The sequence below is a fragment of the Rissa tridactyla genome, chromosome 3 (assembly GCF_028500815.1).
Source record: "Rissa tridactyla isolate bRisTri1 chromosome 3, bRisTri1.patW.cur.20221130, whole genome shotgun sequence".
Classification (NCBI taxonomy): domain Eukaryota; kingdom Metazoa; phylum Chordata; class Aves; order Charadriiformes; family Laridae; genus Rissa; species Rissa tridactyla.
In genome coordinates this window covers 76,755,424-77,043,781 of record NC_071468.1, presented here as the reverse complement: position 1 = coordinate 77,043,781, position 288,358 = coordinate 76,755,424, and the positions used below count along the sequence as shown (strand labels likewise).

General features: G+C 40.4%; 3 protein-coding genes and 1 pseudogene across 15 annotated transcripts; 3 read left to right on the top strand and 1 right to left on the bottom strand.

Annotated features, from left to right (window-relative positions):
• Window positions 1–58,752: 58,752 nt before the first annotated feature.
• ARMC2 (armadillo repeat containing 2) lies at window positions 58,753–123,636 on the top strand. Of its 4 annotated transcripts, none has more exons than XM_054196619.1 (19): window positions 58,753–58,840; window positions 63,459–63,677; window positions 64,990–65,062; window positions 67,310–67,478; window positions 68,738–68,939; window positions 72,904–72,954; window positions 83,102–83,172; window positions 86,961–87,053; window positions 89,969–90,144; window positions 91,453–91,555; window positions 94,150–94,370; window positions 98,594–98,739; window positions 100,993–101,092; window positions 111,066–111,387; window positions 112,891–113,013; window positions 114,906–115,019; window positions 116,465–116,597; window positions 118,869–119,026; window positions 123,355–123,636. In XM_054196619.1, the coding sequence occupies exons 2-19, from the start codon at window positions 63,463–63,465 to the stop codon at window positions 123,510–123,512; spliced, it is 2,628 nt and encodes an 875-aa protein (XP_054052594.1). In that variant the 5' UTR covers window positions 58,753–58,840; window positions 63,459–63,462; the 3' UTR covers window positions 123,513–123,636. The 4 variants fall into 4 exon arrangements, with proteins under 4 accessions (XP_054052594.1, XP_054052596.1, XP_054052597.1 ...); XM_054196620.1 differs by having other exon boundaries at window positions 58,760–58,840; window positions 63,462–63,677; XM_054196621.1 differs by lacking the exon at window positions 72,904–72,954.
• A 4,192-nt stretch (window positions 123,637–127,828) lies between these two features.
• Window positions 127,829–209,104, bottom strand: SESN1 (sestrin 1). 7 transcript variants are annotated; one of them, XM_054194106.1, is made up of 11 exons: window positions 208,414–209,104; window positions 200,728–200,829; window positions 137,753–137,818; window positions 136,630–136,830; window positions 135,457–135,639; window positions 133,859–134,101; window positions 132,512–132,659; window positions 131,536–131,648; window positions 131,098–131,288; window positions 130,696–130,840; window positions 127,829–128,972 (listed from the first exon to the last, which is right to left on the bottom strand). In XM_054194106.1, the coding sequence occupies exons 1-11, from the start codon at window positions 208,693–208,695 to the stop codon at window positions 128,886–128,888; spliced, it is 1,761 nt and encodes a 586-aa protein (XP_054050081.1). In that variant the 5' UTR covers window positions 208,696–209,104; the 3' UTR covers window positions 127,829–128,885. The 7 variants fall into 7 exon arrangements, with proteins under 7 accessions (XP_054050081.1, XP_054050083.1, XP_054050082.1 ...); XM_054194108.1 differs by lacking the exon at window positions 208,414–209,104 and adding an exon at window positions 200,908–201,043; XM_054194107.1 differs by lacking the exon at window positions 200,728–200,829 and having other exon boundaries at window positions 208,414–209,102.
• A 9,998-nt stretch (window positions 209,105–219,102) lies between these two features.
• Window positions 219,103–234,970, top strand: CEP57L1 (centrosomal protein 57 like 1). 4 transcript variants are annotated; one of them, XM_054195588.1, is made up of 12 exons: window positions 219,103–219,271; window positions 220,874–221,043; window positions 223,549–223,693; window positions 225,436–225,615; window positions 226,189–226,310; window positions 226,715–226,831; window positions 227,122–227,199; window positions 228,942–229,040; window positions 229,751–229,828; window positions 229,937–230,166; window positions 232,276–232,420; window positions 234,551–234,970. In XM_054195588.1, exons 3-12 carry the CDS (start codon window positions 223,552–223,554, stop codon window positions 234,773–234,775), a joined length of 1,416 nt encoding a protein of 471 aa, XP_054051563.1. In that variant the 5' UTR covers window positions 219,103–219,271; window positions 220,874–221,043; window positions 223,549–223,551; the 3' UTR covers window positions 234,776–234,970. The 4 variants fall into 4 exon arrangements, with proteins under 4 accessions (XP_054051563.1, XP_054051561.1, XP_054051562.1 ...); XM_054195586.1 differs by having other exon boundaries at window positions 220,874–221,219; XM_054195587.1 differs by having other exon boundaries at window positions 219,103–219,282; window positions 220,874–221,219.
• An 18,399-nt stretch (window positions 234,971–253,369) lies between these two features.
• LOC128907523 (uncharacterized) lies at window positions 253,370–286,577 on the top strand (annotated as a pseudogene).
• Window positions 286,578–288,358: the final 1,781 nt, after the last annotated feature.

The following is a 288,358-nucleotide window of genomic DNA, read 5'->3' as shown; positions in this document are numbered from 1 at the left end:
ACTGGGAGATCCATTCAAGTGCATGTGCGGCCTCAGGAGTGTCACATTGGAAAACAGTCATATATTCTTTCTTCAGAAAGGCGAGTTTTGAAATTTCTTAGAACATGTGGAATGTGTTATATTAATTTCACTGTTGCATCTGAGGCATGTATGAATATTTTCTTTGTATACACATAGTTGGAAAGACTGCAGAAATCTATTACAGGCAAACTCCGCTTAAAGTTGAGCTTCCAATTTAAAGTGATTTTAATGGCAGAAGTAAGGAGTTTTATCAATTGATTTTTTAAAGATGTGCTCAAAGGTACTAAAACGATGCTTATGGGTTTACCAATAAACTGAAGCCTATCAGAGTGGAATGCCACACTTGAGAGCAGTGGAAATTTCCACCTTGGAGAAAATTAGCTGATACTTGAAAGGCAAACTAGCATTTCCCTGAAATGTCGCTTAAAATGACGTTCCTAATTCCTACCTGAAAATGTGGCCAACCTGCCCAAGAACGATGCTTTCAGGGCAGGCAATTTGTTCTACGACAAAAAGACAGTGCGAGTCTGCACCCAAGCTTTTAGTGTAGCCCCAGGACTTGGGGGGGTTCCTTTTTGTTTTCAAGTGCCACTAAATCTTTCTCCCTGCCCCTCCGCTGCTAGATTAATTATTTTCTGTGCAAAGGCCCTTCTTTCAATGTCCTCCATTATGCTGTTTTGACCGTACTGGGGAACTTATCCAAGTCAACAAAAAGGCAGCCTTTATCACAGAGAGGCAGTTCATGAAGTGGAGGGTTTCATACATTACTGGGGGAGAATTGCCTTAACGTCGCCTATTCACGCTGATGTGCCAGGTGCATCCACTTACGGGGCTCGAAACGCCGCTACCACCACATCTTCCGCTGCCAAGACCATTATGTGCTCCGAGTGACGGAGCAAGAGGCAGGACTTAGATCTTCTCTGCTGGGAAGTGGAGGGAGAGAGACCGATCTTTGTGTCTCAGAAAAAAAAATAATCTGCTGCAGAGAGCCTTTTAACTCTGCGCCTGCGAGAGCTTCGGAAGAAGATGGGGAGGGAAGCGGCATGAGTTTAGAGCAAGACTCCGCTCTGCATCACTGCCCCGAGATACTGTAAAGAGGACAAAGGGAAACTGGGATATAAATAGAGAATGACATTTTCCTTGCATTGTCCACAATGAATACATTTCTACATGAACAAAATCGTTGGAACGAGACAACATGCATGCCTGATGTTGAAGAAAAGCCTGTTTGTGCTTAGTACATTGGAGACATTGTTCAAAAATAGTTCATCCTTTTGTAAATATTGCCTCGGCAATGGTGCCAGGGTCACTGTTGCTTTGCGTTACCAGCTGAGTAAGTATCGGTCCTGAATGTGCTGCTGGGAGAAATTTTAATATGGGCACCAGATTTAAAAGGAGAAAATTATCCTCCTAAGGACCGCCCTGTTCATTTGCCGTTAATACTGCCTGCTTTCCTCTTCTTGTCTCTCCCAGACTTACCCTGTTTTCTTGCACCTAAAGGATGTTCACTGGGAAATAAAACTTGCCCCATCCCTCAGGTGCTGCTAGGATGTGTAGAGAAAGCAGACGTCCTTTTTGGACAAAACCCTGGTTGGTGGAAAACTTGCTTTTTCTTCTCATCTGCAGTGATTCAGCTACAGCAGGTCCAGGCTGCGCTCCCTCCTCGTGCAAAGTGGCTGATGTCAGCTGAGCGGCGCCGGGTTGGAGATCTTGGCTCTTTGGTTTGTTTGCTTGTTTTCTGGAAAGACATGCATTTACGTGGCAACATTTCTTTTTTTTTTTTCTTCTTTTTTTTTTCTCCAGAAGTTTTGAGAATCCAGCAACACAAATACTTGTGTCACATGCAAAACAAAATCCATGAAATGAATAAAATATGTTCTGCACCCAGTGAAAGCCGCCCTGTATCCCTGAGCAGAAGGCAAATCTGATGAACAAGATCCTTTTGTATTTGTCCCCACACCCAGCTTTTTTGGCATAAAATGTAGAAAAAAAAATTTTGAGTTCATTAACATACCGAGATAATGGACCACAACTTGCCTTTAAGTGTCCTTGTGCAGCTCCACTGTTATTAGTGAGAAAGAACGGGTGCAAATGAGGCAGAACTTAACCATCAAATGAAAAAAGAAATCCCTTCCTGTGATGTATCACATCAAACCACTTGTGATCCCAACAAACTGTGCAGCCTCCCTTCAGTCAATGGGACAAAATGGACTTTCTGGAGCTCAGCTCCCGTGACCTGGTACTTAATTCTCTCCGCAAATATAAGAGGAGTTCAGAGAAGAATAGGTATGCGCTGTGGAGGTTTAAAGAATCCAAACATTTTTGTTAATTGATCTGTACTAGCAACTTTTAGCAGCAGCTAAAGCCTTGGATGAATGCTTAAAAAATTTTTTTAGAGTGATACTAAGACGTTGTTCCAAACAAGGATGTACCTGTTGGGATTTCCAACAGACTGTGGTTAGCCTGGGAGGTAATTCTTACTGCTAGGCTATTCATTTAAAAAGCATTTAACCAACGCGTTGGTTTTGGCATTCCAGGAATTGTGCAGGTGTGGGGGAGTGCGGAGGATAGCAGAGTTAGTCCGGTCCCTGGCTGTAACGGCTGAGACTTGGATTCATAAAAGGTCATTGGAAATGGAAGATATTAACTGAATAGTCTTTTAGTGACGCCCAACAGACAAATCCTGGTTCTATGTGGCCTTGTCCTCTTCTGAAATCCCGGCTATCCGTACCCAGTAGGATTGGTTTAACTCTTATACAAAATAGGATTTCGTATAATTTGAGACAAAAAAAAAATTACCATTTTTCATATTTCCTTGTCCTCCAAAAAGCAGAGTCAACACACTTACACGAGCATCTCATATTAAAATTGCAAATATTTTGTCTCACTTTGGTGCTGCCCTCATTTCCCTGCCTGATTAGGAATGGGCTTTTATTTCCTGAAAGCCTCCCACTCCAGGAAGGAAATGAATATATTTGTAATCGGAGGATACTGTTCCCCGTCAAGATAAACCACAATCTGAAACTACAGAAATTGCAGGGCCCTCCAGCATTTCACGCAAGCGGGCAAATACAGTTATCCCTATGATGCAGACAAATAAATCAGGGGAAAGCGAACTACTGACTTGCCCCAAAAGTAGTCAATGGAAGAGCTGAAAATTATACCTTTAAAAAATGCCATGATGTTCAGGCAATTTTGAAAACGTTTCTCTGCCCTAAAGAAGGTATAGTTCAAGTTCAAAGAAGATGCGGTAGGAGCTGTTGTACCAGGCTGATGCAGCGTCTGCAGATAATGATGCCGCGCATCCTGAAGATTGCTATACTCTGCCACTCTCCGCTTTTATCTCTACGGCCATGCCCCAGGGTTAAATAGTGGCACCCTTTAAATCAGGCCTCTAGATTTTGCAATTGGCAGTGGGAGTTTCATTAAGCTCCCTGACAGAACGGGGACATTGCGAGTATTTTTATTTCTCTGGAAGGAAAAGGACCGTGGGGTGGGTAGGAACCACAGGAATCCCAGTTTCTTAGGAGGTCCATATGCTTCAGTCCAACAGCTGCTTTTGTGCCTTTGATCTCTGCCTGGGTTCATGGTACAGAAGATGTGCTCTTCTGGGTATCTACTGCTCAAATAGGCTTGTCGTATTACCACCTTGATTGCAGTTGCTTCACTGAGTCCTTTAATTTTTTGCCATGTTATTACAACAATAAAGGTTTCACATTCTGCTGTCTCTTAAAAAAAAAAAAAAAAGGGGAAAATAATCTATAGGTCAAGGATGAATGTCCAAAGGCTGTAGTAATTAATGAATGGAAAATTTACTTCACACCTGATAATAATGATTTACTGGAAATTATTCCATCATAAGTCGCTTCAGGCTTTCCTGATAAATACCTTAATGCAGGCAATTTTTGTGTCTTCTAACTCAGGTCTGCCATTCAGGAGCTATTAGGAGTTTGTGAAATATTAGAAAATTGTCTGCCAAGCTGTTGCACTTATTTTTTTTCCCAGAAGTGATGTCATAACCCCCCAAACTAAAATACACAAATGCTTTCACACATATAAGTCAAAGAACAAGTATTGGGAAAAAAAGGCAGACGACTAAAATTCATAATAATTTTATTATTATTATTATTACTCAAGCCTTTTGTGGTTACACTGCACAAGGTGATAAATGGATTTATTTTTTTTTCTAGATTGGTTATGTAGTCTTCTGAGCTAAAATGTTGAGAAGACTGCTCAAAGCCAACTACATTACCCAAACAGCTCTCATTTGAGCTCTGAACACCTTAGGCCCTCATTTCAGTGTAGCTCTCTGCACGTTTTCCAGCACTGCAATGGGGTCAGGATTCCATCCTTCCTGCGTCAATGGTTCCAAAAGAATAAGAAAATCTAGGGGGCAAAGGAAAACAAAACGCTTTCGTAGTAAAATTAGGTTGACTAGAAATGCGAATTTCAATGAGAAATAGAATCTATTTCTATAGCATATGCTGCTGTGATCGGCTTTCATATATGGCAGAAGCCAGCAGACTTTTTTTAGTAAAATTCGTAAGTTTTACTCAAAAAAAAAAAAAAAGAGGTTACTCTAGCCTGGCAGAAAACAGAATATCAAAAAGTTGCCATCGTAGAAATGTGGATTGACTACCCAAAGACATAGAGGACTGAGTAGTCAAGGAGACTGTATACTAATCCTAAGCAGGTACAGTGCCCGGCCCTACTTGTGCTCTGCAATGGCACAAGCCTTGACCTTCTGCCATATTTCTGTTAAGTAGAAAGGAAGTTTATCCATATATTCGCAGGACAGAACGATAACAAAACCACTGTAATACAATGGAGTTATTTCAAAATACAGTTTATCTCAGTATTGGGTGGTTTCTTGACAGAGCATAAATAGGGATTTAAATAAAAATCTTCAAGAGAAAGCACTGTCAACAAAGGAACATCCCACCTTACACTTTGGGAGTGATTTAAAGCAAGCAATTTTATTAATAGGATTCTAGCAGTAGCCTATACTACAAGGTTTTACCACCGTCTTTAAATGACAGTCTGACATCATAAACACAATATATTATTAATTACAATTTGCTTTTATCACCGAGGTGTCCCACTTCAGACCAGGGACCTTTCCTCTAGTCGCTGTAAAAATTCATTAGAAATGTGTCGGGAGAGATTAAGATGAGTATCCAGCTACATCTTGGCCTTGATTGCAAAAGAGCACACTGTCAAGCATCTTAATAACATATTTACTGATGTTCAATTAGATGCTAGAGAACAAAATTGATCGCCACGCTTAAAAATGTTTGCTGCCGCCTTACAGTGGTGAAAAATGTGACCATCCGTCATGCATATGGCAGACCCGTTGGCTGAACACCCGCAATCACTCTCCATGCCTTGCAGAGGAGCCGGCGAGCGCATCCAGCTCTGCTTCCTCCTCACCTTCAGTTTTCCACATGTACCTGAGCAGCAGGGACGGGGAAGGCTGTGGGAGTCGGAGAACAAAAGCCCTTCCCAAGAAGTATCCCCTCCCTGTCCATCTTTGGTTAACGAACGCAACCCTTTGGAACCAGTTCTCGCAAGACGAGCTCCATCTTGTCCTCAACAGCTTTCTGCACGTGGTTAGGCTTCACGGTTCCCTGAGCACAGGTGACCCGAATCATGAATGATATCGCAGACGCTATTTGGTCTGGAAAGCGGTGCCGATACTGGAAATCCCTCATCCACACTTGTTATACCCGACGTCTGTGTTTGCTCCTTTCCCAGCTCCCGTGGCCTTCACGGACCATCATGTCTGTCTTGGAGAGTCTCACTTGTAAGCTTCCATCTGTACTTGAAGCTCCTACTAGTTCCTTAGCGTGCAGGCATGTTATTTTAATTACATTTTTACCTGCTTTTATTAAGGCAGTGGACACAGCCGTTCACTTCCACCATGACAGCCTAGTCCTTCGGTACCGACAGCGATTCCCAGCTCTTGCCTTGTTGGCAGGTTTCTCCAGTGCAGTTCACACGTGGGTTGTGTTGTTGGTACAGGGTCATTAATGAAAATATTAAATAACCCCGATATCTGAGGTACTCCCGGTTGCCTCATCTAGGAAACCACGTCAACAGCGTCTGCCATCGCATCTCTCTCTTCCCAGTGTTTTGTGTCTCTGTGTGTGTTACAGTCCTGGCTCTCTCCTGCTCACTAGTGATTTTTAGCGCAGCATTGTAATAATTTCTCTACTGCTTTCTTAATAGATTAGATCTAGAAGGATAAAATAAGGGAAGAGAGGTGCAAATAAGGGTGAAAGTATCATCAGGCTATTCTACATACTCGCCTCCATCGCTCTTTAGCATGTTTCCAGCAGTGCCACAGCTATCCGCTTACGTTGCTTCATTTCCTCTTGGCCTTTTCTGAAGGTGGGGGGAGAAGCCTGTGAAGCAAACTGTTGCTTTCTTTTAGCACAGTGGGTTTTGTTTGTTCGGCTGATACTGGCTTTCTAGCTTTGGTTTTGCAATGTTTTTTAAACACGCACGTTGCTATGCATTTATGCTAAAGGCAGCCAGGCCAGAGAAGCGTGTGCAAGACTTGGGAAGTGGTAGAAAAGTTTTACGCAGCACCATAATCATGTTTGGTTTGGATGGTATTTTTTTGTTTTGTTTTGTTTTGTTCCCTGTCCCTTTCTCTTGTAATTCCTAACATTTTGCTTGCTTTTTGAACCACTGCCAAGCAGCGTATTGGTGTTGTTGTGGAAGCGTCTCTTACAGACCCAGGAGGCTGCTCCGGAGGGGCAGCAGCCAGCTGAGACCCCACCATCCATCCAACACAGTGCAGTCACCTACACCGAGGTTCATCTGCTGTTTTGTTGCCCGGTCACTCACCTTCACGGTGTCCCCTCTCCTCCTGTCTTCGCACTGACAGTAATCTCTGCAACTTGTATTCACGCCCCTTCCCAGAACGTTTCTGAGCTTGCTGTATAATTAATTAATGCTGGTCGAGGGGCTCTGCTATTTGTCTCCCACCACTATGTCAGGTGAGCGCTCATTTCTGTCCTTCGCTGCCCATCTTTCCATGTGCTATTTCTCCGCAGGAGAAGCTGCCTCTTTGCCCGTGCAGCTTAATTTCTCTGAGAGCCTCTGCTAAAAGATGTCGAATGTCTTTTTTTAATTTCTTGTGGGGGTATTGACCAGCTCTCCTCTCCCCGTACACAGGGACTTGCAAGGCATCACTTCCCTTCACGAAAGCTGCCCGTTTCTTTCCCCACGTCACATTAACTTACCCCTTTGTTCACTAATTCTTTTCTTTAACCAGTTCACCTGGCTTGGTCATCAGGCCTAATGCTCTGTAGTTACCTGTATTTTTCTCTAGAGCCATCGATAACAATTTTTGTCATGTGAGACAGTGAGTTTTTTTCCTCAAATTCATCTTTTTATACACTTAGTTGTGTTTTTACACATATAATCTACCAGATCGATGGTTTTGGTTTTTTTTCTGTTTTCTTCATTTGGGTATAATATCAGGTTTTTTAAAGATGCCTTTTAACTTGTAGCAACCTTAACCAAGTTGTTTAGCTATGTTAACTTTCTTCTAAGGACTTTAGAGAAGTCCTAAGATATGATGAGCCCTCCAAGTGTGAACATCTTGGAGCAGTAAATTGCAGGATTTTGAGGCTCTTATGTGTATGGTCTTCTCAGCTACATGCTGACGACTCCAAGAAAACCCATGTTTTATCACCATCTCTGAGTGAGCTTCTTCATGAATCCTTTAGATGTAGGTGAAATGACCAAAAAAAGCCCAAACTAGTTTCATTCTGCCTTTCTTAATTTCTGGCTGGGAAAACTTGTACAGATTGGTCTTTGAATCCACGTGGAAGAGCAGCCTTCTTAAATAGGATTTTGAAGTAATCAATCAGAGTTTAAAAGGCGAAAAACTTGGGACTGCCCACCAAGAACTTGGACACAAGGAAGCACAGGATAAAACTGGATAAATAGAAAATAAGAAAAAACACCACAAAGCTTTCCTAAGAATAGATTATGGCACACTAGCCAGACATTAAAAAAAACAAAACATCAAACCCTACTTTTTTTACATCAAGGAAATGAGTTGACCTAATATGATTGGATTTCAGGGAAACATTTGTTAGTACGCTACTTGAAAAAAAAAAAATTAAACTAAGGAAGACAGCAATTACTAAATTAACTCTTCATATGAATAAAAACTTGCAAAGTAGTTTTGAAGGGGAAGTCTCTGGCTAAAGGGAAGTTGACAGTGGACTTCCTTAAAGAATGATCCCAGATAGATCTTACGAACTATTTTCATTGACTACCTTAACCGAGGAAGGATCAACTGATGACACAAAGCTGGGGCACTGCTTGCACAAAGGGGGGGCTAAAATATCGTATAACAAAGGGCACGAAAGTCACTTTACACTATGGGCTTGACTCAGTATGCTGGAAGTCGGTATGCTGGAACACCAAACCCAGCAAAATTTCTTCGGGATGGTATTTTCATTATAAAGATAAACCACAATGGTCAAGTTTCTTAGTTGTCCTGCAGGCACAGAAATAAAACATATCAAATAAAATTGCTACACAAAAATGCCACAACACACATTTCGTACAGAAAGTTCCAAGAGAAGACAAAGAGAAGAAAGAAAAACAGATTTTTGCTTGTTTAATTAGAGACAGTCATAATGCTACTTAGCTTCCAGAAACAGAACCACCAAAACCTTCCATATTCTTCTATTAAAAAAAAGGGGGGGGTTTATGTGTTATTCAGGAGTGCCACACAACTCCCGTACATCCCATTTTCCCTTCAATCTCACAGGCATAACCTGTAAACTGCAGATTAACCTACAAGATCAATAGAAACAATATAATGTGACACTCAGTCCATCTCCTCTGTTGATCCTGGAAAAATATTTCAGAATTTGGTCTCTTGCTCCCAGAGCTGTCAACTGAAGCCAGTGCAGGACACCAAGCCCGAAGTACTGGACGACTTTCTGAAGGCTCACCTGACATAACATACCGTGATGTGGCCGGGGTAACGTAACACCAGAGACAACCCTGTTTCATGAGCCAAGGTAGCGCACCTGTAAAGCCCTGTGCCGTATCATGTGCATGTGCCAGCTCACGTCTATAGTCGTGCAAAGCGTGGAGATTCCTGAACAAATCCAGACACGCCAGAAAACTCACGGGAAGCCCGTGCCTTGGATGAAACTGATGACACTCTCCTTATAAAAAGCCTTTTGACACCCTTGCCATGCAATACTAGTATAATAGAGCAAAGTTCACCGTCATAAACTAGGAATGATATACAAGACCTTTTGCTATCAACATCCATAAAAAAAGGGTATGTTGGCTGAGATGGCCTGTGAGATGTTGATAGCAGGTAGTTCTGAATACACAAGTTTAAAAAATATCAGAATATTGTATATCTAGCTGGGATAGGAAGATATTAATGCCACCATGAGAGGCCCCGATGACATCTTATCTGGAGTACTATGTCTACTTCTAACCTTGCACATTAAAAGAGATTTACTGGAAGTGGAAAAGGTACAAAGGAGAGTTAGAGGAATGGTGGGGGAAAGGCATCCTCCTCTAGGACAGGTATGGCATGGCTGCTTTGGCTGAACTGAGGAGGAGCAGGTTTTGGCATTAACCTACGAAAGCTCAAGGGGTGACAGATTGGAAGGGACTTTATGAGGAAAAACTTCTTTGAGGGTGACAGGGCACTGGAACGGGCTGCCTAGAGAGGTTGTGGAGTCTACTTCTCTGGAGACATTCAAAACCCGCCTGGACGTGTGCCTGTCCAGCCTGCTCTAGGTGACCCTGCTCGGGCAGGGGGGTTGGACTAGATGATCTCCAAAGGTCCCTTCCAACCCCTACCATTCTGTGATTATACCAGGAGAGAGCAATGCTCTTTAAATTGAAGTCAAAGACCCCACAGAACACGAGGGTGGTGCTGAATACACCAGCAATAATGATCCGAAATCTTTAACTATTCAGAGGAACAGAAAATGAGGAGCAACCTCATGACAAGGGTGGGTAGCTTCAAGATGGAGTCTGATCTCTCTGCAAGCAAGGTGAAGAGTGCAACACGGCTGCCTGCAATAGCTGGGCCACAGACGCGACAGATGGCCCTGGGGCTGAGGAGGTCTTCTCCAGTCTTGCCTACGTCAAGGTCAGAGCTGACTACAAAAGCTTTGGTTTTCAAAATTCATGCAAAATGGACACGTTTGTCACCAGTCAGTTTATCATCACCTGCTATCTTGTATTCAGTAGTGTTACACAAGAGTGTAAATTAACGTGGAGCGCAATCCTCCCGATTATTACAGTTGGGGAACAAATGGGTCTGTGTATATGCAAGCATCTAATTAGTCACGTCGTGGTGGCATGTATGTGGAAATACCCTCTTTGACTACGAAATCATATGACTGCTTTGGCTTATACAACGATGTGTGTTGCTGCGACTCTTGCATAAGGAGAATTAGGCCTTCTGTTTTAATAATACTCCGCCATTCCACTCTATTCTGAGCCCTTAATCTTGCATCACAGTGAAACATTGTAGTAGCAACACATAATTGTGTATTTTTCCAATTTTCCATTTTGTAAAACACTAGTTCCTGACCTCTGCTAAATGTGTACAGTGGCTTACCTTGAGACATTAGATTAACCTTAACTGAAAAGAGTGCCAGTGTAGCTGTAATAGTAAAAAGAATATGACTTTACCTACTATTGAATTTCAAGTTTTCAGTCTTCTTTTCCCGTAAGAGCTCTACTGTCTTAGTACGCCACGTGTGCAGTTTCCCAAGTTCTGTTTGTTTCAGACTGAGACGACTTGGCCTTATTAGCTCCTTCCATCCCCTCCAGTTTTGGTGGGGTCCCAAGTGCCTCCTTAGCGATACTGCGAAAGGAAATCCCCATAAACTTCAGAAAGCCCTAAAGAAGCTGAGGGCAAACCGGAGTGGATCTCTGCTCTTGCAGGCAGCGTCCTCCCCTTGCGTGGGGCTCCCCTGCCACGGGTGTCAATGGCAGCTCTGCAAAGAGAAGGGGAACCCCAGCGGAGGTTTTGCTCCCTCTCTGTGGTTAAAAGGACACCCTCACGCCAGGCACCTTTTCTGCATTTGCTCGATGTTTAAGGGAGCTTATTGCTGGGGTTTCCAGGGCAGAGTGTCATCACTGCAGCGCTTCTGTAATCTGCAGATAAGGGGTGACGAAACAGAAATGTAGTTTGGAGGATTGGGCACAGTACGGGGTCATGTTCTCTAAGGCTGGTGAGTTACTTACCTCTCTGTTCAATTTCCAGGGGCACCTGCATGTTTCTGAATTATCACTTATTTTAGATGAGCACCAGCAATGGACAGATAAAAAATCGTTTGTGTGGTTTTAAAAAATAATACCCGGATCTTTTGTCCAGAATATGATAATTGCTTTTGCTCATAGACAGCAATTCAGCATCGTCCTAATTACTAATTTATTTCAGGGTAAATTTTACCTCCTTCCCCCTCTCCCAACACACAGATGTGTATATACTTACGTACATGCACATACGCAGAGCTATCAACATTATTCCAGCATAAGTATGAATACCAGTGAACCAAAAGTTTGGCATCCCTACTACAGTGAAAGCTGACTGCCACCTATGGGTAAGAGTTCATGTTAACATATTTTGATAACATTTTAATATTATTCTTTGTAATTAATTCAATTTGTAATTATTCTAACAGGACAGAGTTTTGATTCATTTGCTATATATTTTGCCAACAACAATCACTGCTCATCCTCTGAAAGCTGGGTATTAAAACTAACTGCCTTACGAGGGAGCATCAGCTTTACGACAAGTAAAAAAAGCGGGGTACAACGTTCTTATTTTTCTTATTCTGAATAAGGAATATATAGAAGTACCCAAATTCCCCATGCGAAAAAAAAGAGTCAATGCTACACAGCCAGGTACAATGTTGTATTTAACGATTACTATAATTTTATGGTTTAGCCATCTCAAGGTTTGAAAATGTTGTTTATTGCTTTCTTTTACTAAATATATATGAATAGCTTAGCTATGCAGTCTCACAAAAATGTGTATATAATCAGTATCCCATAGTAATTTTCTATTCAAAATTTTTCATTTTTCAGAGTAAAATGAAGGCTAAGTGGGGGAAGGGAGGCAGCAGAAAAATGTATGGCTTGATTATGTAAGCCTCAATTTTTCTGATAATCAGTCTATGTAGCATTTACTTAGAAAACTCAAAAGGAAGTACAGACTGAAAAGCCAAACTTACTGTATCAAAAATGTTTTTTTTCCCGATACGGCTTTCAGGTACTTAAAAGCAAACAGGCCAACAATTCTGTATATCTGACTACCAAGGAGAAAAACGCTAGATTACAGCTGCTATACTGCAGTAAGCTGCATTAAAATGGACATCACTATCCATTTCTCAGAAACAACGTAGGTAAAAATAGCTGGAAGTCTAGCAAATTAATGCATATATTTCAGTTTGGGAAAAAATCATTTTGCTCCAGTAAACGGAAGCTAATTGTGGCCATTATATTTCTCCCTTTCGGGGCAGGGGCATAGTATTTCTGAAGGAAGAGAGACAGGAACTTACAAGAGGGAAAAAATATTAAAAGAGATAGTAACTAATAAAAACTAAGAATCAGTCTGATATTCATTTTTTTAAATCCCCCATTTAAATTAAGCTTAGTTCTGGGCCTTCTCATTCTTATTCTACTTTATTAAATATGATAATCAGTCTATCTAAAAAAACTGAAATAATTATTACACTAGTGCTTATCTTGTGCATTTTCACTAAGTTTTATTACTACACTTATTTTATAAACTTATGAAATACTGTAGAAGCAGTCCGTAAATGCCACTTAAGTATGAGACGTTATCACATCAACATTTCATGCTTGCTCTCCGGCAGCATCGGTACCCTTTATAATCTACGTATTCAGACATTTATGGTAAAACCTTTGTGCTTTATAGGCAAAAGTATCATGTAGCTAAAGTAACTCTGCTCCATAGTAATATATTTGTGATGCATTTTCCTTCTTATTTCTGAACTGATGCATTTTAGACACTGCAAAAATAGCATTCTCCAATTTACGTCCTTGCGTCCACTTTGGCTACTGAATCAAGCTGTCGAGAGCCCAGTAACATTTCCCTGTATTTTCAAACCACGGTTTAAACTTAACCCACTTAGTCTCCTTGGATGGGGACTTCATATCAGACAGAAATTACTCCTTATCATGTTTGATGAATCCAGCTTAAAAGAAAACACAGAACTGCATGAACATCTGTGACAAACGACTTGTCTCAGCCATTCTGCTCTTTCTTATTTAATCTCCCACTGGAGTACAATTTAGTAGGTATACTATTTTACAGTGCAGACCTCCTCCCACCAACCTACTGCTTGCAAAAGGAATAAAAAAAGAAATATTTTCCATGTGTCGTACCAAAACCTGAACAGAATATAGTTGAACTTTTAAAAATAATTACTAGTAGGAGAAGGGAAGAAAACAAGTAAGCTAGCACCCCAAATTTACAAGAGCAACAAAAAGGTAAAAAAATGTAAAAATGCAATAGAGGTTTGTTACACTAATAGATCTGTTAATAGAATATGAAACAAAACCCTCCTTTCCTGGTGACACATCACCGAGTTACTACTTGCATACTTCTACAAGTATAAACTGAGAGCAAAATTTTGCTTTATATAGTCAGTATTACAAATTTTGAGATAGTCCTATTTCAGTATCTTTAAAATCGAGGCCTTGTTAAATGACAGGCTACTTGGAAAGATCTCCATGATATTGGAAAACCCAGATAGGTTCCTCCGCATTTTTTTTTCGTCAATGATCTCTATGTTTGATAGAGGAAAAAAACACAAACCAGGCAGTGCACCTAATTCTCTGAAGGGCTTCTTGTTAATTTTATGCCTTTACGAAAAGACAAGGAAAATTCCACTTCCCAAGTAAAGAAATACAGAACGTCATAACATCATAGCTTTAAAAAATGAGTCTTTCTGTTATATACAGATGTCTCATCAATTTCACTTGAATGCTGCTTATACTGTAAAACACAGATTTTGCTTTAAATAATAGTACTTAATACCTACGTGGATTTTTTGCTATCTAATAGCTTTGCTAGATTGGTCGTGGATTTTTACTATGCTACGTATTTTTTCAGTACTTAGTCATATGCCTGCATTTTTCAACAATCATTCAAAATATTACTGTATTCTGGTCTATTCCACTGTATTTTGACACTGGAGGAGTGCATTCAGATACTCATAACATAAAATGCTTATAGACGCAACTAAACAAAAAAACCACAGATTACCTTGTGATTCAGGGGAATGAATGGGACTTTCTTCTAACGGGGAAAACCCTGTTTGTTCATATTAATTTAGTTTACAGTTGAGAACGGGAGCAAAGCACCTGGAACTGACTCATTGTAAATTCCAGAAATGCAAGAGCTTCACAAAAACTCTGCGGTTACCTTGTTTTTTAAGTAACCATGCCGAGCTGACAGCTATTAACAGTAGCAAGGACTTGCATAACGAGGACTTGAAGGAAGGCTTAGCACTATCCATGCCAGAGTGATTTAAAGAGAATGAAGGCACGTATTTCTTTATGATGCATTATGTAACAACACAGAGGGCAATCCGAGGCATTCAAAAAAATATGGGACCCACATTTGATCTTATACTTGTTATCTATCACACAAATATTTTCTAGTGCTTATAGCTTAAGGCTTATGAAACACCTAACTTAGGAATGTTACACAGTACAAATGAGTTTAAAATGTTTTAGATGACATATTTTATGTTTTGCACATCTCTAGGAAAATATAATAGGTCCTATAATTCATTTTCTTCAAACTTCTGCAATACACACAGTCTCAGATAAAATAAAATTGTCAAAATCAGTGATAGCTGGACCTTCTGGTTCACATTAGTGTGAAGAGAAAACTGCTGTTGAGCTGACACATTGATAGATTACAAGTTCTGCTGAAGAATAGCTAAAAATGGTGATTCAATCTTGTCACTACTACATAAGAAGAATAACAGAAGTGGAGATGTTACTCATGATATCATGTCTTTTATCAAAACCCTAACGGGTTCTGGTGCATTGAACACATTCTCTTCCTGAGAGCTTCTAGCTTTAAAAAATGCCAGTGTAAGTAAATGAAACAAAACTGGCCTACTAAAAAAAAATAGGATGAGCCTGTGCCCTAAATGTATTTAAACATGAAAATAAAGATCAGATTGTAAAAAGACTATCTTTTAAGGGGTATTTTTTTCTCCTTTTTTTTTTTTTTTTTCAATAGAGATGCTGGTCTTGTAATGATGAAATAGAGAGCTAGGAGGATTATGAAACACAAGTAACATGAAGGGCAAATCTGACTGAAAGAGAGGGAGAATATCATTCCAATTATTTAAAACTTAACTGAGTTAGTTTCTTAACTAACTTAAATCAATACAGCTCCCCTGAAATCAGTAAGGTGATACAGATTCACCCAAGATGTATCTAGCATGTAAGATAATGCGTACCATCATCTTCTATTAGGACATGTAAACATGAACACATGTGGAGAGTCATCTTTTCTAAATAACTCCTTAATCTTTAAATACTCAAAAGAGAACTTTTAAAAGAGGCACCTTAAGTACTTCTGCTATTCTACCCCTCGTCCTTCATCGATCCGAGCCTTCTATAGCCATTTACGTTTAAGTGAAGTGAGGTTTAAACACTGACTTCAGTCCCTCAGTGCTTCATACTTCCCTGTGCTGCTGCAAATCACCATGGAAGGCTCAAGATGGAGGGAACGGGGCCTTGGTGGCTTGTGCCTTCCTCCCACGTACATCACCAAACGTTCCCAGCACTTATTTCGCTTTCATCCAAGGAGTCCTGCAACAACAGAAGGGGAAACAAGGTTTCACAGTCCTCATCCTTCACGGACAGGGATAACAGGTAAGGAAAAAGGAGGAAACAGAAACATAGAGGGGGAAGGATTTATTACAGGCTCCCCTCTCTCAAAGGGAAAGAAACCTTGACACAAACTTCATCATATCATAAAGCCATAAACAGGCATGCACCTCAGATTGCTGATAACTCAGTGGTTTCATTTCAGGGAAGAATAAAAGGATTCTTTTGATTTTTATTTTTACTTTTTCCAGGGCCTCTATAGTAAGTATTTGCAGCTTCTCCTACAATAATTGATAATTCATGTTGCGTAGGAATTTTTTACCTTAAAAAAAAATAAATCTCCCCAGCAAAACTGTGACATAAGTTTTGTTCTTAATTTGTGGATGATTGGGGAAGAGGGGAAGAAAAGCAGCACAGCAGAAAGTTCATCACCTTGCTCTACACTGTAGGCTGAGCCAGAAACCGACGTTAAATCCAAGAAATATCTCAACCCTGCTCTGTGTTTTGCCTACAGTTCTTCCACACACATTTGCCTTCTGAGTACGCACACCGACATCTTTAGGATATTCAGGCAACATATTAACACATTGCAGGTAGGGGAAAGAAACAAGTCAGAAATATATGGGGGGTGCGAAGCACTAAACAGTAACCAAGCAGAAATGTTTTAAGAAATGCTATTACAGCCTGACAACAAAGTAGATTTCTACATTCTCCTTTCAAGCTCGGAAGCTTGGTAGCATGTGAAAGGAGTTAAAAAATTTTCTGACTTCGGAATGTAACTGATTTCTGTTTGTTCCACAATGCTGTGGCAGCTCTTAAACACCAGAGCTCGGACAGATGACAGTCTGCTTTCAGGACAGGCCCGGTGGTGACAGGCTGTGGCATGGCGGGGAGCGACCCATGCAATTTTGGGGGGGGCACCGCAGGTCTCCAACCCGCCTCACGCCGGGCTTGCGTTTTCCTCGGGCTGCATCTCGCAAAGGAGAAGAGGCCATTACACCTCCCCTGTGCCAGGCCCAACAGCCGCATCCTCGTATTTTTTATTATTATTATTTATTTTTTTTCCTCTCCAGACAGCATATCTACACAGTGGTGTTTACCTATTTGCTCGAGCCGTGGCTGCCATGCCACCTATCTGGACGGCCGGCGGCAGCGGAGCGTTGCCGAAGAGGTAAAACCCCCGTCCCTCTCGGACGCCGGGCGAGGGCCGGCTCCTGGCGAGCAGCTCTCCCTCAGCGGCGGCGGCGGCGGCGGGGCGGCTCCGCTCAGCGGCCGGCGGCGGGCAGCGTCCATTGCAGCTCGGCGGGGAGCAAACATCCACGGCCTCCGGGGTCACCCGGCCCCTCTCCGTCCCCCCCCGCCCCGCCCGCCCCAACACCACCGCCAGGTGCGTTTATTCCTCACCCCATCCTCCCACCCAGCCCCTGGGCTGATCCCCGTCCCCGGGCGGCGGGGCGCAGCCCGGCACAGCACAGCGCAGCGCACCTGACAGCCCGCCGCCCCGCGCTGTATTTCCCTCCCTTAGCGACAGGGGAGGCGCCCGGCGGCGGCGGCCCCGCTATTGGCGGAGAAGAGCGGGGCGGGCGCGGCTATTGGCTGACGCCGCCGCCAATGGGGCGCGCTGTATCCGGGAGGCCGGGGGGCTGCGGAGCTATTTAAATCCAGCTCGGTGATGTCAGCGGGGGTGGCGGTTGTCGGGGGGGAAAGGGGCGGTTGGCGCTGAGGCGAGCGCGGCGGCCGCGCCTGTCAGGCCGCGTTAGTCACGGGACGGCCGCTGCCTCCGGAGGGGAGGTGAGTGGGAGTGGCCCGGCGCACCTGCCGAAACATCCCCGCGTTGACGGGATCTGGCAGCCCTCCCCTCCCCTCTCGGCCGCAGCGGTGCGCTTATCCCGGTGGCCATCCTGGAACCTGTGGGTTAATTTTAGGGTGTTGGCACGGGGCGCGCTGGGACTGGGCGCAGTCCGGTGGGCTGGCTAGTTGTGCGAGTTTCATGTTAGGCCATCTCTTAAAGAGAAGGCAAAAGGGCTACTATCCGCGTTAGGAACACTTCTGTTCAGGGGGAGGGCTTACCTCGCAGCACCTTTCTGCACCGCTCTGATTCACGTCCAGTGCCTCCCCACGGCCTCAGTGGTACTGTAAAAGCAATCAAATGCTGTGAATTTCTTCCCTTGAACCATGCCTTCGGGAAGGTGTGCCTTACCCCTGGGTGTTCCAGGGTGGACTGGTTTTGAACCTGAAGGAATGCCACAGGCGGGAAATCCTCAATTGATGATGCTGGCTTAAAGGCCAGGAAGCATACCAATAGTAGGGTACAGCCATCTGGCCGATTTTCCTCTTGCATTTCTGATTCCTGTTAATGGCAGGTCTTGTTCTGTGAGTCAGACTTTCAGAGGCTAAAACTTGATAGGTCCTTCTAGCTGGATGCATTCTGTTTTCTATTGTCTTCCCAGCACAGCATTCACAGATGGAGTTGAAATGGTGTCACGTTACAACAGAAGATAAGCGAAAACAAGATCCAAATGCACTGGTCTGTCTTGGCAGAAAATGTCTTCTAGTTTGCTCTGCACTTCAATATGCTGGAGACCTGTCCTGCAGCTCATCTTGTGTAGCCTAATAAAGGCTGAAAATTGGGATTAGAGTAGAGCTACTTGACCTGAGGCGCATGTAATCATCCTGCCTGCAGCCTGGTGCCCAATACCCTGATGGTTGCACAGCTCTTTCCCTTGTGTGACCCAGGCTTACCTATGGTGTGATCAAAATGCAGGCATCTCCCATCATACCATGGCATGTCACTCATATGATGGGAGCACAAATAAACATCGGGTAACAAACTGCAAGCTTTTCTCAGTTTGCAGGTGGATGTGTGCTGTGACCATAGATTGTGGCCTGTAACTACAGGTGTTTTGGTTGCCTAAAGATGCATGTCTGGATACATGGCTGCAGAAGGATGTATGGTGTGGTGACCTGTGGAAGTGGTTCCATAAGAACAATGCTGTAGTGTAGTGAGCTTGAACATACAGGGCATTACTGAGCTGAACATTTTTGGTGACAGAGGAGACCTGTCCTAAGGAAATGGGGACTGGAAACCAGGAGGAAGGAGGTTGCTGACAACCAGGGGACTGAAGGTCTCAACAGCCTCCCAAACAGGACAGCAGGAGTAAACAGCCTTTGCTATTTCATGGTGGAGCTTCATACATTCACAGTCATAATTAGCATGAGAGAGCAGATTTCACCGAGGGCTTGGTAATTAAAGCTGGAGTGGGGAGTTGGAATTCCCAAGGAAGGATGAAAAGCCCTTACTGTTACGTGTGAAGGAGCTGTCATTGAAACGACAGTTCTTCACTGTGGCAGGATAAGGCAACAGAGGTAGAAGACAGCATGGGAAGGCTGACCATGGAGGTGGCTTCTGTGAGAGAAAGGAAAGGCTTGTCATAAATTGGGGTCCTCAAGGTGAATTTGATTTTCATTTAAGGACTTTCACCAAGAGTCAGATGGAAGGAAGTGAGAGCCCTTTCCAGGAACTGACACCGTGTGCCTTTTAAGTCCCGTTGTCATTTCCTTGCTTTTCCCACCCTATTTGGAAAGCTGCTTGGAATAAAGATGAACTTGCTACACTCGGAGTGTTGTTTATGTATTATATTTTTCCGTTAATCCCACACTCCAGATTTTCTGTCAGTTGCCTGCAAGGTTCAAGAAATAATAATTTTCTGTTGTTTTGATTAAATTTTCTCCCCATGGTCCCTGGCTGCATGACTTCAGGTGACTTGAGGAAGCGTCACTTTTCTCTGAAATGTCAAATCAGCATTAGCAAGAGATGAGAAGCTGGGCAGAGGCGTTTGTGGTGGTCCTGCTCCTGACTCATGCGTCTTGCTCACATGCTTGCAACTAATCTTATGATCAGATTTGAGTTGAGAAGACGACTTTCTCTAACATGGGGGCATTTTGAGGGGAAAAAGGGAAGATGGACCGTGTTTCACTTTGTAAAATGAACTTGGGTATTTTGGGGGTAGGAACTGCTGGAATGGACAGAGCTCTCAGCCTGGAGCAGTATAAACCTTAAGCTTGTTGGGCAGGGGATGTTTTTTAATATGTGTGAATGGAAGAGGGAAAGATGAATAGATCTTTCTGACTTCACATCTGTGGCGTAGATGTAGGGCGCAGAAAGGAATGTGAAGAGCTCATCTGGTCCATCCTGTGATTTCATTGCCATAAAGCAGGATCCAATCTCCCCATCTCTTTCCTAGTAAATATCCAATAGACCTTCAGGAACGGAACTTTATAACCTCCCCAGGCATCTCTTCCAAAGCTCCACTTCCCTTAGCTTAGCACATTTTTCTGTTGCCTCCAATTAGAAAATCTTTATGTGCAGATTAACCCATTACCTCTTGTTGCATCCATGCAGAGAACAAGTTGTTCCCTACCTTACCATAGAATTTATGTATTTTGAAGACTGTCGGCAAGTGTTCCCTCAGCCTTCTCTCTTTTTTTTTTTTTGCTAATCAAACAATATGTTCAATTTTTGATCATCAGTAATTTTTTCTAGTTCTCTTAATGTGACCCGGGGGGACTGCAGTCCCTGACCCCTCCTCACTTTCAGTCCTACATATCTGTTTAAGAAAGGTCTGCAGAAAGAAGGCAAGTAGTGATTTCAACATTTCCTCATAGTCAGTTTTCTCTCCTAAACCATGGTGAATGAACAAAATTAATGGCAGGTGAAATTTGCAGCCCCTAGGAAAGGAGAACACGCTGCAGGGGAAGATGGATGGATGGTGCTGAAGTGGTGGCATCAGGTCAAAAGAGGGACATAGGGACAGCTGGTTGATAAATTGATCTGTGCAGCTCCATTGAAAAAGAAAAAGCAAACCCCAAATTTTAGGATGCTTAAGGAAAGGGGATACTGAATGATGAACAATAAAATATTATTGCAAATGATGCTCACTGGAAATTGCTGTGTGTTGCAGCACCTCGGGTCCGGAGTTTCACAGGGCGTACAAGGATTGCTGCTGCTAAGGCTGAGTAAACTGAGTCATGGAGAAACTAGGAGACACGTGAGTCACTGAAGTTCAGACAAGGCAGAACTGGAAATCTCCTCCCAGTCTCGACACTGCTTCTTTCTGGCCAGTCTTTAGAAATCGTTCCTGCTTCAGGTTAGTGATACATGATACCGTTGTGTTTTTTTTTCTTCCTGTTAAAAGCAATTTTGCAGAAGAGTCTATAATACTGTGTGGGATTCAGCTGAATTCAGGCTGCAAGATGGGGTCAGTTGCAGTCCCCTGTTTCAAAATATCATTGGTAAAAATCTATTTCAAATGTTCAGGTCAGGACTAGTGAAGCTTCTCAATTTTTAAATGTATTTTGTGTGGAAAATCCCTCTGTTAAATAATTAGCAACTGCTCTAAGCATTACTGCATATTTTATATTTCATCTGCCTAGAAGAAATGGACAGTTCTGTTGCTACAGACTAACTGCAATTTATTTTACAATACTCTGACTGCTGGAAGAGAGACTTCATGGTTTATTTCATCCTTTATTTTCATCTGATTATCCAAGGAATGGGGCTGGACAGAAGAAGGGTTTAATCACAACTTTTCTTCTACTCCAGTCCCAGCAGACATTTGAGTTTACAAAGAAATAATCTGCACAAGCTGCAAATGTGAAAACTAGAGAGAGTCATTCAACAGTACAAAGGATTGTAGTGCTGGATCTTATTTTCTTGGCCGGCATTGGCTATCATGTTTTTTTTATTTTACCTTTGACATAGCTTTATTCCACATTTCAGTGTAAACTTTTCTTAGGTGGCAAAAAAAAAAAAATCATTGCTGCAGCTGCTGTTGCATGAATTAGTCTTGGAGAAGGTACCAATGGACATTAATTGTGTTTAAAACAAAGATTTTGGCACAAAAAGCTGTTCAGATTTAACCTTTTCCCCACAGAAATGGAGTTACTAATGATTCTTTCTATGGAATGAAGGAGAAGATCACCTTTTAATTAATTTTGATGATCAGGGCTTTGTTCCTGAGGCTCTTTGAACAGTAGGTTGTGTCAGAAGTTTGTCCCTGGCTCTGCTGTGGGCAATTCTGTACATCTTGGTGCTGTTAGGCTACACCATCAGGCCTTGGAAAGCAACACAGAATGGTAACTGTCACATCTGTTTTCCTAGAAAGTTGGTTTGTCCTGTCTTCGAGACAAACTTTGAATTCTGAGATGGTTTTGTATTCCTAGCGCTGCAATTGGCAGCACCATTCCTAAAGGAATAAAATGCTTCAGTCTTCGTGTGTGTTGTCCCTAATGGTCCTCCTGGCAGTCAGTGGGCAGCTTCCATATGCCAAAAAATGCAGATGTGGGCTCCTCAGCCTAAAGAAATTGCCCTAGATTAGAGACTACAGACAAATGTTGATTAACCAAACGTGCCTATAACACACAAGTTCTCTTAGAGTATAAGCTAACTTCCAAGTTTTCTCCTCTGGTGTAGCACCAGTAGCTCAGAGCTCTAAGCAGTCCTCTGCTTAATTTGACAGCCATTGCTAAGGTAGATGATCCGGTTTGTTTTCTATGTTATGTTATATAGCGGTGGATACTATCTCTGCATGCACTGGTTGTTCAGTTGCACGTTTTGCCCACAGCAGCTTCCTCCACAGTGTTGCCTGGTTATCACTTGCAACAAACATCTTGTGAAGCCTTTAGAAAAGTCTCTTCCAGCTTGCCGGAGACAAACATGTAGGACGCTGGTGATCATCTGGGATTATAGAGAAGATGGTTGCAGCGGTAGTCAGATCCCTAGTCAGGCCAACTAGGATTGCAGGGAAAAGATCAAGGACCTGAATAAAGCTAATTCTCCATTCTGGCAATCAAACTGGGAAAATGGGTATTTTCTTGCAGTCCACTGAGGCTTGCAAAAGCTCTTCCATCTCCAAAACATTGCTGAGACTGATGCCAATGAAAACAACATGCAGAAACATTTTTAACATTTATGCCACTCATTTGCAATTCGAGTATGGTGAACTCTTGTGTGCTGAAGTGCAGGGAGCAGAATAGAACAGACCAATCTATCTATGAAGGCTCATTATTTACCATCACTGAGATTTAGAGGATTTTTAAATTTTATTGATAAGTATTTTTAAAGCTCCATTGAATTGTAGCTTTCCTGTTGCGATAAAGCTGTGTGACTAATATTTTGATACTTTGTTTGTTAGTAGCTTGGGACCACGTATCAAAAGATAGGGGACCTGAAAAAAGGCTGTAAGAATGTGCTCAAAATAGCACAAGGAGGAATTTTATGTAGTATTTCCTAGGTACAGTGTTCCTAAGGCAGTGTAAAATTTTGTTCTTTTGTGAAACTTATCTATACGTATGTATTACGAAGTCTGTTTCTTAAGTAGTGACCTGTTGGCACAACTACTCTTAGATTTGGGACAAAGTATAGCATGATGTGATACCATGTCAGCAGGTAATATTAATTTCTGCATAATTTTCCATAAAGGGTAGGGAACTTGATAGGAATGTCCTTTTATAGCCCTATATAAGGAAAAGGGAAGCTTGTCAGCTGAACTTCCTGGTATCTGAATTTTTTTTGTTTTTAAAAGTTAGCTCTCAAATTTCAGTGTTGTTTTCCTTCTCCCCACAATCCCGAAGAACAGCCTATATGATAGCTACCATAGAATTTAAGTCCAGAGATGACTGTTACAGTAAATACCAGCATGACATTTAATATAAATTCTTGCCTAAAATATCTGAGATGAGAGCCTATAGGTATGTGTATGTATGTATCAGCACTAGAGTATGATCTAGGTGGGGTTGAAGCGCCATGTTCCAAAAAAGCGAATCCATGTAAACCACGCGTCACCTCTTCATCATCTGAGCATACGCAGACACCTACCATCTTTGTGACGCTGTTTTAATCCTATGTGGAATGGCTTTAAGAAGACAGCTGCATCTTTAGCATACATGGAGCTTACTGAGTTCAGCACAGAGCTATTTCCAATCAAGAATGCAAACCAGGAGAGATGGTTATTGTCCCCCTCTTGCCTAGTGGTCAGCCATTAGAGGCCTTGCTGAGGGAATCAGACTTTCAGCACACTCAGACAATTCCCAATTACTAGATGAGAGATCTCGCCTTAGTGGCATGAGTGGAATCATGACACAGCCTCTTCCATGGTTTTCAGATTTGATTTCTATTCTTTGCCATGCTTGCATGGGTCTGTTTTCCTTTCTATAACCACTGAAAATGCTATATTCCTCTGGTTTCTGTGGAATTCCTGGTTTTGAGTAAGGAAAGGGATAATTTTAACGCAAAAACTGAAATTGTGTCTGACTCCTGAGTAGATAGAAAGAGGTAAATGTCTCTAGTGCTATTTCCTGAGGTTTTCTTTAATTTCTGAGATAAAAATATACATCTTTGCTCTGGTACACATACTTTCAACCTCAACTTCCCTTGCATCCTTTGAGTAATTATTCTGTTAGGAGTTGTAAGTCACGCGGTGCTTTTCAATTTATATAATTCAGCATGCAGGAGAAGTGCATATCAAATTTATGGGCTGAAATGGAATCATCAACCATTCACGAGGCAACACCTGCAAGAAGGAGCACTCACGGCTTCTCATCCTGAGCAATACAGAACACTGAGCAGGTACTGGGTTAATTTGTCCTAACACGGAGCAAAAGCCCCTGGAGTGAATCCAGCATTACTTATCTGTTTAAGAGCTGTGTCCACGTGTTTGATCGGTGTCTTATTTTGGTTTTTGTTTTTCCAAGGGAATCAGAACTCATTTGTACAAACAATCCCTAGCCCATAATGAATACACGTACCAGGATTTATAACAGATAAATTAAAGGAGATGTGCTTAGGAGACAGAAAAGGATGCAGTAGTAGAAAGGATAAGATGTACCCTTTTCATGCTGTCTGATAAGAATGAGCACTTAGAGCAGAATATAATTTTAATTTCTAAGTTATCCAAATATCTGCATCAAAAAGGGAAAACAGAGAGAGAAAACAGGTATTTATGGGCACACTGGTGTCATGAGTACCAGCTTTGGTATCCTGCTTTTGTACATTGCATTCAATGTCTGATAGGTAACATATAGCACTAAAGTGCACAGCATTTATAAAGATGTCATTAAAGAATGTGACAGTCTAGGCTGCAGGAGAAAATAAGAAAAAACATGGTCCCACTTAATCATTTGCCTGAATCTTACATGACTTTTTTCAGGGCAAGAAAAACAAGGACTGTTAAGCACAAATTGTGTCTGGCGGCTGCTCAGAAAAAGGGGTGAAACTCTGTATGGTGTCCTCAAAACAATAAGAGCCAAGAAGAAATTGTGATGTGCTGCAGAGAGCTGAGGGTGCATGTTACTCTTTAAATTCATTTAGGTAAATGTAATTTAGGGGTATATCAGCTATGAAAAGATGTTGGAGAAAGATAACCATTTTGTAGGTGTGGGTGGAAATAATATGCACAGCAAAACAAGCTTGTTGAGTATGTGGAGAAGCGTGTTGCTGGAAAATCTTGTGAGAGACTTCATACTAGTTGCAGTATCATATATAAACTCGTGTCACATGTTGTTGATCAGGCAGAATTCAAATGCTGAGGAGACTGAGCTGTGGCAGAGGCTCTGGCTTTGTGTGATTGCCAAACAGCCCAGAGTGGAACACTTAGTATCATCTTAACTTCTACTTTCTGCTTGTTATGACTATGTAGTGCTGTTTCATGGCAATTTTGAGGTTGTTTGAAGGACTCTAGGGAAGGAAGTCTGAACAGTAGACAGCATTGGAATGGACACAGGAACAGCTGGAAGATGCAAGGGGATTCATAGGGGTGGAGAAAATCAGAGGCAATAGAGTAAAGAAGAAGTGAACAAGCATGGAGAGCAAAGATGGAACAGAAGCATACCATTATAGTTTACGACCCTACCTAGGGATTCCAGGACCCGTCGGAAGCTGAAGAGTGTATAAGTGCTGTTTGCTTAGCACCGGAGACCTGCTTATCTAATTATTTTATCTGTAGTATTTCTAGAATACAAGTAATGTGCAAGCTGTACTGCAACGTGGAGACAAGCAATAAAGGTAGTTCAGCTGCTGGTATCTGCAGATGCTGACACCTGTGATCCCTGGCATAATCTGGTATGTGGCTGGCAGGAGCAGAGGAAAGATGAGGAGAGACACAGTACACTTGGTTCTGTGGTTCAAAAAGCTGTAGCTGTCAAACAATAGTGTTTGTTGTTTGGGAGTTACCTTGCCTTAAAGCTCTTCAGACCTACTTGCCTGGAGCAAGCCTCCAGGCTGGAATGCTGTTAGGAATTTGCAGCTTAAAGCTCCTTGGCAGTAGTTGCCATTTTTCGGCTTCTGTGGCATCGGAGCATGTTCCTGGGAATGGGAAGGGAAATCACAGAGGGTAGTTGTGAGACACCTGGGAGATGCGTGTAGGGATGGGAAGGGAATTTGGGAGAAGGGAGCTGGGTGTCTGTGGCAGACCTGTGGAGGAGGGTGAGGTTGTACTCAGTCTCAGTCTCTTTCCCTTATCTCAACCTGCTCCCATCTCTTCCTCCCTAGGGGTGGCTCCTCTTGTTCTTGGAGTTTCCAGCTTGTTTCCAAAGCCCACAGCTGTCTCCTTCCCACCTTATAGCTGTCTTCCTGTATCAACTCAATTCTGCCTAGAAAAAACCCTCCTCATGGTTTTGCTGTAGCCTCTAATTATTCTCTGCTGAAATAAAGAGGATGCTGGTGTGAATCCTGTTATGAAGCAAAAAGGGGGCAGAAGATGGGTGAGGATTATTTATGCCAGAACAGCAGATTCTGTCTCCCAAAGCAGTCTTCAGCTGCCCTTACCTTTTCTTGGCCTACTGAGCTGATGTCACTTGAGTAGTCACGCTGATGTCAGAGGCCTGCAGTGTGACCTTCACTTATGTTGCTGTGTAGCTGTTAGGGATGTAACTTTTGTTAGGTAAAGCACAATCAGGCAAGTGTTATGAAGAAGACATAACTGGTAGAAGTGGCAGAACTAACCTAATACAAGAATATTTGCCCAGCAACTTGTTACACCCAGAGCAACACTTCAGAGTGGACCACCAACCAGTAAAGGTGCTCTCCACCTGATAAAACTTATCTACCCCAGCCTGAAGGGCAGTAACACAGCCCTACCTTCAGGGACATCTGGGACCAAGCGTGTGTAGCTGGAACCAGCACACTTAACGCTATTCCGCCTGACCACTGACAACCAATGGTCCTGTCAGCAAGGAAAGGGGAAGTAGAGATAACCACTCTGCTGTAACTTTGTACTGTTCTTTGCATTATTAATCACTTTTTCACAGAGGTAATGAATATCCATGCTCCTTCACACAGATCCAATTATTGCATAATAATTAATGCGTGCATTTAGCCCATCCTGACCTAAACCACAAAATACTGAAGTCTCTTGAGTCAGTTCAAGGCTGCCTTGTAGGTTTCTAAACCAGGATCAATTAATGCTAGGTATTTCCTGCAGTCTCTCCAAGCTCCTCTCCCAGTTTCTGCCCTTTCCCTTCAAAGTCTGGTTCCCAGTGCAGGGGTAGTCAGGAAGGGGTGGCTGTTGGATACGCCAGGATCATAGCTCAGTGGGAAGAGACCCGATGGGCACAGTAGCCTCTTTTGTCTCTACACCTTTGAGCATGGGTAGACGTTACATGTATGCAGCTTTGTGTCTAGCTTAAATGAGTCAGTGCTAACTGAATGTACGTGAATGGAGTAAAACATTTCCCTCTTCATTCTAGATCTGTTTTCTATCCAAACTAAAATCTTGGCTACTTGACCTATCCACCTCATTGGTAATGTCCTCTCTCCTAGCATAAATAAAACACAGCTCTATATGTTTATTGAGATGACTAATTATCTCTTCATTTAGGTGTTGCCTTTGGTCTCCCCAGGGTCCTCATATCCCTACAGTGTGTAAAACTGTCTGATTATTCCCCTAAATTATCCCTAAAATAGTTCAGTCTTCTGGAACAATTGAAACTTATCTGGACTTTCTTCATCTCATAGATTTTTTAATGAAAGATCAGTTTCAGTGATCTGAGAAGCCCTTTGTTCTCTTTCCCGGTTTTCAAGGAAGCTGGTTCCTGTCTTTGCTCAGCCAGTGCTTCCATACTGCTTTGCCTACCTGAGTTTCAACTCACACTTCAAAATTCTTTCTTCCTCACTACTCTTGAAGTCTGAGTAGTCCTTTACGAACATGTACGGTAGACCATTTTAAATGTTATCTTTCTTCCAGTCACTCTCCAAAACTGTCTGTCATGACAGGAACCAAAACATGGCCAGAATCTAGTTGCAGACATTCTGGGATTTACGCTCGCCGTCGTAGCCACTCCTTCATAAATACCATCTCTCTAACCCTGCACCCACTTCTCTTTTTCCTAATAATTCCATTGCAAAGTCTTTGTGACCAAGAATGTCATCATTTTGCTCTGTACTTAGAGAAACATCTAATACAATTGGCTTATCATTCATGACTGGAATTCCTAGGTATTACAGAAATACAGATATTTTTTATTTTATTCAGGTACTCATTTAAAAACAGCATGTGATTTTAGGGAGTATTTTGGGAGATTTTTGTGGAATATTCCTGAGAGAAAATACAAACTGTCAGTGATTCAGAATTTTATCCACAAAATGTTTCTCCATTGCTCAAATTGCCACGGAATCCTTCTTACCTCATTTGTAAAACTAATACTCAGCAGTTTTATTGTCTATCTGGACCCTCACGAGACTGTAAACTGGATCAGCCTTCATTGCAGCAATTCTGTGATATTAGGACAGAGCAGTTTCAAAACCAACTGTGTATTCTTTTGGATACTTAAAGTAATAGATTTTCTAAGCTTTATAATCTCACCAGATTCTTATAGGACACCATCTGGCTGTACTATCACAAAAGTCCAAGTATACCCTCCCCAAAAATACAAGATTTTTTTGAAGTATAAGTGTTGAATGTATTTTTACAATTAAGGAAATTTAACAATGTATTTGAAAGAGCATCCACAAAACAAAGGAAGCAGATTGTGGGGCTCTCCTCCCTAGAAATACTTGAAAATCCCAGACCTAATGGGAATGTGGAATTTGAGCAATGTTTGTCCTTTGCTTGCCCAGTTCAGGAGTACTGTTCTTCCTGCACTAGTGACAAAAGTCATAATACAGATCTCTGGATGTATCATGGGAATAACAGGGCAGGATACAGAAATTAAATATTTCCTTATGATGAAGTCCCACTATGTTTAGTGCTTTCCTGAATTAGGACCATTACTAGCAGTACATCTGATTATAAAGATGAGCTTTCTCATCAACCTTCTTTCTCCTGAACTATGGCTTTCCAGTATCCTGCAAGCCTACAAATCACAGCCCAAGTTCTAGCCATGCTGCATCAGGGGTCTGGCTTATATTAACATCCCTAGGAGATGAAGCAAGAGCTCAGTCTTCAGAGGAATCTGAGGCTCCATTAAAGCCTTATTGCCTGTTACTGCACATTTAAGATCGTTCGCAACACTGTCATCTGGATGAGGTATGCTACATCTCACCTGTGTATGTGTTTATTTTGCCAGTGAAAACCCCTTTTATTCTTGTGTACTCCCATTATTGTCCATCAAAGAAGTTTTGTTAGTATACTTAAAAGTGTTCCCTCTCTGCAAGAATCACTCATATTTCTATGTACATAATTTGAAAAGTATGTGTATTGGCGTACATGTATTAAAAAAGACAGGTTTATACGTCCACACCTGTAAGAAGAGCAAGTGAGAGATGATAGTCCTAGGCCAATGATCAAAATGCAGAGTCCCTGTGTAGGCAGGTGGAAGAGTGGTGTATCTTTTAATAACTGAAATCACAGGAAAGTAGAATGAGACTTCTGCTTGAATGCTTACTTTCTGTATCCATGCAACCCCTGAAAGCTCTGCTAAAGTGAATTTCGGTTCTCATTATGGATTTCAGGAACATGCAAAGAAAAAAAATTCCCATTGAAAATGTATCATCTGATCCTGCTTATCTGGTAGTTGAATAGGGGGAGTTCCTGCTTTTCTCAGCTGTTGGCTAAGTGTATTTCTTTTGTACCTGTGATAGCCAAGGGAGACATTCTTTATATGTGGTGTTGCTGGTCAGAGATGCTCCCACACTCTTGGAGACCATCACTCCATATCCATTCTCAACAGTAGAATTAAATCTTATGCTGGCATGGACTTCTGTGGAAATCCCTCATGCACATAAATGCATAAAACTATAATGACAGCAAACTGCCTCAAGCTGAAGTATCAGGATGCATTTTCACAATTAGCCTCTGCTGCTCTCAGTCCGTTTTGCTGCAGCCTTCCCCTGTGCCCCACACCTGCCAGCAGCACAAGTGGTCCTACAGTTACGTACTCATGGATCAGCTGCCTGATTTGGGCCCCCGGCAGGGGCAGGAAGTAAGGACATGTGTTACGTGGGACGTGGGGCAGGACATCGTGTTGTCCATATCTTTAGCAGCAGTGCAGATGACTTAAGCTGGTTAAAATCTCTCACTAAAAAAGATACTAGAACAGATTGATAAAAATGAATTGTGCAAATTGCCAGGACTCGACGGTATCTACTCTTGAATTTTAGCATAGCTAAAATACAAAATTGCTGTATTGCTTTTTGTGGTGTGCCACTTGAATTGCCCTGAGTAATAGAAGAATTGAAGGTGGAGGGTTTGGGATTTTTTTAAGGCTTTGCCATGTGTTTGGTAAGTGTAAGCAGGTATGTCTGATTTCTGTACCAAGAAAATAAAGCAAAACTGTAACCAAAACTAGAACTAGTGTATACAGTAAGTGGATAGAATAAGAGTCAATATGGTTTTGTCAGAGGAAAGTTGTAATTCGAAAATCTATTAGAGCTCTTTATGATGAGTGTATGAAAGTGAACTAGGAGCTGAGAGGGATCTAGTTAGATTTCCAAAATACTTTTGGCCAGGTCCCTCAGTAAAGCCTCATAAAAAAAATGAGTTTCTGATGAGGTAAGAGACAAAATGTTCTGTGGATCAGTAACTGTTTAAAAGCTATGCTGCAATGGATAAAAATACAAATTTTTTCACAACAGAGATTTGTTACAATTTTACTGGGAATCTGTGCTGGTCTTTTATTACTAAGTGATGTCAAAAAGGTAAAGAATATGGTGATAAGGTTTACTGATGATACCAAGTCCTTTAGGATACAAAAATCAAAAGCTAGCTGTAAAATGTTGCAGAAGGACCCCATGAATAGCTGAAGGAGAAAAGAGCTGACAAAAATTACGTTAATTTTAAGAAGTCCTAACTTTTCAATACAGACTAATGGTTTCTCAACTAACATTACTATCATTCAAGAAAGAGGCCATGAAATCATTTTGACCAGTTTGATGAAAATACTCAGTCACAGTTGAAAAGCAAACCCCAAGGGAAGAAACTGAGAACAAATGAAAAACTTCAGTATAGCACTTTGCTTTTCTCTATCTCATATTTCTCTAGGTTACAGGGAAGAGCAAGAAGAATGATCAAAGGTGTAAAACATTTTCCATATCAGGAGATAGTAAATGAAAAGTGAACAGACTAAGACATTTCTGTTTGGAGCAAGGATAACTGAAGGGATACTGTGAAAGAAATCTTTGAAAATGGTGACTGTATGGAGAAGAGTAGATAGGGAGTAATCGCGTAGGGTTTCTCGCAATAAGAGAACTGAATGGGAGTCCATAAAATTCTCATTTGGCAGGTTCAAAACACAAGGAAGTTATTTTTCCCATAATGTAGAATTCAATGTAGAATACACATACTGTTATGGTGGCAAAAATGGGAATGAGTTAAAAAAGGAGTCAGAGCGATCTGAAAGACAGGCCCAGTGAAGACTGTTATATAGTAGTCTAGAAAGAAGTCTCCTGCTTGGAGTTACTGGGAACTACAGCATATGCCCTGGAAAGAATTATTTTATATGTCTAATGAGCTTTTCGTAAACACCCACAAATGGCCACTGCGGGGAAGAAAGAACCAAGCTATGAAGACCTTTGGTCTGCCCAAGTACAGACATTTTAACTTCCACTTTTCAGACAGGATTAAAGACTTTAATGAGCTTTCTAATATCAACCACATAATGTGAGGTTAGCACAGGTAAAGGATATTTTAAATATAATGTTTAGTTTGGTATTGCCGTGATAACAGCAATGAAATATCCAAAGGGCATCATTCAAGAGGCATTGGTTATACGCTATGAATGCAACAAGCCTATATATGAGACCAGAGCTCTTCCTCCTGGTAAACACAATGCCATATGTTTTTATCTGGCACTAATTTTGGGGAGAATTAATCTTTATAAAGTTATTACGTTAGAGCGTCCTAGTTATGTCAAAGTATAGAGCTGGGGGCTTCTTCATTTATATAAATATTGCTTAGCACTTAATTTCAGATTCTCAGTCTGGTGGATAATAAAAAATGACTACACACCAAACTTGTAGCATTAAATGGAGACTATATTTTTGGCAGCTCATCGGAGAGGGATTAATATTACTGGAATTGCTTTGTTTCTCAGCAATGACTCCTTAAAAACAGCTTCCTCTGAACACATATTTTTATTTTATTGAGAAAAGGAAATACGGTATTAGAAATCAATGTTTTTAAAGGGTAATTTAAAGAAATCTAATCTTGGCAGATGCTGAAATATTTTCAATTTAAAACAAATAGTATTTCTGTCATCCAGTCGGCTTTTTAAAATTAGACCATTACTCCTTGATAAGTTAATTACAAAACAGAAAGAGACCAACCAATCTAAAAAAGCGTATTAATGAAAGTATAGAGCACATGTCTAAAAACTGCTTTTGCTGATTTATTGGTGAACTTTTACTTTCTATATGAAAAACCTTGTCTCCCATGCCTTAAATCATAGGAAAAAATGCTCAATTTTTCACCCAATCACAACTAATTTTTTTACATTGGTACACTGATGGACTATTGTTTTTCTGTGCTACCATCCATTATAAAAAGTGACAGCATCATAATTAAAATTATTTAAAATATGGTGCATTTAGATAATTCTTTACTTCAGTATAAATACGACTACCTAAGAAGTGCCGGTACTGGAAATTGCTAGGATGAGCTACCGAAATGGAATTGTTGCTCAGCAGGCTATATTCCTCTGGGGGTAGGAAATGAAAAATATCAGAAACTCTTTTGAAATTCCAAAAGATAAGAGGAATAGAAGGAACATTTTTTGTTGTGTCTGAGGCCTGGTCATCTTTAGTCAAATCTTTACACCGCAGGGCAGATATCCGGTATCAAACGCTGCAGAAGTTTCACACTGCACAGGCACTTAGGCTCCGTGCAGACATGGGAAACATGGAACGTGTTGCAACCATGGGATGAAACGTCTCCAGGTCCATTAGCGGAATCCTGGTCTCACTGAAATCCCTGGCAAATCTTTCAGCCTAGTGAAGTTACAATTTTACCCCAAGTATTTTGGGTAAATGCAAGCAAAACTCACAAAAAAAATTGCATTGGCTGATTAGCTTTGTAATATCTGCCCACAGATGTCTGTAACTCTGCTGCATGGCTGCATTTTGTGCTTCTCACAGGAAGAACCAGCCAAACAGCCCAGTAGGAATCCTTCCTGGTTAGTGCTGGGGTCTCAGCTGTATCAGCACCATGGCTGTATCAGTATCATGGCATGCATCAGTCTAACAGTTTAACAGTATGAATAGTGGCAAGGCAGAATCCAGACTAAATGCCCTGTGCCTGATTAGTTTACCAGTATAGAAATTGTCCCACAGAGCCAACTGGTTTGGCAATTTCGTTGGTAAACCCACTTCACCTAAAATACTATTTAACCTCAAACAACTGGAATAAAAATATAATAGAAGAGGAAAAGGTTTTAAATCTTAACAAAAATATCAATACATAATCTTCCTTTGCCCAGAATGTTGCTGTCCTAAAGTGGACAGGCCGATACTGTGCAGTTTCATAGAAACAACACCCCCCATAACTCACATTTCTTCTCTCTGCCATTTTTCTGCAGTCCCACACCAGGTGGCAGACACAACAGAGGCTGATCATATCTCCTTATGGCTATTTAATTGCATACCTAGTCCCCTAACAGCGCTCTGACAATTCATGGACTATGATCTTAGCTCAAGTCAGTGTTTCATTTTCCTGCCCTTATTTCAAAGGGTATTTCAGACCAATATATTAATCTCTGAGTGCTACCATATTGCACATCTCTCCCCCTTGACCATAACCAGAATTACATCATCATCTACATCAGGCTGCTTATTTTTTATTCTGTACTTCCATGGCCCAGTTGGCTGAGAAGTGTCCAGAATTTCATGTGGACAAGGTTGTGTGACACCAACAAGGGTGAGCCCAGATAGTGGTAAATGGCAGCTGCTGATGATGCATTGTCTGTACCTGGTGATGTGCAGAACCAGTTAAAATCATAAGAAATTTCAAGGAAAAATGTTTCTAGGCAATTTTTATACTTCAAGTACAGGAAAAAAAAAGCACAGGATGCACTCAAAAAAACCAACCTTCAATATATACTGTCCAGTGGTAATTTTAAGAACCCAGAACTTTTTTTAAAAAAGGTCCTCTTTTAATTACATGTGAAGTCTCCTTTATAAAAGGTTTTCCATATGACTCCTCACATCAGTACTATCTCAGAAATAACAACCACCTATAAATTGCAATATTGATCACCTTCCAAAATGTGGAGCAAAATTTAGGCAGGCACTAGGCCTTTGGCTGTACCCCCTGCCTTCCTTTCCATGAACAGGTACCTGCAGTACAGGTACCACTGCAAAGTTTGTAATTTTATACTGTTAAATGAGAATAAGCAAGGGAAGCAATTATGTCCATTATCAGGAAGTATATGAGTGCAGTGTCCAGCATCACCTCCAAATGTTTAGCCACATCTCAGTGGACAGTGTAATGGGAGATTTAAGATTGACCAGTCTGACCATTTATTTAAAAGTTGTATAGCAGGTGGACGTGTTTTACCATGTACTCCTGCAGTCATGCAGGTAAGTAGCACATCCCAGGTGATCCCAAGGAGCCCCTAAAATTACATCCCTGAGCTTCACAATGTTATTGTAATTAGCTGTCTGTCTTATTAGGGGTTTTTTTTGTTGTTTTATTGCATCTGTCCTGTGCACTAGGGATGACAAACCACAATTTGACACCAAATATTTAGAATGGTTTATTACTAAGATGAGGGCTTATTTTCATTTTCCCAGACTATATGCTCTTTCTTTCCTTTGCTTTTAATCACAAATTTTTATGGCAGTGAGAGACACAGCAATGATGTTCACCCCTTCTATTTAGAGGGAAAACCTGTCTGGTGGTGTTTGTTTTATCTTCATCTTACAAAGTGACACAGTCTAAGTACCCTGAAGGACAGGCATGTTAGCTCTGCAGTTTTGATTTGGGCTTGTTCCAGGTTAGACCATTTTCAAACACCACTAATTACCACTGTGGAACAGTTTGTATTTTGATATAAATAAAATTGCTTTCTTTAAGTGCAAACTTCTAATTTTTGCAGAGGAAAAATGGAAGTCAGAAGTTCTGTACAAAAAACAAATAGAAGCTGCACTGAAAATCGGACTTGGGATCGTTATTCATGAGTTCACATTAACATGCATTAGGGAAGTTACTGTTAGCATGACAGCAGAGCTCTGAGCTCAGGTTCTACTTCTGTCATTTGCTTGTGGCTTTTCAGCAGGAGTTTCTCGAGTTGCTCCATGGTGGAGCAATGTGCAAGGTCAAGTGGGGAGTGTCACCAAAGACCTGTATTAGGCACTGTGTCTGGCCTGGGAGAACGTAGTCTCCCAAGGTAAGTCCATTATCAGGGACTGTATTTGACTCTTGTGATATTTATCATAGTTATTAATGCACCAGCTCAAAAGGTCAAGTGACTTGCATGAGATTTTCAGTTTTCATTTGAGGAAAAATGTGTCTCTAGCCCTGTACTTCTGGAGAAAAGATGAAAATAAAAATGTACAAAGGCTTAAGAAGTAGAATGATACTTAAAATCATTAAAAGACACAATAAACATTAAGAATTTTTGATCTGATGCTATGACTTGGGGGACAAATTAATGATTTTTGAATGCCAGGGATAGGAAAGATTAGGATGGACAATAGAAAAAGGGATGGAGAAATGTTGATTATTTAAAGAGCTGTTGCCTTGTGTTTAAAACATGAGATGATATTTAATTTTCCGTAGTTTACCAAAAATAAAATAAAAAAATTACAGCCAGTCAAGGCAAGATGAAGAATCAATGCAGTGTTGTAGGCTGTGATCTTTCTGGTTATTATCTCACTTCAGTCAGTCAGAGTTTTGGCTGGGTAGAGTAAATTTTCTTCATAGTAGCTAGTACGGGGCGATGTTTTGGATTTGTGCTGGAAATAGGGTTGACAATACAGGGATGTTTTTGTTATTGCTGATCAGAGCTTACACAGAGTCAAGGCGTTTTCTGCTCCTGACACCACTGCACCAGTGAGTAGGCTGGGGGGGGGGTGGTGGTGCTGGGAGGAGACACATCTGGGACAGCTGACCCCAGCTGACCAAAGGGACGTTCCATACCATGTGACATCATGCTCAGTGTATAAAGCTGGGGGAAGAAGAAGGAAGGGGTGGAGGGGACGTTCGGAGTTATGGTGTTTGTCTTCCCAAGTAACTGTTAGGTGTGATGGAGCACTGCTTTCCTGGAGACGGCTGAACACCTGCCTGCCGATGGGAAGCAGTGAATGAATCCCTTGTTTCGCTTTGCTTGCGTGCACGGCTTTTGCTTTACTTATTAAACTGTCTTTATCTCAACCCACGAGTTTTCTCACTTTTACTTTTCTGATTCTCTTCCCCCATCCCACTGGGGTGGAGCGAGTGAGCAGCTGCAGGGTGCTTAGTTGCCGGCAGGGGTTAAACCACGACAAAAGTAGATCCACAAAAGCCACATCTGCTCATCTAGCAGAGAATTTCTCTTCCAGAAGGGCCTCCAGGCCTGCTTCAGGGCTGCAGCTTCATATCAATCAAATATGTTTAATTTTATTTAAAAAATGAAACCAGATCTTGCATGAAATATGGTAGGGTTTTGCTGACTACAGTTTGTTGTGGGATGATTAACAATGGCCGGGCCTGAAATACTGTTTTGATTAGTGTTTGTTCAGAATAGTGAAATGCTGGAATAACAAGTAAGGTAGTTTAGCAAGCTTCCAAGTGCTACAAAAGCATACATATAACAGCAGTAGGATGTAACAGTAAGAAAGAAAAGAGTTTTGGTTGAAGCATTAGACTGTGAGAACTCTTTGGAGAGGATTTTCTCACTTGCCCCAGCTCCATGTTTGTGCAAGCGCTGCATCCCTTGCTAGCTGGGCTGAAGTCTTTTATTGCAAGCATTGCCTGTTCCACCTCTGAGTGTCCTGTAAAGGGCTTCACACAGGCTTGCTGTTGGAAGCATGGAGTAGAAATCTTGGCATCTTGCACAATGAAGAGGGGGAGGAATGGCTCTGCGGCCTGCGTGGTCTGCCGTAACCCAGAGGATCTCTATCTGCTAGCCTTTGCTGGAGGAAAGTTTCAGTCCTCACATTCCACTGGGATGAGGGCGACACAGTGGGAAATCAAAACTGCAGTTGCACACCCCACTTCTGGCTTTGAATTATTGTACTGGCCTTCAAGAGATGGGACACAGAGTCTCTATCTTCTACCATGAGTTCTAATAAATGCTTACTGTGTGATGATGGCCTGTAACTGGTTAATTTATTTTCTCAAGTTTTCCCACTGGACTGATTTATAAAACTAATTTAAAGTATGTAAAGTGGCTTTCATTCTTTTAATGGTACTCTGTAAGAATAAGATGTGGGGTGGATTGTTGGTGATGTTTTACTTCCTGTGCATTTTTTTTAGTTTGATTGCACATTTAATTTGTGTTTCAAATTTGCAGTGTCCTTTTCTTGGAAATACATGCTCCTAGCAAAGTGAATTTGTATATCATTCAGGGATTAGAGTCCCCACAGAACTTCCTGGGACTAGAACAAGTATTTTCTTATTAGCATTTGACATTGCTGCCAGAGTATGAAGAGAGAACTTCTCTATTGAACTTGATGGCTCCAAAATTCCCTTTTGATAGCTAGCCAGTAGTCCAGTTTTCAAGGGAAGGGCACAGCTCTTTCAGAAGTGAAGTCCACCAGTTCTTCAAAAATGTCTTTCCTTTCATATCCTCTGACATAAGGCAAAACCTCACTATCTGAGAAGTTTCCAAGAATTGTCTTACAATAATGATAAAATCAGAAAATTTGCCATAAGTGACCAATACATTCTTATTTTTCACTTTGATCCTATTTTCTGTGGTTCAGTTTCATTTGTTTGGTTCATCTATCACTTGCAGACTGATGACACCCTGGAGTCCGGTCATGGCCAGGTTTCCATAATGTGAGATGTTGTATAAACACACTAGCAAAATGATGCCCCATCCCAGAGACAACCTAGATGTTGCCTCATCTTTAGGAGGAGGAAGTAGGAGGATTATTAGTCAATACACTACCTGACCGTAAAACATAACAGGTTGGCTTTAGCTTGGCAGTAAGATATCTTCTGTCACATGTTTGTGGTCTTAAGGTTGCAGCTGTACGATAACAGATCCTTATTTGCTGCTCACCTGTATTGATATTATGGTTTTCTGCTTATATCACAGCTGGAGACTGTTATAAAGTATTTGGAAGCCTCCTGAACACAACTTCTTGTGCTTTTTCACTTTCTGCAGGCTTGCTCCAGGAGCAGCGAGGGGATAGCTGAAGGGTAGGAAAGAACAATCTAAAAAAGTGGTGGGCTAAGGAAGACAGCTAAAAGAAATACAGTTGTTTTTACTAAACCCTCCCACCTAGCAACGCTGTTCCTCGTACCTTCAGTTTCATCTGCTTCTCACAGTCTATCCTACCGAACATGCCTACCTTTCAAAATTACCCCGGCTTTGGAATGAAGGTGTCAGCTGCTGCAAGACCCTAGAGGGTGTGATTATCTTATTTCCTGTCTGTCGACTATGTTTAAACACGTGCCAAACTGGAAAGGTCATTTTTCTAGCGTGACTCTGGAGCACACTTAATGATAGTCTTGTTACTGACTGACCTCCTGTACCTACAGAGATTAAACATCTCGGACAAATTTTCATTGCTTGAATCTGTACCAAATCCTTTTAATGTGTGAAGGACTTGATCACTTCTCGACCAGTGGTGTAGAGCAAACAAGGCTCAGTCATTTTATGCCAAGGGGCCTGCTTGATTTTTGCAGTAAAGAAACAGAAATTCATAACCACTGTGGGGATAGCAAAAGAAAATGTATCTGCACAGATCTTTGTTGATAGTCTAATCTGATTGCTAGGTACATCCTGCTTGGACCAGGCCGAGTGACTCTGCAGCAGCCGGCAGTACTACAGCCATGCCATCCTCCATGATGGAAACACGTTCTCTGTCTCCAGGGCTTACCATCAGAAGCATAACCTTAGCTTTCAAAAGAAGGGGGTTTTCTTTTTAAGTATTTATATTTGTGAAAATTAAAGTAAATGAGGTGATGTTGCAGTGTTGGTTTTAGCAACTTGCACTTACTCTACTTCCATCATATTTGCACTTAAATTAGCTGAAAAATCTTATTTAATTTAGAATGGGGCTATTTTTAGGGCTCTTATTTATGAAACATTGACTATTAACATTTCACAGCATCTGGCAACACTGGCTTTTCTGATTATATTGAACCTTGCTGAACAGGAATTTTTGTATCATTTAAGAGCAATTCTTTGCACTGCCTGTATTCTATGTCTTCTCCTCAGAAATAGGGAATATGACAGGTGATGTCTCAAAAGATAAGTAATCTTCCACTTCATACCCTCTGTCTACAGTAAGTTCTCTAGATGTTGTACATGAGGTTCACCAGGAAAATTCATCGTGGCATGTTACGTACTTTATTTATCCATTCCACTTGATACAGCTACTAAAAATAGCTGATTTTAGATGAGTGAGTCTTTTCTTCTTGCATGTGTCAGTCTGCAGATGTAATTCTGTAACTAATTTCACAAAACTGAAGACTCATAAGATGAAGGGGCTACATTCACCTACTAACAAAATGTGAAATTGTATCCTCTAAGAACATTTGATGATTTAAAGATCCTTAGGACAGAAGTCAATTAAAAGGAAAAAGAAAGGGGAGGGATTCCATTCACCCTTTCATACTCGCTTCCTCTTCTTCTTCACCTTGTTTCCATTTTATCGTTTCTACCCAGATAAGCTTTCTCTCACCAAGGTGATTTTGCCATTTTGTATGTCTTTTTTTTCCTCATCTTTACTTTGCATATTCTAGGTTACACCATCACTATATGAGAGAATATTTCTACATATTTCTAGGCATTTTTTCTGTATTTTTATTATTTGAGGTATTATTTCATTTAATAGTACCTTAGTCACTTCTCTTGCTTTGTTTGTTCTACATGGAAATGCCTCTGGCCATCTGGAAAAGGTATCTGTAAGTACCAATAGGCATATGTACCCTCCTCTTCTTGGAAGTTCAGAAAAATCGATTTGCCAGTGATCTCCTGGTATATTTCCCTTTCCAATGCTTCCCAGTTGTACTCAATTTCTAGTATTAGGATGGTTTTTCAAACATACTTCACATTGCTGAGTCATCTATCAGATTGTAGTGTATAAATTTTTCCCTACTGATTTCTGATTTAGAAATTTATACAGGGAATCTGCTCCCCAATGTGTTTTATGATGTTCTTCTTTGACAATTCCCTGTATCTGTTTGGCAGGAACTATAATTCTGCCATCATTCAAGTAGGCCCAGCCTTTTGAAGGAATCTGCCCTCCTAACTTTTCTATTAGTTCTTTATCAGCCCTAGAGTATTCAATATTTTCCTGCTTATCCACACTCTTACCTCTATTGTCTAGAATTAGCGTTAAGATCTTTTGCGCTCTTTCTGCTGCCTGTTTAGCCTCATAATCGGTTACCTTTCTCCTGGTCAGTGTTACCCTTCAGATGTCCTCGACAGTGCGTGACAGCGACTTTGGTTGGCAGTTGAATTGCTTCTAATAGGCAAAGTATTTCTTCCGCATGTTTAATCTGTTTCCCTTGTGTGGTCAGCAATCCTCGTTCCTTCCAAATGGCTCCATGAGCGTGGACAACCCCAAAGGCATATTTGGAATCTGTCCATATGTTTATCTTCTTCCCTTTCGCCAATCCTAGGGCACTAGTCAGGGCAATAATTTCAGCCTTTTGAGCTGATGTTCCAGCAGGTAAGGGCTGGGATCCAATTACCTTATTTGCTGTTGTCACCGCATACCCAGCCTTTCGGATACCTTGTCGGACGAAGCTGCTTCCATCCTTGAACCAGGAGTCCTGTGCATCTTCTAGGGGTTCTTCTTTCAGATCTGTCTGCTGGAGTACACAGTCTCTATGGTTTCTAGGCAATCATGTGTCAGCAGTTCAGATGTCACCCCACTGAGGAAAGAAGCTGGATTCGTAACATTAGTCACCTCAATATTCACATCATCAGGTTCAATTGGAATGGCTTGGTATTGCAAAAACCGGGACAGGGAAAGCCAGCGATTTCCCTTCTGAGACTAGCACTGTGACCTTTTTGGCCTAAGGTAAATTTCCGAGCTTCCTGAATGTTCAAGACCACGGCTGCCACAGCTCGTAAGCGTCCTGGCCATCCTTTGCTCACTTCGTCAAGCTGCTTAGAGAAATAGGCTACTGCTCTTTTGTAGGGTCCTAGCTGCTGAGCTAGGACTCCTAGAGCTATGCCTTGTCTTTCATGGGAAAACAACCAGAAGGGTTGAGTGACATCAGGTAGGCCCAAGGCTGGGGCTTTCATTAGTTCCTTTTTAAGTGTTTCAAATGCCTTTTGAGCTTCCTTGGACCAGGTCAATTGAGTGGGATTATTCTTCAGGAGCTCATATAATGGTTTTACTATGATTCCATAATTGTAAATCCATATCAACACCAACCTGTTATTCCTAAAAAGGTCCTGAGTTCTTTTACCATCTGAGGGAGGGGAGTTCTGCAGATGGCTTCCTTCCGTTCGGTTCCCAACTCTCGTTGTCCTCCAGACAACTCATATCCCAGGTAGGTCACTTGCTGTTGTACCATCTGAGCTTTCTGTTGAGAGACTCGATACCCATTTAGTCCAAGAAAATTTAACAAACTCACAGTCCATTGGATACACTCAGGTTTTGTCTCAGTTGCTATTAATAAGTCACCCACATATTGTAAAAGGGTTCCATTTTTGGAGGGAGGCCTCCAGGCCTCAAGTTCTCATGCTAATTGATTTCCAAAAATTGTCAGACTGTTTTTGAAACTTTGGGGTAACACTGTCCAGGTTTTTCTGCCAGTGGTCGGTCTTTCCCACTCAAATGCAAATAACTTTTGACTTTCTTTGGCCAAAGGCAGACAAAAGAACGCATCCTTCAGGTCTAGTATGGTAAACCATACCTGACTGTTTTTCAACTTGGTAAGTAAAATGTAGGGATTGGCGACTACAGGGTGCAAATCTTTAGCCATTTTATTTACTGCCCTCGGATCTTGCACTACTGAGTAAGTCCCATCTGGTTTCTTTACTGGTAGAATGGGAGTGTTATATTCTGATTCACATTCCACCAGTAGCCCATGTTGTAAAAAAATCATTAATTGGACCTTCTATTCCTTTACGATCTTCTAATCTCAAGGGGTATTGTTTTTGGCGTATTGGGCTTGCTCCCTCCTTAATCTCTATTACTATGGGAATGGCATTTTTCGCCCTTCCTGGAGTTCCTGTAGCCCAAACCCCTGGGTATACTTGGTTAATGATTTCTTCAAGTTCTGGTGGTGATTCAGTAAGCTCTTCAGGGTGCATTAGGGCTAGGCTTAAAATTTCAATAATCTGATCTTCTTCTACCTTTAATTCCATAGTTCCTTGTTTAAAGATTATTTCGGCTTCCAATTGCTCTAATAAATCCCAACCTAATAATGATTTGGGTGATTTTGGTAAATATAGAAATCGGTGTATTCCAATTTGTTTTCCTAATTTAAATTTGAGCAGTTTCAAAAAGAATGCTTTTTCGTGTTGGCCAGTGGCTCCTATTACATTCACAAAATCTTTATTTATAGGGATCAATTCATGATTCAAAACAGAGAAAGAAGCACCTGTATCCACAAGAAATTCTACTTCTTTCTCTGCTTTCCCAAGCTTTATTGTAACCAGTGGATCTGCTAGGATAGATGCCCCAGGTCCCCACCAGTCGGCCTCTGCTTCAGCTATCAAAGCCTGCAGGATTTCTCTGCGTTTTGGGCATTCATTTTTCCAATGCCCTATTTCTCGGCAAATTGCACATTGATTTCTTCCTAACCCTCCTCCTCTGTTTCCAAAGGGCCTTCCCCTTCCCCTTCCTCTAAATCCTCCTCTATTTACCATCCCTTTCTGCTCTGAGGCTGCTATTACTTTTGTCAGTTTCTTTGTGTCAGCATCTTCTCAGTTGAGAAAAACTCTCCATGCCTCTTCAAGTAATTTCTCTAAGTCCCTTATTTCAGTTTCCTTTAATTTTTGGAGCTTTTTTCTAATGTCGGTAGATGATTGTCATAAAAATAAAGATACTAATTGCTGTCGCCATACATCCAAGGAGGGGTCTAAAGTCGTATACTTTCTCATAGCTTCTCTTAGCTTATCCAAAAACTCTGTAGGGTTTTCTGTTGTCCCTTGTTTGATCGCATATAGGGCTGACCAACTAACAGCTTTAGGAATGGCACTTTCTATTCCTAATTTAATCCACTCTCGATACTTTCTTAACATTCTATAATCATGTGCATCATTGGGATCCCAATGTGGATCAGTCAGGGGAACATGATTATCTACATGTCCCTGTAAAGTACCCCCAGTACTTTGAGCTTGCACATGGGTTCGAGCTGTTTTTAACACTAATTTTTTTCCTGTTTCTGTCATCTCTCCCAAGATTAAATCTACATCTGACCAATCAGGATCTTGATTTTTGACTATCAACTCAAACCATTTTGCCATTTAAAGGAGTCATCCCAATACCCTTTAGCTATTTCTTTCCAAGCATCCAAATCAGTGGTGGAGAAGGGAATTCTTACTCTAGCTGGTCCTCCTGCCCCCATTACTTCCCACAGCGGGGCTATGATTTGTGGATCTGTCTTGGTTTTACTCCTGGTCTGTGCCATAATTGGAGTAAAAGCTTCTTCCCTCTTCCCACTACTATTATCTGCTTTGGATGGTGATGTCGGCTGTGGGGGGGACAAACTCTCGGGTGGAGGAGGGAATTCCATGTCCTCGAGTAGATCACCTACCTCCTCCTTTTTCTTTCTGGGGTTTGTTACTTTCAGGCATCTTTGTCCAATGCTACATGCTGAGCAACATCGCTTCATTTTTTCCTGTTCCCTTCTCTCCTTTCTTTGTTTGTTCCTTTTCGAGGGATAAAATTAGAGGGTCTTGCAGTGGTATATTAATACCACAATCCTTTTGCCATTCCGGGTGATTTCGCAAGGTGAAAAACATATCTGCATACATAACTTCATCCCACTTTCCTTCTTTCCATAAAAACAACATCAACTGCAAGATAGTATTTTAATTCAAAGACCCGTTAAAGGGCCATTTTTCATTATCCTCTAGTTTGTACAGGGGCCACCATTGATTATAATACTTAGTTAATGTCTTCCTGTATACATTCCCACCTGGCGGTCCCCCTATCTCTTTCCAGTGGGCTAAAATACACCCTAGGGGGCTTTTCTTCAAAATACCACCACTTTGTTGTCCTCCCGTTTTACTGACTCCTGATTTGATTCTTTAATCCACGAAGTACATAAACTATATAAGCAGCCCTTTCTCTCCTATCCCAGTCTGTCCACACGTTACACTTAGGACAACTAAAGTCCAACCAAAAGTTACCCGCAGTTTTCGACTACACCATATACACTCTGACACAAAACAGGGAGGGCACATTCAAATGCACTTCGGACACTATTCACAACTACTTTACAGCAACACGAGAACAAACAAACTGACAGTATTATCACTGTGCTATCCTCTCAATTTACACTTTCACATTAGGATGCTAATATGTGCGTAACAGAATAATGACAGAGTTAACAATAAGGTTATACGGGTCCTAAAACCCTGCACTCGCTTCGTTCGTCTCCGTCCGCACCCCTCGTGGGATAACGGAACTGTGGATCAGAACTCCGCACTTGCTTCGCAGCTATGCCGCGTCTCACCCACTCAGTTCATTCACACACAAGTCGCGACTCGGTCCATACACACATAAGTACCAAATCCAAATCAATTTTCAGTAAACAATTCTTTATGTGTATATCTGAGTTTAATACCAATAAATCAGTACCGCCACAGAGTACGTTATCACAAAAGTATGTAGCTTAGCCCCAGCCCGTACCAACATACTAAATACCAGAGTACACTACTCACAATGAGCATGCACAAAACCAGAAGTACAAACACTTATGCAAGTTTTATACCAATATCAAATATATACCCTCAGGCACTAGTAGCCTGGTATACGGCGCCCTGCGTAAGACGTCTCTTATGACTTATGGGAACCCCCCTATTGACCGATCCCTTAACCCAGAACGCGTTTTACCTATATACCAAAAATTTAAAGAATATTTAAAGAATACCTTATTAGATGGTCCTTGTCTGCTCCTGCAGCAATCCGATTGAGGCAAGGAGGCCCTCCAGGAAATTCCCGGGGTATCCTAGGGAGTCCTGCTGTCAGCAGGTCCTGCAGCCGAGCAGAGCGGGTCACATCGGGGGTGCCAGAACTGATGCAGTGAAATGCCGAAGTTAAGACTCAATAGCCTCGGTGACTATTACGCAGGTATTCTTTATTGCAGCGCTGGGTGCACAGGGGATTGCTCCACCTCATGCGTGCTGACTTAGTTGTACAGTTTAAATACGTACTATGTATACATATTCACTAGTTTTCCAAGAAATCATTACCTATTCATTAACTCATTATTACAGGTTACTGCCCACTCCCGCATGCGCACTAGAGTCTCTTGGTGGTCTTCAGAGACATCTGGTGGTCGTTTACTTCCTCCACTCCTCTTCATCGTGACCTTCTGGTGAACTGCGGGCCTCTACTTCTTTATTCTTGCTGGTGCATCAAAAGTGTTAGTTTTGACTAGTCTCTGCATACCTCAGTAATCCTGGGCCCCTTGTTTTGAGAGATAAGCTTCTACTACAAGGTTATATTGTCCTAAAGCATTCTGTCTTAAAAAATAAGAGATAAGTTCTGACATTTAGTACTACAACTGTTGCATCTGCTCTTTGTACAGCCTTAAGGCGCCTAGTCTCCTAAATTAAGCTCCTACTCTAATTTACAGTTCTAATATATTAAGCCCCTACTTCAATTAGTTTACAGCTTTAATATATCAAACCCTACTTCATTAATATGATTGAAACCAAGTTCGGCATCAACCAATGACTGATTATTGGTCTTAGTATATGTGTTAAGAATGGGCAGATAACAGTCCAATTTTGAAGGAGAGGGTAACAATTACAAAATTTTTTGCACACCCTGGGCTTTTGTTCATACTTTCAGTAGAAAAAGTAGATGACTGAATGTAAGCTAGCTCCTCACCGCTAGAAATGGGTTTGCTTACATCATGACTAAAGACTGCACTGACAGCAGACCACAGAAAAGCTTGCAAAACCTGAGCTTGTGGTTTAACATTGACAATAAATCTCCTGTGCACTAAGACAGGATGGGCCAGATTGTAGTTTGCTGGGTGAATATGCACAGGGACAAGGACAGAAGGAAAAATAATTCTTTCATCCAATCCTTCCTGTCTGTGCTCAGGGGCAGGTTGTAGAATACAAGAAGTGACGAAAAATAGTAGCTGCAAAAATACAGAGCAGCCCACCTTTCTTCAGAGGCGGTGCTGAGCAGGCCAGCAGGGTTGCAAAAGTAGGTGGGCTTGGCACAAGTACAAAGAGAGCACATCTACGACAGTTGCAAGGTCATGCAGATACCACTCAAATATCCATGAATATCAGAGCTGCAGCTCCTGCCAGAAATCAAAGTGGTTTTTTGCCAATGTAATTCTACAGGTAGAATTACATTTTTGTATGTAGGATAGTATCACTCCCCACATGGAGGTCTTTGTTCCAAAATAACAAAGAATGTCTTTTTCCTTAGTTTATTTATCCTGGAGTAAAAGTGTCCACACAGGGAACCTTACATTCATAAATAGACTGCTAGATATTTGCTGGTTCATTTTTCAGTGTAGACAAGTCCTAAAACTATTATTGATAAAAAAAAACTCAGGAAGAACAGGAATAGCACTGATGCTGGGATGTCTGGGGATGTTACCCTCGTATGCAAAATCCATTGCTGGCTCAGGACGAATCCAGACCATTAGACAAAACACTGTCGGCAATGGAGCACCATGTTTAGCAATTTAAGGAAACATATGCAAAGCAATAGAAAGGAATCCAAAAAAGCAACAAAGATGGTTAGACACATGGTTGTGCATTTCACAAGCACTGTGCTCTCTTAAAATAACATGGAAGGAAGAAAGAAAAGCCAGAAAATTATATATCAGCAGTACTATTTCTAAAAAGAATGGTTTTCAAACTTTTCCATGAGGCATTAACAGCTCTTTAAGGGATAATCTTTATTGCTTTGTAATGTACAAAGCAATAAACAGCTGCTGAGATTGATTAATAGCCAAAGCAAAGTTGAGGCATGTAATCAATCTAAAAAGCCATTTATTGTGAGTATACTACAAAGCAATAGAGATTATTGCTGTTGCACAACAAACCGTACCAGAGAAAACACACACACAGAGAGAGAGAGAGAGCGAAAACAGTTGTTTTCTTTTCAAGGCTCGCAGTGCTACTCAGCCTTTTTCCTGAGCTTTCAAATGGGAATCTCTTTGACTGAGGCAGGCAACTGGCCTTACAGCAAGCGATCTGCATGAAAAAGTAATGCTCTGAGAACTTCAGTGTTACCTGGGGGAGAAATAATATTTGTTTATTTAGTCCTGTAACTACAAATGCTAAATTCCACTTGTATTCATCTTGTCCTTGGAACTGGCACTGCTATTCGTATTACCAAGAAAAACAAAGAATTGGCTCACCAGTTGAAAAATGATCTGATTCGTGCTAATGCAGAAGCAAAGGCTGGCTCTTTACTTGCTTTTTTTAACGAATGACTACTAAATCACTTCAAAGTTTACCACAGGAACACTGAATGGGACAACTGGGTCTAGCTCCTGCTGTTTCGGGCAACTACCTCACCCCATTCTTTTTATACAACTTTAATACAGATCTTAATATAGTTAGGTTTTTGCATCCTCCAGTCTTCTTGGGATGCTGTTTCAGAATCTTACCTCTCCAGTGGTTTTAAACCTTTTTAAAAATTTCCATTTTGAGTTTTCCAGGTCAGATAATGCGCATTTGTCTCTGAATCAACATTTTCTTTTAGCATAAAATGCTCTTTATCTTCTTTAAGAGATAATATGGAGAAAGCCTTGGCAGAATAAACAAGCCATGACATTGTAGTCTTATGCTGTGACAGGCTTGTCCCACGATCAGTCTCTCTGCCCTTCTCTGCACCCATGCCCGTCTTAATCCCTTTCTCCAGAACATGGGTCCAGAGGGGGTCTCAGCACTCCCTCCTCCAGCCACTCACACTCGCACCGTCTCCTGGAAATATCTTGCCCAGTGTACCCAGGGATCAAATTTGCCTTTTTCATCTCCCCTTAACATTCAAAGCCAGTGGTTAACTTGCACTTCCAGGCACAACTTGCACATCTTTGTTTCTGAACTGATGACCTTGCAACTTACGACAGAAATTTGTTTTAGTTCACAAGGGCACAAGCTTGCAATTTGCGCTATTAAGTTTCGTTCTGTTTCTATTACTCTCGTTCCCACGGTTATTCAGGTCTTCCTGTATCATATTGCCATCCCTTTCCATATTAATGATGTTTCCCACTTTCGTGTCATCAGCAAATTTCATTAACAAACTCTATCTTCCTATTTAAAGGTAATGAATAAAAATATGAGTGAAGATGTATCCTTGAGGAACTCTGTTAGTAAAATACCATTCAGAGCCAGGTAGCACAATAGTAGGAAGTGAATTCTTCAATTTCACATTTGCAGGAGATACAGTTCAGCTCAGTGAAAATTAAATTTCAGACTGTAGTGGATATAAACTTTCCAAACTCTTGTCTTCAAAAATCTGAACTATTTCATACCTGAAATTACCTAAAATTTAATAACACCTACTTAAAATGTTAGAATAAGGATTTTCATAATTCCATGTACATGCCTCTTTACAGCTATAAAAATCTGGAGTGTAAGAATTGTACTCATGGTCTAGTGGTCACTTTGATTGTTTCTAAGCATTTGGCTCTGGTAGTTAAAATATTTGTTTTAAAGTTATTTTTACCCTAGCAGTCAATTTTACCCTTTAGCCAGTCTTATGTTTAATTTCTTTTCATTTTCATACTATTCCAGCAAATCACAGCTTCCCTGGAGAAGATGATCCCTATGCTTGAGATCACATTCTCCACGAATTCCTGTTATTTGTGGGTTTGAAAGTTCAAATTTCCTCTTATTCCCACTATAAGCAGCTGTACCATTCTTCCCACGGGACACACTGGGCCTACATTCACCCCTTCTTAGCCCTTCCCTACTTTCTGTCTTTTTTTTTCAGTTGGAGAGTTCAGTGTCAGCAAAATCAATGAAAATCTTTCAATAATTATCAGTGATATTTCTTTTTTTCCTGATAGTATTTTATTTGCAAAATGTCACATGATCTCCTGTCAAAAAGTTTGAAGAAAAGTTCCATTGAAAGCAGCCAAACCAAAGCTCATACCTGTCTCATTTGTGTCTAACACTACAATTCTGTTGCTGATTGGTCTGAGAAGAGTGAAAGACATCTTGTTTTTTCCAGCAGAGTATATGTTATCATTTAGCAGAGAATGGCCTACTGGAAGCTCGGTTTGCTGCATCAGCACAGTACTGCAGAGGGAGGACTGCCAGTGGTACGAAGGCGGTACAGCAAAGTAAGATGGACGGTTGCATTGCAGCCTAGTGAGAAGTGCTGCGTAATGCCAGCATAACTGGACCTACAAAGAAGAAGTCCTCTGCAGATCAATTGTTGAAATTCTGCTAGCAGAACTTCTGACAGTAAAACTGCCATGTTCAAACAAGGCCAGCAACAGGAGCGTACAGAGGAGGAATCAGAATCATAGAATTGCCTGGGTTGGAAGGGACCTTTCAGATCATCTAGCCCAACCATCAACCTAACTCTGACAAAATCCGTCACTAAGCCATTATCTCTAAGCACTATGTCTACCCGTCTTCTAAATACCTCCAGGGATGGTGACTCAACCACCTCCCTGGGCAGCCTGTTCCCAATGCTTAATAACCCTTTCAGTGCAAAAATTTTTCCTAAAGAGATACGGATTGCAACATACGTTGGCCTGGGTGATGAGGGCAGCTGGGCTCTCCCCTCACCCCTTGCACTGCAGCCACCAGGATGCCCACTCATGAGGGGCCCTGGGGCTGTGTACACTGCTGTTGCTGCTGCTGCTGGCCTTGTTTGAACTAGAAAGTTTTACTGGCAGAAGTTCTGCTGGCATGTGCTACTGACATAGCTGTTTTGGCAGGATGTGTTCACATTTGGCTGTTTTTTAAAGATGCAGTATGTCCTCAGAGCACCAGGTTTTTATCAGCAAAAGAAGTCTGGCATCATGGAAGGCTAACCCTGGATACCTTGTGCCACGTTTGGTAGACTGCCTTCTGGTAATTTTTTGCAGCATATTGTGGAGCTGCCATTGTATACTGTGAGATACAATGTCACATCAAAAAATCTGTGTAAATATTGGGTCAGATCTTCAAAAAACCTTCTATCTTGTGCAATAACCTATTTTTATATGTGTTGTTTCTCCATATTGCAGACTTCTCACTGCCAGAAACCCAGACTGTATCAAACAGCAGAGCTCTCTTGTTCATTTAGGGCAGATGAAAGGATTCTTTCATATCTAAGAACAGCCTAAAATATTGGATACTGTGGACAAGTGGAACATAGAGACAATGAACAGCAGCTAACTATTTGCAGTAAGTATTTGCTAAACTATAAGAACAAATTGTAGTTTCAAGAAATACTGTGAACATTGGATGAGAGAAAATTTCAGGGTTGGATGTCAAGTCCATGCCAGTCTCAGTGCACATTCATCCTGAGTTCAGAGCTGCTTAAGAGGAGACAGTGGAGAAATAGGTGGTGCCAGCTTTCTGGAAAGCTGTGCCGACCTGGGCATTTTGGCATTATTTGGGATGCTCAGTCTCCAGTGAGCTACACAAAATTAAGTATTTCCTGCTGCATGGTCTTTTCATGCTGGGTAATGTACTGGAAATAAGAGATGAACCTGATACAATGGGCTTTGCTAACTGTGGTGGAACAGTAAATAAGGTTTATGTCCAATTCGGCCCCATCTTGTTTTGAATAAATAAAATGAAAGCAGTGCTTCTCCATGGTGATCTCTCTAGACAGTATTTTACATCAATGTGGTTTGTGAGAAAGCCCATGCTTGCCTCCCCGTCTATCCTGTTTTCATTAATGGAGTTACAAAGCGAGATCTGGCAACAGAGACAAGGCAGCTCTGGTTTGAAAGGTGTTTGTAAAAACAAAACCCCTTTAACTGGAAAAAAATAACAGAAATATCCACCAAACCACAAAACTAATTTATCAGTCTCCTGCAAAAGACACAGGTCTCATAGGGTCTTTTCATGTGCTTGAGTGGACTTTCATCCTGTTGTCTGAATTCAGCACAAAGTCACTGGCAGTGCTTTGTTTTTTCCCATGACATTTCCATGATACTAGAGACAAGTGCATTCCTTAGATAGCTATCATACATGTAGAATATATAGATGGGTGGAGAATACATAGACCTTAGAGACCATATGCATGCATGGAACCTGCTGGACCTCTGCATACCCAGACATGTAACGTAAGTTCCCGAACAATGAGTCTGATGTTATGGACATGCAGCACCTGTGGTCTGCAGGCAGCCTGTATATATGCAGTAAGTGCAATGTGTTCTGGACGCGTCCAGTTTATCACATATTCACAGATATTCTGCTCAACACAGGCACAGAAGGTCTGGCACGACTGTGTGTGTGCTGTGCAGTACATGGACTGAGACTTCTGTCTTATGATTTCCTAGGTAGAAATCAGGAAGTCCAAGTTCCATAGAACATACTCACTCATTTGGTTCCACTGTCACTAAAAATCATCTAAAGTAATTTGGCTTTGTTCCAATGATACTGCATGTTATTGGTTTAAAGCAAATGTGTTCTGTAAACAATGAACGTGCTCACTCACTGCTTTGCAATAGCTTTGTTTCTGCTCTGTGAAAGTTTTGGCTTTAACTTTATTATGGACTTTTGCCAAAAACTGACATTTCAGTACTCTTAATATATGCTCCCCTTTCCCTCCCACCAGCAGCTGGTAGATACAATTTGACAGGAGAATGCGTTATAAGGAAAGGCAACAAATGCTGATGTAGAAACCTTGAGAAAGTAAACAAGAACACTAAGTTAATGCACCAGACCTATTACAGTAAATTCCCTTCCTAAATTAGCTACATGTGTTCAGTGAGCTCCCTAAGGGGTTCTGTATCTCAATAGTTCTGACTCTATCCATCTCTAGTTCTGACTCTATCTCTGTTCCCAAAAATCTCTTCCAGTTTACCCAGTTCTTGGTATTCTTCACTGCAGGCTTATGGGAATGATAAGAGCAGTATCCCAGATCGGTATGCTGTCCGTAATGAGTGCACAACCATCGTAAGGAATGCACAACAAACTGGTCATAAAAGGAGCACCTTGGACCACTAAACTTATTGGCTGTGTCTTGTGAGAAAACAAACCGCCTTTTCTTCTTCTTCACCTGGCGCTGGCTCTTATCTCGGCTTTTAGGCTTTATGTTGGATTGTGGCCTCCATGATATTCACATTTTCCTTCCATATCTATTTATTCTTGAAAAAAAAAGCTGTTTCCCCAAGTATCCCCTCCTACTCTGCCAGTAGAAATATGGGTCTTAAACTGAGTAGCAGCACTAAAGTTCTGTCCATCTAGTCAGGTCTAAGGGACAGACTGTAAATTCCCTGACGAGGGGCAGAAGGCCCTCCAAGCCTTCAATGGAATGCCTCAGACACTCGCAAGGAAATAAATAATGCAGGCCTGGCCTTCAAAGAACTGAGAAGGCTAATACTTCTGGCGTCTGAAAGTGTGAGAGAACTGTCTTGTGAAGACAAGACAGTTCTGCCACTCATGTGGTGAGCTTGCTAGTTCTCAGTTCTCAAGGCCATTGTGTCTGATGAGTGACCTTTGCTTCATTATCTGTGAAATGCATAGGAAAGCGCACACCCTGCATATGCTAATGAAGATTACAGAGATCATGCTAAACATGTATGACTATGGCACTCGTCTCTCCACCCAAGTCATGCTACACGTCACCTGGGAGAAGGGAGAAACCTGAGACGAGGCTGTCCTCAGCAAGGGGGGTGGACCATGGTAATTCAGCAAACATAAAAGGGGAAAATAAGTGTCCCTAGGGGGGAACAAAGAAGAAACAAAAGAAGAAGATAGTGCCTGGGAAGATTTTTCCAAGAAAGAAGAAGATTATGCCTGGGAAGATTCCCTGAAAAAGACGCTGGAACCAGGACCGGTGATCTCTTTATCTCTGTCTTTTTCTCTGTCTTTTCCTTTCTCTGTCCCTCAGTTTCTTCTTTATCTTAGAATTGTTAGGTAACGGTGAGAGTTGTTAAGTAATGACCTTAAGTACCGCTTGCCATAAGTTGTCGTATAACTGTTGTTAACTAACAGTATGTATACCCCACCACTTGCCATAATTTGTTATATACCTAACCAATTATTGTGGACTTGTTAAGACCTATACTAACCATTTTGGTAGGCTAATAAATGTTTCTATATGGACCTTGAGATTTATCTCACCTTAGTCTGCACCGTTGAGAATTTACGAATCTGAAGTCACTTATCCCCCCTCTTGACTGAGAGTGGGACATGACATCAGGTCAAAAGGCAGACTAGAAGAAAAGCAGGCATTTCGCTAACACAACCAGGGATTTCCAGTCACTGGCAGAGGCAGCAGAATTAACAGGAGATCAATGAAAGCGGTCATTGATGTAGGGACAATCGCATAGCAGGTGTGCGGCTGGTAGATGGCTCACAATGCTTCGTTGGTACAAGAAGTTCTTGCATGCCATCTGTCAGCAGAAACACACCAACTGAAGGGTATTTCACTTGGGAAGCTGGCATAACGTCACCAGGAAAATTCAGGGGTTTTTTGACAAGACTGAACAGTGAGCATGGAGGGAATCAAGTGCTGGCCAGAGTGAGGGTAAGGTGCAGAGTTTGCAGGATGCTGGTACAGTGGCCAAATCACGCTGAGCAATGCAAGCTAGAGATTGATCATGGCAATTTCCAAAATCTTAAAACTTCAGCCAAATCTGAGTAAGATTTTAAGGAATGAAAAAAAACCCCACACATCTACCACAGAATATTTAAGGTTGGAAGGGACCTCTAGAGATCATCTAGTCAAACCCCCCTGCTCAAAGCAGTCAACTAGAGCAGGTTACTTGGGGACTTTTTCAATCGGCTTTTGAATATCTCCAAAGATGGAGACTACACAACCTCTCCGAGCAACCTGTGTTTGACCACCATCACCATAGAAATTTGTTCTTATATTTAAACGGAGTTTCCAGTACTTCAGTTTGTGCCCACTGCTTCTTGTCCTTTCACTGGGCACCCCCAAGAAGTCTGGCTCCATCTTCTTTGCACCTCTCTTCAGATATTTATACACACTGGCAAGACCCCCTCAGAGCCTTCTCTTCTGCAGGCTGAACAATCCCAGCTCTCCCAGCTTCTCCTCACATGACCGATGCTCTGGTCCCTTAGTCATCTTAGTGGCCTTCACTGGGTTTACTCCAGTATGTCCATGTTTCTGTTGTAGTAGGGAACCATGATGGGACGTAGTACTCCAGTTGTGGCCTCACCAGTGCTGCGCAGAGGAAAAGGATCACCTCCCTCCACCTGCTGGCAATACTCTTCCTAATGCAGCCCAGGCAGCTGTTCGCCACCTTTGCAGCAAGGGAACATTGCTGGCTCACGTTCAGCTTGGTATTGACAGAGATCCCCAGGTCTTTTTCTGACAAGCTCCTTTCCAGCCAGTTGGCCCCCAGCATGTACTGGTGCATGCGGTTATTCCTTCCCAGGTACAGGACTTTACATTTCCCTTTGTTGAACTTCTTGAGATCCCCCTCAACCCAGTTGTCCAGCCTGTCAAGGTCCCTCTGAATGGTAGCACAACTATCTGGTGTATCTGCTACTTCTCCCAGTTTCGCATTGTCAGCAAACTTCCTGAGGGCACACACTGCTGCTGACCAGCCTCCAGCTGCATTTTGTGCTGCTGATCTCCACCCTTTGAGCTCTGCGGTTAAGCCAAATTTCAGTCCAGCTCCCTATCCGCTTAAATGGCCCACACTCCATCAGTTTGTCTGTGAGTGCTTAATGGGAGACAGTCAAAAGCCTTACTTAACATAAACAACATATACTGCTCTCCCCTTATCCACCAAGCTAGTCATCTCATCATATAATCAGTACTCTTTTCCTGTGACAGATTTCCCCGCTGCATATAAGGGAGATCTTTGTAAACCTGTTTGATTAAAATTTATTAGGCCACCAAGTACATGATTTATTTCTAACTGCCGTAAAATGAACTGCTTCACCTGCCTTTGTAATGAGCTACAAGTGATATGAAACACAGAGCTTATTTAACAGTACATACCAGATGGTCTATGCAAAGTTGAATATGACAGGAAGATTTTTGTCCAGATTGGAGGTGGGACTGTTGTTTTGTTTTGAAAAAAAAAAAAGAGGAAAGAAACTGGGGGAAATGGGGATTGCATTGCCACTTGTGTTGCTGAAATTGCACTGGAGGCTGCTCTTCCAGGTCAGCAACAAGAAGCAGTGAATATGATCAGTGAACACTTAGCATGCAAAGTGTTTAATACTATTAACTAATTCTGAATTGCATTGAAATACAGGCCTTGTATGCTTGGATATCTGGGCAAGTTTCATTTCTAGACAAATTTAATTAGCCAAACTGAAAACTGAGACTGGGTACCAGCACAAAATCCCTTTCATGATTTTAAAATCTAAAAAAATAAAGTAATTTGAATAAATATGACATAATTGAATACTTTGTATTCTTTGGTTAGTCAGGCAGAACTTTAGTTAGGTTTACCTCAGCAAACTTTTGAGCAAATACTGGCTTGCCTAGGCCAAGTCAGTTTGTATGTTTTGATGATACTTCCATCCTCCAGCAGTGTTATTGCAAACAAGGAGATTTATTTAAGTACCCGCATTTAAAATAGGTGCTGAGAGAGTTCATTCAATAAAAGCACACGAGGAAAGGGATTTAAGTCAGAAAGTTGTAACAGTTGAGACACAGCAGAGAGACATCACAAAAGAAATATTTGCTATAATTGCCAAAGCTCAGAAAATGAATAAAAAATTAACTCTTCAATTTGATGACCTAGAAAATAGAGAGAGGAGAAATAATGTGCATATGAAAAGGATTAAAGAAGAAGCCAAGAAGGAAGGCTTAGTGGGTTTAACTGGGTGGATTTAAAAATTGTTTAAAGAATGATGAGATGATAACAGTAAAAAGAGATTCAAACTGGCTTTACCAGGAAACAGATCTACACATTATTCTCTGAAACTTCGCTTGTATTATCTCAAAGAAAGAAAGGTTCAGAAGAAAATAACAGAGAACGTGCTAACTGTGAATGATCTGAAAATAGCGTGCATGTACACACACACACACATTCTTTTGGCTTTTAAGGAAGAATATACAAAGAAAAGCAAGTATAATACTAACAAGGTTTTCATTACTTCTGAGGTATTGAACTTGGCTGCAGAAGAAAGGACTAGATGTCTAATAATTAGAGATAAAGTAGAAGCTAGCAGAGATAATGGCATGTGTTATGTAAACGGGGTAGGGTTACACATGGAGATCCTTTTACTGCTATCATAATGCCTGTCAGAATCAAAAAAGGAACGGGAAGAGGGCGTTTTTCTAGAAGAAAGGGGCATAACAGGCTTCAAACAATATTCAGAAAGACAAATTAAATTTAAAATGTCCACAGGGTTCTTGTCTAACAAACAAGAGGAAGTAAGCAATTAGTAAGAGGAACTTTTAAGTCAGTGAGATATATATCTCTATTTACATATAAATATACATACAAGTCGAATTTATTTGGAGAGTGCTTTCAGATATATCTGAAGCGTGTTATAAAGGAACCAAGGAAGAAGCTTGGTCAGATGGAGCTGTATTTGTTGTGTTTTTCTATTATTCACAAAGAGTTAATAACCACCCTCCCATAGCAGTTTTTAGACAAATTTCAAAATGCATTCAGACATAGCGAACAAAGACTGTCCTTGTCAGTCATGAACAACCCACTTGCTGCAACAGGCCTTTGTTGTCGTTACACGTCTAGAGATTTTCTGATAGGGGCTGTGATCACGTTATCTATCCCGGCAGCAGGAGGGGTGCGAGGGAGCTGGTCAGCGAGCGCCTGGTGAACCTGGACAACGGGGTCCCGAAACCTGCTGGTGGATTCACCTTTGGTAGGGGCTTGCCCAGGAGGCAACTTGGGAGGGGACACTTCCCGTGACCCCCCCCCCGCCCCGTTGCCACTAGAGAACCGGAGGCGAGGAAGAGATGCGATAGCGCTTCTGGACCAAGAGGAAGCCACTGAGATGAGTGATTCAACTCGTGGTGCCTGAGCAGGGTGACCCAGAGAAGGGGTTTTATGGGCAGCTGCTGCTGTTGGCCCTAAACGGGGGTTCTTCACCCCGTGTGCAAGAGCTAATCTACACACGGAGTCGAGATCCTTGTTTTTATTTCAGTTCTGCAGAGGTGGGTGCCAGGCATTTAACAGCCAGCACACCTCACCTTCCACACCCCCCAGTATTTAGAATGATAAAATACAGCTGATTGGTAAATAATGATTCAGTTGCCACTCCTAACTATACATATGCATCTAAGCTTATGTTTAAAACATTTTGGGAAGTTATCTGATTAGCATGCTCATTATTCACAATGGGGTGTGTATTTTAGCATTATAATTACCCAAGGTTAATTTGGGATACTCTTAGCTCAAATTTGGTCCAGAAGTCATATTTTTGCTCTAATGTCTATGTTAGCAACTGCAAAGGAACACTTTAAATACAAAGGAACACTGTTTCGCTACACATCCCGTTGAAGGTTTGGTACATCCCTTGATGTCCCAACTGAACCATGTCCCAACTGAAAAGTCCTGATAAACGTTTAACTTCGCTCTTTAGACATCGCTGTTACACCCTGCCCTGAGTTTTGTTTTATGGCGGAAAACTTTCAACACCTCCGTTTCCCATCTGTAAATCTGAGCTCAGACAGCAGGTACCACAACAGCTCCCATCCAGCATTTCCGAACCCAGTAACTTTTGTCAAACCCCATCTGGCCTTTTGCCACCTGCTACCACCTGGGGCCGGGACAGGCCGGGGGAAGCGCCTGACAACAGAAAGCCACCAACGCTGCGACAGGACCCCTCACTGCCACTGCCCGCGGGCATGTCAGACCGGACGGACAACGGCCACGACCGCCGCTGGACGGTCACGTCACACCGCGGCCCGGCCCGGCCCCCCACCGGCCGCCGCTCCCCTCAGCCGCGCTGCGCCTGCGTCTGCCGCGTCCCGCGCAGGCGCCTTGGTCGCCCCCGGGCTTCCCTCCGCGCTCACCCCGCAGGTGCGGCTGAGGGGAGCGCGTGGGGTGTAACGGTTCCGGCGCCGCGGTGGGGCCGCCGCCGCGCTTCGGCGGAGGTGAGTGAGGGGCCCGCCTGGCTCCGCCGCCCTGCCGGATAGGCCGCACCTCGCCCGCGGCCCGGCGGCCATGGTGTGTACTGTTGCCATGGGAACAGCGGGCACCGGTACCGCTACCGGGCGCGGGGGATAGGGGCCCCGCGGAGGCGGTGGCGGGTCCCGACCCTCCGCCACCATCGGGAAGGAGGGGTCGGCGGGGCCGTTAGGCAGGCGGAGCGCTTTGGCCAGCGCCCGGTGGCGTGCCCTGCCTGGCCGTAACGCACGTCCCCGGCGGCTGCCGCCTCCCTGCGGGGGCGCGGAGGCCCGAGGTGTGCGGTACGCGGGGCGGGAGGCTTTGCAAAAGCGGCCGCAGAGGGAGAACCTCCGGTCCGTTTCCCGGCATCTTGCTGTCTGCCGTGCCCCGGGGGAGTCTTGTTTGCCGGTTTGGGTTGGTTACTTTGCGGAGTTCGGGACGGCTTTTCCTCCACAGGTGCCGCTTGTTTGGGGAGTTCCTCTTGGACGTGTTATCTGGCGGCTGCGCTGAAAATCTCGCTCTCCTGAGGGCTGCAGGTGCAATTTCTTGTAACTTTGTCCTCATTTCTTTTTGACAGTGATGTCTCTGCTTCAAAATTTCACCAGTGTATCAGTTGTGATTGATAAGTTGCTGATGTTTAAAATTATATCTAGTAATACCCATTATTCATTCATCCTTACTAAACCTGTACTTAAAGAGTGCTAACTCTTCTAGAGATTTGCTTGGGCAGACAGAACTTGGAGTCAGATCTCGGTGAGCCGAGTGATCATGGCTTGAGTACAGGGTTTCTCCTCACTGTACTTGGTGATTGCAAGTATACCGGCTTGGTATGCTAGCAATTAAATCACACTGGTTTTGAGATGGGAGATAAGGTGGCAGAGACAGTGTGGTGCCACATCTGATGTAGTCAGCCGTGCTTCTCTCGTGTGGTGATTGACCCAGGATAAGCGTGGCTGTCTCAGTTCTGGAGATAGCTGGGACTAATCCAGGGTTCTCTGATCCTGTACCACTATCTGCTGCTTTCAAATCTTCCTGTACAACAAAGGGCAGACCTCTGGAGTAAAGAACTGGGTAAAAAAGACAAGAGCCCAAGTATGGCTTTTCAGACACTGGTTTAATGCTCGTCTACCTTCTACTAGAGAGTCAGAGAGGAGATCTTCATCTGTGCAAGTTAAAGGCTACCTGGGAAATGGTGAGAGCAGTGGGGGACAAGATCTGTGCATACCAGTTATACAATCCCCATTGGCACTGCAACATTCCTTTTATCTGTCCCCTGCAGGGATTGGAGAGCAAAATGGGAACACTGCTGGATTTTCAGAAAGAAGCACTAATAATTAGAATTATTTCTTATTTGCAACTAAGATACTTTATTTTAAAAAGGGTATAGAGTAGAGTTTGTGGAAAAATAGAAAATATTACAAATAAATAGAAAACCAGACAGAACTAGTCTTGTATAAATAGTGAAAGCCATGGGTAAAACCGGACTGTGAGCTGGGCAGCCAGTGCAGTCATTTCCCTTCCACTCTTGTGCCGCTCCTTCATCCTGTACTTCCACTTTCTGCTTGTTGCATCAGTTTGTTGTACAGTATTTTAAATTAGTCTTTGGTACTGCAATTGAATGATCCAGGTACCTTATTCTCATAAAAGTTAGGAAAGCTTCTGGTGACTGGAGGGTTTTTCCCTTATGCACAGGTCTCTAGGTAGTAGTTTTCTAGGAAGAGAACAGTGTAATATAGCTGAAGGTGCTTCCTCGAAGCTTCTGGGGTGTGGGACGCTGGAGAGCACATGAAGCTTCTTTCTTGAGTGCTGCTGCAGCAGAGCAATTGCCTGATGCTTAAATGTTTCAGCCTTAGGCATTATAAAACAGAGAGTACAAATTGTCTTTCTGTATCTGTCTTCTGAGAAAGAGACAGTGCTTGTAGTACGATGGCAAAGCAGCCAAACTCCTTCAGATAAAGAATTAGTCGTGGTTTTTAAATGCTTGCAAGAAAGTGAGCTTTCTTTTATGTATCTACACGTATATATATGTGTGTGTTTATATATATACACACACATATATATGTGTATATATATATTTTGTATATATATTCATGTATATATATAAAAGATATATATACACACACACACATCTTGTAGTTTATGACACTACTTGCTTGTTTCTCAGTGTTCTATTGCATTTTCTCATTTTCTGGCTGATAATTGTGGGATATCAATTAATGCTATATTGGTACCTTATTCTGAATGTGTATAGTACTACCTTAGGCCAAAATGACGAAGCGTGAACGCTCTCCTGGGCGGGGGGGGGGGGCGCGGTGAAGTCCTACGTTCTGCTCGCTGCCGCCCCCCGGTGACAGCTCCGCGCCCGTCCTGCTGCTCCGGCGGCGGGCAAAGGACGTGCTGCTCCCCCACCACCCCCCATCTCTGCTAAAGCAGCAGCCGGCTCAGTCGAGCCTGCAAACGAAGTCACAGGGGCCCTTTACAACGTTAATTATTAAACCGCTGGTTTTCGTGGGCTGGAAGGGCGACTAACAGTGCCTAAGTAGTGGGACTTCACTAATTAGGCTTGTAGTAGCAAAGTTCGTTTACCAGTTAAAAAGAAATGGTACGAGGTGAAAGCTTCAACAAAAAGTTATTATAATGGCAGTCTGGTCTAAACTGTGGCAAATAAACGTACTTCTAGGATAGAAAATTTGCAGCTGGCAGTAGACTTAACAAAACCTTAAGTTGATTGTATCGGAGATGGTGCTGTTCCACAGTAACCCATTGTTATGTCTTGGGTTACTTCTTAGTTTAACTATGAAGAACATATACATGAATCCCATAAAATACACATTTCAATGGCAGAGCACAGAGATTTTAAGAACTAAAGAAAAAGGTGTCTTTCAGAGATTAAATGTAAGACATTAGATTACTTGAGAAGATTTATTTTAAAATTTAGCAAGGTACATGGAAATATATAGACCAGAAAAGAAGAAACGTGAATTAATTCAGATTTCTGATTTGTAGAATCATGTTGATTAAGTTTTAGTGTGTATTCTCAGCTATTGTTTCCATGTGTGCTGGATGATATCTGTGTCAGACATCTGGTCTACACAGAAGACCTTCCACTTAAAGGTCAAAATCTTGACTCCAAGTAGCTGGGAGAATAGGGAATGATAACCTGTCTTCCCTGTTCAGTGTCGAATGGCTGTATAATTGCTCCAAACAGACTACTGCAGTGGAATTCCTTACTTAACTCTCTTGAATCATGTTGTAAGAGAGGGAAGAGTAGGGAGCAGAGAGCCAAATTTAGTCACAGTGAAGAAAAGTAATGTATTAATGGTAATTGGAAGAATTAAAACCACAGACAGTCGCAGGCTCCTGATCTTTTCCTGTGTTGTGTAATTATGCATCTTTTAGTGAAAGAGGTTGGTGCACTCCTCCTTAGCATCCAATTTTATCTTGTATAGTTCAGCTGAAGAGGTTGGGTTGAGTATTAATTAAAGAAACTTTGCCAGAATGTACAGGCTCTGAAAGAAAGAACAGAAAAGGCAGTTGGAAATGTAAAGATGCAGAACAGGAAGAAGTGAACTAAAAACTAGAGAAATAAGTTTTTGCTCCATAGTTAAGAAATAACCAATATGGCGGTGTCTGGTCTACTGTCGGTTCATTGTCGCAAACTATGTGAGAGAGTAGAAGCTACCAGGTGGTCTGAATCAAAGACTGTGCAGAAATGTATTTTCCTTTTTAGATAAGTTTGAAAAGCAGAAGAGGAATTTTGTGTGGTATAAAGCTTATGAGGAGTTTGTTGTAAAATGACAAGGGTGGTATTTACAGAGGACTGCACCAGGATATTGATAGATTTGGGGAGGGGGGGCTCTAGAGATGATAAAGCAAGTCTTTTACTGCCCACTGCATTTGGTAGGAGATGCAGCAGGACAGAATGCTGATTGAAAGTTTGGGTTGATAATTTATCTTATGTTAGTGTTGTCTTTGTTTGCATGTGCTTGGGGGTGGGCTGGTGAGGCATTTCTCTTGGAGGGAAAAAATGGATTGCCTGTTCTTCCTTGTCTCTGCTTATCACTTACTGATAACTGTGCTTCAGTTACTCATAATGATACCTCTTTGACTTATTAGGAAGCAGCCCTTGGTAAGATCGATAACTTATATGGGGTGTGTCCTAAATTAATTGGAAAGAAAGGGCCTCTTTACAGCATATTATTGAATACCTGTTTTGGTTATGTTGTTTTATAAGTAATTGGGTGTTAAGAAACAGATTTTCTTGGAGAGTACCACGTTTGGCCCAGAAGGCATTGTGGTACTGAGTGTAGTGTGTTTTAGCTGCCTCTAAAAAACTAAAGGTCCTCCGTGTCAGATGTTTTCTGCTCTTTGGTATTTTCCTACGGAATGGAGAAATAGTAACGGAAATGCAGTATCAATGAGATCAATGAGCCTTATTTTCCACTACTTCACCACCGCCTAGGATCTTGTTAGAATATCTTTTGAAACTACATTACAGTAGCATAAACATTGATGAATTAATAGTTTGTAATTTAAAACTAGCATTATATTCTGTGCCTTCCATATATATATTGTACAGTGTTCTTCCTGTGTGCTACTTTGCAGCAGAATGCAACCTTCAAAGGATAAAAATACAGAAGAGGCGGAACCATTCTACAGGCTTTCATTGCCAAAGAAGACCAGTTCTGAGATTATAAATGAAGCCAGAAATGTTCTACGAACACTAAGGACTCGGAGGCCGTTTACACCTACAGGGAATCAAAGGAAACTTTTTGGATCTGGATCCTCACGACCTCCTCAAAATAGACCCCCTTCAGTTTTTAGGTACTGTGGCTTTAAGATTTTTTCAAATAACCTTTATCAGCAAGAGACTTGATTCTGTAATTATGTTTCTGGTGATTTTTATTTTTTTTTCTCCCCCGTGTTAATCTGTATTCCTAATCACATCCTTTGCCTTCTTCTAATGATCCTTACTCTTGGTGTTAATCTACATGTCCAGGAAGTTCCTGTGGATTAGAGCTACCCCAGGCAGTCATTACACTAGTTTTGTATCTGAAGAATAGTATAGGAAAATGGTTTGTAACTCACCTTTTTCTTACGACAGTGTATGCTTTTGATTGAGATAGACTTCAGCTTTTCGCTAGAAACTGTGAACGCTTGCTTGTTTCCACATAAACTGTATGCTAGATCTTTTTTTCAGAGCTTTCTCAGCTCTTTTTGAATATAAAAGTGTAGGTCTTGAAGTTTGAAATGCTAATTTTTAAACAAAATTTTTACTACTTCAAAATTATTTCTTTGTGCAGTTTTGTTACGTAGTATAATTTACAGAGCTCAGTAGATCTTCCTCTTGTGACGAAAGAGAAAAAATAAAAAGTATATTGGGCTTTTTACAACCGTTTTCCCAGTTATTTTTTTAGCTCTCCTTATATACCAATTCTATGATGACTGCAGGGAGGAGATATGAGCTGTATTTGTAATGTTAGGTGTCAGGCATGCCAGAAAGGATGCTGAAACATGTTTGAATGGCCATATGGGTAAGTCGGTGTCCATGCTGTTTTCATGGCAGCGTGACTTCAGGCACTGTAGGTATCCAGTATTCCTTACTGCATAGTGCTGTGCCCCTGCAGAAGGCAGGAGCCTGAGAGTGACTTGGCTGTTTGTTGGTCACCAGGTAATGAGGTCACTCTGTCTGACATCCTTGCTTGTTCTATCTGTGCTTCTCCTATGCATAGGAAGGAGCATGCTCATGCCTGCACAAACCTGGGTCTTCTACCTTGCAGTTGTTCTGCAGCTTGTGTCTGATATCTTGGGCACTAACCGCAGTTGGGCTTGTGCATGAATTGAGGCTTGTATTAGAGAATTTTTGCAGGTGTGTATGAAATAAACTGTATCATGGCAGGTATGCTGGCGATCTTGTAATTCTTCTCCCTTGATACTGCTGGATTCCCAGATATCAAAGTTAGATGGCATTCATGGAAGAAAAGTGATAGTGTAAAAGTGCTCTGTTACTCTTCCTTTCTTTCTCCTTTTCCCTGTATTCATTGGCAAATGGAAGAAGCATGCAATTAAAAAAAAAAACACACCACAAAACACTGGGTCTGCTTTATTCATGTTAAGTTTAATTTCTTTATGCTAGTCTTCACGCATCCAGTTTTGATTTGGCTGAATCAAGACCAGTTTCTGGTGTTCGTCTTAGCCCACTGGATCATGTGAGTACTCTCGAAATGACTCATGCAATACTGACATAAAAATGTATATATCAGTAGTGTTAGGAAAATATATGCTTTAAATAGGTCGGGGAGAAATGGAAGACTGTTTTAATGTTAGTCTGAGGCCTATAAAATCAATTTTGTAATTTTTTTCCCCAAAAAGAAACCTGAAAATAATTTAAACTATTTAAATATTGCTGTATTGTGTTGTAATTGTAAGTGACATTAACAAGGATCAGAAGATGGATACTTGAGTCAGCTTTCTTGTGTAAGATTACTAAAATAGAAAAAGGTCATGAGCATCAACATGAGCCAGGAATATGCCCTTGTCACTAAGGTGGTGGCTAATGGTATCCTGGGCTGCGTTAGGAGTGCTGCCAGCTGCTTGAGGGAAGTGATCCTCAGCACGGGTAAGGGCACACCTGGAGTGCTGTGTCCAGTTCTGGGCTCCCCATCACAAGAGAAACGTGGAGCAACTAGAGAGAGTCCAATGAAGGGGCACAAAGATGACGAAGGGACTGGAGCAAGGCTGAGAGCTGGGACCATTCAGCCTGGAGAAAAGAAGGCTCAGGGGGCATCTTATCCACATGTGTAAATACCTGAATGGAGGGTCTGAAGAGGCTGGGGCCAGGCTCTTTTCAGTGACAAGACCAGAGGCGGTGGGCACAAAGTGAAACACACAAGGTTCCCTCTAAACATCAGGAAACACTTTTTCCGCTGTGAGGCTGACAAAGCCCTGGCACAGGTTTCCCAGAGATCTTCAAAAGCTTCCTGGACATGATCAAGTCTAGGGGGGGTTGAGTGGGGTGGTTGGGTAAGATTGACCTACAGAGGTCCCTTCCAACGTCAACTGTTCTGTGGTTCTGTGATTAATAACTTGAAAGTAAATAGATTGATTATGCTTCTATTTGACTCACACATTTGTAAAATATAATGATTGTAGTTTATTTTAAAAAACAGAGGTACTTGTAAGAACCCCCCTTTCCCCTCTGTGAAAGTTTTGAATTGTTTTCAATTTATAAATGTATCTGTTCTTTCAGGGTTTTTATATTTAATCTTTAAATATAAGATTAAGTCATGAACATTTGTTTAGCACCTGAGAGAGCAGAGCATGCTAAATTGGTCAAGTATACTTGCTGTATGTATTATTTCTTCAAGACAGTAATCTAAATGCAGCATTCTTTAGGAAATAGGGGGGAAAAATCCAAGAAATTTTATACTTCAGTAATTTTGATAAGATATTATTTTCTATGAATCAAATTTAAAAATTCTGACCATACTTACCTTTAGATTAAATATATCTACAGTTGGATTTAAATACGGGTGTTAAAGTTTTATTTATCTTGTGTGTGAGAGGGGAAAAAAAAACTAGAGAAAACTGCTGTTAAAGACCAATGCAAAACCTGCCTCTTCTGCTTTACCAATGGAGATAAGTTAGTACACTGTAAATGCAGAGCTTGTATTAGCCGTGGTGGTTGTGGGGAGTGGGTCTCACCTCTTGGCTATCTTCAACTAATACCAGGGAGAGCTCTGAAGGATCAGACCGGACACTTTCAAATGGATTCTTTATATTAAGGAAACTTGTAGAGACCCCTGATCTTACAGGGCAATGCATTTACGTAGGGCACAACAAGTGCTTTGTGTCTGAGGTTCAGGGGATTGGTCACATCCTCTAAGATGCAAGATACCAACATAAATGAAAACTAGAACTTGCATGTTTCTGGATCTGCATGATTTGTCTCAGTGTGATAGGAAGCGGTACATGTGATATGAACACATTTGAAGTGTTTTGGAAATACTACGTTGGTGCTCAAAAACAAATCATAAAGAATAGATGTGCCTGTAGAATTGTTAGCGCAAGTCTTTGGCACAACATTTTTTTGACAAATAAGCATACTGCAGATGATGTTAAATGAATATGAGGGAAATGAATAATTCTGAGTTTCATTTGCTCTACTCAGGCTAGTTTTTATTTGTTTTCTGCACCCCTGAATGTTTTCTTTCTGTGGTGATAATGGTATAGATATCTGGCTTGTTCAGTGGAATGGTATCATTAGATTCTGGATATGAAGATGAAAATTTTTTAATAAGTAAACCTATGTAACTTTTATGTATTCTATTCTGAACTTAACCCTGTGTATAAAAAATTTGGTTTTCTGTTTTTTTTTAAATTATTTTTATTTTTGCTTATATGGAAATGAAATTATCAGTGCTTTTATTAAAATGTCGTCTTTATCTTTGTCACAGAAACCAGTACTAGTCGCTTCTGCAAAAGATGAAGATTCTTCCATTTGCTTTCCAAAACCTCCTGCCGATGATGCAGAGGTTAGAAAACTCAGCAGTGCTCGGGCACGCTTTTTTAGAAGAACTTCTCAGGGAAGTTTCCTTTCAGCTAAAATGGTTCCTCCTGCTCAGAGTAAGAATGTTTTGATACATATTATTTCCAGGAAAAATAACTGCATGATGGGTTTTAATGTCACTAATTGCATGAATTATTATATTATATATACCTGCATGTCCTTTCAGAGTAAATTTTTAAAATACTTAAATGGCTTTAAGGCAGTTTTGAAAATGTGATTTCCAAAAACGATACTGGCTTTCACTTCTGAAAGTGAGTTGAAAGCTGGTCCTTTTTTTCCTATAGGTTTCTAAGTAATGGAATTTTTACTGGAAGCTTTCTTCAATGGGTAAAATGAACATTAAACGCTGAAATGTTTAAAGAGACAATAAGATGGCATCATCTAAGGAGATTCCCTGATGGATAGAAAGCATAGAAAGAGGAGTAAAAAGGAATAATATGTCTTGACAGGCCTTCAACTAAATATTTGTTGTTAAGAGTTTCATTAATGAAGACTTAATAAAGATTGCTAAATGTGGGATTTAAAAAGTAATTTTCTTGCAGATAGGAAATGACTTGACATCTTCGTTTCCTGCACATTGTCTCATAATAAAACATGCTGGAGCTCTGTCTGTAATGAAGACTCATTTGTAATAATGACAATTCTTACATTGCCTGGGATTGTTACTGTACCTGATAAACTGAATATCTCACTTTTAACCTTATTGCAAAATAAGTCTTATACAAAAAGTACTAAACTCTACTTCAATAGTATGTACATATTCTATTATGTACATATATTTGTATCATGTACCCCTATATGTAGTTTCATCCATTAGCCTTAATAAGTTGATGTTAGTAATTGTAGGAGTTGAGAACCTAATGTAGTTCTAGCCTGAGTTTGCCTCTTCTCCCTTTTGGGGATCATGCAAATATTTATGTACGTTTTTTGTGCAGTTTCTTATCACATATATATATATATCAAGGTACAAGATTAACAGCTACCTTTTGCTTGAGTTCCTTCATAATATTCAGATCCTAAAATATAATCCCTTCTTTCACAAGGTAGAATCCACTATCTCTAAAAGAGAAATAGAAAAAAAAATAGACAAAGATTAAAATGTTAAAACACAAAACGGAAAGACTTTAAGAAATAATGTTCATAAGAAGACTTCGGCTACTTTGCTCTAAATAATTGTAAGCTTTCTCACCTTTTAAATTGATACAGCAAATCTTGATATTGTAACATGACAAATAGAAATTAATTTTGAGCTCCATTGCGCGTGTTTATTGTCTAAACAGGCTTCTACAAAATATATTTTCTTTGGCTATTTCAGATGAAGAGAAGCTAGATTCTGAAGAACCGGCTATGATGAATAATCTTTGCAGAAGTACTAACAACTGCCTAGCAGAGCAAAGGTCGTACACACCATTTAATGATGAAAGTAGACAATTAATTTGTAATCAGCGTATGAGCAGATTGGAGGACTCCCTAAAAGGGACAGCAGGAAAATTTTTATTTCAACTGAGAGGAGAAAGGTCAGTATGACTCGAGTATGGTAATATGCACCTTCCACACAACCCGCTTCCTAGATACTCAATTGTGCAAGTATCACGGAATCATGGAATCTTCAGAGTTGGAAGGGACCTCTAGAGATCATCTAGTCCAACTCCCCTGCTAGAGCAGGATTGCCTAAAGACATCCCTCAGGACTGCATCCAGGCGGGTCTTGAAAATCTCCAGAGAAGGGGACTCCACAACCTCCCTGGGCAGCCTGTTCCAGTGCTCTGTCACCCTCACTGTAAAGAAGTTTTTCCGTGTATTTGAATGGAACTTCCTATGTTCTAGCTTGTGCCCATCAAAATGTTTAAAAATGATGGAATTTGAAGGTACCACTATTTATGCATTGAAACAAAACTAAGTTTAGATTATTAGGAAAAAAAATCTTTACAATTCTGGTCTTGGGAAGGTTCTACACTCGAAAGACTGATTTGTCCAAAAATGGTAGGGAGTTGCTTGATATGAAATAACTTTAATTCTGTTTGATCATTAACATTTCAAAACTGAGTCTTCTAATAATTGCATATAGAATACTCAAGTTTAAATTCAATATTCTTGCGTTTACAGTTCAAGCCTGTTGTTTTAAGGTGCTATACGTTCTTCCCTTAGCTCCACAGATGAGTAGAGCCATGTTTTCAATTCTGGTATTGTGGAAATATGTGACCATATACAAAACCCAGGCTTAAATTCATTGGCAAGAGAGGCAGAATTTTTTTGTGGCTTTGTGAATTTTTTTATTTCATTTTTTTAATAACCAAACAGATGTAAGAGATTAATGAGACTTATGTGCATGCAGTCTGTTTTTACTGAACCTAGATTGCTACATCCATTCTGGAATTCACGATTAAGTCTTTTTTTTTCTTTTTTTTTTTCCTCTTGATTCAGATCTGAGTTCTTGCACAGGGAGGAATAGTCCGTGGCACTATGTTCAGTACGTGTATCAGTTGCTGCATTAGTAGTTGGACAAACGACTGTTTTGTGCTAATAACATTGACAGATCTGACAATCTCTACAACAAAAAAAAGAATAACAGTTTATTTTCAAACCACTTCTATGAACACTTGGTCACTATTAAATTCACTATTAAATTGCCAGTAGATATCTCCTTTCTAGCATGTTTTTATGCTTAGGAAAAAAATATTTTTCCTGGATATTCTTAAGCACATTTTATATTAAGGAATATATTCTTATTTTATAAAACGGAACGCCTTTCATTTACTAACTTGATCATAGTACTGAATAGTTTAGAGAATGTTGTCCATTGAGGCTGTTACAGCAAATGATATATAGCAGAGCTATCATAGTACTCTTATACTAAACTGGAAGCACGATTTTTAAAAAAAGAAAAAGATGGATTCAGAAATACTGGAGACTTGTGGGAGCAAAGAAGAAGTTTAATGAGTATGGAGGGAGGGGAAAATGAGAAAATAAACTCAGCAATGAAAAATGTGGGTGAAGGAAAGTAAGGCACCAAGGAAAATGCTTCAGTGCAAAATCATTTTCTCCCATTAAAATCAGTGACCCGAAAGACTTTTTAGGTAAAGACTGTATGGTGTATCATACTTAATAAGTTACTATAATTTGACTTTTACTTAATAAAGGTGTGGTGTGAAGTACTTTAGTGTTGCAGTTGAAATGGGTAGTTAGTTAATAGTATCCAAGAGTGTCTAATAAGAAAGGGTCAGTTGATACTTTGCTAATTGCAAGGAATGACCTTCCTTCTGAGTCATAATTTTAAAACTTGCAGGTATGATTGAACAGCTAAGTCATTATACATCCTTGCTATCTGTTCAAAATTATGTACTTCTCCTTCATAAGCTTGAGACTTCATAAGCTTTTGATTTTGGGTTTTTGTTACTGGTTCTTTTCACAATCACCCATTCATATGGCATTGTGTACCACAATCATTGAGTTTTCTGGTAGCCTGAACCACAGAATGTCATGATTTACCTTGATTACCTTGATAGTTTTTGAGAGTGACTGGGTTCTCTATTGAAATGATCTTCGGAACAGGTGAAAAAAAGCCTATTATGGAAAAGATTGCTCATTGCAACATGAAGTCTTAGAGGACATTTTTGGTTTGGTTTCTCCGTGTAGGAGGAGTTTTAGAAAATATAAAAAGTTGAAAGGGGAAAATGATATATTTTCAATTTTTATATTCTCAAAATATCATTATGCATGTTTGAAGAATAGGTTGTCAAGGTTCATTTTGCGTAAGCTCCTCTGGCTTAATTTCTTTATGACCTGTTACTTACTTTTCTGACTCTTAATGTGATAGCTAAGATACTAATGATTCTAACCATAAAAGATGGAATGCTAATGCATGTAGCTTGTCATATCCATGTTTGAACTAGGGAGAATAATACTAGAGGTTGTTGAATCTCAGCTATCACTTAAATTAGATCTCAAATTACTGGCCTTAAGATAATACAAAAAAATGTTTTCCAGTCTTGTTCTGACTAGTTTTCTCTGAAATAGAAGAGTAACATAATATTCCTCCCTCTTTCTGTGTTAAATGCAAGGTATGGTTTTTTTGAATGGTGCATCTTTACCACCTTCTGTGCATTGTTTGTGCTTTCTGTGTACTTGAGACAGATGATTTTTGCCAACGCTGCCTAAGAGATGCTGCCTGTGCTGCTTTATATTCTTGCACCAAGGATCACTAACAAGGTGCTCGTATGGCTTAGAGTACCAGACATACCTCCAATTCTGCAATATGCACAAAAATAATACAAAATGCTTTCCCTTTAGTAAAGGCATCCCTCATCTATATTAGCTCAAGCAGTTCATGCTATCGTATGATGGAATAGCTCTAGGTAATCTCAACTGCTTGCACGCATTGCAAAGACTTATGCCAGTAAACACAGTATTCACATATGATACTACACAAGTCAGGCAGACCTTGATCTATATCTTTTGCTGAGTTCAGAGATGTCGTTCATCTGACGCGGCAGTTGAAAGGTATCACAAACCTATCCTTCAATATAGTTCATTGAGTTTGGTCTTGATAGGAGTTGTATATAAAAGGTTCCGGTACGTTACACTGCAGTAAGAGAGTTTTGGCATTCTTTCTCAATAGAATATGTTTACAGGTACTAGATGATTGCTGTGATTAGATTGCATCTGATTCTGTGTCATAAATACTTGAGGCATCTTGTATGAAGTTAAAAGATATTTTCTCCTTAAAGTACATTGTATTGAGGAATAATAGGGTGAAGGCTTAAAGGAATGTGAAAAGTTTTATTACCTGGAGTCCTGTCATTCTCCATATGAAGCAGTTGTGTCACCCTCAATTCTGTATCCCAGTGATCTAAAATCCTTGCAAGAATTAAGCAAGAGGATTATAGAAATAGTACACTTCACACAGGAGAAAGCGCATGAGATTCCTTACTCCCTTTTCCCCCGGTTCCTATATATGTACCAAAATAACTTTTCTAATAAAGATGTTTTTCTGTTAATGATGAAACTGTAGAGCACACCAAAATAGCATTGCAGCTTCCTGCCATTAATGCTGGTACATTTATTTCAAAGAGAACATAAGGGAAGTATTTTAGTCCAGCAAGAGGCATGCTCACTTTCCATCTCAGATTCTTTTGTTGTCCCAAGGACTGACAAAAAGAATGAACAGCGTTAATCTACTGCTTTAGAAAGATACTGGGGGGTGAAAAAGAGAAAAGAACCTTTTGAGGGGAAGAGTTATTTGCCATTTTGTTTGCAATTCTGATTTTCACATAACCATCCAGTTATAATAGAATAGGTATATTAATTGAAGCAGATTGAATTTATTGACGTTGCCTCAGGAAAGCAAGGAACAATTTCTGACAATCATAAGGAAGCTAGGTTTTGTTTACATCTTCATCTAGCCATTGTGCTTTGCCATCTATTGTGATTGCTATAGAAATGAAACTTCTAAAATGTTTTCTGCATTCATGTATTTCAACAGAAGTGTCAACAGTGATGGCAGATTTGCTGATGAAGAGCAACAGTTTCCCTGGTGAGAAAAGATGATTTTTTTTATTTTTTTTTTCTCCTCCAATTTCTCAGTATTCTGAAAGCTTAGATGCCATTCCAGGACTCCTTAGAAACATAGGTGCCTTCAATGAGGAAAAGCTTGGTGGCAAACAGTTGATTCCCAAGTGGCCTGCTCTACACCTTTTTTAATAAGTGATTTCTGTAAGTAGCTACAAAAGGGCTAGAAGGTGCTGTTAAGAAGATATACTATGCCTCATTTTCTATCACCATTGCTGTCCTTATTAAATGCCTGTTTGACAGAATCCTTGAGAGGTATTCATCAACTGCTTTCATAAGACTAGTTTCTCTTTCTTGTGCTTTTTAGAGTTTTGGAATGCTTCAATAGAAAATGATAAAAGCAGGGGACAAGTGAATACTGGAAATCACGTCTGTCTGATTTCTTAAACTAGCTTCACATCTGCGCCCAAAATATTCATTCATTTTCTCCTCAAAGAAAAGGATTCCTACAGAGGAGATAGATTTCTTTCCTGAAGGGAACGCCCATTGTGTTTTACTCTGGATGAATTTTTGAAATTAATGACATGGTGTGGATATTTGTTGTATGGTTTAGCTGATATTGCTGCAGATTCTTCAGACTTCTTTCAGGGTTTGTCTTTTCTTATTATGTATATTCACAACTTCTGGAGTTCTCATAAAGGCATGGAAACAGGAAATTTATCCACTCCTACCTAATCTTTCTCTGTTTCTGCCTCAGTTCCACTAGCTATTGAGACCACTAGTTTAAGAAAGAACCAACTGAGTGGTGGGCAAGCTTTCACAGGTAGACCCTTCTACAGCATTTTCCAAAGAAAGTATGCCACTTGCCCTTCCAAGAATGTGCCTGGTTCGGTATAGGGTTAGGGGATACTGAAAGAAAATTGGGAATGAAGAATTCTTTTTTTCAGAACTTGTTATGAACTTCTGCAGAAGAGAGCAGCAGGTAGCTCTTATCTCTGGTCTTTTCGCTTGTGAAAGAGAGAGTGGAGTTTAGGCTTATTTTTACTGCCTACTCCAAAAGGAATCTTTCCACTCTATTCATTAGCTTAGCATAAGGTCATTGGTCTCCAAATCTGGGAGATCCAGGTTTTGAGAGACCTGATTAGCAACTGAATGGTAATTCTGGAATGGGGAAGTGTGCCATGCAAGGGGTAAAGAAGGAATGTCAGTTCAGTCTAGGTAGGACTATAGTAACAATGGATTTAGATTGAATTTTTGTTTAGAATGAGAATGCTTATGCAAGATTTAAGTTAGGAAGGTGAAGATGCTGTGGTTTTCAGACTCAAATATATTTAGACTTATATTTTTAGGTGTTTTTTTATGGTTAGAATTAGGCTGTCAGTTATCTGCTTGGTTGAAGATACCCTTCCACAAATAGATATTGTTAATATTTTCCTGTATTAGGCAGAAGATGCAAAGACTATGAAGACTAAAAAGGATAAGGATATAGGTTTTTCATCAACCTCTATTATTCTTCTAAGCCATACTATTTAACGTGTACATGAAGTTCTTTATCAATAGCCTGTATAAATTCTTTTTTATTGCTGGAGCTGTCATAAGTAATGGACTATACCCATGATTGTGTTTATAGAGGAATTGTTATTTGCTCATCTTTAGGATGACTCAGACTGTAGTTGGCCTATTTGTCAACATATTTTTGCAAATTATGTTGCCTTTCTACGGTTCATCCTTTTTCATATCAGTGGTATCAGTTATAGTCTCAGTTAATAGTTTTCGATCCCTTTGTTTTTGTCTTTTCTGGTGGCGTTACTTATGATATAATCCTCTACAATTCCTGAAATAATTTCAGGACATTTATATTATCAGTTTTTCAGTTATTTACATGCTTTTGAAAAGCTTTGTGGCTGAGAAACAGGATTGACTAGAGGTTTGTGTAATTAGTTTAATACTGTAATTTATGTTTCTTTAAGCTGTCCACAAGTAATTTACTATGTGTCTGTTATGTTTTCTAAAAGGAAAATACTCTTTAAGAATTGAGCTGTTATGCTAATTCTTTTTTCTTTGAGGCACACCTATTACTTATTTCCACATTGTGTTTGTATCTATCTAGTTTGTCCCTGAGATGGCATCATAGAAAGGAAAGTTCAGTAGTAGTCGAGCAAAATAGGGGCACATTCTTTTAAGTGTCTTACTGAAGGTCAGTTCTTTGTCTAAAAAGATGGAGTGCCTTTCAAGCGCTAAGTTATGGGTCACAAGAAATCACTTGATTTGAAACAAACTCTGCAAAAGCATATTCCCTACTGGTCAACCAATGAAAGACAATACAGAAAACTAATTCTGATGTCCTTTTGGCAACATTAAAGGTCTGGATAGTGTAATTAAATAGTGTAATTAAATAAAAAAGGAATAAATGGGTTAATGAAAAATGCAAATGTTAATTGGCTTATGGAAAAATTTCTATGAGAGTGAATGATACAACAAAATACTCATTTTTCTCAATTTTGCTAAAGGCTAAAACCAATTTCTATGAGTTGCTTTGGCAAAACTAGTAGGAAGTTGTTTAGTCTTCCTTTCAAAGTCTACAGGGCAGCGTGTTGTTATTAAAATCAGTAACTATGGTTTAGAGTTAAAACTTGTTTCCGGGTCACTAAATACTTACACTGGAAGAATCACAGTAGCAGAGGGCTTATGTGCTAAAGCGATGGTTCCTAAGCATTGTATAACTGAACATTGTCTGAGAAAATAAGTCGCAGTCTCTCTCACTTGCTGGCTGCGCATCTGACTCCCTTTCTCCTTTGCTTTGGGGTTCTTGTACCGCCTTGTCCCTTGCTCAAGGGACAAGACGCAGTCTGCTGCATCATCCTTCTTGCCCTGATTCCCAGGGCCCCCATTAGTTTCTTTAAACTTTCTCTGGAGCCGCCATCCATCCTTTTTGAGACAAAGCTGCTGAGTCTGGCTATGCCCTGGTAAACTTGGTCTAGAGCCGTAGGTATCTTTGCACCCTGTTCACCAATGTTCCTGCCAAGAGACCTGATGGGTAGTTCAGAAGACCAGAGTTCTGAATGATTTAGAAAAATTATAACTGGCAGTGAGTACATAAGGAACCCACTGGCTGATACGCCCCAGAGGGTTGTGCGGCCATCCAGAGAGATCTTGACAGGCTGGAGAAATGGACTGACAGGAACCTCATGCAGTTTAACAACGGCAAGTGCAAAGTCGTGCACCTGGGGAGGAACAACCCCAGGCACCAGTATATGCTGGGGGCCGTCCAGCCAGGAGGCAGCTTTGTGGAAAAAGATCTGGAGGTCCTGGTGGACACCAAGTTCATAGAATAGCTCAGGTTGGAAGGCATCTCAAAAGATCATCTGGTCCAATCTTTTGTGGAAAAGGGAGCCTAGATTAGATTATGTAACACGCTATTCATTTGTGTCTTGAAAACCTCCACCACACCTGGAGTGCTATGTCCAGTTCTGGGCTCCCCAGTGCAATAGAGATACGGAGCAGCTGGAGAGAGTCCGGCTACTAAGATGATGGAGTCCTTCATATGAGGGAAGGTTGAGAGGGCTGTGACTGTTTAGCCTGGAGAAGAGAAGGCTCAGAAGGGGTCTTATCAATGTATAAAAATACACAAAGGGAGGGTGCATTGTGACACCTGCATTTGTTGCATGACAAGAGCTCTTCTTTCTCCCCTGTGGCAGGCACTCAGAAAAGGAAAAATTAGTTATTTTCCTGTGACTGTTCTTTTTAGAGACTTACTGGTTGTATATACTTTCACAACACATCCTTGCAGCTTCTCCCTTTGTAGTCCATATAGAATTTGGGAATATACACAACTGCTTAAATAGCCAAATGATCCTTAATAGATAAGGAGGCATGCCATCCTGGATACTGCTAGCATTAAAAATAAACCCAGATTACAGTGTAGATAATCACACTCTGAATATACATGTCAGTAACATCTCAAAGAACAGACTTTCTAAATGACATGTCTCTTTCAGGATTACTCACAATCAGGGGCTCTGAGCTCTGATCTAGGTGAAAGAACAGTTTTGTGCCTAATAGTCCTTTTGACACATCTGGCTTGCCTGAGCAAGCCCCCAGGATCTGATTAGCATTGCTCTAAATCTGTTCTTCTTACCACTTAGTGAAATGTCTTGATTTTTGGGCGTAGATACATGATGTCTGACTTTCCAATGTACACAACGTATGTTTGTAAAATCAGTTGTTCAGTGCTTGCATTTATGTATAAACAGTCTGCATCTTATACTTACTGCAGTGCCTAGGCCTTTTTAGAGCCTTGTGAAAAGTTAGAAATTGCTTGCCTAGATGTCTGCAGACCTGAAATCATCGATATATCAAGGATCCAAAATAGAATTTGTAAAAATCTGAGTCACATTTTTGGGTTTTAAATTAACTAGAAGAAAGGAAGTTTGTGGGGCTTAAAGGGGGTGCAATGAAGGAAAATAACATTGGGGGGAAACTGAGTGACTGTTGAGTGAAAAACATGAAGGCAGAAATTGAAGGAGAACTGCAGGCAGGGCACCACAACAGCACCTTCTATTTGCTGGAGGCATCTGAGAAGCTAATTTTTGGTCACTTTTAGAAGACACTGAGCAAGGTGGACTTTCAGTGTGAGCTATTATAGCTTTTGTATATTTTTGTTACATAGTTTGCTAGTGTACTTTTAGGTAAAGTACAACTGGTTTTGTTTACCTTATTAAAAATAAAGACAAAAAATAAAAGGTCTCTAAGTACAAGCAATGAAACTATCTGGGGCTTAGATTTGCTTACAAGGAAGGAACTTAGAAGATTAGAGTTGTGGTTCTATAGATATAGAAAATGCTCTGCAGATATAGATGTGTAGAAATTGTATGCTCAAAATTACAGTCTCTGACTTAAGAAAAAGGGCATCAAAGAAGTAAAAGGAAATCAAGGGGCAATAAACTCAAAGGCCTTAAAAATTTATTTAAAAATAAACTGAATCCCATCCCCCAACTAAATATTACTTTACTTTAGAAAACGCTACTAGAAGTTAGCAATGAGGCCAATGTTTTATCAAGAGCACATGGATGATAAGAGATCTTTCACGTGGTGGCAACACAGACTAAGGCTTCTTATCAGGAAGGAACTTCTGAAGAGTTTTTTCTGTGAGTGTCTGTACTTACCAGTTTTCCTCTGATACATAAAAAGAGGTAGTTGAAGACAGGTTTTTGGACTAGTATTATTGTAGTTTATGCAGGTGAACGCCTTCAGAAGGCAGTGTGCTGTGTGTTTTTCCAAGTATCTTCCAAGTTACCTTTTCTGGTTTAAATGTTGATGTTTGAGATTTACTACTCCTTGCAAAGCTTTGTGTGGAGCTGACTGAGCGAAAATGGCGTTTTGTTAGTCAGTCTCCATAAAGTCCTTGGATGTTAAGCCTAATATTCCTTCTATTTCTGTCAGTGGAAGCCAGTTTGGTGGTTCTGATGTCTTCAACCACCCCCAACCCAAAGAAGTTGCCTTAAGCAGTCATGTAGAATTCGCCAACAAAAGATACCTTTAAATACAAAGTTAAGGGTGCTCTGCAGAGTCTTGTTATCTTCTGGATCACAAAGTTGGTAATTCATTGTCATTTTCTTGTTGTAAAATGGTAAATAAATCTATTTCCAGACACCAGCTAGTGTCTACTGTGTATGACTTCCTCACAGCGTTTACTCAGGGCATGCTGTCCACTGTCTGCATGTGAGTAGCTCTCTGCCTTTGTAAGACTCTGTTCAGATTCTGATTTACATGATAGTCCCAGTTCCTACCTCTACTTGAAGAGAGAGAGTTCACAGATTCGCAGTTTATGTGGGTGCAAGAGAAGAGGCTCATTATCTCTGGAGGAGCAAAGTCATGTGAGATCTTTGTACCTGCAGAAGCAGATAGTATGGGGCTTATGGCCTTTTCCATACCACTGCCCTTATCTTTTGCTCATTCCCTGTTATTCCTACTCTACTCTGGAAACTAACCATCATATTCTTCATCCCTTAGTGCACTACCTCAGTTACTGCACTCCTCTGTTCTTCTCACACTTCCATATTTTCTAGTGTCGTCTCCCAAAGTTGTAAGAATATGTAGGTGTTACAAGAGCCTCACCATGAGGAGAGGGTAGTGTCTAGAGGGAATGCCTTTGAGTTTGACAATTCAGAGAAGAGGATCACGTTCTCTTTTCTTTCCAGTTAAGCTTTGCTACCTCGCTGGTCAAAGGTGCTTGTTAGAGACAATTCTGTAGAGAAGCATTAACTTGTTTGTATTAGGCTATGTGTCCCTCTTACCTGATAACTAAATAATCGGGGACAGCAGGGCTACATCTGCACTAATAATTAATAAAAATTGAATAAAGGAGTTACTCTCTGGCTTGGTGGCCAACTGCAGTGTCACGGGTTATGTTAATACAATGAAAGTATCTCTAATCCCCTCCCTCCCACGCACAAAGGGTTGTCTGGGAATGTCCCTACATCTGTTTGTCTGTGCCCTGTGCCGAGACACTTGTCAAGGAAAGTACTACCTTTCTTGGGCCAAAACCATAGCAGGGACCATGCTCATGCTCTAACTGTATGGAAAGGTGTGGCCCAAAACTCAGGCCTATTGCCAGACTGTAAAGAGGCGGCCAGATTCTCAGATGTTTAAGGCTCTGCAGTATGGGGAGAGAGCCCAGGCACTATTTCTCTATTGGGATCTTATACCCACCTTTGTGAATCCGACCTTCCTGTCGTGTGCGGCTTCTTTGGAGAGAACTAGACCAATTCTTTGCCTCTGGGATGCAGTTCTGAGAAATTGCCATGGTTTCAATTGGGATAGACTTAACTTTCTTACTAGCAGCTGGTATAGTGCTATGTTTTGGATTTGGGATGAAAATAGTGTTGGTAAAACAGTGATGTTTTTAGTTGTTGCTAAGCAGTCAAGGCCTTTTCTGCTCCTCACACTGCCCCGCCAGTGAGGGCTGGGAGTGCACAAGAAGTTGGGAGGAGACCCAGCCGGGACAGCTGACCCCAGCTGACCAAAGGGAAGTTCCATGCCATATAACATCATGCTCAGTATAAAAAGGTGGGGGGGGGAAGAAGAAGAAAGGGGGGGACACATTCGGAATTATGGTGTTTGTCTTCCCAAATAACCGTGATGGAGCCCTGCTTTCTTGGAGATGGCTGAACACCTGCCTGCCGATGGGAAACAGTGAATGAATTCCTTGTTTCGCTTCGCTTGTGTGCGTGGCTTTTGCTCTACCTATTAAACTGTCTTTATCTCAACAAATGAGTTTTTCCTCACTTTTACTGTTCTGATTCTCTCCCCTGTCGCAACTGGGGGGGAGTGAGCAAGCAGCTGTGTGGTTCTAGCTGCCGGTTGGGGTTAAACCACGACCGAAATGTAGTTTTCCCTGGAATACCACTGAACGTGAGACTTTGCAGATTTACCATTAACAAGAGGCTTATGGCAAGAGCAAGCAAGTAAACATCTAAACATGCAGAGTTTCTGAAATAAATGCTGCTTTCACTTAATTATGCATTCTTTCTCCAAGGAAAAATACTGAACACACCGCTGCAGTGCTGGCTCACCTTCCTTTTGGAAGTCCTTGTAGTCTGTGTACATTCAAGAAAGCACAGTTCCTCATAGTGGCTACTATGAGGACTACTGTGGCTCCCTCATACAAGAAGGACAGAGATGATCCAGTTGCCAAGTTCTTTTTCCTCTGTAAATCATCAGAGCCTCTGTCAGTTGATTTCTTGATGAGTCCCTTATCAGATGATCGGATTTCTGCCAATTGACTTTGTTTCCAAGGCAACCACTCTCTTGACAAGCCAGTTCCCTTCAATAGTAGGTAACTTATTTTTTAGAGTAGGTTGATTACATTTTAACTGCATAGTTCTTAACAAGATATTGCTGCCTAAGTTTCAGCCCTGCATGAAAGTGAAAAGATAACAAAGAAACAAGTCTCTGTAAACTAAAATGGAGTTGGCAGCATGGTAAAGATACATAAAGGGATTTTATAATCTCTCACAACATTCATAAATTGTACATACTCCCTATAGATAAGCCTGCCCACCAGTCATTCTCATTTATGTACGTATTCAGTGTATTCTTTTTCTGTAAATAATGAAAGTTCCAGTTAAGCTGTTTAATTTATGAGGACGTTTCCCAAACGTACAGGTAGTTCTGTGAATACCAGCAGTACAGCAATCTGCTTTCCTGCTCATCTAGGTCTCTAAACTGGTTGATACTGGTATTTACAGAATCATAGGTTACAAACCATACCGTTTTTTAAGGCACTTCAGACTTTGACATGATCTTACCCTTCATCTTGCATATGTGGTGTTTCTATCTGATAAATGTTCAGGTTACCACATCCTTTGCTTTAGTGTCTTTTCTATTCACCTGTTTTTGTTTCCTACAAAACTTGTAGGATTGTCTTTGTTGAGGTTTCTTGGATTTACATTTTAGGGAAAGAGGCACAGGCAGGATATAGTTACAAAATTCTTTTTCTGAGGAAAGCAAACTCAGACATCTGTATTCACGTAGGCAGATAGTATCATCATGGCTACCTGTAATTCTGAAGGTACTGATTTCTGAATATAGCTGGATTAGCATTTGGTGGCTGAAGTCAGGCTATAGTCTTGATTTCAGGGATGGCTGAACCTTGTAGAATGATTTCTTAAACTTTTAAAGTTTGTAGGACAAGATATTAACATAAATTGAACTAAATTTTGATTTCTGTTAATATGTTGAACTGTATTTAATGTGTGCTGTAGAAACCTTTCTTACAGATGTCAGTCTATTTTAGAGTAGAGATGCAAGCACTTGTCTACTTTTTTTTCTTTTTTTTTTTTTTTTCAAAGCATTGCTTTCCCAGAGGAGTAAGAATTGCTGTATATGAGCTGAAATAATTTCAAGGTAGTTTGTGTAAGCATTTGGATTTTGGAGCATTTAAATCCTCGTGCTGTAAAAAGAAAGCATTATTCACTGTTAGCCATAATGAAGCAAGTGTTCCTCTGTAATGTGATTGCTTGGGAAATTTTTGACTGATCACAGTGAGCTTTCCAGTCCCTTTTGTAGGCAAGTGATCTTACAAGAGCTTTGTCTTTTATTCTGTCTCCATCTGTTGATAGGATGACTTACATCTTCTGTCTGGACTGGCAGACAGGATTTAGGCGCCAATCCAGCAAACCACTTAAACAACAGTTCAGCTTTAAGCCTTATAGCAACTAAATTAACAGGTTTAAAAAAAATAAAATTGAAATAACATTGCTAAAACACTACTGTTATCTTTAGACAGAAATTTAGGAGATTAGGATATTGGTACATGAACTATAAATGGAAAGAGAAGTGTTAAACAGATGAGAAGTATAGAAAACATAGATTAAGACCTTTGTCTTTAGTACAGAATTTAAAGGAGGAAAGATTCCTGTTTACTAGCAAAAAGAGTCTATATCTTGTATATTTCTTTTAGATCAGGGCTGCTAGTGTGTTGCTCGGCAAACAGAATAGATTTATCACAGATGTATGGAGTAGTTTCCTCTGGCCAAAGAAAGACTAATCATACAATCAGCGGGAATTATGGCATTACTCACTGTTGCTTTTCAATGAAATGACAACATACGTGTTTCTTGTACTAACAGAACTAGTGAGCACTATGCAGTTAGCAATAGTTCACAGGCAGACCTGGAAATTCTAATATTTACAAAAGGGTTACTATAATGTTTGCTGCTTTGAAAATTCTTCTCGTTAAATCTTTTAAGTGTTAGTTCTATTGGAAGAAATCACTGTCCTTGTGAATGGATGAACTTACAGTTTTAAGCTACTTCAGATAATATTCAGTTAATGAAACTGATGATAAAATAAAAATTGGCTCTTTCTCAGTTTAGTTTGTTTCAGCTTTCAGTTTTATTGTACAAGTGAAAATGCTTTAAGTTTTGTGTTCCATGACGGTGACCTCTTGTGGTGTAAATATGTCAGTATTTCTGAAGAAGCTTTTTGTAATACATACTTGAGGAAGCTTTATTTATATGTCATTTTTAATGAGCAGATAACCTACAAACTTATTAAAATAACTTCTAATCTTTTCCAATTAGATCTCATACTGAGTGCATGTGAAGAAAGAAGCATTTTGAGCATTGTATTCTAACATACTTTGTGTGTGTCTGCACTGTATCTTTTAGTGACCAGATGAAAAAGCCGGACACAAGTTCAGCATGGCCAAGGAGTCCAGGCTGGAAGAAAAGAGTAACAGGTACTTCATAAGGCATTTCAATCTCCAGTCAAGAAATGTAAACTACAGTCAAATAGAAATAACCTAATTTTTGTGATTTGATCTTTTTCTTCTTTATTCACTGAGTAGTATTTTTGGTTTTCTAGTTGTATTGGATTTTTTTACTGTTGTTGGTGAAGAGAAACAATATTGAAGAGATCTTCACTCTAAAAATCTGTTGATGCTTTCCTCTTGTTTTTCTCATATGTAGGCTTAAGAACTTGCCAGTCCACTAACAGCTTGTTTGCCCATCCCTTTTTGTAAACTGGCATAGTCGCACAGAAACTAGTAAAGTTATGTCAAGCTGTATTAGCTAAAGACAAAGATTCTGGATTACCCTGTAGGGATGCATTTTGTTAATTTTACATAACAGATTTTAATTAATATTTCCTGATAGCCGGGACATACATGGCTAGGGCATATTTGAGAGTCTGGTATGGAAACCTGAAGTTTCTACTCTGCTATTATTATGCTTTATTACTATTTTTCCAGAACTGAGAAGTTGAATTATTCTGGATCATTCTGGCGAAGGCTGTAATGTGCTCTGCTTTCATTTCCTTCAGAAGAGCTGAGAGTGTTTACCTTGTCATGGGAGTTAGTATTCTGTGGGGCTGTGTTTTCTGTTTTATAAGCCTTTTAATTTATTTGTGCTATTTTATTGGTGCTGTTGAAAAAATCACGTGTGCTATTAGGATTGTTTCTTTTTATATCTACTTTTTCAACATTATGTAGCTTCCTTAGTTTGTGCATACTTCATCTTTAATCCCAGAATAAACAGTGGGATAGCAGTAGGAGTTCTCAATCATTTCTTCCTCTATAGTAGGGTCCTGGAGGGCGTGTTCATTTACAGATTATTTCTATTTTCTGATATGATTTGTGTATATACTTTCACATTTTAGAGAGGAGGTAGGCTGTTTTAATACTCATACATTCGTAGCCACTCAGTATTCCACAAAAAGGCTAAACATAATAAGTCAGGCAGTACACAGCTTTTGAAAGCTCAGTGTTGCTAAGGCTCTTGTATTTACATGCTAAAAACAGCAACCAATAAATGTAGACTGATTAGTGATTATTTTTTTTTTTGACCAGAATGCAAAGCTGTGGTTAAGACCTATGAAAAACTGAGACAACGAACTTCAACTTGCTGAATTCTTTTGCTTGAGTGTTTTTGCTGTTGAATTGCGATTCGCTCAATTAGAAGGTTCAGGACAGCTTCTGCAACATTTTAAATACAACTAGTGCCATAATTTTTCATTAGCACCTTAAAAATCTCCCAGGACTGAGACACATACAAGCTTACAAGTTATTAATGTTGCTTTTATTTATAATCAAATCTTTCCTATTCATTCTTATTGCTAGGATTAATACTGTTTCGTAAAAGCTGATTATCTTTTTTTTTCCTAGTTATAAGAGATATTTGTTTAAAAAAATTATGCCATTATGATTTTTAGGTTGCTGTATTTTTCTGCTGAATGTGAGACAACTGCAGCAGAATGGCACGAAAAATCAGTTAATTTTGTTCTGAACTAAAAATTGAATGGCTTGGTTTTTGGTTTTTTTTCTAGTGAGAAGTTTGGTCATATCTGCATGTGCCTACGTGAACTATTCTTATTTTTTGCTTAATAAAGTTAAGCATGTGCATAGTTAGAAAGTCAGGCCCATCTTTCAGTTTAAGAGAGGTAGTTACAAATTGGAAAGAACAGAAATAATTGAGTCAATATGTGGGTTTTGTGGCAGGAAGGAACAGTGCAAACTATTCTAGTGTTATTTCAGCTGTGCTCTTACATTATCCGAAGCAGAACTTTCACTTCATTGCAAATGCTGCGTAGTGTTTTATTAATTAAGCTACTTGTTGATCTAAATAAGGCTATTAACTCATTTGATCTAGAAAATAAAAAAGGTTTGCAAAATAAGTAATAATAATATTACCTAATTACATATACTAATATGTATATACATGCACACACCAACAATACAGTTTTTGTAATATCATACTTACCAGTGTATTACTTAGGAAGCAGCAGCATTTTTGTATTATCTGTTGAAACAGATATAATCGATAGATTCATTCTGTGGAAAATATAGGCAGACAGCTAAAGTTAATACAAATACACAAAAAGAATCTGGATTTTTTTTTAAAGAGCAAGCTTTCAAAATCATCAGGAAGTTTTTAATGTTTCTCTGTTCCAAGTAATGCTCAGTAGACAGTAATTTTTTTAAGATCTGAGATACTGTTCTCATGATGCAAACCTCTTAATATCAGTGTTCTCATGTAGGACAGTATTTTTTGTGTTTGATAATGATTATGTTAAGAATTTACACTGTCATTTAAATGCAAGAGCTAGTAACGAACAGTAGGATACAGTTTCTGACAAATCTGTTGCTTTAAAAAAAAAAGTATATATTCTAGTCTTAATGGCTTTCTTCACGTTACTTAGTGGGATTGTGTGACTTTTATTTCCCTATTTTAAAGAAAAGAAAAGAACAAGCCAAACCCCATCTTTGTAACAACAACTTCGATTGTCTGCAAGATAAGCAGCTTAACCTAATCTTGAACTCCAAAAAGATGCCTACATGCACCTTGTAAGCAATTGTTAGATCCTTTAAAACTCAAGTTGCTCCGAAACTCTGGCTGTCCAGCTGTAGTGGGACAATGGTCAAGACCAGAATTCTGTCAATTCACATACTGCCAGGTGAATGTGAAAAGGATGTTCAGCAAGTCGGAATAATTCCTAATGATGTTGTATCCATATGAAAGTCAGTGCTGGAATCCATTTTTCAATAAACTGTGCTTCACCAACTCCTTTATCCAATCTGAAAACAGATCCACGCTCCCAGTCTTGTTTCCAGGAGAATGCCGGACTGCTGATTTTTTGGTCTACCAATTTTTAACTTGATGTCTGCTGATAGACCTTTTTTTTGTCTTTTCTTTTTGAAGCAAAGTGTAAAAAAAGGGAAATTTTTTTTTAAAACTTCCCTTTGTGAAGTGGACAAGGTTTCTGATAATGAGCGGTAGCTCTTTTTCAGTCACTGTGGAGGAAATTGGTTGAGGATGGCCAAGAAAACTGGGAGTTGGTTGTCTTCAAGGCTTCTGACATGTTTATTGGAGGCAAACCATCTTTCAGATATCTGTAGTTTGCTATTGATTTCCCAAGATCCTGTGTGAGAAATTGTTTAACGTGACAAAGAGTAGGAGTGAAACATGCATTTTACAAAAATTTAGTCGAGAAGTTCTCAAAACTAATTGCATGTAATCGTTAGAATTGCTTACAGGATATAATAGCTAACAAGACTGTTTTTCCCTAACTGACCAAAAAGTCAGTTAACCAAGCTTATTGTAATATTGTGCATGTGTACTAGAAAAAATTGTACAATCCTAGAAGATTGTCTGTAGTATGGATATTTTTTAACACAGAATAAGCTGTCACATGGACACAGAGCTGAAAAATAGTAGGACACATTGATGTGAAAGTAGTCATTACTTTCCAATTCAGCGATGAAATGAAACATTAATGTCGGCAAACAAAAACAAATCTGGCTTTACGGTACAGCTTTACATATCAAAACATTTATCCATCTAGTTTTGTTTCAAACTTATGTTTTTGAGAAAATCTAAATAAAAACAAAAGCTTCAGTAGATAGAATAACCCAGAATATAGCAAAATGTGTCATTTTTAGATTTTTTTTTTTTCTGACTGGTGTAGCTATTTATTTGTGTAAAAGCTGAAACCTTCACTGAATATGTGCTTTGTTTTGAATGTATTTTGAAGGCTCAGAGGATGAAACAAGAATAAATGAATTGGAAGAGGAAGAAATCTTTTGGCATATAAAGATTCTACCAATTCTGCACGAACTGGAAGAAGGTGGGTAACACTGTTCTTGAAAGGGAGTATTTTCTGTACTATTTCCTACGAGAAACATGGGACTCATTTGTTTACTAGAGAAGAATAACAGTAGTTGGACTATGTAGCCTTATATGCTTTCATATGTTCGGTGACTTTGCACTGTAAAACTGGCCTGGGCAAGTGTCTGTAGGTGGCCCTGCTTGAGCCAGGGGGGTTGCACCAGATGACCTCCAGAGGTCCCTTCCAACCTCAAGCACTTGTGATTTTGTAAAAAATAAATACTGGTTTAGAGAAGATCTTTTCTGGTTAAATTACCTTATTTTAGACAACATAGCTCTGCCAGTTTAGCAGTCAGTGATGAGGTAATAGTTTTAAGAATGCAGTGCTGCACAGATTCACTGTTTTAAGCATAGACTGTGTTGAAGGTTGAAAACTAAGGAAATCTTAATGAAAATTTTCATCTGTGCTTAAAGTGTTAGATGTCTCAGAAAAGTATGCAATGACCCAGAATATTGAAGCAAAATTGCGTAAATCAAGTATGGTTTGAAAGATTGAACCCTGAAATCCATTTTAATGTTTCATTCAACGACTTGTTTAGGTGACTTCTCTAGACATTATTTTTATTTGAATGGTAGGAATATAGAAAGTAGATTTATTTTTACAAGCGCTTAAAAGCGAGTGTCAAATTAAGGGATTGATTCTGTTTTACAGGATCTTTTGCAGTGTTCATTATAGCATGGTACAGATTAAAATATTTTTTTGCATAATTTTGCAGATGTTGAGGAGTATGAAACACCTGTACAGTACTGAGTGATTCCCAAAATATATCATTATTTTAAAAAGACAGGATTCTAATTCCCACATCTGTCAGTGATACGTAGAAAAACAGTGATCAGGAAATTTGAAAACAGCTATGCAACTTCACATTTTCCTTGCTTAACGCTGAGGTTGTCAAATATGAGCCACTGAGTTAAGTTTTGCATAGTGAGATGTTCTTTATAGGTAAGCAAAATATTATTTAGAGGTAAAATCTAATCATGTCTTTCCCTTGTCATGAATGTAACTAAGGTAAATCAGTTTTCATGCCCCTTTTCCTCAGTCTTTACTCGATTTGGTTAGCGTTTTGGGGTTTTTTTTTAGCTTTTTTTAAAAACTTGATTATGGGTTAGTTTTTCTAATAATAAATGAAATTATCAAATGATACTTTCTTACCAGTTGACTGAACGTAGTACTACAAAAACCTTAAAGTTAAGAGTTTTGCTGCTTCTTGTATATTCACATCGATTGTAACTGAATTGCATTATTGCCTTCTGCAGCTGCATGTTATATTGCTTTATTTAGGCTGTTTACTGCACAATTGAAGTTTTTCATATCAAAATGGATATTAGAATTCCATAATTTTAATGTTTTGAGTGGATCCGTTGGTAATTCAATATTTTTAAATTTTGTGTGCAGTCACTTGCTTCATACCTTTCAGCTAATTCCCTGCATGTGCATTCAGGTCACAATTAGCTTTTTATGTATTAATAGAAAAGCCTTTTTCTTCCCCTTTCTTCCTCAGAAATACTTGCAGAAAACTCTCAATTCAAAAACAAATCTGAAGTTTAACCTGGAACTTAATATTGTCTTAAATCTTATGAATATCTTATGAATGATTGTTACATGACAAAAACAAGTAGAACCCCAAATTTTCTTTTCCTAGAGGAGCAAATACTTTATTTTGTTACAGTCCAGTACTCAAGGGAGGATAAGCTTCAAAAATGCCCCATGGGATGAATAACTTTTGTTGTTGCTAATTTTGATGAAATGGAGTGGAGTCCTTTCAATTTTGGTTCCTTGACACTCCTATTTCACTGCTTCCTGGAGTAGAGGGTTTAGAATCATGCTAAATTTTGTTAAATTTTCTGTCATGATGGGAGTAGAAATGGAATAGTCATTGCTGTTGCTTGAGTGTGATGATTGCAAATTGAGAGCTTCCCGGCACTGCTCAGCATGAAAGGTGGGTCCTTGAATCTGCCTACAGGTTTGGGGCCTCAGATATAATGTTTTTTGTTGTAATTTCCTGTCCATACATATTTTATCGCAAGTGCTTTGCCTCCTTGAATATGACTCTATTTCAGCTGTGAAGTACATCCGGAGTAAATGCAGAGTTTTTGCAGGCAGTTTGAATGTCTTTATATGGTGCTTTATTAGTGTCACCTTGTAGACAAAAGCAAATGTACGAAAAGAAAAAAAAACAACCAAACAACCCCTTAAATTTTAAAATAGGCAAGACTTTTCCTTTTGCCTCTAAAGTAAACACGTACATTATTCCATTGTGTTGAGATGCAGAATTTGTAATAGTTTACTGCAGGTTTTATATTTGTATTTTTTTAAATAGTGTCTGAGGGACTCGGGTTAGGAGGTAGATGACTTTTATGTCAATAGGCCAACAGTCCACTAAAATATATCTTGCACCTCTGCTATGCATCAGAGAGTTCTAACGAGTTTTTACACTCACTTGTTTGTAATCCCAGCAGGGTTTGATATATTTGGTTATGTATATGGACAGAAGAATATTCCTTAACTGTCTCTTTTTCACATGTAATGTTTGTTGGAGCTCTTTAAAGAAATATATTCAGATTCACAGTTTCCTGGTAGATATTTGGTCACTCTGATTATTAAGCATTAAAGGTGAGTTTCATTTTAGCTTTAGGTATTATTTTGGCTCTGTGATTTCTTGCCTTGAATCTCTTCTTTTTGGAAGAGCAGAATAAAACTTTCTGAGAATCGCGTTATCATTTTAAGAGATTTATTAGGCACCTTATTTTTGTTGTTGTGGAACCTATTCTTTATTTTGTTCTCCTGTGTCTTTGTCTATTGAAAGGCTCTGGAAGAGGTGGCACCGATGATAATTTTTTGTTTTTCTCTCCCTTCCTGCCCCCTTCAAGTAGAAGACAATATAGAAAATCTTTGTCTGGCTTGCACCAAGCTCTATCAAACCTTGAATGAAGGAAATATGCTTGGCAAAAGATTTAAAAGGAGAAGTGTGCTTCTGAAGTTATTATATAAACTTGTGGACGTTGATTCAGATCCACTTTGCCTGAAGCTGGCAAAGATTATTCTGGCTGTAAGTGTTTTAAAATGCTGTTTGGTAGAATGTGAAGCTCAAAATTGTGAATTACAACTTGCATTTAATTTTTCATTTCATATTTGTAAACTGTGTCTAAACTAACCCTTTCCTAAGCACAATTTCTTGCCATATGGATACTAGTCTCCCATTCATCCAGATCGGCACTTGTTGGAGCCTATATTTTGCAGAGAAAGTAGGTCTGGGGGACGAAGGAGGGACACAAAATAGGATAGCTAGCGTATGGTGGCAGGAATATTGCTTAGGCATGGAAAAGAGACAGTGTCCTTAGCTGGGATACACATGCAGGGATTTAAACAAAACAATAATTTAAAAAATTACACATGGAAATGAAGCTTAGTTTTTGAATCATATCTTGACCTTATTAAACACCTTTATCTGAAAATACCCAAGCAGTTTTGGGTTTTTTTTTGTAAATTGAGTAAGTGTAATTATCTCTTTCTCCAGTATTTACAGTTAAAACTCTCAATTAAGTTGGTGCTTTTGAACCTATTGGTTCAGCTTCTACTAAGTGTGTATGGACAGTCACTGGTGAAAGGATACCACCTAGCATTGTGTTGTAGACATTTAAGTAATTTGTGTGTGTGTGTTGGGAGAAGGGACTCCTTTAAGCTAGTGTATGTTATCTTATTCAGAAGATATAATTATATATTCGGATACTGCATAGATGTAAGTGGTGCTTATAAAACACAAAAAAAGTTATTTTACAGACATTTTTCTGTGGCATCTTTTAGAAATCAAGAACAAGAGAAGAAATTGCCCTTGAAATGCCGAGAAGAGATTTCTCATTGTATTTTTAACAGTTTTACTGCCCTTTCATGATCTCTCAATGACCGTTAGTACATCATAAGATCTTGTTTTCTAATATTTGAGAATAACTTTCATTATGACGTGTATTGTTGTGCTGGAGTTCTTTGTGGTGTGGCCATAGACGCCGAACCAGTGAATCCTGTGCAGAATTTCTCTCTAAGAGTGAATTAGAGAAATAAAATTGTGCAAGTTATTGATATGCTACCAGCAGAAAATACATAAGAAGTTTGTATATAATGTTATTTTAAAGTCAGTCAGCACAGTTTGCTAAATAGAGCTTAAACTAAATAGGTTTCAGAATCCTTTAGTTCTGCAAACTTTTCAGTTTGGCTCAGTGTACTGTCAGGTTTTCAGCTGGAATTTAATAGATCTGTGAGAATACAAGTTTGCCAATGTGTCTGAGCTTGTAAAATGTTATGGTGCATTTTTGTATGTAGATTTTAGTTGTGATTTTTATGTCTATTACTTTATTTGCAGATGAAAGTGGATGGAAAAAATCTTCTCGGTGTTTGCAAGCTTGCATTTAAAATTTGCAGGAATGAAAAAAATGATTACATCATTCAAAATGATAGATTATTGGGTATGTATTCTGTTCTTGTATATAAGTTAGATGTTGAAATTCAATAGTTAATCATCTTTCAAGAACCATTCTCACAGTTAATGCAGTAAAAACTGCCTGCTAAGTCAAACTAACGGTCCATCTAGTCTGGTATTCTGTGTGTAATGATGGCAATAGGGGATGCTGTTTAGGGAGAGCATGGAAGCCTAGGAATTTCCTGTGATCTGTTTCCCTGCAGTACCCTACCATCCAGAATTGTTACATTCTATTAGGGACATTAGGTGGTGCGTCCCTGCCTAATCGTTTTTAGTCTCTGTTTATAGATCTTTTTTTCATTAATTTGTCTAATTCCCTTTTGAACTTTCTGGTTCTGTCTGCCTCTACAGTTTCATAGAGCAACAAGGAGAAGTTCTGTCTCCTGTTTTAAACCTATCTACTTTTCATCATACCCCTGCTTGTAGTTTTGCGGGATTTGTAAGTTTCTTCATTCAGCTTACCCTCCACTTCACAAATTTTTAAACCAGTCATATCACATATCTCTGCCTTCTCTTCCGATTGAGGCATCTCAGCCTTTTAGCTCTCTCTTTGAAACGATACTGTGTCATTCTCTCAGTTGTTTTAGTAGCCCTTCTCTGTACCTTCTTGAACTCCAGTAGATCTTTCTTGAATTGTACAGAGCAAAATTGTCTATACAAGTCAAGATGTGTCCGCACCAAATTTTATAAAAGTGAAATAATGCTGTGTTGCTGGCCATCATCAGGAAGGATATTGAGACTAATCATTGGCTTTTTTAGCTGCTGCTGCACATTGAGACAATGGATTTGGAGAGTTGTCAGCAACGGCTCTAAGAACTCCTTCACAATTGTAACCGTATTTATGTTATCCACACACACCTTGCAAATATGAGAAATATGAAGAAAATGACAGTGTATGAATGATACTCAGTATCAATTGATAGTAATTCCTTTCATTAAAACTTCATCATGTTTTATTAACGTAGGCCTTGACCTTGCAAGCATTTATTGCAAGTGCATAAGTTAAAGTATATGTGTATATCTGCTTAAACAGATGAGAGTATTGATGGTCTTAGAGTTTAGTATGTGAGTGTTGTCAGAAATAAAGACCAGCTAAGCCTTTCCAGTAGTAAGATCAACAGGAAAGGACTTGGAGAAAAGAGAACAGGTCAGATAGCTCAACTGACTTTGGATACTGAAAACTACAGTTTTGTAGAGATTAGCATCATACAAAAATCTGGACAAGCTGGGTGCCTATGTCCGTGTAAGCATTGGTTTTTTTCCTCTCCTTTCTGTCTTCATTCACTTTTCTTTCACTTGCTCTTCTTTCCCTGTATTTTAAAAAATAATAGAGGAAGGAATGTTTTTGGTAGGATTTTGTTTGTTTGTTTATCCACTCTTTATGTTTTGGAGCTACCTCATCCAGGCCAAAGATGATGAACTTGAGTTATCATCATAATCACCCAGATTCATGTTGCAGTCACTGGGTTATAGGTTCAATTTCTTTTTCTTTCTCTGGCCCTGTGAACTATTTATGCGCATTGGAGTAACTCCAGAAGAAGAAATAACAGTTCATCCCAAAATAGACAACTACTGTTCAAGACCCTGTTTGCTACTGAGCAGAGCAGGACCTGAAACTGATCTCTCACACTGCCATAACCCAAGTGGTTTAGCTGGTTGCTAGGCAGTTGGTGAGGGTGAGAGTTTGGGCAAGAGCCTAAAGTGTGTGTACTTCATCCATATACACCCATGTACTTCAGTTGAGACAGAAAAAAACTTTAGAAATTTCTTGAGTTTAATGAGAGGAAAAAATATTTTTATTCAGCTGGATGGAATGCAGGAAGCAGAATTAAGTATCAGTTTCAATCAGTTACTAGAAATTCAAAAGTATAAATTTGGTTAGGATTACTTATTTATTGAAGATACACTCATCAAATTCAGAATGTCTCAATTTTTACTGTGAAAGATACACTGGGTTTGTGCTAACAACTGTTAATTTTAACATTTCAGGTATCTGACAGTGGCAGCATAAAGCAAAACTTTTACAATAACTTTACCTACATAAAAAACTAGATGACCTTTAAAAGTCCCTTCCAACCCAACACATTCTATGATTCTATGAAAAAGTAAATCTAAAAAGGCTACAAACAGACTTCAAATGTGAGATTTGAATTACGCAGCTGTACTTTTTAGTGCTCCATTTGAGTTGCTTTAAGACGTTTGATTTTTAAGGAAGTAGTAGGAATAAACCTCTTTAGAATATCTCAAGTTTAGTACACAAAATTCCAGGCACACAAAATCACTTTTGCAAATCTTGACTGAGGATTTCAATGACTACTGCTATGTGTTTACAACTGATGCTGGTTCTTGAAGCCTGGGAGAACAAAAGTCAGGCCCATTCTCTTATTCATCAATAATTGTTTCTTGGTTTCAATCCAAATACCCAATTTTTCTACCCCACTTATTAGAAATGTAAGAGTTCAATCTGAGGTGTTTTTTTTTTTTTTTTTTTTTTTTGCAATTGTGAATCTCTTAAATGACTGGACTGTATCAACTATAAATGTTAATATTAGGCTTTCTGAATAATAATTTTCCTTTTAGATTGTTTGTTGGAGGTCCTGAGAACTGAAGATCTACAAAAAAACAGTGAAGCTCTCCTGTATTGCATGGGAGCTATAAAATTCATGTCTGGAAATGCAGTACTCCTTAATGAAATGGTCAACAAAGGAGCTGCTGAAATGTTGCTGCAATTAATGAAGCAGATTAATAAAGTAAAAGAAAATGACACATATTTCTCCAACTTGGGACACTTATTAGTCCAGGTTAGCTTTTACTTTTATTTCTGAAAGTACACACTTCAAGGTCAAATTAAAAATTTAATTAGAGGAGATAAGCTAACTCCGTGTGCCACTGACAGAGTTGTATCTGTATTTGAATAGGCTTCTCTTTAAGGCATTTACATCAAGTTGTTCAGGACCTAAATTTAATTATCATAGATATTTTTGTGTAGTCAACTTTAAAGGGTTTAGAAATTCTGAAGTTAATAGAAGTATTTTTAGATACCTAATAAAACCAGTTCATGCACTTTATGGTGCTGACAATGTTCTGGATATAGTAAACAGATAAAAATGTGTTCCCTGTCTAAATTCTTTAAAATGAAATAATAAATACAAACTGATTCTGCAATGTTCTAGGCGACTATAAAAAAGTTTTGTATTGCAAGCACTATGTTACATTTTTTAAAATGCATAGGAAAATATAGCTACGTTTATTTGACAAAGTATTTTTGAAAAACTGTAATTTAAGGAAAAGGTAGTTGTAAAAGCCAACACTTTCTGAATCTTTTTGAAGGCAGCAGGCTCAAAACTGTCTTTTCACATACGAGGTACCTTGGTGAGTGGTGCCTATGAAAACTAATCTGCCCTAAAACTGTTTAAATCTTAGTGGTTTAGAAAAAAAAATATATTATGTAGCTAAATCTTAAGTTATACATAGGCTGTGGGGTTTTTGTACTGGTATTTGCTGGCTGCTGTTGGCATTGATCATGTAATACATATAATAGGAATCCTGTTGAGTAGAAAGAGATGGAAATTTATGTTAAATAAAGTTTTTGCCAGTTGGGGAATTTGAAAAAAACAAATGATGTCCAAGTAATAAAACTAATGAAACAGATAATTTTTAGCTGTTAGAGTAGCTGTCTGAACTTCCCCACGACTTTGCAGAACTGTTTTCTCTCCTGTTATTTGTATTTGGGATACACTTAGTTTTTTAAATCAAGGGTTTAATTTGCAAATATGTGAAAGAAAAATGTTACATTTTACACTTTTTGGCGGGTCATTTTTATCTCTGCTGTTTTCAGTATGATTGGAAGTGTAGCAAAACTGTTTTGTACAGTTTGAATAGACTGACTGTTTCCAAGAAGGCCTCAAGTATTTTGTGGAAAAGTCAATACTGACAACTGTCTCCGTTGAAGCTGCTGTTCAGCTTGTTTGTGTTCTCTTCTGTAGTAGTACCGATACTTCATTTTTCTTCCTTTTGTGAGAAAAGCAGTGATTCCTGCTTCTATGGAATTCCTGTGTGACTTTCTCGTATCGGTTTCTTCAACAAATCTACATTAACGTGCACCATTTCTTCCATGTGAGTTAATTGTTCAGTCATCAATAGACAGATGTAGGCATAGTTCTGTTTTCAGGGATATAGTATTGAAGAAAGCGTCTTCTGTGATTCAGGTCTTCAGAATAAAGGAAGTTTTTGTGGCATACTTTTGACTTGTAGCAAAAGATCAAATATCCAGTAACATACAAAACTAATGAATAAATACAAGTCTTCAGTAATAGAAAGCAAATTCTATTGGAGGAGAAAAACACCTCAAATAAGAACAGTGGTCTCTGAGGGAGGCTCCACCATCTCTTAACCTTGATAACTGAAGTGTCTCAGTTAACTGGGACCAACTCGTCATTGTTTAACCATATAATTGCACAATCAGCAGATGGCAATGTTATATGTAAACTGGCCAGGTCATTTTTGGGAATAAAGACCCTCTCTGATTCCTTCATTGTTACACAACGGGTTTTATGCAGAAGTCCCACAATACAATAAAAAAAAAAGTTTGTAATAATAATTATTTTTCCTTAATAGAGGACGTTAAAGCAAGGTCATCTTTGACTCATTTTATATTGCTTCACCTAATAGTCTGATTATATTTATATGAAATATGGTAATGCTTATTCAAAAGCCGAGGCTTTTGAAATGTCACTGACAAGACTTAGCAAGTACTCCACGTTCCGTAATTGAAAAGCACTTAAATGTCTTCTCCTTTAAAAACAGCATTTGTCTGCTGTTAGATTTTCTGTTTGGGTGAATTTGATCTTTCACATGGCAACATAAGGATTAGGGCTGGTGGGGATTACTAGAGCCAATTGTTATGCATTTCTCCCTGAATCATGGTGTCTGCTTTGAAGCAATCGGAATCTCTCTTGAATTCATCTGCTGTCTGGCTAGCTTCTATTATTTTTTTTAATATGTACTCTTCAAATTTCACTTGTGTACTAACTGTTCTTTTGTGGATATATACTTCTATGAACTTCTGAATTTCATTGTCTCGCATGTTTCAGTGTATACATTATTTTGTGTTGACTTTCTCTCCAGCCTCTCTTTATCTGAGGATAGCTCTTGATAGAATTTATTGCTGGAGAATTTTGAACTGCCTAACTGTCTCAGGCAGTGAAAAATTTTATTCTCTTTTTGGAGACCCCTGCACCATTATCTATTGATAAATTTTTTTTTTTTTTTTCATCATCTAATATGTAAGTTTCTTTGCTGCAGTGAAAGCACTGGTCTGGGTTTGAACAACACTTTTAATATGTGGTTTATCCTTCATTTTCTTTATTGGGAAGTTTAGCTAAAGCGCAACAAACGTCATCCTAGGCTGACTGTGAAAATGTTGTATGTGAGCGCTGAATGGAGTCTTCTGTGGAATTTTTCCACCAAAACTTTTGAATAGCCAAGTATTTGATCAGAGGATTTTTATTTTAAAATATTTCTCCAATATTATGTTGATTTTTGAAGCATTGTGACTTGTGAAGGAATGCATATTTGGAATTGTATTTTTTGCACTTGTTTAGTTAAAATAACAAAAAACTCCAGGTGTTGTCTTAAAATGTGAGCAATATGAAGCAAATGGCTTCCATAGGTTCCGTTTCTGTTTATTCTGAATATGGTACACATTTCATATTTAGTGATGAAGTTAAATCCATTCACATATCACTTTCACATTACCACATAATTATTTTTTCCCCTCTGTACCTTGCTTATCCATTTTGACATATTGTTCCATCTCCTCTTGGTCCGTTACAGAACATCGTGTGGTAACTGAAGACATGGACACTTTTGTCAAATTTGTTGAAGTAGGACAGCAAATTTGAAAGCTGCTGGAGAATGGACAGAGTAGTGCGTAGAATCCTATGACCAGAAGCTCCTCAAACACAGCTTAGCCTGCTCTTTGTCAGATTTTTCCTTTAAAATTAGCAATTGCATATCACTGGACAAGCCGTCCAATTCAGTGATAAAATAGTTAATTTCTGGAGTTTTTTGTGATTAAAAACAATTTGAACAGATAGTCTTTGTGCCTTATCAAGCCACATTTAAAACCAAATTGAAGTTAAATACCTTACTCTTAGAATAAGGAAAATTTGAAGAATTCCCACATTCACATTAGATTAAATGACTTCACATTAATTTTATAGTAAGTTCTGGTTTAGCTCAACAGTTAACTTACATGTAATTTCTTGTCTGGCTTTGGCATTTGAATCCCCGTACCTTGGAAGAGAACCAGAACATTTCAAAATGTGCAATAGCTGATTAATTTTGCATATCTACAAGTGATAGATATTGTATGCTTAAAACTCCTTGAAATAGAACAGTATCTTCTGAAAATATTTTGGTTTCTCCAAAATAAACTTGAGGACTTAAGCTTTTCATTTTTATACTGTTCAAATAGTGGGTTTCTCTTGATCGTGATTAAATTTTAAAATTTTTAATCAAAATTAATTTTATTGTCTTTTAAAATAAATTCATCTTAGTTTGCAACTTATAGTTATTCTCAAAATTTATATTATATATCAGTATTAATTTTCAAGACTTAAATGTAAATTTGCAAAATCAGACATTATGCAAAAAATCACTTTAACCATCCACAACATTTCATCTAATTTCCAACTGGTATATGGTTGTATAGGTGCATGCGAGATTTTAAAACATAAGAAAGATCATATTTCCCTCAAAGAAGGAGGTTACATGCATGCAAAGACCAGTGTCAATCCTTCATTTTCAAACAATTATTGCAATGTACACAATTTTGTTACTTACCCATTTCCTGTTATAATTTATTGGTAGGTACATACCTGCAGAACGTACTCTGAATACAGGGCACTCGGAGTGCCTTAGACGTTATAAATGAGATCTGAGCTTTATTAAACTTTCAAAGCAGCGTGGATTCTGTTGCAAACGGCTGTGATTAATAAGTCTTTAAATATTCTATATGCAGCTGACAGCTACTTTGCGAAACTTGGCTGACTTACCTCCGGCAAGATGCCAACTCGTTTGCAATGGCGCAGTCTCTGAGCTCTGTGTGGCGCTAGAGCAGCGCATGAACGATATGGACGTCTGCACCTATATTGTCAGGATATTCAGGTATGTATAGAGCACAGCGCTATTTCTGCATGCAGTCGGGTCGCCGTTACTGCTTTGAGTGACCTCAAAGAGGGCGGGACCGAGCACTAAAATTGGAAGATTTACATTGAACTGTTCTTTTTGAAAGCTCACTGTAGTTTTTAATGATTTTGTATAACTGTGTCTGTTAATACTGATAGAATTGTTTAATTGTAGCCATACGAGTTGGATTCATTGTCACGGTGAAAAGTGTTTTATTGCGTTGTGTCATTCTTTGATCCCACAGGTTCTGATTGAGATTTTTAGAGTACCATTTCTTATATTTTAAAGCTACATAAATTATTAAGTACTTATTAATCCTAAAAATAGGATTAATAATGTTTTAGTATTAAATAGCCGTGTTTTAAAAAAATGAATGAGATAAATTACAAACTTAAGTTATATCAGGAACTGTGTATTGTGAAAAAAAATATAAAAGAGAAAATGTGATCAGTGTTCATTGTTTTGAGCTGTCACAGAGTGTTTGAGGAGATTAATCTGTGGGATCAGGGCTTGAGTGTGCAGATGGAAGCACTGAAAGAATCTCAGTTTTGTGAGCAGCTCAGTGGCTGCTTCCCAAGATGTGCTTTTTAGAGGGAGATCAGTACGAGTGAATCACCCAGAAAGATCCTTTTGTGGTCTGAATAGTTCCTCAGTCAAAAATCTTCCCGTTACCAAGCACCAGTTTGCAACATCCAATGCTAAATGGGCTTGCAGACAATTTAAGGATTTTGAAGAAGTTGTGAAATTAACTGTCGGTATTTTCAGGAGGAGTTGTGTTATAAGCACAATTTATGAATGCTGTTCTGAATTAATTATTTGGCATTGCTGCTTTGTTATTGTATTGACTCATGTTCCCTGTGGCTCCATGTTCATTGAGATTCTGCTGTGGACTTCTTTTTCTGTTCAGCCCCTCCAAATTATCCATCACATTCTCCTCGCTAGGTGAGATTGGGTTGTGCTTTGAAGAGTGTCTACATAAGGGACTGTCATTCCTTCCTCTTCATGGCTAAAAACATGCAAGTCTGGTCCTTTGCTGTTTGTGCTACCTGTAAAGCATGTGAATTGCTTCCCCAATTCCGTGCCACCTTGTCCACATCTGTCTCTAATTTTGTTCCTAAAAATGAGCTGAGTTCTAGCAATGATTACAGCACTTTGAGCATATTTACTTCTTCTAAGGAGAGAGCATTTCTTCTCGTTGGAAAATGGCATGAAAAGTGGGGTAATGGGTTTGTAATTAAATGTAATCAATATTTACACTGTAATTCTGACAGGGGCATTTGCTTGATCTAGAATTCAGTATGGAGCAAAAGTAATTTGTCTGATTTAAAGTTTCCTACTGTTTCCATTTTTTTTTCTTAAGTTTAGTGAACTGCATGCTCCGAGGATACAAATTAGCCATAAAATCAATTTAATTAGCTTCCTGGAAATTGCCATCACAAAAAAATATATTATACTCTGCAGTACAGAGCACAGACTTGAATTTTGTTTTATCTTCCAGTAATTCAGAATGATTATTCTTTTCTCTCAGTAACTTTAAGGAGCTTCTTTGTAGAGAATATGTTCGATCTATTCAGACTATTGATTTCTTTAAGGCTGTAAGTCTTGCTGTAATTGGTTGGAGTTGAACATCAACATAGGTATTTGCTGGTTTTGCCTACGTGGGAAGTAAGAGGTTATTCTATTCTGGTATGACCAAAGCGTGTCCAGTTCTCTATTTTTGTAATGGTCAAGGTGAGCAGTGTAGGACCGGAGCAGCTGTTAGGGAATATGCAGGGATAAAATCGTGACTGCAAGAAGGTGCATTCTCCATGTTTGCTGGGAGAGGTGCATTCTGTTAGCGCTGTCGCTGGGCTCTACTAGATGTGCGTTAGGAAGGGACCCTTTATTTCATCTCCTGTCCGACTTCCCACGTCATCTTGAAATTACAGTTCTCGCATTTAACACTGCGAAGTGCTAATGTTAGCATACGGTGCCCATATGGCAAGCAGGTTGGGAAGCTCCTTATGTTCGCTTCTTCCCGTGATTCACTGTGGCAGGGACAGCTAGACTTCTCTTGTGCTATTCTGTAACTGCGTATGCCCCTACTAGAAGTCAGAGTATTGGCGTTCATTTCATTTGTTGGAAAATGCAGCTCTGAGAGTCAAAAGCAGAGTGATTCTTTTTTTTAAAAAAAGTCTTTTGTGGAAAAAAAGTGCTTTCATTCACTTATATTTTATTTTTTTACCTTTGTAGCAAACTTTCTTCCTACAGTGACTTCTGTGCAGCTTTAGCAGACTGCTCCAGATGTTACGTCTTATTTTTAGCCCTGCTAAACAAACACCAGAAGCAGCAGGTCAGTTTTTTCATCTCTTGCTTTTTATATATTAATCCTCCGATATGTCTGTATATTATTGTGTATAAGCTTGTTTTCAGTGACCTACTTTTACGCATTTACCAAATAAAAATTTTTAATGGTTCACAGCATTTCTAAGCAGTAAATAACTGAAAGGAAATCATTTAGATTAAAAATTCAAAGCACTACAGAGGGCAGATAGTTGATTAACTTCTCTGTCCTTTGCACGTGTAGAAACTGTCCTTTGAGTACTCATTTTTCTTAGTTTTAAAAAATACTTCTTAAAGCAAATATTTTATTTGAATATTTAATAGTAGGAAGTTGTTGGGATTTCTCCTGCCCTCCCCTGCAAAAGAAGTGTAAAATTTCCAGAGCTAAGCAATTTGAAAGCAGAGGAAAATTTGTTCTTGGATAATTGCATAAGGTATCGGAATGTATCTCTCCTCTAGCAGAGAAAAGCATGTGTCTAGAATACCACATTTGGAACATTCACCTAGAAATAAATGTTTAGAGTTTGTCAAAATGCCTTGTATTAATGAAGTAATATTATAAGAATATACTTGCTACCAACTTCATTAGAACTTCAAGGGTCGGGTGTTGCTGTATTGTCCTGCTATATCATAGTGATTTTTCGTACATTTACTGGAGCACCGGGCTCTGGGATTTTGGTGCAGGATCACAGTTTTAAAGATTGTTACGCTGCTAAGAGTGGAGTGGCCATGTATGGCAAATACTTAGCTCTATTGCCAGGTAAGATTTAAGATGAAAATAATTGTTATGTAAGGCGTAGATGTTCAAAGATGGAACAAGGTTTCAAAACAGAACATTTAGTCACATTAAGTTTATTCTTAAAAGTAAGGAACTTTCTTGGCTGCTTCAGCATCTGAACTAGTTTGAGGATGTTTAGTTAACCAATAACCAATTTATCTCAGGGTTAGTAATTCCTGGAGAATTGTCGGAAGGAGGTCTTTTGTGCTGCTATTGTTAAAGGCAGTTAACGAAGGTAACCAGATCAGCTATGCTAAACAATCTATTCTTTCTCTTGCCAAATGCAAAAATAGTTTCTCCTTTTCCTGTTTACCTGCATCCCTGTTTTCTGTGGTAATACACATGGAAGAGGAACAAATATTAAGTTGTTTCTATCCTTCTAAGTGTCTGTTGATTAACATTTCTGCAGCATATCTGAGTATTTCTAGGTTCAGGCTGTTCTTGCATTGTATAGTCTTCAAAGACACTTTAGTAAAATGCTGTGTAAACACTACGTAAATAATATAAGAAATATCAAAAGCATGATATTTTACTAGATTTATAGTTATTTTTCCTTGTGAGCACTGTATTAAAAGCCCAATAAATGATGGTGCTGGGAATATGGACTTTAAATTGAGGAACATCTTCCTCTTAATCTTCATCTGTAATTTTAAGGGGAACTTTCCTAGGCTCCTGAGATAATAGCTCTGTGTCATAATGAGTTGTAGGCTCATAATCAATTGTAGGGTAAAATCTTTTTGTTGTCAGGTAGTGTTCAGAATTTAGATTCTCATTTGTCTACTTTATTAAGTGGTCCTAAAATATATCTATCTTCACTAGATTAGCATTGCTTTTTGTGTTGTCAGTTGTTTTATCAAAATACAAATTAGTAAAGAAATAGCTTGTGTATTAAAAAAACTCAGTTATTATGTTGTGATGATTATATGTGCGATGTCTTCAGAATAGTTATTTCTTACTGCAGTTTTTAAACAAGCATGCAACTGTCAGTTGTCAGCTTAGCAAAGCCCTGCAGAAACAAGAAGAGGGACATGGATAATGTAAAGCACCTCTTTTTCTGTAGTATATAATAAACACTTGAGCTGTGAGCAGTGCAAATGTTTTTCCTGAGGTGTAGTTGGCACTGCTAATCTTTCTCTTAAAATGCTGACAGCTAGTGAGTTATAGAGTGAGATGGTATGTGTTGAAAAGAAACCAAGTAACAGCAGTGTGAGTAAAATTGTCTGCTGTGGGAAGAAGCAGCAAAGAGGAGCATAAATCAGTATTATTAACTCAAGCATTAAAAATCCTCAGGACTAAGAACTGATAAGGTAAGAAAGGAAGCGTGTATATTTTCTGTGTTTTCAGGTTGCACAGTTCATGGGATCAGATTTTTTACTGGCAATCGTGACAGCTAGAAACATACCAGGGAAAAAATAAAAGAAAACCAGCATTCAGACTTTCTCAAGTGCTTTCATAACTGTGACTTTAAAAATATTGTGAAAGTAAAAATGTGAGCACTGGAAATAGGATTAATGACTTGCTCCCACACCATACACTGAATTCCACAGCTGCCACCCAAATAGTCTCTGTTCTTCTCACCACGCTGCAGTTTCAGCTCTTCTCTCTCTCTCTTTTTTTTTTTTTTTTTTTTTTTTTTTTTTTTTTCCCCCTCAGCTCATTTTATCTCTTGGGTAAAAGAGTCAGACAGAATGGGAGAGTAGTAATTTAACACTGTGAGAAAGACTTTTGGGGAAATTGAGTTGGCAAGACTTGCTAAATTCCATGTGTCATAGTCTTAGGTAAGGAGAGGAGTACAGAAGATTGGAAAAGCTGGATCTGCAAGGTAGGACTTGGGGAATCCCACAGTGCTTTTCTACACATCTGAAGTACGTGTTCTGTTGGACTTCACTCATGGTTGGTTTTGGAGCTTACTTGTTTGGAGTAACAAAAAAGTCCTTGGTGGCTGCCACATGCCATGAAAGCTGTCAGAAATGTTCTTTTAGAGTCTCTGTCTTGCAGGATAAGCTTTGCATGCTTCTGTTTCCAGTCAGCATTGTAGACTTTTGCCCATCTCCAGAAATCTTTTAACAAGGTGCTGTTCCCCTCTTCCAATATCATTATCTTCTCTAAGCTTTTCAGATGAGCTATAGAAAGGATGACTTTCTCAGGCTGTGGTTAATGGCATAAGTCAAGAGGAGGCCATGCTTTTGAAACAGGGAGATTGCCTAAGTAAGGAAGTAGCTTCTCTTGGTAAATCAGACACTACCTGAGCTTAGGTGGCCTTTTGGGGCCCTGCCAGTTTCCATGGAATCTTTTATCAGTGTACAGGTAGGAGTCTATTTTCAATCCTAAGTGCACAAACACAGGGTGTGACACTGAAATTTGCACAGAAGAAATCTTGTGCCTGTTGTATAGGAAAGTCCCTTTATACTTTAGTGTAGCCTGCTTTTTTAATTAGGAGACACTTGTTAAGTATCTGACATCATTGGATGCAGCAATTGCCTATTCGACAAAAGAATAATCAGATTGGGTCTCATGAAAGGTTCACCCAGCCTACTATCCATTCTTGGCAGAGGTGAAAATCAGATGCCTAGAGAAGAGTAAAAGCAGAGCAATCATATACGATACTTCCTGTGTTTACTTACCAAACCTCTAGCTCTTTCCATTCTGGAAACTTCCTCAGCCAGCTGTGGTTCTCTGTACATGAAATAAACCTCAGTGGACTTCTTTTCCATGAAATTCTACAGTCTCCCCTCTACCCCATATAAACGTCTAACATCTTAAACATCCATTGGCAAGGAGTTGCCATAGCAACTACACATTGCACAAATAATTCCTTTTGCTTGTTTTGAATCTGGCCTTTATTATCTTTATTTGATACCCTCCGGTTCTTATATTGAAAAGTCGGTAATATTTAATCCCTAATCATTCATTTTCACAGCACTCCTGACTTTCTAAACCTTTATCACATCCTCTTGGAGTTATCTCTTTTCCAGGCTGAAGAGTCCTTGCTTACTTGGTGCTTTCTGATATAAAGGCTATTCCATACCATTGTGCATCCATTTTGCTTTTCTCAGAACTTTTTATAGTGCTGTGTCCTGTAACTTTTTTTGACATGAGGAAACCAGAACACTGTAGTTAAAATGTGGCCATGTAGTAGATTTGCATGCCTGCATAAGTTTATTTCCCAGGAATTCCCCAAATTTTATTTGCCTTCTTGACCTTGTGAAAGCATTAAACCCCCATGAGGAATCTGTTGTTAACCCCAAGATTGCTCTGCAAGTTGTTATGGTTAGTTCAAAGTCTGTAATTTTATACATGAAGGTATGGCATACATTTTATGTATGTCTGCATTTAAATTTCATCTGCTGTTTTATTACCAGTTGACTACAAATCCTTTTTCTGCTCTTTGGTCAGCCTTCATCTTTGCTACTTTGAATATCTTAGTGTCATCAGCAAACTCCTCCGTGTCACTGCTGTCACCCACTTTACCATATTGCTTATAGACAAGTTGAATGCAACAGGTCCCAGCACAGAACCCTGTGAAACTCCACCGGTCGTCTTCCACCATTGCAGGAACTGCTGATTTACTGTGTTTTCCATCCTCTAATTATTTATGTATACCAGGATGTTCTCACTTATAGCATGACTGCTTAGTTCCACTAGGATTTTGGTGAGTGACTTTGGCAAAAGCCTCCTGGAAAGCCACATGGGTGGTATCAGATGGCTTGTCTTTACGCATGTTTGTTGATTCCTTCAAAGAACTCAAGAATTGGGTAAGTCAGGACTTAGGAGTCTTAAAGCTGATTGCATTTATCTGACTGTCCACTCATTTTATTGTTCTTTTTTATGGTTTCTTCTAATTTAACTCGTAGAGACACAAGCTTGAATCTCACTTGGATCTTTTTCTAGTAATAGATTTCATATTTGTTACCCTCGCAGTCCTTAGGCATGAAGGCAGTTTTGAGAGGTTGCACATTACTGTTAGTAATTTGGCTATTTAATTAATTAGTTCTTTTAGAACTGTTGGGTGATTATCCAGTCCTGGTGATTTGTTACTGTTTGTTTTGTCCTTGAAATTGTTGGCAGTCACTTCAGCTTTGGACCTGTCCTCTGATAAGTCTTCCCCAGAGAAGGCTGTAGCATTGAGGTCCCCCCCGTTGCTTTCACAGTGTGCGTGAATCAATGCAAAGAACTCACTTAGCTTCTCTCCAATGACATTTTCTTTTCTGAATGCTCCTGTTTTATCCTGATCATCAGTTAGTTCTGCAGATTCTGGCAAGCTTCCTGGTCCTGATATGTTTAAATAGATTTGTTATTATTTTTGCGTCTCTTGCATCAACTAGTAGAACTGCACTGATTTACAATTATAATTTGCATACTGCTTTACCTGTTCTAACAATCAGTTTGTCAGAAACAATTTATTAAATGAAGAATAGACTGATGTTGCCTTGTCATCCTCTGTAAGGAGATGTCTCTATTTATCGGGTTCACTGTGGCTGGATCTGCCCAGCCTTCTTCCCAAATGTATCTACCAGGTAGCAGGTCCTAAATCACTTTATAATCTTATGTGAGCTAGCAGGCTTGTGCAACTTTTTCCTGTCTCCGTCCAAGAAAAAGACTAATTTTTAGAGCTGTTGAATGTCCTTTTTGCTCTTAGGATTGCTACTGTTGGGAATGTTGTCACATGTAAATGCAGAGAATTTCTCCACTTTGTTTCTGGCTTTATTTATTAGGTGAAGACTTATCTGCATGCAGTGACTGGCCTTCCTGGCTGTGTTCTTGGCAGCCTTATGGTGAGTTCTGTGATGAGCTCCCAGGAACCCACTATCTGTCTGTTTCAGTCAGTCATATAATATAAGTCATGTAATACCCCAAAGCAGCCACAGGCTCTTAACAATAGAGTCTAATGCTACACCTGTTCAGATACACGTTTGCCTCCTAAATGCTTTGAGAGTATTATTGATACTCTGTTCAGTGTCTTATAAGATACTGAAGATTTTTTTATTATTATTTTTCTTGGAGGTTGGAGTGGGGATGTGTTTCTGTACCCATATCGTGCCTCTGAAGAAATGGTCATCAGTGCTGACATGAGTGTTCTTTGTGTTTCGGTTACTCACTTTTCCCCTCTGTGCCATCCCTCATTTGGGCTGATGACAGCTGGTTGTGTGACAGCATGATGCATCAGGTCACAGAACTGATCCAGCTTCCAATAACCTTAAAACTGAAAAAAAAAGAACCCCAGTCTTTGCTAGGTTATCACCTGCCTTGCTTTCCAGTCTAGTTTATTGAACAGCCACAGAAATAGTTCCTTGTTCACAAATACTGAGGAAACAATGTGGGAGAGGAATCAAACTGTGAATGGAAAGGAGAGTGGGTGCTCTTTATGCCACCACTTCTGCTGAAATGCTTGTCAAGGTAACCCTGTGAAGAACTTAGGTAGATCATGTGGTTCTCTTCTCCTATGTTTACAAATACATATTTTCAGTTGTATTCCTCCTCCCTCTAGCCCAACAGTATAATAGTGCCTTGGACAATTAAAAAAAAGTTACGAATGAGATCTAGTAATCACCCATTAAAGAACCAAAATACAACATTTTTCTCCCGTGTTTTGCGTGTGCATATTCATAACTGATCATTCATTCTCTCTGAACTTTTTTTTCAAGAAGGAAGTACCCATTTTAGGATAAATTTTCTGACAACTCTGAAGGAATTTGCTGATAAATGAGAATGACCACAGAAGGTCACCCTTTCCCTATGATTTCTGACAGTATGCTGAGCTGATAGTGTATTTCCATCTTCCTAATACTTTGGTTGTGATTTTTGTCTGAAAGAAAAGGCAAAAGCGGTAAGGAAGGTGCAGAATACGTGATATGTACTCTGAATATAAAATGATCCAGAACGTAGAGCTCAGAGTTTGTCCTCAACCAGCCTTCAGTGGCATATATCATATAGAAACCTGCTGTTCTGGTGTATCAAAAGATACAAGAGAGTGGATGTAATTACTAGATAGGTAAATGTTAGAATATCAAATAAGAATAATAAGAAGGTATTACTGCTTGGTGTGACAGCAACTGTCACTAAAATATTTTGTCTTATTTATTTGGTATTCATTTCTACAAAAGATGACGAAAGCTTGGGAACAGCTCTGAAAAGAGCTAAAAGAATGATTAGAGTTAAAAACCCACCCAAAATTAACAAATTAATTTATCAATGACAAAGGTCAGATCATTAGCAAGTTTTCCTATAAATAGAATCTGCACATGGAAGACATTTCTGTTAGTAGACCATCCTTTAATCTAGGAAAAGCAGTTCAAATCTAGGAAGCAGTTCATGGTGCTGGGAAGGTGGTAGAATTTTGACTACCTCCGTTGAAGTTTGTGTAACATGTAAAACACATTTCATTTACAGCTGGAGATTCAATAGGAACCCAGCTGCTGGCATCTGAATTTCTTTTCATACTACCCCTTCCCTTCTGAGAGTCCAGATGCCAAATAGACTAACAACAGGTACTTGGCCAGCGTGTACAAACTCTAGAATGGACTCCCCTCCATTAGTTATCTCGGTTTAGTTAGAAAATACTGACCTAATTGGTTTTTCTTTCCTACTGATAAGTAAACCGTAATAATCTCATTTATTATACTGATTTTTTTGTTATGTACAGAAAGGCCCATGGGCCTTGTACAGGTTTAGTCTTGCAAGAAGTTTCAAAATGTCATTCATCTCTACATGTATTTCTTTACACAGCAATTCTAAGTTGGTGCTTCTTTTGCAGTGCTTACTCTATGAGCATTTAAAGAAATATAGCCAAAAATAATACAAACCCTTGGGTATTATACTACTCAGGAGAAGTTGTACCAGCTTTTCTCTTTGACTCTGCTACTTTAATTGTCACTGGAAGGTAATGAAACTTCAGTAATACGCTATTAAAACCGGATGCGCGTAGCTAAAAAGAAGTATTTTATAAGTTTGTTTTGCTAGCCTGTAGGTGGAAAGCACAGTTGAGATCACACTTCTCAAAATATCAGTTGATTGCTGTACGGTACCTGTTTGTCTGTTTTCTGATTGGGTAGAGCTGTTGCTGGGCTGATACTGTTTTGACCAAAATTAGAAAGTCAATATAAACGAGTCAAACTAGACTGCCTGCTTTTTTTCACTTCTCTCTTCTGATTCATCAGTTGTTTGTTTCAAATTCTTACAGCCTTTGTGAATTGGGGGTTGTGCCAGCAAAGGTGAAAGCTCTTAGTGGTTAGTCATAAATGTTCATAAAAATTTGTCTTGATGACATTTAGATGCTAGCAAAAATAGGATGCCTAGTTAAAAAAAAAGTGGAAGTGGGTCCTACAGAGTCATCGTATTAAATACATGGCTACGAGAACCTATTCCTCATTTAGGAGACTGCCTGCTTGTCATATTCAGGGATAGCATTCATCTTCCTGACCCTAAGAGGATGTTATTGTCAATGTCTTGTGGCACAGGCTTAAGACCTGAAACTTATTGATGAAGGCATGTGTGAAAGAAGGATTTGCTGCTTGCACATCTTTTTTCCTTCAGTATTAGTATGTGTAATTTAACAAGTTGGACTGTGCCTGGTTAATTTACATTATTAATACCAGGAAGGATTAGAATATCTGTGAATATAACTTTTATATTTGAAGAAAAACAGCATATAAATTGTTTAGCAAAAGTCTAGGTTAGTGCCAGTACAGCAGTTGAGCAGCTCGGGGTAGATGGCCGTGCTGTACTTGAAGAAATGCCGTTGCTTTACCTGTACTGCTAAGATAAAGCAGTGGACTTTTTTTTTTGGAAATGAATAGGTTTTGATGCAAGTGGCAGAGGCAAGTGTTTTAATTAGTTTATACTTTGGTTAGTTCAGACTTACAGAATTTATTTTTTTCTTCTTCCATACAGGTGGATAAGAAAAAGATGGGGATGTTGTTGAATGCCATTCAGTTAGGATCCACTAGTCTTGCAAAAAAACAAAGGCTGTTTCTCAGTATGTCCAAAATGAAGCAACAAAAGATGTAATTCTATATCTATATCCCACTGAAGGGCAGGGATAAAAAGTGCTGTAAGAGAGCAACTTGGTTAAATCACAAGATCTCAAGATACAGTATAAAAATAGAAAGTAGGTCTCACTTAGCAATGATAAGAATAAAAGGGTAGCAAGAACACATAAAACCAAAATCAGAAAAGAACCCCACCAGAGCACAAAATGAGATGCAACTAGAAAGGGACATAAAAAGAAACAAGAAAACTTCCTGTAGTACCTTAATAGTGAAAAGGCAATAAGGAAATAATTGCTGCAGTGTTCAGAAGAAGATGAGAATTATTGACAGATGCCACTGTGAATAATGAAGTGTGGAATGCCTTTATTTGGTTCTTTTTCTGAAAAGGTTAAGTATGATCAAATGATTGATCTGTACTTCAAATGATTAATCTGTACTTCAGCCTGAGTTCTTTTATCACTAAAAAATGAGCTGGAGCATATTTGAGTGTCTTCAAACCAGCTAGGCCTGATGAAATTTACCCTTTGGTGTTTACAAAAGGACAGAAAGGGATAATGTCTCTGGGATTCTTGAAAAATTACATAGGATGGCAAGGCTGTATGACACCTGTCTTTAAAAGGAGAAAGAGGAGAAACAGGGCAATAACAGACTAGTTAGTTTACATTACATTTCTGGTAAAAATCTGGAACAAATAATTCGGCTATCGTGAAGTAATTGGACTTAACAAGGAAATAAGTGAGAAATAACATGGATTTAACAGTAAAAAATCAAGGGGAAGGAGTTTAATCTCTACGATGGATAGCAGTCCTAGAGAAGAAGAGAATGTGGTCGACTTTGGCCATCACAACTGACATTTGTTTACTTGCAAGATTAGTAAGCTCTGGCCCGTATGATTATTCTAGTTATATAAAGTGCTGTTTTAAGATGTTTTCAGATTACTGTGGGCTTGGTAAAAATAGATGACCTATACTAAGTATATCCCATATTACCCCAATGCTATACTAGTTCTGTCAGTTGTTTTTGATTTCTTCCGTAAATGGTGCTATGAAAAATAGTAGCATAAAAAATTATTTCTAGTTGCTGTATTTGGCATTCCTTCAGTTGTTCTGGACCTGCTATTAACTGAATTGTGAAGCAAATTAAGTATTATCTTCTTTTTAAGCAGCTAATAGATTCTGATATTTTCCATGTAATATGGTTTATTTATTTTATTGCAGGATTTGGTTATCCATATCATCTTCATTCTTGGTAATTTAACAGAAAAGAATAACCAGGCCCGTGAGCAATTTTTTAAAGAAAGAGGAAGTGTTAACACCTTGATATCATTATTCCAAACCTACCACGAACTTGATTTGAATGCACAGAAACGGTACCATGAAAGAGGAAGGGAAGATAAAAACCACCCAAAGCATCCTTCAGAAGCAGAAGATGTTCTGATAAAACTGATAAGAGTGCTGGCCAATCTCTCCATTCATCCCAGTGTAGGAGCAGCTCTGGCAGCTGCCCATCGTATTGTAGAATTACTTGTTACAGTACTAGGTAATAAAATCTGGTGTGTGTGTTATCTTTCTTCAGTCTGTAAGGAGAGTTTAGAATTTTTCTACTTGACCTTCTTATCTAGGTTGAGCCGTAACTAAATCGGTTCCATTGCTAAAATAACAGAGCCAATCTGCTGATGTTCATAAACTGTTTTATCTAGAATGCCCGTTTGAGACAGTGGAAGCATTGCTGCTTTGGTACTGACATTTTAACGTCTGGGGAAAGACGTTGTAGAAGTGTTTCATTAAGTGATAAGATTTGCAGATATGATCATTAAGGATAAGGAAACATTTTATTTTACGTCTCACTGAGGGTTCATATTTAAGGGAAGTCTGTTCTTATCAGGTGCTGCATACATGTGTTTGGTGGTGGGGTTTTTTAAGCTTTGCAGGTTTTGTGACTGTTCTGGATTAAGTATTCTTTTTCTCTGCACCCTTAACTTTCAGCTTCCTTGAAAAACTTGCTCTTATTTTTCTTCTTTTTCAGATTTCCAACCTTATTTATTTCAGGTGGAAGAGAGCGTCCCTTTCCTTCCAAACGCAGGCTTAGAACTCCAGTTCCTTTACCACTTACTGATCTCTGTAAATCTGATTACAGACTAGGACTGTGCAGTCTTTCTCCCCATAACAGAGTTTAGCAGTGACAAGATCCGGCTCAAAGAACTCAGTATATTTTAGTGTGTGATGAGAACATTAAATATTATGTAAAGACAGTCAACCTGATTATATGTTAGCTTATGAGCCTTAGCCACCAGCCATGGGGGATTCGAGAAGGCAGACTCACAACTTCATCTGTACTGTCCTAAGCCCTGTAGGAGCCTCCTGGGTTGGAATTGTCTCAATCATTGTGTAAGCGCTTTTGAGCCTCAAAGCTTCTCCCTGCCGCTCTCCCCTCTTCCTGGGCACTGTATCAATTATTTTACTACAAAATGTTCTCTCTCCCTGTGAATTTACCCCTCTTTTATTTCCTTCACTCTTGGTTTCTGAGGCCAGAAACCTCAGATAAATCGGTATATGCAGCTTTCAGACTTCCTGGTGTAATTTTACAGTGCTTAACATTCTGTCAGGAGCATTAAGAGAGAGAATCTTTCAAATATTGTTGAAGAAGTCTTTTTTTTTTTTTTCTTTCCCCTTTTTTTTCCCCATTTTTCGTTTCAGTATAGTAGACCTTGGTATTTGTCTATCACGCAGGCCTATTTCTGCATGTGTATTCTCCTCGGTTCCATCTTAAAACAGCAAATAGGATCTGTAAAATGTCTTAACTAACTAGATTTTAAACCATGTTGCCTTCGTAGAAGAGTTGGAAAGAGTGATTTTTGTATTGCCATTTTTGGATCAGCTGTTCCTGTTAGCTTCTGCCGTATTACTGAAAAACAGAATAGTTGTTTGTAATAGTGGCCATGTCAACTATGATTCAATTTTCTTCTGAGATATAATGCACTGCTAAGTTAGACTCATGTGCGTGTGCGTATCCACATACGTCTTTGTGTTTTTTTACTACCAGAATGCAAGTCAGTTGATGACTGTGAGGAGTTGGTCATCAATGCTGCAACAACAATCAACAACTTATCCTACTACAAAATGAAGAGTTCTGCTGTTCAAGACAAGAAGCTACACATTGCTGAAAGTAAGGACTTTTAAACTAGTACTTTTTGTATAGCTTTCTGAAAGTGGAAGTTATTCATGCTATATTTTAACACTACCGAAAATAAAGACACTGATAATGTTTTGTGGTATATTGCAGGAATAGAAAGTTCATAGGACTAAATTCTTCCCATAATGTTTTCTCATTCTTTTGGAACATAGTTCTGTGACTCATGTGAAAATAGTTAGGGGGTTGACAAAACCTCTTCTTTTCCTCCCAAAAGGAATTTGCCATATTGTTTTCTGTTTAGCAATTTTTGCCAGACTTGTTCAAAATCCACATATATACCGGAGCCAAAATAATCATGTTGCTTTTTACTTCTAATTGCAGTATGGTAACAAAGTTTTGGTTTTTTTCTTCTTAGTACCTTATAAACTTGCAAAATCTGATTTATGTCTGTTTCTGGCTTATAAAAACCCATTGGCAGTATAGGAGTTGTGTGATTCTCTTCCCTCTGACAGTATGGACAAATCACATTTTAGTGATGTGTAGGAACTGCATCTGAGTTCTGGGACTCATTGTGTTAGTGTTATACAAAAGACAGATAGTCTGTCTTGCATACGTTTCTGTCTAAACAGACAAGACATGGAGGAGAGATGGAGCCTGAAGTTGGCACAACAGGTAGAATGGGGAGTAGAAAAAAATATTCTGGCTGTCAACCTAGTGCCCTGACTGGTAGACATCATCTCTCTAGGTAACAGTTCTGCTGTTCTGGCACAAGTCGTTTTATCACCCATAAGCCAGCTGTCTCTTACTGGTGGTCAGAGAAATGCGGAAACAAATGACTTCTCTGTCTCTCCCATCTGCTCTCCCTCTCCTGTTAAAAACATGGTTAGCATGTGGAACCAGTCCCATCACCTTTCCTCTGCCTGAACTGAGGAGGGAGGAGACCTTTTGATGGAAGACCAGCAGGCTTCCTCCTCCAGGAGACATTTTGAGAATACTTGCTGTTTGGTACAAGTGGTGGATCCCGATGACAAAAAATAATGATGTCAGATGTCTGCTTAAGACAAGTTCAAAGCATGTTCAGTATTGGACCATTCAAAAAAGGAAGTAATGGGAATGAAGCCAACCTCTTTTCTATATTTCTTTCTCTCACTTTTCTGTGGTAGAAGGGTTGACTGATTTGAGTCCTTTCTATGATGGACTGATTTCAGTGGCTCACTTCATTCTCACAGAGGATCGATAAATGTAACTTCTGTAACATCACTCCTTTGCCGTGCACGGAAAACCAGCATTTCCTAGGAAGAGTTACCATCATGTAGAAGGTCTCATTCTGTCCCCTGAAGTTACACGCTAATTGTATGTGAAACCGCTAAGCAGAAAAGCAGCAAGCAAGTAAATACTTTGGACCAGGGGCAATATTAAGTAGCTGTTCAGAGAAATTGTGTTTGCTTGTTATAGCAGCACTGAGGGAAAATAGAGCTAATGTCAGAAAATAATGTGAGTTTTAGGAGACATCCCACCATAAGACCATCTGTTCAGGATCTAAATCACTTTTCTTATATATTACAACATTTGTTTCTTCTTTGTCTTCCTGCATTTTCACATGAGCCCACTCAAAATGGTATAGCAAAACTGGCTCCCATTATTGCAACTGTGCTTAGACTATCTTCGTAACTCCTCATTTGTTCCTTTGCATTTAGCCCCATGTTGGAGCTCTTTGTCTCATCTTCAAAGCCCTGCACAATTTATCTCTTGTTCTACCATCACCTCAACCCTTTTCACTGCAACCAGGCAGATAGACAACTGTTCCCATATATTACATTTATTGCCGTTGCTGCTTGCATTCTGATATTTATGGATAAAAAGCCAAGCACATGTTTGTGGTATACAAGTAATTGTTTTTATTTCGTTTCTCTGCAAACCAATAGTGCTTTTAAAGCTGTTAATGAGCAACAATATGGATGGAGTTGTAGAGGCTGTCAGAGTCTTTGGCAATCTTTCCCAGTATCATGAGATCTGTGACTTCATCATGCAGAAGAAGAGTGAGTTACTTTTGCATTTGTAGGAGTCCTGTTTTTAAATGTCCATAGTTCTAAAAAGATTGTTAATAAGCTGTCTTAGTTAAAGGGTGGAAGCAGTATTCTCTGATGTTTTGCAAGTTAGGCAAATGTTAGAATCCGAGAGTTATCGTTGTAAATACGGTTTTATTTCAGTTTCATTAAAACGGAAATATTGGAGCAGGAAAAACATGCCATGGTGCCTTCACAAAGAAAAATACTACAAACCCCCTGTTTTTCCTAAAGCTCTTAATTCTGAAATTTCCCTTCACTCTTTCAGTTTTTCCAAATCCTACAGGTTAGTAGTGATATGATATAAAATAAAAATCCAGCTAAATTCCCATTTAGCTTCATTATCACAGATTTTTGATTCCCATGTTCAACAGCTTGTTAGCACTTTGTAGCATGCGTTGAAGATGTTTGACTGCCTCAACACAGAGACCTCCTGTTTGCCTCTGGGTGAAGTAGGATACAAGTCTTCTCAAGTCCTTTTGCTTTGGGTGTCTAAAGAGCTTTGGGAAAAACGGCAACTTCTTGCTATCCATAGAAAGCGTGTCATAAGTTTAATTAAACACCAGTTGACTGTACATTTTTTGTAGCTACCTCTCAGTGCTGAAAGCGAGGTGATATGCCATAATATACGACCCCTTCTTTTCAAGGGTGGGCATACCACCGCTTTTGGGGGAGAAGGTATCCACAAAGGGATAACTGACACTTAACTGGTTGCTGATGAGCTGTCTCAGTCAAAGGACAGAAACTCAGTCAAAGGACCCACCTGGGAGAGACCGTGGTGTCGGTGTGCCAAGCTCAGGAAGAAGAGCTAAGGGCTGCCTCTCCATTAGGCAAGCCTGACTCCCTCGCCGGGGTTGCCTTCCACTGCCTGCTGAGCTCAGCAGCAGCATGTGCTGCGAGATGCTGCACGTCCAGCCTCTGCTTCTCGCCCGTCTCCCGCAGGAGCCACAGGCTGCAGCAGTTCCAGCTGGACTTGGTGCAGTCTAGGGCAACCCCGCCACTCATAGAGGTAAGAACTTCCCTCTCTGAGTGCCAAATGCCAAATCCTAGCGGTTTCTGCCGACCGTGCAACTGAGAGGAGGGTGATGCTCTTAAGAAATAAGCTGTAATTCAGTTTGCTCGACTTAACCTCTTCTGGTTGGATTTTCACATTACTTTGGTGTATTTTTATAACTAGAATTTTGTACGCGTTGCTTTGAAGAAAACTGGTGTTCAGCATGACGTAATAATGGCTGTTACTCTGGGTCATGCACCTACTCTGCAAATGTCACAGTAATATGCTACAAGGTTAAATTTTGGGGTAGGGTATCCTGCATTTGACTGCTTTCTAAGTATACACATTTAATAAGTATCTTGTAGTGCCACCTGCATGATAAGTCCATCTTCCCAATGATATTGTTTCCTTCTTTACAATCCAGTATACAAGTTCATGATTGCTTTGCTTGACGCCAAGAACCAAGATGTCTGTTTTTCTGCCTGTGGAGTTCTGCTCAATCTCACAGTAGATAAGAACAAACGAGCTCTTCTGATGGAAGAAGGAGGAATTGGAAAGTAAGTTCCTGATTATGCTTACAAAAAAAAGACAATTTTGAGTAGTTTAGACTGAGATTCAATCAGATTCTCTTCTCTTTTACTGGGCCAATAGCTGGTAATAAGGATAAATACTTAATAGATATTCAGCATCTAATGTTCTTCAAGAAAGAGCCTTTCATATTCTGTCGTATGTTTTTTGCAAAAGTGTTAGAGTGGTTAGCGTACTGCAGAGCCCAAAACCATGGAATAAACTTCCAAAGATCCTCCCAATATATACAGCAGAGGAGAGTACCGTACAGCAAAGCAACTAAGGCATGGCTTTGCAGTAGCTGCTTATGTTTGACTTAACTGGATCCTATGCAGGCTACAGTTAACAGGCACCATTAATGTGTACCCGTGGTAGGTGTGAAGGTTACTTCAGGAACTGTGACATCCCACATGGTCTCTTGCGATTTTTGTAACTACTCAGTACTGTAGGGGAAACTGTCTGATGTAGCCATGCTCGGGAGAGCATAGCTCCTGAGTTTCTTCTCTCTGAGAGTTCAAGTTTAAGGTGCTTATATTGTAAATGGTATTAGTTCTTGAAATACCGCTGTGGATGCCTCACTTGAGGCTTTGATGTACAGATGATAGCAGATCCAGCTTAATTGGAGCAACATGAAAGGTCGCGTTCCTGTGCTTGTTAAAGCAGTTGATACAAGCCACGTTTATGAAACAATATGCCTAACTTTGAAATGCTTTCCTGTTCATACATTGTGTAATTACTTTTTTATAGAGTGTAAACAATGCATAGTCTGCTCATCCTTCCTTCCCATGTTCTAGTTAACTTACAAAATATAAAGCTGAAAAGAAGAATAAGTTACAGGGAAATTGAATAATAAACGTTAGAAATTTCTTTTATATAGAATATAGAACATACTGTAGAATATAGAATTATACAGAATATAGAATTTTCTGTGCTCTGTCGGAAAATTCGTGAAGAAGGAAGGAAAAACAGTAACAGTACGGAATAAATCTAGAGAGTTAGCAAGTGATTGTTAAGGAGGTCATCCTCACTGTGCCAAACTAGCTCTGTGGATTTTTGGAAATGAGGTTATGTACCAATATATAGTGGCCCTAATAAAACATGGAATCAGTCTCATCAGGGAGTTAAACTTCAAAAAATTAGGGCAAGTTCTTTTGGCTTTTCATTAGATGCCTCCTGGTCTTCCACAATGACTGCCTTCAGAGAGGAGAGAAAAAAAGCAAACCTCCTTTTGATTGCTTTTCAATTACTGCTATTTTCAGCCATACCTGAATGTAGTACTTCTCCTGCGTTCCCTTTACTAATCACCAGCTTATAAATCTCACAGTGAAGTGGAGAAGTAAGGGAAAGAGGGGGTCACAGGGCCGGGGAAGAGAACAGCGGTGAAGGATTACTATTACCGAGGTCACCTGCAGGTGAAAAACAGCATTTACTTTCTGCTGCCCCCAGGGCTTGTGAACGCTGCTGTTTGGTAATGGGAACTCTGGATAGATACTGTGTGTCAGCTGGTGCAGGCAGAAAAGTTATAGCTTAATTTCCGAGTCCTGCTTATGATCTAGCCTGTGTTTTGGTATCTGCAAGGAAGTGAGATTGGGAGAAAGGTCAAGAACCTAATGGTTCTTTGTAAAACTGGCATTTCTGAGAGGAGTCCGTTGGGAGTGCAGGCTGAGGAAATGCAGGAAGGGGTGAGATCTGCAAAACAGTCAGACTTCACTGAATGTAAGAGGTAATTCTGTGAGTCATGAAAGGAGCAAATTCCTTTGGATTTGTCTTCTGGTCAGATCCTCTGATGCACGATAAGCTGGATATTCTGACTGAAGCTTTTTCTGCATTCATACCATCTTTTGCAGATGAATTATTGGTGCCTGGTAAGGTTTGGCTCACATTGCAATCTTTGCTGCTCTAGTGGTAGCCACAGATTTGGGACAGATTGTCATGGAATTTTAGTGTCTTTGAGATGGCTACATTTGTGATGTACGTGATTTGAAATTGGTCAGTTGGGTTAAAAAGCTATAGGGGATGGACAGATGCAGGCAGGCATACGCGTAGATGTATAGACAAAAGGCATGTTCACATCATTAGGGAAGTAGACTAAATGAAAAGGGGGGAGTTACTGAGGAAGAAAGTAGGATCTTAAGCTTATTAACATAGAATTTTCCTGCAAACTTTCATGGAGTCAGCATACATTTCTAGACTGCCAGATTTTGAAGGGCTTAGGAGAAACCTACATGGAGCAAACCACTGTTTTTGTTTGACACTGACAGGTTAGTTGACTGTTTACAAGACTTTGGGCCAGCAGACTGGCAGTTGGCTTGTTTGATATGCAAAACCCTATGGAACTACAGTGAAAACATCACAAGTGCGGCCTCATGCTTTGGAGAAGATACCAACACGTTGCTGGTGCTGCTCACATCGCTCTTAGGTGAGATTCATCATCTTGGTCTCTTTTCCTTAATAAGAGAAATAGGAGCAAAATCGAAGCAGTGTTAGTTTGGGTGGGAAGTCCGTCATGTGGCTTTAAGTGGTTGGCCAGTACGGACTATCCAGCAACACAGTGGTCTATTGCCATTCGGCACATTCCCTCAGATCTTACAGATTGCCAAGGTGGAATTGGCCGCCGTCACTCCCCACTCCAGTTTGTCTAGTTCGCCGAGTGCCCCTAATGCTTTTCACCAGTTGCCTTTTTGCCTGCTTGAGCCAACTTGTCCCGTAGACCTTCAGTACAAAACTTCCTTTTCACTGGATGTGGGCCCTTCTGGCCTCAAAGGTCCTTGCAGGTACTGACAGAAGCAGGGGCTCGGCTCTGATGCATGGGACTACTGCACAGCACCGGGCTGGCGGGAATATGGCTTTTCACCTTAGTTGGAGGGCCGTGTGGTGCGACGGGACGAGCCTTCTGCTTGTGATAAGAGTTCCTTGGCCGCCCTTCTTCTCTCACCACGATCTCCTTGTGGGACAGGGCAACATCCTGACAATTTCTCACCTGCTCCCTAAAGCTAGGCAGGGTGTGCTCCTCCACAAACACAGGCTGAAAGGTGCCTGCAAGTGAATGTTAAGACCCTGATTCGCTTACCCAGTTGGATCTTTTCACCTGCACGTTGATGTTTGCTTCGAATTCCACCGAGTGTAATTGCTCTGTAATAGTCCTATAGTCACTATATTTAATTTTCCTCCTTTATTTTATGAGCACTGCGTTGGTTAGGATTTTATTTTGGGTAGGTCATTTGCGATTATATTTCTAAAATATCTTTAAAATGTAAATGAAATTGAAGCAAGCCTTAACTAATTTTGATTTAGTTTTAATTGGAAATTTACTAAAGCTGTATGCGTGCTGTGAAGGCTGCGTGTTAGTCAGACCCAGATAGAAAGTGAGATCCCCCGGTCTCTTTTGTTTTTAGACAATCAGAAAAGTGAGTGGATTTGTGAGGACTGTTTCCCAGTTATAGCAGAATTACTGTTATTCATTTTTTAATCATTCCTTGCATCACATTCCTTGCTATGGTAGAGCATATCTTAATGTGGGCAGTAATTCCATCTATTTTTCTGAAAATACTCAGTGTTTCAAGATCATTAATGCGCTTTTTAACATTCTGCAGCAGAACCGTAAACTTTACAGCCACAATCATCCTTGAATTTTCTGGCATGCAGCAAGGAATATATGTCTTTATTTTGGAAGATTCTTACTTATTTTTTCCTCTGCATTTAACACTGCTTATTCCAGCAATTAATTTGACTGCAGAGTGCAGGCTGGGTAGTAATTGGAACTCTCATTAACTAATACAGCTTTTGTGAACCGGAATTTCGTGGACAATTGCAATTGTAATGCAACTGTAATGACAATTAATTAAAAATATGTCAGAATTAAATCAGAAGGGTGATCTTTCTTCACACTGCAGTCAAAAGAGTAGCTGTAGAAAAAGCGCATCCTGTTAATTGTATCTGGTTTCTCTTGGTGTGAAGAGCCAACAAATTTTAGTAATAGCAGCTGGTTAATATTGGCCTACATCTTCCTCCTCCCATTGTATCCCGTAACAGCCTTGAACCGTCATTGCTCTGATTCTATCGTTCAGGAAGCAGGAGGCAACTGCCGACAGTCGGTGGACTGTACTTAAGCATCAGCACGCCCTCAGGAAGTGGAAAAAGCGGCGCGTGGCACAGCAGACACCTCGCCTCACCTGCTGTGCTTGGCCTCCTCCCCTTTAGTTTTCTTTCCTCTACCTGGCACAAGATGACAGAAGATATTAGGGAGCCAAAAGGGAGTGGAAATAGTCTGAAAAGATGTTGGGCCCGAGAGAGGCTGGACAGAAGGTGACATTTGTTTTTTCTTTTTCCCTGCCTGATCCCAGCAGCCTGGGGCACAGTGGCACTGCTTTCCAATGGCGCCGTCATTTGCCTTCTTTCAGCTGCTCTTGAGTTGCATGTCGCTTTATTGGCTCAGAGCTTCTGGAGGCTGGTGTTTCCAGGCCCCTGGCAGCAGCTTTGCCTTGCCCCAGTTCCTCAGAAGTATGTGGAGATGAGCCTCTGTCTTGAGAACATTCTTCTGTTTGGTCACTTAGTGAAATCTTCTTTCTGCCTCTCTTTTCCTAGACTTTTCTTCTGCTCACCTTTAGCTCCACTACCCATTCGAGAAGGTTATTTTGGAATCTCCATAAACGTGGACTCTTATCAGAGTTACAGGGATGGGTAGCCCTTGCAGACTAGAGTCTGTACTCCAGTTTTCAGCTTCCCCCATCCCATGCAGACCCAGCGTGCTTGTCTTCTTCCTGGGCTTGCAGCCAGTTCATATGCTGTTTGGCCAGTACCCAATTTCGCTAGTTTTGAGGAGGGTCGTGGGAAAATTAAATTATCTGAGGATGCACAGCTTGCATGTGGAACACTGATCCTCACTGATCCCCAGTTGTTACTCACATTCCGCTTTGGGAAGTCGCCTGTTTTGGTTCAACACTTCAGCTTTTGAACTGGTCCTGACCCTTGTTCTTTTAGGCTGGAATTCCTGACCTCAGTGATTCCATAAACATTCAATCAACTTCTGGGGGGCACAGGCACTGAAAGGGAGAAATGTCTCTTGCTCTGTGTTAGAAGATAGTTAATTTGGGTAGAAAAATCATTTCAGGAGTAGGCAAAGCAATTCTGCCTGAAAACAAGACCCATAATCCCTTATCTTCCTCTTCACGATTTCCCACTTCTCTGCTATTGAGATTCATTATACTTATGTTGGGCTACTGCGCCATTGGATGGGACAAGAGCTAATGGGCACAAGTTGCAATAAGAAAAGTTGCAATTAAGTATTAGAATAAAGAAATTTCCACCATGGCAGGGGTCAAGTATTGGCTGTGCAGTCTCCGTCCTCGTAGATGTTCAGTACTTAACACTGCACGGACCAGAGCAACCTCATCTAGGGTGGCTCTGCTCCAGAGGTCCTGCCCAACCTAAATTATCCTGTGATACCATCAAATATAGATCTGATGTCTGAGGCTGGATTTTATCTCTGATTACAGGGTTTCTTCCTGCAGAGATATGACATGTCTTCCTTCTTGAAAGAATATAGGGGTTTTTTTTTCTCTTTATTTTATTACAAAAAGCCCCTAAAGTCAATCTTCTTGACTTTAGAAGAAGAAACCCTTTTGGAATCTACCTCACAATCAGCATCTCTTTAATTTTGATAATTTAGAAACACTGTAGTGACATAGAAGTCAAGTATCGTTAGCAGTTGTGGTAACTTTCCATGAAATGGAGCCCATCTCCATGCAAGAACGATGTCATCTCCTCCTGTATAGCTGTTGCAGCTCAGGCCATATGCTCTCCATAGGCACCTTGGCATTCTTTCAAATGGGAATAGTTACTGTTTGAGCGTCTCTCTTCTAGACAAAGTTTGACTCAAAATGTGGGTAACTGAAATTTCTCTTCAGCTCCAAGTTGTCTTTTACCTGCTGTGAACGCGCAGTAAGCTCCCTGACAGAGTTATTTATGTAACAGATGGTGGCCCACTGGGTGCAGGATTATATCTTCATTCTAGGTCCGTTTCTGGCCTAAAGGCAGTCAAATATCCTCTCTTAAACTGTATGAAAGCGTTCGTTCAGCATCATCAGTTGTGTTTGTAGATTCCTGATTCAGGAGCACGTTTCTGGTTGCAGACCAATTTCTTTTGTCTGTAAGGGTTTGTGCCCGGCAAAATGGAGGGGGAATAACGAGCGATGGCTTCCTTTCGTTCCTAAGATTGCTTGCCTCTATTAAGAGCGTCGCATTATTTATGAAGTTCGCGAGGAAGGGAGGGCATCAGTAATACAGTAACCAGTGTGGTTCATGTTCTTTAAGGATGATAGTGGATACAGTTTGAAAGAGTCTTCACGAACTAGACTGGCAAAGCAATTTGTGCCGGGCAAAACATGGTTGTAGTTGGACGAGTTGATTACTTACTTTAGCAAACCTGCTGGCAGTAATGTTAAAACCTGAGTAGTTTCCAGGCAGACAGTCACAGTAAATGCTTGATCTCGGAGACAGAGTTTAGCTACAGCTGTGAGGTGTAAAAATAATAGAGCCTGCAATACCCTTTCCACTGTTTTACTGACCTCGACATCCTTTATCTTCAATTAAAGCGAAGTCCCTCAGACAGTGGTGCTTAGTTAAATATGGAGCTGTTTTTAAGCCATCAACATACACAACTGATAAGTTGTCCGTGCTGTGATCAAAAAGTACATGGTTGGGTCTGTTTTTATTCAGAACTGATGCTGATGTTTTCCTTGATTACAGATGAAGAGGTAGCGTTGGATTACAGCCTCGACACAGATTTAAGGGACTACCACAAACTATATTGGGAAAGAGAGTTCAAACCTGTGGCAGAAAAACTTCTTGACAGAATTCAAAGCCATCAGTCCTGTCTTCCAGCTGCGACTATTACTCCATTTTAATCAGTCATTATTTTTTTTTTGTGGTGTAGATTGTACAGCTTTATATTTCTAATATCCCCGTACATTGCCTTTAGTAAGCACGTTGGAGAGCGTGGCAATTTAATTTTATAAAAGCCAGTAAAGCCTAGCATTTATATACTGGATACTATCTTTTGAGAAGCTTGTATGAAATTTTTGCATGTGTAATTACTTTTTACAATATATTTGAGCTGATCGAGCAGCTCTTCATTCAGTGTGTGATTTGTCTATTAATCGCATAGTTCCTTGGCTGGGAAAATGAAACAAAAGTATTTGCTGAACTTTTAATTTTTAAAAGGTAAATTGCCACTGAGTACCTGGACCTTTGTGGTACCAAAAATGCTGTCAGTGGTCTGGGGAAAGTGGCTCCCTTTCCCATTGGAGATCCCTCTTTCTTTACCCGACGCTGTGTGGCCAGGGTATCCCAGCTCCTCCCTTGGCCCTCGTGGGCTATAATTCCAGCTCTGCAGGTAAGAGGCTTTTCTGAATTGGGACTTCACATCTCAAGGCAAAACACCCGTATCCCTGCTGTAAGAGAAGATTTTAGCTGGCCTGGTGTCGTCTCCTTTCAGTTGTTCCCACATTCCCAGGAGCTGCCTGTGTGCCTGTACTTCTCAGATCGTCTTGGCCAGCCGTCTGCCCTGGGCTCATGTATCCATCCATGGGGCAAAAAAAAGGCTCTACATCCTTCATGTTCCTTCTGACTGCTGCTGCCTTGTTTATTGCTCAGTTTTCATCCTTTTAGTGCATAGAAGTCCCTGCTTGTAGCCCATGGATTAGCTCAGCAGGTGCATCGCTGGCCTCAAGCATTAAGAGTCCCACTGGCTACAGAAAGCTTTACAGACCTGACCCATTTCGCTCTTTTCTGACCTCAGATTACTAAGAATAAACCACTGTGCAGGGGCTGCCCAGCTCCTGGCTCTGATCCTGAGGGTCAGCCGCTTCCCACTGCGCTCTGTGTGCCAGGAGAGGAAGTCTCCAGCCTGGGAATCCCTGCAGAGAGGCCGGAGGAATTTGTTTTTCTGAGGCAGCATTTCAGAGCTCCCTCAGTGGCACCGCCGATACCTTTGGCAGTGCCCAGACCTCTGCTTCCAGGTGAGGAGATGAAGTGAGGAGGCTGGGAAGCAGAGCAGTAAGTAGAAGGGCAGGGAAGCTTTTTTCCTGGTGTAGGTTCCCCTTCTACATTTCTGGGGACTTCTTTACTGTTGATGGAGCAGGGGAGGGGGGATTTCGTAGTCCAGGTTTTGGAAGTGGTGAGGAGGAAACTTCAGTGAAGGTAATGAAATTTGCAACGTTCCTTTTGTCCCAGCAGCTCGGGTGTTTCTTGTGACCAGCAGGACTCAGCCCCGCCGTGAATCACTTGGGGAGCGCTCGGGCAGCCTCCATCGCTCCAATCTGCAGGAGAGAACTGCTCAGGAGTTCAGTGCGGATTGGCTCCGACAGCAGCTCTGCTGAGCTCCAAAAGATCTCAATTATCATTCCTTCTTTTGCTATTTTAATTTGAGCTGAAGTTGAGAGGAAGATAAATGGCTTCAGTGCCTTGTTTGTTTCTTGGAAAAAAGAATGGATTTGCTTTCTGGGGGCATTAAAGAAAGGGCGACGGGTAAGTACTCGCCTGTGGGGAGGGAGCTGGAGGCGTTTGTTCTTGGCGCTCGCACGGAGGCCAAAGGCAGGCGAAGAGCAGGCTGTGTAACGCGGGGTGGGGGGGATGCAGTGGAAAAGGCCTCGTGGCCAAGTCCTGTCAGCAGGTCTGATCAGAACTGACAAGCGCGGAGCATCTGTCAGGGGCAGCCTGCAACTGAGGTTTTGCCCGAGTCAAGGTGGATCGGTAGGCAATGAAGATCTGTTCAAAGAAAATGCGAGTTTATGATGTCAGTCATTACTGATCAAACTGTAAATAGGGGCCTGAAGTGCTACCTCGGGTCTCCTGCAGCACAGGGGATTTGGGTATCCCGTAGCGGAGCCCAAAGCTGGGGCAGCTGCTCTGTGTGAGCTCTGGCCTCGTGCTCGGCGTTTGCCTTCACCGACCTCGGGAAGAGGCGCGTTCAGAGGCGCTGGGTAGAGCGGTGAGGGCAGCAGAGGCCCCATGGCACCCCACGGCAAAACCCAGCAGCGGCTCCCGTGGAGCTGCACGGGCCCACGTCTTTCACTGAACAAAACTTGTAGGTAACAGGAACAAGCCCCCGGTGCTGAATTTCTCATGTGTTCTTGTGGCTTCATCTACCATTTGGGTGTCTTTGCTACAAACTCCAATGCAGAAGCTCTCTTCTCGTTTCAGGAGCCTGTAACTGTTTAGTGACCAAGTCCTTGGTCTCTGTCACGCTGCTCTTTTTTTTTTTTTGGGGGGGGGGGGGGGGGGCGGGGTGTCAAATGTGTGCGTGCGCATGCGCACAGAGTGTTGAACTGAACCTACAAAGAAGCTGGCAAGGCTGGGGCTGCTGGGGAGGGCTATTAATTGCCGCTGGCGGGGCAGATGGCTCTGCCACACTCCTCCAAGCAGACTCTCAAAAGAAAATCCTGTTTTTTTTTTTTTTTTTTTCTTTTTTAATAGTGTCCCACCTGGGCCCAGGCAGCAGCCAGCTGTTTAGTTCCCTTCACTCGTGCTGGCGCAGTCGCTCTCCTTCCATGTGTTGCCAGGCCTTTTGGACAGGATCCCCCGCCCACACGGTCTGTGGGGTGAGCAGCCAGTGCTACCCGTGCCCGCAGCAGAGGAGGGCAGTGCCCACCCGCCGGTGACCGAGGCCGTGCGGTGGCTTGTCCCTTGTGCCCTGCATCGTGCACAGCTGCTGCTCTGTGCAGCCATCGCCACTTTCATGCAGTATCTGGTGACTTAACCGTTGTCTTATTTTTAGAGGCTGGCCCCACCAACTTCTTTGGTTGCCACTGTGCTTAACAGCCTTCCTTGTTCTTTTCTACTAAGGACCACAAACACCTCGGCATTTTTCATGGAAAATCCCCAAACCTTTTCGGGCTTTTTCTCCAAGGTAAGTAGCTTTGTGTGTAGTCAGGACTGTCTGTGTGTTGTGCCAAGCGCTGTGTTTGAAAATGTGACTGTGTTAAGCCACTGACAGACAGACACTCGCTCACTCTGCAGTGTTTGCTGCCTGAAAAGGGAGAGGGAGGGTGCCTGCAGGTACCTGCACGTGGCTGGAGAGCACAGGATGGAACCGGCCAGTTTAGGCTTCTCGGAAAATTTCATGTCTACCTTTGACCTCCCAAAAAGCGTCAGGAGACTCAGGTGCTGCAGAAACTCCATTTACAGACTGGAAAGACGCTTCTTCTGTGTCCTTAGGCATAGTTTAGCTTTACGATATGCCCTTAAACAGGAAAGTTTTGCTCTGTTTTTTGGAACATTAAAAATCCTGTATTTTTAGTTAAGAGGAAACACCAGATGCTTCCTGTTAGTCACAATTTTTGACAGTTTATTAATCTTTCTCCCCTAGCTCTTTTTAGATATTTTACCTTCTTGGACTGTAAGCTTAAAACTGTTCTCAGAATGTTCTCTAGTAAGAGAAACCCGTCTGAGCTGCCTGAGAAGCAGGCCCAGGACAGAAATCTTCATTTAAATCTACCTGTGAGCTTGGGAAAAATCCATTTCTTTCCTGCTTTACAAACAAGGCTCCGACCTTCCTATAAGCAGGTAGGAGGTTCTACGTTTGAGCGCACTGTAACACCACACCCGCACCCCCCCCCCCCTGGTTACAGCTGGCTGGAGCAGTGTGGCCAAAAGAGTTTGTCATTCCCTTGTAGCAAATCCCCCTCCCGGTGCCTCTCACCATACAATTCCTCAGGCCAAGTGCCCGGACCTGGCTCTCCTGCTGATGCCAGACATCCTCTTGGCACTAGCCTTTGAAAATCAGCAGCCTCATGTGGAACTAAGTTCAGTACCAGAGGATTTTAAGATCAGTTTAACTCTCAAAATAACATTTAGACCTAGTCATTGATTATATAAACATACATTTGGAATCTCCAATCATGTCACCCCCGTTACCTGTGAGGAAAGAGAAGACCCTGTACAACAGAGTATACTGAGGAAAGGATGGAGGACTATGGGAAGGATGAAAATCAGGAGTATATGAGAGCCGTTCCTACTATTGTTTTAGTGAAAACCTAAAATCTATTTTTTAAACTTTGTGTTCCCCCATCACTTTAGACTCGGTTGCAAAAAAGTCACGGTTTGTCATTTTACATGTGTTTGCTCAGTTTCTGTATCAAACATTCTGAAACTGTCTTTGAACCAGTAAGTAAACCAGTAAGAACAGAAGCGTAAAGTTAAACCAGACAAAAAACACCAAGAGAAAAAGTTGTTACCTTTATTTAAAAAATACCAATAATACTGACAAATTTAAAAAGCAATTCACACTCATACAAAAGTATTCATGTGTTCTCCAAAACCACTGTATATTAAACGTCAGCATTTTAATCACGTTCTGATTTACTAAAAATAGATGGTTTTTAGCCTAGTTATTTAAGCAACTGCAAAAAATCAGTAAGACCAGCGTTGGGCATGTAATACAGTAGGACTGTTTGGCAGTCTAGAACAACATTCCCACACCTTGTCCTAGCTCCTGGAACAGGTATCGGTTCATCCTTGAAAAAACAGGACAAGAAGCTACTCGACACTTGACGGAGTCGGATCTCTCAAAAGCTCTGAGGACTCAAGTCCTCTTCTTTCCATAGGAAGACCATTGCACTTTGGAGCTCACCAAATAATGCTGAACAAATGTCCTGTAGCATTTTAAGGCTAAACTATTTGAGAAAATTGACTGCTATCTTTCAAATTATCAGTGTGGACAGAAGAGGTTTAGTTCTGATTAAAGAAAAAAAAGAAATCTAAATAACAAGGCTTTTTTTGAAACCACACACAATAAAGGCTCAGACAATAGCAGTGCTCACTTTCACTTTTAGCTTAACTGGAACAGCCTGTGTCTGTTCACTCCACCAGCACAAATAGCAGCATCAAGATTTTCTAAAATTATTCTCAGAGGGAAAGCAAATGTCATCAAGTCCCACTTCTTGTCACGTTCCAACTCCCGTAGTATTTGCCTTAACACAAGATCTATATATCTATCATTTGCTATATTGCCACAAATTCATAGAGTGTCCCGTGCTGTCTAAAGCCAAAATACCATGAGCAGGCAGCACTTCTGCACGACCCTGTCTTTTCAACTGCCAAGCGTTCACTGCCGAGTGGTGGCAGTGATATTCCAAACACGGAAATAATAGCTGAAACTAAAGGAGTTATGGCACAATGGGCATCTTAACTTTTAGCTACCGTTGGTCCTGAGGCTTCGTATCTTCCTCTGCCACGCTGCAGCTGCACAACATTCCAACGTCGACAGGCAGCCGGAGACATCAGGTCATATAGCGAGTAATAGCTCTCAGAGCATAAAGTAGTTCGGCTTGCATCCGAGCTTCTACCAGAAGCAAATTTACATGGACCTTTGGGAAAGGAAAGAAGTTAAGCTTTATTGGCGTGCTCACAATAACGCACCCCAGCAAAAGGAAGGCTGTGGGGCTGTGGGTTTCATATTAGTGTTTGTGGGGGAGGCGCTTTGTGTTTCGGCTACCTGCTTCTATCTGAGCAAGCGCTGTACGCAGCACTGCAGCACGGGGCCGCAGCGGGTCACAGGTATGCCAAAGCAGGGCCTCTGGCTACCTTCAGAGGACAAGGTAGTCATCCTGTAGTAGATCGACTGCTTTAGCTGGAAAAAAAGTGGACCAGCTTTCAAGCACACAAGCCCTTCTTCAGCAGCAGACTATGCATAGCCTGAAAATAATTAATTGTTCAAATTGAGATTAATAAAGTTAATCGATTAGTTAAAGGCAAAAGGGTGGCCGGTACCTGTGGAGCAGAGGGGGCTGTTAGCAAAGGAAGAGGCCATAAGGTCGTTTGCCCCTGTGGGACAGAGAAAGCAACACACAGGTAATTATCACCTGGACAACATGGAGCAGTTAGCTCAGGGGAAGCACAAGAGAAATTGTAACGTGCCATAAAACTCCCGTCTCTGCTGAGATAGAAGTGTTCAGCAGCTACAGGAGGTAAGAGTTTTTTCCCCCAGCTCATCTCAGTGTCCCTTTGAGGATGAGATCAGAGACCGTGGGGGCGAGGGGGTGAAAAGCATTCTCTCACTGACAGCAGGTTGGCTCTCAGTTTGTTCTGGCATGTAACGTCTGTGTGTTTGGTTCCATTCGCATGATTTCCATGAGGACGGATGGTGACTGCATTCAGTGACAGGTACATGTATGATCTTGGGATTTTCATGGCTATGGAGATGCAAGTTTTTGGGCTTTAAAGGATTTGTGTGCTTGAAAAACTCATCTCTAACCCTTAGTCTAACTAAAAAACGAAAAAAAAAAAGTCCCTGCCCATGGCAGGGGGGTTGGAACTAGATGATCTTTAAGGTCCCTTCCAACCCGAACCATTCTATGATTCCACTTGAACAACCTTAATTCATTGCAGTTATAGTACCCCTGTTATAACTGGGTATCTCTAAACTTTCACAGGGAGTTTCGCAAGAAATAGAGCCTCTGATGATATGAACACTGATTAAGGCACATTTACATTTCAGCACCGTATCAGCATGCATTTTAAGTCGTGCTTAGAAATCTTTTTTCCAAAGAAAAAATGGAGGATGGGAACTTGGTGGAGCAGACATGCAAGAGTTAACAGCAAGAATTATTACTGGGAGGTGCAATCCAGACTGTAACCCAGCAGCAGGACTTTAGGCTTTAATGCCAAGTAGCAGCTTTGGGGCCATTTGCACTAAAAGTGACGGCAGGACTGCAAAGCCCTTGGGCAGCAAGCGAGCGGCTCTGCGTCCAAGGCAAGGGATGGACCTCGCATCACCTCCCTGGGACACAGGGAGCACCAGCCGACAGCGGAGGAGAAAGCTGTAGTCACAGTGACGCTGCGCCATTTGCGCCTCTGACCTCCCCATACAGTTCAGAGCTTGCGCAGTCTGTGCCAGCTGTTAGCCAGCAAGTGTGCAGCTGGAAAAGAAAAATTATGTCTTTTGGGAAGTACCACACCTCCTAATGAGTTTACTGAACGCAAGTAGAATCCCATAACATCAGCTAAAGCCCTATAGCGGGGTGGCTGTGGCTGTTAGTGTGGCAAACAGATCTACCGGTTGCGTCCCTCAGCAGGCACGCAGACTGTTACCTTCTCAGAGTGTTCAAACTGCCTCCAGAAGCTATCATACATTCTTTTTGTGGTCTTTTCAGGAGTGCAAACCACAGTCTTGATATAAACTTTAAAGCTGCGGTCCAACAACTGATTAATTTCACCATAGTCATAATCATCGTATCTGTTCGGAATTGAAAGAAAAACACTTTCATTTTCAAGAACGAGGTATTTTACTTGCATTGCTTCTAACTTCCTATGGCAAAATAAATTGTTGTGTAATTTATACCACTACTGGCCCCTCCCCATAAATAAAACTATGTTTTAAAATACGTGCGCATTCCTCAATGCTTTGCTTCAATTTGAGAAAGAAAAAAAAAAAAAAGGCCAATGCTAACATAACAAGTCTGATGTGTATAAAACAAAAGTAGTAAAACTGACCTTATTCCAAACATACAGTGAATATAGTTCCAAATAGCTCGTCTTAGCATTGAGGTATCCACATCTTTGTGCATGGCCATTGTGTTGTAAGTCAGATTATAAGCGATATGAAACTTTTCATCAAGTAGTTGTCCCACATCCGGGTAGAGACGATTAACCAAGGAATAGCCATGGTCTTCCCAGGAATAATCCTTAGAATAAGTAAAAATGCAGAATGGAGCATTTTAGAAATGAACTTGTGAAGGTCTAGCACTTCAATGTAATTTATCTCAGGGCAGACAATGAGGGGTGGGGCAGGGGAGGGCTGTTCATTTGCTTGCTTTAAGCCTTCTCATCCATGGGGCAGTAAGTGCCAGCACAGCAATTTCCCGTTTGGTACCTGGCGCAACGGACCGATTTTGCACTAAAGCTCCTGACAGCAGCCCCCGTCCTTGTTACCTGCACGCGAAACGTGGGCACGTGCATCCCATGTCTGGAGAAGTCTTTGTAACCATAGCTGGTATCCTCAAAGTGACGAGACACATCTCTTGTTGGTGCCGATTCTTCATCTTCTGTTAATTTCAAACAGAATTTCACACAATTTCAGTACAAACAAATTGGAAGTGTACTAGCAGAACTCAGAAGAATGGGAGTATCTGTGCTTTTTAAATAAACACACAGTTTCACTGGACTACATGTATGAAAATTCTTTGGTACAGCTCAGTGTAACTGCAACTGTGGTTTTTAGAGGCAACTCCATGAAAAACAAACTCAGATTCTTTCTTATGGACAAACATCTTTTTCTCCCTTCTTTTGTCTACCAGTCTTCAGCCTATCCCCTAAGGCTACGGGACACTTTGCTCCTAATTCAAGGAGTCTGTAAAAAACGTCAAAGGAAAATCGGTTTGGGAACAGAGAGCTTATTAAAAAAGAGACCTCTAAGATGTCCATGCCAAGTTTATTTTAGAGGAAACTCTGTTGAAGAGCCCACAACAACCCTCAGCTCGTAACAGGTTAAGTATTATCTCACAGTCATTTGAAAAGTAATGTTTCATACACTTAAACAGCTAAGTTCGTTAAGGAATCCTTTTTACAACGTCTTGTGAAATACTTAAATCTCTTGTGAAACTCTTAAATCTCTCAAGAGAGATATTCCATTTCTGTTGGAAATTTCTATTAAACGTAGTGAGTATTATGGTGTGTTTCAGAGAAGTCACGAATCTTGGCACTACTTTGCTTTTAAGTGTTCCTGGAAGAAAACAAGTCACCCCTAATTTTGATCCCTTCAAAGAAATGGTAATGTTTTTGAGACACCTAGTAACACTTTTTTTCCCTTTTGCGGTAGTTAAGTATTTCTTAAGTGATTTGGAAAAGTCTAAATAAATATATATATATAAATATATATATATATATACACACACTCCAGCTGTTCTACCTGAAGAACAGACGAACATGCTTTCTCTCTTCTCTCTTTCAAAACGCGTAGCCATCTCTTCTTGGCTGGCTTCCTCTTCATCTCTACACTCCTGTAGCTGCTTCATTTTCTCCATAAGGGCTTCAACTTCACAGACAGACTCCGTAGACTTGAAGAGGAGAGAAAAACATTTCATTTCCATGTAACAAGAACTGACGATGATGGCAGAAATTGTCAAGCCGGAAAAATTAAATGCAAGCTATGTCCTTCATTTACATCTTTAAATACTGATTTTTCGAGGAAAACAGCTCTTGAAAGAAATCTGTGCTGACCCAACAGTTCGCATGTAGTCATCATCTTTTCTCAATTGGATCCCTGGTATTTTTGCATATTTTAAGTATCACAGCTTTTTGGAACAAGCGGTTCTCACACTGAAATTAAAGTAATTTCTCTTACTTAATCTAAATGTTTAACAACTGAAAAACAAGGAGCTGTAACAGAATTTCTGATAGAGGAAGTAACCACAATTTACTACCCAACTGGTTTTTTCCCCTTTCTCTGCTCAAAGAGAAGAAACACATTGAAGGAAAAAGGAAGAGTGAGTGTAAATGGAGATTTAATGAAGCCTCAAAGGAAAGCTACTGCAAGAGAATCTTATTTCACAAGAGCTGTTTTAACACCACAACACACTATTAACTTAATATCTGGCCTTGCAAAAATCCATCATCACAAAGCAAAAAGTTATCTTCCATTTATACTGTTCTGCCCCTTCCCTCTCTGCCTTTTGCAGTTGGTTTGCTCCTTGAGAGAACCAGCGAGCTCCAGCAGACAAAATTTAAATGTCACACCAATGCTTAATTCACATCAGGCTTTTCACTAAGTGGAAGCAAGTACAGATCAGTGAGCGTAAGTGCTGCAGGCAGGAAATACTGTTTTAGAAACAGAGTCAGAAAACTGTGAATGATCCGTTGCGTGATGTATCGCAAAACATTCAAGGGAACAAAGTCAAAGACTGGAATCAAAGAAAAAGCCAGCTTTCCACTGCACCCATTCCTGGCCACTGCTGCTCAGGACATGTATCATGCTGAGGCCAGGAGTTGTTTCAGTTTGCCTGCATGAATGACAAGAGACCCAAAAAATAGACAACTGAGAGGCTGTATCTTCATCTCTCCCTTCGGTAACTTCGCCCAATTTACCAGCACCATGTCAGCTTCTCCTAAATGTATCTTTTCGACTAGGAAACCCTCGTCTAGATTAGGCTGATCAAGCCCGCTCTCACTGCATGAAAAGTGATGGGCATCCTCCACGTATTAAATTTACAAAGAAACTATTACTATAGAAAGAGACTTTGATCAGACAGATACTTACTGGAATACTTCCAGTTGGGCTGGCGTGAATTTCATCCACCCCATGGTAACCATTTGTGATATCGCATATGCAATAGTTACTGACAGAAGGGGGCCTGAAGGTGTGACCCCCTTCACAGTCGATCTCCGGGCTGATTCCACAACCGAAGGTGAAGGAAGCAAGGGAGTGGTAGTGTGTAAGGAGAACGACGGCATGGATCAGCTCCGCGAGGGACCAGCTGTTCTCTTCAGTCTTCAGAAGTTGCTTTAAAGACATTGCAAGGCAAAAGTGTTAATTTTAAAAAGTCCTTCAAATGATCCCACCTTAATGCAGTTTATCAACACATTTCTTTACCAGATAAAATTATTTTTCTGACGCCCACAATTGCTTCCTAACTCTCTGCTGCCATTAGCGTGCTCAGTGTCCTGTTACCAGGTGACCTGCCAGCCGCAGACTCACGTCATTAAGCCACGGAGGAGATGACTTCTCTCACCTCTCTGGCCCTCAACTATTGAAGCAGTTGGGGTTTCTATTTTGCACCACACAGTTTGTATTGAGGCCAGACCAACTCGCATTGAAATTTCACACCTCTGATGAAGATGCAACCACAACAGTCGCATGTTTCTTCAACTGGTCTTTACAGTCTCAGTAAAACCCTGGCAACTCCTTGCAGATCAGCTGTGTAAAAACCTGGCATCAAGGCTGGGCTCCCTCCATCTTGTCCCTTGTGGGTGGAATGCTCTGTATTTGACAAGAAATTTCAAACCCCAACTTCCCCTTCAGGCAGGAAAGTGTGGGAGGTTCGGGGCCTTCTGGTACAGAGCACGCGCGCCCTCGCCCACAGCCCGGCGACCTGCCTCCCAGCAAGACCTGCCGCTGCCTCTCCACCTGGCAGACGGCGCCGACAGAGTCCCAGCACCCACTTCCTCCTTGATAAGGGTAAAGAGACGAGAAGAGGAGGAGGAGGGGGAGGAGTTGCTCCAGTAACCAGGGCCAGGCCCAGGGCAGGCATGCCCCTGCCGTGAGAGCTGCCATCGCTGCACACAGGCTGCACGAACTCGAAGCTGGCTGATCCGGGTAGCCCTCAGAGGAGGGGGCAGCAGAAGCGGCCGTTTGGTGTCTTGTTGGTGCTGCAGTCCTGGCCAGCTTGTACCACCACTGCTCCCCTGGGCTGTTCTGCCAGCCTGCTCCCTCCAACCCAGCCTGAAAACTAAGCGCGTAGACCAGCAGCAATGGAGACAAAAATGTGGTGATCGGTGTGTTCAGCCTCACCTCTGGCAGCATCTCAGAAATGCTGAGGGGGTTCCGGCTACTGACAGCACACGACTTAAGGAAGCGCACATCTAAGCACATCCTCATCGCACCAACAGAATTCTGACATGACAACTCTGAAATGTCAGAGTCTTGTAAATTAAATTTGTTTAAGACCAGCAATGATCACACTAGTTTTACAAGGGCACAAGTGATATTGTATCATGCAGTATCACAGTGATGTAACACTGAGATGAAAGTCAGTAACACGGAACACCTTTCACCCTGTCTGGCTCTTAACCCTAAGAATCTGTGATTGCATTACTGAAAAATAAGGGTACAGTCACATTACTCCATGGAAGATTTACCTCGATATGTTCCTTGGTGATAAGCCAGGGTCGGTGAGCCAACATTTTGTTCAGTTCTCCTAAATTTTGCAGTTTTTGAGGTGCATTTTCCAGACCATTCAACCATTTAGGGTCTCCACCAACATGAAGGAAGTCATTCACATGGAGGTTAACAAGGTAAGAGCACTGATGTCGTGCCGCAGCCTAGAAAGGAAAACACAATTGTGATACAGAAAGCAATTACAGTAAATACAGTAAGCAAGCTTTATGACAAATACCGTAAGTCATCATTTCCTTAAAATATTCAAGAATAAGACTTGCAGTGATCAAAGGCTGAAGTAAAAAAAAAAATGAAATATTGAGATTAAGGCATCAGCCTGTTTTGACTAGTGTTCTCACAACATAAGTATTCTTCACTCATAGACATTATAACTATGCTGGCTACAGCTGCAACATGCCTATATCTGTGGAGAAGTAAGTACAGAAGTACAGAATATCCATGGAGAAGTAAGGATTTATTGTACATCCTGAAGCAAGTCATCCCTACTGCATAGTAGTCTCCAGCAGGGAAGACGCAAGGCTGCCTCTAGGTGAATCTTTACCAGCTAAAACAAAAGCAGGTTTTAGAATGCATACAGCAAGAGAGACTAAGGGCAGCTTTTCAGCAAAGAACAGACCTAGTATCATTTATTCAAACCGTAATACTTTCCCCACCAAATTAAGACACAGCCCAAAACTTTGGTTCAACTTCAGCAGACAAAAATTTTTGCACTGGCAGATTGGAAATTATGAAATCAACCACTTCTGGCAGAAAACTTGCTTAGAATTTAGAGATTCAGAAACAGATGAAGGGACTATTGAGGCAGAGAGAGGTGTATTTGACAGGACACACACACAAACAAGCTTTCTTGAAAAATAGTTTCAGAGATACTAAGGAAACCAAAAATAAACAACTGTCTTATTTTTATAACAGATTTTTTCCCCCTCTTTCTCCCAGTCCTACTGAAACTATGAACATAAAGTACTGGTCTTATGAAACAATTTGTAAACCAAACACAAACAAACCTACTCTGTTTTTCCCCTTAGCTCCTGATGAAATGCCTCTTTAGCTAGAAACTGCAAAACATGGTAATAACTGCTATTAAACAAGACCAGAGACTGTTGCCAAAGTGGCCGTTTCATGTTCCAGCATACCATTATCCCGATGTAGTGTCGGTAATGAAGCGGGAGCGGACCATCCATTTGCAGTAGATAGTGCTGAGTTTTCAGAAAGCTTTCAAGATACTGTGGGTGGAAAACCATCACCAAGGTAACGTTGTCCAATCGGCCCAGTGTAGCAAAAGACTCTGCAAACAGTGCGTGCATCATGGCGTCTTCGTTTCCCACTTGAATCGTCTGATTGAACAGAAAGAGCAATTAGTGATACTGTCTAAGAAGTACCAATAAAATAGTAAATAAATGTATTACCACAGCCCCCAGAGGCCCCAGTGAAAGGAATTATAATATAAATCTATTAATGGCATTAAATCAGTGCACATAAGGCAAGGCACATAAAATCCCTTTAATACGTCTCATTTAGAAGATCACAAGTGGTTATAACAGGTTATAACAGCAAAAGCAGATTTTTGCCTTTACGCTTTCCCTTGTGCAACACTGACTTCTCCTTTTTAACTGTCTCACCTTCACTCTCTTGAATGCCCCAAATTGCTCTAACTCAGTTTCTTATAACAACAAGGTAATTGAACAATTATTTTCACTGAGGAAAAAAGAGGCAAAGTAGTAAAAAGTTTGCTGACAAGAGAGAGAAATAAAAGGAAATTGAAGCTTAAGGCTCCACAATTCCTAGAAAACCACAGGCATATTCCTAACCTCTCCTCTGCTCCACGTTCTCTTACCAGACAAGCACGAGAAGTGCTCAGCCACAGACAGCACTTTGAAGCTTCTCAGATTATTCAGAACGGTAGAGGCAGCTCAAGTAAAAGCAATCCCAGAGCAGGGGGGCAGGTGCCTTGTGGACCAGTAGGAAATTACATCCGGATGTTCACAAGGAAACAGACGCTCTTACACAAAACAGTATTGGGTTTCTCTCATGCTAGACAGCAGTGAAGGAGGGGTCATAACTATTCTAAAGCTCCCCAGGGCTCTCACTGCTTCTGTACACTAGAGCTGTGGCCAGCGTCTCACCAGGACTCAATGTGATCACGACTGAAGATGTTACGCAGCTCAGCAGCTGTCCTGAAACCAAATGTGGGTTACTACTAAAAGGCTGTTCCTTAAAAGCATAAAGTTCACTGTGTACTTGAAAACAGTACCACACCTCCTTCTCGGGGATGAATCTGCTTGGTCCGTGTCCCAGTGGTCTAGGAATTCTTATTCCAAGTTCCTAGAAAAGAAAATTACACCATCTCAGCACTTAGTTATAAACAGCTTTTTAGCTGTGGTTGCAAGGAAGAAAATAATTCCCCATTCAGAGCTGGGCTTATTTGGGTACTCACGGTACTCTTACAGGGTACTTTTACTAGTACCATTTGTACAAATGCAAATCATTTTTTATACAAGTGCTTTATAATTAGCCACGCTTGTTTACAGTGTACCGTCCCGCTCCAGCAACAAAATACTCAACAACAAAGGCCCTGCCAACCGAAGACAACACACACAAATTTATATGCACACACACACACACTACAACCTGGTTCACAGAAAATTCTGCACAAAGCATATTTTGGCAGGGTGTCCAGGACAAGGAGTTCAGTACAGAGCCGGCTGCTGTGTAGTTATGCCCGATACAAAATGAGACTGATGTGTGTGTGCACATCCGCAGTACGCCAGCACATAACACTCTGTGCATCTGTCAGGAAATGAAACAGCTGTAACCCTAATCAGATTTCTTTTTCCCCCACCTCAAAGAGCTCTCAGACTGCTGAAAGTACCTGATCCACATTTGCATCTGCTTTCTTTTCAAGACAGATAAATAGCTATTCACGTTGGGAGGGAGAGAGGGGATTTTGCTCAAGCAGAACAGCAGCAGCCACATCCTCGCACACGCTTCTGTGGACATGTGGCCTTGCAGGTAAGAGGGAGGAGGCTGGATGCCCCTCCAGCAGTTCACTGCTTGCCCTCTCCCCTCAGCTCGATGGACCATCCTGCCAGACCTACAGCACCCTGGGCCCTCTCTGCAGCCAAGGAGCAAGTTGCAGAGGAGACTGGGATGCATTTGTGTCCTGCCTGTTAAACCGCTCCCTTAGGAAAGGAGGGAGAAACGGGTTCAAGGGCCGTTTCTGCATTTGGCATGGAGCAGCCCTCAGAGAGGGCACGTCAGGGTCCATGGGACATGGGACACAGCCTCACCTCGCACACTCACCCGTGCCCACCTTCCCAGATGGGAATTGCATCGCTACAGAGGCTCAGCCCTCCCTCGTGTGCACAGCACACAGTGCAAACCAGCTCTCCCAAGGGGATTACTGCATGGCCAGTGGCACGGCTTCCCCAGGAAAAGATGGGAGCCCTGACACCCGAAGCAGCTCCAACAGGACAGCTGATGGCACGGTGCTCTTACAGATGGAGGGAGACCTGGGATTAAAGCTGTGGGTGGAGCCGAGTGCTAAATACTAGGCTATATATCAACTAATGGTTTGGGCTCTTATCTATTCCCCCTCCCCTGCTTTTAAAACACATCCATTGCCTCCATTCCATAGCCCAAACATCGTTTCTGATGATACCGACCCCATCCAGGTTCTCAGCTGGGTTTAGATAAATAAATACTGTGTATTGAGACAGTTCAGGCTAGACAGAGCAGAGGGGCACCTTTAGCTTTTTAGGCCTAAAGACCAAATGGAGCCTCTAAAAGCCGCTTGTCAAATTCAGTTTTAAATTTTGCTACGTTTTCCCCATAGATAAAGGTTGTTATAAACAAGCAACACTGGTCTCACTTACTATTGCACTTTTTCTGTCTTTAGCTGAGGTTTCTATTTGCACGAGTTCATTGTACTAGAAGCAATTTTATTAATCAGTTACTGTTCCCTGAACTTTCCCCCAAGATTAAAAACCAGCTTCAAAAAGCCAGAAACAGTCAGCGCAGGTCTAAGTCATAACTACCAAAGTCCATCAGAGTCTGAGGGTCTCCTTACTTTCTCAAGTCTCATTTGGATAACGCAAGATCAAGTGGTAGCTCTTACACTAGGGCTTTTCACATTTTCCCTGTGACAGTAAAGTTTGCAACGTAGGTTTTTCCTGCTGAGGGTCCTAACAATTCACAATTGAATTCACAAAAATTCACAAATTTTGCCTCTCAGTCAAGTCTCCAGCAATGCCACTTGTAGGATGGAATTTATATCTTGAAAACACCCTCTCTACTTTAAGTTCTACCACAGCTTCTTATCTCAGCTACAACAACCCTAGTAAATTAGAGAAACATCTTACATCCAAATGACAGCAAGGAAAAAAAGCCTGTATGCATCATTTAACTTAGCAGATGCCTGCAGTTGTCTGCCAACTCAAGCACTCCAAGAAAAATACACTTTAGTTTAATTCTCGAAAAACTACATTTCAGTCTTCCCCTTTCCCAGAACAGTTATAGGAAGAAAAAGACCCATGACTTCTGAACCGGAGATCAGCAAGCTGCTAACATATTTTGCCTCACAATTTAAAATACATCAGTATCAAAACACTTAGCATTTTTTTTTAAAGCATGCAGAGGCCAGACCACTGTCATTACACTGCCTAATTACAACACTTCAGTAAAAACCAAACCCTCTCTGCAAAGTGACTTATGTTTTTTGGAGGAATTGAAGAAGCTGCTTTGTTTTCCCCTCAGGAGAGAAAGCATCCTCCTGAAATCATGGCACCAGCCTCGTACTTTAGAAGCCCGGGTTCGGGTCTCTTCTGACAGAGATGGATTTTGTGAAGATGAGCCTCAGTTTACCATCTCAGAATGGGGATAAATATGTTTCTTCCAGAGGGTACTGAGAACAGAAATAAGCTTGTTGCTGTACGGTGCACAGTTACCACAGTCATGAGCATTGTATAAATTCTGACCCATTGGAAATCTTCTGAAAATTGTTATTCTTCAGTTACAAGCTATGGCAGACCTTTTAAAAACTCTCTGCCCCTCTTTTTTTCAGAAGCAACATTTAATCAAGTTCTCCTAGTACATGAGAAACAACAGGCATCTCCATGTGCTCCCAGTATCCCAACATTTCAAATGCTATATAGACAATACAGTAACAGTTCTCAAAACTGTCCCAGACTATCTTCCCTTCATTTTGAACATATTTCTATGCTCCATGATGCCCTTCACTAAGCCTCCATCTTCCAAACAGACTCAAGCAGCATCGCTCTCCAGCTTTCCCTCTCAAAGGCAAGACCAGCCACACCACCACCATGTCTCTCTCCTGCCCCTTCCTCCTAAGAAGCGCCTCACCTGGAGCACTGACAAGCACTTGGCGAAGCAGCCGGGCCTAGGACAAGCAGCAGCTGCAAGCAACCGATATTTATTTTGGTTATTACAAAAGTATAAGCAACTTTCATGCAATTCCAGACCACCGAGTTGCACACCAAAGTGACCTACTTAGTGCCGTGTTTTCTGCATCAAACTTCTCCTGGCTTTTTTCCTCCTGTTTGTTAACCTTGCCACACCACTTCCACTCAGTCTAGCAACTCTGCAGCTGAATACAGCTCCAAGCTCAGCAGAAAGCCAACCACAACTGAGACTTTAGGTACAAATAATACATAGTAATAATAATAATGCACCAGAGGCACTCCATCTTCAAAGCCAGAACATAAAACTCAGATGGCTGCAAAGCTGAGCACCAAGGGTGTAACAGATTTCACCTTCAACACCCAGAAGCTCACAGCTAATGGAGCAAGGTGGGCCTCGCCAGGTGGCAATCCACTCCACTGCTCACCTTCCAGATGTACCTTGACAGAGAAGCAAGATTTTAGCCATAAAAATGCTGTATCACTATGCTGGTGGAGACCTCAGAAATCACAGAAAAGCCTCCTCTTTCCCCTTGTGTAACGTAGCTTGTATTTCCATGCAGCCACTATTATTATTTCCATGGGAACTATGTTCACCAGATACCTACCATTTCTGAATCTACATGTCCCTCACCACTGCCATATCTGAGTATCTCATCTGATGTATGACATTAGATGACATTCATGTAACATTCCTGTGAGGTAGGGCAAGCGTATTATCTGCCATTTAGAAAAAAACTTGAGAAACAGAAAAGCTACATGTCTAACAGAGGCTGCTAAAGTCTTCTGTGGCTTGAGCTGAGCTCTCTCGAGTCACGGGCTAATGCCCTAACCATCAGACTGTGTGCCTTTTCAGAGACTTCTCAACCAGGAAATATGTTTTATGCAAATTTACACCAAGAAACAGCTCTGCAGAGCTGAGACAGAAGACTTAATGAGACAAGTCTGCAAACTTAATTATATACTTCCTGGTTGCCATTCCCTCTCACCAGACTGGCCCATTTAGTACATCCAACTCCACAATGCCAACCAGACCAAAAATGTGTACTGCACGCACATATAAGCAGAGAGAAGACCACTCTAAAACCACAAGCACGTATAAACTCACTCTATTTATGGCTTTTCTGTATCTTAAGACTCAGTCGATAAAGCCCATTTTTAGGTAATTTTTTCAAGTGTCTTGTCAAGAGCAGCATTCCTACAAAATTTAAGTAAAAGCCTGAGGTGGAAAACTGAACTGCAAATGCTTAGAAGAGGGGCTTTAATAATTAAAGTACAATGTGTATAACCTCGGTTGGTAATAAAGCATCATCTACTTTGGTTCTGAACCTCTTTAAAATATAAGTGAAGAGAAAAAAAGAAGAGTTACTTCTAACCAGACATCAGTATCAGAAATTCCACCCAGAAACACCGAAGCAAAGTCAGAAGCCAAGACGCAGGGCTGTCGTGGTTTGGGCTGGGCTGGCCACTAAGACTAGACAAGGAACCTAACCTTAGCTACAGCTCCTGCTCCATAGTGCACCTAAAATGCTTTTTTCAGAGCCCTGTTCCTCCCCCACTATGGGCTCCTGGCAGCTCGAGCTCTGCCTCTTATCACAAAACCTCTCCCAAAACTCAATTATAGTTCTGTCCAATGAGTATGGGGACTGTTACCAAACTGTTAATTTTCAGTCATTGAGGATTCATGAGCTGAGCACCAGCAACGAACCACAGTCTTCAGACTGATTCCCTGGTGTTAGCACAGTGAGTCACTTTGCTCCCCTCAAGTACAGTCAGTAACAATATCAAATGTTTTATCTCCCAGAGAGACTTATTTACATACATACTTAAGCCTCCTCTAAATGGCAAAAAGAACATTTTAGCACAGACAAGCCACCAGCGAAGTGAAAATATGATTATCAATTTACTTCACTAAACCACATTTGGATTAACATCTTCATCTGAATCAGCTGTGTCCTGATTAAGCACTAAATACTGCTAGATTCAAACAAAACTGTATGAAAATCACACACTGTAATGTAATATAAAACAATCTAAAGGAAGGAACCAGAGAAGGGAAATGAGTCTGAGGTGACCCTTTTTGGAGGTACCATCTTCCTAGAAAACCAGTGATCGTTTTACATAATCCAAGCGCATTCGTATCCAAGCTTAGGGTTAAGAAAGGCACAATGAACTGTGGGCTAAAAACTCTTCAACACAATCTCCAAGCAGAATTAAACCCTGCCCCCCCAATCTGCCAGTGCTGAAAATTCAGCTTAGTATACTATGATATATTTGCAGCTGACACTAAAAATACCCATTTAGACTTTTATACTCCTATAGGCTAACATGCCTTAAAGCATCAAAGCGTCCAAGAAGCTCACGCTGCATTTCCAAGGGAGACTTTGGCACTTACCAGTCTCCGAGACCCAGTGCTGCTGCTTCACTCACTGTGTCTGGTTCCTGCTTCCCCTTTAAAGGTCACCGACAGCAAAACCTCACTGGTGGTGACACTAACAGGCTACAAATTTGGAGTTTCCTTGTTTAGGATCTTAACAACAATGACTGGCACAACTGGCCTCACCGGACAAGTTATTTATCACCAAGCTAATACATACTCATCTTAAAAGATGTATTTTCAGTTCTGCTAAATACAGTACCTCCTGTAGTTTCCTTGTCAGATGGGCAGCTTTTGGAAATTAAGGGATTAAGACACAAAGAGTAGTGATTAAATATGATTCTTTTCTTACAAACACTAAAAAAAAAAACCCAACCAAACAATAAAAAACAATCCCACAAATCCTACGCCGTTTCTAAACGTGGGGCTAAGCACAACTGGCAGTTTTTCCTATTTTATTCATTTACCTAATCCAGAAGCAGCTGCAATTGTTGAGGCTTTCTCAAACCAACCATAATTCACATTAAAATGACAGGAAAATTATCTCAAAAATGCCCATGTACTCTAAATTTTTATGCTGGTTCCATTTTCTGGGTATCTCACACTGTGTCATTCAACTGAAGCACTAGACATGTCTGCACTTGCATGGATTTGAAGAACTGAGAACAAGTACTCCCCCTCTGCTGCAAAGCACTTTGTTCCACAGACCTACCACTCTTCACTGGAATTAGAGCACAGCAAACATTGAACTGTTTCTATTTCACAGAGAATATATTATTCTTATATGAATTTAAATACTTAAATGACTTTATTTTAATTTAAATACCAGTAAGTGTATTTTCTGTGGAAGTCTCCAAGTCCTTTGAAATATCAGATTTTAAAAACATGCCCAACTAGTTTATGTGACTTGATTCAAGACAGAAATCTAGGCAAGCGAGTGTGTGCCCGAGGTCACATACCCTGTTCACACCGGCAGGAAGGAAAGGCCAGACTCCTCAGTCTCAAGCTCTGACACCTCTTCTCTGGTCATCTTCTAGGACCGAGCAGTAAGAGCAGGTCCAACTGGAGTAGTCTCAAGGCACCTAAGTGCTACCTACTCTTCCTCAGCAGTAATAGCTCTTCCTGAAGTGGTTTTCTGACAAAACTGCCTAGAGACCACAACCCAATTTACTTTTGATTTGAGCTCACTGAAACCAAGAGGCTGAATTTCAGTGACTAGTGCCTAGCTTTTCGATATGCTAGTTCTGTAACGCCTACAATGAAACATAAAGTATTAAAGGGCAAAGGATTTGGAAGGAACCTCTGCAATTTCCACGCTGTAAACACTGTTTAAATCAGTGACACAGAAGGAAACAAGTTTAAATGTGACAGTTACCGTTTGCATTATGTAGACTTTACTGCTGGATTATGTCAAAGCAAAGCAACTTGTATCCAACATGTACTAGATCTGCACAAACCAGAAAAATACAAAATAGTTTCTGTGGCAGCCTGAAGCAGTTTGAGGATTTAAAAGTTTTCTTTAAGATAAGAAATCTTAACGTGGTGACACTAAGAAATTTTTAAAAGAGATCCAAAGCAGCATTTTAATTCCTGTCCAAAATAACACTACTGACTTGTACTTGTTTACAACTACAGCAAGCTCTTCTCTATCAGAAAGGCAGGACCAACCTCACTGTTTCAAAAGGATAATCCAAGGCTGTGCAAGAACAAAATAAACACCAGGCAATTCAGAGGCAAAAATTAGTTGGATAAAGCCTAAAAACCCAGCAGACACCCCACCAGCACCCACACAAGCGGTACACAGCCCTTCTGGGATCAGGTGGCAATGGGGAGGATAACGGCAGCACCTGCATTGTCACTGTAGCTGGACATCCCGCAGAAGGGAGCTAGAAAAGACCAGCAAATCCCCCAAAGTTACCCTCCAGTAGCTCTGAATCCCACCTTCCAGCAGGGATTTCTCCCTGGGGATGCTCTCCGGGGGAGCACGACCACCACCCCCGGGGGAGGGTCAGCCCTGCGGGGGGCCCGCCGCGGCCCCAGCCCCTCGCCGCCCGCCGGGTACCTGGGTGCTGGGCTGGGGGCCGGCCTCGCCACCCTCCCTCCTGCCAGCGCTGCGGGGCTGGGGCTGGCCCCGCTCCCCCGGCAGCCCCGCCGCCGCTCTGCCGCACCGCCCACAGCCGCCGGGGCGGGCCCTGCCGGCGGACCGGCCCCCCCTCCCTCCCACCCACCGCGCGGGCGGAGCGGCGGCCGGGGGGCAGCTGCTCGCCGCGGCCCGCCGGTTGCTCCCACCGCCCGGGAATGCCAACGAACGGCACGGAAAGGGGGAGAAGAAACAGCAGCCGCTGCAGCGGGGTAACCCCCGCCTCGGGGGCAAGTGGCCCCGCAGAGCCCCAGGCCTCTCCCAGTCCACCCCACCTACCCAGTTCCTCCGTGCTGCCCCCAGCCCGGCTGGGGACCCACTCCCCCCGAGCCCCGGTCTCCCCCGCTCCGCTCTCCTCCCCGGCACGGAAAAGCTCTTTGGACAACACTTTTTTTTTTTTTCTTCCTCTCCCCTGGTCCTTATGCAAGAGTTTCTATCTACCTTGTCTTGAAGCAACAAAGTAATTACGGCTTTTAAACTGAGAAATCGCAAGAGGTTAGCATTTTGTAGATATTTGTGTGACTAAGTATGCTGCTGCAGAAATTTGGCCTCCTGCCTATTCCCAAGATCATAACAGTCCTGGGCAAACATATGTTTTGCAATCGCATCAGCAAAACACTCAGCCTTTGTTTGCAGCAGGCTGTACTTCTCTCGTTGACCCCCCAGGGCTGTAAACTCTGCCAGATGCCTTCCATCTCCTACCTCTTTGGGTTTGGGATTTTATGGCATCAATTATTTAAAAAAAAAAAAAAAAACCAACAAAAAAACAAAACCCAAGTCCCTGAGCTGGCCCACATGACTATTGGTTTGGGGATTTTTTGGTGTTCCACAGCACTCTTAAGATTTACAAAGCTAAACTCTTAGATTATTTTCCTTCAAATATTTTGAATTAAAATAAAATATGACAGACCCCAAGAGGAGAACTTCTATTGCAGTTTTAATGGGAGGAGGCCAGGACAGCTCTGAACCCCTGAACATACTCATTTCGGGGAGGAAGGCTTCTGCCTACAATTCAGGCTGGTTGGTTTTGAGTCCTACCAAGCTATCTAACAACAAGCAGGGAAATTCCATGACACTGAACTTTACACTTCTGTTAAATGTAAAACCGAACACTGAAAAAGTGTTCACAGGCTGTTCCTGTTATGGGTGTACGAATCGTGCTGCGAAACGCAGAAAACACCAAGGACGGTCGGGGGAATGTGGCAACATGACTCAAGGCAGCAGTTCTGCACATTTCTAGTGCTAAAGCTTTAAAGGCTTCCTTTCCTCTCCACTTTCCAAATACCCTCACCTCTCTGGGCCATGCAATTAACTCTGGAGAGCCAAGGGATACTCTACTTCTGAAGTTTTAGAAGAAATTATGAGGTTAAGTTACCTAGAGATGCCCAGGTACCACAGCTCCTTACTTGAGGCGTTGGCTTTAAGCTGCTAAATTGCTCCAGAAGAAATGAAGTGTGCTTCATACCTACTTGCACTTTATAAAATGCTCAACAGAAGCATGGAAAAAGAAGAAGAATGCAATACTGGCAAGGAAGGTTGCATTTTGTGAGCCAGTAAAATAAACTAATTAAGAACACTGTTTAATTCCCACTGGCTACTTCCTTACTTCAGGCAAAACATAACAAAAAGAGAAGGAACGGGCTCCTCTTGCAACACAGGCAAAGAACTGGCTTGCACTCAGAAACACTGTCAAAAAAGAGAGTAATTACCTGAAAGCTGAAATGCAAGAAGATGCCTCACCATAAGAAGTCTTCCTGGACGTGAGATGAAAGGTCATCCCCTTCAACGAATTTGTTAACACCCTTGGAAGAAAACAGGGCTGGGGGTGGGGGGGGGTGGGGGAAGCAGCATTCCCTCAGTTCCCTGAAGTGTTTTTCCCCCACTGTGGTCGATTGCCCTGCTTGGATATTTGTGAGGAAGCCTGTTTATGTTAACATTTGTTCCTATACAAAGAACCTTGGCAGATACAGATTTTTCTCTGACATCGGCCAAGGGAAATTCTCATTAAACAACCAGCTGAACAGCAGAAGGTAGGAAATTATACTGTGTTCTTTGCTTTCTGTATCAGGACAGATGAAGGCCGTGACAGCATGTCAGAAAAAGCATGTACAAAGGGGAAGAGGAAGTTGCACAGCTGTAACAAACAAATAATAATGGTCTTAAAAGCTCTCCCATATGGCCGGAGTACACGAGCTCCGCTCAGCCCCCAGGTATGTCTCTGCCTTAGCAGAATCTCATCACCCCAGTCTGCTGCAGGCGCTTTCTCCACCCCAGCCCTCACACAAGGATTTCCAAAGTGCAACTCCTACAAACTGAAGAACACGCAAAACTGGGCCATGTGCTGGTCTAGCAATCAGTACGCAATTGTAGACTGAAACTACTTCCATTTGGGGGCTAGGAAGACAAGCTACATGAGCAATTTCAAGAGGGAATATGGTTTGACACCAGCACAAAGCCCGTTTGGGTACTAATGAGTGCAGAACCCAGTGCAGCCAGGGGACACAGGGACAGTTCTAGGGTACAGTTTGCATAACTTGAGCACTCCCCCGTGGAAACACAACGGTATGTTTGACCATGTATCAATGCAAGTAAACAGAGATCGAGTGAAATGCTCATAAGGGAAAAAACAACAACAAATGTTTAACGTGAAAATATCAATAGATACCAAGTTTCCTTTCACCCAGAAAGAGTGTATGATAGATACACGTGAAATCACCTAAAGCAAACACCACCTAAAGCATGGAAACATACTCTTTCATAGCAAGCATTTCCATAAAAGCTGCCTGCACAAAAGGATGGCATTTAACACCTGTGCTCTCTAGGTTAAGTCATCAGAAATACAGTTTTTCCTTATTGCTGCTTCAGTTAAAGAAATGTCCTGGTGAAGCTAAAAGGAGACCAACCAGTTACAACATGAAAAGCCTGATCCTGCAAACACATATGTCTGCATTTAGCTGCTGTAACTTGGACTGGTTCCATTTCAGTCCAATAGGGCGACTTTTTTTGAGTCAAGTTCAGCACAAACAGATGACTCCAAAGAACTGGCAAGCCAAGATCTTAAATTCTTTCCACAGAAAAGCTATCCAAGCAGGAGCATTCAAAATGCCTGTTACTGCAGTGCCCTGGACATCCAATTAACATCTCGGAGGATGATCAGATGATTCTTTCCCAGGAATATTTACAAGTAAAACCAGATAATTCTTCAGGGCTCTGAGCTACCCAACTTGTATTAGTTCTTAGGACTGGATTTCTCTCGCCGTTTTGTAGGGTAGCGCCAGCTGTGGCAAGATGTAGCAAGCTGAGCAGAATGGATGTAGATACCAGCACTCACGTCCCAGTGTGAATGGGATTTTGAACTGGTTTGATTTGCATTTGATCAAAACAGATTCAAGTTCAAATCAAGTAACAACCCAAGCTTTGAACCCCCCGAGACGGCTGATGGCTGTGTCCGCACGGTATCTCCCATCTGCAGCTACACCAGCTGAAGAGGTTACAGTACTAACCCGGGTGTCACTGTCCCCCGGCAGGGGGTACGGGTCTCTCCCCTAAGACCTGCCCACCCAGCTGCTGCAAACAGCACTCAGTACTGCTTAGTCAAAGTAAGCGATCTCAGAGAACTACTTTGGGTTGGGGAAGTTTTGATTTTATTTGTTTTTTTTTAATTGTATTAACTCATTTTGACTGAAAGAGGTTAGGCATTACTAACAACGGCTAGCTCTCAGGGGACGTAACTCCTAGCGAAGAAGCAGCAATAAAAGCACCGGGGCAAGAATCTCTTCAACCAGAACAGCTCGAGCAGCTCCACCTAATCTGGTGCCTTAATGAAGTCACCAGGTGTTTCAGCAATGACTAAACAGCCCCACGCCAGCCGCTCTGAACATTTCCCTGTGGATTCCTCTCGTTCCTCGCTGTCCACAGCCACTACCCTTTTCACAACAAATTTCAAATGTATCTCCTAATCTCTTTTATCCCTTTATTATACATTTGTTATTTCTAAAACGGCAAAAATCTTTATCATCGTAACAATATGGGAGGCACAGCAATCGAACCATTCATTACAGTGATGAAAGAATTTAAATAGAAGAATATATCATCCTAGCATGCAGGTCAAGAAAAAATGGGCAGTATTTCAAAGCATTCTTCTTGATTTAACCTTAACAATCTGATTTGTTAGCCTTCACAAAACCCACTCTATTATTAGAATTAGTTCATAATTCTAGGGAGGAAGATAAACTGTATTCTCTGTACAATCTACATTCTTGCTGTGTGTGTCGAGAAGGATCAGCCCTTAGGAACGGCATTGCACCTGAGATCTTTATAACAACAACAAAAACAAGTCATTTAGGAGAACAGAGGGCTGACAACTGGGCACATCAGGATATAAGTTTAGACTAATATATATGTTTTTCTTTTGTAGCCTTTAGGCTTGCAAGGCTTGCTAAGACTAAACATTTTACAATATTTAGAGATTATATTTATAGTTTGTTCTTCAAACCTTATTCATCCTTGAAATACTATTTTTCTATTTCTAGCTCTTTCTTACGTGCTGCTTTCTTAATGGCCACATCTTCAGCTTTATTGGTCAAATGACTTGCAAATAATCAAGGGGTTTTGCGAGTAATTACAGATCAGGTCATTCCTAGCTCACTGTATCCCCACCAAAAGACCCAGCATCTTTTCTCTCAGAGCTGTTCTCACAGTTGACAGACTTTAACTCACCAAGTTCCAAGAACTCCAGTGGCTTTAATCTGTTCCCTGAACTATTTGGTTCATCACTCAGGATTCTTATTCCCCAAAACAGGCATTCTTCTGGTAATTTCTGCTTTTAAGATTTCCACAGCTTGCCGCCACCTCTAGACCACAAGTTGTTTTGTTTTTTCTCTCCCCAAAGCATGTTCAAATTTAACATTCTCTTCTGCAGTTATTAGGTAGCAGAAGTACAAAGTTTAATGTAGGGAAGTTGATCTCAACTATAAGAAATTGAGATCTGGAGATTATTCATGCTTTGGCAAGGACATGAAAACAGACTTATGGTTTCTAAGACAGACACACACATAGGTAGAGATTAAAGATGCATATCTAAAGTTTAGTAGATTGAAAGAATGTTTTACCAGATTATTCTTCCCCCTTTTTATGAGGGTACACAGCTCCTCCTAGGCTGATAAACAGCAGCTAAACTATAAAAGTTGTTTGTCTGGCTTGCTGTGAATACCCAGCGTTACAGAAGTGGGTTCTTCTGATACTGTTCTGAGGTGGCTCCAGGCTCATGCACTACGTGAGAATACTCTGGTTAACACACCCCCTAAACTCCCCCAAAATGCAAGTCCATGTTAATTAGTTTAATAACTGACCTTGGTAACTCACAGGTAACTTCTGATCTTTTGGTGGCTAGAGGGTGTACGGAGAGGGGACCAGTTGTCCAGCTGCAGATTGCCACTCTCTGGGTAATGGAACAGAGCAGGCTGCCAGCCACTCTGCAGTCTCTCAGTACTAAATAAACATTAATGTTTAAAAAAACCTAATTTAGCCTTAATAAAAGAGTGCATTGGGAGTTCAATCAAGAAAAATAAAACTTAACACAGCTCACAGGTGTCTAGAACTGTTTTGGCCTAAAGAGGTCTCTCCTCTTCCCTTCAGTTAGCAAAATGCTGGGTCACAGCAACGCCAAGACATTTTGCACAGCTCCTTGGAGCTGGGATCCATTTTACTATCTTTTTCTCAGCCCCTCTCCCCCCACCCCCCTCGATGAATATTGAAAAGGGACGAATATCCTTTCTCAGTTGATTGAAAATTCACCCTCAGGAACTTCCTGCAACTCCTAGTCCTCATAAATGATTCAGTTGAGAGCAATGAGACAATGCAGTCCCCTGCTTGCTATGCTACCTGGAATGCTGTCTGACCGTGCTTCACCGCTGTCCTGTAAGGATGCTGTTGGAAGGCCTGTCCTACACAGATGGAAGCTGCCTTATCACTCTGGGCAATCCACTGCAAACAAAACCTTTTTGCACAATGCAAATGCGTGCCTTCAAAGCACAGGAAGGCCAGCTGAATCATCTCTGTCTGAGTTTAAGGCTTCTGGGTTTTTTAAACTGCATTTCACCCCAGAAATAGTCTTTATACGGAAACAGAAGAAAAAGCAATGAAATGGAGGTCATTATTTGCTTCTCACAGAAATCAGACGCCAACAGCAAGCACATGGGGAAAAATGCCTTTAGGAATACAGGAGTGTTATACCTGGCTTACTGGAATTGGGTGAGACCATGACAGCCAGTGACCCAGAGCTGCACTGCTGAGACATTGCAGCAAGCATGCAGGAAATGCTGTGCAAGTGTCCTGTGAAGAAGTTGCAACTAAAACCCACTTTCATACTCTGGTACAGACAGACATGCAACCCAGAAGCTCTTCTCCTCACCAGAAGCTTTTTGTCATCTTTACTTTAAGGGGCTTCAAGGTGTATTTCTAGAAAATTGCTTGAAACTCAGACCTGAGGCTCGTGACTGACTTGGATTTTGCAGGTACAACAAACAAAAAGCTTATTTCTACAGAGCTTTCACCAAGGAACAAACTATCAATTTATAAAATGCTTTGTTAGGCTTCTTCAAGGCAACCCTTAATCTCACATATATCCACACTGCAGCCCAAACCTAAATGATTTTCTTTTTTTTCCCCCCCCCTTTTTTTTTTTTAAATAAATTCAATGTTTTCCCCATGAAAAGACAAGTAAGAAGAAGGGAATGCGACAACAGCATGTCATGTCACTTAATACACTTCAAGAAGACTCTGCGCTATTCTTCTATAGCTTGATTGTTACAATGAGATAAAATCAAGTGAAATAGTACTAAACGAATATGGGAAATACTGCTAGAGATTCAGGAACCCTTATATCAGTAACTGCAGTTTGGGGAACTGTTTTGTGGCTTTCTTCTTACGCTTGCCACTTTCAGGCATGTGCTCAGTGTAACTCAGAGCAGTAGACAGGAAAAAAAAAAATCATTTCTTTTCATTTTTCACAGTCTAGCTGTGACCCAAATAATATATGTTGTTAATCTGAGTTTGTGAGTTTTGGAAAACCATCAAAGTTTTTTTTATTAGGAAAAAAATCTGAATACCTATAAAGATGTATTCCCCTTGCGTTTTCTGTAACGACCTATCTTGATGGTAAGGTTGCAAGTTCCTTGAGACTGAATCTCTCTCCATATTTGTTTAATATATAGAGCCAAGTAAAATAATATTATAGGATTTATCAACTCCTTAGAACATTATCTTGGCAAAAAGTTAAGTACAAAAGTAACCAACATCATCCTAGAATAGTAACCCACATCATTGATTTAATGATAGCAGTTAAGAAAACAGATCATTCTCTAGGTACTATTCAACACTTGATTGTTATAAATTAAGGAGATAATACCAGATGTGCCACTTTCGAATCAAATCTGTTTCTTTTACTTTTCTATTCAAAGACAAACCCACGAAGACCTCTGCTTGAGGAGACTCATGAAAACAAAAAACAGATGAATCTTATTTCTTACCATTTTTGGCAGTTGTTATTAGTGTTTCATTTAAATTCAGCACTGTATTCTTCTGTATTTGAGAAGATGACATGGCTAAGACATTTTGACTCTAATCAGTTTACTAGGCCTTTGATTTCTAAAAGAGAAGAACTGAAAAAAAAGCACTGCTTTCCTGCTGATAAAATTCCTAAAAGATCTGGTCTGTCTCCTACTCAGCAGTCAAGATCATTTCCTCCAGTGGGTTTTACTGTTTTGACACTTGCATTAATATACCACTTTTTTCACTTACTGTAAGTTAAAACAACACTGACACCTGCCCTGAGGGTACAGCAGGGAGCAGGAGCCCCCTGGCCCATTGGGGGCCACACCTGCCCTGTAACCAGAAACAGCAGCAGCCAACACCCGCTCTGATAAGCCCCAGAGCAGGTGCAGCAAGCTGCAATGCCACCACCAACACATGCTTCAAGGACATTGTACACGTGCCCCTGTTTAACATGGCACAACTTCTGCATCCTCCTAAATCCTGGATTTCTCCAGAGCTTGGAAAGCTCCCTCAAGGCCCCTGGGACAAGCTGGCCTGCCACCAAGCTGCCTGCAGGACCATCTCCTTACCCTCCTACCCCCACTGTCACCTTGGCACTTTTCCACTGGCCACAGAGGCTTTGGGTCCCTGCAGGGCAACTGTAAAACTGCAGGGAGATTTCTGCAACTGAACTGCTTGGGATCTCAATAAACCCACAGACTTTTCTGGGCTTTGCAACGCTGCTGTCCGCAATGGTGACATCCAAACAATGAAACTGTTAAACACCTTCCCCCACCTACCTTCTCAAATGCATATTTGCTAGGAGTACTAAATCAAAACAGGCTTGAAACCAATTCTAGCACTTTCTGTTCAAATACTGTTAAGTGTCTTGATTGGTTTGGTTTTTTTAAAAGTTAACCGCAATATTGGAACTTAACCGTAAATCCACTGTTTGTTAACAATCATAATTTTAAATCAACCACTTGCTATTGTGAGAGAGGAAAGGCCACCTACCATTGTTGGACCACCCTGACTACTTCTATACAGCATTTTAAAGATGTGATACTTCAAAAGTCCTGGGAAAGGCCAGCACTATATGTGTAGCCCCCGAGATTCAAATGTGCGGAAACCACAAACAAAATACATACAGCAGACATGCTGCAGAAGACACAATGCTCTCAGTTTTCCATAGCAGAATCAGTATTTTGCAATCAAGCTAGCATTAAAGCCTGATTTATAGCAGTTTCAAGCATAAAGTAAATAAACAAAGTACAAGTAAATAAATAAAAATGCACACATACCATACTAAACACAAACAAATTTTACTAAGACAGTATGAAAGTAGGGATAATGTCCTTAAATAAGGGGTTTGTGTTTACAGTTGACATATGAGCTTGTAAATCTGTTTTACTGTGTACGAACCTATAGCATTCAAACACCACCTGTCAGTAAAGCTACAAATCCATACCTGTCCTTCAGTTTCACGCCAATGTGACAACTGCCCTCTAACTGCTCAGCAGGGATTCCATGTCAGCAAAACACAATGCCGTACAGGAAAACTTGGGCAGAGCTGGACCACATTTTCACTACCATGAAGATGCAACAATGATCACTGAAGCCCGTAAGCTAATCTACTAGCAAAAAAACCTCTTATTCATTCACTGACATGCCTATATTACAAACAGCAACAGAGAGGATGATTTCTCTTTATCACAGTGTGTTTGTCACCTTCCTGAGAAATCCTCCTCTTCAGAGAGACTACCACAAAAATAATTAATTCTACTATTTCTGTAAATGTAAAGATAATTTTCACAAGAGTACCAAATGATTTATAACTTAATGTGAAATGTGACTCGAAAGAAATTTTCATGTACCATCACACTCTTCTGAAGCTCGTAGGGCTGAGGCTAAACCGAGTTCAGATTGTAGCCAACGAGGGCCAGAGACCAACTCCTAGAGCTGTAGGCAAATAAGGAATTACTTGGCAAAGCATAGGTCTGGAGTTGTCAAGGATCACTGCACGATGGCTAAACCAAACAGGACTGGGATGAGTCCGTGAGAAATCATTTTGGTGAGCTTAGATCTGGGGCTCAGAGAGAAACCAGAGCCAGGATCAGCATTAGGATTTGAACCATCAGAGACTGGCAGGGCAGAATTCGGATGCTGGGCTAGAGAAAGAGAGAGAACTCCTGAGGATCAGCCATTTAAATTTAAACTTAAGCCTGGTGGGAGTCATTTTGCTAAGGCAAGGTGTTTGCATGTCCACAGCCAGCAGGTGAAATTTAGAACTTGCACTGACCAGGACCCAGAAAGGGAGGTTCATCTTTGGCAAGTGAAAGGGGTCCCTGGGCCCCTCTTGTTTCCAAGAGGCTGATTCTCTGCTCTGTAAGAATAAATAAATAAAAACCTGCGTTCTTGAATTCATATTGCAATATCATCTATATTCTTTCTTTCATGTGCAAGGGTCACATTTTCTACAATAAATTTGTTCTCAGGGCTACAGAAGATTAATGCAGCATTACACACCCAGGCAGGCACTTTCTTAATAGCTGTCCTTAATAGCTGTATTTGTTGAAATACAATCAAGACTTTGCTGGAAGGGAATGTTTTATACTAGGGTCACTTGAGACTTCAGGTTGTTTCTGGCAGCACATTGCCCTGGCTGAGGGAAATGGTCTTGTACAAGCAATCAAAATTCATCGTCTGACCACGCCTAAGCTGACCTGAACAGGAAAGAAAGATAACCCCCATATAAGCTTGTACAGCAAATATGTTGGAAGTGGAGGACTTTGCCCTGTTTGACATGATACAGCAACTGGACAAGTTCTCCTAACGGCTCTGAACCTCTGAACCTTTCTTAAACGTAGCTGCTCGGAGGGGCAGAGGAAAGTAGCTAGAGGCAAGCTGGGGAGCTGGTTCGCAATAAAAGAAATCACTGGATAGAGGTCTCTCATTTCTGGATGGGAACACTTGTGGGCACAGCCCAGGTGGCCAGCACACACGATGTTAAAACAACAAATTTTGAAAAAACATGAAAAGTAACTGCAGTGCATCTAGAACACATCCAGCTCACTGGGCACTGCCTGTGACTTCCTAAGCATCGCATGTGTAATAGGTCTGAACCTGCCCAAAACACATCAGACACCTGGGTATATGCATGCAGCAGTCATTTTACAGAGACTGTGTAACCAGCTACCAGAAGCCTCAAGTGACCAAATTCCTTTTTTCCCTTGTCTATACAATCTTCCAGGAGGGGAGGGAAAGGCAGGACAGCGGTGGAAGGAACAAGAATGTGTGTGGGTAATGCCAGCACTATTTATGGGGTCCTAAAAACAGACTAACTCTCTGCATGAGTACCCACTGATGGAAAAACAACACAACTGCCTGTTCTGCCTTATAACAAGACAGACATTCACATAAAACAAAACATACATTTAGATTTTTGGCTCAATATTCTTGTCTCTGCATTGTTGCTTTACATATCAACAAATGAGCCTTTAAGAAAGCCTTACCGGCCACAAGTTTCCCAGGAGAGGGACACTACACCCTCAAGCACTGACAGGACTGCCTGGTAATAAGCAACCAGCATGTATGGGACAGATGGCACAAATCCAGGCCTGAGTATAGAGGAATCACAAGAATACTCTCCAAGAGAGAGGGTAAGTTAAGAAGGCATCTGGATACAAGAATGACAGAAAGGTACTGGCCACAGTTATCCTACAACCCTGCTATGCTGCCTCGTGTGCCAGCTTGTTGACATTTATGTGGCTATTAAAAAAACAGAGAACAACCACAAACAAGTCACTATGCAAAACCTTTTTCTAAAAGTACACCACTAAGGAACATTGGACACAGAGGTGTCCAAGCCAGTCTTAAAGCAATCAGCTTCACGTTGAGAGTTACTGGCTTACAATTCTCAGTCAACAGTAGCCGAGAACATGCTCGATCCCAAGTACCGAGAGCATGGGAAGGACTGCAGCCTATTTAAAAGTTGGGAATATCGAGAGCTGCAGTAGAAACAGAAGTCTAAACTTGGCAAGTAAATGCCTTTTCCACTCCTTTTTTGAACAAGCTCTCTTGATAGAAGTTGTCTGTTTTAAAGTAATTGAATTTTGCATTTGAGTATCCTACTAAATTCATAACTGAGCTATGCATGGTTAAACATTTTTTTAAATAAATAGAAGAATATAATGAAAACTGAGTGGTTTCTTTTTATGAACAGTTTGTTGACAGAATAGAGCAACAACACTTGATAGTTTTCAAACAGTAAATAAAACCTCTAAAAGCAAATTTATTTCATGTTTTCTCCATCAACTAGCAAAGTATCAACTAAATGTTAATGGCATTTATCCTGCTATTTTGTCCACCATCAGATTTGAAGGAATACAGCTGCATCCATTTTTCCCATATGTTTTATACAAGTCTCTCCCTAAATATGTTTTCCTCTTCTCCTCACACAAAACTTCCACCAACTGTTGGAGAAGCTATGCAACTGCATTTGACACTAATGTGAACTTCCTGATCGGACCATCTACAACCTTTAGCCCATGTTCCCAGTTGTCTCAGGGGGCAAGGGGAGTGGGCAGCTGCTCAGAAAATTTGTAACTAACAGTGCATTGTGAAAGGAACATGAAGGGAACTAGAGTCAACAAATTAGATTTGAAGATTTAAGCAAACTGCCCAGAGAAACAGCACATATTTTTAGTCTGGTAACAACCTCGAACATTACCTAAGTGTATTTTGTACATTACCCTGGAAAGCATACACTTCCTGTGGTGGAAGGGCACTTAATCTCCATGGCTTGCTGCTTACAAACAACATCAAGCAGAGGATCCCATCTTAGGTGCCCTTAAACCAACTTGAAAACTTTTAAAGTAAAGCAGTGTTGCAAATATGTGAAAAGTGGGTGGGGAAAGACACAGAAAGAAAGCTTCCAAAGTTTTCAATTAACTTCCAAGTGACACTTCTTCTAAGAATCAGCACATCTGTTCCATGCTGTGAAATTATTTTCCAACTTTTTCCTTTGCCCAGTATTTTTGCAAACTGCCAAACACAGGTTTGTACAGCCAAACGCAGATAGGAGACTCAGAAGGACCCTGGGTTCATGACCTATTTTATGTAATGAAATTCTGCTTAAATATGAATCAAATGTAGAAAACGGAACTCTTTAAATTTAGATGATACCGACTTATGTGTGTATCCCTTAATACAGGTGTACCGGCACATCTTGTATACCAAGTTCTTCCCTGGTGGGAAGCCCCTTCAGCAAATACAGTCACAAAATTCAGAACACAAAAGCCAGTTAACTGAAGAAGACACCTAAAAGTGATGAGAATGTAGAGAGAACAGCTGGGCTTTCAGATTCACATCAGTGCACACTAATCACAGCTCAGTCACAAGCTAACGTCCCTCTTCGCAGCCTGGGCTCCCTCCTCTCTACATCATCCCTTCTTCCTTTCTCTCACTGTTCCACCTTCCCTGACATTACTTCTCTACTTCAAAGAATCAGAAATTACTGTAGAACAAATCTGATTTTACTTTTTTTACCACCCTATCTTGAATTACTTACTGCTAGCCTGGTTAGGCTGTAATTAACTGAATTGTGCCCTGGATCTGTACAGCAGCCCTGCCTGCTTGCCTGACTCCAGACAGTCCTACTACAAGCACCAGTGATAACTTAGTGGTACCATGTGCAGAACAGAGGATGTTCTCCCTTCAGAGCATGCGGCAGCTCCAGCAAGCACAGTTACGAAAAGTCACTATGGCTTGGGTCATACAAAACTGGGTATTACAGACAGAAATCAGGATAACATTTTTCTTCTGGTTTATTATTTTCAGTTTGTCTTGCTCCCGCTCCTTCCCAAACTAGGACAGCTGCATTCTTCCATGACACGAGAACTAGAACTGCAAAAGGGCTAGAGTGATGTTCTAAAGCTTCAGGACAACAACCGCAAGCAAAGCAGGCCCCCAGTACTCCTCTCAACCTCCACCTGCAAAGACTTTCTTTTCAAGGTATGCAAGAGTGATTTCTGCTATGCTACAGGTTGCTGCTATTTCCAAAAGACCTCTAGCTCTGCAAGAGCAGGTTATTACTTTGCTGATGGCTCATTATCAAAGCCACTTGCAGACAGAAAATGTCTGAACTGCCCCAGGAAATACAAAGTCTGGCAGAATTTATCTGGGTTTGCGCTTGTTATTATGAACCTGAAACTTACAAGAGTTCATTAAGTGCAGAATGAGTTTCAGCTAGTATCACACCACAACTTCCTTCTACCTTGGAAGAACTCAGAAGGCAGAGGTTGAAAACTCTCCCTGTATGTCATATACATGTAAAAATAGAAGAAAACAGGATGTGTTCCTCCCTAGTGACGGACAGCTGGATCCACCAGTCACTAAGGACATGGGGGTGTGCAAAGCCAGAAAAGGCAGTTTCTGGAAGTGAAGGATGACAAACCAGAGGCTTACATGGGGAGAGTAAGAAAGAAGATCTGGGGCCAAAGACTCCTAGGGAAAAGCATCCCTCTACTTGTCTAGCTTGGGGATGGCCTCCCTTAGTCAGTTCCCCTTAGGGACTCACCCAGGACAGCAGCTTCACAAATTGCTGTATAGTACATCAGCACTAAGTGGAAATCACATCTGTCAGACTAAAAGCAGTTTTTGCGGGGTGAGGTTTAGTATGTGATTCAACTTCACTAAACTTTCAAACAGTGAAAGTTAAAGATAGGGCAGGCACTTCACGGAAAAGATGGGTTTACCTGAGTCTGTGACCAAACTGCAACTAAATCCTTTCCAATGGCCAGAGAGCTTTGGTGTATAACCTCTGCAGATGGATTCAATTCATAGAATTGAACTTACAAGTTTTATTATTAAGCAGATCTGCTAGTAAACAGAAACACAAAAATTCAATGTGAAAATAAAATGGTAGCCTATCTGTTCCTTCCACTGCAGCTACTGTATTTGTTTTCTCTCTTTGGACAAACACTCACCAAGCTTGGGACAATTCCAGCTGGTTATGTCAGCAGTTACATACAAAAACTAGTCTTCAGTGTAACTCGATGGACTTTATTACAATTTCCTTCTAAAATCAGCAGCATTATTCAGAGACAACCTTATATGTTATTAAATCTGTAGCATCTGAGAAAGAAAATCCAGATGCCTTTCTTTATTTCTCCTCTTCAGAACAATTACATAAATCACAGTCGCAAAGAGCATCTAATTATCACACAGATTTTCAGACATCAAACTATCATCGACATTGCAATTAACACTACAGGCCAGTGACAGAAGATGTTGGAGTACCTCTTAACACAATTTAACAAAAACAGTTAAGTCCCAAAGTACAAAGGGACTCAAAGCCTTTCAGTAGGCAAGAAATAGTGGACAGCTGGCAACACTATGAGATTTAATGAACACAGCAGCATTCAGCAGCAATCTTAAAACTGTCTGCTTGGGTAAGGCTGAGTTATTAAAAAACCCTCCATTTATAAACAGTGTTGATGGGATTTAAACAGCCTGTGTAAGAAGGATTAAAAGTCAATTGAGAAGTCTGTACAGATAAGAAAGCAAAAAGAAACTGTGCCCTTGAATTCTGTACATACTGTTTAACCTTATCTCTGTGTCAGTCTCCTGGCACACAGCGGGGGTAAAACAGGCTGCTTTATGCGTAGCTGGTGAGGTGGGCTCTGTGTTAGGGCTATTTAATGCTTTGATACACCATACACCGTAATGCTGTACGGTGCTTTGAGCTATACTGTTCCCTCACTCCCCCCCCTCCCTCTTTTAAAGCTGTGTACTAAAACTCATTGTTTACCATCCCCACAAGGTACAGCTAGCAGATACCAAAGAGACACATAAATTGCAATAGTCTGTCCAGGCATGCTATAATGATTAGGTGTTTTCCCTCCTTTACGTAACTGATGATCTTGCTATTCTCTGTTAGACTTTTATAACTGTACACCTCCAATATAACTAGTGCAAATATTGACAATGGGGAGGCAAGTCGGGATTTCTGGGAGGAGAAGGAGCGGGTGAGAGATGACAACTAGGCTTTAAGATTTTTTCCTCTTGCCTCCAAAGTATCCTGGAACATTCTGCTTTACACAAAAGTTACTATGGCTTTTAATTTATGTATCACCTTAGAATAAGAAGACAGACAGGAACACACAACTAGCTCTTTTCATTCATTAATCCCTCCCCTATCCTTTCTTATCTTCTCATCTCATCCAAAATCCAGCCTATTCTGGTAATGCAAGTTGCCTATTTCTGATGTGCCTTTTGTAAGACAGCCAAAGCTAAAGAGCATTCAAGGTGAAAATGTACAATACCACGTCTTGTCTTGGTTTCCCTAGCCTGTAACATAGCCTAACATTTGATTTGCTTCCTTTGGTCTCATCCAGGATACAATAAGAGCTTTATGAAAAAGCTCTGTAAGAATCTGGGCCATTGATTTGAACACGGACTATTTAGCCATGACACACAGCACCAAAGAGAACTGCTCCACATGCCAGCTCTGGAAGCAGCATTACCATTTCAGCGCAGGGCTCTAAGAGTAGTGCAGCGCTAGGCAGCAAAGCTGGACGGTTTCAGGGACGTGAGGTTATCTTGTGGCACAATCCTTCACCACACTGTACCAGCCTGTCAGAGCTAGTTCAGGTGCATCCAACACAGCACCACAAAACATGTTGTAAACATAGTCCAATTACTTATCTGTGCTATTTATCAGCCTATGCTTTTTCCAAGGGATCACACAAACCATTACATAAACATAACCAGAATATTACTTGCAGAAGGGGACAGCTATTCCACTGGGAAGTGGAGTTACATTTAAGAAACAAACAAGCAAGCCACAGATATTTGTGAGTACATTGCCTCCATGCAAATTTAAGGCGGAAATGAAGAACATCAATATACAATAGCCCTAGGGAGATTCAAATAGCTAATCATCTTACTTGCTGTTTTTGTGTAAACTACACAAAACACTCAAATTCTGTAGGAGGTATATTTTCCTAACTCTCATGGCTGCAAAGTTAATCTTTTAAATGCAATTTTAAAAATCTGTAAGTCAACAAAACCACGTCTCCACTAGTCTGCTAGAGCGTGAAACTACCATGATAGTAGCAATCTTCTCACTCTCCCTTACCTTCATGCAGGTGAGGAAGCTAAAGCCCTAGTACAAATATTGTTTGATGAATGCCTCCTTCAACAGATCTCATCATACAGTTGTAATCTGGTTCCTGTATACTCTCTGTATTCATGAATATTACTCCTTGCATTTTGTAAGTATGGTTTTACATCCTGCAGAGTAAGAAGGATATTGTCATTCAAAACACATTTGTGACTATTCATTTTGCAGGAACGTGTTCACGGTCCAGTCCTTACTCCGGATGATATACCCAAGGAACCCACATCAAGGAGATGGAAATAAACATAGCAAAACCAATCCCTTCTTAAAGCTCATCGCTCTCTTATGCAGCTCCCACTGCTGATAAGAGAATTTCTTGACACTTATTTCTGTTTGGGCTGCAAAGTCAGCATAGATAAGATAGCTGGGTCTCCCTATTTATTAGTGCTCCCAGTTGTTTATGTAACAACAAAAAGGACTGGATTTCCATTCTATAAGGGCTATGAAAGACGAGGTGAACCTTAAAAACTGAAAAAAACACCTTGCATCTGAATGCACTCAGGCAGCTGCCTCACTGAAACTCCTGAAGAGTATTAGTCACAGGTCCCCTGCTTCTGTGCACGTAGTTAGAGGATTAGGATCTAAAAACATGCAGTTTGGCTCCCTCACTGTAACCTCATGGTGTTATTTGGGCATTTATGAATAGCCAGATCTCCATGCAGCAGAGCTGCTAATAGCATGGCATGTACCAATCACACTGCAAAGGCAAGTGATCTCACCTAGGCAGGTTGTGTAAACACAGCACAGCCACACAAATACATGTGTACTTAAGGTTATTCTATGAAGAGTATTTACTGTGTTACCTGGAAACACATAAATAGGGCTTTTGGGGGTTTTCTCTTTTCCCTCCCCCACCCATTTTTCCATAAAGAAAATTTATAGAAAGAACAAGGACTCCTTCAAAGAAGGGGTTTGCTATTGTGGTAATTTAGCGTACTGTACTCTGAAGAATAACTTTTCTAAACAGTATTTCCAAACCCAGCAATCTGAATACCTGTTTCTGTTAGGAAGTATTCTGCTGCTACAGGCAAGAACTGACAGCACTTCAGAGTGCCCTTTCTGAATAAATGTACACTGCTGAAACAGGACAGATTCTCCCCGTGAATGCATTTTGGAGAAGTACTATTTAAAGCTCCCTAGACATGACAGTGAAACAATTTAAATTCTGAAAGAAAAAAAAATACAAATAAACCCTTTGAAAGAAGTTACTAATATTTGTGTACCTTCTTTCTTAAACCAATAGATGTTACTTACTTGTTGACAAACTGACAGGAAAAATAAGCCTTTGGTTATTCACAACGTCTAACAGAAAGTCACTAAAACCCCAAAATGGGTAGATTCAACTGTCTAGTGGTCTCACAGAGAAACACCTAAACCCCCGTTCTGCCCAAATTAGAAGAGGTAAATCCTAATTACCTGCATTTAGTCTCCCCTATACTATGTCTTCCATTAATAACAGCTAGAGCAGAAATCTGTTTCATGTGGAGCAGTGTTATAGAACAGAAATCCCGCAGGAGTAAATATGAAGATCACTAAAAAGGAAATTTCTGGTTTGAAAAATATTTACTAAAGAATCCTCCAAGAAAATAATGTTTATTTTTAAATAATAAATTTAATTAGATCAACTAATGCAGTTGGAAAACTACAGGGGGCAAGCTCTACTTCAGATCAGGCTTAAAAGCTTATCTACTTTTATCAGTTGTATGAGCTCGTCTAAGAAAAGCCACTACCCCACAAGTCTGATTTGCTGTTCTCACAGCTACAACACTATTTTTATCCGAAAAAGAAAGAACAAGCTTAGAACATTTGCTGGAAGTTTTTAGTTGTTTTTTCTCCCCATCATAATAGCAACTAATTCTTTCCTTAAAGGCTCCATTGCTACAAATACCAGAGCAGGAGAAGAAATACTGGTCAGACAATTTATTTTAGATATGGATTAAGTGTGATTTCAGAGAAAAACTCTGTGCTAGCTAAGTGATAAAAAGGTTTAGTCACCAGCTCTGCTATTTTTGAGGTAACTTTGTAAAGTGAGCAGCTGTTTAGTTTCAATATAAAGTTATTGAACTCTGCCTAATTTGTACCTGTACCTGATGGGTACAGAAAGGTCTAATGGAATGTGACAGAAAATTATTAGATAGTCTTGAATGATTTAATCTCCATGACCACTAAGAGAAATAAATATGAAAGAAATTTGTACAGCATACCATGCAGAATACTTAGGAAACAGTCACAAGGAAATTACAAAATTATCCCAGCTACAGAAAAAGGACAGATGGGACCCTTGAAAGCCTATTCAAGACTAACCTCCTGTTTCAGCAGAATCAACTACAGCTTTGTCATCCTGACAGATGTTTGCCTAACCTGTTCAAAGATATGACAGATGTGCCATGACTCCCAAGGTCAAGAGTGCTTGAGTATCTTTATTATTGAGATCTAAATGTTACCCGGTACCATTATCTGAATTACTCTGTGAACACGGAATGACTCCTGAGTGTTCTAAAAAAAATTATCTTCTTTTTCTAACTGCTGAAGAATTTAACATACCACCAGTTCTCACAGAATATATTGCTAAAAAAGACTTTTATTATGCTGTTGCTGTGTGTCTACAAACTGTCTTTTCACCCAGATATAAAGTGCAACAAGCGCAAGTCTAGGAGCAAACAGCATCAAATATAATGCATGACAGAGTACAGCTGACAACAGGTATTTCAACTTAAGCATGGCTCAAGCATTATTGTTCTCAATTCTTTTATGGCCACAGTGGATTTGTGACTGAGAAGCACGGGGACAAGTATAAAGAAAAGGGTGATTTAAAATTTCTAAAGAACAATCGCTTTGTGATAAACTTTTCAGAGCAGGGGAATGAAACTACTAGGAAAAGCAGCAGCCCCAATCTCACTGTTCCTGACAACGATGCTTTGCAGAGGATAAAGGGGGAAGAAAAAAAATTAAGAATAGAGTGCTCTTCCTAGTCCCTAATAAAGTCAGTTGCAGTACGCCACTAGGAAGGGTGCCTGAAAAGGCTTAGGTGCCTTCTCTATTCACTCCCACTTTGGCACCAGCTCTTGCTAATTTTTGAGCATTTCTTGTTCTTCTCCAGCAGACCTACTATTAGTTACGCTAACAGTGAGAGAGGTGACTTCTTCAGAGACAGATAGGTAATGGTCTTGGACAGCAAGTAAGTTTGTTCATCTTTGCCTCAGATGATGGGGACAAAATGTTCTATTTGTTCTGCACAACCCTTTGCTACCAGAGAACAATTAGTGGCTAATGTACTGCTGAAAACTACTGCTGCAGTGAACGCTCTTTAAGAGGGAGGAATTACATTCCCCTCACCCTTGCACAACTGGACACAGAAAAGTCTTCTCCAAGTAATTTTTCTGGATGTCCAGTTCTAGCTGATCCAACAAATACACAGGTTATCCACTGGAGAATCAGCTCCTAACATTTCATATCTTATTCTCCATTCTCAAGTCACAGATTAGAACTTTCCACACTGAAGAGCAGCAGTAAGAAAAGCCTAGCGAGAGGTCCATCACTGTGCTGCCTTAACAGTAGCTGAAGTTAAGAAGGAAATTTTTACCTACGTTCTCTTCCACTGTTTCTTTTGCTGGCAGTTTACTACAATTATATCCCTATTCCCTGCCCACATGAATTCTGCAAACAGAAAACAATCCTGTCCTACATCCAGCCCATATATTTTTTTCTCACACAACAGTAGTAGCCCTGTAATCGCATTGAAGAATAGAGATGATTATCAGCAAGCCTCTCAATGCACGCACAAAGGAAAGGAAAAGTATATAGCTGTTTAATAAAAGTCTTGTTGAAGACCCTCAACGTACTTACGAAAATTCACACAAAAGCAGGACCAATGAGTCTCCAAGCAAAACCTCACCAAAGTGTATGATGTTCAGATTTCAAAAAAACTTGTCGCATTTGATTAAGGGAAGGAATGCGTGGAAACTCTTTTCAAGTTTTCATGAGCAGAGGTGAAACAGAAGTGTAGAGGTACAGACCCCAGCTAGGGTGACATGTAGGTAATAGATGGATAACAGTTGGTTTGTGCAGGAGTCTTAAAGAGTCAATGTGAAAGGATATTTCTAACTAACTACTATGGAGGAAATACAAGAAAGGAAAGAGCTTCCATCAAACCTGAATGGATAGGGAAGTGAAGAGGATCCCAACCAGCTTCTAGATGAAAAGATAAAGAGGAGGATGAGATGGGGGAAGAAAAAAAAACAGCTGTAGTTAAAGCTAAGCCAGGTGGTTTGATGTAAGCATCTATAAAAGATTCCAAGCACGTGAATTTATAAAGCCAAGGCAGGCGCAAAGGGAAAGAGACAAGACAGACAGCTAAGGGAAGGAAACTGTAGGTGATTCAACTTGACAGAAGTTGCAATTCTTGTCAATCAAGACAGCCAGTGCTGCCTCAAAAAGACCCAACTCAGGCACAGTCTGATCCAAAAGAAATAAGAGATGCACACCAAGTTCCCAGAAAGGACACTATCTCTCTTTCCTGCAATTTGTTTCAACATGTGACTCTACAGAACATTTTGCTGTGACATTAAGGAAAGGCCTTTTTAAATGTCCCATGATAAGTTCAATTTTTTTTCGCTGTTACCTCCAGTCTATTCCCAAGGAAGGAATAGAGATTGGCTGAAAATTGATACATACCACAGTGGGTATGCTCATTTGCATGGATCTTCCAAAATACCGTGGTTGTCTTAGGGAAGCCAAGCAGGATACCATTCAGCATGTACAGCCATAGAACAGCTACACCTTGCACGCTCTCTACCTGTCTATGGTAGCTCAAGGACACTACTGGTTGCTCGCCTTCGAATGTACATGACAACAAAAATCAATCCCATAGCAAAAAAAGGAGGGAACAATGCTGAGTGCAGCTCTGACAGTGGTGTAGCTGAGATAAGTACCTTTCCCTTCACTGGAGCCTCAGACAAATTTGTGACAATTTGTGCCAGAGAGAGGCTGTGTACAACAGCACAGTAAAGATAGAGAAAAACAATTCTTGGAAAACGGGAGATCTCTTAACACCCTATGTTACTAGCCCTTTCCTCTCATCTTACAAGTAACTTGGAACACCCTGCCTCCTTCCAAGAACTCCTTAAATAAAAACATTGGGCCAGCATTGCTGTAGTCATGCACATAAGCCCTATTTCAACCTTTATTTGTCAATCAGTCCTAGGTTTTCTTCTCTGTTAAACTGGCTTCTTATTCGTCATTATGGCTCAGTTTGAGGCAATGATCAGGCACTTCAATCTACACAGAATAACCTCCCATGCAACAAAGTCTTAGGGGAAAACAAAAAGTGTCTTTCTATGTACAAGCTTACAATCTCATTGGAGAGCAGCAGAAACAAAACATTATGCTAAAGCAGTTACCACAGTGGGAACCCAGTCAATGACTATGACTTCTAGGAGCTGCCATAACATAATAACAATAAATGAATACCTAGGGAAAAAGACCGAAATCTGTTGTTCGTCAAATTATAATATGAATTAGTACATTAATCCACGAAGTCTACATATGTAATCAAATTCTATATGAAATCCCACTGTACAAATATCTCATAGAGATTTATTATTATTATTGTGCTCTTTAAATATGTTGATCTTATTTACCCAAGCACTGTATTTATCTGAAACTGAAAGCTCACTTTATCATCAAGAGAGGCAATTATTTTTCCACAGTTTACGGCTGAAAGAGTTCTTCTCCTTTAAAATGTGGTTGTCTTCAAGCAGCATTATTTGGTTGCCCTTGCACTGTATCTCAGTGATTCCATATGAAATACACTTAGCCAATAAACAAAGGCTTTTCAAAAAACATTCGATACGGTTGTACAGCTGGGCTTGCAAATTCATTCGGGTCCAAAAGTCTAAAGTGCACATCTACATAGTGCAGTCCTACACTTACCGCGCCAGGGCAAGAAGGCATCTGAACGTAAGCCAGCTTCATCGCAGAAACCGTATAACCGTGACACTGTTTTCACCATTTCAGAGCTAATAAACCCTGCCTCTTAATGTGAGAAACAGGTCTATGCCTCCTGGAAAACACCCAACAAATGAAGGTCAAGATACACACTTGCAATATCACTCTGTTCCGATCATTAACAACCATACAAAACCAGAAATGGTATCGGATTTCCAGCAGTTAAAATGGCTTTGCTGATGCTATTCAATCCTGGACGACCACCAGATTCATTCTTACTCTACTAGAGAGTTCCCCAAACTAACAGGAGTCAAAAGCAGTGAGCATTCACGCAAGTTGCTACACTCAGCAGATAACTGTATTGCGAGAAGAGACAAGATCCGTTGAGAAAGCAGTCTTTTTATAGCCTTACCTATATGCAGTATTTGTAGTTAAACTGCTGCCAATTATTTAAAATGGGTTTGGTTAAACTGTCACAAACTGTGTGCCTTTTTAAACACTGTTGACAAATGGCTTAAACAAGGAAGAGATAAAACCAAATCAATGAGCAGCTTTCATACTTTTATTTACATCAGGACTGAAAACAGCTTATATTTTACTGATGAACTGGGTTATGTATGGAACAACATTTGCAAAACAGACTACTGACAAAACTATGTAAAAGTATGCTGTTGTTCTTGCAGTACTGTCAAGTCAGCTTGGGAACAGCTACTGCTGTGGTTTCCTTGTGAAAGTGTAAGCACTTTAAGATCTGATAAGAGACACTGTAGGAGTATATTACAATAAAGACAGAAATTCAATTTCAATTCTTCATCCTCATAAATGCACTAGGATAACAAAAGCTCTCTGCAAGTAATTCTGGGCGTTAAACATGAAAACGGCAAGTCTGAAGCTTAAGTATTTGAACTTGACACTGCCTATCAGTAGTGGATGAGCCAAACAAGATTCCAAACTTTGGTCCCTTTCAGCTTCAGGCAAGATATTTATGAAAAGCTTAGCTTCCAAATTAGCAAATTTAAATATGCATAATCCAAATATTTGCATGTTGTTTACTTGTAATTCAGAATTAGCATACAGTTCTCTGTAACTGCATTCAAAAAATTCTGCTGGATTATTGATGTCAATTTATTGTTGAAACGCTAATTTCCTACAAAGAGTATAAATGGGGAGGATAGAAAAGAAGCAGAAGGACCACTAACTCAGACATTACCTGGGCATCCGCAAAGTTTGTATGCTGAAGAAATAGCCTCCTTTATTTCTCAAATATGGTAATACACCCTCTAAAACAGAAAACAAATTACCTGAACTGTAATAATATGGTTTCAAAGAGATGCATAAGCAAAGCATGAAGGGTAAACAGCCCTCTCCGCTGCGTGCCTTCAGGTACAATAAGAAGTTCTAGAACTGACAAATCTTAAACCCCAAAACCAAAGAAACCTGCTTGCTGTATGGCCTGCGTGATAACAGCCAAAATGATACAGTAATTTTTGGTATATTCTGTAATTAATCTTTGGAAATGCTGTCTATGATATACACTTGTATAATATGAACACTTCAATGCATGTAATTTTTCAAAACACAAATTGACAAACAGACATTGTTTATATTGTTCAAAAAACATATGCTGCATTGCTCAATGAGACTAACACAGAAGTTTAAATGTAACTGCAACAGTCTTTAAAGTAGTCGAGAAAGCCTGTGTGATATGCTCTGCTTCCCCCTTCAGAAAAAATGGGAGAGGTAAAGGTATTTTTATTTGCTAAGCTTGGAAATTCAGGCCTTGTTTACCTGAGCGACTAGAGAACTAGTACAGCTACACTGCAATTTTAAGCAAGTAAAACTCTGGTCATAAATAACAGCGCGCATAGCCAAGCTTAGCATGACTCATTCCTTTTGCAACTGTGCTTTAATATCTAAAAGGCCCTGCCAATCAGGCTGTTTCCAGGAATACCGTCTTTTTTGCACACCTGCCTAATGGTTTAGAAGTAGAATTTCAGGTTTTTGTTCTCAAGGAGGGAAGCCCAAGCTCTAGCACAGGTCCTGCCTCCCAAGACCAGCTCTTGTCCAGCCGTGACACAAGAATACAAGCGTGAGTGTCTCTGGTTTAAGTGGCAGCCTTGTTGACAAAGCACTTTCCTCCAGACTCTTTGGTCCTCTGGTCCAGTCTTGGGCCACACTACTTGACTGCTGAAGAATAATATTCATCTGGGTAAACACACGGAGAAAACTGCAGCAAAGAGTGGCTACAAAAGGATTTCATTCTGGATGGAAAGGGGATTTACAGAAAATGAAAGAGGAAAGAATCATGGCTAGGCTGCACTCATCTTCTGCTAAGAAAAGATATTGGTTTTTATTTTATTTAATAAATAGAAAAATATTACAGAGATTAGAGGCAAAATTTACAGTCAAAAAATTAAATATATTTACAGTTTTATTGAAAGTTTAAATGAACATAACGCAACCATTCCTTTATAAGGGAACTTTTATACTCACTTTGAACAGAACATTTCATTTTCAACTTAGTCAGACAAAAATTGTCAGTCTATTACCAAGAATATTTAGCGGTTTTTCAAATTCTGAAAAAAAGATCCACCTTTTCAAATATGCCTGTATAAACCAAAAAAATCTAAAACTTTAAATGTCTTGAAAGATTCCCATAATTCATCTGATTGTAAATCACTGGGACTTTGGTAAACATTTCACAGCTATTTGATAAACACAGGGACTACTGCACTGTTTAAATGCTATTCATAAATTAAAAAGACCTTCTTCCATAAAAATGGCTGAAAAGCTTTTATTTCAGAGATTTGGCATTCAACTTTTTGTGTTAGAAGTAATATAATGCATGAGTATGTGTGTACACAGTATGTATTTTTAAAAAAAACAACAACATTTTCCTGACAAGGAAACTGGTCTCAGCTACAAAAGCCATAGCTGACTTCCTGCTCTCTCATTAGACCTAAATAATAAATCAAGGCAAATAAAAAAAGACATTGCTACTTCTGCAGGAAAACATTGGTACAAGCCATCTAGCATTCAGTTGAAGAGTTCCAAGTATCAAAGCCAAGCTAACTTGATATTATCTTAATAAAAATTCTTGTCTGGACCTCCTGTCCATATTCCAATTAGAAACAACATTATCCTTGCTTGCCTATCGTATTTTGGTCTATATTGTTAAAGGTCAAAAATAACTTGAATTATTTGGTACGGCTGCTATTTCCACTAACACATGCAATTAGGACCTAACAAGATGTGACACAGGCAACACATGGACATGTGGGTATGTCACGGAACACACACTTACATAGCCCTGAAAGGTGAAAAGACTGCCAAAACCCCAGAAATTCAGAAGGTCCAGTATTTCAGCATCTATTTGTCCTCCTAACCTGGAATTAAAAGCAAAATTTTTGAAATTCGGAGAAGAGATAGTAAGTGGAGTGGAAAATAACAAAAAGGTAACATTACTCATACAAAACCATCTGAATTTCCTTTTTCAACACTCAGGCCTCAACATCAGACTAAAAGACAGAAAGTCAAGCTAAAGAGAAATAAAGTTATTTTTTAATTTGGCTGGGATTCTTTAATTTCACCTTAAATATATGGAGAATTCACTGAAATGGCTAGTGTTATTTTCAAGAATTTATGGAGGATGGGCAAAGTATCAAAAAACAGAGAAACAAGAAACACAGCACTTTTATTTAAAGAAGGAAATAAAAAAGGAACCAGTTCAGCCAGATGAATTTCAATTCCTGAAAAAAACTGGAACAGAACAAAAAAAAAAAAACCCAAAATTCGGCAAAACAGTTTGTAAGTGCCTAGACCATAATACGTGACTAAGTGAAAGCCAAAAATCAGTTCCACATGCACGTTGCGGACAGATCCTCAACAAACCGTTCTAACTTGACTTCCACAACTGGACAGTAGGTTTGAAGATGGGAAGACACTAGTACATGTTACAATTATGACTTTAAGCTAAGGAAACTTTTTCTTGATGAGACTACAACAATATGAGCACCAAACTGTCTCGTGCTGAAAGAGCACCCATCAATGGCTCACTGCCAGCATGAAAAGACATAGCATGTGGGATTCCATAACAAATGCCCCTAAATCTGTTTCTACACAGAATGGCGACCTGAATTATGGAATCGAGAGAATGCTTACATTAATGAACTGATAATACAAAGCTTGTAAGACCGAGGGAACCCGAGAGGGCAAACTCAAACTTCTAAATGCTCTTGACAAACTGGAGAAATGTTCCAAAATCATCTAAAAAAGTGAATACAATTCTTAGGGAAGACATTTAAATTACTACTCTCCGATAGAAATTATCATCAACTATACAAAGACAGGAAAGGGAAACAAGATGCCAGAGACGCTCTGCTTCAAAAAAGTTAAGGTTATAAAGGATTACGGAATCATAAGGTCAACATGAAAAAACAAAACAAAACAAAACAAAAACCCAAAAACCAACAACAAAACCTTAATGTGATCCATACACAGTAATTTAGCTTTCAAGATAGAGGAAGCAAACCTGTCTGTTCTACTTGGCAGGAATACTCTGTCGTTTCTGTCAATACATATCAAAGATGTGAACTGAATGCTGCTCTCTGTATTCTCACCAACAAAAGTGATCAGATGCCTAGAAAGATGACTGAGACAGAAAGACTGGGAACAGGGAGTAAAGCCAAAACACCACAAAAGACATTTGACCTAAGGAGGAGAAGACTGAGAAGAGAAAGGAGATTCTGTAGAGTCTTGACTGCTGGTAGCCTTTAAAACAGGCAGATAAACTTGCATGCACAGCAGATATAATAATTGGTTCTTCCCTGGGGCATCTTCATAGATGTAACAGATGTTTTCAGGTCCTTCCCTACCTTCCCCATTCTGTGGTTCTGTGAAAACACATTTTAATACAGCTAGCTTATCCCACACATAAGGACAAAGAAAATAATAAACAGGTACACATGGGAAAGTAATTTGGAAAGCACCGGCTCCATAAAGAACACTGGGAACTGCAGATCAGGCTCCACTGTGCATTTATAGTGTGGTTCAGCTGCCTAGAAGGCTAATTTGATCTAACGTATAAAATTAGGAATATCAGGGAGAACAAATGACAACCTTTCCTGTATATGCTATGCTGATCTGACTGTTTAAGAATATGATTACTTTCCTGGTATCAAAAATTATCTGGAAATACTGGAAGGATTTTTATGGCTCCTGTTTGACTTGATAAAGAAAAGGGGTCTCTTAGTACACAGCTTAAAAACCTTGGTCTAGGCAAATTATGACAGAGAAAGTTGAGAGATTACTTGATTTTTTGCATATATACATACTTATACATCTATATTTATGTACATACACACCCCTACGACTGGTTAAGATGTCTGAAAATGAGAAAGAGATTAAAAAAAAACAAGATTATTCAGATTCATAAATTAACTCACAGAAAACTACAATGAATGGAAACTGACATTACATAAATGTATCTTGCAGAGATACCATTTCCTAGCAGCAAGTACTCTGAAAGCTCTTACTACAGGAAACGGACACCAATGCTTCAATTTTTTAAGCAAGATTAGAGATCTTTCAGAAAGATATACTTATATTCAGCTTCTGGGAGAAAAACAAAACTCCATGACCTACATATACAAGAGATTGAATCAGATTATCACAATTCTCTAACCTGGCCTATCAGCCTAAAGATTTCTTTCCCTCAGCTATTCTATGAGATGCTCCTAGTCTACACATTTTGCAGCGGAAGAGAGCCAAACGGACTGAAAACAAAAGTGACCTGATGCAGAAATAGGCAGAAAGATTACTGTTCCAGGTACCTCAAAGGTAACAGCCGTATAAAAATCATTCCTTCAATTTCACAAAGCAAGAAAGGAGCTTTAAGACGTGGCAAGGAGAAGACTCAAAGGGACATAGGGAGAGGAAAGATGCAAGGAGAAAAATGAACATAGCAGGAGGAAGATGTGTGCTATCCATCAAGAAATGGTGAGTTGCCTCTTGAAAAGGCTCTGGGCATGAAATATGTGCAAAGAGAAATGAAACCCATCCACTCCCGAAGACTGGTAAGAAAAAAAAGACATTCCACTTTCCCTAAAGGCTGCCTGACATGTTTCACGTTAATTATACATGAGGCTTTCTTTTAGCCCTCCATAGGCTCAGACTTGCCTGACAAAGCAGTTCCAGAGTCGCTTTGCTTTCAGGGATGTCAGAAAAAACAAGCATCCATTTTATTATTATTGCTGTACTGATTAATCCGTATCTAAACCTACCCTGTACATTACATATAGTCAGTATTTACATTTTAATTACTGTACAACTTGTTCCAAAGGAATCTTTCCCTTCCCTATACTAACAACCCACAGAAAGTTTTCCAGTAATAGATTATGTTTCCAAGTGTGGTTATTGTCATAACAATTTAACCTTCAGCCCGTCCTAACAACCACTGCTGGAACAAATTCTCCCTTTGGCCAGCAATGCATCCAAAACACTGTCAAGCCTGCTACTGGATGCTCAGCAGAAGACTTCAGCAATGAAACTAATTCCTGCTACCTGTCTGCTACAGAAAATTTAAGATTGCTACTACAGCTGTGACAGCAAAATAGCATGTTTGACGTGCTTATAACTTACAGCTCCTAGGCTTAAGGTCTAGATATTTTTGTCACAACGTCGTCATAAAAAATTAGTAATAATGAAATTTTGTACGTCAAAATAAATTATAAAGTGGTTGGAAAACAGAACTTTAGTATAACTATCTTCTCAAATTAAGATATATTTTAGAAAGGATTCCTAAAAATCTAATAATAAGAAAGATTTAATATGCTGCAAACACATATATGACTCCAGAGTAACCAAGACAAGATATTTACTCATAAGAGAACACGGAGAAACTTAGGACTTTTTTGCTGTTTTGTCAGAGTAAGTTAAGTTAAAAGAGATAGAGAATACACTCATACTTTGTAGCCTTGAATAAATACAGTAGTGACATTATAAGAAATATAGACTTGGATTAAATTGTAGTTAGATTAGATGCATACTGGAGCTTGGACAGAAACACTCAGAAAGGAGTCCTAAGGGATGATGACCTGGGGATTGGAAAGTCCCCAAACAGAAGAATGAAAGGATGTTATATTAGAGGGTTATCGAGCTTTTGGAGACTGCTAAAAGATGCAGGGGAACGCAGGAGGGACATGCAAAGAAATGCAAACACAGACAGTGTTAAGTGTGGAACGTTAGACAAGAAACCATAGAAAGAATTTTGTGATTTGGGGCTGAAGTCACGTGCAGGATAACAGGAGATCCTGAATTTCTTCAGAGTGAAAATGAGATTTCAAAACCAGCTAGGCCTACGCTTTTCTTACATTAATCTCAGTAACAAAATAATTAGGATTTTGAATCTTATGTGTATCTACCATGTGTTTCTATAGGAGTGCTCTGTGTATGTCCAGGCACCCATGAAACAGAAAGTGATATGGAAAGGTGCCCTTTAAAAAGTAGTCCTGGAGCAGCTCAATCCTGAAGACCCATTTCTGCCTGAAGGAAATTTTGAGTTCATGGGACACAAAGATAAAACCTTGTTCTGTATGTGATACGGAAACATCAAAACGTGGAAGAGTTTAGATATGTGAGGAAATAATATATATCAGAGATGCGCACAGAAGAAATTATAACATGGCACACATTACAGACCTGAATAATGAAGAGAAGGAAAATGTCATCAGTAAGGCATACAAGAAAAGAACAAGCTGACTGCGTTAAAGCACTTTTGGAGCTGAGCCATCTAACAAACACGGGAAACATTCTGAGAGATAATACGCTCCACAAAGCATACTGAGACAAAGTGTTTGTTTAGGAGACGGGGGATTTTTCACAGTATTGTAAGGTAGGTTCTGCTCTTCTTGTCAATGTTTTGGTTACTTTACAGCCACTTCAACAACTGGCAATTTAATACTAATATCTTCTAAAACTGCTAAGATTATCAAAACCTCTAAAATCTTGATTTTAAATGTTCATAACCTTTGAATTGAACTTCAAATGTCTTATAAACAGTGCTTCCTACGTAGACGAACAATGCAGTATCACTAAAGCAGAAGCCTGAGTGACAGTACCAGCCAATGACATTAAAACAGAAGCATCAATTTCTGAAATATTTTGGAGAATTGCTTTTAATGTAGATATTTAACATTAAATCATATTTACTGAGGTCTAATTAAATGTTGTAAACACTTTTCTATTTTTTAAGCCGAAAGTGAAATTTAAAATTCTTGCTAATTTATTACCTAAGGGATGCATTAGCATCAATACCTCTTATTGAGCTAGGACTTACCTGTATTACAGGAAAGTATCTGTCAGCTGAACAGGCCAGCCAGGAGTTGTCTGCTTTGGTCAATACTTAATTTTACATGGAAGCTAAGAACATAGGCAATCTACCTAGGAAAAACAACTCTAAACTTTGCAAAACGGTCAGGCTATTGGTTTATTTTTTACCCCAGTATCTGTACCGATACTGACAGTGCATAGCTGTTTCCTAGTCACACTACCTCAACTGCCAATATAAAATTCCTACGAGATCAAATACTCAGTCCTCCTGAATCCAGAGCAGGTTTGAGTTTTCTACTTAACATCAAATTCACGTTGTGACGCTGCTATTCTGGGAAGCAAACTGATGTTTCCTATCTTTTTTCCCAATTCTGAATCTGTGGACAAAGAAGCCTACCATTTATTCATTCATAATGCTCTGACAGTGCTAGGAAAGGTTGTAACATATTTATATTTATGACTTTCATCTGTAGATCATATATTAAAATAGGACTTAATTACTACTTAAATTCCCCCTCCTCCCCCCACGATGAAGAGATACAGTACACAGCTTTCACTGTAGGATAAAGCTGATGAAAGTGATTAAAATAGAACTTGCTGTACAGTTGCAGTTGCTCAGAACCACATTCTTGTTTTCTGCAGTTTCAGCATTTCCAGAACTTGCGGGAAGGCATAAATAGACTACAACAATGAAACAGGGCTCCACCAGAGATCTGAGACAATGTACGCAAATACAGGCACTTCCCTTTTTCAGCTCTTCATAGTCCCTGATCCATATAATATCCCACATCAAAAAGTTTAGAAAATGTTAGTTGGACACGGGAAAATGCTAAACTTGCCCTTGACTAAAATTTTAGTTTATATTCTTAGAATTTAATTGGACAGTGACTGTGGTGAGGATGACTTTTATTATGTAATTGAAGAGAATGTCAGAACTCCAGGGGACAGAATTTAGGTTGTATGAATGATTTCAAACACAAATAGCACCCTGCATAAACTCCCCCTAAGCTTCAACCCTGGAACCTTTGGCACTGCAGCACAACGCGGCTGCTGGTACTCCGGGGTACAGGGATAACTTTACTCACAAATAGAAGTTTCTTTGCACATCACAGGCTCTTAGATTCCAGAAATTCTAGTGAACAGCAACATTTATACCCATTTTTCAGCTTTAATGTTCTTCCCCCATTTCAGCTCCAGGGGAAAGAAAAATCTACCATGACTACACGACTAGATTTGTGGACAGAGTCCAGTTTTACCCTTTCACACCTCCACCCTCACAACCCATCTGACAGATCCCTCCTATTCCTAGGCAATGCCCGTAACTGCTGCAAAGTTTTCAGAGGCATGTAACTGCACAAAGGGAAATCCTTCTTTTTAATACTTACACCCCTGACGAATCTGAGTGGTAGTCATGGGAAAAAGAAAAGGTCTGTTGTGTAGTTCAACTGCTCATGCCGTATCAAAAGATCTGTTGCAAAAAATGGATAGACTCCCTCAAAGAAAAGGTCATAACAATCCTTCCCACAGAAAAGTTAGGGCATTTCTATGCAGGTTTTTCACATAATACTGCCTCAGTAATACAAAGCAATACTACTTTAGAAAGAAATATGGGCATAGCTATAAAACTCCCAAATGAAGACATAGTAATGACAAGACAAAAGTACTTCTGCTGCTACAGTTTATAGCTGTGGATAAAATGGAGAAGAATTTGTAATGTGGAAATTTTAGACTGACAGAAACACTTCTGAGGAGTAGCATTATAAAATGGGTGGGGGGGAAGCCCTAGAAGGTGCAAAAATACTGAAACTTATCTTGATGCATGGTGATTTGCATGTTCTGTTTGATCTCTAAGCCACCCAACCACCCCAAATTATTGCATCGTGCACTTCCTCCCAAATCAAGCCACAGTCAGAGTTTTCTCCATCTCTGAATTTAGTGACCTCAAACATCAGATTAGTCACTTGTAATCTGTCTTTTTTGTTTCAAGTCTTTACTCTTAAGTACATTTACTTTGCAGGATTTCACTCTTTTCCGTCAGTTTTTCAATATGGAGAGATTACAGTCACCTGTCTGCATAAGTAAAGACAGAGAGGAGGGGGTTTAAACTACAGTATCTGGAGCTTTTACAGTAACTGAACAAATTGTTTACATATTTTTGCCTTAGTTTCCACTTGAAACAGAATGGTATAACTCAGTCCAATCCCTCTGTGTAGCAGGCAATTATTTATCAGCTTCCTTTTGGCAAAGATTTCTTTCACCTCTTATTTTAAGGCACTGAGGGTACCAAGGTGTTTCCTGCTCAGCCATTTATCACAGCAGGCTTATGATTTATTTTAACAAGAAACACAAGATAAAAAGGATATCACAGAACGCATAATGCCCCACAGTACAGGGAATATAATCCTAATAGCCACCAAGACAGGGTTCCAACTCTGAATATTCTCCTACCAAGGCAAGCATTGTTAATGCATAGACACACACGCACAGGTACACCATGTTACTAAAACTCTGGATTTTTTTCTGTCAGGTCTCACCTTCTAACAGGTGTGCACATGCTGTTCCAAAAACTAGCCTGAAGAAATTAACTCCTATATGCTTTCACCTCCATTTCTAGATTAAGATTCTTCATTGTAAGAAACAGCACCAACTGATGAAGCTAATACTTTGGTTGAGCTTTGAAATTAGTACTAAGTTCACATTAACTTTGAAGTCAATACAGACTTGACAAAATCTATTCCTTTATTTAGTTTCTAGTTGCTGACACAACAGATATGTTCCTACTTCCTCCAGGATACATGTAATTCAATTTCAGAATTCATTAAATGTTTGTGCTCTGCCTATTCCCTGGGCTGCATGACTAAAGATCCTGGACAAGGGAGTATAACTGAAGCTAAACATTTCCCTCGGTCAAGGATAAAATTTTGGCCTCTATCTTCTAAAAGAAATCCAAACTTTTAAGAAAAACTTCACCTTTTCCTTGAAGACTTAAAAGAAGAAACTTATACACAAAAGACCTTTGCACTTTTTTTCCCCCTCTTACATTTATCTTTAATATTGGTAAACTACGGCATCCTCTCAGCATAAGGAATTAATCAGCTCTTCTCCAGCTACCCAACCAATCCACTTTCCATTTTCCCAGCCAAACATCTGTAGTTGGCCTCCCCCATCTGCTGTTCTTGAGGAGTTAGTTTACCATCTCAATTGCTCCAACTTCCTTTTCAGTTTCATTAGACAATAGATTGGTGTTTTGCTGAATGAGCATGCCTTCCGTCTTAGAATTCTATCACTCCATCTTTTTCCCTTCACTAAACTGAGGTGATGAGATGAAACACAACAAGCAGAGGCTGTCTCCTCCACTTAAAGAGAAATCTCTTTTGTTTAATTCTGGGTAACTCATACGTGCTATGTTTTCCAAGACTAAAACTAAGACATTAAATAAAAATAATAATAAAAGAAACTGAAAGATAAGCCAAGAGCAAGGAGTCCAAATATATATCTATTTAAAAAAAAAAAAACACGCTAACACTTGCTTTAAAGCAGACTAGAGAGAAGGCCAACGCTAACATACTCCTACAAACCACTGTAACCATTGTTAAACATTTCCTTGTTTTTGCTTGTGTGCAGTGTTACCCAGTTGGCCATTGCCATTTTATTTAGTAAAGTAAATGTGATGAGATGCTACAGCATCCAATGTTGTTAATTCATAACATATTTTAGGCATATATGTATTGCCCATATTATAAAAACTTGCAAATGTAAGAATCTTAAATGAAAAAATAAAACTAATATGTAGTACATGAATCCTACAGGCTTAAGAACCAGAAGGCAATAAATAAAACCTAAACTTAGAGAAGTTTTGGGAGGTTGCTGGGAGCCAAAAATGGACAAACAGATCAGACTGAGGAATAGAACTTTCCCCACAGCAGACTCAACAGCTTCAAAACCAAACCACTCTACCGTTGTATCATTTTGATCTACATTACAGTGTAAGATTTAAAAGAATTGTCTTAGACTAGAGTAAAACAAATTTAAGTAATTCCTTGTTTCCTTGCTTCTAATGGACATGGCTAAAATTTGAAGTGTATTTCTTGGGAATTTTTTATTATTATTTGAACGGTATGTATGCAAATGGGACTATAAAACTCATACTAATGGTTAATTCCAGACTGACCTAATTCAAACAAGGGTACTAAACCATTTCTACACAGACTTTCAGTTCTGCTTTGCGTATGATCCTCTTTTGCCCTTATATGCACATCAGTGCCTTACAGCATATGCAAAGTGTCATGAAATTTAGTTACTAGTAGTCCATATTCCTCTATAAAGCTTCTCCCAGGAAAAGGACTGTATATGTAATATTTTCTTTTCCTATAACTTTTTAAATTATAAGTTCCAAGCTTGATGTGTTCTTTTTTTACACTTACAGGGGAAAAAAGAACAGCTGCAAGTGTCCTTGAACATACTTGTCTCCCCGTGGCATTTGATTCATAACCTAGAAGCAAAATGATAACTTTATGCTTCTGAAGTTCCCCCTCCCTATGCCTCAGGAATACAGTTTTTAATCAGTCTTGGATTTTGAGCCTTTTGCAATCTAAGGACTCCGTTTACAATGCTAAGCCTTGTGCATCTTTTAAGTATTGGAAATAATTGGTGATCTGACAAAACCCAGGACTGCTCTACAAATCAAAAAGAAAAAAATGTCAAAAGTTTTGTTGTTACGAGAGACAGATGTTACTGTTTAGGTCAAATGTGAGGTGACAGCCCCTGTAACAAGAAAACCACACCCAAACAAACAACAAACCAATACTAAGTTCTTTCCTATCAGCATCTCTAGATACCTATCACCCACAATTCCTAAACCTAACCTCTTCCTTTACCAATTCTTCCAAGAATTGTAAAATATTATTTTAGTACCATACTACCCTCTGAAGATGAACTCTGGTTCAGGCTTTTCGAGGTTGATATGGAAATAGAAACCAAATCTCCTAGCAATTCATTTTCTTAAAATCTTACCAAAAGTAAACAAAACCAAGTAATTTAACACAGCCTTCCACTTCTAGCTTTAAAAATGGCATCATTTCTCTGATATCAAAGTCATGAATTTGAGTTGGCTGGAGTTTGTGGGGCAATGTTGCACTTAAGTCAAATTTAGGGAAACAGCAGAATCTTCAAACAGTAAAACATTTTTTTTTAAAAAAAAGAAAACTTTTTTTTTTTTAAACTAGAATACACCTTGGATTGTTATAATGTTTCTTTATTTCATTCTTTGTCTGATATTTGACCAAGAATGGAACAGACAGATCTATTGTAATGTCACAGTTTTTTGAGTGGTAAACACATAGAGAACAGCCCATCACAGTATGTAAAACGAGAATTTGTTTTGCCTTCCATGCATGTCTTGCACTTGTCAGTACGGAATGCCATCCGCTATCTAATCACACTTTTTTAAGCTCTCTGCCACCAGCTTCCAGTTTCACTAACCAAGTTACTATCAGCAAATATTTTAGGAGGTTAAGAGGGTGTCACTTAAGATAACAAAATAAGAACTCTCAGAATTCCCTCACTTGCTTTTTCTCCCCTGGAGAAAGGGAAGAGATGAGTCCTTTACTCTGCAAGGGGGCTAAACAGCAACAGAACTGATGTAAAGGGGAGAGCTTTGTGTTAAGGCCTGCACTGTTCAACAAATGCTTACTAAATCTCAGGTTATGCGAGCATAATGCTGGTAAGCCAAGGAAACCCTAAGTTGTTATATCAGCCCTAAGGCATAGATATAAAAGGTTCTTCTTAGGACTTCCTACAGTTTACAAAAGAAAAGTAGGGGTGGGAGAAGCAGACAGAGAAGCCCCTTTCTTTAAGCAGGTCTTCAGCAACCTCTGCATCAGTGAACAAGCTTCCCTCCTTCACACAGCTATCCTTAATTACACTAATTTAGAAATATTCCAGTTACCTGTTATTAAAGTGAACATAAAAGAAATTAGGTTGCTAGCTCTCCCGTTCCTATCCAACTGGAAAAAGGTTTTCTCTACAGCAAAAGCCACCTTTGCTTGTTATATAGCTTACAACTAACAAAAAAAATTTAGAGATCAACGATACCATTGCCATTCCACTCCCCCATTTGCAGCTGTTGAATTACAATTTATTTTTTTTTTGTTATCTTCTGAGGAAGGCTTTTCTCAGACACTTTTCTGGGTTAAGAATTTAAACAAACAAAATAGACTTGTGCATCAGAGAATTTAAAATATCAGTTGCTGGTAATTCCTCTATAATTGCAGGTGTTATTTCCTCATCACATCACTCCAAAGAGTGAGAAATTTTAATGGGATAATGTGAAAACTTACAAAACCATCACTGAGGGTGCAAAGATTTAAAAATGGAACATTCAACGTCGGTTAAGCAACATCCATAACGCAGCAAGGCTAATCTTTTGAAAATCTTGAAATGTTAATTCCATATAGATAAGGAAAATATAGGTGCTTATTCAAAAGCTGATTGGCAATTTAAGCATTACCAACTACTGACTTTATCCGTATTTAAACATACCAGAAGCAAAAACAATTATTCAGAGGGGAAAAAAAGCTGAACTTGGGTGTAAAGAGTTTTCTGGTAGTCAGCTTCTCTTGCCTTTAATCCTCCCTCTGATCTGTTTCCCTTCTCATTCTCCTAAGTCTTTGCCTCTTCTTCCTGAAGGCAAAAACCCCTTTAGTCAATATTCCTGTATTTAGTGCTTGTCCAAACCCTTGTTACTTGATAAAAACCCCAAGTTCCTGCTTCAGAAACTAGCTTTTCACAGCCTTCTGGTTCTGTATGCATCTCATTTGAACCACAACAAGAGTCGCATGTATCTTCCATATAATTTTCTTCCCTTGGATTTCTTTTTTTTTGAGAGGAAGTAGGTTAATGAGTTCTGATGTATTCAGTTATGCCAGATACTTACTCAGCTGGAACATTCACTGCAACTGATCAAATCTCTCATTCAGTCATGGTCTGAAGTTATTTTACATAGGACTTTACAACGTATTAAGGCCTTAACTTTCAAAAAAAAAAAATCCCAGAAAATTCCTGATCTATTTAAATTGATTTAAATGAAAAAAAGAAATCATATCTCACTAAAACACAATCAGGAATAGTAACTTGATATTTACAAAAACAACGAAAGACATTGCAAGTGTAAACAAAATTTTACAGGGCAGACATAAAAACAGCTTTAAAAGAATAACTGCTTTCAGTATCAGCTGATAAAGTCAGTACATTATAAAATCTGAAAAACAACTTTTGGCTCCAGGTAAGATGCAAGAACGTTCTTCAATATCATATATACCAAACCAGAAAAATACAAACAACAGATCTAGACAACTCACACAGCCCTCATTGTACTCAGGAGAGAAAAAAAAAATATAAAAACCACCATCAACACCCCCTCCCCCCAACTGAATTAATTCCACTCATTTTGCTCAAGTATTACAGCCCTTCCAAAGAGGTTAACTGTGTTTGCTCAAGTTCACTTGGCTATTAAATGCAAGATAAAAGATCTCTAGATGAAATGTAAAAGATTGTATCTTATTTTTAGGAAATAAACAGATTTCAGAGGTGTGTTCCCGCCTGGCCAATCCCGAGGCTGTTGTGCAGCTCTGCCACCCCTCCAAGCCCAATCGCAGCTCCGCAGCTCCGAAGGGAAACTCGTTTTGCTGTTTGTCTCGGCAGTGCTGATGATGAATGGCTGCTTCAGGGGAAGAGATCAAGCTGTGTGGTAAATCTTTCTATTTGTTCCATCTGCTTTTCTATTTTAAGCAGCTGCAGTGATCAGCCTGGCACCCTACATTAAGTACATGTGAATTTCATAAGAGAAAACATTTATGTAAGTGAAAACATGGCTTAGATTTGTCCTCCCATTCTCAAACTAAGCAGTGGAACTTCTGCAAGCAGCTGTGGAAATTAACTGTTTTGTATCTACCTTCCAGAAAAGGTATGCCTAACATAGCTTGATTTTACAGCTTTTAGAAGGTCAGCTTTGCAATCATAGCAGATTTCAAGATGATGCCGTTCTCCACCTTTCTTCCTCCTGCAAGCCCCACTTTGCAATACAACATGTAAGATGGCAGAAGCAATATGCAAGCAGAGTATGTTTATTAGAATATGTCCTTCAAATATACAAAGGCCTAACATACAAGCCTAACTTATCTTCCAGTTGTGCTGAGGTTGTGCTAGCATAAGGTATGCCAATCTAGCCTGGCTCTAAAGGTCACCATTTTAAAGCAATGCTTTCAAATAAAGCCCATTACTGATTTATAAGCTGAAGAGACTGGCAAACATACGGAGACAAGCAGTGGGGTTTTTTTGTTTTGTTTTGAAATACCATTCTTGACTTAAGTTAAGCCCAAGCTTTCTGGCCAGATCCCAGTTTGGGCTGAATCTTGCTTTCCCTTATACATTCAGTATGTTGTTCTTTATATTCTGACATACTGTGCAGCACTGCTGTGTTCTGCTGAACGGCTTCCTCATTTCTCAAAGCTAGCTACATTTCAATGGTCAGCAAGAAAAAAAAAAAGCTCAGTGTCTCGCTGAGAATATCCACCCTACCCCCAAATTCAAATAATTGAGGATGCGAAGACTGTAAAATGGTTATTTTCACCTCCTATTACTCATGCTCTGTTTCTTTCCCCCAACATAAATTCAGTTTCTTTGAAAGTTTGAACATGGTTAGCTGCTTCTGAATTAAAGCAAATTAAAAGTGAAACGTCAATAAAATGAAATGGCAAATAGCAGCACTGTACGTTGCCCATTCAGAGTATCAAAAGAAATTATTGTGTCTCTTAGGTGAGATAACTTCCACCATATTCCATCTATATACAATTTTTTTCATAATGATATGTTACACTATAGGAGTTTTCTGAAGTGCAGTACTGTATAAAAGTTAACTGGGAGTATTACAACTTCAACTAAGCATATGTCTATAACTTTATCCTAGCAGCTTTTCACATAACTTAAAATTACTGTAAAGTTCCGTGAGCGTTATTTCCATTTTAAAGATAAGCAAACTGAAATGGGGCTGTAACACATCCAAGACCACACAGCAAATCAGAGGGTGGCAGGGCCAGGAACAGAACTGTTATGTCCGTTTCAATATTACTAAAGAAGCAGAAGGTACATTTTGTGGAGAAATGCCAGAGGAAGATTTCTTAGTAAAGGAATCTTGAGAAGTCAGAGAGAACGCTCACGTGCCAAGTCCTTGAGAGATCAAAGTCTCAATTATATATCCGTCCCCTCCTTACAACAAACCAACATATAAAATACCTTTCATCAAAAGAACACATGAATGTGAATGTAACACCAATTTGGCAAAGGCTTCAGAAGTTAAGATATGCTCTTAAAGGCTATCTACAGTAGCTTTGATTAGCAGAATTTGAAGCTGACAAGCTCATAGATTCACTGTAAAACTTCGCAAATACAATGACTGAACAATGAAATAACCACAATCCCAGTGTTAATCTCTCAGGAAGAAATCAAAGCTATTTTATTAGAGAATTGTCTATTTGTAAAATTTGTATTACTTCATAAGTTTCATTTTAGAGAAGATTTTAATCTTTAAATCAGTTTTAAGATTGTTGAAGAAACTTAGCACCTCCAAGAATTATTCCAGGACAGGGATTGTTATCTTCTGTGTACAGGCAGACTCAAACTGGAAATTTTGAATAATATTCTAATGGTAACAGAATACACAGTTCAGTCATGCTAACAAGGGGTTTTCTTTTGGTTCACCAGTAAGCACTGGAAAAATAGTGCAGAAAGCCTCTGCACAAGCATGTTGAAAAAGACACGCTGAAGTAACCTAGAAGGAAAAAAAACCAAATACACTACACTTACCTGCTTTCAGCTCTTAGAGCTGTATCTTAGATTTATGCAGATGCTACTAAGTTGTCATACTCTGTCAAGGAGCTGCAACACTAAACTGTGACTTCCCACAGGGTGACAGTTTTTCTTTCATTTGGGATTTCAGACAGTTAAACATTGTTTGCTTTATTTCCTCACCACCCCCGCCCCCACGTCCTGCCTCAGCAGTACCACCTTCTATCTTGCTATCGTGCGTCAGAGGAATGCGTTACTGCAGCCCCGCATCCCGCATGATGCAAGTACGTGCAATCTGGAAGGACTGTTATTGATATAGGCCCCGTATGGTGCGTGCTTTATAGGCACACAAAGTTAGACAGATCCTGTCTGTATAGTCAATACAGAAATCAATAGCTTCATGTAGTACCAGTGGAACTGAACAGATGTTTAAAAAACAATGTGTTGATTTCATGACAGCACAAGATACTGTAGGAAAATAGTGAGATGATGGCAAAGTTGTAAGCAAGTGCAATGACAAGACCTGATGAGAGATTAGGGAAAGGAAAGGCTGAAAGGAGTTCAGTTTAGGATATGCTAACTGTGGTAGTCATCAAGTGCAGACACGAATTTGATCTATGCACAGACAGCTGAGACAGAAAATGGAATCTACAAATCAGACACCAGAGATTGCCTACCTCAAATAAAAGTCATAGGTGAAACATTGATGAGTCCAATACTGTATAATAAGTGTAAAAAAGCATACAACAATAATATACTGCAATTAATTAACATGGATGTAGAGAATTTGCACAGAAACGCTAGTTAAAAATCTGTAGTTAGCCTAGGCATAAAGACTGAATGGAATGGAATTTACCATTCACGTTGCTTTCATTTCCAGATTCTGCCAGTCTAACATTTGCAGGTTCCACTCTTCCCTTATGATCGCTGGCTGTAGAGCTTTGTGAAATGATTGATTGCTAACTGCCAAGTATTCTTGTGCCTTAGCAGGATATATGCTACTTCATTACAATAATAATATGATTTTATTCGGCAGTTGGTGCAAAATAGGCATTAGAGTTATGATCCACTACTTGGTCGTCTCAACAATCTAACACTGAATGAACTTCCTTCTCCCTGCCATTTGGTAATCAGACTATTAAAATGTTAAAACAGGCGAAAAGGTTTCGAAAATTTTTTCTACAGAAATCTGCATATGGGCACTTTTCAAGGACGAGAACACCAAACAATCACCCAGAGGTGCCTAAATTCTAAAGCAATATTTATTACGTTACTATTAGCTACACTTTTTCCTCATACCTTTCCCTACTGCCCCACAAAGCACTAATTTACTGAAAAATACTGCTTACTTTTGAATATATTCTCAAAGTGTACCAGTGAAGGGGACATAACACTGAACAAACTTCAGAAAAATCTTCCTAACTTCACAAGCTACTGTGTTGATCCCTCTCACCAACTATACCTCTCTCTCTTTCCCACTCCAGAAACGGTAAGTAGACTTCATCTCTTGCTTCAGCTTTATCTTCATAGAAGAAAGCAAATAGCATGCATTTCAACCCCTGGTCACTTCTGAGCATTGCTCCACCTGCACCACTGGACAAGGTCCTGCCTGCCTCTAAACTCACACGAAACAAGAAGCCTAAAAGCCTCAGTCCTCCAAGAGGCTGGATCTTGAGCCAGAGGTGCAAACCGCTAGACTGTCATGAACTGAAAACCACATCTCAAATTCCTCTGCGCTAAGAAGGAAGAAGTGAAATTACTAGAAGGAATGGGATTGTTAGAGCTTGGACCATCTCATTCCATGAAAGCCTAATGCCAGAGTTAAGTGTCTGTTTTCCCCTTCAGCTTATAATGTCATTCTTCTAAAAGTTAAAGCTCCAAACCAGCACTTGGACAATGCAAACTGTAGGAGCCCAAAGAGCTTGTTACTTTTTCTTTACATCTCTGCTATTCCTGGTGTCTGTTTGGTCCAGGCGCAGGTCTAACTATACTCACTTAAGCCCCTATAAATCATCCCTTTCTCAACCAACTGGGTCTAATAACCCAGAAGGCCTGGCTGAGTACGATCTTAGGCCCACAGTGGAACAAGCGACTATGGGATACATGAATTTATTACACATCCATAGTTTAGGCTGGGGAGATTCCCAGATTTCCAGCAGGGAGAAATCAAGCACTACCAGTGGATCATCACACAAGCACAGTCTTACTAGATTCCACTTTGCACAAACTGCTGCTACGTGTAATAATCCACAGTAAAGGGCTGAATGGAGTCTGTCCCTCCTTTGAAGGACACTGATAAGTTAATCTTAAAAGGAAAGCTACCAGGTTTGGTTTTCCTTTGTTTTTGTTGCTTGTTTCTCCATTTGATATTTTGAAGATTAAAACTTCACAACAGAGGGAAGGAATCACCACAAAGGAAGCCTGCTAACCTGGCAACAGGCCAACCTTGAGTTTTATGCTAGCTATTCCAGAAACAAAAACCAACCAAACAAAAAACCCCACACCAATTTGAAGTTCCATATTCATAACTTGAGGCTTCTGATGTTCATAAAAGCTTTTACAACTAGGTGGTCACTAAACAGTCACCCCAGGAACTGTGTAACTAATTCATGTCACTTGGCGAGAGGTGGGGGGAAAACTATTAACCCAGTCTTGTGGGAAAACAGGGAAAGAAGTGGCCATCATCTGCCATATTCTTTAATCTACTGCCAACAGATTAAACTAATAATTGTCTACAGCACCACTTGATGTTTGGTATTTGCTACATTTCCTTCCTTTCCAAAATCTTTTAAGAAAAATTTTTGAAGATGATAGAATATATGTCTTTAGGCATGCTTTAACACAGAAGGCAAACTAAACATTAATAAGAGCTGTTACCAGAGTAAGTTTACACGACTGCAAACAACTGCAGTTTACACTGCCTACTTGACATGTTTTAGACAGCAAATCAGACGAATCTGTTGTTACAGATGAGCTACTCAGAAGTTCATGGTGATTTAGTTCACGTGCAGTTGTGTGAAGTTACCCTACAATCAGAAGGCCTGAGTATGAAGGTAAGTGTTGCAGCATACCCTGTAAGTTCAGGCACAGAGGAGTACTTGGTTGCTCTTCAAGTTGCAGATTTTCACAGAACCTCTGGCATTTCAGGATGCTCGTGGCCATCCACTATGGACAAGATTCAGCTGCACATAGGTCTATGTTTGAATGAAGCTCTATTAAACAGAGTTGAAGGACAATGTCACTAAAGAGGCATGTATTTCATCTCCTGTTGTTTGATATAATTAGGGGATGGGGAAACAAAAAGGCCTCTGCACATTTAATATATGCTATTATGTCATCTAGTTGCATGTTTGCTAGAGGCTGACTTCATTTGGCTTGAACATAAACTTGGAAGAACTTCAGGTTCTTTTAATGGTAATGATCTAGTTCCTGTATAGTACAGTCAAGTGAAAAGGCTTGGGATGGGAAAACTTAAATAGCACCAAGAGTACACATTTCTCTTCAAGAAGAATTTAAGCTTCACCCTGTATTAAATCCAGCACAATGTACAGTACTTGTTGACACCGTTTTGCTCTTCCTCCAGACTGTCCTGTTGGTTCTGCAACCCTATTTCAGCCACTTAGCTGCAGTAGTGCAGGTTACACACGTCTTGTTGCGCTTGGGTTTTGAAAGCAAGTTGCAAGTCCACCTGAGACCAATTATTTCTTCTCCAGGTGCCAAACTGTACTACAAAGTCTTATACAAACAACACTGATATTTTAAAGAACTGTTCTTCTCCTTTAATGGAAACTCTAAATCAGAACATTTTTCTCCAATACTAAAGATAAACAAAGAGAAAACTCACAAAAAGAGACATCCAGTTCTGGTTCAAACCTCCACTAAGATCTTGCTTGTAGAGCTGTTCAAGTATAAAGGAAGGATGAACCTACAGTGCCCTCAAGTGTGAGGGGATGTGAAGTGGAAGAATCCTGGAGATCTACTGTGAAGGATCTACTTTCCAAGCCATTGGAAAGGACCCTCACTGAAGAAAAACATGCTTACTTGTACCAGGAAAAAAAAAAAACAAACCAAACCAAAATGTCCTCATACATTACAGACAGACTATGTACTATAAACAGGTGCAAGAAACAAATTATGAAACATCTGCACTTTAACTGCCTTTTCAACTCGCAACTGCCTTGTGAGCTGGAAGTTTCATGTTCATTCTCACCACAGGAACATAACAAAGGCAGTTTACTTATCTAGTGTAGAAGCCGTTAAAAGGTATTTAGAGGAAGAAGTATCTTAGTGGAAAGTCAAATTTTACACTGTAGAGACAACCCCAATGATGCTCAAGACAAGAATACTTCCTCCATGCCTGGATCTCATAGCAAAGATCACACTTCAGTCTATAACCAGGGAACACAAAAGTTATATTTATTATAGTTATATAAAAATTGAGGAGGGTAACGCACCTTACCCTGCATTCACAAAAACCTGCAAGTCAAGTTGGAAGCCACCTAAATTAGCCAACAGAAAGCACCAAAGACAGGAGTGCATCTTCAGTCTCATCTCTCACTGTGGTAGAGCTTTCTGCCCACCACCAAAAAGCACCTGCATCTATTAAAGACCACAACCTCAAACCCAGAGACTAGTGCTCTCACCTTAGTGGTTAGATCACTTAAGCAAGATAGAGGCCAAGTTCAAGTAATTAATAAGCCTGAGGTGATTTCAGCTTCTCCTCCCTAAACAACAAAGTTAAGCTATTTAATGATGGCAACACTGTCAGCACTTCCAACTGCACTAGTCCTGCTTTACATGAAATTCTTAAGGTGTTCACTGGCCCAGAAATGAGAGCAAAAGCTAGTCCAGTTCTCTCATCTTGGGAGCCTAGGCATGTAAGAGGCACGACTTTGAATCACCTCAGGCAGAAAAGGTGCTGAACCTAGAGTCCTCACTCTTTGGGAATGCTCTAACCACTAAGCTATTACTCAGGAGTGGGAGGGGTAGCTCCGGTTTGTTTTGTGCAAAGCCCATCTGATAGGTCTTCAATAAACATGCTCTGAGAACACCATGTTCTTCTGCGAGTTCTAAGAGAAGATAGAGAGGGAAACATTTAATCTCTGGATCCAGAGTGAACTTGAGCATAGGCGTGGAACTATTGCCCACTTTCAAAACTGAAATACATGCATGGCTGAACATCGGATGAGGTTCTGCCTAGCTGCTCACTGACTTTACCTACAGGGTTAGACAGATCCCGAGTTTTGAAGTCCTGAGTTGGGACATAAACACAAGCTTTCAGAACTCAGCTACAGACTTTGGGCTGCAGAATTGTCCTTCAGTTACTTTGTGAAAACCAGGACCTTTGTCTTGCTGAATAATTATCATACAGGACAAACGAATTCCTACGTTGCTGACCATGAGTGCCACAAATCTTAAGATACCTTGTTCCATTTAAAAACAAAACAAAACCAACCCAACCCTGTACTATAAAAATACCAAGTTCGGAAAGCAATGCATTCTGATGTTAGGAACTACCAGAAGTTCAGTCTACCTAGGTGATTCCAACTTTCAACTTTTAAGTCTACATTTGACTACAGGGAAAACTTTTTCTGTTAGGGTTACCTCTTCCTACAGTGCCATCTGTTGCAGAACTTCACCTTTTTTATTGTTACTGTGAGCTATGTAGGAACAAACTGGTCAATGAAAATACTGCATAGTAAGTCTGTCTAAATGTACACCAAGTGCCCGAATTACCATTTAAATCATCTGTAGGAGGCTACCCAATGCACACCTAGCACTGTAAGTAGTGGTGCAGTATTGCATATGAAAACTCTTCAAAGATATAAGCTGTGTAACTCTTCCAGTTGCATACATATAGTAAGGGAGTTGAAACAACTTGAAGAGTATTTTCATGTGACTAAGAAGCCACAAGGTCCAATGCTTTTTTTTTACCCCCCTTCTTATTTAATTAGAAATACCACCTATGTTCGGATGCATTAGAGCCTGGTAGTGAACTTTGGGGATACATACAATCTGTTGGGTCATTGCTACAGTCAGGGTTGAACTAAGTAGGGCACCCTTCCAGCTGGAGGAGGCCTTGCCATCAAGTCATAACAGCAGGAAAGAAGCTAAAATGCAGCACAGCATCCAGGAAGTTTCACTGTGCAGGGTCCTTTTTAGCATGCCTGAGCAAGTCCTTTGTAATAGACCACAGTCATAGAGCAAATAACTTAGTTTCTTCTAGCAAGCGTGGACTGCCAATGACAAAGAATTATCTTTTCCACTATCTTTCTTTATAATAGTGGACAATGAGCAGTATTTAAATAGATTTTTCCAAAACTCAGCCTGGACAATGCAGTAGTTTTACTCTGCTTGTAACAGGAATAAAAAAATAAATCATCAAACAGCAACACTACCATGCAACACATGATTTTACTTTACAGGTAATATAGTTCAGCAGAAAAATTAATTTTATTCTAGAGATAGCTTAAACACATTCATTGGTTAAGTTTTATTTAATATGAGCTAAAAAGCAAAAACATTAAATGTCAGCCCTCTCCCCCCAAATAGAAGCTACTTTATTGTGATCTCTCAACTTAGAAAATTAGTTATCTGCTATACGCTAATTTAAAATTCTTCATTGGTAAGCTCATAATTGAAGCTAGGAGTTAGTCACCCAAATTCTCTGGCAATTTCATTTCCCTCTCTTGCTAGATCCTTCAGAAAAAGACAACAGACTGATTATGGCTGTTATTTTCTGCAAGTATCTGTGCTAGTATTTTCTGATTAGATCAGGGAAAGTCTATGCCACGGACAGCAACAAAAGACACCATCATACAGACTCAGAAGACAGATTTCCTTCACAAACCTCGGCTTTTTTGACTCCAACTATTTCAACTATTTTTGAATAGTTGAATAGTCACTCTAGTTGGGTAGTGTTTTTTGTTGTTCTGGTATGTGGGAATGCATGCCTCCTGTGTTTAGAAGTGGTAAATTCTTGCTGTACGTGTGCTCTTTCATTTTTTTTTTAAGATATATTGATGCAAAGTGTTTATTAACACTACAGAGATCAAATTTGGGAAGTTTCAGTTGAAGGTAAATTCCTTATAAAACTGAGATACTGAAAATCAGGAATTAAAATAGAAATAGGCATGCAACTTGAATATAGTGGTGAGCATTCACTAATATATGAAGTGCTACAACAATCTGGTTCATCTACTATCACATGCTTGTTATTCATCCATGCTCCTCTTTTTCCCTTCCCCACAACTGTATCACTCATCATTGCTTTCATATCTAGGTAGAGAAGTCAGTCAGTTACAATTACATCATTTTTAAAGAAAACTAGTAAGATATCATCACCAACAAGAAATACCTAAAAATATGCCCCATCTCAAGAAGCTTTCAAATTACTATTCTGGAATCAGAAACAGCATGAGACAACAAGTTAAGAACTAATGTTCCATTTTTCAGGAGTTTTAGAATAATACATCTCAATTCACAGTGATGTTAATTCAAACAAATCCAAAACTGGAAATAAAACAGGAGTCATGAAGTCTCCCCCAAGTGTTCCTTCAAATTCATTACATCTTTCTGCAGCGAGCGCATCAGCTTCAGTTCATTTAGATCACCTACATGTTAAAACAGTCACGTAAGAAACAAAACGATAAAGGCAAGTCTGAAGAAAATGGTTTGCTCCAGTACAGCTGAGGATCTAAAAAACTGCTATTCCTGTCTCCAAGAAGCCTGACAGAGCTGGACCGTAGCAGGTTGTCATCTCAAAACTGCTATCTGCTATCAGACCCTTTCCACATGGAATTCTGTGAAGCATGCTCAAGTGAGCAAGAGTTTGCTTAACTAATTTAACTGTAAGCACTGGAATGGACTTTGTTTATTTACTGCTATGGTAACTGGCACACCTGGTAGGCCACAATCAGTGAGACAATTTGGTCCTGAAAACACTGCAGCTGTACTCATATGACATGACATTTAACCTTCTAGGCCCTGCTAAAAGATACAACACCCCACAAATGGAGGTACTGTGCTTCCAGGCTCAATATGGCACATCCAAAACCTCCTTCTACATCTCTCTGCTCACAATGTAACTTCTCAGATTAAGAGACAACCGTGACAATCAGCTTGGCATAGTGATCACAAACCTTATGGCCACAAAAGGTCCAGGAAACCTGAAACCTGTAAGAGGAAACACACAATTGTTCATAATAAAAGGAAGTCCTAATAATGTTTTGAAATGGAATCCTGCAAGGTATCAAGATGTTTTTGGACAAACCAACCAGCACACAGCCTCAATCCTGCAAACGTGTATGCTTCCCTGTTAATTCAGGGCTGCTCCCAGTAATAATATTAAGCAATTGTGAATTTTTTCAGGATAATGTCAAAATTGGCTGTTGTACACAACATTCTTAATGAAGAACACGCTGGCTTATTTTTCATCCATAATTCTTTGATCATCAGACGGTAATAATCATCAGAGGGTAATGTAACTACCCTCAGTAAACAGTTCCCACTGCAAATGTGACAGCAGGTGACCAAAATACTACTGCTAAGATGACAACAACTACTCCAGTTCAAAATTTAAATCTTCAAGGGAAAAAAACCCCACACAACAAAAAAACCCCACAAAACACAAAAACCAAAAAGCCATCCACAACAGTCTTCCAATTAAACAGATTTGTTTAATATCATAATAAGGGACATAGGGATACAAACCTATTATCTGAATAAAGAATAAATGCTTTGCCCTTGTGGTACAAGAAAATTCTGAGTTATTTCTGTAGCACGACATTTTATTCCCCCCCCCCCCCCCCCAAGAAAAAGATTCTAGTAGCTGAACTTTAAACAAGCTATCTAAACATGTACTTCATCCTAGTTTTCTGAAGTTAACATATTTAAAAGTGTTCTAAAAAAGAAACAGGAGATAAATACTGAATATTATGATTGGCAAAATTATTTTAGCATGTTTTAATCTTCACTAAAATAATTGTCCAGCTCACCTAATTAATCTAAAAACTGTAGTACAGCTACTTGGGTAAAATCCCTCACTCCACCTCAGAGGGCCTTAGAAACTTCCTCACCACTTTGGTTTTAATATAAAGCACTTTTGCACTGAGGCAAATGAATTTCACAGCAGCTGGACAACTGGTATTTTTTCCTAACTTGAGGAAGTTTTAAGACCTCAGGTACTTATTTCTCCATGTGACATCCTGTCAATAAACAAGACCTTCAAAACTAAGTCTCTTACTTGAGATAAGGCAGACCAGGTTTAAAATTACAGTTCGGTCCAGATACCACTCATGCTTGAATGGGAAACTCATACATCTAAGGCAAATGCTCTAATATATTTACTACTTTAAGGAAAAACATGCGATTTGTACTGCTTGAGAAGATCTACTTTGTCTATTCAACTGCCCTCTCAAGTCATTGAGAGGGGCAAAGCAGACTGGAATGTGAGACCTTCATGCTCATAGTTTTTTACAGATTCTATTATCCATATTAAGACCGTCTTAATCTCTAAGAGATACACTGCTTGATTTCAGTGAGCATCAGAATCTACTAGATTGCACTATATAAGGGAATCATGTCTCAAGTGAGGCTATTAAATTATATTATCCCTGACTTCTGTTACAGAAGGAGAAGATATTTTGCATAATTTTATCCCTAGTAAAATCCCTCCGTGCTATTTCAAGATGAAATAAATAATGCTTGGCTTAAGAAGTTAGAGTTAGTTCTTTGTTGGATTGCTTGCCTCTTACTACTTTGTATATACTTAATTACAACTTACAGCCTGTGCTCTTTCCAATTTGATTTCCATTTACATTTCTTGGAAATTCTGGACAACAAAGGAACTCAATGCTTTTTACAAGTCCTACCTAGTGTGATTGTCTACTCTGTTGTTTGTAAACAAATATTCAATTATTATATAGAGAAAAATATTTAAATATTAGTATTCATTTTTCTGCTGAAGTTATGAAAACACTCACATGATGATAGAGATTTGTATGTTTGTTTCTGTTACAGAATCGAGAAGGTATCTCCTTATAGCTGTCTAAACCAACTACCTATAAAGAAAAAAAAAATCTGAGTTTTTCTGTAATATAATTCAAGTACATAGTCTTTTGGAAAAATGATAGCATACCCAGTAAATGTCCTAACAGAACTGGCATCAAATGAATGACTTTCACCATCAGCAAGGGACAGAAGATCTGCTTCAGTTCCAAATTTGCCCAGCTCTAGGCAGCAAGGTAGAGCAAAGCCCACTATGAAACCCTATTCTCAACCCTATGTAGTTCCCTTCGGTTTGGCCCTAGTGCAACCAAGGTGAGAATGTTACATCCAAGGGTCTACTCACTGCATATTTATTTGGCAAATCTAGAAAGTGTTTTGTAGTAACCGAGAAGAAAGAATATCTTCCTCTCTAGCCCATCCCTCCACAATAATAAGCTATTTAGCAAGTGCACTGAGGCAAGATTTAAGCCACTCCAGACAGTGCCAAGTACCAGCATGGCCAGACAGATTTCTGCTTTTGCTGGACTGCTACTGCATGAGAGACTGGGAGAACACAGCAAAGGTCACTCTATCAGATTACCACTCTGGCATCTGCCCCACTTGATCTCCCGACCAAGGCATCTTTCTACCAGCTTCTGTGTGCAAATAGGAAATAAGAGATGCAAAGTATTACTACTGCAGAATTCTGGGATAAGTCTGCACCAAAGCCCTATCTTCAACACAAGGTAGTAGGCTCACTGAAACATACTGCTTTGGCCCTCCTAGGCCAGCATCCCTGAATAAAGCGCAAACACAATTACAAACATCTGTTACAAAATACCAGCTGGAACAGGCCATTACAAACTAGGCTTAAATGGGGCTGGCACTGAGAAGTCGGCTGTTATTGCTGCATTTGCTGTATTAATCTGGTTTATCAAGAGGTAAGCACCAAAGCACCTAGGTAACCAGCTCTGAATAACAAAGGTCACAAACAGTTCCCAGATAGCACACCATTTAGTCCTGAAATTAAGATGAGATGTTACAAGAATTTGGGGCCAAGTCTCCATTTTGCCCATTTACTTCAGAGAAAGCTTGTGAGGTTGTATAACAAGCATTTACTAGGACTCTCAGAAGTTTCTGATGAGCTGAACCAAGGTGAGCTGTCTGTCTGAACCGACATGAAAAAGTTCAAGTGTTATTTCTGGGGTGTGGACACTGGTGTGGAGATGGTATTCAAATCTGAAATTACTCTCTGTAAAGTGTTTTGGTTTTTTTAACCTCAGGACATCTTCCCAAGTACTTTTTAGCAATTATTTTTTGAGGGAACAGCAAGTTATTCAGATTCCACATGAGATTTTCAGAATCTTCTTAATCATTTTAGCATGTTTTTATGTGCATGCATGAAGATTTATTATTACTGGGAACTACTTTTGAGCCATGTAGCTACCCTATCCCAGAAGATCTGAGATACAGGAATTGTACTTCCCCCAAAACATGCAAATCTGTGCCACACATTGCACTGCTGAACCCTCTAATGCAGATCTCTGGCTCTGAGAGGAGGAACGTAGGTGTAAGGCACGTATATGGGATGCATCACTGTAAAAATAATTTTTGCACTGGAAGGACTATGAAGCAGCCATATTTCCCACTGCCTTGAGCAGTAATGATTTGCACCCTGAATTCAGAGTGTATGAAGACTGTACTTCTCTCAAATCTCTTTTACCGGTGTAAGCAAACCTACTAGCCAACTCTAAAAAGTAGAAGAAAAAAAAAACCCACAAAACAGTCTCTGCTTCAGCATCAGGTATTTGCTTAATGCAAAAGCTATATAGAGTTAACTACTACCTTTAGAATCTAAAATTTCATTATATTTTACATTGTGCAATACAAAAAGTATCTTCTGCATTAAAAACCCAACATCTTTCATTCCTAGCGAAACCTCATCCAAAAACTTGAATCCTTTAACAGGAAGATCTGACACCAAGTAATGAAAGAAAGAGAAGCAACACTTGAGCTTCCCAATTTACACATACTCTTCTTCCGACAGATTCCAGACGCCATCAGCCAAGCACAGTTGCCATGTTCGGAATAGTTAGAAAAGCAGAACACTAGAAGCCAAGATATCAGTATGCATTCTAAAAGCCAGACAACAACATTTCCATTTGGCTTCTTTTCCTGTGTCCAGGAACAGAACAGTAACAATGAAAAAGTCAGAATGAAGCTTCTCGTACAGAACACTACTTATACATTAATTTTGAAGCAAATATATGCAACTGTTATGAACATACCTATTAAAAAAAAAAAGAAAAATAATCTAGGTAAAGTTACAATGCTTCTAAAACCTTTTCTGTAACGCAAGCAGGAAGGACGAATGGACACATATGAAGTTAGGGGAAATACCTAAAGCAATCTTGTCCTGATAAGGACTTATCTTCATGACATGATGATCTCCAGAAAACGTTATGTGCGTTACATGCATGGCAGCTGCCAATTATTTAGTACTGTTAAATGGACATAAGTTTGCACTCAGCATTGATTGGAAACTCAGAGAAATACAAAGAAAATGTATACAAGAAAAGCTTCTTCCTCTCTTCAGTCTTTTACATGGAAACCAGTGAAAATCTAGATTAGAACTAAAATTTAAATAAATGGAAAATCCAAACAAACAGTTTAATCTGAGTGGAATGTGCTGTTGGCAAACAGGCTGCATTTTAAAGCTAAGTTTTGTTACACCAAAACACCAGAAACAGTGGAGGCTCAACAACAAGCTGCAATGGAAAAAATCTTTCAGAAAAGAGGCCCCCCTCCAGAAAATTAAAAAAAAAAAAAAAAAGCACACAGAAAAGGCTTTAGAGCTTTAAGTAAGTTTCCATTTTCAAGTTTGTTCCTCCTTTGAACAAATATCTTATTATTCCATGTTTACTCTCCAGGAGCTAAGGAATCCTTAACTAAAATACAGATTTTGGAAGAACAACTGTTTAAAAATAATTCAATAGCAAGTAAGAATATCCCAAGGAAGAAAATTTAAGTAAGAGGTTGTTACACCTTGAGTCTCAAAACTTAGACTCACAGAGCCAGTCAGATATTTAGGTAGACAAAGGACTTGCCAGGTAAGACTTGCGAATGAGAAAATCTTATTGCTGACTCCAAAAAGCACAGAAAAGTGAAGAAAAGTTAAAATTTCTAATTAATTTACAGTAAAAAACAATCACGTTTTCACAAGCACTGTCTTTTCCTTTAGCACATGCCTGGATTGAAACTAAGTTCTTGTAGTTGCACAGAAAAAAGATTTGTATCCAATTAAATTTCATAAGTAGCTATATGCATTCTAGCATCACCTTTATTTTTAAAATACCAGCCCAATGTATTTTGGGGTACTATTTGGGCACTAGTACACAACACTGGGTGATACTTCTGGCCCAGAATGCCTTGAAAGAACAAATGTGGTTTCTACATAAAGGTGGAGTAAGGAAAACAGTTAATTGTTTACTAGGTTTAACTAGAACTAAACCAGTTCACCTTCCCAACCCAACTTTTGGCAGCAATCTAACCTAAGCGTTCCAGAAGAAAAACAAAGAAAAAAAAAAAATAAAGTCAAAGTCACTGGAAACATCAAGAAAGTGGTAAACAAGAAAAAAAACCACCACTTAACTTTTTGGATGTAATTCATGTATGTAGGTCCAAGTGAAGATTTCCATGTTTCACTTGATTTCTGGAGAGAGCGCCAAGCTTTCCCCCCCCCCCCTTAAACCGTAAACAACTTACTGGAATAGAAAACCATACTGACAGCAAACCATATTTTTGGAAATTTGAACACTCAGTATCCACAGAAAAATATACTCAAGCTTTCAAAACTATTTTTCTGTCACACAATGGTATATTCAGTAGTTTTCCACTAAGTTCATTGTAAAAGGAGAAACCCTGACCTGAAGAAAAAGTCAAGAGCAAGATGACAAAACAGCAAGTATTTCTTCAATGCTCACTTTGCACTTTTCACAGTGAGACAATGTAATTTTCTTCTAAACAACATACTTTGGTCAAGCTAATGGAAGATGTATTATTTTACATAACCTAGGAGTCCATTTTTTTTTTACTTAATACTTTGCATATCATATGCTAATTTCTAAACCTTTCCAAATTCTTAGCATTTTTCACTTTGATTGAAAAATCTCTCCTCAAAATGCATAAAATTTCTCCGTATGTAAGCAAAAAGGATCCAAACGCATTCCAACGCCCCAAAATTAAGACAGTTATTTACATACCAAATGGGGAAAACAAATTACGAGTGTTGGGTTTTTTTAGAATAGAAATAAGTTGCCTTTTTGGCAAACTAAAGGAGAGCAGAACTTCTAGCAAAATCAGTGTGGAAAGGGGAAGGATCGCTGCTACCCATACACCATTAGTATCAGAGTGAGAAAAATAGTTCAAGATAAAGGACGAAGTTGACACTAGAATACATGACTAGATACAAAAATACAATACCCTAAACCAGAGCTCGTGTGACTTAGCAACTGCCAGATCAGGAGAACAGATGCATTCAAGCTGAAGCATTTTTGGTTTCTGTAGATCTCTACATATTAGCTCCTGTGCAAAAAAAAAAAAAAATCAGGAAACAAACCTTTTTTTATGTAAGCCACCAACACACACCCTACAGTTGCTTACCTCATTAGTAAATAGTAAGAGATGAGGAAATGTTTGTGTTCTATTTCTTCAGTTTAAAGCACTTCAATGCAGTCAAAAAATAAATATCAACAAAGCCAATATTATCAAATATGTGCTTCACTCTCCACTTCTTTTGAAAATAAAAGTTCTAGTTATGATGTCCTGAAAAATCAATTCAGCAGAATCACGTAAACCCATAAATTTACAGACGAAGTTATCCCAAACAATTATAAGAAAAAGTTGACTAAGCAAAGCTTATTTCCATAGAAGAAGAATGGCATACAGCTGGCATGGAAAATTATGGAAAGGCTCCAAACACAGAAACAGCATTTGAAGTGACCCAGATATCCTACATCACTTTGCGAACCTCCACTGTTTTCGAGCAACTCTTTATTCCAACTAAAGACATTCTCAGGGTCAAGCAATTCTGCAGCTGACAAGCTCCGCAAAAGAAAATTTCTCTTCATCTCTCTCAACAAACAGACTGGAGCCTTCAGAAAGCAGGCAAGTAGGCTGAAGAAGGGGGGAGTCAGACAAAGCAATCTGAGGACTATTGACAATTTAAGTTTTTTTTTTTAAAAATATGTTCACACCCCTGTTCAGAACATTCCCTGACGTGTCAAGATTAAGTCTTCTCCCTTAACTTCTCCAGCCAGCCTCACCACACACATGTGATACAGACTCATCATCAGAACATGTTTACAATAAATACTGCAGAGGTACAATTCTTTCTGTAAGCTAGCAGAAGTTGTAAATAAGTGCATCGTGTCATTACTTCAGTATCTCTCACAATATTGAGAAGAGCCAAAGTATCCGAACACCACAAAAAAAACCCTAACAGACAAACGTTTTCTAAACTAGCAATCTGGCAGAGTGACATGCAGCTTTTGAAGGGAGCACCCTACAATACATAATTAAACCCATTCCACCTAATGGTTGGAAGGGACAGAACATACTTTTGCTCTGAAGTGAACTCACAAAAAAGGATGTTTTCATTCACTTTGCATAAGAGTACTATGGGAAACAGAAACCCATTTGGGTATTGGCATTGTGGAAGGAGACTAGTCAGCTTCCAGATGGATCAGATTCACCACCACAAGTGAGGATACTGTATTTAAATTTGTAGGCTTGAACAGACTATAAATTTCATCTGATACACCTTTCCATGGTGACTGACCAACAGTAAGCATCACAGGGGAACATTATTATCATACAGCAGGACACAGCCAAATTTACTCGGACAAAAAAAAATCCCACAATCTAACAGATCTGCCTAGCTACAGATTTAAAGACTCACTAAAGAAAGTTACTTCTGTTGTGCAAGAAGGCTAAAAAGACTGAAGAAAAAGTTATGAAGTCATTTATCAAAGATTACACCAAAAGCAGGTTAAAGATTTGGAAAGTTAGCCAGTCTCCTGTAATACCAGAGTCATCAGGATAAACCATTTGAGAGCAAGGAGCATATTTGAGTTTCACTCTTACTACTCTTAACAAGCATGCACCACAGGGCATACACAAAGCAAAGAGACAGTGAACTCTATTGTGAGAAAAATCTAGCAATGAAACAGAAAAGTAACTCCTGTTTTATCCTTTATGGACATACACAGGGGAGCTACTACCTCCTCTCCCGGCAGAGGCTTTATTTGTCACACATGCTGTGGCGGAGGAAGAGGACAGGATGCCTGTTCTGGCTGTGACTAGAAGTCTTCCCATCCTTTCTGGATGCTCATTTAATTTAAATCCATACAAGTATTTTGCTGGGATTTGGAAAGTAAGGGTGTTCCATTCTATGTCCCCTGCCAAGCAAGCTGAGGTCACAGGCAGTGCCCGAAGGTTATAATACAATAGGATATATATTTAGCTGCTGATATGACCCCTCTCATGTTATGTGCCATACAGCCCTGTGAGCAAACTATGAGATTCTGTTTACCTATCCACTAAAGCTGTAGGCCTACGAAAACAAGGAGGCACTTAAAGTCCTCCCAAGCCCACCTGCTGCTTTTCAGTGAGACAGAGGTTCCAGACCACAAGTTCCAGTGCTAGATATCTGGTAAATATGGTCTTCAAGGTCAAAGGGAGAGTACTTGGAGGGTGCATCCCTCCAAGCAGTTACCAACACAAAACACAGAAAAAGAGGCTGGAAGGAAAAATCATCCAGTTAGCAATGTTCTGCCTTTCCCAGTGTGAGATCAAATAAGCCTATCACTCCTACATGATGTTTAAGAACAGTTTAGACAAAGAGTTCTAGCGATGAACATCACTGGATAGCCTATGCTTTACTACCCTAATCCTTTAAATTTTCGCCCACATGTCTAACCAAAGTCTTGCTGGAATTTAGATCAATACATCACTCATTCTAGCTCATGTTTCCTTCCTCTTTCCAGCAGTCTTTTCATCCCCTCTGGCGCCCATTTATTTGGGAACATATTGCACTAGCCTCCTTTTTAGCTGACCATACCACCCACCACCAATTTCTTCAAAAAAAAAAAAAATAGCAGAGGTCCAGAAGATATAATACAAGCTCCTATTAACTATTAACATAATTTTAAATTCTATGGCTGCTCTCCGGTATTTTTACCCTCCCTCTCATCTTGTAATCTGCAATTCAACAAGAAAAAAATTTTGTTAATCAAGATCGTGCTGGACAGGCCCTTGTAGAATCTGTACCAAGTACTTGCTACCTGACCTTGCTTACCTTCTGGGGCTGGTTTTCCAGCTAATTTTACTCACTGCACAGTAGTTTCTAGATCATAATTCCCTAGCTTGTTAATGATAATATCATGCAAATATTGAGGACTCAAATATATCAGCATATTAACATTACATCATCTCTCTGCACCACAAGGCCTGTTACTCCATCATAGAAAAAGTAGAAATGCCAGATTTAAAATAATTTATCCTGGATAAATCTGTTTTGACTGTTGTTCAGCATCTTTTTCTAGGCACTAAAGTGTGATTTGTCCCTGCTCCAGTATTTTTTCTTTGAGCTAAAGTAAAAATCCGCCAGTTTCCCCTTCGTTCTATCCCACTTAGCCCATACTGAAGAGGCACGCACCTTTATTCTCTGAGTCGACTATTTCCCTTCGCTATCAGTATCAGGTCTGAGATTGCTTCAGCTAGTTGTTTTGGTTTTTTTAGCACCTCAGAATGAATTTCATCAGGCCCCACAAGATTGAAAAAATCTGTTGCTTATCCAAGCAACCTAAAGTTGTTTCCCCCTAGTCTGGGACAAGTACTGTTTATGCTTTTATCGTGGCTATTAACTACACTGGATGGATTAACCATTTCAGAAAACATTTCAATCACCTCAGCACTATCTGTCAATCCATCAATCTGTGGCTCTTTTACTTTTTGCTTTCTTCCAATATCCCTTTTAGCTATACCTCATTATGTATTTCACTGTCCCACTTTTGTTCACGCATCTTCAGCAACATAGAATTTCCCCCTTTTTTTTTTGTTTCTTGTGTTTACATCAATGGGGAACAAAGTCCTTTTTTCATTATTAATTTTCCCCTTCAGTGAAAGTGTTTGGGACTACTACATTACTTCTCAAAGAAGTTGAAACCAGTTTCTTTCTTCTTTATATTTGCCCCCCAATCCAGCTTTGCATGCCAAATTCTAAGCTTTTCGACATTATTCTGCTGTTCTGTCATCTTTTATCCTATGTAGGCTAACATCTTGTGGTCACTTCTGCAGAGCCTGCATCCCATTTAGGCATTCTCTTTGTTAATCTAAAAGACTATTTTTATGTATTTATATATCTCAGCAGAGCAGTATGCTCTGCTCAGTCTTTTCCAAAAGCCATTGGATGATTAAGAAAGGTTTTAACTAGCAAATCTCATACTTTCAATGATTCTTCTCCAGCTACTGAAGTACGCTTTGTCTTTATATTCCTGTCACATACATCTAATTGATCTGATTGAGGCTGGGCAGAATACTTCTGATGATCACGTGTTAAAACCTTCCACTGCTGTTCATTCCCCAGTATTTTTGTGTTGGTGTGCAGGCTAGCATACTAGGTGGAGGGACCCGCTATTCTGCAAGGTCATAAGCAACATGCTATAAATATGTGCAAAACAACACATATGCAAGAAGTTATCAAAAAGCTGTGACATATTTGGGGTTTTATCTCAAAAAACACTCATCAAATATATTCATACACAAACATTCAAACTCTTTTCACTTGGTTAAAGCATTGCAATTGAAATATCTTTAAAATATTTAAAAATATATATATATATATTTGGTCAGTGAGTTTAGCTACCTTGCTTTTATTAATAAAACCAAGGAAGTCTTAATGAGAAAAAAGAGGGCTAGTTTGCTGATACTGTCTTTGTAATAATTCTTACAAAAACAACTTGTCTAAGCTAAATGAGAAATTAGATATATTCTCTTATGCAAAAAAAAATGTATTATTATATATAAATATATATAACCTACAATAAGAAACTCATTATCCTGAATATAAGTCAAATTCACAGGAATTTACAATGAACAATAATTTATTTTAATAGATTCTAATACAGGCAATACTATTTACTAATAATAGCATTAATAATAGTATTTATTAACAGCAAAGAAAAAAGTTGCACACTTAGGATTCCACCATATTTCAGAGGAATTTTTCTCCAGAAAAAAGACCATAACAAAGGCAGGCTCAGAGGGATGCCATGCGGACAGAGGCTGCTGCCAAGCCTGCAGCTTACACCAGCCATATAATGCATTCTACCAACTTGCTCCAGACACAAAGCTGCAAAAACACCATCAGCATAGTTGCTTATGCCTAAATATTTGTTGATTACCCCCACAGGCAAAAGGGCACTAGTCCCAGAAAAAAAAAAATAGCTATCAGACCACACAAAAAATTTCAAATCTTTGATTTCCTCACTGACCTATCCTGGATGCAGGGCAGAAAGATGAAGAAAGCACATTTTACAATTCTCCATTTTACTGGGCAGGGTGGGGGGAGCGGGCAGGAAGAGTCCAAGCTCAGACTACTAGTCTGAGTTGGACCATCCCATAGGAGAGGGAAGGAGGAAAGCACCAGATCCCAGGAGAATCTTTGGGTTCAAAGTTACCGCCTCCTGCCCCAGGCTCTATGTCCTTTAAGAACTTGGCAGAGAATAAGGTTTAGAGAGCATAATGCTACATATTGCTGTAGACTTAAAGGAAGATAGTTTCGTATCCCAAAACAGGGAGATAAAGTAATACAATTGAGTCCTTTAAGTACTGTTACTATTCTGAATACGATTTCACATTTTTATAGTGTTACTAAGCTACTTACCTTTAGAATAACTGCTGAAAGCCATGAGTTCTATGGGATAATTAAATTTAATTTAATAGTTTGCTTTATCTGCCATCTTCATTGCAGATATTTGAATAGAATTCCTCTTGGCCATGAAATCAACAGAAAACCATTTCATGCCTGACAACAGTCCACAGCATCCAAAATGGAATACTTGGGTTAGATTATTTCTTCCACAAATGTGGATCCAAAGATTACAATGAAAATTTTCATTTATGAGTACAGTCATAAGAACTAAGACTTGCCACTTCTCTCATAGATCTAGTTCCTAAGAAGAAAAGCTACAAAAGCAGCCTTTAAATATTTTCTTAAAGTAATGTTGTATTTGGTTTTATTTTGCTTAACTTGTTGTTAAACCTTTACTGCAGCTGGTGTGTATACAATTGGTTTCATATCTATTATATCTTTCACATTTATTTTTATTAATCAAGTCAGCTACCACCATGGAATTTGAACTTGCATTTGCTTTATCAAGACGGATGTATTTTCTGCTAGAACTTTTTGGCCTATTTAAAAAAAGTTAGTAACAAAGTTTCTAAACACGACTAGTAGTTGAACATGTCAGTAATTTTATACATAAAAACCTAAGAGGGAGTCATCAGATCATGTATTCTGACCTCCTCCAAGACGGGCGAGAGATCACCACCTGTCTGGCCTTTGAATAGGCTCTGATAACTTGTGCCTGATAAAAGCAAGTCTTCCCTTAGCAGTCTGCTCCAGTGACTCATCACTCTCACTGGTAATGGGATCACATCTCATTCGAATCTTTAACAGGGAAGATGCTAATGCAAAGGTACCAGATTAAGTTTTCAACTTAATATTCAAGTTGGTGAGGGGTGGTTTTGTTTCTTTGCCTTGGGTTTTTAAAAGAAAAGCAGTATAGCTGTCAAGCCTTTCACACAGACCATGTTTTATTTACAGCTTCTACTGGAAAAATCTGCTGTGAGAAAAATGCCCCATACAGCCCGAACTGTTTAAAATAAATTAAATTATAGTGTATTTATCATGTTGTATACTATTGAGAAGTTAGATAAAATAAACAGAGGCTCTCTCAGCTTCAATAATCCAAGCACTGAATTTCTCTGAACCATTTCAAAGTAGGACTGAGCAAAAATGGATCTATATACAAGTTTCTTTAAAATACATATATATGTGTTTTTGTATACATATTATAATATATATAATGTTTTATATATAATATATATACATGTGTATTAGATATAATTATATATGTTATTTTTTCCCCTAAATTCCCTATATTAAACCTGGTAAATTCAAGTAGAAAAAACACAATTGTGGGAATCAGGCAGCTAACTCCAAGCATATCTCTATATAGTCACTTGTGATTAAAAGAAATACCTTAATTTCCTTTTCCTACTCTGCAGCAAGTAGTATTTTTAGCAGTGCTGCTGGACTCGTTGATACAAGCCCTGCATCAGAATTCCAAGACCTGAGCAAAAACTTTAGGTGAGCAAGAGAATTGCAATGCCAGTAACTATAATTAGACTGTAACAGTGGAAGAGTACAAAGTAACATTTATTTTTGTTAGCATAAAAGGTCAGTAAATGTAATCCTCTATTGGCTAGACTGTCTGTGAGCTATAAAAAAATAGCTTGGATCTTTCCAATGCCAGTGGAGAAACTATTTACCAATAAGCAACAAAAAGGGAATTCTGACAGGCTGTGCTTTAATATTCTTGAAGCTCATGCACCTTTTAAAAGCTAAAAAACTTCCCACACCGATTTACATTTTTAATTGGTAGCCCTGAATGTTCATACCCAAATCTTTCCTGCTTTTGTATTAAAGAAAACGGGCAATATCACAGTACCGGTCTTACAGACCAAAACTAGAGCATTTAAGCTGTCATGTTAGCACTTCCTTCGGGATACCCCCAACGACTTGCCAGCCATTCATGGCTAAATCCTCTCCGCCGGACCGCACTTTTTTTTTTTTCCTTTGCCTTTTAATAACGCTTTTTCCCTAAATGTTTCTTCGCGAGGGGTGGGGGAGCATTTAGCATGTATTATTACACAAATAAGTCTGACCAGCCGGGGTTAGATGCCCACCCCGTTGCACAGCTGGAAGTCGAGGGCACCCCTTGCCGTGAGACGGGGCCGGGAGAGCCCCGCGGCCGCCCCCTGGGCGGCCGCGGGGCTCTCCCGGCCCCGTCCCACGGCGGAGGTGGGGTCTGCCGTGCTTACCTGCACCCGGCTGAGGATCGCCTCGCTCTTCTCCCTCACGTCGGGGAAGGGGCAGCGCTTGGAGAGCATCAGCAGGCGGGCCAGCACCTCGCTCAGCCCGTCGCGGGCGGCGGGAACCAGCGGCCCGTCGGCCGCCCGGCTAAGCGGCACCGCCGCCACGGGAGCGATGGTCTCGCTACGGCGGAGAACGGCTTGCCCGATGTTATCCAAGGCGGCGGCGCGGCTGGCAGCGTCGCGGCTGCACAGCCCGTCCCACCGCACCTCGCCTTCCCGCTCCTCCATGGGGCCGCCCGGCTGCTGCCCCGCCGCCGCCTCAGCAGCCCCGACGCGGCCGCCCCATGGCGGGCTCCCGCCAGCCGCCAACCCGCCCACAAAGACGACAAACGCGGCGGCGAGGGGAGAGACCGCTGCCTGCGCCGCATGAGGGGCAGGGCGGGCGGCAGTTCCCTCAGCCCCGGCGGGCGCCGCCGCCAACCGCCGCCCACCGCCGCCCGGTCTGCCGAGCCAGCAACGCCGCTGGGGCTTCGCCTCTCCCGGCGGGGAGCGGGGCAGCCACCACCCCGCAGCGCCGGCAGCTCCTCCTCCTCGCCCCAGGCATGGAGGGAAGGGGACGGACTCAGGCCTGCCTCTCCGCTGCGGCTCGGAGCGGCCCCCTCGGCCCTCCCCGCCGGGTCCGGGCTGCCACAGACCCCCCGACGAAACACACACCCCCCACCCCCCCGGACAGCGCGGAGCGGGGGGGGTGGGCGGGAACGGGCAAGGCCAACGCATGACGGACGCGCCCGCCAGCCAATCGCCTTTCAGCACTCGCTGCCGGCGGCCCAATGGGGAGTGTCAGGATGCGTAGTCCGGCCGAAGGGCCCCCGCGCGGAGGGGGAGGAGGACTACGTGTCCCGGCAGGCAGCGCGCGGGGCTGTCGGCGCGTGGATCCCGCCTTGCCGCAGGCGCTGAGGGAGAGCGAGAGAGAGCGTCCGCTTGCCGGTCCTCTACAGGTCTTTTTTTCCCGTAATATTGGAGTTTTTTTGGTGTATGTGTCTTCCACTTTAACAGGTGTTCAACCGCAACAGCAAATGGCTGGCGGCAGCCAGGAATAAAGCGATTCCGGTGGTGAGTTTGCTTCAGAAATTTGCATTCGCCAAAAAACAATTAAGCACAGGCGTGTTTGGAAGCAACGGCCGAAGTCTCGTCAGATGGACGCCTCGACAGAAGCCTTTGATGTAGCCTAAGTAAACACATCAGCAGAAAGTCCGTGCAAACAGTCCGCGCAAGCGAAATGCAGCGCCTTCAACACTTGAAAATGAGCGGGAGAAAAAAAAAAACAAACCTGGAATATTCAAATTGGGCAACAATTCTGCAGTCTTGTAATCCAAATTAATCCAAGAGGGTTTTTTAATCCACATTCTGTTGGGGCTGATGATCCTGGAGAAGAGAAGGCTTGTGGGGACCTTACAGAATTACAGAATGGTTCAGGTTGGAAGGGACCTTAAAGATCATCTAGTTCCAGCCCCCCTGCCATGGGCAGGGACACCTCCCACTAGACCAGGTTGCTCAAAGCCTCATCCAGCCTGGCCTTGAACACTTCCAGGGATGGGGCATCCACAGCTTCTCATGTTTCAGTGTCTCCCCACCCTCAGAGTAAAGAATTTCTTCCTAATCTAAATTTACCCTCTTTCAGTTTGAAGCCATTACCCCTGGTCCTATCACTACATGTGCTTGTAAAAAATCCCTCTCCATCTTTCTTGCAGGCCTCCTTCAGATACTGGAAGGCTGCTATAAAGTCTCCCTGGAGTATTCTCCAGGCTGAACAACTCCAACTCTCTCAGCCTGTCTTCACAGGAGAAGTGCTCCAGCTCTCTAATCACCTTCACAGCCTTGCTCTGGACCTGTTCCAGCAGGTCCATGTCCTTTTTATGTTGGGGGCCCCAGAGCTGGACGCAGTACTCCAGGTGGGGTCTCACCAGAGTGGAGTAGAGGGGCAGAATCACCTCCCTTGACCTGCTGGCCACGCTTCTTTTGATGCAGTCCAGGATACAGTTGGCCTTCTGAGTTGCAAGCGCACATTGCTGGCTTGTGTTGAGCTTCTCATCAACCAATACCCCCAAGTCCTTCTCCTCAGGGCTGCTCTCAATCCATTCTCCGCCCAGCCTGTATTTGTGCTTGGGATTGCTCCGACCCATACATACAAATAACTGGAGGGAGGGTGCAAGCAGGATGGGGCCAGGCTCTTTCCAGTGGTGCCCAGTGATGGGACCAGAGGCAATGGGAGAAAACTGAAACACAGGAGGTTCCCTCAGAAATTCAGGAAACATTTTTTTACTGTGAGGGTGGCCGAGCACAGGCACAGGATGTCCAGGGAAGCAAACCAGATGGCCTCCAGAGGTCCCTTCCAACCTCAACCATTCTGTGATTAAGTCTAATCTGCCACCCAATGGGCTGGTATTGCTCTTGTTCTTGCTTTTCCTGCAGGGAAAAAGCACTTTTTTGATAAAAGTAATTTTCAGCCAAGTCAGTTCCTTGATGTAATTCACCTCTTGGCAGAGAAGAGGAGAAGGAAACATGTAGACAAGGGCAGAACCACCCATTTGCAGGTGTCACATTAAAGCAATCATAAAACTACAATTTTGAGTATACTGAAAGGGAAAAGAACACATGCAAGTAAATCAGAAACAGGACATTGGGCCTATAGGGTCTTGCATAATTATTTTACATTTCTCATTTACACATTTCCTATTCTAAAATTCAAACCTCAAAACTGAACTTAAAAGCAGAACAAGCTACTTGCATACCACAGAAAGACACAGAAGCGGCTCCTGAGTCCAGGAACAGAGCTTGGGCTGGCTCACCAGCACCAGCCATCAACAACTCTTTTATTTGTAAAGAATCTGGTTTCTTCATCTGACATTCCTTTTGTTTTCTGGCAGGGTTTCTCTAAAGCTTGCAAAATAAGTGTCATTCTATCATTACCTGTACCTTTCAAGGAAGACCAATCTCTTTTTCCCATAAAATCCTTTCTGCAAGGAGTCTGTGTTGCCATTGTTCGGCAGTGTGGACAGGCCTGGACTGCTTTGTGCAGCTGCTTCCTCTAGGCCTTTGGCACCCTTGTGAACAATATATCTACTGAAATCATCACTACCTGTAATAAATGTGAGTCTTGACTTCTCTAAGCATTCAAGGCCTCCACCCATCATAACTGATGGGTTCAAAGAAAATAATCCTGCCAGTGCCTTTTATGTTTTGTTTTGGGTTTTTGTTGTTTTTTTGTTGTTTTTTTTTAACGTTAGCTCCCACTTCAGCTTCCCGTCCCGTTCTGTCGTTACTCTTTATGGTCTCCCAGTTTTCCTGTGAATAGGCACATCACGTATGCTTGCTTTATATCTATCTAAATTTTGATCTTCAGAAGTTGGATAGATCTCGTTTTTCCCATGATAAGTTTGTGCTTGCTGGGTGTCTCTAACAGTGGCTACATACATCCAAGATCAGTAAAGTGAACCATAATGAGAACTGAAACGCTGGTGTTAGACTTTGGTACGGCTATATTCCCACACTGAATGCTAAGATTGATTGAAAGTCACAGCACTGCCTTTTATCTTTTAGAAGTTGTTTTTTCCACTGGCTGCAAATGAACTCTGGCTACAGGAAACAGATTGTGAAACTGGCTCCAAGGCCTAAACTTCAGATTTTCAGCCCTTTGTTTTATAGATTTTAATGTAGCACTTTGGTAATGGAGATGAAGGTGGTTTTATTTTTTCCAAACCAAATCTCTGCAGTTTTCCGATACTGGGTCAAGTTTCTGCATGTACTGCAAGACATTGTGGAAATCAAGGTCAAAGGCTACCAGTGGAATTAATCAGAGCCTGAAGTTAGGGGAATGTGTTTGTCTGATTTGTGTGTTCAGTGGCTGAAGTTAATATGCTTGTTTTTGATCCCTAAAGAATGGATAAGAGAAAGGCAGAATTATGAAGGAAACAATCTGGCAACTCATCCAGAATTGCAGCATTTGAGTTTTTAAAATGATAAGCTGAAGAAAAACAAATTTGTGGCTGTTTTAAACCTCAGTATTTCCTTCCTTGATGATTTATATACTTCCCTCTTTTTGTAACTAGATAAGGACTTCTATAGCCACATGCAAATGATATCCAACAGCAGAATTATTTTTTGAAAGACAATGTATAGTAGTTGTATTCATGTCCTTTCTAAGATATAAGATCTAAATTATATTATGTTTACCTTTAAAAGTGTTTTCCAGTTTCTGTATGTCACAAAAGAGCACTTTACTGCAGCATACACTTAGTTACTGGAGAACTAGTAGTACCACAGTAAAACTTGTGCAACTTAGAGGAAACTGCTTTTTAAATTAGATTCCTTCAACTGCTTTTATTTACACCTGGTTTTGTTGAGGCTTATTTCATTCCAACTAGTAAATACCTAGGATGGGATCACTACTTCTTAAAGTTCACCCTCCCCTTTTAGGTCTGGGTTTTGGCATGTTGGAGCAATAAATGGGCACTACACAGTATTTAATGCGGTTTTCTTCAGAGCAGCCCTCCAAGGAAGCAAAGCTCTGTGACTCATGTTTTACAGAGAGACACCAGAAATCCAGAGGCTACTCCTTTACTCCCTTTGAACCCAGGCCCAAGCTTGGTATCAAGCCCAGACTCATGTATCAGGCCAACAGACTGGCCTTAATGATGGAGCAAGCTGCAGTGTAAGATGTGGGAGAAAACGTGGCCTTGTTTTGTTTCTGAGCGCGTGTTGGTACATCTGCCATGGGTTCTGGCCTGCTGTGGGTTGTCTGTGTGCCTTTGCACCAAACTCTGCCACCCTGCCTCTGTAGAGGTCACAAATGCAGCAGGGATGGGAAAGTTAGCCACTGACTGCTTCTTAAGAGACCAAATCTTTCAGGCAGAAAGACTATGGAATAGTTTTACGATGAAGCATGGGTTGCTTTGAGAAGAGGTGGGCTATGACACACCAGAACTACAGGCCACTTAAAGTCGTGCTGTACTTTGCCAACTCTCTGACTATACTCCATTTAACAGTATAAATGTGGCCTGAAAGACTAAGGGCCTGAAAGACTAGACCCTGGAAAAGGGCATGGGTAAACTAAACAGTCAGATCCCCAAAACTCCACTGGCAGCCCAGCCACTTGAATGCTATTAGTCTCTTTCTGGATAGAAATATCCAGAATGGTCCCAAGCTGGGCATCTTGGCACCTCTCTCCCCTTTGTGCTTACTCGTGGTCTAGGAGGTAGGTAGAGCAGCTCCAAGAGAGGTTCAGCTGAGAGGAAACTCTCCGAGCCCAACAGGTCAGGTTCTTCTGTTATAGCCACAGCTGGCTTCAGTGCCCAGCCGCATTTGGTAGAGTGCTCACCTTCAGTGCAGTAACCCAGTGATGAGAGAATTGGCTTTTAGCTCAAAGGGATTTATGTCAACATCTGTTAACTCCCGGGAGAGTGTCCCAGGTGCTCAAAAGGACTGCAAAGTGGAAGTGAAGCATTCATCACCTCACCTGTTGAAGTTGGAGAGGTCGACAAACATGTCACTCTGGTGTGAACTAGAAGGAAGGAGACACAGAGAGCTGTACGGCCCTACTCCTGGTTTCTGGTAGCTATTCCCAAGCCAGTTTTTTATCCAGGGACTATTTGCTGCAAAATGCAGAAGTAAAACCCAGGACCAATCCAACGATTAAACTAGATGAGAGACACATCCTTGTTTTACTCTGTCTTTTACCTCAGCTGCTGCCTTCTCCTTGTCCTAGACTCCTACATGCCTGTCTGAACAGGGTCATAACTTCAAACGAAAAAGTGGCGACTCCCTGTTTCCTTCCTGCTCTTCCTCCTGCCAGTTGAGCATGATGGTCAGGGATGTGGCATGAATGCTCCCCAGGAACTCCCACTTCCCGACCAATGCTCAAACCACTGGGTAACAGCACAGAGAAGATAGACACTATTTCCTCCAGCTACAATTAAAAGAAAATGAGCATTGCTTATTGGGAATTTTTTATCTGCTGACAGCCCAATAGGCCTTTTAAACACCTTTGGCAGGCTGTCTGTTAACACAGACCTTGGTGTTTTCCAGTAATAACACAAAGAAAAATGCGGTGGCCAGCAGCCATATGAAATGAAGTCACAGACCAGAGGAGTGACAGGGACTCTTTATTCATTGTTTTAAAGAACAGATTTTGGCACTCACCGCCAGAAGAGGACTCCAAATTCTGAGTCCCGAGAGGACAAAGGTGCCAAGCACCAGGGTGGGACTTCACACAAATCTGTGTTCATAGAGTTTCCCCGCACACAGCTTTTGTTAGCTCCTCACTGAGCATGCTGCTTGTTTTGACTGTATACCTGCACTTCTTTTACATGCAGGGAATATAAGCCTATCATTACCAAACTCGTGATTCAGCCCTAAGGCTCGAAGGCTCATGTATGCTGGAGCATCAGTCTCTTATCAGTACCATCCCTCTGTGATTTATTAAGGTCACACAGAATAGCAAGAATTTAAGACACGTCCTTAGAGATCCACTAAACTACCTTGCAGTCAGAAACTGTGCATCTAGTTAATAGGGGAGAAATGTCTCTTAAATAATTTATAATCAACTGAAGTTAGTTTTATGTATGCCACGTTGTGCAGGATTTTGTAGCATCTTACTCAGATTTTTCCTGCATCTTGAAATCATGCAAGTTTAAATATACAAATTGTATGAAACAAGCATTCTGTTGCATGGCTTTGAATGTTCTAAGTTTTCTCAGACAACTCAGGCCAGAAGTAGTGATAGACCATTTTTGCATTTTTGAATACTCATTATACTATATTATCTACAAGCGTTTTGGCATTAATATTTACGATCTTGTGTCTGTTCAAGATGTGCAATATAGATGTGTTGGAGTTGCTGTGAACATTCTGAGTCCTGTAAGCAGATGATATAATTTAAAATTATTCTTCAGCAAAATAGGTCTCCAAAACAAGACAGAGGAGTTGCTCTGCGTCGGACCTGCTTGCAATTTTTCTGCATCTTTAAAGACAATTGTTCCTGTCAAAAGATGACTTTGAGAATCACTTCTTGCTAGGAGTGAAACTTATCTTTTCCTTGTTATGTTTTGGGGGTTTTTTTTTGTTCTTTTTGTTAGGTTGCCTGATGTACAAATGAATAATGAAGTTCTTGTTCCCTGCCAGGTGCCTAGTTATCAGCAGCACAGGAATATGTGACAAAAAAAAACCATACGGGTGGTAGTAGGTAAAAGGAGACAAATCCTATGAACAATTACCCTCTTTGTGTTTCTCTGCTCACCCATGTCGTGGTCTTTTAGTTAATCTGGATAAAAATCAACCTCCTTCTTCATCTCCATGCTAGGTTAAAGGATGTCGGATGAAGAGACCGACACTTTCCCTGAGAAAAAGAATTGGTGAAAACAGAAGTTTACTTTGAAAATAAATTCCAAGGCAATGGTGGGGACACAATCTGTGTGTTTCATCTGCCTAGAGGGCAAGTTGCAACGTTCAGAACCATCTTTCAGTGATCCCATTAAATATTTGAGACATAAAAGATGAAAATTATCATGCAGTAAAAGTGTTTACTGTGAATGAGTCAGTACCTGCAATAACTATCCCGTAGCTCATTATATTTCTTCACTATGATTGCCATGTCAACCCACTCTTACATGTGCCCCAACCTACCCTAATATGTCTTTTCCATTCTGCATTTGCCTTTCTAGTCTCTAATTATTCTGCCTGTGCACAGATACGCAGTCTTCTGTACAGAAGACAGTTGCCCTTGAAAGCCTTCCCTTTCCACAAAAGCAGTCTCCCAAAGTCTCCCTCTTTTTAATCAAGGGCCAATAGCCAGAGCCAGTAATTTCCTCCTGCCTTCCCCTCTATCGGGACACAGGTGCTCTGCTCTTGAGAAAGCTGTGAGAGCTGCTTCCAATCTAATGAGTAAAAGCAGATTTTTGAGGGTAACAAGAAGTGACCAAGCTAAGCAAACTACATATGGAAGACAGTGTGATAGCATCAGCAGCAGAAAATAACAGTGAGGAGAAAAAGTAGCTTTTTACATTCTTCATGTAGAGTACTGAGGTGAGGAGAGCACCTTGAATTTCCACATCAGTCAGCGTACTAAGAGCAAACAGCATCTGTTGGAACTGCATCCTAAGTGTGAAGGGAAGAAATTTGATAGTTATTCTTATGTGGGAAAAAATGGCTCTTTTTACTTTGTAAAAAACCCTAACTTTTTATGCTAGAAGAGGGAGCTGGAGAAAAAGAAGAACGAAGAGAAAAGAACAAGGAACAAAGCTATAGGATGAAGTAAATACAAGGAACAGAGAGGAGATAAGGGAGAAAAAGCAATTATAACGTGGAGGTGGATGAAAGAAGATAAGAGGGACAGAACTACGAGGGAAGTGAGGAAGTATATTAGTGACCATTTATATTATTTGGTTTTGTGTTTGACACTTATTAGAAAAAGGTTATATTTAATTACTTCGGACTAATTAAAAGACTTAGAAATGTAATTATTTTGGCAACACTATATTCCAGGCCAGATGCTTTCATGCTAACATAGCAATTGTTACTAGATAGGAATTTGCAGTCTTGCTCCTCTGAATGTTAAGTTCAGTTATCCTCTGCTCATACAGGTTAAAGCAGTTTGCACCAACTCAATTTCCCCACAAACTATTGGATATGATTTTTTCATGCACTTATGAATGAAGGTCTAGTTTAATGAGGAACTGGGTTTGCTGTGCTCATTGAAGAAAACAGCAAAACTCTAATGACATTATGACCCAAGTTTGCTTGATACACTCTCAGGTTAGAACCCATTCCTAAAAAAAAATTCTTTTAAAAAAAAATCTCTGTTTTTTCCCCACCTGGTTATTTCTTTACCTTGTTCCCAAAGTGCTTATGTAACTCATTCCATTTTCTTTCTTCCTCTTTTACTTCTCTGTCTTTTATCTCTAGCAAACAGGAACTATAGAAGTATCAGTATGAATGCTTAGAAGGTCTGACACAATGAAATAAAGGGCTTAGGAAGTTTGGGGTTTTTTCAATAAAATACCAGGTTTTACCATACATCACAGTACATACAGTGTCATGAGAAAACACAGAATTTCTTTTCCTTTTCTTCCAAGACTGAAAAAAAATTATTGGATGAAAGTTCTGCATAAGACTTGAAATTAATGAATGAATAGGTTTTGCTACTGTAGTATCAAAGAAGAAACCGGGCACTTAACCTTTATATATCCAGTGATGAGACTGACCGTTTGTACAACAAGCTTGCTCCCATGGATTTGCCTGTGTCAGTTTTTCAAAAAACTGCCAAGTTCCTTAATTGCTCTAACAATTTTTAGTTGTTTGTTCTAAATTCATTTAAAGTGGGACTCGACATTACTTAAAAACATTCAGTGAGGTTTCACTTCCTATTAGTTTTGCAGCTGTCACCACTTCATTTCTAACCCACTTAGATTAAAGAAGGCACATGAGTACCAGTTACTTAGATAAGTTCTGAGCAAGGTCATATGTTTCAGGCTGATTAAAGCGGTTGTGTCAGGATGCTAGAGACTGGGTGTTCCCAAAACAACAATGCAGCTTGCCTATGACATTATTTATTTCTTTTTGTCAGTGGAAGGGCTGTTCTTTGTCCGTCGGGAATAAGGCTGAAAGAGCGTTGCAGCATAGCTAATACAGCTGACCAAGCTTTTCCCTGGTTCTTGAAGGAAAGTGAAACGGGAGAAAAATAGACCAATTTGGATTGTGTCACTAAAATGGCCTCTCACATAACCTTTCGCCAGCAAGGCTTGGCTCAAATAGACAAGGCAGCAGCCAGCGATGTGGGAGTTTCTTGGTATAGCCTGCGTTGGGGCAATTCTTTAAAATTTCTCTTATGTGTGATAAACAGTGAATCATTCCTTGATTCATTTGAGACTTTGTTTTCAGTTATGAAAAAAACCACTATAAATTGTGCATGCCCAGTAGGTCAGGTCAGAAGATAGGTATCTGTGTATTTCTTTCTGAAAAATGCTTTGATCTGTTTTTTCTCTTTCCTCTTTGAAGGTGTTCTGACAGCACCACTTTCTTTGGTTCTAAAAGGTTGCCCTCACAGTGATTTGAATGAACCAGGATCTCTGTGAGATAACAAGCATCGGAGAATTTAGTGGAAGCACCCCTTACATTATCACAGCAATTATTACATTATTCCTTTACTGTATATCTTTTGGGAAACTGCTAAGCCAGCATTATTCCCCGAATCTGCTATAGTTCACATGTGGAAAAAGCTTTTCCATATGCTGCTTTACAGTATGGGACAGAATTGTATATGTGGCAAAATGTTTTTGGACTTTTAACTTCAGAAGAATTTTTTCTGAAACTTTTTTTATGATGTGGCTAGAAATGGAGGGGAGGAACAGAGAAGAGGGCAGGAGGAGGATGAGGAAGTCATACCTGGTCTTTCTGTAACATTTAGGATTTCAGTGGTGTTCAGTAGCTCTCCACTGTTGGCATGCTTACTTGTGCTAGACAGCAGTAACTCAAATGTCAATTGATTTTTACAGCAACCCAATCCAGTACTCTGGCACTCAATGCAGGCCACATTCAGCAAAAATAAACAGTGTAAAGGTAAATGTAAATCACATGATAAAATGGGAAATTCCCTGTTTGTCTCAAGGTACCAAACTCCAGCTTGCTTGCTGTCATCTGAGGTGTCAAAGCCACATATAGAGGTACAGATGGACCTGATGGTGGGATTGCTCTCCAACAGCCTCTGTGCAAGCTCGGTCCTGGCCTGCATGTGACGGTGAGCCCAACAGGCAGAAGCGGGTACCACTGCTCATCCTCACACCCCCGGGGGGAGCACGCCAACTGCAGCAAGGTAGGAAAGAGGTAGGCGGTGTAATTGCATTCGTGCAGTGCTGCCACACAGCTAATTTGCTCTGCCTGGCACCACGCACCATGCAAAGGGTTGTGACTGCATGGCACTGCACTCTGGGAGCCTCCTGGCTCCAGCTTGGGGACAACATAGGTGGCAAGGCCAGGCTGACGGTTAACAGCAGGCCCATAGGCAGCACTGAATAGCCCCGTGTCTTGATGCAGGGTATGTAAGAACTGGCTTCTTTGTGTCTTCATGTGTAAAATAACACCGGGCACCTGAGCATCGCCACTGCATCCACTAGTGCAGGCTGGGTCAGTTCTGGTTAAAAAACCCAAAGGGCTGGCAGGGAGTCTGGATGCGACTGACATAACACAACACTCCTCCCTGCCATGGCACAGGCAGCTGGGGCAGCAGCGAGGCATTTCTGCCTCCTTCCCTCCCCCTCCCCTTCCCTCTGCCTGTAACCGGGGTGTATTGTCAGCCTCCATTCAATACGCATACTTCACCTTTGGCTGTTCCCCAAACTCGAAGGAGTGCACTAATTTCTTCAATGAAGGGCTTGTCTAAACAACGGTGTTTTGGCTGCTTTAACAAGTGTTGTTCAAGTGCTAAATCCCCCTAAGCCTCATGGAGTTACATTAGTACAAACATCGCCATTCAGGAAGCAATATCTGCTTTAAAGCACCGCTCTAGGGCTGTGTACCAGCGTCTACAGTAGCACAGAATAAGAGCAGTAGGTTAAGCTTGCAGTGTGGGCTGTGTAACCCTTTTTAAAAAGCAAACCTGTCTGTGATGGTTTTATAGAAACTCAAATACTTGCAGGGGAAAAAGTGGATGGTAGGACAGCTGACGTCCAAACATACGTCAAGCTAGTTAATTATTTCCTGATAGGTTTCTTGTCCTAGAGGGCTGAAAGTGGTCAGGATGTTTGGTGGTGTCTTGCTACTGTAGAGTGACTTGGTCCTTTTCCTGGCCCATGTCCTTGCCTGAGGTCTGCAGTGTTGTAGACATTACTCCTGTGCAGCATGGCTGTTATAAACTATATTTACCTGCTAAGATATTAAAGGACTCGTCTACACCAGAGCACCTCTACTAGAGTAATTACGCTAACAGAGCCTCCAAGCACTATGGCAACCATTACCTCAGCCTGCTCCACGCAGCCTCTGCGTCTGAGAAAGCTGTGGCAAAGCAAGGCGTCCGTAACCATGTCCACAGCAGGGGTTCTGCAAACACAGGTGTCTCAGTTGTGTGGTATTGTATTCCTTCACACCCTTTGCTGAGCCTGTGCTCGTATGAGTAGCTTGGGGAGCTCCCCCCTCCAGCTGCAGAGTGTATTATCCTCTGCTGTGCTGGCAAAATTGTGGGTTTTCATGATGAAGCCCACACTGGATTAGCTGGATCACCATCACTGGGCTGGTGAGGTGGCTTCTTCTCTTTCACTTTCCTTTGGCTTCACTTGCAGAACTAAAGGGTTTTTACTTACCTTTTTCCAGAATAGGTGTCCCCTGTGTCCCCCCACCTTTGTGTTACTGAGCTTGACCACAAACTCTCAATTTTTCTGGTGCTTTATTCCCTCTCTCTGTTATTCATTATTTGCTTCAGATCACCATCCTCCTTACAACTGTCCACAGACCCATCTCCTTGGAAACAGCAGGACTTGTTTATGTGACAGTAATAAGGAAACTAATTGATGCATAGCAGCTACAGGCGTGCGAGGGAGCCATGTTCCACTGGAGGACGTTGGAAAAGTGAATCTCCTCTTATGCCAAAAGGTTAGATGGCATGAGCAAAACCCATGTTCATCCTCTGGAGTTTCCAAAGTTGCCTTGCCCTGTTCACAACAGCAGTAGGAAGCCTGTTGCATGCACACATCTGTGTTTTTATGGACTTTTTTTGCTAGTCTTTTTCATCACCAATGTGTTGGGGTTGAGAAGCAATGGGAAAATTGGTAAGTCTTGGTAGCTCCTCCCTTGTGGGTCTGGGGAGGCTGTGCTGGTGCCAGTTGGGGGGTCATGTTGTGTGGGATCTGCCCTGGGGGTGCTAGCATACAAAAGCAGGGGTGTCTGGGAGGCCCCATGTCAAGCAAGCCCTGGTGGAGACATGCTCGTGTTGATGAGACTGTGATGACAACTTGGAGGAGGAAAGAAGTATTTCTGTGTGCCTTTGGTTTAGTGCATATTTTAAAGAGGCAGTGTGGATGGATGCTGATTTTTCTATTTTATACAGCCTCTGAAAGAGTGCTGGAAGAGCTGTTCTTGGAAATCTTTTCCTTCATTGAAAACTTTCTTCCCTGCCCACCTGGTATGAATGGCTTTTCCTGGGTGTGCTTCATCAGCAGGTTCCAATCTTCGTTTGGTTTCCTTCCTCCTGTTACTACATACCTCCTTTGTGTGACTTTCCTGGGAACTACATCTGTAAACAGCACTGTCCAAGCGGGAAGCCTGTTCCAGTTGCATGCCCTGTATTTTAAACTCGGGTGATACCATAACTGTGTATCATTGAACCTTCAAATAAGCTGCTTTTCTATTAACTGAAGCTGTATATACCCTGTAGTTCTTACACTGTATCAAGTAAGATGCTTGGTACTACTTTGCTGGGCAGCTGCGGTGTGATTTAAAACTTGCTTTTAACTTCCTTCTCTTGGTATGGTGTTTACACTAGCAAAACCTGCTAACAGCTTTCAGAAGTGAGGAACTCTCAATTTTTGAAGTGTAAGTTAATAGGACCCTTATTAAGATGGACCAAAGTGTGTACTTTTGAGGGAAGCATAGTCTCTGCTATTCCTGCTTATGTAAGACCAGTAGATGAGTAGAAGAGCAGAAAGTACAATGAAAAAGTTTAACAAACACTATTTTTACAGTACCAGTAAGTCCAAAGTTATTAAAGACCTCTTTAATCATAGAATAGAAACATAGAATGGTTAGAGTTGGAAGGGACCTTAAAGGTCATCTAGTTCCAACCCCCCTGCCATGGGCAGGGACACCTTCCACTAGACCAGGTTGCTCAAAGTCCCATCCAGCCTGGCCTTGAACACTTCCAGGGATGGGGCATCCACAACTTCCCTGGGCAACATGTGCCCGTGCCTCACCACCCTGACAGTAAAGAATTTCTTCCTAATATCTAATCTAAATCCACCCTCTTCCAGTTTAAAACCATTACCCCTCCTCCTATCACTACACTCCCTGATAAAGACTCCCTCTTCATCTTTCCTGTAGGCCCCCTTCAGATACTGGAAGGCCGCTATAAGGTCTCCCTGGAGCCTTTTTCAGGCTGAACAACCCCAGCTCTCTCAGCTGTCTCCACAGGAGAGGTGCTCCAGCCGTCTGATCATCTTTCTGGCCCTCCTCTGGACTCACTCCAACAACTCTGTGTCCTTCTTATGTTAATGTTAGTTCTTTAATGTTAGTTATTTTACCACCTTTTTCCTTCAGATGGCCTGTAGCCCTCTTTCAGATGACCTATGGCCTATGCTTGGTTGTTGTGGCATTACCAATGTAAACAACCAAATGAGGCTTGAATGACTTCTCATAGAGTGCATATGGGCTTATCTTTAAGGGTCTGCTCTCCTAGAGGTTGCATAAAGCATTTTCTGCAAGTTTCACTGTCCATGTCTTAGGTATCAAGGAAAATTGCTATTTGGTGGGATGTAGACTGTCTTCAAATGTGCTTCTGATAAAATAAAGAACGTGAAAGGGTAGGGCAGAAAGAGAGTGGAGAAACGTGACTTAATACATATGCTTAATAATGGGGATAATGCTGGGAATGTTGCATGTTAAATATCCTTTTGTTATCTCAACACTAAATGTGGAGAACCATGTCTTTATTATGTAATAAAGCCATATGGAAAAAGCTAGGTGTTAGAGCACTAGGGAGGCTGCAAATGAAAACAGGCTGTAAAGCTTGGAATGCTTGCTCTGCAGGGTGTACTGAGAGGCAGACACTGAAGTCTGTAAAGTAGATAATATAAAATGGTGTTAATCCTTGTCTTTTAAAAGGAAAAAAATCAGCAAAAGTTATTAGAAAGCACCAGGAAAAATAAAAAAAAATTGGATAGTGGAGGAGAGCTATGTTTAGTGTTAGGAAAGGCATTGTTTTGGAATTGCATTAAAATACAGGATTCATCTGGGGGCGTGTGGTTTTTTTTTTTTTAATTATTATTTTGGTGCACATGACCTGGTTTGATATAAAACAGAGCCAGGGACAGCACAATGGCATACTTTGAAAAGTTACATAGTCCATTAAAGAGCTAATGGCATTAAATAGCTCTCTTTTTACAGGCTATGGATTCTCAATCAAAGAACAGTTTCATAGGAAGCTTTCTTCAGCCACCAGATAAGATGCTTCCTGCAGCCTTTGCTTATGTAGAATCAAAGAAGTTGGCAGCTGTTGGTGGTGACAGGCTATCTATCCCCAATAACCAAGGTAAAACCAAAATATGTCCTTAAAGTGGTCTTTTTAATTGTTCCATGTGAAATTTCTTGAGCAAACTCCCCGTTCTGTTTTACTCAGTTCAATGACTTGCTGTGATTATAGACTGACATTGAGACAGGATGTATATGTGTCCTGAGGGAGTAGTCTCCCTGAAGTCATATGTCTGGAATGGAAACTGCTGCAAGTCTTCTAACATCCTTATAAACTTTGGCTTTGAAAATTGTTTAACTTAAAATCATCAGACTTCCTCTAAAAGCAAAGGAGAATGCTTCAAACTCAGCAGAAGCAGTTCATGACTTTAATACGGCAAAAAAAGACCATTAGTATCGTACGCTGACTTGAAATTAGCTTTGTGTAGTGCTATTCGACTCCCTCTAGCTTAAAATCACTTCTAAGGTTTTTTGTGTGATATGATTCCTTGGAAGAACTTTTGATTAATGCAGACTCTCAGGAAGGTTAGCAGCGTGAAAGTTAGTCTGTATGAAATATGGGTCCACTATGATTGTCCGGTGCCTTAATTGATAATTACTCCCTCGAGCTCACAGGAAAAATGGTCGGTGGCATATCTGGAGAGCTCAGTGAATCACAAGGATACCATACTTGGATTTACTATCACGGACAACTTTGCAATATTGCACAAACATAGTCTATGTGTGTGATCATTGTTCTTTCATTTGAAGAATCTATAACTTCTGTAGTAATCGTTTGTCCTACAGAATTCGGGCTTTTTTGTATTAAAATGTTCAGTTTAATGTTATGCAGCTAAATGTTTAAGTAAGGAAATGTTTGGCATGCCAATACAAAGATGGAAGAAGTGGTCCCCCTTCATCTACATCTTTCTGCTCTCTGGTATCTGCTTTTTTCTTTTCTTTTTTTTTTTTTTTTTTTTTTTTAAAAAAAAAAGTTTTATTCTGATGGGGCTGTGGTAACCTAATGAGAGTTCTTAAGGAGCCAGCAATATTTGCTGGGTATTCCTCTGCTGAGAAAATTGGTATAGGGAAACTATCAAGGCTTATAAAACGTCAGAAAAGAAGCTTGACTTGCTACAGAACGTCTTAAACTTCCACAGATGTGTATGTTTTTTGGAGAGCTAGTAGAATTTTCCTTGTAGCTCAAATTGCAGCTTTTATTTTTGGCATGATTTTGACACATACTGATTTGATGCTAAAAGCAAAATCTTGCAGAATTGTTTCTATGGTTTAAAGAATCATCAAATACAAGAAACTGGGCATGAAATCATTACCTTTTAAAACAATAACATTTTTAAAATGCACCCACTACTAAAATATCCCCTTGTATCTGATTTCCCCCCCTCCCAAAACCTGAGTCTTGTTTTGTTTTTTAATCTGTCCACACCAGCTGCATTACACCAAAACTTGTGACATACTTGGATACCTGTGTTCTCTGCTTCTGTGTAAACAGAAGTCCTAGGGATCATTATATTCGTTATACTCAATTTGCTTCGATTTCTTTATGCTTGCTACCTGTTGGAGTGAAAATAGTTTTGCTCATAGGACCTGTGCTCTGTAGCTCAGTTATGCAGTAAGCATGTCCATTTTCTCCCAGATACGTTGTGCGTGTGGTAGGGTACTGCTGGGGAACATAATTCATTTTAGGAGTGATCCTGGGAAGAAAATTTACATAGTATTTTGCTGTTTGAAGTGTTTTGTAATAATAATAATAATAATAATAGGAACCATTACTTAAGGTGTAACTGTTGCATTGTTTGCTAGCTCTGGTGGCAGCCCTGAAAACTCTTCAAGAAAAGATTCACCATCTAGAGTTGGAGAAGTCACAGGTTGAAGATAATCTGCGCAGCCTCTCCATAGCAGCTGCTCAGTATAGGAAGGCCTTAAAGCATGAATCCTACAAGAGGGACACAGTACATCAAGAACTGATGCAACAGAGGAAAGGTATTTCTCTTGAATGATAAGGTATAGCCACAGCAACTCCAAGACTGCATAACCCAGGGAGTGTTTGTTTTGACAAACTGATAATTAATGCACTCCCCTTTCTTCTTTGCTTCAGGATTAGGGAGGGGCAGGATAACTGTGGATCAAGTTGAGATCTTTTTTTACATACATTAAACAAGTATTGCATAACTCAGGAAGCTATTTTAAAGAACAAGCAGATTTCAGGTGGTATGTTTAACTCCTACAATAAGCAAGCAGCTGCTTACGTGTATAACACTGCTAACTTGAGAAAGTCAGGAGAAGGGAAGAAACCAGATTCTGGTTAGATATCTGCTGATATAAATCAAAGTTACTGCAATGCTCACACCTTTGGAATTCAAATTAGGGACTAGGTCTGGAAAAACATTTTGATTCTCATGTCTTATATATAAAATATATTTTAACCACATGACTTGTTTGGACTAACAAAACTTTTCTTGCATGTTTTGAAGACAGAGAATTCCTCAATGAGATGACAGACTCTAAATTTGTAACTCCTCTTGCTGTACTGAATGTCTTTGTTTCTCTCTGTAGATATAAGTGTGCAGTTAAATGCAGCACAATCCCGCTGCTCCCTGCTGGAGAAACAGCTGGATTACATGAGGAAAATGGTTTCCAGTGCGGAACTGGAAAAGAAAATTATTTTAGAACAACAGGTGAAGCCTTTTAGCATACTAACAAAGCAGCGATATTGTTAAAACGTATAGAAATGTGTAAGATTGAAACTTTTTTATGGCCATCATTCTTCCTAAGCTCTTCTCAGGGTGGTAGCAAACGGAAGCAATTTACTGTCTGACTGACTGATGACAACTGTTCAATGAATTGTATGAAAAGACTCCTTAGGTGGAACTCTTAATGAGCAAAACCATGCTAATACTTGCACATTTGGCTGCTGGAAACTTAAGTCTTCTTTGTCTGCCTGCTATTTTTCATCACTTTGCAATTTAAAAAATATGAAACTTAAACTAGTTAAACACCTTTACTATAGTGTGCTTGGTTTTTTGCTGTCAGAAACAATTTCAGTCAGCTGCCAACTCCGTTCTTGCTTACTTTTTTCCAGGCCCAGTTTCAGAAAGAGGAAGATCAGAAGCGGTTAGAACTGCACGCAAAACTTGAAAAGCTTGAAATGCTAGAAGAAGAGTGTTTTAAACTTACTGCTACTCAGAGAATTGCAGAAGTAAGGATGCATGGAATGACAGCCTGAAAGTCATTCATTTTATATCATTTGTATGGCATACTGTTAATAGTACTAAGTTTTGCAACAGTTTCCTCTATTAAAGCTAAGATCATAAAGCATACCTGACTGAATGCCACCTTGGCTTAATTTTCATTAATCTTTTTATCATTCTGGGCTTTAAAAATTCCTACAGTCCTATTTTATCCCAGATTACAATTGCAAGCTACTTCAGACTTCTGATTCAGCATGGCAAACTGAATGTGACTAATCATTCTTGCCTTCAAATTCAGGACAAGATCAAACACTTAGAAGAAAAGCTTTGTAAAGAAGAGCATCAGCGTAAGCTAATACAAGACAAAACTGCTCAGGTAGACTGAAAAGATTTTATTTTATCTTATTTTTTATGACTGAAGAAAGCTATTCTCTCTGTCCAAAATACTCTTTTTTTTTTTATTATTACAATTAAAGTCCACATGATTATTACCCAGGGAGAACTCCTGGAATACTACCCAGACCAGTTACAAACTACATAGTAGAAAGCTTGCCAGGTGTGTTGCATATCTCAGTCAAGGAGGATTCTACTTGGTTTTGTATTAGTTATACAGTTCATCAGCCTCAAAGCTGCTGTAAGTGATCTGGGTAGAAAATGAATTTGTAGAGAACCTGCAACTAAATCAGATGACCGTAACTTACAGTAACTAGAAAGTGGTCATGTAAGAAACCTTATTCCCCAAGTAAGGTTGGTTATTCTGTTTGTTTTCCTCTTTTTGTTAAGATCTGCTGAAATCTAATATACTGGACCATACTTGGAAAAGTCTTTAATCAGTGATACTGTTACATTGTTCATTAACTGAGAGCTTGCATAATTTGTTATTCTGTGAAGCCATAATCAGTTTGTTGGGCCACTGTCCATCTGAGAGAGGAATATTTGCCAGAGACCAAAATCAAAGAAACCTTTTGTTAAAGGAGCAAGGTACCCACAGAAGTAGCCATTTTGAAAGAGAGCAGTTGTGGTGGCATTCCCTTGGGGCAAGGTGAGGGGATGCAGAGCTGAAGAATAATAGTGAAAGAACCTAGCCATAAGCAAAGCTGACAGCTTAAATTAATTCATCACTGCTGTCAGTTTTTATACCTCATGCAAGGATGATATCATTTCATCAGTCCAGGAAGCTTGAAATAACATGCAGATTGTAGTCCAGGTATCTGACCACCTCCAGAATCCAGCAGAATGACACAGTTGAAAACTTGCTGGTTTTGGGGTTTCTTGCTTAAACTGCTTGCTGGTGCAGAGCAGAAGGCCTACTATGGAGATTTTATCTTCTGAGAACCATAGTAAGAATGACTTTCCCAGAGCAGATAGTCTTACTTTAGCAGTAGTATAGACATTTGCTCAAGAAAGGACTTGAGCGTAGTAAACTGAGTCTTAAACTAGTATTAATATCATCCTTAGTTCACTGCAGGATGGATTTAGGTCTGTTGGATCTGGGTTGGGAAACACAGGGTGTGGGGTGGTTCACTTCCTTTTGATGACAGAAAAGCCAAAATAATCTCACTTTTGTGATGGACCTCCGGTGTTGTTTAGCTGGAACTGATACACGTGCCAAAACAAAGTCCTTGTCCTGTGTTTAATTGGGAATGGCTATTATCCTGTTTATCATGGGCCTTTATATCAACTTTGAACTACAGAGCAATCTGAAGATTGTCCAGCAGGTTTGACCTCAGTGTTACACAGACGTGCTCAGTTCTCTCTGTCCCCAGACTGTAAGATCCAAATGTTCATATTCTTTGGATTTTATGATCAGATCCCCAGCACGCAGCAGAATTAGCTCATCTCAGTTGCTGGTTGTCACAATGGAAAAATACAGCTGCTGCAGCTGAATATGAAAATGAGGACTTCTAAGACAGAGCTGCAAGATCTGCCTGGTACTCTGCCATCCTAGTAATCTGTTCGGTTTTTAAGTGTAGTTTATGCCTTCCAAGCAGGACAGTTAATAGTGCCCTTAATTGGATCTTATCCATGCATGAAAGAGGGAATTAATTAAACGATGTGATTTCATACTCCTAATAGGACATTAAGTGGTTGTTTTCTTTTTTTTGCTTATTCCCACAGCTTCAAACAGGATTTGAGATCAACAGAATTTTGATGTCTTTGGTAACATCTCAAAATGAACCTAAAAAGGAAAACGGGAAGAAGAAAAAAACTAAGAAGGTAACATGAAAGTTTTTATTGGCATACTGTTGCTGATAGCATCTGACTTGCACAGAGATTGGAATTTGTGAAAAACGATGATGTAAAAGGCACTTGATTTGTCTGCTGCACTTTACTCCATTTCCAAAGTCACGAACAGTGCTGAATACTTCTTTTTTCTTTTCCTTTGGTAGTTAAAATGGTGCTAGGGCTAGTAGCACCTCACTGTAAAACTTTCAATTACTAGCAGGAAAATAACCTCTGTTACAGTGTTACTGCCATCCCCCATGTCCTGTCTTTGCTGCCTTTCAGTTTATCTGGCAAAATTAGTTTCCAAAGCAATTTTAACTAAGCATCTTAAGATGGTGTGTTTTGAAGGCATTGCTGAAATCGAGAGAATTCATTTTGCAACACATGTTACAGGTCAGTCAAAATTTTGCAACTGTTGTTTTGCAAACTTAAGTAAGCAATGTTCAATTTCTTTAATGTCAACCTAATTGTCAAACTATCTGCTAAACGCATCTGGAATAAAATTTACTTTTCTCAGCTCTTGGAAAGTCCTACTCCTTCCTCATACAGGAGGGAATATTTTTTTTTTAACCAGAGGGAAACTGAGGTTTCGCTGCTTCTTTATATGAATTTTACTTATTAAAAAAAAAAGTTTAAGATTGTGCTGTTGTTTCAGTGGATTGGAATTTCTTGTCTTACTTTTTCTGTCTATCTTATGGCAGAGAAATCCTACAATGAAGAAAATGCACCTTTCACAATTACATGTAAAGGCTGGTGAACTACCTTTTGTGGCTGGGAAGGTGAGTGAAATCAAATGTTCCCGCTGAACTGGCATCTACAGTTTTAATAAGTCTCTTTACTGTAATTGTTAATCACTTCTGTAAACCACTTAATAATTTTACTTTAAGTCTGTCAGCTCCAGCCATTCTGTTAGTGCAAATGTACAAAGTGTGTTGCATATTATGAAGCATCGCAATCCACGTATCTCACCACGAAGCCAAGGAGGAGCTTCACCTGGGATTTCAGCACACAGTGCACTTTCAAAACCTGTATCATCTTGTTCCACATCACCTACTGCCACCAGAAATCTTTCGGACCTTCTGTTGGCCATACAAGATGAGCTGGGCCAAATGAGCTTGTGAGTACTCATCCCTTGTGTTAGGAGTAAAAGTGACTTCAATGGTAGCTACGGGTGTGCTGTAGTCAAACCTAGCCTGTTTTAAGTGTAGGACTACTTGTTGACAGAATGGCCGGAGCAGGCCTGACTGGTAGGATTTTTCTCATTCAAAAAATTCTTTCTGTCCTGGTGTTTAACTCATCTTGTGAGCAAGCAACATACTCTTCAGCTGTTTTTTTTTTTGCTTCCATATCCTGTGCGTAACCAAGCTGCTACTGAAGTAACAGCTGCAGCAAATGAAAAATTTTTCATTTCAAAAAGCCCTGTACTTTTTAGAAGTTTCAAACATACTCTGAGATCTACTGACTACACCAAGAATGTTCTCCTGGAGAAGGCTGCAAAGGTGGTATTAATGTTGAGCAAGCCTGCAGCATGCAGTCAGTTTGGGTGGTAGAATAGGTTAGTACAGCTGGGTCAGGAATAGTCCTGTCACCACGTCTGGCCTATTACTTTGTCCTCACTCTTTCGGTGTTTTCTCTGTACCTGCATACCTGATGGGTCATTGTGCTAAGACAGTGTGGAATTCATTCCTTTTCTGTGTTGGTAGCAGGAGAACTTGCCAGTCCTGTAAGAGGGTTGTGAAAGAGGGATGGTCTCCTACCAGAAAATGGGCAGGGCGTGGAAGAAGCTAATGCATTAGATGGGAGTGTATGTATCTTTCTAGCCATGCAAGTGAATGTGGATTACAACTTGTTGTGTTCTTAGGCATCTTGCCATAAATGCAAGGTTGTAGAATTGTGGGCCAAAGCTATCTAGCTGGTCATACTAGACATGTCAACATAATGAGCTGTGGTTTGAACAGAGGAGGATGTGTTGGTTAAACCAGTTAGGATGTTGACACTGGTTTGACACTGGTGGCAAAATTTAAACTGGCAACCAATCTCTTCTTCAAAAAGCTTTGGCTTACTTACGGCAATTCAAGACTTTTTTTTTAATAGCAATATCCAGTTGCTTCAATTAAACTGTCAAGCAGCAGCAGTTACTCAGAAGTCAAAAAAGAAGCTGTGACCTTTGTAAAGAGATTATCTAAGAGAGGGTCTCTGTTTTCGACTAGTTCAGATATCTAGGGGTCAAGTAGATCTACACTGAGTAGATCTACACTGAGTAGATCTACACTGAGTAGATCTACATTGAGGAGCGATTGAAGGAGCTGGGACTGTTTAGTTTGAGGAAGAGGAGGCTGAGGGGAGACCTCATCACTCTCTACAACTACTTGAAAGGACACTGTAGAGAGGCTGGTGCTGGTCTCTTCTCACAGGTAATTAGTGATAGAACAAGAGGGAATGGGTTCAAGCCACAGCAGGGTAGGTTTAGGCTGGACATTAGGAAAAAATTCTTCACAGAAAGAGTGGTCAGACACTGGAACAGGCTGCCCAGGGAGGTGGTGGAGTCACCATCCCTGAATGTGTTTAAGACTCGTTTCAATGTGGTGTTAAGCGATATGGTGTAGGGGAGAACTTTGTAGAGTGGAGTTGATGGTTGGACTTGATGATCCCAAGGGTCTTTTCCAACCTAAATGATTCTATGATTCTACACAATTAATTTCTTTTAATTTAGCTGGTTAATTGGTTAATTTGATTAACCAGCACACCTCACTGCAGATCTTTTTGAGTAGAATATTTTAATTTGAATTGTCTGTCAGAAAAACTATAAATTAAATATACTAGTTTAAACAATATTTTTCTGAATTAAACTAAGCTTTCAAAGTCTGCACTAAATTGGGCAGGAAGTGAAAATACCACGCTGCATAGCTGCTGTTCACTTTCTAAATTCTTATTTTGCACACTATTACATTACACATGTAGTTGTTATGATTGTGGGAAGGGGGAGGAATAAGATGCACATCAGCTGCAAATTTGGAATAAGAAAATCAGACCCACTGGAAAAACTTTTTCTTTTCTAGGATGAGTATATTTCAGATTAATGTGTATTGTGTGAGGGGGTAAATAGTGCTAAGTTGCTGTACTGTGGACAAAACAGGTAGCAACTCCTGCAATACACTGAAAGTATTCGAAGTAATCTTAGAGACTATATCATGAATACTTAGTGTGCCATTTTTGTCTTTAACAGCAAGCATCAAGAACTTCTGAAGAAGATACAGGAGATTGAAGACTCCAGAGTTTGTGAAGGCCTAGAAGGGGAGCTGGATTGCCTTGTAAAACAAATGGAGATTAAAGGAGAACAAATATCCAAGCTGAAAAAGCATCAGGCTACTGTAAGAACAAGATGTAAACTCTCTAGTTGAAGGCTGCCACAACTCTGCCTCCTGTTGTCATTAACTAGAATGTCACTGGAGTGCTTAAACCAGGATTATGGGTGATTACAATTAGGCTGCTACCTCGGTGTTCTTGTACCTCCCATTCCTTCTTTTGATCAAGAAAAAGTGCTTGCAGCTGGCAGCTAGGTGTCTATGCTAGTGCGAAAACTTCCTGCCCTGTGGCAGTTCTGCAATACAGAGCTGCGTTGCTCAGTCTGTCACTTCTGCTCACCACATTAAGACAAACTGTTGAGATTTCATTCCTTTGTGCCCTGTCCCTCTGGGGAATGAGAAAGAAGCTATAATTCCTGCACAGATTGGATTAAATGTCTTTTATATTACTGAAATATTGAAGCTTTTTATTAACCAAATAGTCTGTTGACCACGGCTTCTCCAAAGTCATCCAGACAGCCTTTCAGTTTTGTTTAACCCCTAACTCGTACACATTCTGTCAGTATTTGTTGTAGAGGCATAGAAAACAGCTTTTCATACATGCCCATGTAAGATTACTCTTCTGTAGATGAACAGCTTAACCTCTTTGTAGCAATTTGGTTTGGAACATATGATAAAAATTGCAATCCATAGTTCTGTCTGATAGTTTTCTCTTCTTCCATCTTTTCTTTCAGGATAAATAGAATTACCTAAGAACTTCGCTCATATAGGAAACAAAATGAAACTCAGTGTGAGACCTTGTGAAAGGGGGAGGGATGGTTAATTTAAATCTGACCAATTTTATTCACATTCATTCTTTGATAGATTTTACTCACTCAAACCTTTTATTGTCCACATAATTGCAAGCACAAAGGTGCTTATGTCAAAGTAGTCTTGTCAGGGTTGCATGTTAGCAATATGGACAAAGGACATTGACTGTTGAGTCCTCACTGCCTCTCTTGGCAACGATGTCAACTGTTTTTTGGATAAATTTCTTATATTCTGGAGGAGGCAACAATTACTGTGTTAGTCCTTGCCTCAGAATCTTGCTGACTTAATTTTCCAGGAACCTGAGACAATGGACAACAACTGTGCCTTTGTTTCTTCCTTTTGCATATCTTTAAGACTACAGTCTGCCTTCATTTTGGGACAAGGAGAAGAGGAATAGCAGATACAGTGTGGTGCAACCTTGTTGTCACCCTTGCCTATTATCAGGGTGCAGATCTACTGGCAAGTTATCTGGGCTCTGGTACAGCCTTATCAGAGCACACGCCGTAGGGTCATGATGTAAATAGCACATTCTTCGTGTTTGTCTGTTTGATTACTGTCCATCATGTCCTGGTTATCAATACAGGCCACTCCTGTAACCCTTGGCCTATATCGTTTTTTCTGGTGCTTTTGCACCCACGCATTTCTGTTTGTATTTTGTACAGACCAATCTTAATATTTCTGATGCATATTTCTGCTTTTAGAACCTGTCACACTAAAAATGCTGTTATCATCTCTTTGTTTCACAGTTAATAATATGTTCTAGAATGCAATTAAAGTTAATTATTTTTAGAAATGGACTAAAAGCCTAAATTGGCATATGGAACGCTTCCAGCCTAATTTTATCTTTGGGAGTGACCTTTTCATGCCAAGTGCAAGTCAAGACTTGTTATTTGACTTATTAAAAAACATTCTTTAGCAATCAACCCTATTTATTCTGTTTTCTAATTTTGCTGTGAGGCTTCAAAGTGAACTGCTGAGATACAGTAACAGTATACATTTTATACGTTTGTTGGGTGCTTTTTTTTTTGGTTAGGGTAGTACAATCTGAAAGGGAAAAAGACCATCATAAATATAAATTGGTAACAGATGATATTCTGTCTCTCTCAGGCAAGCATTTTTACCTTAGGGAGTGATGGGGTTCAACAACCTATTGAGCGTGGGTGAGGTCAGTTTTCTGTAATGCTTTCTGTGTGGGCGAGGTTAGTTTTCTGTGGTGCTTTGTGTTACAGCGAGACAACTATATGCAAGATTAGTAGGTTTTAACTTTTTTTTTTTTTAATGTCCCTTAGACATCTTTAGTTTGGAGTTTGGTAGAAGTCCAGTTAAGCTCCACAGCTGTACGTCTTCCAAGTGTGTAACATTCTAATTAGCAAACTTTCTTCCTAGGTGCAGAAATTAAAGAGAAAAACTCAGAAATTGAAGCAAGGGGCAGCTCATGTCGAACTGAAGTGTGGTGACAAAAAGGAAGCAAAGGAAATTGCAGTCACTGTAAGGAAAAGTTTTTCTAAATCTTGTCCTGGGCAGAAAAGCAGAAGCTCTCTTCAGCTGCTAAAATATGTGCAGAAACTTCAGTCAACACTGAAAAAAGATGGTATCATGTGGGAACAATAGTTCTGAAGTTCACTGTGTTAGAAGTTTTTGAAGTTGTCTGACAGCTAGTAAATTTTTAATTTTACAAAGTACTTTTAAAAAATAAAATAGATATAGCATAGATATAGATATAGATTCTAAACTGCCTACTCACTAGTAGGTCAGTTTGTTCACCTCAGAATTAACTTTAATGTAGGGTAGCTATAATTCAACTACGCTGACTTGTAATAAAGTGTTTCAATGGATTAATGAAATGCTTACTTGTTAACTTGTCAAATAAAATTTTATACCTTTTTTACACTTTAAATAGTATGCAGTCTTTGGTGTCCTGTTCTCCCCGCTGCCAAGGAGATACTTAGGGCTTGCTTTTCCAGAATGACTTGGGCTAGTGCTTCTGTTCAGACAAAAACAGTGGTTTTCCTTTTCTCTAATAACTGAAGATTCAGATCATTGCAACTGGGGGAGAAAAGGAGGTATTGTCTCTTATTATATACATTTTCATTATTATTAATACTATTACTCTATAAGTTTTATTGACCGTATTAGGGACAGCTAGGGATTAGAAGCACAACCCATGACTTGGTTAAACCATGACAGCATGAGAGTATTCTTGATAAGTGCAGGGAAGGGGCTACTACCAAAAGCCTAGGTGCTTGTTTTCTCATCAACAGAACCTGCTTCTACCACAGTATAAAATAATTGAGCTGTTATAGAGGAGACTTTGAACTGCATACCAGTACATGTTGAGGAATTTGTGATCTCTTCTACCAGAGCTGTACAGTTTTCGTGTGTAGTCGGTTTTCCATACATTGCAAAATGGGTCTTTATGCTAATGGTGAGTATGCTGTTTTCCAACCCCAACTGTGTACATATGGTAAAAAACATAACAGTGACTTCTAATCAACACTGGTTGTTTAGTTGCGATAAATTTTTGTCTTGAGGTTACTGACTGATACTGGTTTTCCTAGGTGTTTGCACATATCAGGAAAAAATATCTTCCTTGGGATGTATCAGTGAAGTTCTGCTGCAGATCTCTGATATACGGACAATGCAGTGGTTTTCTTAAGCCCCTTTGCAGCTAAGAATAAAAGTTGGAGGCCAGCTGTGTTGTCAAGGGTTTTGAATAAAGGCTAGTAACAATGTATGGTCCTAATGGAAAGTTGGGTCTTTGGATCAATAATTTTTCTCTGGCACCCTTCAAGACAAAGGATTAGGAAAAATTTCAGACAGTTGATTTAAATTTAGAATAGACCGTTAACAATCTTTGACAGCAATTGTGTGTGTGAGCTTTTAGGGGTCGGAGTGGGGCAGAGTTTATATGGCCTCAACATCTTTATTGGGACTGTGGAGGACCAGGTTGTTCAGCTGATATGTGGGGATAGGTTTCCTCCACTGTTAAATTGTATGGGTTCTTACCCATCTTACTTATGGGTTATCTCTGACTTAGAAAGGCACGTTGTATGTTTAAAAACATGTAAATACGGTTCTAAACATGTTATTTTCCTGGTACAGATATGCTTCTGATGTAGTTTTACGCATTTCTGGACACTGGGATTGCTGATACTGGAGACAAAAGGAAAAGTAAGCATTTCTGCTACTAACATTTTCAGATTGTAGGTATTGTGCTGCCACGAGATAAGCCTTTGCCATTCCTAGGGGTAGTTAATCTCTGAAGCTCTGTATCTGTGTGTGAGAGAGCAAGCAAGAAGGGCCTTACCAAGCCCTAGACAAAAACCATCAGCTGTTGGATTGAGAGAGAAAAATTGTCAGCAATTTGCCCCAAATGCATAAAAACTGATAGAATGGCTTTGAACAGTGGCAGGGGCAGGAGTTAGAGCAAGAAGCGCCAAAGGCTTGCAGCTGGGAGCTGAGAGGACATCGAAGCTCCTATAGTTTGGGGTTTCTATAGGGACAGCTGGGCCTGCCTGGGCACGGAGCTGGCACATCAATCACCTGCTCCCTCTGTGCCTTGACCTGGTGTTTTTGTTGACTATAGAAACCCAGAGAGAAGGGGCCATTTTGGTGCTGGAGCTGGAGAAGGAGGGCTCCGGCTCCTCTCTCGGACAAGGGGCTGTGGTGGAGGGCAGCGGCTTTGGGTCGGTCAACCAGGTACTGGATGGGTTAGTGCTTAGACGATGGAAGCATTGAATAGTCAGTCTTCAAAATGCACGTGCTGACAGGGGCTGTCCGGAGTAAAGCTTCTGTGTTTGCCTTTCTGAGGGGCGAGTGGCTGGAGGGAAAGGGAAGACTGCTGAACCCAGTCCTCCTGGCAGCCAGGCGTTTTGTATCTCTGCCTGCTTTGGAGCAGGATGGGGAGCTGGAAAAGCTGCCTTGCTCTCCCAGCCTCAAGCTGGGATTTGAGAAGGGAAAACATGAACGGGTGGTATTCGAGCTGACATTAGTTAACTTCTATATCACTTGTATTTTAACTTGGAAGATTTCATTGTATTTTAATAATTTTTTTGTGCTGCTTTTTTTTCTGGAGCTTTTATTTCTCTAATGCATGTGTTTTCACACACTAAAGCAAAGCAGATGCACTTCAGCATGGGCTGAGGGAGTCAAACCAGATACAAAGGAAGTGTATCCCAAACAAGTTTTCTCACTTGAAGAAACACAGAAAATTTGTTTTCAGATTGTATCTTGGAGGGGCGGGGTGTCTGTAGGGTAGGAGATCAGCTTATGCATTTATTGATTGGCACATTCACAGTTTGAGGCAATTGTCAATCACATAAGACTTCAAATAAATATGCAGCGATGAATAATTCTGTAGAAATCGCAGTGGTGAAGTTAGCCTTGTGCACAAAAGCTGGCGAGGTTCAGCTCTGCAAGAATTGGGCACGCAGATCACAGTGAGTTTTGCTGGGATCTGAATGCTTCACGTCTTTACGCTCCAAAAGAGTTCTGGCCTTGAACTCCATAAATGTACGTTTGGAGAAAGCGCAGTGGTCAGAGCAGGCTTCTTCACAAGAACAATATGTTTTGGCTGAATAAGTGCTTGCTCTACTCTTTTACAGATCCTTGTTTTGATTTATATCTTAGATGTTTTTGTTTGTCTTCTCAGACAAAACTGTATTTTTTTTTTATGAATGTTTTGAATCTAGCTATAAAGGACAGCAGATAAAACCACTCAGTGATCCAAAAAAAAGAGTAATTGGCTTATTTACTCAAAATCTGGGTTCTTTTACGCTGAGTTATGCAAAATTGCCACAACAGGTTTTGTTAGTATTTGAATCTAGGGTCATATTTTATGGCTAGACATTAAGGAAATTGGACAAAAGATGTAGGTCAAACAGTATAATTAAAAATACAGACCATCAAATTGTATCCAACAATAGCTCACTTTCCTGCTGCTAATGAAATATGCTAGTACAAATTAATGGCTTGTTACTTAAGCCTGCTGGAAAGACTTTGTCCTAGTACAAAAGGGATTCAGTTAGAGCATGTGTGTTACAACCCTCTAACCAGCAAAGCTGGAGGTTGGACATAGCTATAAATCCAGTGTGTTCTGGGAATAGAAGCTGGCAAAAACACTCCCAGCAAAATAATCAGGGCAGGATCTCACTGGGATTTGGATACTGGCTAATGTAACTAAGTGCAGATGGTTATGTGGACCAAAAGACATTCCCAGAATAAGAATACCGTACAAACACACGATGATTTGTATAGCAGAAAAAAAGCAGGGAAGTGGGGATAAGAAAGCATATGCTTCTATTTCTGATGAAGGATTTTCTGGTTTCCTCAGCTTGCCTGCACTGAGGTGGGCAAGGCTACCTCTGCCGTATCCTCTGCTGGGGCCTGTTGAAGGTTCTGCACATCACGTGGGTTGTGGCTCTGGTGCTTACCTGAAGGTCTCCACGGGCTCCCTGTGTAGGTCCCATAGTCTCTCTTCCATCAGCAGAGAGAAGCATGTGTTTCTGAAAGTGTTACCCTAAGGTAACAGCTTAAACAAGTCAGATGAATCTTATCCCAAATTCCTGGTTCTCTCTACTGATTACAAAGGGAGTCTGGTGTGATCGGTGAGCTTAAATGGAGCTATTTATCCTGTACAAAGAGTTTGGCCAGATAAATGCTGATGAAATGTGGAGCTCTTGCCTTGGATTCCTGGGGATCCTCGGTTAGCTCTTCAAAATCTTCAAAAGTATGGGGTAAGTCCTGGGCTGCTGACAGCCTGGGAATCCTGTGCATTGTCCTGCATACAACCATTTTAACTCCTGGTTTTGTGTCAGCCTCTTGTGCATTGGCCTAAATGTAGGTGCCTGTCCTGAGAACACGCTTACTGTAACTTCCCCATGATGAGTAGCCTCCCTGATCCCAAACTAGGAAGAGCGGGGCTCAGTGCTCTGTGCTTCAAGAAGACAGACTACTATAGGGTTTTGTTTTGCTGGTACTTAAGATGACTTCTTTTTGCAACCTGAGTTTATTTACGGGCAGCTTTACTATTTCGCCAAAAATTTTGCTTTATACCTGGAAATGGTAATTCATATTCCCATGGTGTCACTCTGCTACCCTAACTTTACTTCCATGTTCTCAAAAACCTGAGCTAAATAATTCCCATTAGTTTTACAGCCATACCTGAATTATTTTTATCTGAACTCCACTGCCTGCATAGTGGCATCTTTTCTTTTCTCTTGGTTCCTCCCTACTTATATAGCTAAAGAACTGCCTACTCTTTATTTTCCTTAACAATTTTTAATGTAACTGGTATTGCTTGCTTTAGATCTAGACTTTCCAGTCCTCTGATTTTTAAATTTTTTTTTCCCCTCTGTGCCTACTCTTGGTGACTTTTTGGTGGGCTCCACTATCCATACTTACAAAGTATTCCCCCTGTTTTTATTTTGCAGGCAAGTTCCAGTTAGCTTTTTACCATTGCTTTAAAGATTCTCCAGCTTCTTCAATGTTAAAATCCTTGAGGCATTAGTTGCATGAGTTTTCTAATTACTTTTAGTAATTTCTCTAAATTAGCTCTTTTGGACTATAACACTTTGCATACATGTCTGTTTTTATTCTTCCATTCTAACCCAGATCATGATCACTTCTCTAATGTTCTCACCACTTACCACAACTGTCTGAAATACCATCTCGGTTCAGTCAGTAATTGAAGACGTGTGTAGAGCATGGCAGGTTTAGGGTTTTTTAGTACTAATCTAATAAAAATCTTTATCTTCATTCCCCAAAGTAAGTAAATCTAATGTAAATAGATTCCCTTTGACCTTTTACCTGTGCTAGCCATTCATAAATGCCAATCCATTAAAATACCAGACTATCCCATCACCTTTACCATAAATTCAGTCTTTCCAAAGCATCTCATACCCTGCTGTCAAGGTGTGGTTGCTATTCTACCTTGTTTATATTATGCTTATAGCGTCAGGTTTCATATCTTGCGTCACTAGTTCAAAGTCTAACCTAGGCATCTGTTTGTAGTGTATGAATATACTGGCTGCTCTTCATTGATTTCACCCAGATCCCTGGCTGGGTTTGGTAAAATCTTTTAGTCTGATTTTTTAGGTAACATTTCCTTTCTAATTTTAGTCTTCCTGACCCCTGGTGTTTCTTTTACTTTAATTTACTTTATTTTCTTTTACTTGAATTTCCTCTTTTCTCAGCTGCGAAATTCAGCTGCAGAGATACAAGCTCTCTGATTCCTTCCCACAGTTGCTTTCTTTTCAGCTCTTATTATCAGCAAGGGCCGTACCATAACAAGAGACAAGGATTTGCCCAAGACCTTGGGATACCATCAACTAAGACGAGCCCCCGTAAGGTACGTCCTGCACTGCTGTATTCAGCCTCTTGACCATGTCCTGTGTTTGTCAAGTCAGACCTGTGGCTGGACCAACAGCTGTTATGTTTCAATGGTCTCTCATGAAAGAAAAAAGGAGAAACTATGTTCCCAGAGCAGCCAAACAGATTCTGCAAAGCACTGAGAAACAGATGCTACAGATGGTTGCTCTGTCATTGATTACAAATTAGGTCACCTCTGTCTTGTCCCCAAGAAAGAAACCCCAAATCTTTCTGCAATGACTTGCTTCATCCCTAGAAAGACAATTTCCTCTTTTTTTTTCATTGCTTTCTAATTCATTATGCCCCTCACTGACAAGTGAATAGAATAATTGTAATTCCAGATGTTGGGAAGAGAGCACGGCTACTTTAGATATTCTCACAAAGCAAGTATTTCCCATTAGAATGGAGTGAGTTTGGTATTAGTGGATTATTTGCAGACAGTACATTTGTCAAAAAAGTGGCATTTCTTGCAAATTCTTTCATTCCTTGTATTCTAGTCAACTCCAAGTAATAGTTTCAAGTGAGAAAAATGGGGAGAAAATAGGTTTTGAATGTCAGCATATTTTGTTTTGGAAAAAATGAAAGAAAAAGTTTCAATTGTCCTTATGTAAAATGTTTTCTTCAGCACATCACATTTAATGTTTAATTATGTAAAATTTCTGAAGTGTCCGAAAGAAACTGGGTGAAGGAGGGAGGAGATGGCTTTTGTTAGTGGGGTGCAGGAGGATACTTGAAAATTTTTGACCCAAACCACTTTTTCTCTTATTTTCCTTAGCCTGGCAATCAAAATGGGAAAAATCACATTCACCCAGTTCTGTTTCTGATATTAAAAGAAAAGTCTTCTTGTTAAAGGAGATGATGAATAAACAATTCTCTAATAAGTTGCTACATATTATATATTGTCTATATAGGAATGGGAATTTGTGGGTTTTTAGATGGACATTTTTCTGGTCCAGAGTTCACAAATGATTTGCTCTTGAGAAAGGAGCTTCTTCTCGATGTCTTTGTCTTTTGGTCTGCCAAAGTGAAATAGGCAAAATGGATGAAGTATACCATATCTCTTTGTCTGAGAAGGTCCAGCAGCTGGAACAAGAACTAGCAGCACAGCTGGCAGAGCTGAAGGCAGAAATTGAAGACAACAGGATACTCCAGGGAATACCGAGTAAGGCATACAGGTAACAAGAATTTCCTGGGGAATGAGGGAGAGAGTGAGATTATAGTAATGCATCGTATCTTTTTGGGTTTTTTCTTTTTTGGTTGTGATACAAAAGTCATGTGTCTATATAACTGTTCGATTTTGAGACCTGAATACACTCATGGGAGCCAGAAATAGCAGCTTTTTCATTGTGTGTCTACCACAGAATTACGGTTGAAATGAAAAAGAATGTTGAAACATAAACTAAATTGATTTCATGTATGTATCACAAACAAAACTTTAAATCTCCCTAGCATGTCAAGTATTTCTCTCTTACAGTGAAGAGGAAGTAGCTTCAAACGTAATGCTGGGATGTATAAACAGAATGGCCACATATAAAACAGCTGCTCTTAATTTCCTCAGTGATGAGGAGATGCAAGCTATGGCAATGCACCCAGGTTTGGCATTATGTTTCAAGGAAGCTTTAGACCACCTGGAGAATATTTGGAGGAAAACAGGGGTCAAGAAGACTTGACTAGGACACTTGAGACAAAAAGGAACTGGACTTACATCTCCGCTCCATTTTCTCTAAGTTGTAAGTCTTCAGACACATGGGAGATTGCTGTAAAGACAAAGGGAATAAACTTCTGTTTTCACTTATGAATAGGACAGAAAATCATGGGCTAAAATTCAAACTTTCCAGCGATTGTGTTAATTCAACACTAGTATCTGGACTAGGAGGTTGCTGACCATCCTGGATTGGACGTCCTTAAGAAGAGGATAGACAAACGTCTTTAGGAAACAGATTTACTTTTCCCTGCCTTAGAGCAGTGGAAGTGGTAGATGATCACAAAACCTCTCCCGCTCCTACCTCTTTAGGGCTCTAAAGCGTTCCATCAGAGTTTCCTGTGTATTGCTTTTGGACAAGACTCGGGAGCCTTTTTTTTTTAGTGGTCCAGTTTTCACCTATTTTTTTAATTTGCATGCATTCATTTTATTCAGTTAAATAAGAATTTTGTAATGTGTGCTTGCTGTTAGTATATGGATGCATGAGAATTAAAAAATAGTTCTCCTCCAGAGGTTTTCTCAACCCCTCCTTCTGTGATATGGACATATTAGGAAAGGAGTTGTCTAAACTGTCAAGGATGCTTGTCACGGAGCTCCAATGCGTACTTGTGAATTGAAATATGTGCCCATAGAACTGACAAGCATCCAGATGGACTTTTTAAGGGCTTTGACTAAAAAATGGAGGTGGAAGAAAACAGTTTTCCAAAAAATGTCTGCAAATTAAATAAATTCCGTTCCTTTAATGTAGGGTTCTCATACCATTAAATTTGCTTACCGTTAACTTCACCATCTGAGTCGTGTTGTGCCTGAAAAATGTTTGGTTTATACCAGCTGGTATGTAACATCCTGTTGAGCTTTTTTTTTTTCCTGCAGTTCTGTTCCAATTCCAAAAGATGCATCTTATTTCAGAAAAGAAAGGGAGATAATACTAAAGAAAGGCTTACAGGTAGGTAGCTATAATATACACTGCCTTGAAAGAAAATCTCTTTGCTCTTTACCAAGTAGTAACTGAAAATTAAAATCAGAGAAAGGGATATGTTTTCTGGAACCTGGGCCTGTAAAGACAGAATGGGAAGGGTTGTAATGTTGTTTGCACATTAACCTTTCTTTTATTTGACTAATAATGTGGACCTGGCTCTGCAGCATTTGTTTATGGGACAAATACCAATTAGATTCAAAGCCTAAACATTTTTATGTATTTACCACTTTTTTTTGTTGTGTTTTTTTTGTTGTGTTTTTTTTTTTTAGTATCCTGAAAAAGAGATCTATTCACCTTGTGCTCCTTTTGCAGGTGGCAGAAGCAAAACCTCTTGTTATTCCGGCTGATGCCGTGCAGAGGGAGTTCGAGAGCTGCTGGAGAAGGGAGCACACAGCAGCAAACTTGCCTCTGCTGCTGCACCAGGTGGGGCTCCCGCTTGCTGCCAAGAGCCAGGAGCTTTCCTCTGGCCCAGCAGGTTGCACTGTGCACATTTGAAAAAATAAAAACTCCCTCCTGAAAACTGGCACGAAAATGTTAGTGCTGGCAGTTTCCTTGTACGATGTGAAAATTTCCTCTTCTGTTTCTTTAAAGGGCAGGAATCTAAGCCAGGTCAGATGGGCTTGGGACAAAGTTTTCCCAGTTTCCTGGTGCTTTTGTGCTGTTCCAGTATGTCTGTGTTGTGGGTTATTTTTATTTTCATTTTTAAAGTGGTGTTCAAATTTCTAGGTCCAGTGGACTGAATTATGTCATTTCCCTTCAATTAACTCCTTTTTTTCATTCCCACTGTAATACTTCCACTGGGACAACTTAGGGGGAGTACCCTTCATGGATAAATATAACAGCACAGTGGTCTTTGATGACTGATTAGTGGTTGTTTTGATGTTATTCTCTGATGCTAATGATGATGTATACACTGCTCAAGTTTCCTATAATGTTAAGCTGCCGTTGTTTACAAATGCGTGATTTGTCGGTTAATTCTGATTTTATTCTAGTTTTTTACAGACAGAATTACTCAGCTAGTCCAGAGTAAATATTTGCACATGCTTAGATGGAAGAGATTTTGTACACACAGCAGTGTTACTGAGCAGCTTTATCCTCTCTATCAGGTAGGAACCAAAACTTAGGATCTAGCATGTATATGTCTAGCACAGTAGCCATTCATGAAAAGCGAAGTGTTAACAATGGCTTTTTTTTTTTTCCCACCCAAATAAAAAGTTATTAACCTTAAGGGTAATTTATCTCTGTAATTTGCCTCTGGGCATTCAGTCTAAGCTATCTGCTAATGGTCAGTATGAGCTGCTCAGAGAGATTCACTATTTGGACTGAAATTCCCTTTTCCTCATTGGGTCGGAAATACCATTTGTAAGCATTTAGGAGGAAACAAACCTTTAAGATTACTCTCAAACTAGAATTGCTTATTCAGTGGAAATGCAATGGCCTTCTAGCTAATGGGAGTAAAAGATGCAGAAATGCAAAAATGACAGTGTCTGTTTTATATACATAAACAGAAGCGAATTAGTCACATCATGGAGGAGTACAATGATGCAGTTCAGAGGGCTGCAAGACTTTCAGTGGCAAAGGAAAGTTTCCTGACAGGAAAGACAAATCCAGTGAATGTAGTGACACAGGAAGATCTGATGATTTACACCCAGTGATTAGTGTGTCACCTACACTCTCTGAAGGGCATTCACCGTTTTCTCCAGGTAAGATGAGCATTTTTTTGAACAGTGAAATACGATTATGAAACATTCAAGACTTGGATAAGAAAGTAAACTGAGGAAGATCAAATTCAATATAAAAGGAATTTAGAGGTTTGTAGATAATGAGCTAGACTGCATACATGACTTTCAATTCTTTTAGCAGACTGATTTTATTAGAAAGGAAATAGTACAACACTAAAGCCGAATTTAGGTAAGTGGAATAATGAGCTCCCTGGGTGCAGTGTAGATAGTGTTGGGCTGCTTGGATTTGAGGAGATCCGGGATGAGAAAGAGAAAGCTTGGAGAGCCTTTTTTTCTGTATTATTACTGTGATGATATTTTAATAGAGCAGACATTATCAAGGGGCTGAGTCATCTCAGTGAATAGTCTAGACTTGGGGAGCATTTTTTTGTTTGTCACCTTTTGAAAACAGATCTGAATACTTCCTTGTTTTATCTTGTTTCTTTAATGATTTTATTATATAAGTGCTATAAGTCATTGACAGTGAATAAATTTCTGGAATTATACACAACGGATAACTATGGTTTGTTTTTTATCTTTTGTATTTTATTACTAAATTTGCAACTGAATAGTTTGTATGCTTTCTAAGTGACTGAGAATAACAACAGATGTTTTTATCTCTAGGTTCTCCAGCATTTGCCTCTTTCCCACAGAATAAACGTGGCTGACAAGAAATGTCCTGATGTGGTCTAAGACAAATGGGACAAATTAAGAAGTCCTTTTGACAAGAATTCAGGTATTTTTAATATTGATGTGTTTCCCTGTTCAAGAGTTTTAAGAAAAAATGGTGAGAAATTATTGGCTTTCCTTTAAAACCACAAGGCCATAATGCATTTGTTGATGTATATATTCTTTGAGAAAGGTCAGCAGTGCAAATGTTGACATCCTTGGTTTGTATGCTTGAAAAATTCCGAGTGTGGCTTTTAAAGTCAGCAAAAATCCTGGAAATCTGGTGTCCAAATTCCAGAGTGTGGAGCCCTGAATCTGTGTTGGTCAGTCCTCTGGCCTTACTGTGCCCCGGGCTGCAGAAACAGGCGGTTCAGAAGGATCCTTGTGGGATCAACTCAGTGGAGAATCCAGGATTTTGTCCCAATTATGCCAAACCCTGAAACTCACCCTTCCAACTTTCTCCAAAAATATTACTTAAAATATTTCTGTGGGTGGCCTGTTTCTGGAGAAACTAAGAGAAGAAAGCTATTGTTTTAAGACTAATACTGGAGTATCTCTAAAGAAATGTCCTTGTGGTTGTTTTCAAGTTCTCTTTCCTTTTGAAGCAAGGGAGGGAGTGATGTTGCTTATGTAGAGTTACCTATGTGAATGGTACTTAGCAAGCAAGGCAGCATTCCTCTCCAAGAGTGTTTAAACCCCGTGATTTAACCCATGCTTTTACAGACAGAGTGGGAACAGTGTGGAACTGGGGGACCTCACAGGATTGTCTCTGGAAAAGCACAACCCCTCTCTCCTGGGGACAAGGCAGGGTGTACGCCTTCTCCTTGCAGTAGGGAAATGGGCTGGCCAGGGTGGAGGAACGAAAAGGGGCTGTGACTTGTCCTCCACATCTTCTTTCTCCACTGAAGACCTCTACCACAAGCGGTGTACCTGTGGGTCTGCACAGGGGAGCAAGGCACAGCCCTGGCCTGGAGTAGCACTGTTCAACCAGTGGCAACTGATGGAGAAGAGTGCTACGGAAAATGCGGATTTACCTGGGACAGGTAAGGGGCCTTTAGCCCTTAGTGGTCTAACTAAGCTCTGACTGGTCTAACTGGCTGTGTTGGTGCAGCCCTCTTTCACTCTGTAGGCCCATAGGGGTCCCATGGCGGGGAGGCGTGTCAGACTTGCCCCGGGAGTACAACACTACCAGTGTTAAGGAGTGGGGAGAGGAGGGTTAAACTCTTCTCTCCAAATGGAGCCCCTTGAGCAGGCCATGTTTCTCTCACATGAGCGGGATAGGAGAAGGAGGAATGATCCATGATCTCCCATACAGTGGACTAATAATGTATGGAGAAGGGCACAAGACCCCCAATATGTTATAGAGTTCACCTGAGCCATTCATTTTGCCATGTGGTAGACACTTATTGGTATTAAAAAGCAACTCAGAAGTGCTCTAGCTCATTTTGATCTTCAATATCTAGTTATCTAATATTTGAGGAACAGTATCATATTACCATCATAAGCTTCATTCATCTGCTGTCTAGATCATAGATGAAACAACAGAATGATTAAACAAGACATTAAAACCAAAGCTGAAGTAAAGCATGGAATAGAGACGCAGATGGCCCTTTATTGCTGAGACAGTGAGATAATAAATTAGATTAGATGTAGTTCCACTAAACCCCAAGAGTTCTGCTGAACTTTAGCAACCTGTAACTTGCCTATTAGGATATTTGTGTGTATCAGCAGTACCCACCAGTACTGGGTAAAGGAGAATCAGTTGACACTTTGGGAAAGTAGTAGCAGAAAAAGTGCTGATGTTTGTTATGGCTTGGCCTAAGGCAAAAACGAACCAACCAACCAAACAAACCCCCAGTGTTAAATATATCTGTCAAAGAGCTGAAAAAAGAGAAGAAAATATAACAAAACTTACAGGAACACAGTAGTTTTGGCTCTTCAAGGATGAAGGAATACTGATATCCTTCAAAGCCTTGAGCAAGCTTGAGATGAGGTAAAGAAGGAGGAGAAAACATTTCAGTTCTTCTAAAAATGGGCACTATGTTGCTCAACACTGCTACCAGGCCAAAATCAGCCATTCCCAATACACCCTTGTTTCAGAAGTTTGTCATAGCAGCATCAGGCCAGAATCAGATACTGGAGGAGTGATAACCCTGAAATAGTAACATACTTGAAGTTCTTGTGGCATGTGAAGATTTGGGAGGAGTGTGTGTGAGAAGAATGTTGTACACCCCTGAACCAGGACTCTGTTCAGGCAGTAGGATTTGTTAGTTGGCATCCTGTTCATGCTAGAAGATAGGCACTCCTCCAAGGACCATGGAGGTACTCTGACCTGCAATAGCTGTTAGTCTTTCAGCATCTGGCAGAAGGCCTTTTCTTAAAAGAAAAATGAAAATAATAAAAATCTGTAAGGTGTGGATTCCCCCCTCCCACCACATTCCATTTTCTGACGTATTTCTGATTCAGGACAAAAAAAAGGGAAATTACATCATTGTGTGGATGCAAAGCAAAGGACATGGACAGCATTGCTTACAGTCATCTTACAGTCATGTCACTTTAAGTGTTGATGTTCTCCAGCTGGTCTGATTACGGCTTTTTGCAGAATCCTGCCACAAGGACAGTGGATTCACTTTGCCCCAGCACAGCACTGAAACCGAGGAGCTGAAACCTCAGCTCCAGCTTCTACTTTCTCACTTTGGTATTGGCTACAACCTTAAGGATCTCAAGAACTCCACTGATGAGATGGAACTCTTTTCCCTGGTAACTGAAATGTACTTCTAAATATTTAAAAAAAAAAAAAAAGTCTTTTAAAGTATGGAAGGAAGTTCCATTTATTATAAGTCAGTGTTTTGCATCATGGAAAAATAAGATTGTGGGTGTTTTTGATCTTGACAGGAAGCAGCAGGAAGGCCCGGCTCACTCTCACTAAGCTATAGTAATTGCTGACATTTCTGTTTTCAGTATCATGGCCCTGAGTCCATACCTTTTTTCTCCCAACTCTCGCTCGTGCTTTTTGTGCGTTTTCCTCGAGTTTTCCTGCCCTTGTTTGGTGCCTCCCCGAGCTGTGGTACTTCCACTAGAGGTCGGCTGTGACACACCATCACCCAGGACCTCACCGAGCCTCCCCAGCTCAGGGGTTACCAGCAGAAAAACGCTGGTTTTCGTCTTTTCTGACATTGAAAAGGCAAAACCAAATGAAAATCTCCACCATGTGTCCAAGGTCAAAAAGAGCTGCATAGCTGTTAAACAGAAATAACATACTGCTTTTAAATACATGGCTTGCCTTACAAATGGCACCTTGTATGAGAACAGGTGGTATAGCTGAAAAGGACAAAGGTTGGGTTGCATAAACTGGTCTGTAAGTCTCTCATCAAATTAACATTTGACTAGTCCAGCTGAACTCACTGAAATATCCGAGATAAGCACAAGCAGACATGTTTACACAACTAGGCAATGATGTAAATTACCTTCATTGTAGGCTGCCAGTAGCTTACTCATTTTTGAACAGGATTTTCAAAGTACACCTTCTAGGCTAATGCTATTCCTACCGAAGCCAGTGATAATAAATTTGCCATTGATTTTGACTGAAAGACAGTAAATGCTTTTGAAAATCCTGGTCTTCTTTTTGGAGGCTCCAGAGTTAACAGCAGAGAGTTTCATTGTGGCTGTTGGAAAGGACAGAAAACACAGGATCAGAATGTCTCCTTTGCCACTTTATCACCCCATTTATTTATTTATTTTGGGTGATAATATGCAGTATTACTTTGCCGTAGGATTTAATATCCAGCTTGGGCAATTTATAACAGCACCATCTCCTCTTATGCTTTAGGTTGTCCGAAAATTTAGAAGCGTCTTCTGCAAAGAGCAGACAATGAGAACGTTTCCAGTTTATGACGCAGAGGTTTCTAGGTCAGAGAACTGGGGCATGCTAGATTTGGCCAGGGCTTTGAAAAAAAGAGCCAACTGGATCCCTTTTTTAAAGGTAATTATGAGGAACTTTGCTTTTTCACTTCTGTTAGTCCTACCAGTCTTCAGGATGTAGCAGGATACATTTCAGCAATTAAAGTCTAAAATGTTTCTTTTGACAAATAGAGGGGTGATTTTTTTTCATAATTCAGGCCTTATCAAACTACTATATTTCTGTATAGTCAAGAGCACCTTTTCGTATCTGTTGAAAATAAAAAGTGAATGTATTGCACTTTTCTTACTAAATATTGCCTTCTATACCAAAAGCATTCATAAATTTTGTGGTTACTTTTATGTTGACCAGATTAAGCCTAAAGTGGATCCCTGGCAGCAAAAGCTTTTGATTAAACTGAAACAATGGAAAAAAGTGGATAAACTGATGGACCTTCATTCAAAATGTGTAAAGGTAATATAATTTAAAGTGATTTAATTTAAAGGATTTTAATTTCTTTATCGGACACTTCCAGGGAAATTGAAATGTCTAGAGAAAGGTTGCTTCAGGTTTATGTATCATGTGTATATGCCCGAATTCATTAAAGACTCATTACTAAGGTGCGATAGAAATATTTTTCCACCTCTTTTTCAGTTCAGTGGTTTCAAAAGGCAGCTTGAACACTTGCATAAATATTCAAAAGCTCTGAAGTTCACCTAAGTCAGGTCAAAATCAGCCCTGGAATTTGTGTCAAAGGGATTGCTCAGAACAGCTTTCTTTTAATGTGACCAAGGTTCAGACCTGTGCTCAAAAACCAAGTCAAAAGACTCCTATAGAGAAGTACAAGTCTCAAACTTGCTAGGGCACAATGTACAGACTGTCTGTGCCCCAGTGAGACGTTACTGAATATTTCTCTATTTTGGTTCTAGCTTCACAGGTTCTCTTGATTCTGGTGATACATTGCCATTTTTGGCCGTTTTGAGGATGTCCTGCAGGAGAAACTCTGCCATCCAGCCTCCCTGGAGAAATGGCAACGTGCATTCACAGATCAGGCCTGCTTTGCATCCACAATGAGCCTGAGGCACCCCTAACTCCTCACATCATTGTCTTGCAAATAGTGGTCATCTGTGAAGAGTAGTATTCCTTTGTCCTAATTGCATCTCATTCACTGAATGTACTTTGCAGGTCTGACTTGCGTATTCCCAGTAAGCTCTGCTCATTCATGCCTCCTGCAAATGTGTGGATGAGCTGCAGGGCATGATAGGCTGGTCAGGTGTACTGGGGTCTTGCCACATTTTTCCAGTGAAATTTTAGCAGGTCTGGTATCCTCATCTGTAAAACTGGTCTAACAGTTCTCTGCTTCTCAAGGATGAGGAGAACTAATGCAACTAATTGAGATGGTGAACTGCTCCTATAGGACTGGATCTGTGTAAGTATCTCAGACACCAAAACTGCTCTGGTTATCAGAGGGTGAGATTGCTGCCTCTTATCCCCCAGCAGAGCCTGAAGCACTATGAACAATAAGGACACTTTGTAGTTCAGCTCCCAGTTTTACGCAGGATCCAGAAAATAATTCCCTTCTCTGAAGCTATGGAGTCGTCGTACCCCTATGTGCCCTCTTCTGTCAATAATCTCATTCCTGCCAAATGGAAAGTCCTTGGTGAGCTGTTTCTTTCTTCCTTTAGTACCAAGTGGTGCTGGGTACACCAGAGCAGCCTAAGCCATGTGTCCAGCTTATGTGTCACCAGGTTCCTTGGTCTTCTCTCACCAAGGAACCACTGCTGCAGTCCATCCAAATAGCAGTGTCCTTAGGCTTGGAGGTCCCCTGCTGTCTAGAAAGCGGGTAATGGGCTGTCGCAGAGCCCCAAATGATGATGTGTATGGCTCAAGTTGTGGGAAAGCCTTGATTTGACAGCCTTGTGGGGGCTGCTGCCTTCCTCGGGGATGCTAGCTGGAGAGGGTAGGAGGAGGCTTTCCATCTGCATGGGGACTGTGGATGGCATGGGGCAGAACAGGGGGGAGGGTGTTAAAAAAGCAACCAAAACAACATGAAATCACCCAGAAACAGGCAGAAGCAGACAGTGCCAGTTCAGCAGGGTAGAGCCCTCGGTGCTCTGTTGTAGCCATGGACTGCATGTGGGGATGGCGGCTGCTCTTCTCTCCAGCTGTCCCAGGATTGCTTAGGATCCCATCAGCCTCCTGTATACTCTTTAGGTGGCTACTTGCTTTGCCTACACTTGAAGCCGACCTGTGTGAAACGGCGACAGGGAGCCTTAGTAAGCAGCTTCTGTTGGGCTGAAGGCAGGAAGATGATAAGGCTGTGCTGGAGCAAACTGCCCTGTGGCTTGGGAAAGGGAAAATGGAGGCTCCTGGCTTCCCAACCTGCTCAAGCCTTCTCCAAGCCTCTTCCCACTGCCTGGCTTCTGATTTTGTGTTTCAGTGTCTAACAAGCCTGAAAAGAAATTTAACTCTAAGGGAACAAAGGTGCTTGGCAATGGAACACGGGATGGTAATGGTGTTTAGTAGAGAAGCAGTAGCGGATCAGAAGGCATTGACATCCATCCAGTAATAAAGTGAATGAAGGAAATGCTGGGGAAATGAATAGAAAAATAATTTCAATAGGGTTTTATATTTAATTTACATTTTTATTAAGGGCTGCTTTCTCCCTGCCCCCGCTCCCCTTTTAATGTTTTTTTTTTTCCTCCTGTGTTAAGCAAGGGTCCATTTGTTTTGACTTTTCAGCATCTTTGTTCAAAAAAGATGATAAAGATGAGTCCTATAAAGCTCCTGATTTTAATCCCCTTAGAATTCCTGTCAATGCTTTGCTAGAATTCATAGCAACGGAATTTTACTGATGCCAATAATTGCTAAAGCATGACCATGTTCTTCAAATTCTACTTCTGATACAAGTGGCAATTAAAAAAAGTACTGCAACATTAGATATGTCTTTTTTAAATTACTTTTTTACTACTAATAATTTCGTTTAACCTGTTTTTTTGGCTGTATATATTTGTATAGTAGTCTGTATATATTTGGTCTCCCTGGTTCCCATTTAACATTCATTATTTACTTTCGCGGATCTCACAAAGCATTGGAGAGAGAACTGTTTTAAATTGCAGAAACCAGAAAGTGGATTTGTAGACTTTGCAGTGGAAGTTGGCTTTACAATATTTTAAATAATTGAATGGATTTGATTTTGAGGATACTCGTAGAGAGGTTTGCCATTTACAGTCTTCTTTTTTTATTTAGGACTGAAATAAGCTTTCTTTTATGATCCCTGTTTTCAGAACTTTTACCCATGCCAGATATTTCACAAAGAAACCATTCTTTCAAATCTTGCCACAGCATGTAATTTTTCTGGAAAGCTCGAGCAAAAGCTGTCATCACCGCTAACGAAAGTAAAAATGGCTCTGCAGCTCACTGAGACAATGAAGAAAAGATAATTCCCCTTGTTTTATCCATAGTGGCTTGCTCACCAAATATGATATGTTTGGGTTTTGGTCAAGAAACATGTACACCTCCTTAAGGGTGAAGGGTAACAGGAAAGGAAAGAGGGATTATCCAGTAGTCCCTCCCCTCCATAAATCTCAGTTAGAAAAAAACTTCTTTTGCGTTCTTTCTTACCTGGTGCATTCCCTCCATATGCTGTGACAGGCAAATCTGTTTCTGCATTTTCAGCTTGGAGAAGGTGCAGCAGACAACTTTCCCAAATAAAGGAGAAGAAGTAACGAGTGGTGCTGCAGAGGCTCCCTCACTAGATGCCCTGAATTGACCCAGACTCCCTGCGGGATGGGGGCTGGCACGCTGACTCATTTGCCTTGTGAATCTTTTGTCTGTATTTCGTGTGGTTTGAAACAAGGTCTCCGACATGGAGAGGGTGATGGAGGGTCTGCAGGAACACGTGGCAGTGTTGTTCAAACCACATCCTGCACGGTCAAGTTCTGATGTTTCTACTCATGCTTCAGGACAGCAGAGCTACAATCACGTCTGGAAGGAGATCTATAAGCTCCACCAGGTACTTAGAAGGGGAAATGATGAACAAAAGTGAATTCACATGTCTAGCAGACCATTGTCAGCTCTGACAGAGGGCTCCTCTAACAGATTTCAGTTTGGATACCAACGTTCCCCTTTTTCACAATTCAGTCTCCTGCTGCTGCTGCAGGACCTGCCCAGCTGCAACATACGGTTGCATGCCCAAGCTGCATACATGATGTCTTCTCCTGCTTGGGGCTCACTAGCTGCTGTGCAGCCACCAGTCCAGTCATAGCACAAGCAGCGTGAGGTTGCACCGACCTAAAAATAACATGCGTATGTGCTTGTAGCAGAGCTGGGGTGCAAATTTGGCCACAAGAGATAGAAGCGCACCCAAATGTTTACTGGAGAGTGTGGTATTAGGGAATGGGTTAGCATGTGGGTATGGAGGACAGGGGAGGAAGGTCGGTGGCATGTCTTGGTTATTGGAGGCTGTCCAGCAGCCGAACACCTGTGGACCTGACAGCAGATGCCTGCTCTGTGCAGGGGCAGGTGTGATAGCAAGTTCCTCCTCTCGGGGAGGAAGCGGCATTTGTGGGCATGACCTCACGGATGTTCAGAAGCTGCGAGAGCAGAAGCTGTGAGAGATCTTCAAGTTTTGTAGAGGAGAAAAAAACCCAAACACAAATGGCCTAACTGGCAAGGTAGTGAATGAGAAATAGGACCTGCCTCGCTGGTATCTGGGGAATTTGTAGTAACTGTGCTGTGCCTTATGTGGCGAGCTCTGTGACTAATCCTCTGAATTTGAAGGTATCCCTTTGAGGAAGATGGCTTTGATTCCCTAGTTCTTTATTGGCCTTCTGACTCAGAAGTTGTTCACAGCTGCTGCTTTCACAAGTATAAAAGCATTACACACAGAACTGTTACATCCCAGAAGTTCCTGTATCTGCAGCCCCGTGTTTCATTTGGTTCCCTCTACCGCTGCCTGCCTGCCCGACCGCAGCAGTGGGCCCTGGTGGCAAGTTAAGAAAGGACTGAACAATGTCCTTGCCCCGCTGTTGTTTTTTTAAAGGGGAAAGGCCTCAGCTAGTGGAGCTGGGTGCAGCCCCAATGTTAATGAGAAGTTCTTGCACCCCTGCTCTTGGCCAGGACCAAGCAGGGCAGCGAGTGATAAAGGAGCAGGGGAAAGGGAACAGAGGGAGAGGGACAGCATTTAGTCTCTCCCCATTCCCTCTTTCCTGCTGATTAATTGGCCCCAAGGCTGATAACAACTCCGTGTTCAAAAATAAACCCACATTTTTCTGTCAGGAAAAGTTCCCACGTGTGAAAACATACAGTTCTTCCTGCCTCAGGCTGACACTGCCCAGGAAATATTTGATTACTTAATGAAAACTTCAGGAAAAAAAACCATTGGGTTGACTCATGCAAGCTACATGATGATTAATGAAAAAAAGGAAAGAAAACATGATTGCACTCTACATCTTCTCTCAAGTGCACTAAGTCCACGACCAGGTTGGGAAAGACTACCTGTCTGGGGGCAAGGCAAGGGACATGACTGATCTCAGCAGCATTAGGTTAATTAAAAACCTAAATTTGAAACAGTCTAGTCATGATGGTATAACAAAGCTAGAATTAGATCCTTCACAAAAGAAATCCCTGTGTTTTTAAAATAAAAATTCAGTTGCTACCTTTTTCTCTCATTTTGCTGGCATTTTTCAGACAGCATTGTCTGTAGCTTTTTAAAGTGGAAATTTTTAGTGGAAATGCTTCATCCCATGCTTAGTCCATATAAGTATTGTGATATTTAAGAGATGTACAACAAATGCTGTTGATTCAGGAAAATATATCTTCATTCTATTTGACCTCACATTATTTTAAGTAATAGAGATTGAAGGACCTAGCTTTCCTAAAATATTAGAAATTAGACCTTTGGAGTCAATGAGGGCAGGAGGAGTGAGGACCATCATGCTTAGTAAGGATAGAGAAATCAGTTAACACATACAATCTATCATTGCAACAATTATGTAAAAAATTCCTTGTTTGACAGTTTGATATCAAGGTTTGTACGTCTTGAAGGAATTTTTGGAGACAATAACACTCAGGTCAAATTGCAAATTTATAGAATAGCCAATGTAGTCCTGAGGTTATCTGTGTCACTTCTATGAATAACTTTGTTAGGATGTCTTATGTTGAGCAGGGTGAATTTGACAAGCACCAATTTGTGAAGATACATTTATAGAATTTTCTCTAATCAGAAAAAACTATGCCACAATCAATGCTATAAACCCCTTAACACACTGAAAAGGGTTACAACTTACACCATCCAAGTTCAAATGAAGTGTTAAAATCAATTGGGATAGAGAAGTGGGTTAAGAGGACAAATTTTTCTTATGTACTTGATTGTCTGAGGAAATTAATTGGATAACGCCTGGTAAATCACTGTCCATGATGTTCCACAATTAATAAATACCGTGTGACTCATGGTGATCCTCTCATTTACGCTAGTACTAATGCGAGTTTAATTTCACTGATGTTGTTGGACTAACTCCTGATGCACATGAGAAGGCCTCGATGGAGCTGATAACAAGGCAGGTAGAGCTGTTTTCCTGCTTGCTACTCTTCTGCTACTCTTCGTAATACATTGATGAGTGTGCTGGAAAGAAGTGAGAAAAAAAAAAACAGGTAATGAATTTAATAATTGAATTTAATTTACAGAATGTTAGCTAAACCATTTAATATATGCTTGTGTTGGGGGTGTTGTGTGTACATCACAGTAAAATTTTTCTGCAGCCTAGCCTGATGTTACTTCTTTGTTGCCACACTATGATTTTGCCCCATGCTTAGCCTATGAGCTGCCAGAGCCCAGAAATCAGTTTTTCTTTTGTGGCAGGAGGAAAAAGGATGGACCAGGAGGTCAGACATGTCACTGTCCGTAGCTGGGTTCAAGTTCTGATGAAGCAGGTGTTCTGAATTTCTTTGGAAAATTCCTTGATTTGACCCTTGCTGCGGTCTTGTCTTTGGAATGGGGATAGCTCTTTCATACAGCACAGGGACTCACTCTATGAGGATAAAACACTAAAGACTGGAAGCAATCAAATACTGTGGAGCTATATGCCATGATAATTTCACTGCTGGCTGGATTATGAATCTCATCTAGTATGGCACTTCCTTTCTTTTTCTTTTCCTTTTCTTTTGATAAAGCCTATGCATAAAGCTGTCAAATAAGAATCGTGTGCATACTTACCACACCAATTTTTAACTATGTGTGTTGGAAATAGGAACTAACTACTGAGGATAATAACACAGCTGTGGCTTACAATGGGGAGGATGTAGGAAATCTCAGCTCCAGTAAGCCTCTGGCATCCTTCAGAAAGAAGAATGAAAGAGGGTAAAAAATTGTTTATATGTATATATATGTATGTATATATTTAATAAAACCTGAAAGAAGGAAGAATAATCATATCAAGCTACTGTTTCTCTCTGACAGAAGCAGTAGCGCTATCCTTTTTCATTATTCCATACCACAGGTTTCCATGACAGTCAGTCCCATAGGCAGCAGCAGCCTTCTCTTAGACAACAGACATAGCAGAACTGCCTACTTTGGAAAGGTTTAGAAATCTCCTTGAGTTGCAAAAATCTGATTACATTTTTCCTGTCTGGAAAACAGGTATAGTTATACGGGCAGCTTGCAGCTGCTAGGATTAGAAGAGGGCGTATCGACTGCCTATCAGGAGCACGTGGTGAGGAGAGGAGCCTGCTTGTCCCTTCTTTTCTTACGTCACCTGGGACTCCGGGAGCTAAAGGTAAAAAACCTCAACATAAAATCTGCAGAGATGACAGTTCATTTTTTTTTTAAGAGGGGAGCTGTCATCCAACTGAAAACGCAACTGTGCATTTGCTCCGGTTTGTTTCAGCAAGTGTGCCTGGAAATCCTTAACTACTTCAGGTCTGCGGAGAGAAGCCTGACCATCAGTACCGCCGGCCTCTCCTTCAAGGCTGGCCACCTAATTCCCAGTGCAGAAGACACCTCCTGGGTCAGTGCTGCCAAAGGAGGAACTGGTGCTTTTGGTGGCTTGAGTTCACAGCTGTATATTCACTACACGCCAGCGGTCTACAAGGTGAGGTACCACCCAGCCTTTAGTTTCCCAAAATGTGTGCTTCGACAGGACTACCTACTCCAGTTCTCTCTTCCATGCAAGCTATGTTGTGATCAATTGCTGAATCATCTGAGGGATTCAGTGTAGCTTGTTCCTCAGATGTCTCTGAGGAACCCCAGAGAACCACGTGTCTCACCTTAACAGACGAAATACCCGTGTTTACCAGTCATCTGTAGCAAACCTCTGAGAAACTTCAGACACATAGAAGTATAATGTCAATACTGCCTGCCAGATAAACATTTACTTAGACTGATGCTGCTGGCTGTGCTTAAACTAGGACCTTTGTAAGTGTAGGGTTATCACACAGAGTAGATGTTCCTGAGATATCTGAGGCATTTTGCAATTTATGAAAATTCTTGTTTAAGTAACGACTAATGAATTCTAAAATGTATTATTTAGATTTAGTTTAGGACTTACTGGTTTTTGACCTTGTATGAGGGCATGTGTCTGAAGTGGTATAATTTTTACGCTTAAGTTCGCAGATTGGAAAAATAATAATTCAAATTAAATTCCTAAGGCCTATCAAACTTTGGTTTCCCCAACTTTTTTTTTGGTAAAAAATACTGAACAGAATCAATACATCAGGCTGAGATTAATGGTTTGATATTATATAGCATTTTGTCTTTTGAGCTGTAGAATTTCCTTGCAGTTCTGCTACCTAACACTCATCTCAAAGTTCTCATGTAGAAAGCCTAAAGAAGCACGATAGTATTTTAATAGTTTTTCTGACATTTTGAGTTCACATTTATTTGTCATTTACTAAAAACTTGTTTGTTTGGTGTTTCTTTTTCTGAAAAAAAATACAGAACCAAATGCGGAAGCCACTTCATGGAAGACTTGTTGCTAGAACCAAAAAGGAAGTAGGCTTCCTGCCCCCATTTGTTGCTTATGTGAAGATTTCAACTCCTCCCCCCCCAAAAAAAAACCAAAACCAAAACCAGAAAAAATTTTTATGTCTCTAAACATAAAAAAATCTAAACCTCTTTGAAATGTGAAATGTGTGGGGAGGACACGGAGTTGATGATATTTTTAAGGTATCTTTACTTTTATTTCTGATATGGACACATTTATCCTTTAAAAATCTAATCAATTAAAATTCCAAAATGAAAATCTACTTGGAACTAGAAAACTGTGATTTTCCACTTAAGAGATGTGGAACTGAGTGGTCCAGCATCTTCAAATTTTTAAGTCAGAAAAAGTAATTTAAAAGCTTATGTTTTCCAATGGGAGGCGTCAGTTTTGCAGCAAGCAGGCATTGTGACGAACTCTCTTTCTGAACTATGCAAAATATACATTTATTTTCATTCCCTTTTTTTCTGTTGTAGAAGAAATGATGCAAAGATCAATCCTGACCTTCCATCTAAGCACTCTGTTCTGACGATTAACTGTGAAATACTTCAGAGACCCCTAAGCAATGAGAGAGATGTTATTTAACAGTGGCCACTCCTTCCCCTGGACTAATACATGGACATGGATATATACACTTGAACTTCAACTAAAGCTTAGATAAATATTTACTAATCCCATTACAGTTTAATTGGCAAGAAATTTAGGAGTAGGGGCAACAGTATTTCCTTAACAACAGTTTCTAATGTGGTGGTGGTTTTTTTTTAAATATATTGCACAGACTGTCTCTCAAGAACTGAAACAATAATAAAGCCATTTTACTGGCAAACTAATTGAGACCTATCTAACATACTCTCTGGCTAGTGCTATAAACCCAAAGCATATGGCATTTTTAAAAAAATACTTTTAGCATCCAATCTATGCCCAAAATTGGAGGTGTACCCGTGTTATGAATCTCTCCACATTGTAAGCTGTGAGCCCGTGTGAAGGGTCAGCTCACCATGTATCTGAAACTGAGATTCTGAGGCAGCGTTGCACTCTCCCTAGCAGACTGCTTGGGATGGAGATCATCAGAGGCGTGAGTTCCAATAACAGAAGGCCCTGCAAAACAATGCATTACATCACAGAATCACAGAATGGTAGGGGTTGGAAGGCACCTCTGGAGATCATCTAGTCCAGCCCCCCTGCCAGAGCAGGGTCACCCAGAGCAGGTTGCACAGGAACACATCCAGGTGGGTTTGGAATGTCTCCAGAGACGGAGACTCCACCACCTCTCTGGGCAGCCTGCTCCAGTGCTCTGCCACCCTCAAAGGAAAGAATTAAATAAAACTCTTTTCTGTCCCCTGTTGAGATTCAGCTTGGAAGAAAGTAAATAGAATATATGTAGGTGAATAAATTTTGCTTTATAACCCAAAAGGAATTTGTTAAGCCCCAGTAAACCTGAGCAGAGCTAGAAGAGGAAATACAAAACCTGCAGGCAAAAACCATCAAGCATAAATATGCAGTTACTTGATTTGTTGCTATAGACATATAACTGGGTATTAATGTTTTTTACAGGCATAAGTAGTGTTTAGAAGGCTTGGGCAGTCTCTTTAAAATATGACTCCCAAAACAAACACACAAGGAGAAAGTCTTAATTTCTTTTTGGTTTTGTTTTGTAGTCACATGCCCCTTCTGCACAATGCAGGAGTCTTGACTGAGATTTTTAGGAGTGGGACAGACCAGAAATCACCTGAAAAAAATCAAGAGCTTGAAAGTGGAGATATTTCAATGAATGTTCTCTGTAAGGATTTTTAAAAACAGAACTAAACCCCCTTTCTACCTAGTGTGGTGAAGTCAGCCCAGTACTTGCTCAGTTATTTACTTAAATCAAGTTGAATTTAATTGTTCTGTAAAGGGCTTTGATTTAACCTTTAGGAAATTCTGCACCCCATCGCTAAGAGCAGTGAAACAAATATTCTGGTCGGAAGAATAAGGGAAGAACAGCGAGTGCAGAACACCATATTGAAAAAAGAAAAGGAATCTGACCAGGCTTATCTAATAAGATGTTCAAATAAAGCATAAGTTTTTCAGGCCTGCCTCATTAACTTTATGGTAAAGAATGAATTCTGATACAGCATAGATCTGTGAAGCTGGCAAGCTGTTCTTCTCAGTACGATTAAATTTGACTAAGATTTCCATGACTAAAGCAAATACCTTTTCCTTTCTTCCATCCTTTCTTTTGATAGAAAATGAGGCATCGAGGTGCTAGCAGGTAAAGTTTGGGCAGCATTGAGGATCTTGTAAAGGCAGATATTAGGAGAGCAAGTGAAAGGAGGAAGTCCCAACACATTGTGCATCATTATTTGGCACTGAAGTGAGAACAAAGGTGCATTGCATACCAGGAAATAGTAAAAACACACAGTGGAAAATGAGGAGCTTGTATTTGCTTGCTAGCTTCTTACAAGAAGAACCATTTTTAAAGGCTTCTATGGCTATACCCCTGTACCAAGTACTTATTTACACTGGGAGATTAACTTCTGTAATTATACACCAAGAGATGGATGTACGTAATTCCCTTTGTGACACCCCTAGTCAAGAAACAGAATATTTTGAAAGCTAAGGACAATTCTGCTGACTGCGGTACTGGATTCTTGCCTGGGGTGTTAACTAGTGACTCACTGCCAAGGTAGATGATTCTCTTTTATAGATGCTGATGTTTTTTTAGAAAGATAAGGTAATTGTTAAACTATTCTATTGAACAAGTGCTGATGTCACAGCAATTTGGGACATCAGTCAATAGGCGTTCCTTTTAATTAGTGCTAAAGTCTTTGTGTGTGCGAATGTATCTCCAAATCTTGCAAGTGTAACTTACCCAAGAAGTTTTTAAAAAATGTTGACTTCATATTTGAATATCAGAATTTGAGCTAAATTGGAAAAAGGGAAAAAAGTTTTACCTTAGTTCAAGAGCCAATCTTCTCATTTTGATGCTTCTTGGTGCCTTTTGTGAATTTATATGCCTGAAGGAAAAACGAGGCACAATAGTAATTTCATACAGTTTGTCTTACTCCATGATATTATAAATGAAGCCACAGTGTAGGTGTTACCTATAAAAAATAATATTTTGGCAATATTTTATTATATTGTTCTTTGCTTGTACCAAAATACCACGTTCCTTGGCCAGGTCCACCCTTAGGTATATTGATTATACAGAATTGCGATCCTTGCAGACCTGACTGCTTGTATCTCTGTGTCTCTTTTTCACGGCATAGGTCCACAGGGCTCAGTTCATGGAATTTGCAGAGGTGGAAAACCATGACGACTTTCACAGTAGTGAAGAAGGTTATATTCACACACAGGACAAGCGAGGCGTTTACATAATATATGATGTGGCTTTAGAGGACCTGAAGGAGCTTGAGAACCAGCTGCTGCTTGTGGCCAGCCGGTACATTGAGAAAGATAGAAGTAAGATATCTACAGGTCTGTCTACAGGTCCAAAAGACCTGTGATAATTTGGTTTGCCATTTTCAAGGTAGGCTGATCCTATGACTTCTTGAATCATTGCTGTACTTCTGTAAGACCAAGTGCTGACTGGATTTTTTGGACCTTTCTTTATCCTCCTAGTTAGCTAAGTGATGAATGTGTTACACAGACCTAACTGGGCATGTGGAATTGCTTGTCATATGTTGTTAATGTCACAGTTTTGCACTTATTCAGGGTCATAGACATCAAAGTCATCCTGGAGGGGAAAATAACATAGAAGGGACATTTACTGATATAGTTAAGTAATATAATGAGCAAGCACATCTTCAAGGCACAGAGAGAGAGAGTCAGAAAAGAAAAATGTTAATTGTTTCTGAACATCTTTTAATTAATGTATTAGATTGCTTTTCTGCAGAACTAGATTTACCTCCCACCACTTTTAAACTTTTCTCAGTTGTAAATAAGTTGCAAAGTATTCGATATTCTAGACTTCCTTTTTTTCTGCTCCTTTTTTTTATAGTAAGAACTGAGTCGAGGCAGATTTCTAAAAAGAGCAGCTGTACTTCTGGAATAGTGAGGAAGAAGCAGCTTGTAATTGTAAAAAGTATGGGGGGAGGGCCCTTAGAAAACAGTGAGTAAATGGCACAAACACATATGATATTCAGAAAATTGCACAAAATATCTCTTAAATCACTGGAACTACTTTCTGTATTGATAGGATGTTTTTGATGTTTAGTGTGCTTCCCTAAAATTTAACGTTCTGATACAGAATGCAGGGCAGAGAGGAGGATTAAGATGACCAAAAACCTTTACAAACTTGTGAATGCCTAAATGCCTGCTAGGACCTCCTTTGAAGTCACCTGAAGGTCCTCATTGTGGACCTTTTTCTGTGGCATCTTTCATATGAGTAGAGGCTGAGAGAGCTGCAACTGTTCTGCCTGGAGAAGGCTCAGGAAGGACCTAATCAGTGTGTATAAATACCTTGTGGGAGGGAACGAAGAAGAGGGAGACAGACTCTTCTCAGTGGTCCCCGCTGACAGGACCAGAGGCACTGGGCACAAGTTGAAACACATGAAATTCCATCTGAACACAAGAAAACACTTTTTTTACTGTGAAGGTGGTCAAACACTGGCACAGGTTGCTGAGAGGTCTGTGGAGATATTAAAAATCTGACTGTACGCAGTCCTGGGCAGCCCACCCTATGTGACCCTGCTTGGGAGCAGGAGGTTTGGCTAGATGACCTCCAGAGATCCCTTTCAACCTCAGCCATACTGTGATGTTGTCATTACAGGAGGCAGACTACTGAATGAGTCTGGTATAGCAGTTCTTGTGTTTCGATCATTTAGATATCTTCATTTAGATAATGAAGATCACTTATCACCCTCACACAGCACTTGAGGACTGATCATGTACAACCTGTCCTAGTTCCTTATGCTCCTTCTTGTTATGGTCTCTTTCTGTGTGTGATGGACCCAAACACTTTTAATGCTGACTTCTCCAGTGATTGTGGACTTCAAATAACTTTTTTGTTCAGCTTTTGAAAAATAAGACACTTAAAGTCTGGAGCTGAAGAGTAGCTGCTGAAGCCTCTCCTATTTACCCCGTGGCTGATTTTTAACTCTGCAGTTCTAAACAATTCAGACTCACTCCACTTGATTTATCATTCATTGTTAAAATTAGCCCTAATTTAGATAGCATCACAACCAAGAAACCAAAAGCATCATTTCTTTAAGGGTTTCTAATGGGTTGCTAGTATAGAAACATTTGTAGTGATTTTTTTTTTCCTTCCTTCAAAGTCATTTTTGAAGTATGAAGACTGTCTTTTCTAATAGCAAGCCATTTGAAAAGAAAGCCCTCCCCTGGGTCAGCGCTCTGCTCTACTACACCTCTTTGTAAAAATTTATCTTTGAGTAGTCTGTGCTGCTTTCCTTTGATCTGAGAGTGAAGGTGAGGAGGTGAAGATGATCCCAACACAATTTGGTGCTGTGAAAAATTAAGCTTCTCTTTACTTACGTCCCCTAGTTTTCTTGTGCTTTCTCTGGCTTTATCTCTTGATGTGGGTCTTTTGAACTCCAGCCTCTCAAACAATCTTTGTTAAAAGATGATGGAAGAGATGTGTTTAAACCAAATGCCTGGTGCGCTTGTTCTTTGCCTTGCAGAATACTCTGGGCCCTCCAAAGCTTAAGGGACTTGAAATCTTTTCCTGGCCTGGGGTTCCCTGGCAAGCAAAAAACGGAAACCTGTGCTGTAAATAAAAAGAATTACCACAAGCTCTGGGACTCTAGGCATGTGGAAATTCCTCTGATTGGCATCTGCTTGTTTTCTACTTTTTTTTTTTTGTCTTAGGCAATGTAAGTTGTGAGCAATTCACTGGCAGGGACATCCTTGGCTGGGCGCACGCCTCCGTGGATCGATGTGCTGTGCTGCTTGACCTCTGAACCTGTGAAACTGCTCTCTTGGAGAAAAAATGCCAGGTACAGAAACTTTTCTTGGTCTTGAAAACAATGATTTGCAATCAGTTCACTTCAGGTTGTGTAAGGTTCCCTTTCAACTGCATTTCCCATTGTGTATACACATGGATGCCAGAGCCCAGCAGCCGTGGGTGGTGGTGTGGGTTTCAGAAGCTTTGTGAGCCTGGTGCTGGGCTGGGTGCAGGGGGTTGGAGCTGCTGGGTGCTGTGAGTTGGGTCTAAAGGACCGCATGTAATGGCTTTTGCAACAGGAGAGAGACATGTTCTTACTGTCAGACAGCAGCCGCTGTAGCTGCTGGAAGCACTTCTGCAAGGCCTTAGGGAGAGTCATCCACCACTGGAAAAGATAATTGGGAAGGACAAGGCCATCTCCAAAGCAAAACTGCAGAGCGTTTTTTGCCCCTGCTTGCGTGCCAGGGAATGGAGCACATGCAGACTAGGAAGAACAAGGTCCAACCCGGAGGAGCCTGGGCCACCAGGAAGTCCAAGATGCAAAATTTCCCTGCAGTCCTGGCTGTCCCTGCTTTCTGGGGCTGGTGCAGGGAGCTTTTTATGGCTGTCACTAGAATTGTAATCATTGCATCTTTGTGAAGCCCAGGGAGGAGAGACTCAGTCTGCAGCTGGCTAGGCCCATCATTTGGATTATCCTTTGTCAGAGGGAACCAGAGTGATATTTTGTATGTTACAGCATAAAAAAATAATCCATTTATTAATAAAACCTATATATGTGACTCTGTATTTGGAAAAATTTCTGCACCGAAAGGGTTATCAAACATTGGAACAGGCTGCCTAGGGAACTGGTGGAATTGCCATCCCTGGAGGTATTTAAAAGACAGGTAGACATGGTGCTAAGCAAGATGGTTTACTGGTGGTTTTGTCAGTGTTAGGTTGATGGTTGGACTCAATGATCTGAAAGGTCCCTTCCAACCTAGACAATTCTATGATTCTATGATAAATTTATTTCTTCCTTGTTAGTTAATCTGTTTAACTCTACTCCACTCTTGTGAGACCCCGCCTGGAGAACTGCATCCAGCTCTAGGGCCCCCAACATAAGAAGGACATGGACCTGTTGGAGTGAGTCCAGAGGAGGGCCACAAAGATGATCAGAGGGCTGGAGGCACCTCTCCTGTGGAGACAGACTGAGAGAGTTGGGGTTGTTCAGCCTGGAGAAGAGAAGGCTCCATGGAGACCTTAAGCAGACTTCCAGTACCTAAATGGGGCCTACAGGAAAGATGGGGGGGGACTCTTTATCAGGGAGTGTAGTGATAGGACAAGGGGTAATGGCTTCAAACTGAAAGAAGGTAGATTTAGATTAGCTATTAGGAAGAAATTCTTTACTGTGAGGGTGGTGAGACACTGGAACAGGTTGCCCAGAGAAGCTGTGGATGCCCCATCCCTGGAGATGTTCAAGGCCGGCGTGGATGGGGCTTTGAGCAGCCTGGTCTAGTGGGAGGTGTCCCTGCCCATGGCAGGGGGTTTGGAACTAGATGATCCTTAACGTCCCTTCCAACCCAAATGGTTCTATTTGAGCAAAAAAATCTATGATTTAGCATGGAGTTAATAAAACCCAACACTAACAATGCGTATTAAAAGATCCTTAGCTTTGCCATTCATAAGGGCTGCCACATATCTGGTGGGCTTTCTCCTTCTTCTCTCTGAATCCAGTCGTATGTCTTTATTTTGCCTTGGGACATGAAAGTATACAGGCTTTCTGCTCAAAGACTTCAGTCTTGAATGGTGAAGAGCAGACGACCCAGAGGAAGGGACCCAGAAGGAAGGGACCCAGAGGAGCTTGGAGGCGTATTTCTGCCTATGGGACTCACCAGTCCCAAGGCCAATGCTGTAAGTGTCAGGAAATGGAAAGGAGCAGATAGTCCACTTCAGAAGCAGGGAGAAATGGCACTAACTGAGGTCACCTTCACACACTTGAAATGTTTTGTTCTCAGTCCTGGAGTAACACAGGGCAGGTCTCAAAATAGGAACGCTGGAGGGTGTTAGGGCATCTCCTGTGTACCACTGAAGAGGCTTTAAATAGAAAACCTTTTAAACTAAAATAGTTGTATGTAGTTTAGGAAATCTCCTAAGGCCACTCTCCCGTTTTCATAGAGGGGCTTTGTGTTACAGAGCTATATAAAATACTCTCTAATTGCCTAGTTCACTAAGTTTCTGTTCTCATCCCAATACACTTTGCTTTCCATTACTGTACTATCATGCTACCTCTGTGAATCTACCTTTTATTTTTATCACGGGCCTTCCATTTAAGGAAAATTGCTTTCTTTTTGGAATAAAAACTCCCAGTAGAGAAGAATGAAACCTCTACAGCAACAATGCACTAATTCTCTTCCAAAACCATCAAAGAGTATACTCTTGAACCACTCTTACAACCCAACACTCTAGGCAGGATTAGATGTACAGATGTGCTGCTGCTGGAGGTCTTTTGCTTTTAGCTGAAATGAAATGGAAGCGGGTCTCACTAGCTTTATTTCCAGCTGGGACAGAGCTCTTTCTGAATGAGAAAATAATAGCCCTTTGTCCAGCAGCTGATGCAGCTTAGCTTAGCCAATAAAAAATTTGCTTATGGCTTGTTGCACAAGCACTGTTTTAGCTTCCTCCAGGACAGTTCAGGTCAGGAAGGTGTAAATCAGAGAACTTGACTGTTTCCATTGAAATCTGAATCTCAGCTACCGAGTTACCTCCTAAGCCCTTCTACATCTTCCTCTTCACAGTCTTCTGGTCTCAGTATGGAAAGTAACATGGATGCTTTTCTACTTCCATGTCAATGCAAAACAGCCAGATCTAGATCATTTCATATTGACATAACCATTAACATGACCGATTTGTCCAGAAGCAAGAGCACTGTATGTTCATATTTTCAATCCCCTGATTGCCGTCTGACCAAAAAGTACTACAATGTCATCTCAAGAGTTCACGTGCTGTCATGCTTGGCACATTTCTTTTTCTGTCCTAAGCTGTGGGTATGTGTAATTAAATTTTTTATTTAAATAAAACTTTACAGCTATTCTCAGTGGAGGAGCCTGAAGAGGGCATGCACCTTTGTACATCTTTAATTACATCTTCAATTAATTTGGAGTTTCTCCAAAAAATATAAAGTAACTCTGACAGTCATTGCCAAATGAGATAACAGAGAGTCTTGGATGAGTCTGCAGGTTTCAGGTTGGGGGAAATTGAGTTTTTCAAAGATACAAAACCAGTGTGTGTGCTGGAAAAGAAACAGAGAATGGATTAGAGTGGAAAGAAGTAGGTGTTTTTAAAGCAGTAAATACATTGTCTTGTTACTTTTTGAAGGGAAAAATGCGCAGAATAAAAATCCTCATGCTCCAGTGGAAAAGCCCAAACATGTTAACTATGCAAGATTTGGAAGAAATTTCTTGTATGGCCAGTTTATTCTATGTTCTGTTCTTGAGCCTTCTGATGAAGTGCTGAGTAATATCCTGTGGCAGAAATAAGATGCCATCCAGGGTCACTGTTGGTTTGATACAGGTGGCAAACTCTGTGTGCAGAAATCTCTCCCCAACAAAGAATGAATATTTGGGTGAATAAACATTTCTAAATGTCTGAATATCTCTTCAGCTTCTAGATGTTTACTTTGAAGCTTACCAACATGCTCTGGACCCAGAGGAAAGATTTGCTTTGGCTCAAGCAATAATTGACATCATGCATAAACATCCACAGTTTGATCTCAAGCTTGAATATTTTGTCAACACCTACAAAGATGAATGCATCTGTTTACAACTTCATCTCCAACTGCTGAGGGACATAGTAAACCAACAACTATGTTGAATTTACAGTATATCCATCTTGGGAAAGTAAGAAGTGAAATTCAGAATGGGAAGCTTTGATTATAGCCTGCATGGGTTTAAAGTGTTAGAATGGGTCAATACTAATTTAACAATGAAGTCTATGGATGCTGTGTAAATTGAAGGCCTGAAACACAAGAACAGAAAGCTACCAGGAAAAAAAAGCCTCAGGAAAAAAAAAGAAAGTTTATGATCTTTGGAAAAGGGCGTTGGCTACTTATGAAAAATACCAAGATGTAGCGAAGCTATGCAGAGCGAAAATTAGAAGAGCCAAAGCTCAAGCAGAACTCATCTTGGCCACCACGGTTAAAGATAACACGAAGAGGTTCTTTCAGTATATCAATAGAAAAAGGAAGACTAGGGAAAATGTAGGCCCACTAACGAATGAGACGGGCGCCGTAGTGGTGGAAGATACAGAGAAGGCAGAACTACTGAATACCTTCTTTGCTTCAGTCTTCACTGTTAAAGCTGTCCCTCATGAATACCAGGCCCTGGAGGCAAGGGGGAAGGTCTGGAGAGAGGAAGAGTTTTCCCCAGTAGAGGAAGACCACTTGGCCAAACTGGACATCCATAAGTCCATGGGCCCTGACAAGATGCACCCACAAGTGCTGAGAGAGCTGGCAGATGTTATTGCTTGGCCACTCTCCATCATCTTTGAAAGGTCATGGAGGACAGGAGAGGTGCCTGAGGACTGGAGGAAGGCCAATATCACTGCAATCTTCAAAAAGGGCAGGAAGGAGGACCCAGGGAACTACAGACCAGTTAGTCTCGCCTTCGTCCCTGGGAAGGTAATGGAGCGACTCGTTCTGGATGTCATATGCAAGCACGTTCAGGAGCACAAGTTATTGGAAGTGGTCAACATGGATTTACCAAGGGTAAATCATGCTTGACCAATCTCATAGCCTTCTATGATGTTATAACTGGTTGGCTAGATGAGGGCAGAGCAGCAGATGTCATCTACCTTGATTTTATCAAGGCCTTTGACACTGTCTCTCATAACATCCTCCTTAGGAAACTGAGGAAGTGTGGACTAGATGAGAGGACAGTGAGGTGGATTGAGAGCTGGCTGTGTGACAGGACTCAGAGGGTTGTGATTAATGGAGCAGGGTCGAGTTGGAGGCCTGTAACCAGTGGTGTCCCCCAGGGGTCAATACTTGGACCAGTATTGTTTAATGTATTCAATGACCTGGATGAGGGGACAGAGTGTATGCTCAGCAAGTTCGCTGATGATACCAAACTGGGAGGGGTGGCTGACACCCCAGAGGGCCGTGCTGCCATCCAGCATGACCTAGACAGGCTGGAGAGCTGGGCAGAGAAGAACATAATGAGGTTCAACAAGGACAAGTGTAGGGTCCCGCACCTGGGGAGGAAGAATGTCAGGCACCAGTATAGGTTGGGGGTGGACCTGCTGGAAAGCAGCTCTGAAGAAAAGGATCTGGGGGTCTTGGTAGACAGTAAAATATCCATGAGCAAGCAATGTGCCCTTGTTGCCAAGAAGGCCAACGGAATTCTGGGCTGCATAGGGAAGAGTGTGGCCAGCAGGTCAAGGGAGGTCATTCTCCCCCTCTACTCTGCACTGGTGAGGCCACAACTGGAGTACTGTGTCCAGCTCTAGGCTCCCCAATTCAAGGGAGACAGGGAACTGCTGGAGCAAGTCCAGCAAAGGGCAACAAAGATGATTGAGGGACTGGAGCATCTCCCTTATGAGGTAAGGCTGAGAGAGCTGGGACTCTTTAGCCTGGAGAAGAGAAGGCTGAGGGGAGACCTTATTAATGTTTACAAGTATCTAAAGGGAGGGTTGAAGGAGGATGGAGCCAGACTCTTTTCAGTGGTTCCCAGTAACAGGACGATGGGTAATGGGCACAAGCTGGAACGTAGGAAGTTCCGTTCAAATACACGGAAAAACTTCTTTACGGTGAGGGTGACAGAACACTGGAACAGGCTGCCCAGGGAGGTTGTGGAGTCCCCTTCTCTGGAGATTTTCAAGACCCGCCTGGATGCAGTCCTGAGTAATGTGCGCTAGGCAATCCTACTTTGGCAGGGGAGTTGGACCAGACGATCTCTAGAGGTCCCTTCCAACTCTGAAAAATTCCGTGATTGCATGATTCCGTGATCATTTCATCAATGTCAGAAAGAAAATCTTGGAAAGATTGCAGGAAACATATGTCATGTTAAAGCCACCTCTGCTACCATTTGAGACAATTAAAAATAGTAGTTGAGAGGTGTGGGAGCTAAATAAAATTATAATCTATATTTGTTCTGTAATGCAGTGGATAAGGAACTAGTTCTGTTTATAGTAAGAGAGAAGATACTTTAAAAAGAATATAAATAAAGCTTGTACTCTGAAGTGCACTTTGAAAAGCAGTATACTTCAGATAGATAGCGGTGAATTCCTGTGCTAATAATTAAAGCCCTACATTTGAAATTCTCACATTTTAAAAAAATTTTTAAGAATCTGCCTCATCTTTCCTCCACCACAAGCTATTTCCTTTCTCTGAGCTTTTATTTCACAGGCTGCAAGTTGGGAAGTTTGATTAGCTAACCTTTGTAACTTTTCTTTTAGTCCACAAATGGAAGTTTGGGTTTTGGTACGAGAGGCTACTGCTGTGCTGCTCTTGCCACTAATGTTGCCATATTGCTAGCAATAAAAACAGAGCCTTGTCAGCACCACTGGAGTTTAAATATAGCTCTGAAGGAATATAAAAGATTCAGAATCCTTTTAGCAGGAATAATTAATCTAGAGTGGGTACATATATAATTGACTTGAAAAATTTTATATATATAAAAATGGAAAATTTTGCAGCTCATATTTAGATGAAGAACAGTTGGTTTTGCCTTGATTTCTGGATATGTGTGAATTTTATTGTCTAATGTCACTTGTGTTTATTGCTGACTTTTAGATAGATGCCCAGAGGGAATATCTCCACAAGATTTGGCGGGAAGGTCAGAGACGTGGCATCAGTGAATCTGGACTTCCTTATAATGTAGTTACTAAGCAGCTTATCTCTCTTATCACTAGCCGGTGAGTAATTGTACAGTTTTATTTTTCTGGAGAGTACCTCTTTCTGTTCTAGTTTCTGTGATTGATTGTAAAAATTTGGGACTCAGCACCTGAAAATAAGACTATTTGAAAAAATGACAGTCGTAAGGTGAATCAAGCAATAGATGAGTGCCTCGTGTTATTTAGTCTCATGCTATTTAGCTAGCCAGAAAAACATTTAAAGAAGAAAACTGATTCCTCCTCCACCGCCTTTACACTGCCCTTTCATGACAATGGATTTGAAAATTACATCTTGCAGTGCACTGGGATATTAATATTCCCATGGGTACAGATTATTTATGCGACAGTCATGATGAAAGTGGGTGCTGAGGTTAGCCTCGCTTTAGACTCGCTGCATCAGTAGCCTGACCTGGCTTCACAACTTTCACTGCCCTTTGGCCACAGCCGATTACTCTTTACAGCACAACTGTCAGGTTGGATGCACCTGTGCTCTGTGTTCACACGTGGAATCCACATATTACCTGCAGTACAGACCTGCCACATGTTCCCCATCCTGCAGCTGTGCGGCACTGCGGGTTATGCCAAGGGTTTATGTTCCTAACCCGACACACATTCTGATTTTGTGTTGGTTATCTGAGGGCTTATTTTCAAGTGCAGTTTTAATGGGCGGGCATAATAGGCATGAAAATTCAGTTAATAAGACATGTCAGCTAATGAAAGATAATTTTAAACATCTTCTGTTTTCATTAGCAAATGAGACTTCTTAGATGTGTTCCAACATAATTACGTTTATTAAGGCTTCAGTTCTATTTTCAGATTTGATGATTGATTTCTGATGTGCACTAAAGCCATTGCAATTTATTCTTGCAAATTAAGGAATTGCAAGGTTTCTTCATACACACAATTTATAAAAGCCTTATTTGAGAGCTATTTGTTCTTTCTTTGTTGTTTTTAAGTTCTACTTCGAAGAACATTTATCTGCTGGAGTTTCACCCTTCTCTTGGTCTGGTGTGCTTGATCCCCAAAGCCCTTGAGCATATCTACCAGGAATTCTACAGCATCTGCAGACCAAAAACAGCCAGTAAAGCAAGTAATCTAGAAAAATGAATACTTCAGCCAGTAGCTGATGAGTGGTAACTATGGAAAACCCAGAAACTTTTTACAACTCTCAGATTCAAAAGGATGTAAGTTCCATTTTTATGTTTGTAATGACTCTTTAAAGCAGAATGCCCAAGAATGTCATCTTGCTCGTTCATTTATACTTGCTGGATAACTTTCTAGCTATGTGATTCTTGATGCAATTCTTTGCTTATGATTGATGAAGATGCATTCCATCCACCTTTAAAACGAGATTTTTTTCTGTAAATGATCACAGAAAGATAGAACTCTTGATCTCATAAAGTAGGAACAATCAGCTTAATGAGAAGGAAAACATACAGACTTAAACTGCCATGAAATCATAGTGAGTCTCCAGATTTTGTGTTTGTGTGTGTGTACAATCTGCAAAAAAAAGAAGACTGGAAATTGAAGCAAATATTGTTATAAGTGGAGCCGGTTATTACTCTATGTCCACAATATGGACTCTAATGTCCACAATTTCCTGGTGTAGGACTCTGAATTTAGTTGGTTATAATTTTGATAAATGCTAATTATTGTGAATGAAATTATTGTTGCTGGATATCTCTATTAGGTTGATTTTTTTTTTAATTAGTCAGCTTAGTTGTTGCTGAGAGCAAGAAATGGAAAAGAAAAGATTTATCTGTTTTCTCTAACTTGTAAATTGTGTTACAGCTATGCTTTAGAGCATACATTTCAAGTTTGGGAACATTCATTAGGTAGTGATACGCTATGCTTTCCTGACAAGTTTGGCCAGCGTAGACTAATATAAACTAAGTTATTGCAGGTATTTAAAAAATGTTTGGTGTGGTGCTTAGGGACACGGTTTGATGGTGGACTTGGCAGTGTTAGGTTAACGGTTGGACTTGATGGTCTTAAAGGTCTTTTCCAACCTAAATAATTCTATGATTCTATGTTCAGTAGGAAGGCATTATCTGAAGTTTCTGTGTGTCCTGGTATATCTATAACCTGAGGAAAATTAGGACTTCCCACTGTCCCTGCAATAACACCTCTGGTCTAGGTGATCTATGTTTGATTTGGGTGTGAGCATTGAAAGTGAGTACGAGGAGCAGTTAGCCTGCACTGTCACTCGTGTTGCCTTCACCGGAGGCAGCAGAGGAAGCTGCTTGAGCAGATCTCAGGGGATTCCTCTTCCTCCAACAGAAACTGCAGATGAGACAAACACATGCAAGCAGGCAATGTTTAGAAGACACTAAGGCTATAAAAGTCTAGCATTTAAATTTTAGGAAATTTGCCTTTGCCAAAGCAGATTTAATTTGGTTTCCTTTTGCATAGGCATGATGATGCAGTCTTTACATGATCACATATTGGTTTTTGTTATGACTTGGTGTGCTAAAATCAACATTTCTGTCCTTCCTGGACTGCTTCTTTTGTGACCCAGGACCCCATTCTTTCATGTTTTTCCAACCCTTCACTAAGGATGGTTTTACAAGATCTGATTTTTATTCCTCATCTGACTTCCTAAGCATCTTTCATCTTCATAATAAAAAAATTACCCAGGGGTGAGATACAGATGCTGCCAGCCTGGGAACAGGTGCTTTTCCTATGTAGAAATATCAGAGAGGCCGTATAAAAAGAAAAGTGAGTTCTGGGATTACAAAACTAAATGATCTCTGGGAAAATGTGAGATCTTTCTTGCTGACCCCAAGCTAGGATCAGCTATACTTATGTTATTCCCGTAAGATAAATAGCTGTCCTGTTCTTAAACTTATCATGTGATAGACTTTTTCAAGCAGTCTGTTGTAGTGCTTCACCAGCTTCACCAGCTTCACCTTTAGCAAGTTCTCCTTAAAGTCTAGCACAGATATGCCTTGCTACAGTCTAAGCTTATTACCTCTTTTCTTGCCCTCTTTGGAAACAGGGAAGGTGCTAGTCTCCTTGTAGCAGCTCTGTGAAGAAGCACATAAAGATGGGTTGTCCTGTCCCACCCATTCAGAGTCATAGAATTACAAAAGCACATTGTAAAACTTTGGGGAAGAGGGACAAAATAAAGTTGCACAACTTCTGACACTTAACTTTGGGGTGTTGTCTTTTCAAATTTTTTTTTTTCAGTGTAGCTGTGAAGGTGTAGCAAATAGCAAGTGTTGAAATCATGACCCTCATGATCTGTGTCTCATTGGTCATAAGCAGTGAAGTGTGAAGCCAGTCAGTCAGCTTCACAGCTACAGCAGTGGCCACATCTATCCCATCTGACACAAGCAGGGTGGCACAGTTGTACAAGTTGTGACAGCTAGAGGCAAGGAGCATCTTCTCCTGCACACAGATCCAGGAACTGTCCCTGCCACCACTTCCACAGCACAACAGTCAACGGACTGTAGTCTTTCCAGCTCTCCATGTTACCAAGCTGCAGCTTTTGATCATTTTCCTTTCATGGGATATCTGCTTTTTTGGAGGCTTCCACCATCCCAGTAGAAAAGGGGTCCAGTTCTGCTGAGTAAGGTGACCACATGAGTTTGCTGTCCCCATTTTGGAAGCATCATATGTATAGTGGCACGTGTGCTGGGATCTGCACGCTCTTTAGAGGACGAATGGCCTCAGCTAGTAATAAGTGAAGCAAGTTACAGAGCCCCTGCTTTAGAGAGGTGTATACATCCGAAAGCCTTCTGAATTTTGATTATAATAAAAAAGGTGAATATCTTGTGTTAGATATCAAAAATAAATAAAATAAACTTTGTTGAGTAAATCCAGGTTTATAGATTCAGTGTCTTTACCTTTGAAGCAACGGGCAAAACGAATAGGTCAGGGTGGGCACAATTCTGACTTTGCACGGGTTAGAAGTCAGAAGCAACTCCAGTCATGATTTATTCCAGAAAAACAAAAAAGAGAATGGCCTCCTAAAGTCTTTAAAGAACCTTTGTCATTGATAAATAAATGATTCTGCGTTTCCTTTTTAATTTTTTTCCCCTTTCCTTGCAGTTATTTGCCGAGGTACTGATAGAAGACCCTGTGCTGGTGCAAGAGATTGCTCTGTCACAATTAGAGGTGGGTGCAGACGAAGAAAAAAAGACAGTCAGAGAAAACCAGCTCTTTATCCTGTATTCCTTCTCCACGTTCCTGGAGCTTGCCACGCTCCACCATCCGCTGATAGAGGTGGCGACAGAGAGTGCGCGGTTAGCCAGGTTAGTGGGTCAGTACTGCTGGTTTAGCGATCGTGACCTCAGAGAGGTGTGGTTTGTAGGGAAAAAGTAACTTCTTTTTAATCGACCACCTACTATAGGTGAAAAAAAACACAGAGAGAGGAAGAATGCCTCCATTTGTGTTGTGGGAGATATGTTTTCTGGTTATGTGGAGATGGAGTCTACCTGGGGTTTCAGATGTTCTTTAGCTTCAAAAGTTGAGGCCACGCTGGTCCTCAACGCTTAACAGGAGAGGCCCAGTGAAAATAGTGAAATTTTGTCAAATGGAGGAGGAGCAGGAGGAGTTCACTGATCAAAAGAACACAAAGATGCCGCCTTCTGCAGAGTTTTACACAGACGATTATTTTAACTGCCTTCTTATGAAGATTAGTGGAATATAAGAAAAGGCACATAAGAAGTACAAGCTTTGTTCACCACCAGAGGTAGGAAAGCATAAAAATTGTTCTGGCTATGCTGATCCTTACAATGATAATGAAATAATCTACACAAAGGAAGTCAGTGTCATGCATTTAGGGAGTTATCAGCTGGAGAACATGACAATCTGTACAGGAAGACGAAGAAGATAAGGACTGAGCTAATGGGGAAACTACAAAGGATAGTGTTGAACTGCTGGCTTGGAGGCAGGTTATTGGTGAAGTTCCTATTGTTCAGCTGCATATTACTTGACGTTTTTATTAATGATCTGAGTAAAAAACATAAGAGGGTGTTATTAAATTCAGGACATTGTAATGCTGGCAGATAAAACTGATATGGAAAATAAATGGAATATCTTACAGGAAGACCTCACGTTTCTAAGGACTGGAGTAGTAGAAAGGAGATAAGCATCAATAACACAAAGCTTAAGGTTACACATAATAATAGGAAATTCTCCTGCGAACTTTGAGCTTATTAGTTGGAAGCAACAGAGGAGGAGAAAGAACTGGGTGTATAGCTGGGCATTGGATGATTGTAAGCTGCCAACATATTGTAACCGTTGGGGGGAAAAGCTGTAGTATCTCACTCTGAATCAGGCAAAGAGTTTTATTAACAGTAGAAAGAGAGGGAGTATTGATGCCGTGTACATGATTCTGGTGAGGCCTCACCTGGATTATTAAGTATAATTTAGAGATTTGTGTTCAGGCAAGATAAATTCAGATTGGAATGGGAGCAAAGATGATCTAATAGCATGCTGAGGGGAAATAGAGAATGCATTTTACAAAAGCAAATGAAATATCTTGGCTTGTTTATCCTAGCAAAATGAAGGCTGGGAGAAGATAAGATTGTTCTCTATAAATACAGCAGGAAGATAAAGACTGGGAATGGAGAGGAGCTATTTAAGCTAAAGGCCAATTTTGGCAGCAGAACAAATGGATCTAATCACTGTGAATAAGTTTAAACTGGAAATTAAAAGGGGGTTTCTAAGAATCAGACAACAAAGTTCTGGAAGGGAAAGAGCAAAGGGTAGAAAACTAAGTTTAAAAATGGAGCTTGATTCATTTATGAAAAGGATATGTGGGACGTGATTGCTTGCAATAGCAAAGTTGTGTGTGCTGGATAGATGACATTCCAGTCGTGGTTATTTTTTCTTCTTCTTAACCCTTTCTCTAGCTTTCTTCTTGAAAATTTAGACTCCGTATCAAAAAGTCAGCAGCATTTATTTTCAGCAGCTGTAAACCTAGCTGCCTTTAAGATACGTGAGCTAGGACCATTCAAACTGAGTTTGGTGGAAAACCTAATTTTCCGTCACAACTCTTTTCCATTAAAAGAAGAACTTCTATAGAAGTTCTATATAGTTCTATATATCTTCTATAGAAGAACAGCTATAATTTGACATCTGGAACTTTCTTGGGCAAACTAACAGAGAAGTTAATTTATTTCAACCCAAGGAATTCCAGGAAGCAAGGAGGTCTTATTTCTTGGCAATTTGTGTTCCTTGTTTGGATACTCAGCTCTCTACTGAAATACAGATCCTAGTTAAACTTTTTCTGCTGTTTGAATTATCTCTGTATTCCTTCACTCATACACATACATACATACATGCACATACGTTTTTCTAGTAATTTATAAGGAGAAAGGTTACACTGCAACTTTTCACTTAGCTGAAAAATCAATATCCAATCAGCGTTTTTCATGAAACCTGTAGGAACTTAATATCTTGAAAGTCCTGTCTCTGTGTCAGATTTCATTAATTTTCACCAACTGATTTAAAAGTTACCCAGAGGAGACAGCTGAGCAGACCAGATGGTCACATGGTTGCATTTCTTTTGGGAACACGGCTAAAAGGACATACTCATCTGAGGTGACGTACTTAGAAATCCCTGAAAAGTAACAATAAATTGTCATTTTTCCAGTAAAGGATGGGAATTCTGAGGAAAGTGATGACATAAAGTAAGACTTCATGATATGTGTATAAGGCCATTAGCCATAACATTATCTTCATTTAATAGAAGATGGTTAAGTCAGTCTAAATACCAGTATAAACATATATAGTTTATTCAATGTACCATTTTGAGGGGCTATTTTTATATCTATCTTCTTTAGATGTGATGAAGTTCAAAGTTCATGAACTGTTAGAGACTCAGATTCAGACTGAAACATCAGAAAGGTTAGTAATCTTTTTTCCTGCTATGCAGAGTAAAATGGAGTGAGTGCAACTACTTTTGAGGATTCCTCTACCTGATACCGTAGCTTCTATCAGACTTTTGGGGGAGACCTGCCAGAATTATTCTCACTGCTTGCCTATCTCTCCATTCCCAGGGTGACAGGCCATTTACATCTAACAGTCCACAATTATGTTGTGTGTACTGTTCCTCACAGCTCTTGTTGCTTGTCTTTGTTCCTCAGTGTTTGTCTTCTACCATCTCATGAAAAGGGACATCCTTTGGTAGAATAGTAGAGCTAGACAGTGCAGCTTTAGTAAGAATTTTGCCTCTTTCTGTTTTTGTTTGACATAGTCACCTTTTAAATATCTTTCCTTTTTCTCTATTTTTTCCCCTTTGCACAGTAGTAAAGAGTAAAGGAACAGTTAACATATTTTGCTTGACTTGCCCTTATGACATTGTAGACTCACAACTTATTGTCCTTTGTTTGTAAGTGCTGCCTGTGTCAATCAGATGGGTGATACTGAGCAACCATCAGCTATCTGGGTACAATACTTGTTTGCTTCATATCCATCATACTATTTCAGATGCCAAGAAGTGCTTTAAGTTGAATGCAGATGTCTCATTGAAATGAACCTGATGGATGTGGGTTTCTGCATTGCTTACAGCAGGAAGAAAGTTAATTTTTCAAATGCATCCCTGTGTTTTTGTTTCTAGGTTATATAAGGCTTTTGCAATGGAAGCAGGATTTGGGGAGTTCCATTTGTACCTGAAGCCCGTGCTCTTTGAATCTGCATCTCACAAGGAGAAAGCAGATCAGCTCCCACCACTATTCATTACATCTCTCCTGGAAGATGACAGCTGTGTTGAAAGGTAGAATGAACTTTTTTTGAGTTTCACGGGGCATAATCTCTTTAGATTGGATGGGATCAAGCCTTTCGTCTGCTTAGGCTCACATAGAAGCCACAAAAACTTCAGTGCGTAAAATACATAAAATTATTCAGGCAGAAAATGTGAAATTCTGCATGATTTTGTGTAGAGCCTGGGATTGACTAATGCTAATTTAAAGCTGTTGCGCAGTGAAAGTGAGGAGACACCAAATTTGTGTGGAACACGGGCAATTTTGGAGCTAAAGTGCATTTTCTTTCAAAGTGAGGGTTGCTTAACAGGGCTGGCCTGAAAGTGATTGTCCCAAACCCCATAGGTTGCAAAACAGGACCTCAAAAACTGTTGTGAATAAAGTCCTTATTCTGAACAAGAAGAAAGCTTATTCTCCTAGAGTTACACTGCACTTCATGAAGGGACATCTGTGGTCTATTTTTTTTCAACTCATTGACTACTAGACCTAATCTCTGCACAAGGAAAAGGCTATTTATGATCTTCCCTTTTCCCCTGGGCAAAATGTCTGGAACAAGTAGATTTTACAGTTGTCTTGATTTACTCTTTTAAGAGTTGGTAAATATGTGCGTATATGTACACACTCCTAAATACACCACTTTGTGTGTGTGTTTGTGCGTAGTTTAGATTAAGGTTTAGGAGGAAGAAAGGAAATAACCTGTGAATTATCCTACTATATTCAGGGAGGGCATCCTGTCAGTCGCTCCCTATGGCTAACACAGGTGGTAGGGCTCCCGTCCGACCTGTACATATACCATCTGCAGTCCCATGCTGTTGTTTGCTTCCTATTCCCTTGCATACGTTCTAGCCTGATGTGAAAATTGGGCTGTTCCAAACAAGTTTAGCAATTGCAAGCAACCTGGAATGAAACTTCAGCTCCTAATTTAATCAGGGCAATGATGGATATCAAAGCCCAGAAGACAGTCCAGCAGCACAAATAAAAGCAAATTAGGAACCAATACTTGAAACAAGGCATGATTAAACCGAACAAGCAGATTTTTCACTGATGAGACCAAGCTCATCTAGGAGGAGCTAATGAGTCATTGTGAAGTCAGCCACAAAACATCACGGAATATATTCTTTTTCTTACAAAACTACTTCTGAAAACTAAAGCAACATCCTAATATCACTAAATTAGGGACTTGAATTATGTGTTCTACATTTAAAGGTGGAAAGAAATGAGAAATATTTCTGAATTTATCACTATTTTCCTTTCATCCTCAGTTTGCCTTATTTCTGTGTCATACTCCATGTTTATAGATAATTTTGCTTTTATTGCAGATATATTCCATCTAGCTTACATTAAGCATTCAAGAAATCGACAGTCATGTTGGAAAGTTTAGTTTCCATACAAGAGATGGTGTTATGTAGGTGAATGATTTAATTTGCAGAATAAGCAAAAACTGTGTATTACGTTATTATTTATTTGCCAGAGTATGTAAGGGCATCAGTCATGTGTTTGCTGGGTGCTATAAACTTCTCTACTGTTTGTCTTTCTCTGAGTGTTAATATGATTTAGTCTACTGTTTTATAATTAACTTCATAAAATTGCACTGAAAATTTGATTGCTAATGTGGCCTAATCCAGGAATCCTTACTGGGGTGAAACCCTTTAAGTCAGCAGAGTTTAGTCTGAGGAACTTTGTTAAATAAAGCAGGATGCCTGTGTGTGGCTGTATTCACACATAGTAACAATATTTGGTGTGGAGAGTTCTCTAATGAAAGAAAACAACCTTAGTCTTCAATGCTATTTTGCATACTTAGTCCCTTCTTCTTTGTACAAGTGTATAAAAACAGTACCATAAACTGCCAGGCCATGAAGATTCCTTCTTTAAAGCTCTCCACAAAGTCTCCTTCTTGCCATTAACTCAGTCATAACCTGTATTCTGCAGCAGGGTGGCACGTAATTAAAAATTTGCCAAGGGGAAATGAATATGTTTTATTTGGTGTCTACTCTTTTCCCAGCCTGTTTGCACTTGGCTGCACGGGCTGGCACCGTCCTGCTCTACAGAGTAGAGCTGAGAATACAACTCACTAAATACAAATTAATTAAATGTTTCCTTGATCTCTACATTTAGTCATGTTTCGATGATAACAACGTGTACAAATATAATGGAATACTCTCCCCTTCATTAAATTAAGCTGTGGAAGTACTACAAGACAGAGAGCAATGTCTGTGAAGTAACCCGTCTTTTAAATGGCAGGGGAAATGCCTAACACATTGTTTTCCCTCTTCTTAGCTCTTGTGTCTGTCTGGAATAAGGAACGTGCAACTTATCCTGGCCTGTCAGGTCGTTCAGAAAAATGCTCTTTTGGCGGCTGTTCAGCAGGCCTCCTTTTGTTACTTGGTCCAGCCTCCCCATACCCTGGGCATGAAGGTTAGCAGCATCTTCTTCCTCACATTGCACTAGTAATAATGGGTTTTGTCAGACTTAGCCCAAAGAGGGCATCTGTTAATTCTGCTTATAATCAATTGGATGGCAATCCTGCGCAACACTTGGAACAGCATCACCGATGACTGCAGGAACTGCAGTGATTGTGTATTAGCATATGACATAAAAATAAATGGTGTCACATCGGTGATTTATTTAAAGTCTGTTAGTTGTGTAAGTGATGAAACATAGCTAAAAATATACCTCAAGAGAGGACTGAAGGAGGTTGGAGATGAATTGGATTCAAAAGGCATGGGTGAAATCTTATAGCCTGTGGTATGCAGTAAGGCTAGCAATCACAACCTGACCTTGAAACATGCATTCTTCTGGGATGGCGAAACCATCAGTTCCTGCTGCTTTCATTTGCCCTGTCTTCTGAAAACAGAAGGTCAACACTATTTCCAATGGGAAACATTCATGTTAGCCTGATGCCACAGTGTTGGTCCAAAAGCTACCGGCTTGGTCACCAAGCCATTACTGTTCCTCATCTTATATTTGGCCTTTTTTTTTTTTTTTTCTTCATCCTGTGTTTAAGATATGGTGCTCAGGAGCTGCCCTTGCTTCATACATGCTAAATTGTTGTAGGGCTCCGTATTGCATTTTCTTATGCAGCTGTTGTGTCTCTTCCAGAGACAGCTGCACTATAGTAATGAGCTAAGTGACCTCGTAAGCGATTTTGAATTTATAAGCAAATAGAGACTCTTTAGGGCTTGTCTTGCCTTCTCTGTGCTTATATTGACATCTCTTTCCATGTTCCTTATCACACCCCATCCATCCCCCCTCAGCCCCCTCTTGCATCCCTGATGCTCCCCACGCTCAGTCCCTTGCCACCAGGCAGTATCCTCACCTCATTCCTGAGTGTGGGAAGTGCCTGTGTTTTGCTGTCTGGCTGGGCAAGAAGCACTCGGTTTTGCGGCCGGTTCATATCCCTGTGCGTGCCTGGCTGTCACGCTGGGAACCCAGCTGGCCACTGCCTCCTGGGAGCTAAGCAAGCCAAGCAAGATGGCTAGGGGTCAACTCTCCTTGCCTTTTCCCTGAGCAGGGGGTTCTCCTCACTAGCTGGATGCTGATTTTGCAAAAACAGAAGGAGCTTTTTACCCTTGAGACCTCTGTTCTTACGTCAAATGTATTTAAAATTAGTCAGAGGGTTCAAAAGTTGTTAGAGATGGGTTGAACCAGGTAAGGGAATGAGACTGAAACGTTTCCTGTGTGACACCAATTTTCTTTCTGAGTTTAAAAATGAAAAATAGATGTTGTCATGACTCCCCGTTGTCTCATTTTGGGTCACTCAGAGCTGCAATGTGAGGAGGAGAGGGAAAGACGCCTTATGCAATTCAAGCTTCTGAGCATGAATTGCCGTTCCTAGAGCAGTGTCCTATACGCTCTCTTTCCTTACACCAGAGGTGAATGTAAGGGAGGTCCTAGGGCCAACACTCACCTTAGAGACTGCCAGCTGCACCAGAACAAGCTTGCTTCACCACTGCATGCTTTGCATCCTGTCCCAACATGAGCAGGACGGTGAATCTGCACTGTACAGCTGAGATCCATTGGCCCAAACAAACTGATATCCTGATGGCCCACCAGAAAAAAGGCTTAGTACTGTGCGGTCAGAGCTGTCTGCTTGCTGCTGAGCAGGAGTCCTTCGCAGCACTGATCTCATGCGACTTTTGGCAGCACACGGGCCGTGTCCCAGGGAGCTGCTGCACTCGGCATCCACTTGGTGGGCACCCAGGTGTTGGCAGCTGGATGGCCAGCTGTGCAGCCTCCCAGAGCTGGTTTAGTTCATCCCAGAGGCTGGTTTCCATTCCCTGTCACAGAGAAGTCTGAGATTCCCCATCTTCATTTCTAATCAGATCCTGCAGCGCTGAAATCAGTGGAACTGAGCAACCTCTGTATCTTTCCCAAACTGATCCTCTGCGCTGCCATACAAAGTGCTGCAGTTGTGTGTCTCTGCTGATAACCATGAGTAGTCTTACTCTGGAAATAGCTCTTCATCCCCCAGTTGAAAAGGATTGATCTTCCAAACATTTGAATTTCTTCTACTGTCTATATGCTGAATGGTTTCTTTTCCATAGAATGGCAGCAACTGTATTTTTCATTTTCAGATGTCTCCTCTGCTCTGTTAATCATTTAATGGCTGCTGCATCCATTCTGGATCAGTTTTTGCTGATTTACAGCCAGTGGGTATTAGCTAACTAATCAAATTCACACACAGAGGACCATTAATACAACCAACAGAGGCCGTGATAAGGAGGTTATGCATGTGGTTATTCCAGATTAACATATAAAATTGGAAAAAATCTTGTATAACCTCCTTACACAGGAAAGGGAGATGGTTGCAGGATGTCACAGACTGTGTCTGTACTGAGGGACTCATAAGTGCTGTGGGTGGTATGGTTGCCCACCCGACACAGGCCAAGGCCTGTGGCATCTCCCTTCACCCCATGTGGAGGAGAGCTGGTTGCGTGATGCCAAGGGAGCTGTATGCTCTGCAACACTCGCCATGGTCTGGTTGGTTGATAGCCAAGACCCATGGGCTGTGCCATGAAGGGCACAGGCTTAACCAACCCAGTCTCACCATGCAATGAGCCCTCATGCAGACCAGCCTGTTTGATACCGGTCTAGGACCTTCAGAATGGCAAACTCCCATGTATTTGTAACCTCAGTGCCCAACCTTTCTATACTGACTTTGTTTGTAGGCTGAAACATTTCTCAGGAACAAAGACACTGCTCATGTCTGCCCATTTACTTCTAAGGCAGTTGGTGACCACTGTTTTTTAATGCATGTTGTTATGTTCCCTGTGCTCAGCTGAGCAGGAAGAATCGTTCTCCGGGCAAGAAGTCCATTTTCCACTACAACAGAGGAAAGGTGTTTTTTCGGTAGATAGATCTGCAAGGTGGCATTAAACTCAAGCGAAGCTAGTACTTGGGAGAAGGAACTCAGCTCTCAAAACTTGGCTTTTTTTTCCCATTTTAGTCTTTCTCTTTCCCACTATATGCAAAGGACAGTAGCTCTCCTTGATTTGCAGGGGAATTAGTATGCTTTTTTAGCTCCTCTGGCCTTCAAAGTGCCTGTGCCACTTTTGAAATATGACTTCAAGAACTTGGAAAAGAACCGTTTGTTCCTACTTGGAAATTAGGATAATTTTTATATCAATATGCAGAAATTTGTGAGGTTCCTTCATACCAGGAGCCACTTAAATAGGCAATGTGGAGGCACAAGTCTAGTATTCTGTGTTTGTGGGGAAGAAAACTGATTTTCCAGACAAGTGATCTAGATATACAATTATTTATACATATTTGAAAGTGTGAATATCTGGGAATATTCATATTTTATTTGCAGATGATTGAATGTCGAGAATGTTGTCTAACTCTGCTGCTGCTACAGTTTCATTATGCCTGTGCTCAATGAGAAATGTTTTTTTTCTGTGACTTTCAATGATCCCAGTGAATTATTATATCATAAAGCTAGGGTAAATGAAAGCACACAGAATTGCAAATCTGCACTGATTTAGTAGGAAGAGCTGCCAGTCTTTATGATAACAAGCACAGAATTGATATTCATGATATTTTAGGAAGGAAATGTAAGTCTAACAAGTCAGAGCGGTTCAGCAAGTGGAAGAAATTCAGTGTTGGGGGAGTGAAAGAGGACCAGCTGCTGCAACCAACCACACCGGCCGCTTCATTTTCTCCTGGACGTTCTCCAGGTTTACTCTGTACCATCAAAAAGTATTTATTACAGACTGGCCAAGCCCCCTCCACTGGGTAGGGGTCAGTCTGGTGCACGTGCAAATCCCAAGCACTACCTGCTTTACATTGTGCATTGAAAAACCATAGTGATGGGGTCTCGATCCTAAGGGCATGTTCCCAGATGCCCTGTTTCTCAGTGTGAACTGGTGGTCTGAGCTCTATGGTTGTCTCGCCGTACCCTGTCGATGGGACTCTGGCTTCCCATCAAACCCCATGGAGATAACCTGTTCATTAAAGGAGGAAATCCAGATACCTCACAGGACTTTCTAAGTATCAGTGAGTTTACAGTTGAAAACATTGCAAAATTCTAACGAATAACAAGTAGGCCAGGATAAGGCCATTAAATATGACTTTGCTCTTCCTGTAGAACAAAACTTGATCTCAGTGCTTGTACGCCCACTTACTATCTCCCCAGCCTGATTTCCTGGCTTTTACATGGGGTACTGTGTACTAGCCAGGTACTGGCAAGGCGCAGTTAGAGCAATTTTGTATATTATTCAGTGCTGATCAGCTGGAATACGAGCACTGAAAACTCTGTGACAATTGAAAAACCTGCGATTTGAAAGTATGAATAAAAAGGCATTCAACATGTCCAGCTTAGCCCAGGCAGCCTCCCCATTCCTGTTACTACCTTAATGCCAGTATGAGGAGGTACATTTTAATTTTTTTTAATTTGTCACTATTTCTTTCATCATTTATTTTGCTTCCACTGAAATTAAAAATATGGAGACTGGGAGACTTTGCCCAGAGCTCACCTCATCTCTGGTAGCTGATCCACAAGATCCAGCGTATTTTTACCTGTTGTAGATAAGGAATGAGTAAAATGAACATTGTTGCAGAGGGTATGTCTAATCTAAAGACGTTATTTGAGTGGCTCAGAAGGAAATTATCAGCTTACCTCTTCAGAGGTGACTCTTCCTAGCTTCCATGCTTTTTTTCCCTCATTAGGCCTCCAGAAGCTTTCATTTCCGTTCAGCTGGAGAAACGGGGACCCCGAGACAGGATGCTGAACACTTTCACTCAAAAGAGAGAAGCACTGGGCAGCGGGCTGCAAAGCCCTGTAAGTACGTCAGGAGGCTCCTTAGCCTTTTCAAGAGAGACTGTTGGGTTTTGGCACACAGGCGAAGTGGTAGCTTTAAGTTAGCATTGTAGTTACTCTGTGGTTACTTTAGGGAGAAAGGTAAGCTGGTGGCAGGTGTGGAAACCTTGGTGGAGGGAAGGAGGCTGGGACGTGGCCAGGGCATGCAGGTCAGGCGCGGGGCCGCAGATGGTGGCCCAGCTCCACCAGCAGCAGTAGGAGACTCGAGGGAACCTTCTCCCGTTGCGCCATCCCCCATGTGCAAGGCTCGTGGCCCTGAAGTGCATGGAAAGCAGCAGCAATCTGCAGACATGTGGCTAAGTAAAGGTTGTGGATGCTAACGGGCATCCTAAACCATTTCCAGCCTAGGTAAGGAGGTACATTCTGGCTATAGTTATGCTGATAGGTGCAGAACTGTTCTGGGCTTTTACATACGAAGCATCCAACAGTGGTGGTAGCTAGAGATGGACACTATATGAGGAAGGCTGGCTCCTTTAATAAACATTTCCAGCAGTTTTATTACTTTTTTAATTTTAGAAGGTAATAATTGTAAAGATACCATGATGGGTATAAATTTTGCCTTTTGCAAATTCCTCTTTATCCAGTGCCTAAAGGTGAGAACATGGATCCTGTATTAAACTTCTGTATCTTATGCTGAATACATTATAGGTTAGGCATGGCCTTTAAGAATTTACCAGGTCGTAAAATCAAACTCTTTCTACACAAATCCTTAACGGCTATTCTCTTTTTGAAATAGCATAAATTATTTAGTTTAATGTACTCATAAGCTTCTTGACAGCTCAGTAGGCTGAGTGTATGAAGGAATAACTCCTAGCTGCAGACTCTTTTAGGAAATATTACAGAATTTGTGAACAAAATTACATCAACCATACTTGAATAAAATAATTCTGAATTTATTTACAAGATTGCATTAACTGTCTACTGGGTCTGAGATACTCGTTGAAATCTTTGATGTTTATCCTCCTTAAAGTTTTGGAATTTCATAGTTTAGATGTCTGTAATACTATACATAATCTGGTAGGGTTTTTAAAATTATATTAATAGGAAATGTTACAAGTGTTTTGGTTTTGTTAGATTCACAGTACATATAAGCCCTATATGCATGATAATAAGAAGAAAATATTGTCTCATTATAGGATGAAGTGCTGAAACTCAAAAGAGATGTTATTGTTGAATATTGCCATAAGTAAGTATATCTGACATAGACATTTACTGTATGTCTAATAGATGTTTAATATAGATCTAGTGTAGACATTTCCATACAAGCACATCATGTTTTAAACATAACTCTTGTTCTGAGGGCATCTTTTCATGTTGATAACATGAATTTACGTACTTCCTTATTCAGAATATTATGACTATACCTGTAAGCCATTTTGCAAGCTGAGAAAAGAAAAACATTTTCAGTGGTTTAGTACGATAACATTACAGGCAGTACAAACCATGTTGCTGGATGAGTAAAACCACAAAGAAACTATTTGGTTTCTTTATGAGGAGAAAGGATTGATGATGGGATGCTAAGTAAAGGCACACAACACCAATGCTTTTTTGGTATTTCATCAGAAATACCAGATAAACATCGTTGACATGAGTGATAAATTGCAGTGGAAATAACGTGCAGTAGATCAGAGAATGAACGAGTGGGATGTACTAGCCTGTGAATTCCATCTAGTTTGTACGACAACTTGGGAAAAAAGAGAAGTTCAAACAGAGGGGGAGTTGATTTTTTTTTTTTTTAATCCTGTGTTCCTATGTCATTGTTCAGTATTTTATGGTTTTTATTCCCAGGTAAGTTTACGTTTCTGGGACCTTTGTCTTGCACACAATATATTGAGATTGGGCACATGTGCCAATAAAGAAAGAAAAAAAAAAAAGGGGAAATGAGCTATTTCTTGTCTGCTTTCACTGAGAAACAGACCGTACTTGGTATATCGCACTAGACTGGTTTATGTGTTACCTTTCTACTGGAGTGTGTAGCCTGTTCTGAAGCCACCTAAGAGCTGGATGTTCTAAATCCACTCTGTCAAAAGCCTGGGCGAAAACCTGGCACGTGGCCAGCATCCAGGTCTGTCTTCTCCTCGTATGCCCAGCTGTGCAGAGG

Excerpts from the sequence above, each read along its gene's own strand:
- SESN1 (XM_054194106.1), bottom strand. The coding sequence starts at position 208,695 with ATGGAGGAGCGGGAAGGCGAGGTGCGGTGGGACGGGCTGTGCAGCCGC. Across the intron at positions 137,819-200,727 it reads CACACGAGCTCTGGTTTAGG|GAACTTGGAATAAGAATTCC; the intron begins GTATTGTATTTT and ends TTTCTTTTCTAG. Across the intron at positions 130,841-131,097 it reads CACTGTATGTTTGGAATAAG|ATACGATGATTATGACTATG; the intron begins GTCAGTTTTACT and ends AATTCCGAACAG.
- CEP57L1 (XM_054195586.1), top strand. Across the intron at positions 223,694-225,435 it reads ATCTATCCCCAATAACCAAG|CTCTGGTGGCAGCCCTGAAA; the intron begins GTAAAACCAAAA and ends ATTGTTTGCTAG. Across the intron at positions 225,616-226,188 it reads ACTGATGCAACAGAGGAAAG|ATATAAGTGTGCAGTTAAAT; the intron begins GTATTTCTCTTG and ends TTCTCTCTGTAG.
- ARMC2 (XM_054196619.1), top strand. The coding sequence starts at position 63,463 with ATGCAACCTTCAAAGGATAAAAATACAGAAGAGGCGGAACCATTCTAC. Across the intron at positions 65,063-67,309 it reads GTCTTAGCCCACTGGATCAT|AAACCAGTACTAGTCGCTTC; the intron begins GTGAGTACTCTC and ends TCTTTGTCACAG. Across the intron at positions 119,027-123,354 it reads GCTGCTCACATCGCTCTTAG|ATGAAGAGGTAGCGTTGGAT; the intron begins GTGAGATTCATC and ends CCTTGATTACAG.